At 37.4% G+C, this 288,358-nt stretch overlaps 4 protein-coding genes across 9 annotated transcripts; all 4 read right to left on the bottom strand.

Annotated features, from left to right (window-relative positions):
• Window positions 1-20,939: 20,939 nt before the first annotated feature.
• HSPA4L (heat shock protein family A (Hsp70) member 4 like) lies at window positions 20,940-79,368 on the bottom strand. The gene is made up of 20 exons (XM_050792364.1): window positions 78,956-79,368; window positions 77,633-77,830; window positions 66,434-66,491; window positions 64,682-64,822; window positions 61,567-61,689; window positions 58,999-59,098; window positions 58,351-58,484; window positions 56,396-56,640; window positions 56,182-56,258; window positions 55,062-55,213; window positions 54,505-54,611; window positions 52,181-52,314; window positions 43,100-43,299; window positions 36,896-36,994; window positions 34,386-34,523; window positions 32,063-32,188; window positions 31,336-31,443; window positions 27,563-27,682; window positions 24,245-24,406; window positions 20,940-22,333 (listed from the first exon to the last, which is right to left on the bottom strand). Exons 1-20 carry the CDS (start codon window positions 79,303-79,305, stop codon window positions 22,142-22,144), a joined length of 2,964 nt encoding a protein of 987 aa, XP_050648321.1. The 5' UTR covers window positions 79,306-79,368; the 3' UTR covers window positions 20,940-22,141.
• Window positions 43,306-45,997, bottom strand: LOC126955618 (SOSS complex subunit C). Its single transcript, XM_050792367.1, is given in 2 exon segments — window positions 43,306-45,265; window positions 45,268-45,997. Coding segments are annotated over 2 exon segments (219 nt in total). The 5' UTR covers window positions 45,461-45,997; the 3' UTR covers window positions 43,306-45,239.
• Window positions 79,369-85,936: 6,568 nt separating the features above from the next.
• SLC25A31 (solute carrier family 25 member 31) lies at window positions 85,937-119,128 on the bottom strand. Of its 2 annotated transcripts, XM_050792366.1 has the most exons (7): window positions 118,413-119,128; window positions 104,739-104,866; window positions 94,265-94,382; window positions 91,438-91,592; window positions 89,869-89,994; window positions 88,932-89,055; window positions 86,748-86,835 (listed from the first exon to the last, which is right to left on the bottom strand). In XM_050792366.1, the coding sequence occupies exons 1-7, from the start codon at window positions 118,642-118,644 to the stop codon at window positions 86,828-86,830; spliced, it is 891 nt and encodes a 296-aa protein (XP_050648323.1). In that variant the 5' UTR covers window positions 118,645-119,128; the 3' UTR covers window positions 86,748-86,827. The 2 variants fall into 2 exon arrangements, with proteins under 2 accessions (XP_050648322.1, XP_050648323.1); XM_050792365.1 differs by lacking the exon at window positions 88,932-89,055 and having other exon boundaries at window positions 85,937-86,835; window positions 118,413-118,998.
• A 3,493-nt stretch (window positions 119,129-122,621) lies between these two features.
• INTU (inturned planar cell polarity protein) lies at window positions 122,622-229,521 on the bottom strand. Of its 5 annotated transcripts, XR_007726004.1 has the most exons (17): window positions 219,278-219,515; window positions 202,311-202,846; window positions 188,557-188,642; window positions 182,066-182,269; window positions 176,199-176,317; window positions 171,102-171,191; window positions 167,009-167,086; window positions 163,618-163,807; window positions 150,509-150,562; window positions 146,292-146,354; window positions 144,767-144,988; window positions 143,628-144,110; window positions 141,929-142,026; window positions 137,816-138,005; window positions 134,841-134,998; window positions 134,302-134,487; window positions 132,531-132,610 (listed from the first exon to the last, which is right to left on the bottom strand). XR_007726004.1 is itself a non-coding variant. In XM_050792361.1 (16 exons), exons 1-16 carry the CDS (start codon window positions 229,387-229,389, stop codon window positions 132,499-132,501), a joined length of 2,772 nt encoding a protein of 923 aa, XP_050648318.1. In that variant the 5' UTR covers window positions 229,390-229,521; the 3' UTR covers window positions 122,622-132,498. The 5 variants fall into 5 exon arrangements, 4 of the variants coding, with proteins under 4 accessions (XP_050648318.1, XP_050648316.1, XP_050648317.1 ...); XM_050792361.1 differs by lacking the exons at window positions 134,302-134,487; window positions 219,278-219,515 and adding an exon at window positions 229,301-229,521 and having other exon boundaries at window positions 122,622-132,610; XM_050792359.1 differs by lacking the exon at window positions 134,302-134,487 and having other exon boundaries at window positions 122,622-132,610; window positions 219,278-219,525.
• Between the last annotated feature and the right edge of the window lie 58,837 nt (window positions 229,522-288,358).

Genomic DNA, 288,358 nt, shown 5'->3' on the forward strand with positions numbered 1-288,358 from the left:
GTGAGAAACTAAATTTTTTAGCTTACTTTGCAGATACAGGAAGCCTTGACACTAAGTTCTGGGAAAAGCACACGGGTCACAGTTACTGTGTGAAGGTTCTAGGAATGTTTTCTTTTGTTGTTTGTTTGTTTGTTGTTTGTTTGTTTTCATTTGCATGGTGGATAGGCATCCTTTGTCCTTCCCCCTTTATGAGGATATTTTTTCCTGGAATGTGGGTATTATACTTTATAAAAGAAATTACTTAAAATACTAGGCCAGTGAAAATTAATAAAGAGGAAGTAGAAGAATTATTATCTGTCAAGCTATTATCTGTCTGATGTCAAGGTGGTTAATGAGGACAGTGTTCCAAATTGAAAGTAGCCTTCAAGACTTTATTCTCTTGCTACAATAGTTCAGGCAACAGACAAAGAAAAAGTGCCAGCTCCTCAGTGTTTCATTTCACTCCATGCAATGGCATTGGGTGAGGGCCAGTCCAATGACAGGCAAGGCAGGTGGGTGGGTAGAGAATGCCTCACTGCTGAAAAACACTGAACAAAAGGCTTCTGCCATTTATGGACCTACACTAGGCCTACAGGGAGGAAAAGGGGAGGGCTAGCAGTGGAAAAGTACTGAGTCAAAGGGGAAAGTGTCTTAGTCAGGGGCCCCTCACAAGGACGTCTCCGTGGAGGCACCCACCTTATAAGGAGGTTTCTGAGTGGAGGCACCTGGACTAAGCCTGCTGAATATATAAGCAATGCTGGCCCTAGGCAGGGGTTGGGAGCTGAGTACTTGTCTGCAGCTGTGTCCAGAAACTACAGTGCATTGACTGTGCATCAAATCTGATGTGGGTAGGGCAGTTTTCCCCCATGAGGCCTCCTAAGCAAAACTTGTGGTTGGACTTGAAGTATCACACACAGGAATTTGGCCTGGAACCAGATTCCTCATTACCATGTAAGGTGGAATTTAAAGTTATAAGGAATAACAGGCATAAAAAAGGATGTTACATAATGATAAAAGTCACAACTGATTAAAAAGATCTTATAGATCCCTTTGAGACAGAGCAGGGACCCCTCTTAGTGGCTTGTAGCTCCTCTACCTTGAAAGCATGAAAATAAAGGAAAATCTTGAGTTCCTTCAAGGGAAATTCCAGATACCTAGTGAACTCTGGGGAGTAAATGAGCAACTTCATAAGCAAGGTTATAGTAGCTTAAAAATGATACTAAGGTAGTTAGAGTCATAAGATGTTTTGTTCCGTATAGAAACTAAAGATAAAATATTAACATGTATCCCTGAATTATTTTTCAGAAACCTATACCCCCACCAAATGGATGCATTGGCACATACATAGACCTCTGACTGCGCTTCTTTGTTCTAAAATTCTTCTTGAGGGGCCTGGAGGAAGTCATACCCATGAGGCAGTGCTAATTCTTTTCTACTGACCTGAAATTTTTAAACAAAGCTTCTCTTTCTTAACCATTTACAAATCAGAAAATCTTTGAATTTACCTAAGATCTGTAAGACCGCATTTTAAGATATTCAGCCTCTTTAGGTCAAACCAATGTATAACCTCCACGTATGGATTTATGACTTTGCCTGTCACCTGTATCTCTCTACCTTTAAAAACTTGTAAGCCATTGGGGAATTTAGGTCTTACCACGAGCTACCTAATTCTCCTTGCTTGGAGCCCTGCAAATAAAAAAAAAAATTCTTTTCTTTTCTTTTTTTTTTTTTTTTCTGAGACGGGGTCTCTCTCTGTCGCCCAGGCTGGAGTGCTGTGGCTCTATCTTAGCTCAGTGCACACTTTGCCTCCTGGGTTCAAGCGATTCTTCTGTCTCAGCCTCCCAAGTAACTGGGATTACATGCATGCACCACCGTGCCTGGCTAATTTTTGTAGTTTCAGTAGAGACGGGGTTTCACCATATTGGACAGGCTTGTCTCGAACTCCTGACTTCAGGTGATCTGCCTGCCTCAGCCTCCCAAAGTGCTGGGATTACAGGCGTGAGCCACTGTGCCTGGCCACATGCCTTTCTCTCACTGCAGCCCTGATGTCAGAGTTGGGCTTTGCAGTGCTGGGTAGACAGGCCCAGGTTCGATTTGGTAATACTTTGAACCAAAAACTATAGTGGTTAAATACATAAAAGTATTAGAAATTCAAGAACATGATTTTTTTAAAAAGCATCTATAGTGGGAGATAGCAATATAATTGTGATACATATGGAATTAAATTTTAACAGGTTTATATATATGTATACAAATATACACACACCTGTGTGGATATATGTCTATGTGTGGATATATGTCTATAAGTATGTAAACATATGGCAACTGTCTCAAACTAATTTAGTAGCATTTTATTGTTGTTGCTGCCAAGAAGACAACCATCTGAGATAAAATGTGCTTTTCAACTCAGGACCTGGTTTTGGGTAGGTACTTTTTAGAACATTATTTGTTATGAATTACAGTTCTCATATTGTGATCAATAACTAATATGTTTAATATTCATTTAGATTTACTCTCATACTTATTTGTGTTTTCTGGTGTAGTCTTTTTCTTGCATTTTTCTTCTTTCTGAAGAATTCCCTATTAGTATTATTTTTGGTGCGTATTTGGTAGAACCAAAGAGTTTTTATATGAGAGAGTATTTTGTCTTCATTTTTGAAGGGTATTTTCACTGGGTGTAGAATTCTAGGTTAATAGATATTTTCCCTTTTTCTTCACTACTTGAAGTAGTGGACATTTCATTCCTTTGTCTCTTGGAGTTCATAATTTACATTGAAAATCAGCCATTAACTAGTCTTATTGCTCTGTGGAGGAGAAATGGTCTTTTTATCCTTTTCAATAGTTTTACAACTCTCTTTTTTGTTGTTGTTGAGACGGAGTCTTGCTCTGTTGGCCAGGCTGGAGTGCAGCAGCATGATCTTGGTTCACTGCAACCTCCGCCTCCCAAGTTCAAGTGATTTTCCTGCCTCAGCCTCCTGAGTAGGTGGGATTACAGGTGCCTGCCACCATGCCTGGCTAAGTTTTTGTATTTTTAGTAGAGACGGGGTTTCATCGTGTTAGCCAGGATAGTCTTGATCTCCTCCCTTTTGATCTGCCTGCCTTGGCTTCCCAAATTGCTGGGATTATAGGCCACTATGCCTGGCGCTACAACTCTCTTAAAACAAAAGATGACCATCATATTGGGGCTTTGTCATCAAGGAGGAAAGATGTAAAATATGAGGTCAAAGAGTTAATGGTACAAATCATGTAGATCTTACAGGTTATGGTAAAGACTTTAGATTTTATTTTGAGTGCTATGGAAAACCATGGAGTGTTCTAACCAGAAAAGCAGCATGTATCTGATGCAAGTTTTAAAAAGATCAAATTTGAATTCCATATTGGGAATAGATGTGAAGAAGGCCAGTTAGTACATTGTAATAATCATGTAGGTGAGAGATGATGGTGGCTTAGACTAACGAGTTGTATAAAACTATTTTAAAATCATGAAAGAGTGATTTTGATTAAATAGTTTTTCAGTATTTGTTATTATAATCATATATGTTTTCCTTCCTTAGTCTGTTGATATGGGGAATGATGTAGATTTTCTAACATAAAACCATCCTTGCATTCTTGGGATACCACCAATTTGATAGTATACTTTTTATATATTTATGAATTCGGTTTGCTGGAATTTAGAAAATTTATAATTTATTGTGTCTATGTTCATGAGCAAGTTTAGAAAAGTACTTTTGTTCTTTATACCAAACTTTTCTGGTTTGATATCAAGGGTATACAATGAAACTGGCTTTATATGAGGAGTTAGGAAGTATTCTTTTCCAAGTTTCTATAGCATTTAAGTTCAAAAGGACTTACTTATTGCTAGAATATTTGTTCGTAAAACTATCAGGGAATGGTATATTTTTAATAGGTAGATTTTAAACTCAAAATCAATTTCTTTAATGCTTATATGTATACTTACCTTGATCAAATTTGCCAGAGGCTTGTCTGTTTTTTAAAATATATATATTATTTTTTTTTTCTTTTTTTAAATTTTATTTTATGGCCAGATGCAGTGGCCCACACCTGTAATCTCAGCACTTTGGGAGGCTGAGGCAGGTAGATTGCTTGAGCCCAGGCATTTGAGACCAGTGTGAGCAATATGGTGAAACCCTGTCTCTACTAAAAATATAAAAAATTAGCCAGGCATGGTGGCACATGCCTGTAGTCCCAGCTACCTGGGAGGCTAAGGTTGGAGGATCACTTGAGCTTAGGAGGTCGAGGCTGCAGTGAGTCAAGATCGCACCACTACACTCCAGCCTGAGCAATGGAGTTAAGCCCTGTCTGAAATTTTTTTTTTTTTTTTAGATTTAGGGGGTACATGTAGATGTCTGTTACTTGGGTATACTTCTTACTGGTGGGCATTGGGCTTCTAGTTATACCCATTACTTGAATAGTGAACATTGTACCTGATAGTGAAGTGGCATTGTTTATCTGGGGAAATACCTGAAGTTCCTTGTTTCGTGCTAAGGAAATTGAAGATGCAGACACACACAAAGTGCTTTAACAGTGGAAAGTTTAATATGTGAAAGAAAGAAGAGACAGCTTCCTCATGCAGAGGAAGGGGGCCCAAGTGAGTTTCTGAGTTTGGGGCAAGATGTGGTTGGTTTTATAGACGAGCTTCAGGAGGCAGTATTTGATTTATATAGGGTCCAGAGGATTGGTTGGACCAGGTGTGCTATTTATATAACATGTGAGGTGGCTGGCCTTGCCACCCTAATCTTTTACTATGCAGATGGGGTCTCTTCCTGGCTGGTGCCATGACACTTGCACACGTGGCAACAAAGAAAAAGGAGGAGAAAACCTCCGTGTTGAATATACCTGACTTTCAGGTATCCCTTTTCTATTGGTACAGCTGCAGGCATTCACCTATGCAAGCTTTCCTTATCTATGCTTGCAGCTTGACTTTTCAAAAAGGCTGTTTTTTGTTAGAAAAGAAATGATTTGGGGGCTGCTTTTTGATTAAAAGAAAATTCCACTGAGATCTCTTCTACCCTTACTAACTGCCTAAATAACTCCTTTTTAGCTCCTATATCAATAGGTTATTTTTCAGTCCTCCCCATTTCCCACCCTCTGCCCTTCTGGAGTCCCTAGTGTCTATTATTTAAATCCTTATGTCCATATGTTTAGCTCCCACTTATAAGTGAGAAAATGTGTTATTTGCTTTTCTGTTTCTGAGTTAGTTCCCTTAAGATAATGGCTTCCAGCTTTATCTATGTTGCTTCAAAGGACTTGATTTAATTCTTTGTTATGGCTGCATAGTATTCCATGGTGTATATATACCACATTTTACTTATCCAGTCAATCATTGATTGACACTTAGGTTAGTTCTATGACTTTGCTATTGTGAATAGTGCCACGATGAACATGTGAGTACAGGTGTCTTTTTTTAATACAATGATTTCCTTTCCTTTGGGTAGATACCCGGAAGTGGGGTTGCTAGATTGAAGGGTAGTTCTATTTTTAGTTCTTTGAGAAATCTCCATGCTATTTTCCATAGAGGTTAAACTATTTTATGCCCATCAATAGTGTATAAGCCTTTCCTTTTCTCTGCATCCTCTCCAACATCTGTTATGTTTTGACTTTTTAATAATAGCCATTCTGACTGATATGAAATGGTATCTCAATGTGGTTTTAATTTGTATTTCTCTGATGACTAGTGATGTTGAGCATTTTTTATGTTTGTTGGTTACTTGTATGTCTTTTTTGAGAAATGTCTGCTCATGTCCTTTGCCCACTTTTTAATAGTATTTTTTTTCTTGTTGATTTAAGTTCCTTACACATTCTGAATATTAGTCCTTTGCTGGAGGCATAATACAATTATTTTCTCCCATTTTGTAGGTTGTCTGTCTACTCTGTTGATTATTTCTTTTCCTGTGCAGAAGCTCTTTTGTTTAATTAAATCTCATTTGTCTATTTTTAAAAATTTTGTTGCATTTGCTTTTGGGTCTTCATCATAAATTCTTTGTCTAGGCTAATGTCCAGAATGTTTAGGCCAATGTTTTTCTCTGAGATTTTCTTCTAAGAGTTTTTTAGTTGAGTGTGGTGGCTCACGCCTATAATCCCAGCACTTGGGGAGGCTAAGGCAGGTGGATGACCTGAGGTCAGGAGTTCGAGACCAGCCTGGCTAACATGGTGAAACCCCATTCCTACTAAAAATACAAAAAATTAGCCAGGCATAGTGGTGTGTGCCTGTAATCCCAGCTACTCAGGAGGCTGAGGCAGGAGAATTGCTTGAACTCAGGAGGGGGAGATTGAAGTTAGTCGAGATCGCACCATTGCACTCAAGCTTGGGCAACAAAAGCAAAAACTCCATTTTCAAAAAGACAAAACAAAACAAAAAAACAGAAAACCCCAGAACAAAAACAAAAGTTTTTTTTTTTTTTAGTTTCAGGTGTCATATTTAAGTCTTCAGTCCATCTTAATTTTTATATATGGTGAGAAATAGGGGTCCAGTTTCATTCTTCTGCACATGGCAAGCCATTTTTCCCAGCACCATTTATTGAATAGGGTGTCCTTTCTCCATAATTCATTTGTGTTGACTGTGTCAAAGATCAATTGGTTATAGGTATGTGGCTTTGTTTCTGGGTCCTCTATTCTGTTCCATTGATCTATGTGTCTATTTTGTACCAGTACCATGCTATTTTAGTTACTTTCCCTCTTCTCTTCTCCCTCTCCCTCTCCCTCTCTTCTTCTTTTCTTTTCTTTTCTTTTTTTCAATAGAGTCTCACTATTGTCACCCAGGCTAGAGTGCAATGGCACGATCCCAGTTCACTGCAACCTCCACCTCCTGGGTTCAAACAATTCTTCTGCCTCAGCCTCCCGAGTGGCTGGGATTATAGGTGCCTCCCACAACACTGGGCTAATTTTTTTTTTTTTGTATTTTTAGTTGAGATGGAGTTTTACCATGTTGGCCAGGCTGGTCTTGAACTCCTGACCTCAGGTTATCCCCTACCTTGGCCTCCGAAAGTGCCGGGATTACAGGCATGAGCTGCCATGCCTAGGCTGGTATTGATTTCTAGTTTTATTCCACTGCGGTCCAAGAAGATACTTGATCTCTTTTTTTTTTTTTTTTTCTGAGACTTGCTTTAAGGCCAAGCACATGGTCAGTTTTGGAAAATGTTCCATGTGCAGATAAGTATATATATATATGTGTGTGTGTGTATATACATATATACACACACAGTTCTCTGAGTGTCTTATATCTGGATGTCTAAATGTCTCCCATGGCTAGGGAAGTTTTCTTGAATTATTTTCTCAAATATATATATATATATATATATATATATATATATATATTCTGCTGTTGTTGGATGGAATGTTCTGTAAATGTCTATTAGGTCCTTAGGTCCATTAGGTCTCCATCCAGTTTAAGTCCAGAGATTCTTTGTCGATTTTCTGCCTTAATGATCTGTCTAGTGATGTCAGTGGGATGAAGTCCCCCATTATTATTGTATTTCTATCAATTCGTTTTCTTAGTTCAAGTAGTATTTGCTTGATGAGGCTGGGTGCTCCTGTATTGTATGCATATATGTTTAATTAGGTTAAATCTTCTTGTTGTTTTGAACACTTTAGCATTATATAGTGCCCTTCTTTGTCTTTTTTTTTTTTTGCTTTTGTTGAATTAAAGTCTGTTTTTTCTAATATGAGAATGGCTATTTCTGCTTGCTTTTGCATTTTTCAGTGGAACATTTAGTCCATTTACATTCAAAGTTAATATTGATATGTGAGGTTTTTTTCCTGTCATAGCATTGTTAGCTAGTTGCCATGGAGTTTCAATTATGTAACTGCTTTATAGGATCTGTGAGTTTTGTACTTATGTGTTCTTTTGTGGTGGTGCATATTGCCCTTTTGTTTCCATGTTTAGAACTCCTTTGAGCATTTTTTGCAGGACTGGTCTACTGATGACAAATTTCCTTTGCATTTGTTTGTCTGGGAAAGACTTTATTTCTCCTTCACTTATGAAACTTGGTTTGGTAGGATATAAAATACTTGGCTAGCATTTTTTTTTCTTTAAGGAGGCTAAAAATAGGTCCCCAATCTCTTCTGGCTTGTAGGGTTTCTGCTGAGAAATCTGCTATCAGTATGATGGAATTTTCTTTATAGGTGGTTAGTCTTTTCTCTCTTGGCCAGTCTTACAATTTTTTCCTTCTTGTTGACTTTGGATAGTCTGATGACCGTATGCCTTGGTGAAGTTCTTCTTGCAATGTATCTTCCAGGAGTTCTCTGAGTGTCTTATATCTGGATGTCTAAATGTCTCCCATGGCTAGGGAAGTTTTCTTGAGTTATTTTCTCAAATAGGTTTTCCGTACTTTGTACTTTTTTTTTTTCTGGAATATCTATGACTCATATTTATTTAAGACCTTATTTTAAAAAATTATTTTAAATTTTTGTCTGTCTAATTAGAAGGGCCTGTCTTTCAGCTGTCAAATTCTTTCTTCCACTTCGTCTAGACTGTTGTTAAATATTTCAACTGTATTTTGTAATTCCTTCAATTAATTTCTCATTTCCTAAAGTTCTGTTTGGGTTTTTAAAATGATGTCTCAGCTTTCATATCTTGAATTGTTTTTCTGATTTCTTTGTGTTGGTTTTCAGCTTTCTCTTGAATCTCATTGAGCTTCTGTAAAATCTACTTTGAATTTTTTTTTTTTTTTTGGAAACAGGGTCTTGCTCTGTCACCCCAGTCTGGAGTACTTTGAGTTCTTTATCTAGTATTTCAAAGAGTCTGTTTTGGTTGGGATCTGTTGCTGGAGAGTTAGCATAATCCTTTGAGGGTGTTGTATCGGTTTTTTTGTTTTTTTTTTAAATTACTTTCAGTGTTGTTTCTCTTGTTTTTTCTCACTGGAGAAGCTCTCTCTCCTTATATATATATTTTTAACTTGCTTTCATTTCATTTGTTTCTCCCTTGAAGGGATGTCTACAATGTATTTTGTGTAGGGTGCTTTGGTTTTGGTTTTGGGTAATTTTGGTGGCAGAGTCTAAGTTGCCTGGTTATAGATAATTTTTATATGGTGGCTTTTCCAAACACTGTGGCAGCAGGGTACTGGGCATATGAGCATCCTCATTGGCTCCTGTGTGGCTGGGGTGGAGGAGGTGTTAGGAAACCTATCTTATTCTCCAGAGTTGCATGCTTGTGTCAGCAGATTTCCTATTATGTTGTTCCATTTAACTTCCAGGCCAGTAGGTGATGCTTATGGTAAGAGTCAGTTGTGGCTGATGCAGATGGGTATATACTTGATCCTTCTTTACTGGGAGAAACCCTCTGTTGCTTCAGGCATGGGCTATGGAATGTACAGTGGTCTGAGCTCCCTGATAAGACCTGGAGAAGGGCAAAGATGGGTGGGATCAGACTGGGCAGGCCTGCCTACAGGTTCTCCAATGGCAGCAACAGGCACCAGCTCCAAGTGGGTGGGGGGTTTCCAGTGGGTGGATCTCCACGGACCCAAGTTCTCTGCATGGAAAAGGGGCAGTCTAACCTCCTAATCTAGGAGTGGGTGCTCCAAATGCCTGAAGATATGACCAAGCATTGAGTGGATAGAGCATGACTGCAACTAAGATCTGTGCACCTGAAGGGGTGGGATGGCTCAGGCTCCTAATCCAGGTGAGTGGGCGAGCCAAATGCCTAGAAATAAGTCTCAGCAAGGAGCTGAGAAACTGCTGCTGCAACAAAGACATTGCAGGGGATAGGAGGGGTAGCGCAACCTCCTAATTCGGGGAAGCAGGTGTGCCTCAAGCAGTTACAGGTAGTTAAACAGGCATGAGTGGGGCAGGAAAGGGATCTCCTGCAAACCCACTAGGAATGCTGGGTGATGGTTCAGCAGTTATTGCATTGCCTATCTAAAAGTGATATATTGGCAGTTGGTGCCAGGGAGAGGCCATTTCTTGATGGTCCACACCTGTTGCACTAAAGTGTTAACTGAATGCAGATGCCGGGGAGAGGCAACTTCCTGGGCATGCATATTAAGAGAGAAAATGGCAGAGTAGGATGTTCCAGGGGCACTCCACTGGAAAAAGGAAGAAAGTCTCAGATGGGCGTACATACAACTTCCTAAACACACTGCACATGTTCACCTCCCAAGCAAAAGGAGGGCACTGTGCATGCAAGCAGCCCATCCTAAGGGAAGAGTCATGGGAAAAAGGTGAGCCTATAAAGTAGGATCACAGTTAAATGTCACACTTGACCTTCAGGTGCCAACTTAGGTCTCTTCCAAGTGAACTTTCCTTTCTTTCCTCTTCTAAAGCCTTTCTAAATAAACTTCTACTCCTGCTCTGGAACTTGCCTTGGTCTCTTTTTCTGCTTTATGCCCCTCAGTCAAATTCTTTCTTCTGAGGATGCAAGAATTGAAGTTGCTGCAGACCTGTATGGATTTGTTGCCAGTAACTCAGATACCTTCCACTGGTAACAAAATCAGGTATAGATAAGCCCAGGGCAGGAGCAGAGAAACTACTACCACAAGAGGGAAAGCAGGGGTGACTCAAACTCCTAATCCATGGGAGTAGGTGTGCCAAATGCTTGGAGTTACATCTGGGAGTGGAGCAGAGGGAGTGCTGTTGCACCAAGTTCTTTGTGTGTGGAATGGGAAGGTGGCTTAAACTCTTATTCCAGGGGGCAGGTGCACTGAAAGCCTGGAGTTACATCTGGGCATGGAGCAGAGAGTGCACCACTGTATCAAGATCTGTGCACAGGAAGGAAAGGGCACCTCAGGCTCCTAATCTAGGTGAGCAGATGCCCAGTGACCTGGAAATGTGTCCACTGGTGAACAGTGAACAACTGCTGCTATAACAAAGTCTTTGCAGGGAAAGGGATGGGCAGCTCAGGCTGCTAATCCAGATGATCCAGTGCTCCAGATTCCTGAAGATATGCCTGGGTGTGGGGGCAAAGAGGGCCCTGCTGCACCAAGTTCTCTACACAGTAAGGGAGGGGCAACTCTGTCTCCTAATCTAGGCTACTGTGTACTCTGAATGACTGAAAATGTACCCTGGCAAGGAGTGGAGGTACTGCGGTGCAATAAGGTCTTTCCAGGAAAAGGGAGGAGCAGCTCAGGCTGCTAATCCAGGAACGTGGGTGCTCCAAATGCCTGGAATATGCCTGGGTTTGGAGTGGAGAGAGTACCACTGTACCAAGATCTTTGCACAGGAAGGGAAACGTGACTTGGGCCGCTAAAGTTACTCTGAGTGAGTGGGACTACGAGTGTACTGCAGAGAATGCACCCCTGACACTGATGTCTTTGCAAGGAAAGAGGAATTTGACCCATTGCTCCCAATCCAGGCAAGACCCAGAGTGGAGTCCACCTCCCACTCCTTGTAACTGGTGGGGCACTCTTCCGACTGACCAAGGGAGCAGGTAGGGTACCCAGACACATGCAGACTGGTTCTAGCTTGCAAGGCTGTCTCTGGTTTCAAGTCTCGCCACCCATGATAAACCTCAGCGTCAGCAACTCTCCTGCCGCTCCAGTCCTCTAGTCCTGCGGTGGTAGGGAGCCCAATTCCAACGACTAGTGTTGGGGCACTCTCCATACTCGCCGCTGAATTCTGGCCATGTGGACCATTTCCTGCTCAGAGCATGTGCTCCAATCCCCAGACAGAGACAAACGCCTGCAACGGCCCCTTCTGCCACGTGGCCAGTGACTGACTTTGTATAAGCCCCGGTTAAAGATTGCGTCCTCATCTCAGTTCCAAGTCCAGTAAAATGGCTGCAGCTTTTCCTGGTGTCTGTCTCTTAGCCTCTCCCCAGGTTATCTCCCGGGGTTTGAGAGAAACAAGTTATTCTCCCTTGGCCTGGATTGCACGGATTCCTAGTGGAAAGGTGAGTCACGGAAACTGGCTCTCTGCCCCTCTCATGTACTGGAGTGTCACTCACTTTTATCAGCCAGAGACTATCATGGGGGCCACTTGTCCACCTTCTCCTCCTCAGGATCTGGGGTGTCTTTTGCTATTCCCGTGAATTTCCGTGTGTGTGTGTGCGTGTGTTTTAGCTCACAGAGTGGATCTTTATGCATTATTTTGCTATTTCCAAGTGGCTGAGGCACACCATCTTGGGAAAATTCCATTATCAATTTATGCCATTAATTCCCTCCAAGTTCTTTTGGTTTGTTGTCTATCTCTACTTGGATGAGTATGTCATTAAATCATCATTTTCAGTATATGCATTAAAGCATATAAACTAACACTTTAGTTGCATGCTACCAAGTCTTAGATGCAGCTTCCATTTATTTAAAAATTGTTGATCTCTTACTATGTGCCAGGCATCCTTGTAGTTGTATGGGAAAGATAATTGCTGCCCTTATGGAGTGGGAAGATACATTTTACAGTTAACATATATACATACATGCACACACACATATATATAGGGATAGATGCAATGGGAAAAATGGAGTATATTAAAAAGAAGTTGGAGTTTAAGGGGTACGGTTGCTAAAGTAACTTAATATTGACTGTCATTTGAAGTATCTTCTAATTTTCAACATGATTTTACATTTCTAAAAGTTAATTCTTTCAATCCAAGCATATGGACATTTGGCGTGTCTTGGAGTATCTATGTAATTTTTTAAAATTAAAAACATTTCAAAACTGGTATTTATACATATTAGTGGAGTATATGTGGTATTTTGTTACATGCATAGAATGTGTAATGATAAAGTCAGGATATTTAGGGTATCTGTCACCTCAAGTATTTATCATTTCTGTGTTGGGAACATGACCAGTTCTCTGTTCTAGTTACTTTGAAATACATGCGTATACTGTTAACTATAGTCACCATACTCTATTTCATAGGTGATTTCTAATCTTGTCTCATACGGTGATTTCTCTTGTCTGAAAAACTATTATGATCTTCAGTTTTAAGTTTTGCTTTGTGGTCTACTATAATGAATTTTTGTAAATATGTTATTCCATGTGTACTTGGAAAAGTTTTACCTAATAGTCCAGTGACAGTTTATTATATATTACTGAAAAGATCCAGCTTTTAAATTTTGCTCTATTCTTTTACATATTTATTCACCATGCCCGGCTTTTAAAATTTTTTTGTGACAGGGTTTCACCATGTTGCCCAGCTGGTCTCAAACTCCTGGGCTCAAATGATGTGCCTGCTTCAGCCTCCCAAAGTGCTGGGATTACAGACGTGAGCCACCGCACATGGCCTATTACTATTCTTATGGGTTTCAGCTTCTCATTGTGAATTGCTTCATATATTTTGAGGCTGTTTCAGAGTTATAATCCTGGTGAATTGCTCCATTTATCATTGTTAAAAGCTTACTCTTTATTCCAACACTCCCTTTATTATTTTACCTTAAAATCAATTTTAAGGTAATTCCAAAGCAAAATCAATTTTATCTGATTGTCACACTTCTCTTTTGATAGATTTTTAGTATATCTTTTCCCACCTATTTTCAACTATTACATCATTATGTTTAAGAAGTGTCTGTAAACCATATGTGTGTGTGTTTTGTTTTTTTTTTTTTTTTTTTTTTTTTTGGGATTCTCCTGCCTCAGCCTCCCAAGTAGCTAGGACTACAGGCGCACGCCACCACACCCGGCTATTTTTTTTTTGTATTTTTTAGTAGAGATGGTGTTTCACCATATTGGCCAGGCTGGTCTTGAACTCCTGACTTTGTGATCTGCCCGCCTCGGCCTCCCAAAGTGCTGGGATTACAGGCGTGAGCCACTGCACCCCACGCCCGGCCCACATGTGGTCTTTAAACTGGCAAGTTTATGGTACTTACTGTAACTACTTAGATATTTGGATTTGTTAGTGATTTCTTTGCTTCTCTGTTGCCTTTAACAGGGTTCATTTTATTACACATTGTTTCTTCCCTATTTACCTAAATTTAACCTGATTTTTGCCTAATACACAAATACTTTCAGGTTTATACTGCTTTATCACCACAGCTGGACACAACTGGCTTCATACTGCCTTCTGGCAACTGCAGGATGTCTGAACTGTCTTGAACCTATTTCCTTACCTTTTAAAATGGTAAAATTTTGTGGATACAGTATTGGGTACTTACAGACATCCCTTCTTCACCTCTGAAAGTTTACCATCTCTTAACCTCATTAATCACTAGGAACAGGTTTTTGATTTAAAGCAAAACTCTCTCTTATTCTTCCAAATTCAGGAGTTAGTGAAATAGGAATGAACTGCCAGTTACTCAGCCTTCTAGACTTTATTTGCATTTCACTGGAAAGTTTAAAGTGCATAGGCGTATAAACTCTTTTCTGGATTGAGGCTCCAAATCCTTCAAATTTCCCAAGCTGTCCAGCCACAAAAAAGTTAAGCACCAAATGCTCCAGTCTAGACCAGGAGACCTCAGCCGTTTTCTTATCCCAGCATGCTAAGCTATTTGACACATTTTTATCAGGAACAGCAATCCTCAAAACTGAGGAGCTATTATCGGAATCACTGGGGCAGGAAGCTTTGCCTGTTGAGAATTTCTAAAGTCTTCAAATTCATTTATTCCTGGGTTCTTCTCTAACAACACTTCCAACATTAGCAAAGTACTATTTTAGTTTTCAGAATCAATAGTATCTGAAGGTTTGAAAATTTTGCCAGGTTACTTAAAAACCCTCATTGCCAAGTACATTTTTGTAAATGAACTTGATGATCTGTCCACAGACCATCATCAAATCAATACAGTTCAATAGGTGAAAATTAAATCTCAGGTGTGCAAAATTCATGGTTCAAGGAGTAGGTAGACATATTTATTATAATTACACGATTGTTAACAATGTGTACTGCCATCCAAAAATGAACTACATTTATTGCTACTTTGTTCACTAGCATAAAGATGCAATTTACATACATAGAAAATATTTTATATGCTTTGATACTGCCATGTGTAAACATTCTTATGGATATGTTTGTGAACTAAAATTGTATGACAAATATATATTTCTAGAATGTTACCAACTTAAAATCATAAACCATTCTCATGTCTGCTCATTAAAGCTAAAGAGTCTATTACAGGTGAATCTCAATTATTTTTATAGAAACATCACTTGATAACAATTTCCTGCATTTCAATGGTTGCTGTTTGTATTGAAAACAAACTGGGAAATTGAGAAATCAAATGTAGTACCTCTCTTAAAAAGAGGAATTGTTAACAAGTAGGAACTAAACTGCCAAAAGTTATTTTCCATAATGACTAGAGCCAGTCATTACATACATAAATTATTTTATTTTTTATTTTTTCCTTGAGATGGAGTCTTGCTCTGTCACCCAGGCTGGAGTGCAGTGGCGCGATCTTGGCTCACCACAACCTCCGCCTCCTGGGTTCAAGCTATTCTCCTGCCTCAGCCTCCAGAGTAGCTGGGATTACAGGTGCACGTCACCATGCTCAGCTAATTTTTGTATTTTTTTTTAGTAGACATGGGGTTTCACCGTGTTGGCCAGGCTGGTCTCAAATTCCTGACCTCAGGTGATCTGCCCGGCTTGGCCTCCCAAAATGTCAAGTTATTTTAATAATGGTTGGAGAAGAGAAAAGATGACTTGGATGCCACCTTACGAATACTAAGCAATTCAGTAACCTCATTAAAAATTGCTTCTATTTGCTGTGGTATTAAATAACAATGGCTTTATCCTACTAAATATAAAAACCACTTTTAATGTGAGTCTCTTTCCAAGACATTAAATCATAAAAGTTTATTTCAGGGAAAAAATACAACACTTCAAAGCTTCCTTTACCTAGATTTCCATTTCTAATTACTTTTCTTTCTTTCTTTTTTTTTTTTTGAGACAGAGTCTTGCTGTGTCCCCCAAGGTTGGAGTGCAGTGGCAGGATCTCAGCTCACTGCAACCTCCACCTCCCGGGTTCAAGCAATTATCTTGCCTCAGCCTCCCGAATAGCTGGGACTACAGGCGCCCGCCCCCACACCCGGCTAATTTTTTGTATTTTTAGTAGAAATGGGGTTTCACCAGCGTTCAAGTGATTCTCCTGCCTCAGCCTCCGAGTAGCTGGGACTACAGGCATGCACCACCACAGCCAGCTAATTTTTTGTATTTTTAGTAGAGACGGGGTTTCCCCATGTTGCCCAGGCTGGTCTCAAACTCCTGAGCTCAGGCAATCCACCTGCTAGGATTACAGGCGTGAGCCAATGCACGGGGCCTCTAATTACATTTTAACATCTACATTCTGGGTAGATTCATAAAATTTTAAGAACATTTTAAAATACTCAAGTCCCCAGAAACAAAAAATTTAGGAAACTAAAAAAACAAGGAAGATGCACAACACATGTACATAACCAGACAGCAGCAAAGAATCAAAGGTGTTTAACAGCTATTCTGAATTTCTGACCCTTGTTATTCTGTCAAATTGATATTTGGATTAAAAATGAAGGATGTTGTTTGCTTAATAGGCAATACTCACAAAATTGACCTCTTTTGGTCCAGAATTAAAGTATTCCAAGGCCAGAATACTATATATATATATATATGAACACACACACACACACACTCCAGAATGCTACTATTAAATGACACAAATAACATGGCTTATCAGTACGAATTTAAAGCCAAGAAACCCTTAACAGGAAGAATAAGTATTAAAAGGAAACAAAAATAAAATTAACTATCCAAGTGACTGGATTATCAGTGAAACTATTTTTAAAAAGCCATGAACAAAAAGATCTAAAGGATAATAAAAAATAACAAATACTTGAGAAGAATACAGTGATTATTTAAGAGTCTAGAATTGGATAAGAGGATAAATAAAGCAAGATAAAGGAAAGACAAAGATCATTTTTATTTATAGTTTATATGCTATAATGCAATTAAATTATTTAAAATATGTTGAATTTCACCAGTCTCTTTACAGGATAGGTAATTTTTAGGTGTCAATGACATTTTCCTAATAATCATCCTGTGACTTAGGGCATGATAATAAATTAGAGATTTCAAAGCAAAGAGCATACTATTAATTTTTTTTTGTTATGGATTTTGACTTGCCTGACTGAACCAAATGTACATTGTTTCAATTAGCTTTGTTTCTTTGACTTGGGAGCAGCACCAAGTCATTTAGTAACGTTTTTCAGCAAACCTACTTTTTCTTTTAATACTTATTCTAACAACATGTTAGAAGTATCCTTAGGGATAAGGAAGATGAAAGAGCCATCACCCACTTAACACTGATCACTTCCATAGACATTTAGGTTTCTTCTTTTCTTCTAAGCGGTTTCAGTTTTTTAATGTTCTGAAAATTCCAGGTGCCCTTTTATTGTTGGAAATAATTACCTTTGAATTTAGAAAAAAATTTGTAATGACATCTGGCAGCATTATAAATCCAAAGCTGTTTTGTTAGAAAACATGAATATATAAAAGAACATTGGCCGGGTGCCATGGCTCACGCCTGTAATCCCAGCGCTTTGGGAGGTGGACGTGGATAGATCATTTGAAGTCAGGAGTTCAAAACCAGCCTGGCCAACACGGTGAAACCCCATCTTACTAAAAATACAAAAATTAGCTGGGCATGGTGATGGGTGCCTATAATCCCAGCTACTTGGGAGGCTGAGACAGGAGAATTGCTTGAGGCTTGACCCCAGGAGGTGGAGGCTGCAGTGAGCAGAGATCGTGCCCTCCAGTCTGGGTGACAGAGTGAGACTGTCTCAAAAACAAAACAAAAACAAAGAATGTAATTTTCATGCATTTTAAATTAGAGATGTGAGTTAAATAGCTAAAGTTTCTTTTTGCTTGTTTTGTTTAAAAGCCTTGCTCTTTGATCTGCATTAGATTTTTGTTACTTTTTATCAAAAGAAATTATATGCTTCTTAAAATTATTTTATATTCTTACTTTATATTAAATCAAATGTTGGGCAAAAACCGAAAGGTATAATGTTAAACCTGCTATCTTTTTTGATAAAAAAGTATCTTCTGAAACTGACTGCTTTACAAAGATTAGTTTGCTAAGTGGACTGATTTTTGCAAAACATACTGTAGTTAATAAGAGGATAGTATCAGAATTAATCTTTATAAGCATATCCCTCTCATGCCACAGGAAAAGTCATCAAGGGCTATTTAACCAGTGTTACCAGATTTTAAATGTATATTGATATGTACAATTAGCTATGCTTCTCGTTAACAGTTTATACAAATATCAAAAAAACAAATTCTGCTTGCAATTCAAAACTTTAGATTAACCACAAAATAACACTAACTTTAAAAGCAAAAATTTTTGCCGGGTACGTGGCTCACGCCTGTGATCCCAGCACTTTGGGAGTCTGAGGTGGGTGGATTATCTGAGGTCAGGGGCTTAAGAGTTCAAGACCAGCCTGGCCAACATGGCAAAACTCTGTATCTACTAAAAATATAAAAATTAGCTGGGTGTGGTGTCATGCACCTGTAGTCCCAGCTACTCAGGTGGTTGAGGCAGAAAAATCGCCTGAACTCAGGTGGTGGAGGTTGCAGTGGGCTGAGATCATACCATTTCATTCCAGCCTGGATAACAAAGCCATACTCTGTCTCAAAAGAAAAATGTTTTGTAGACTTTTAAAAACTGAGAAAGTTATATTTTACCAATCACTTAAGAATCATTTCTAAATCTATAATTTGTAAAATTAATGCAATGACTTTAATTGTGGACTATCAAATACCAACTATTTACTACAAAACAGAAAATCCTAATGGGAGAGGCTTATTATTTTTCAAATTTATGAAAATGGAGGAATGGTTGTATGTATTTGGAGTTAAACCAAAATCAGATAATTTGATTGCTATATTCAGATGTCTACTGACTTTAATAAATATAGATTTTTCAAACCAGTTAAAAGATGGGCTAATTTGGAGTAAGTGCTTTAACAGTGACATTATGTTAAATTGAGCCCCAAAATTCTCTTTAAAGACTTCTATCATGGAATTAATCACAAATATACTAAAAATTGATACCCCCCTCCAAAAAAAAAAGTCTAAGAAACCTTTACTTCTCACCGTTAGCTCTTACTATACTGAAAATTGACACCCCCCCCCCCAAAAAAAAGGAAAAAAGTGTAAGAAACCTTTCTTTCCTTTAGCTCTTCTTAGTAAATGACTTGTTATTTATTTATTTATTTATTTATTGAGATGGAGTCTTTCTCTCTTGCCCAGGCTGGAGTGTAGTGGCGCAATATTGGCTCACTGCAACCTCCACCTTCTGGGTTCACGCCATTCTCCTGCCTCAGCCTCCTGAGTGGCTGGGACTACAGGCGCCTGCCACCACGCCTGGCTAATTCTTTTGTATTTTTTAGTAGAGACGGGGTTTCATCATGTTAGCCAGGATGGTCTTGGTCTCCTGACCTCGTGATCCACCCGCCTTAGCCTCCCAAGTGCTGGGATTACAGGTGTGAGCCACCGCCTTTTATGTATTTGAGACAGGGCCTCACTCTGTTGCCCCAGGCTGGAGTACAGTGCTATGATCATGGCTCATTGCAGCCTTGACCTCCCAGGCTTAAGTGATCCTCCACCTCAGCCTCCAGAGTAGCTGGGACTACAGGTGTGCACCACCATGCCTTGCTAAGTTTTTATTTTTTCTAGAGACAGGGTCTCACTATGTTGCCCAGGCTGGTCTTGAACTCCTGGGTTCAAGTGATCCTCCCTTCTCAGCCTCCCAAAGTGCTAGGATTACAGGCGTTAGCCACGGCACCTGGCCAAAACTTAATAATTTTCCATTACTGCTAAGGAATTAAAACATCACAAACTTCTGTTATATTATTTAACAATTGTTTTTTTATAATTACAGTACAAATGGCTATCAAGAGTACAGAGCCAAAGTATACTAATTTATATTAATCATTCTAAATATTCCCTACAAACTTAATTCTTATTTGCTTACCATAGGAAAACACTGTTTTACTATGTATCTTTTAAAATAATTTCTGAAATAGCTTTTTATTTTGAAAATCTGTCTAGCATTGCATATTTTAATGTAGATTAAAATTGGACTGAATTAGACTGTCTACCCAAAGCTATATTAAAGAGAGCACTCCCTCTCATTAATGAATTAAATAAATACATTATAAGGCTAAATTGCTTTTGAAATTATCTTTTAAGTTGAATAATTGGGTAGAAAAAGTATATATATATGGATGTATTTAAGTTACTAAATGAAGTGTTATATAATTACAAAAATTAGTGGTACTATCTGACGAAAACACAAAACTAAAAGTGATTTCAGAGCAGGAATGGAAAATGTCAGGATATACTAGAAAATTTAGATGTATTAATAGAAAAGTTCTTCCCATATTTATTCCCAGGAAGTTTCCGAGGCATAGCTCCTAAACAAGTGAGTGGATATTTTAACTCAAACAAAAGCTTTAAAGTCCCTACTTGTATTGTTATATATTTGCTTTCATTATCTTCATGCCTTTCCTGAAATGAATCTATACATTCAACATACAAATAAAAAGCATCTATGTTTTTAAAAAATGTATTTAATCACCTATTTGATATACCTATTTCATTTTAAGAGAATTAAGAGAAAGTTTAAAGACTAGTTTTAAAAATATATTGTTTATATGATTTTTTAATGCAAAAAAGAGATTCTTCCCCTCAAAAGACTGAATAAAAATCCCTGCAAAATGCACTACTCCATACTCTCCATTAAGTGCCGACTACATTGTAGAAACAAAATCTCTCGTAGAGAACTAGTTGTGAGAAATAATGACTATCCCTAAAGATATTATACTCTCAATTTTTACAACTTAAGTCAATATTTAGTTGTTCCTAATATAAAGATTTAGCTTTGGGAGAAAATGAGCCTTTTGAAATTTTAACCTAGGTCAATCTAGTTGATTGGCATTAAGGACATAAGGGCTCATACACTTGTCTATGCTTCTGTCTCTTGTAGGTCGAAACATCATTTCGGTCTGTTCCCATACTTAAAACAGTTTCAGGTCTCTGGACAGAAATTAACAATGTGAACAAGTTTGGTGATGAAGCACAGATAAAGTCCTTAAAATACATCTTAAGTTTACAGTCCCTTTTCCCATTTAATTTGTATAAGCACCACCAAAACTGGAGCCAAGGTTTCAAAAGGTAATGTTAACAGCAGGAACTATAATTTAATCACATCATACAACACTATGTAACATTCTATATTTTTGCCTGTTGATATGTAACATAGTTAAGTTTATTACAAACATTATTTCCTAAGACTTACGGTATAAGTGCTCCTTTTCAAGTATTACCACTTAATAGTGTTTAATCTACAAGGTAACATTAGGTAAATCAATGATAAATGTATATAATGCAATACACTGTGCCACTTCTCCCTACCCTGTGTTAAGGTATTATTAACAAAATCAATTAAGAAAAAAACAAGACAACTATTATAACTGAAACAAGGCTATGAACATCACAGATGCATGTCTGAGTAGATAAACAGCATTTCCCCTTAACATGAAGGTCATTTTGTCACAGACTCCTGTGTCTTTAGGCTAGCATTGTTTTTAGCAGCAGCTAGTCTTCAGGACAAGATCAAAAATTTCAAGCAAAAAAGATGAGTTACTCTGAGAAAACATCAATCCACATTACTAATAAAAGAAGCAAACTGCTGGTTTCACCTTAACATAAAATCGGGTGTGTTCCCTTTCACATGTGATTTAGTTCATTTATGTGATGATAGCAAAGCTTTGGAGTTCTGTGGTACATCAATGAGATGGACTAATTTGTTGAGAAAGCTCTTATTTGTTTTAATATTTAAATTGTAACAATACAATAACTAGAAAAAGGTCAGTGCCTCCGTAGCTTTCAACCCCATCAATTTCCATTTGTTTTTCAAAATAAAGTTGCAATGAAATCTATGCATCTGCAACAATAGTGCAATAAAGTATCCTTTCCTGAATAAAGGAATTGAGGTTTATCCCAGTAGAAGCTTTAAATAAGGTAGACTGTTGCCAACTATCTATCAATTCTGTTATGTTTGATATAAAATGTATCTGGAAAGCTTAAATTGTCTTGTAAATCTAATTCGGCTAAAGCTTCATGTAAGCAGCAATGGAAATGAACAGAAGTGCACTCAATATAAAACACTTTTCAAAACTACTCCAAAAAACAAATGACAAAAAGAGGTTAAGAAAACTGAACATCTGTTGTGTGTACCAGATGTAAAAGATGGACCCCGTGGTTACTTGCACTGTTTGAATTATGTGAAGGTAAAATTAAGACTTAGTCCACTTCCATCTCTCCGGAGGATTTAGTATGCTGTGAGCTGTCTTTTGTTGAATCTGATTTCGTTTCATTTCCACTCTGTCCATCCATTGGGCCATTGTGTTCACTATTAGCTTTTGCTTTGTCTTCAGGAACTTCTACTTTTGGTTTGGGCTTATAAATGATGGGGTTACAGAAATTATCCAGTTCCTAAAGACACGAAGAAATTGATTATATTAAAATGATTACAGAACAAGTTACCATTAACTTTCTAAATTTCACATTAACTTTCTGAATTTTCACATAATTCCACCTTTCTGAATTTGTGTTAGCTCAGCCAGATAACCAACTGTTTTCTTCAAATGCCTCATGAAAGATTTACCTTCTTTGTTAGTATATGTCTGTGGCAGTCAAAAATTATTGAATCGTAAACAATTATTTTTTGTACTTAACCTTTCTAAAACTTGTTTCTTTATAATAATTCAAATATAGTTTACTTTGGCAGGAATAATTTTTAATTCTTCCTTTACATTATGTGTAATGCTTTGCTATGAGAATTACATCAAATAACACCTATTTCATAAATTGAAAATTTTCAACATTTATATGAAAACAATTCTAATAAATGGAATCATACAAATACACAAACAACTTTTTTTTTTTTTTTTTGAAAATAGCTCAGTAGCCTCTTCTGTTGAGGGAAAAAGTGCCATGAAAGTAAACTGCAACTTAATAATTTAAATGAAACAATGTTCTTCAATTTCCTTGCTTTTTACGTACAAACAGAAGAACACTATACAAACACTACTGAAATTTAAAAACCTTTGAAGATCAATGTCACAAAGATTGGGGTAGGGACGGAAATATAGGGATTAACATCCTAGGGGGAATGTTTTAGTTGCAAACTGCTCTTGTCACACTCCACATCTCATCTCATTAGGAGTAAAATATATATTATAGCTTCTTGGCAAAACTTTGTTAGAATAAAAATATTTTTATTACGCATTTATTAAAAATACCAGCTTTTGTTAAAAAAAGAAAAATTAACATATCCCAAAACATACTGAATATTTTTAAAATCCCCTGAAATTCCATCTCCTACAAATAAAGAATATTAACCTTTGGTGGATATCCTTCTAGATGTATATTCATGCATACACATACATATAAACAAATCTATGAGCACACATATTTATACAAATGAACACATTTTATTTAGGTTTTGTAATTTAACTTAGCAATACACTGTATACATCTTTATATCTAAATAGATATCTCTATATGTAAAATGCTATATTTAATGGCTGCATAGTGTTGTATGGATGCATCAATTTATTGATCTAGTTTCCTAGTGATAGGTATTTAGATGCCTTTTTATTTTTTTAAATAGACAGGGTCCTGCTCTGTCGCCCAGCTGGAGTGCAGTGGCACGATTGTAGCTCACTGCTGCCTCAAATTCCTGGGCTCAAGGGAGCCTCCTGCCTCAGCCTCCTGAGTAGCTGGGACTACAGATATGCGCTACTATGCCCAGCTGATTTTTGTATTTTTTGTAGAGACAGGGTTTCGCCATGTTGTTTATGCTGGTCTCTAACTCCTGGGTTCAAGCAGTCTGCCTTTCTCAACCCCCACAAAGTGCTGGGATTACAGACATGAGCTGTCTCAACCCCCACAAAGTGCTGGGATTACAGATATGAGCCACCACGCCTGGCCAACATTTTCATTGGCAGTGTTTTTTAAACTGAAAAGTTTATCTCGGAATAAGATTTTACCATGAAAATTTATACACTTCAAACTAGGTCAAAGACAGACTTATACTGAAAAATTCTGTAATGAAGACTTAGAGGTCTCATCCAACCTATAAATCTGAAATACTTAATCAGAAGTTGCCACATTGCTTTTATTTCATTCTATATTACTCTTGAAGTTTAAAAACCAGCCTTGTATGACAAATTAAATCAATTACCCCATACCTAAAATCTTAATTTAACTAAATAAAAAATTAGCCTTAAATTTCTGTTCTTCTAAGTTCTTCTGCAAGTTGATTATTTGCCAAAGTATGACTCTCATTAAAAAATTTTAATCCTTGAAACCATTAAAAAGGCAATTTCGTAAACTTCTTACCTTTGACTTTGCTACTATTTCTGAAACTTTTACCACAGGATCTTGAGTGAGACTTAGTTTGTTTTGTGCATTCATCTTACTATTCAGCCAACTCATGGCATCACTGATATATTTTTCAACCTTTTCCATTTCAGCAGGATCCAGATGGTCATATCTTTCATCCTATTTAAAAAAAAAAAAAAAAAAAAGCTTGACTGCATGTAATGATTTTTCAGGTAGCACCAGTTTATTAATAATTTCTACTTTAAAAATTTAGACTCTTATTGACTGTATACCTCAAATGTATTCATCTGAAGAAACCACATACAAATAACACAGAACTGAAGAGAATGGGATAAAAGATAAAATCAGTGTGAGTTTAAAAAGGAAAGGTTCTCTGAAGAAATCACGTTTGGGAAAGAATGACTACTAAGGAATACTCATGGAGAAAGCACTTAGCCAAGAAAGAAGCTGCAACGAAATGGAATGTGTAAAGGAGAAATAAGGTGAACAAGGCATATAGCAAATTAGACACAAAATTATGAATATATAACAGAAAAGTATGTTAAATTCTTGATTAGAAAAATGACAAAATTCTTTCTGAAAAAGAGAAACTGCAGTTGTCACATGTAATAGACAACCAAGTAGTCATGGTTTAGATTAGTAGTGATAGAATCAGAAAGAAATGGCAATGAACATACAGAAAGAGAATCTCCTGATGGATTACAGTTTGGACACAGAATATAAAGGGAAAGAGAATGTAAGAACACTCCAAAGTCAAAGAAGTGGGAGGATGGTGATGCCATTTTTAAAATCATAAAGCTATATATATGAAGGAAAAAAACCCCAAACAAACAAAAAACCCATAAAGTTCCCTCAGATACCCAAGTCCTCTTTCTGCTTGTATGATCAGAAATCATGCATCAATCGTCTGACTCAGTTTCTAGGTTGCCACATTTTCTTGAATTTCTTCCTATGTCATGGATCACTTTTTAAGTTTCTTTTGCCATTTCATCCTCATTCATCTCTCTACCCACATGCTTTAAAAAAAAAATGCTTATGTTTCAAACAACTGATTATGTCCCCACCTCCTCTTCCCAGTTTTCTTCATCTCAGCAAATGGAAACTTCATTCTTTCAGGTCAAAATCCTTGGAGTCATTTTCAACTTATTTGTGATAGATTTACATCAAATCTATCAGGAAATCTTAAAAGCGTCTACCTTCAAAATAAATGGAAAAATCTGACCACTTCTTGGCTCCCCAACCCTAATCTCTGGGTTCGAGCCTCCATCATTTCTTGCTGGTATTATTCTAATAATGTCTTAATCTGTCTCTCTGCCTCCAGATCCTTAAAAAAAAAAGCCAAATGTTATTACTCCTGTGCTCAAAAACCTCCAACAGCTTCCTATCTCAGAGTAAAACCCAAACTTTTACAAGGGCCAACAGACCCATTTATGATCTGGCAACTGCCACACTTACCCCTATTTTCAACCACACTGACCTTGCTGTTCCTCTAACATGTTCTCCCCTTGGTGTTTTGCAACTGCAATTCTTTGTCTAGAACATTTCTCTTCCAGTTATCACATATCTTTGAGTTTTCACTTCTTCATTTCTCTCCTAACATGTGTATCACCTTATTAGTACACCCTTCTGACAAACTTCTACCAACTCTGGCAGTCCTTTACTTTTTCTTCAGCTTTTTATTACTATCTGATATAACTTACAGTAATTTATTGTCCACTTTTCACTATTGAAGCATATTAAAAACAAGTTCAATGTTTTGTTTGACACTATAGTTCAATCACCTAGAAAACAGCCTAGCACATAATAAAAACTCAAATGTTTGAGCAAAAGTGAAGTCTTGCCTTGTGTGGGATAATATCTTAAACCTGTATATTGAAGAAGATAGCTAAAGCCTGGGGAGAACTGTGCCACTAGTAATTATACCAGATTTAAAATATTCTTGGTGTTTTCATTGGGTTGTTTCTTCTTTCTTACTTTTTCATTATCCTTACATTCTATCTGTGCCTATAAGAACAATTTGAACACTGATATTAACGGCATATTTACAATCAATATCTGAATTTTTCCTTTAGGTCTGCTGGACTGCAGTTTTTGTTTCACAAAACTCAAGAATCTCTTATTTCTAAAATAAGTAACTCTTTTCCATTTTGTGTAGTGGGAAGCAATATAGTTGCTGAGAATTTGTATGTTGATGTCAGACTGGTTAGGTTTGAATGTTGATTCCATCATTAACTACTTGGGTAAACCTCAGTAAGTTGCTTAAGCATTTCTGTTTTCTTAGTTGTAAAATAAAGATAACATTAACTTTGTATAGGATATATCCTGGTGAGATAATCCACACAAAGTACTTAAAATTCATGACATGCTCAATAAATGTAAGCTATTTTCACATGTTTGAGTATTTCTGGTGCTGGTCTCTGGTCTCTTCTTCCTACTAATGCACGTTTAACATAATGACAAAAACTAGGGATTACAGAGAATATTTCCTTAGAGTAGGGATCAAAAAACTTGTACCATCAGCTAAATCCAGCCACTGCTTATGATTTTTTAAATAAAGTTTTTGGGAACACAGCCATGTCCATTAGTTTGCATACTGTCTATGGTACTTTTGTGCTACAATGGCAGATATGAATAGCTGTATAGACACGTAAAAACTGTAAAGCCTAAAATATTGTTTGTCTTAAAAAAAGTCTGATAACTACTGATTTAGAGGAAACAAAACAATAAGCTTAATTTTCTCAAATTTTATGGTTATATCTAAATGGAAATATCATCTGTATAACTACATATTTGAGACTTAAAGACAGTGGAAAGATTAAGGTTATATAGATTTGAATATGTTTATAAAAGAATAAAGCATACAGGAGATTATGGATGACTAATGGACTGGAGGACAAAAAGCAACTAAAAGAAAAATGAGCCAAGAAACAAAATAATGGCTAGCAGAGTCCAGTCTCAAAGAGGTCCATAATTTAAAAAAAAAGTCAAAGAGGTCCTCTGTTTCACTACATAAAAAACATAAAAATGAAATCGCTAAGAAGAAAACAATGGATTTGGTCACTGGGTTATTTTATAATGTAGTTTCAGGAAATTCTAAAAGATGAAAGCTCCGTACCTTCACTGTTATTTCAAATGTATCAGAATCCTTAAGTGAAATTCTCCAATAAAAAAGTAAGTTTTAAATTTGGTATACAAAGTCTCTGGAATTTGATAGCTACAACTGCTATAGCTTTGTAGCTGAGAACTTTTAGATTTGCCCCATTCTATGTACCATGCACATGCCATCGTCAACAATTGGCTTTATGAATTCAATACCTTGTTTCTATAAGCTTCTATCACTTTCATGACAAGTTGGATCTTTTTTCCCAAGTCATTTAAGGCTTTTGGTCTCTCTTCATGCTCCATGTACTTCATTTGAATAGGCTGGCCATATTTCTGTCAACATGAGAAATTTTTAAAGAAGAAAAAATGTTATTATTTGAGTTTTAACAGAAAACTTTTATAGGCCCTTATAGGATGATAAATAGAAAAGATGGACAGATAAAAATATGTCCCCTCTTATTTTCCTATATGGAAGCGAGTTCCAGTAGCTACTTCCTCAATCCTACACACGGATGCCTTCCTCACACCTTATCTCTTTTTCTCACTCATTAAGATTACGTCTTAGCTTCTCCAATCCGAAATCTCAACCAAAACTTTAATTCCTTAAAAGCTGGGTGTTAAAACTTTGTAGAACTATTAAAATAAGAAAACCATAAAAACTATACTGCATGCAGAATTTGTAGATTTGAAACTTGGTATCAAATACTCAAAACCATAATATAACCCTCTATGTACAACATAATTACTGGGACTGATAATTATTATCAACTAAACATTATTTGTATATTTAATCAGTAAAATGAGTACTGTAGTATATGTAGGTTTTTCCCTTACATGTCTTGGATTAAAGAGTTTCTAAATGTTAAAACAGACTGTAGTTTTGGGAAGGGGAGCACATTAGAAGGATAAAATAACTATTTTCTTTTAAATTCTTTATATACTTAAATAAAAATCGGCTTATTTTAGAACAATTTTAGATTTACAGAAAAGTTAAAAGGAAATTATACAGAGAGCAAGCACCAGACGCTTCTCTATGCTTTTCTCTAATGTTAGCATCTTAGGATACATTTGTCAAAACTAAGAAACTACCACTGGAGCATTACTATTAACTGAACTACAGTCTTTATTCAGAGTTCATTATCATCTGTTCCAGGATACCATTACTAAATTTGGTCTATTCATATCATATTCTTTATAGTTTAAATGTTTTTGAAAGGGAAGCAAGTAGTGCTTTTTTTTTTTTCCATTGGGACAGGGTCTTGCTGTGTCACCTAGGCTGGAGTGCAATGGCAACGGCTTACTGTAGCCTCAAACTCCTGGGTTCAAGTGATCCTCCTGCCTCAGCCTCCCAACCTGGAACTACAGGCACATACCACTGTGCCTGGCTAATTTATTTTTTTGTAGAGATGGGGTCTTGCTTTTTTGCTCAAGGCTGGTCTTGAACTCCTGGCTTCAAGTGATTCTCCTGCCTTGGCCTCTCAAATTGCCAACATTACAGAAAAAGTAAAACTTGTGAAAACTTCTGTAATACTAATTTCTATGGCTACTTATATATTTGAAGCAGAAGAATCCATGATAGGAACTGCTGGGATTTCCAGTTATTTCTACTGGCCTCTGCTGCTTGGCTTGTGTTTCTTTTTGAGAAGGAGTTTCACTCTTGTTGCCGAAGCTGGAGTGCAATGATGCGATCTCAGCTCACTGCAACCTCCGCCTCCTGGATTCAAGCGTGTCTCCTGCCTCAGCCTCCTGAGTAGCTGGGATTACAGGTGCATGCCACCATGCCTGGCTAATTTTTTGTACTCTTAAGTAGAAATGGGATTTCACCATGTTAGCCAGGCTGGTCTGGAACTCCTTACCTCAGGTGATACACCCACCTCGGCTCCCAAAGTGCTGGGATTACAAGTGTGAGCTACTGAGCGTGGCCAGCTTGTGTTTCTTTTAGGGAGATAGGGATTAAAAACCACCAAGAAGATATGGTAAAGCCTAGTTTTGCTATCATAAACTTAGGTTTTCTAATTATTTCTTTTGGAAGTAATTTGTTGTTGAAGGTAATTTTTTGCACAATATTAACTTCTTTTAAGTTGAGTAACTTCTTTTGCACACCCTCCCCCACCTCATGCCTGTCCCAAGTTGTAAAGGGCCATCTTTTCCCATATTCTAAAAATCCTTGTTAATGTCATCATGTAGCATCTATGTAATCCCTTCCTACTCAAAGAATGGTTCGGGGACCAGCAGCATCAGCATCACTTGGAAGCTTGTTAAAAGTGGGTCCACCTTGTATCTACTGAATCAAAATTTCCATTTCAGTAAGCACCCAGGTAATTCATACGCACATTAAAGAACTGCTATGATCCATACTAAGAAGGAATGACTGAAAATTTCCTTCATCCTTCCAATATAGACTTTTTTTTTAATTTTTTTTTTGAGACGGAGTCTCGCTCTGTCGCCCAGGCTGGAGTGCAGTGGCGCAATCTCAGCTCACTGCAAGCTCCCTCCCGGGTTCACGCCATTCTCCTGCCTCAGTCTCCCAAGTAGCTGGGACTACAGGTGCCCGCCACCATGCCCGGCTAATATTTTGTATTTTCTTTTTTTTTTTTGGTAGAGATGGGGTTTCACCGTGTTAGCCAGGATGGTCTCGATCTCCTGACTTTGTGATCTGCCCGCCTCGGCCTCCCAAAGTGCTGGGATTACAGGTGTGAGCCACAGCGCCCAGCCCAATATAAACTTTTAATCTTTTAAGGTATTTTTTCCAGATTTGGTAGCAAGTATGGAGAAAGGAGTCAACAGTGATCTTTCCCTAAAATAACACCACTGACCTAAAAAAGGAGATTTTGTGGCCAAGTCTCCTTATTTGTGAAAGGACGTTAAAATTCAAGAGCAGTGGTACTATTTTTTAAGTCCTTGGCTGGTCAGGTATCCCCATGAGCTACACTGTGAAAATACAACAGGCCACTGTAGTATTACTCCCTAACATCAGACAGTCAAGAGTCAGAGGAGCAGGGGAAGAGGATGACTCCCTTAATGGATAAGAAAGGGTCAAGATGATATACTTATCACTTCTTAAAGACATGCCAGTAATATTTAACTTGTGCAAAAGTAACACTGATCATCTATAAACATTTATATTTTGACATTATGACTATACAATATCTGATTTCAATTATGTAGCACTGCTTGCCTCTCAAAATGCTTTTAAAATTAGAACATTTCCTCTTATACATTTCTGATTTAGTAATTTTTCATGTACTTACTAAAAACATACCGATCCAGCAATCTCACTACTGTGTATATATCCAAAGAAAATAAAATCAGTATGCCAAAGAGATATCTGCACTCCACGTTCACTGCAGCATTATTCACAATAGCCAAAATACAGAATCAATGTAAGTGTCCATCAATTAAAGGTTGGACAAAGAAAATGTGGCATGCATACACAATGGAATACTACTCAGCCTTAAAAAGAAATAGATCCTATCATTTGAGACAATTTAGATGAACCTGGAGGACATTATGCTAAGTGAAATAAGCCAGGCACAAAAAGACAAATACTGTATGATCTCAAAGGTTGACTCTAAAAAAGGTAAACTCTTAGAAGCAGATAGTAGAATTGGTGGTTATCAGGTGGTATGATGGAGAGCTATTGGTCAAAGGACACAACATTTCAATTAGACAAGAGGAGTAAGTCCAAGAGATCTATTGTACATATATACATAACAATATACTGTACATTTGAAAATTGCTTGAGAGAGTAGATTTTAAGTGTTCTCCCTCCCAAAGAAACATATGTGAGGTAACTCATTTGTTAAATAGTTTGACTTAGCCATTCTACAATGTGTGCATAATCAAAACATCATGTTGTACACCATATATACAATTTTCCCCTCAATTAAAAAATTAAAAATTAATAGAACATACACTGTGCTCTTACACCCTAATTTTTAGAAAAAATTACTGATTTACACTAACATGGACTTTAAAAAATGTACCTTTAGTTCTTGAAGCTTATCCACATAAACTTGTTTAGGTTGGTCCTCTCCATCTTCATAAAGCCAGTTTTCTGTGTCTTCCAGTATTACAGACAGTTTATTCATGTCCTAGTAATATATTTGAGAGACACTAATTAAAAATACTTTCCTAAGAAATAAAAGTCATCATTGGGCCCAGTGCAGTGCCTCATGCCTGTAATCCCAACACTTTGAAAGGCCAAGGTGGGAGGATCGCTTGAGCCCAGAACCAAGAGACCAGCCTGGGTGATATGGCAAAATCATGTTTTTACAACAAATTAAAAAATTAGCCAGGCGTGACAGCACATGCCTGTATTCCCATCTACTTGTGAGGGTGAGGTGAGAGGATTGCTTGAGCCTGGGAAGTAGAGGTTGCAGTGAGCTGAAATCGTGACACTGCACTCCAGCCTGGGTGGCAGAGCTAGATGCTATCTCAAATAAATAAATTTTAAAAAAGTAAAAATTATGGAAAGACAGAATGTTTTTCAAGTATAAAATATTAAATTTCAAAATTTTCTAACTTCTTATTCAAAAATATGTTTTTAACCATACTTCTGCAACTTGCAAAAATAACTAAGAACCTTCCCCATATGGGCCCAAGATTGGCAACAATAACAACATTTGGTACATTTATTTATGTAATTTGTACTAGCATTCTCAAGTAAACATTTAAATAGTCCTCACAAAAAATTACAGAATTTAGACTTACTTCTGGAGTGATGAATTTTTCATAGACAGTGCCCAGCCTGTCTCTAAAATCATATACATATTCTTCAACGGCATTCTTAGCATCATTTCTTTCTTTCTCTAACTTATCTTGCATAATCATCTTCCCCTATTCAAAAAGCTTCAGATTAGTTGTCATAAGAATACGCATTAGGGAAACAGAAATCAAAACCACAATGAGATACCACTTCACACTCACTAGAATGATTACAATAAAAAAATAAGTATTCATGAGGATGTGGAGAAAGTGAAACCCTTGTACACTGCTGAGAGGAATGTAAAATGCTGCAGCCACTATGGAAAATGTTTTGGCTGTCCCTCAAAATGCTAAGTGCAGAATTTCAATTTCACTCCTAGATACACCCACAAAAAAAATGAAAGCAGAGACTTGAACAGATATTTGTATGTCAATGTTCACTGCAGCATTACTCACAATAGCCAAAAAGTAAAAACAACCCAAATGCACACTAATAGATGAACGAATAAAAAAAGTATATAAACGCAATGTAGTATTTTATTTCATTTTAAGAAGAAATGAAGTTATGATACGTGCTGAAACAAGGTGAATCTTGAAGTCATTATGCCAAATAAGCCAGACACAAAAGGACACGCATTGTATAATCCCACTTAACATGATTCTTATCTATTGATAACTAGGCAATTCACAAAGACAGAAAGTAGGGGACTGGGAGAAGGGAGGAAAGCAAGTTATTATAGAGTTTACGTTTGGGGTGATGGAATTGTTTTGAAAACAGACAGTGGTGATGGATGCACAATACAGTGAATGTAATTAAAGTCATTGAATTACACACTTAAAAATGGTTATAATAGCAAATTTCATGTAAAAATTTAATGTAGTATACCAAAAACCACTGGATTGTATACTTTAAATGGGTTATGATATGTACATGTATCTCAATAAAGCTGTTAAAAAACAAAAGAAAACATAACCTATGTCATTCTACATACTCAGGTTAAAATCCTAGGTTCCCTATTTACTATCTTGAGATAGCAGAAAAATCATTTAAACATAAGTTATCTTATCCTAAAACAGATGGCATAATTCCATCTAACTCATAGGGCTGCTAATAAGGTTGAGAGAATTCATGTCAAATATTTAGTTAAATGTTTGACACATAACTGGTACTGAATAAAAGCCTTGTGGGGGTGGATATGGTATAGCTGTTATGATATTGAGCTTTGGAGAACAATCACCTGGATCCAAATCTAAAGGGTATTTCTGATCCTGGGTTATTTAATCTACTTGTGTCTCAGTTTCCTCACCTGTAAAATGTAGTTCTCTAACAAAACCTACACTTCATAGGTTTCAGGGTATAAATAAAAAGTATTTATAGATGTTAGTTTATGATGAACAAAAGCAAAGAAATAACCTGAAGATTATAATACTTGAGCAAAATTTTCACTTTAATAAAAACACATGTAAACATAAGAATCCCTTTATCAACTACCATGTATTCATATTTGTGAACTGAAAATGAGATATTCAAAAGTTAAGAAAATCTCATTTTATATACAAAATTTGCTATAACCGTGCTTCCCTACAATTCATTCCTTTGGGAAAGTTTTTCTCAAGACACACAAATTCCAAATTATTCAGGATCTCCAGGAATGCTTGCTTCACATAAAATGCAGCTGTTAACAATTAATGAATAGATGATATAGGTAGGTACTACAAAAGCAAGCATTGTAAAGTCAGAAGACTGACCTTTTAATGCAGGCCAAGCTTGTAAAAATTAGGAACTACCACTTAAATGCAAAGTTACAAAATATAAATTACTTCTTACACAGATACTGGTAAAGAAACAACACTCATTTCCTCTAGAGACTGTAACTTAAACATGTAAATAGAAAAGAACATGTAAGAAAATGTCAAGAATGACAAAGATTTAAAAAAAAAATTTAATGGATGTCAGAAAACATTTTGAATAGAGATATAATCTTTAAGGACAACGCAGGAGAAGAGGGGAACAGCTAATATTTCCCCATATGTTGTCTGCTGGGTGTCATTGTTAAAGACAGGATAAAAGGAAGAATCAATTTCAGAAGTCTTTCCCTATAAAGGAGGCAATACATGTTTTTCACGCAACTAAGATGAAAGCTACACGGTACATAAGGCATTAATACAGCTCAGTATTTTGTAAAAAATAAAGCAGTTTAGTAATTTACTTAATATAATTCCTTAGGAGTTATAAACTAGTGCCCTAAATTTTGGAGATAATCATTGACTTCTACAAAATATCGGAATAAATTACCACCTATTTCAACATCAACTCAGATTTACATACTTCATTTTCAATGTAGCTGTTGAGAAGATCTTGGCCCAGTTGTCTACATAGGCTACTCTGGATCGGTAGATCAATACTTTTGACTTTTCCTTTTTTAAGTGTCTGATTTAATCGGTCTTGTTTGTCTGAGACAGCTGACTGCAAATCCGAAAGAGAAGTATAAATTTCTAAAATTAGCTTAAAAATAGATTTAAGAGGTAAAACAGAAAGTAAAATCAAAACGATTGTGATCTGTTATACTTATTTTAAAGTACTACCTTAAGACTGATGGTATTTTGTAGTCTGGGTATGTTAAATCCTAGTTTCTATATTAAAATATTGGGTTGGAAATGCAAAGCAAAACTAAAATGAGTAGCTACTTCTCACCCATTACGGTGGCTATAAAAAAAAAAAAAAAAAATAAGTGTTGGTGAGGATGTGGGGAAACTGCAACCTCTCATACATTGTTTGCAGGATTGTAAAATGTTGCAGCCATTCTGGAAAACCGTTGGGAAGTTCCTCAAAATGTTAAAGATGACAATATTAACAAAACAATGTTAACAAAAATGTTGAACAATTATGACCCAGCAATTCCATTCCTAGGTATATGCCCAAGAAAAATGAAAATACACACCCCTGCAAAACTTGTACATGATTGTTCATAACAGCATTATTCATAATAGTAAAAAAGTGAAAATAACCCAAATGTCTATCAATTGATAGATGGCTAAATAAAATGTAGTATGTATTCATACAATGTCATATTATTCAGCCATAAAAAGGAATAGTGATATTTCCTACAACCTGGATGAACCTTGAAAACATTATGTTTGGTGAAAGAAGCCAGTCACAAATAAGCACATACTGTATAACTATATGTATATGAAATGTTCACAATAGGCAAATCTATTGCCTATTCCCTATGGCTGGCAGGGAGAGGGTTGAAGGGAAATGGGAAGTCACTGTTAATAGATACAAGGCCTCTCTTTGGGATGATGAAAATGTTCTAAAATTGTGATGATGGTTGCACAACTGAATATACTAAAAACTGTACATCTAATTGGATGAATTGAATATGTAAACTAAATCTCAATAAAGCTGTTCAACAATTAAAATTTTGAAAAATGCCAGAAAAAAAGTTTCCAGGTTTTAAATAACTTTAGAATCTAAGATTTAAAATTAAATTTTTATAATCTCTGAGAAATGAATCTATTTGGCTAACCTGCATAGATTAAACTCTATGCAGGTTAGAAAAATCTGTTGAAGATGACAGCTTAAGAGTTATAACCACATTCATCTGGGTGACTGGGGCAAGGTCTCTCCCTTCTGTCTTATTGGCAATCGCTGTCTTAGAAAAATAATTACTCTCAATAAATCATTTATCCTTTAACATTTTATTTCTGAAAGTATTATTTTTTGCACATAGAAAAATATTTTATGATATACTTAGAGTGGTTAATTCTGAGATACAGAGTACAGCTAATATAAGTTTTCCTCATATAGCTTGTTCCATCTCATATTTTTCTGAAACGATTTTTTTCACTTAAAGTTAAAATTTTAACTTATGTATTCATACTTTAGAAATACAATGCAGTTGGCCGGGTGCGGTGGCTCAAGCCTGTAATCCCAGCACTTTGGGAGGCCGAGGTGGGTGGATCACGAGGTCAGGAGATCGAGACCATCCTGGCTAACACGGTGAAACCCCGTCTCTACTAAAAATACAAAAAACTAGTCGGGCGTGGTGGCGGGCGCCTGTAGTCCCAGCTACTCGGAGGCTGAGGCGGGAGAATGGCGTGAACCCGGGAGGTGGAGCTTGCAGTGAGCCGAGATCAGGCCACTGCACTCCAGCCTGGGCCACACAGCGAGACTCCGTCTCAAAAAAAAAAAAAAAAAAAAAAAAAAAAGAAATACAATGCAGTTATTGGTGAAGCATGAGAAATAATGAATTAAGGAAATAAGGTAAAGAATTTAGGCAATTTTATTGTTCGTTTCTTTGATAAAAGTTTTTTTTTTTTTTTTTTTTTAAATAAGTTCAAGGGCACACGTGCAGGTTATATAGGTAAACTCATGTCACAGGGGCTTGTTGTACACATTATTTCACCACCCAGGTATTAAGCCTAGTACCCGTTAAGGGGAGGGATCCTCTCCCTCCCTTCCACCCTCCACCCTCCACCCTCCACTAAGCATCAATGTTTGTTGTTCCCCTCTATGTGTACATGTGTTCAAATGAGATGAAAAAAAAAAGTTAATGAAAAATGTATCTTTTTTCCTACCAAAGAAAAAGTTGATGAAAAATGTATCTTTTTTCCTACCAAAAAAGGTAATTTTGCTGATGTTGTTAGGGTTCATTTTTTAAAAACACAACTCTTAATAAATCATTAAAGTATACTTATTCCGGCTATCAGCTTTCTATACTTTCTCACAGTTCTAAAATCAAAAATATCAAGTGCATTAAAAGAAAGCATTATAAAATACAGTAATTCAAAATATAAATTTCAAAAAGACACAACTATAGAAAAAGTAAACCGAACCTTTGTTTTGGCTCCTGTATGATCAATTTCCTCTTCTGGGGTGTGTTCTGCATGACATTTTTGTTGCCCTCCTTCTTCTTGGTCAACCTGCATTTTATCCTAGAAAGAAAATACATAACTGATAATATATGCAGTGTCTTTTTTTTTGTTTTAAAAATGTAAACTGCATCTTAAGAGTTCAAGCTTGTTTTGAAATGTAAAATGTAGAAACAGTTAAGTAGAAGCTCATTTTTCAAACGAGAATTGCTACAAATAAACAGATTAACAGGTAAGTAAAGTGGAAAGATCTATTTGATGCTATGGGATAAATCTTGTTTGATTTGTCTATGGCTAAGTAATTGCAAAATACATGGAAAATTGTTCTCAATTCAAATTTACAAATAAAGATTCACAAAAGCTTACAAAAAAAAGAGAACACTCAAGGGTTGGGGGCTAGGGGAGGGATAGCATTAGGAGATATACCTAATGTAGATGACGGGTTGACAGGTGCAGCAAAGCACCATGGCACGTGTATACCTATGTAACAAATCCGCATGTTCTGCACATATATCCCAGAACTTAAAGTTATAATAAAAATAAATAAAAAAGAGAACATTCAACTTGATATGAAAAATGTTTATAAATAACACAAGAAAATAAAATGAAAAAGATACAAAATCTATGAATTACACAAATACAATACCATATCTTTAAATTGTAAAATGTAAAATAATTAGAAATACCCACTCTGAGTTTTGATATAAATTAATGAAAATTAATCAAATTAATCAAAACTCAAAGTGGGTGTTTCTAAATTATTAAAAGGTACACTTTTAAGATTTTTTTCTTTTTATGTCTAAAAACCAAACTTTCTACCAATAAAATCTCCAAAATGAACTCTCCACTTGGCAAATAATCCCATATATATAATAGATTTTTTTGGTCACCTTCTTTTTTTTTTTTGAGACGGAGCCTCACTCTGTCGCCCAGGCTGGAGTGCAGTGGCCGGATCTCAGCTCACTGCAAGCTCCGCCTCCCAGGTTTACGCCATTCTCCTGCCTCAGCCTCCCGAGTAGCTGGGACTACAGGCGCCTGCCACCTCGCCCGGCTAGTTTTTTGCATTTTTTTTAGTAGAGACGGGGTTTCACCGTGCACCGTGTTAGCCAGGATGGTCTCGATCTCCTGACCTCGTGATCTGCCCGTCTTGGCCTCCCAAAGTGCTGGGATTACAGGCTTGAGCCACCGCGCCCGGCCTTTTGGTCACCTTCTTAATCCTATCTGTCACCATCCTCCTGAAGAAAGCTTGAAATGTAGGAATCAGCATAATTTAGGTCTTCAACTACATCTAGAATTAAGCAAATCTGTAATACCCAGAAAGCTATCTTGAATAAAAGTTTATTTCTGCCAAAGAGGAGCTAATTTTTTTTTTTTTTTTTTTTTGTAGTTAAAAGGTCAATTATTCTTTGGGAGGCTGAGGCAGGCGGATCACAAGGTCAGGAGTTTGAGACCAGCCTGACCAACATGGTGAAACCCCTACTAAAAATACAAAATACTAAAAATACAAAAATTAGCCGGGCGTGGTGGTGTGTGCCTGTAATCCCAGCTACTCAGGAGGCTGAGGCAGGAGAATTGCTTGAACCTGGGAGGTGGAGGTTACAGTGAGCTGAGATCGTGCCACTGCACTCCAGCCTGGGTGACAGAGCAAGACTTCGTCTCAAAAAAAAGAAAAAAGAAATCAATTATTTCTGATATTTCAACTGCCCTCCCCCACCTTACAACCTCCCCAACCCTGTTGATAGGTAAGATAAGTGAAAAAAGTGATAAAGTGTTGAGTTATTAACTCTAACTTTTGTATTACTCAGAAAAAAATGCTAAAGGTCACAATGCCTTATCACTTAGAATTTTTATATTTATTGAAAGAGCTCTTCTATTGTTTATATATTTGTATCTCTCATAGAGAAAAGGAAAATAAACCAGATTAAGTAGTTATTTCTAAAATTTCTTCACATTCAGAATCCAACTCTTCTGAATCACTTAATCCAGCTGTTAATGTATATTTCTATACACTATCATTCTATGTGTCATCAGGAGTATAAATGACCCAGCATTTGTTTAAAAGTTGCTCTAATATGGTCTCTAGTGTTTTCTTATAAGTCACTAATACCTATTCTACAAGACTTATGACTGTATCTTTATCACAACCTGTTTTCGAACAACCAGGACTCATATTCCTTCCTTGAATGCTCCTTAAATGGTTTGTTCACTAAAATGTCAAGAGGTTGCCAACTACCTAGTCATGCCACTAGGAATTTCAACCGAGTTAACAGACACACAGGTGATGAGAAGTATCTCATGACTATTGTGATGGTCAACAGCAAATATAAGATGTTATCATTTGCAAGACTCATTAAGATACATTTAAAAGCAGAAAATTACACATCTTAAAATGGATATGAAATGCTAATAAACTTAATTCTTTGAAATGATTTAAAAATGTTTATAGAAATATTATCAATAGTGGGATAATTTAATGGAAGTGCCTCTAGACTCTGGCTTCCCTGACAGATTTTAAACTCCATGAGAGTTGAAACCATCTTTCTGTTTGCTGCTATGGCCAAGCATACATTTTAGGTACTCACAGCTATTTGTTAAATAAACATAAAGCACTTAAGAAACAAATCTAGATACTATCATGAACTATAAGGTTTTACCCGATTTGTCGCTTGATTTGCCCTCTCAATTTCACTTTTTTTTTTCCGGCTATTCCCCCATTCTCCACACCTATATCCTATACACCAACAACTCTTCTATTTGTTACAACAACAAAAATGAAGGCCTTCCTGTCTCAGTACCTTTCTATTTGTTATTCACTCTGCCCGGACAACTATCTACCTACTCCTTACCCTTAAACTGCCTTTTGCATCCTTCAGACTAGCTTACCTGTTTCTTTCTAAGTGGTTTCCTCATCACTATCACGTAATTCCCACTACACATTCCATTTCCTTTATGTTTATATGCTATCTTTTTGCTTCATGCCTGTCCTCTCCCACTAGACTGTAGGTTACAGATGGGTGGCAACCTTTTCAATCTTGTTTAATCACTGTATCCCTAGTGCACAGAAGAGTCCTGGCTACACATAATCAAATATTTTGAATTAAACAAATAAATAGAAGTAGATAAAGAACCCAAATGGTCAACAATTGGGAAACAGTTAAACTGTGGTACATTAGTAAGATGAATAGCATATAGTTTCTTTGATCCCTGGGTTTTGTGATATAGTTTTAAGATGTGATAATTTTTCTTTTTTTTGAGGACTGTGTTGTCCAGGATGGACTCAAACTCTGGCCCCAGCGTCCTGAGTAGCTGTAACTATAGGCACAAACCAAAGTACCCGGGGCTTGATGTAGTAATTTTTTAGTAAGTACCTGGAGCCTGATGTGGTAATTTCTTAGTAAGTACCCAGGGCTTGACGTGGTAATTTAATATGCCCCTGTATTAAATTATACCTACAAGAGAGGGGTCAATTTTCTCACACATCATTATATTGAAGTCAGCAAGCTCTACTGTGATTTTTCAGGAAAATCAATGCTATTTTAATTTTGAATTAGAAAATAACACATATAAAATAATCTTTCACAAACTGACCCTCATAGGAAAAAAAAGGCTCCTGCTGATGTTCACTGGTTTATGTCTGGGCCTCTTTATCTACCTCGGAGCCAGCAATACCATCAACTAGGATAGAGTAAAAAGAAGAACTTATTATCTTATTATTCCCCACCCCTTGAAATTTAAACAATTAGCTTCCAGAGTCTTTGAATTGGTTTACTTTTTTGAGGGGAAGGGGAGACTACTTTATAATGGTATTTAAGTCTTTAAACTTCCAAATACAGAATTAAAGACAAAAATCCTAGAGAGAACCATTAAGAAAGTGCACAGGCCGGGCGTGGTGGTTCACACCTGTAATCCCAGCACTGTGGGGGGTAGAGGCTGGCGGATCACAAGGTCAGGAATTTGAGACCAGCCTGACCAACATGGTGAAATCCCATCTCTACTAAAAATACAAAAATTAGCCAGGCGTGGTGGTGTGTGCCTGTAATCCCAGCTACTAGAAGGGTGAGGCAGGAGAACTGCTTGAACCTGGGAGGTGGAGGTTGCAATGAGCCGAGATTGCACCACTGCACTCCACCCTGGGCGACAGAGTGAGACTCCGTCTCAAAAAAACAAAAAAGAAAAAAAGAAAAAAGTCTACAGAATATTTTCAACACAGTGTATTCAGCATCATCACTTTTATTAGCAAGGAAAAGAAAATAAATTACAATTTATTCAATATTTATTATATTAGCTGTGGTAGGGATTTAAAAGATTTAGGCTGGACATGGTGGCTCAAAAAAAAAAAAAAAAAAATACATGAATGTGCTCACCAACAATGACAAGTATATGATCTGTGTTAGTTACCTTTTTCTTTTGATTACATACATTGTAAAAGAAATATTAAGGAACACATCACCTATCCAGAAAGTCCTTGTATGGGAACCTCAACTGCCTGCAAATGTTCTAGCAAGCCAAAAACTATCATAAGCAGGTAAGTCTCTGAGTAACCAAAGCAGAGGTCATAAATCCATGCACTTTATTCACATGTGAACCCACTTAGTTCACATACAGAAATCATCCTTTAAAGTTTGGTTAATTGAATTTCCAGCTCACAAACAGAAGCAGCAAATAAGAAATGCCAGGGGAAGTACAAGATGGGTGCCATACTATTCTTGTTGTATTTTCAGTTCTTAGGATTCACTAATATTATATAAAGAAAATTAAAGGTTTCAGCAGAAATACTTAAAAAAAGATAAACGAGCCGGGTGCGGTGGCTCACGCCTATACCCCCAGCACTTTGGGAGGCTGAGGTGGGTGGATCACGAGGTCAGGAGATCGAGACCATCCTGGCAAACACAGTGAAACCCCGTCTCCACTAAAAATACAAAAAAATTAGCCAGGTGTGGTGGCACATGCCTGTAGTCCCAGCTACTTGGGAGTCTGAGGCAGGAGAATCGCTTGAACCCATGAGGCAGAGGTTGCAGTGGGCCGATCGTGTCACAGCACTCCAGCCTGGGCGACAGAGCGAGATTCTGTCTCAAAAAAAAAAAACCAAAAAAACACAAAGATAAATGATTATAAACACCTGGTCTTAGAAGGCATACAAAGCACTTCCAATTTCAGTAAAAATAAATTTTAATGGATTAAATTTACATATCTAAGTTATTGTGGATTATAATTTGAAATATTAACTTTTCACCCTTGTGTTAATTTATGAAAAACTATCTTCACTAACAGATAAAGACATTTCCTCTTCCTCAATTCAAATAAGAAAGCGATTACAAAATGATACATGGAAAGAGTGAAAGAAAAAACCATAGTCCTTAAATGAAGTAGTTTAAAGGGCTAGTGGTTGAATTCTGATCAATTTGGAAGAAAGATGCATAGTAATTATTAATAAAAACAAAAAGCAACCTTAAAAAAAGGGAGAAACTGTCTTAAAATAGGACAAAAGAAAATCTAGGGCAGATTTCCAATTGTAATTAACAAATGCCATTAAAAATAATGCACAAAAGTAATTCATGAGGAGCGCACATAAAAAGATGAAAACGTTGTGTAATTAAATACAATAAAGTTCTCCTAAGATTCCTTTATCTATAATATCCCCACAGTAAATTCAGTGTCACTCTTTAATAAAGAAAAAATTTAAAAATCTGTACTTTAACATTACTGAATGTACAGCACATTCCTCTGTTTAACTGTCTCAGATGTCCCCCAAATAAACCCTGAAACATTCTTTATTAAGCATGTATTTTCAATCTAAAAAGAATGTATAGTTCAAAATTTATCATTCTGAAGTGGTTTATCTGTAAGCTAAAAATCTAGCCATAATAAAATACATGTTTTAATGGAAGTTAAGAACGTAGGAAAGAACTCCAGATTCACACGCTCCATGTAATACTATGAAAGATGCACCAAACTCTTAAAAAGTATATTACAACGTGAAAGATGTAAAGCATTGAAAATAGTATTCCTTAATGCTTTTATCAAAAGACTTTACACTGATTCCCACAGCAGAAAATCAAAGCAAAACCTCAGAGAGTAATGTATTCAACTATTAAAGTCCCAATTACGATTAAGATATACCATATATACTATCTATTACAAGAACATTGAGAAAGAATTTCTACATACCATATTATCTTTGTTTTCATTTTTAAATGAAGTTTCTGTCTCCATTGGAGCATCACTGTGATCCCCTTCCAAATTTTGCTTCTCAATTACTGATGCGCTAGCCACACTGAAGATTCCATGGATGTTAACACGAACTTTAACCTTCACTTTGGAACTATCACCATCAGACTGTGGAAAAACATTCTGAATAGTGAAGCTCCCTTAAGGAAAAAAGAACTCCAATCAGTATGTGAGCCTCAGATTAACTTATTCAATTCATTGAATAATTTGGCTATCATCTTTAAGATGTTGGCAAATAATCATGTTGGCAATAATTATGATCATATCCTGATTGATCACTATGGGGCAGGTACTTCCCCCAGATTATCTTTTATAAACCATAACAAACCTGTTATTAAGTCTCAGGAAGCTTAAGTAACCTGCCCAAAATCATGGAAGTAGAAAAAAAAAAAAAAAAAAAAAGAAAGCATTGGGAATTTAACCATGGACAATTTGATTCAAAGGCAGTAAGTTATAATACTGCTACTCTAAAACCAAAATAACAAAATTCAAATTCTGAATTTGAAAACAAAATAGATATTCCCTTTTTTGATATAAGCTTTACAAATCATAACCATCTTGGTAATTCATAAACAAAGCAATTCCAATTTTTTTATTTTTTCTATAGCAAAATACCTGCAGAGATTATTATCAATGCTTTAAGAAATCTACTGATGTTTTATTTCTCTAAAGAAATCTCATATATATATTATCTACAGTAGAAGAGAGAATATTAGGCAGTAAAATCAGGTAGTAAAAAACTTGGATGACTTTTTTATGGGTTAAATTTTGCCCCCCACCTGCTCCCACACTGTGCTTAGTACCTCAGAACACGACTATGTGTGTTTTGTTTTGAGACGCAGTTTCACTCTGTCACCCAGACAGTAGTGCAGTGGCATGATCATAGGTCACTGCAGCCTCAAACTCCCAGGCTCACGCAATCCTCCCACCTCAGCCTTCAAGTAGCGGGGACTACAGGTGCACGCTACCATGTCTAGCTAATTTTTCTGATTTTTAGTACAGATTAGGTCTCACTATGTTGCCCAGGGTGGTCTTGAACGCGTGGGCTCACGCAATCCCCCTGCTCAGCCTTCCAAAGTGCTAGGATTACAGGCATGAGCCACCATGCTCAGACTGTGACTGTATTTGGAGATACCTTGACTTCAGACTTCTAATCTTCAGAACTGAGACAACAAATTTCTACTGTTTAAGCCACCTAGCGTGTGGTACTTTGTTATAGCAGCCCTAGCAAACTAATATAATGTTCAATAATTTTACTGCTTTATATAATATCCTTGAAATATTTATAATATTTGTGCTGTCCCCTTCTTAGTCTATAAAGCAGCACATAGACAAAAATATAAAACTTGAAAATCCTTTTAAATGTTATAAAATAATTTCATTTTATATCTTCTGAAAAGATCGCTCAGTTAAAATGGATATTACAATCTCCTATTCTCACTTTCCTTTTTTTTCTATTATTTTTAATTGCATTTAGTCACATCATTTATAAGGGAATATGTTTATAGAAGATGGTTAAGACTGGTTAGTGATTTATTCTTGGGGTTTGTTTTAAAATGAGAAAGGGGGAAGTAGTTATGAGTTCACAAAGAATATTTCAGGATGATACAGGTTGACTGTAAACTCAAAAGGGACACTGACACCAATCCTATAAACAGCAAATATGGATGTAACTGATTTAAGCCTACTGGTTCATTTTTAAAAAGTAATCTTCTTTCTTTAAAGTTAAGTACTATAAATGATTCTTGAAAATCTACTGTGGGCATGATATATTCAGTCAAACTTGCTAGGGGTTGGGGAATGTTTTTGTGACTATCCAATTCAGAGCATGATTGAGAGTTAAAACAGCATTACAAAGAGTAACAGTCATGGTACATAATCAATTCCTTGGACGATACAGCTTCCACAGCTCTCATCATCCTGGTTACCCTTCTTTCCGCTTTCACTTGCACACTCCTTTAACAAACAAAAAACATCAAAGTTCACCAAAATTCTTAAAGTCACAGTTCATCTAGCACTGAATGATAGTAGCTTTGGCATTTGATATTACAAAATCACTTTTCCATCACAAATATTTTCTTCATTCTGGATCAAGGCGAGGTAAACAGGAACAGTCAGGTTCCCAAATGCAGAGTCTTGAATTATGAAGTATCCAAATGAATGTGCATGAGCATGCTGCAAAGCTGCCTTCTGCTGGGCTGCAATATACTGCTGCTCAGCGTGATCCTGGAAGTCCTTAAAAGAGGGTCTCGAGAGTGCAATGCTAGCTCCAGGATGATTTGTTGAAGACTGGTTCTGCATAAGTAGTTTTCTTTTCTCTTTGTCCAGTTCTGCCAAGATTGCAACTTGTTTTGAAAACCTTGTCCTGAAGAGTTTGCTGCAATTTTCCTATTGTGTTTCAATTATGTCCAGTGGCAACTGGTCAGCACTTCACAATCACCTGGGACGTGAGAACACCGGGACCGCCTCACCTTCCAATCGTCCTCACTTTCATATTAATCCAGTAATAGTCATTCTAATTGTTGCCAGTGAACATAAAGTTTAAAATTAGAACATACAGTCTGTCCGGCAGCACAATTTCAATCTACTGATTAAAGTTAAGTTTTTCAGTAAAAAATAATTATTCCACAAACCTTTCAGGACAGTTACAGAGCATTTTATTTTTATAGAGGGTCTCGCTGTGTCGACAAGGCTGGAGTGCAGTGGTGCAATCTCAACTCACTGCAGTCTCTGCCTCCTGGGTTTGTGCAATTCTCCTGCCTCAGCCTCCCAAGTAGCTGAGATTACAGGTGTTTGCCACCACACCCGGCTAATTTTTGCAAAGCATTTTAAATACAGAAGTAACGTGGTGGCTCACGCCTGTAATCCCAGCACTTTGGGAGGCCGAGGTGGGCGGATCACAAGGTCAGGAGATCGAGACCATGGTGAAACCCCATCTCTACTAAAAATAGAAAAAATTAGCCGGGCGCAGGGGCGGGCGCCTGTAGTCCCAGCTACTCGGGAGGCTGAGGCAGGAGAATGGCGTGAACCCGGGAGGCGGAGCTTGCAGTGAGCCGAGATTGCGCCACTGCACTCCAGCCTGGGCGACAGAGCGAGACTCCGTCTTAAAAAAAAAAAAAAAAAAAAAAAATGAATTAGAAATATAGCTGTCCCCTCAGTATCTACTGAGGATTGGTCCTGGGTCTCTCTGAGGATGCAAGAACCTTGTACACATAGTTTTGCATGTGAGTGAAATGGGGTCTCACTATACTACTCAGGCTAGTCTTCAACTCCTGGGCTCAAGCAATCCTCTGGTAGTCAAGTCCCTTATTAAAAATATGACATAGCACCTCCGCTGTTGATACCCAGGCAAACAGGGTCTGGAGTGGACCTCAAGCAAACTCCAACAGACCTGCAGCTGAGGGTCCTGACTGTTAGAAGGAAACCTAACAAACAGAAAGGACACCTACACCAAAACCCCATCAGTAAGTCACCATCATCAAAGACCAAAGGCAGATAAAACCACAAAGATGGGGAAAAAGCAGGGCAGAAAAGCTAGAAATTCAAAAAATCAGAGCGCATCTCCCCCTCCAAAGGAACGCAGCTAATCGCCAGCAACGGAACAAAGCTGGACAGAGAATGACTTTGACGAATTGAGAGAAGAAGGCTTCAGTCAATCAAACTTCTCAGAGCTAAAGGAGGAACTACGTACCCAGTGCAAAGAAACTAAAAACCTTGAAAAAAGAATGGAAGAATGGATAACTAGAATAATCAATGCAGAGAAGACCATAAATGAACTGATAGAGATGAAAACCATGACACGAGAACTACGTGACAAATGCACAAGCTTCAGTAACCGACTTGATCAACTGGAAGAAAGAGTATCAGTGATTGAAGATCAAATGAATGAAATGAAGCGAGAAGAGAAATGCAGTGAAAAAAGAGTAAAAAGAAATGAACAAAGCCTCCAAGAAATATGGGATTATGTGAAAAGACCAAATCTACGTCTGATTGGTATGCTTGAAAGTGATGTGGAAAATGGAACCAAGTTGGAAAACACTCTGCAGGATATCATCCAGGAGAACTTCCCCAACCTAGCAAGGCAAGCCAACATTCAAATTCAGGAAATACAGAGAACGTCACAAAAGATACTCCTCGAGAAGAACAACTCCAAGACACATAACTGCCAGATTCAACAAAGTTGAAATGACGGAAAAAATGTTAAGGGCAGCCAGAGAGAAAGGTCAGGTTACACACAAAGGGAAGCCCATCAGACTAACAGTAGATTTCTCGGCAGAAACTCTACAAGCCAGAAGAGAGTGGGGGCCAATATTCAACATTCTTAAAGAATTTTCAACCCAGAATTTCATATCTAGTTAAACTAAGTTTCATAAGTGAAGGAGAAATAAAATCCTTCACAGACAAGCAAATGCTTAGAGATTCTGTCACCACCAGGCCTGCCCTACAAGAGATCCTAAAGGAAGCACTAAACATGGAAAGGAACAACTGATACCAACCATTGCAAAAACATGCCAAAATGTAAAGACCATCAATGCTAGATAGAAACTGTATCAACTAACGAGCAAAATAACCACCTAATATCATAATGACAGGATCAAGTTCACACATAACAATATTAACCTTAAATGTAAATGGACTAAATGGTCCAATCAAAAGACATAGACTGGCAAATTGGATAAAGAGTCAAGACCCATCAGTTTGCTGTATTCAGGAGACCCATCTCACATGCAGAGACACACACAGGCTCAAAATAACGGGATGGAGGAAGATCTACCAAGCAAATGGAAAACAAAAAAAAAAAAGCAGGGGTTGCAATCTGAGTCTCTGATAAAACAGACTTTAAATCATCAAACATCAAAAGAGACAAAGAAGGCCATTACATAATGGTAAAGGGATCAATTCATCAGGAAGAGCTAACTATCCTAAATATATATGCACCAAATACAGGAGAACCCAGATTCATAAAACAAGTCCTTAGAGACTTACAAAGAGACTTAGACTCCCATACAATAATAATGGGAGACTTTAATGCCCCACTGTTAACATTAGACAAATCAATGAGACAGAAAGTTAACAAGGATATCCAGGAATTGAACACAACTCTGCACCAAGCAGACCTAATAGACATCTACAGAACTCTCCACCCTAAATCAACAGAATATACATTCTTTTCAGCACTACATCACACTTATTCCAAAATTGACCACATAGTTGGAAGTAAAGCACTCCTCAGCAAAAGTAAAAGAACAGAAATTATAACAAACTGTCTCTCAGACGACAGTGCAATCAAACTAGAACTCAGGACTAAGAAACTCAATCAAAACCACTCAACTACATGGAAACTGAACAACCTGCTCCTGAATGACTAGTGGGTACATAACGAAATGAAGGCAGAAATAAAGATATTCTTTGAAACCAATGAGAACAAAGATACAACATACCAGAATCTCTGGGAAACATTTAAAGCAGTGTTTAGAGGGAAATTTATAGCACTAAATGCCCACAAGAGTAAGCAGGAAAGATCTAAAACTGACACCCTAACATCACAATTAAAAGAACTATAGAAGCAAGAGCAAACACATTCAAAAGCTAGTAGAAGAAAGAATTAACTAAGATCAGAGCAGAACTGAAGGAGATAGAGACACAAAAAACCCTCCAAAAAATCAATGAATCCACGAGCTGGTTTTTTGAAACGATCAACAAAATTGATAGAGCGCAAGACTAATAAAGAAGAAAAGAGAGAAGAATTAAATAGACGCAATAAAAAATGATAAAGGGGATATCACCACCGATCCCACAGAAATACAAACTACCATCAGAGAATACTATAAACACCTCTACGCAAATAAACTAGAAAACCTAGAAGAAATGGATAAATTCCTGGACACTTACACTCTCCCAAGACTAAACCAGGAAGAAGTTGAATCCCTAAATAGACCAACAGCAGGCTCTGAAATTGAGGCAATAATTAATAGCCTACCAACCAAAAAAAGTCCAGGACCAGATGGATTCACAGCCGAGTTCTACCAGAGGTACAAGGAGGAGCTGGTATCATTCCTTCTGAAACTATTCCAATCAATAGAAAAGGAGGGAATCCTCCCTTACTCATTTTATGAGGCCAACATCATCCTGATACCAAAGCCTGGCAGAGACACAACAAAAAAAGAGAATTTTAGACCAATATCCCTGATGAACATTGATGCAAAAATCCTCAATAAAATACTGGCAAACCAAATCCAGCAGCACATCAAAAAGCTTATCCACCATGATCAAGTGGGCTTCATCCCTGGGATGCAAGGCTGGCTCAACATACGCAAAGCAATAAATGTAATCCAGCATATAAACAGAATCACAGACAAAAACCACATGATTATCTCAATAGATGCAGAAAAGGCCTTGGACAAAATTCAACAGTCCTTCATGCTAAAAACTCTCATTTGGTATTGATGGGACGTATCTCAAAATAATAAGAGCTATTGATGACAAACCCACAGCCAATATCATGCTGAATGGGCAAAAACTGGAAGCATTCCCTTTGAAAACTGGCACAAGATAGGGATGCCATCTCTCACCACTCCTATTCAACATAGTGTTGGAAGTTCTGGCTAGGGCAATCAGGCAAGAGAAAGAAACAAAGGGTATTCAGTTAGGAAAAGAAGAAGTCAAATTGTCCCTGTTTGCAGATGACATGACTGTACATTTAGAAAACCCCATCGTCTCAGGCCAAAAATCTCCTTAAGCTGATAAGCAACTTCAGCAAAGTCTCAGGATACAAAATTAATGTGCAAAAATCACAAGCATTCTTATAAACCAGTAACAGATAGAGAGCCATATCATGAATGAACTCCCAATCACAATAGCTTCAAAGAGAATAAAATACCTAGGAATCCAACTTACAAGGGATGTAAAGGATCTCTTCAAGGAGAACTACAAACCACTGCTCAGTGAGATAAAAGAAGACACAAACAAATGGAAGAATATACCATGCTCATGGATAGGAAGAATCAATATCGTGAAAATGGCCATACTACCCAAGGTAATTTATAGATTCAATGCCATCCCCATCAAGCTACCAATGACTTTCTTCACAGAATTGGAAAAAACTGCTTTAAAGTTCATATGGAACCAAAAAAGAGCCTGCATTGCCAAGACAATCCTAAGTCAAAAGAACAAAGCTGGAGGCATCACACTACCTGACTTCAAAGTATACTACAAGGCTACAGTAACCAAAACAGCATGGTACTGGTACCAAATCAGAGATATAGACCAATGGAACAGAACAGAGTCCTCAGAAGTAACACCATACATCTATAGCCATCTGATCTTCGACAAACCTGACAAAAACAAGAAATGGGGAAAGGATTTCTTATTTAATAAATGGTGCTGGGAAAATTGGCTAGCCATAAGTAGAAAGCTGAAACTGGATCCTTTCCTTACTCCTTATACAAAAATTAATTCAAGATGGATTAGAGACTTAAATGTTAGACCTAAGACCATAAAAACTATAGAAGAAAACCTAGGTAAGACCATTCAGGACACAGGCATGGGCAAGGACTTCATGTCTAAAACACCAAAAGCAACGGCAACAAAAGCCAAAATTGACAAATGGGATCTAATTAAACTAAAGAGCTTCCGCACAGCAAAAGAAACTACCATCAGAGTGAACAGGCAACCTACAGAATGGGAGAAGATTTTTGCAATCTACTCATCTGACAAAGGGCTAATATCCAGAACCTATAAAGAACTCAAACAAATTTACAAGAAAAAAACAACCCCATCAAAAAGTGGGCAAAGGATATGAATAGACACTTCTCAACATTCACACAGCCAACAGACACATGAAAAAATGCTCATCATCACTGGCCATCAGAGAAATGCAAATCAAAGCCACAATGAGATACCATCTTACACCAGTTAGAATGGCAATCATTAAAAAGTCAAGAAACAACAGGTGCTAGAGAGGATGTGGAGAAATAGGAACACTTTTACACTGTTGGTGGGACTGTAAACTAGTTCAACCATTGTGGAAAACAGTTTGGCAATTCCTCAAGGATCTAGAACTAGAAATACCATTTGACCCATCCATCCCATTACTGGGTATATACCCAAAGGATTATAAACCATGCTGCTATGAAGACACATGCATACGTATGTTTATTGCAGCACTATTCACAATAGCAAAGACTTGGAATCAACCCAAATGTCCATCAGTGACAGACTGGATTAAGAAAATGTAGCACACACACACCTTGGAATACTATGCAGCCATAAAAAGGATGAGTTTGTGTCCTTTGTAGGGACATGGATGCAGCTGGAAACCATCATTCTCAGCAAACTATCACAAGAACAGAAAACCAAACATCGCATGTTCTCACTCATAGGTGGGAATTGAACAATGAGATCACTTGGACACAAGAAGGGGAACATCATACACCGGGGCCGGGGGGAGGGATAGCATTAGGAGACATACCTAATGTAAATGACAAGTTAATGGGTGCAGCACACCAACACGGCACATGTATACATATGTAACAAACCTCCATGTTGTGCACATGTACCCTAGAACTTAAAGTATAATTAAAAAAAAAAGACACAGTATTTTGCGTATAACCTACATACGACCTCCCAAATACTCTTAAGTCTATATCATCTCTAGATTAATTATGATACCTAATACAAAATAAATGGTATGTCAGTAGTTGTTATATGTAGTAGTGGAATAATGACAAGAAAAAAAAGTCTAGACATATTCAGTACAGGCACTTGGTTTTTCCCTAATATTGGCTGAATCTACAGATGCCAAACTCATGAATACTGATGGCCGACTATAATAAACCCTGCTGTCATTATAGAAATAAACTGAGCACTACAAATGCACATTTTAAAAAAGAGTATAAATATCTTTCTTTAAAAGTACAGTACTGGCTTGGCTGAAATGTCTATTTGTTTCCTTGATTCTAAAATAACACATTATGTATAAAAGGCCAAAATGTTATCGAAAACTTTTTTTTTTTCTCTTACCAATTCTTGCATCAGGATAAGGCACTTCATTTAAATTAGTATAAAATGCTTCTAGTTCAAATGGTTCCTTCTTGTGGAAAGTAATGACTTTTGAGAATGGGGCAGGATGGTTCTTACAAAAAACTTCACATTCCCTAAAATGGAGTGGGAAAGACACTCACTTAGAAACAAATAGAAAGTTGCCTATGAACCTATTTACTGAATCCATTTCATTCTTAATCCATTAGCAGCAACTGCAAAAATCTCTGCACAAATAAAAAGAGAAACGATTATTGATTTTGTTCTAAACATGCATTGTGACAGATTTATGGCTCAAAGTTTTCATGATGTCTATCATAGTAACAGACAACTGTATACTATTAAAAAAAGAAAAATTACCTGAGAATATGTATATTTTAAAGTCAATGTGTAGGGTTTTTTCCCCTCACATCTGAGGGCCAAGTCCTACCCATTAACTTCTAAAATACTTGCCACCTATTACCCTTGTAATTCTGGCTACCTTTAATAGAAACTTTTGTTTGCAAATAATTTTAAACCTACAGAAAGGTGCAAAATTAAAAATAGGACAAGGAACACCTGTATATCTTTTACCCTGATTTGCAACTTTACTCCATTTGTTTCATCATCTGAGTGTACACACTTTCTGTGTATATTTTTCCTGAACCAACTGAGGGTTATACATACATTATGGTCCTTTACCCCTAAAAACGTCAGTGTGCATCCTAATAGGGATATTATCTGATGCTGAACTATTCATATTTCAATTTTTGTTTTCAGTTGATATAACAATGTCCTTTGCAGTACTTTACCCCACCAAAACAGGGAGTTTTTAAAACCTACATAGCAATTCCTATTCTTAAATCATTTAACAGAAACAGTTTATGACTATTTGTTATAGTGGCCCAGAAACCAATCTTTAATACTATATTATCATCCTATTACTGTAAGTTTGCAAGATTTTAAAATCTTGATTCCTTAAACCTCTTACTCTATCCTAGTTTTCAAGAAACTACCAACACCTTCTACTTTCTTATTGTAGTCATTAGGCTTTTCAATTTAGCTCCCCCATGTTTTCTCGCAATTTTTTTCTGGATCACTTATACCTTGAAACTGATATTAAATTTTATAGAATAATAATTCTTGCCTCAAAATTAACATTATCTGGGGCAGACAGGTGAAAAAATATTTAAAAAGAAAAAACTGACATTAACACATGCCATTAAAATCCTTTACAAGACATTCAGATAAGGCTGATAATTCGTATTTTTGAAATGTATACAAAAATCTCGTTTTCTTGGGGGTACTTATGTATAGCACACAGAACAAAATTTAAAAAATAACTTCAAAATGTAAACACACCATTATTCATTGTACAAGCTATACTTCTGAAAAGCAGGCAAGTAAAACGTTTGAAATATAAATTTTGATTCTGGTAGGGAAGCAAGCTACCTAAATCCTGGGCAGTTCATGGAAAAAAATGTAAACGTTAACACAAGCATGAAAATATTGTAGCTTATGACAGACAAAAACATTAATAACAGAGTACTTTTTTTTAATATCTTCATGTTCAATTGAAAGTATAGGAGAAAATGAGCTAAAATAGGCAATCTCATGAAAATTAATATGAATATAAACCGGTATCCTTTTAGTGAATAATTTGCCAATATTACTCAAAATAATGTGCATATTCTTTGGCTCAACAATTCCATTCCTACACTGCTATCTTACAGATACACCATGCACAACTGAACAAGGGTATGTGCACAAGGATGTTCTTACTAGCACTGTTTAAAATAGCAAAAATATGACTTAATACTGTAGTGGTTAAATTTATTATGGCACATACAACTATTGAAAAAACAGTTACTGTGTGTTGACATGGAAAAATAAAACACAATATAATTTAAAAAGCTAAATTGCACTAGAGATTTATAGGTAATTCTATATGTACTTAAAAAGTGTATGATTTATTTATGGATAGTCAAAGAAAATGACTGGACAGATAAACTAGCTATTAAAAATGTTTATGTCTGTAAAATGGGCTAAGAGAGAATATGACAAATGCAGGTCTTTTTTATACTTCTATACTGTGATTTATTTGAAAATGAGCCTTGCTTTACTTTTATAAAAAACACAAATTTAAAAATATGCCCAATTATGATTTATAGGTGATATATCATTTTTATATTCTTTTTTATCTAATACATTATTTAAAAGTATTTGGCAGAATTTTAAGAAGTGTAAATTTCTCTAATTTAGAAAAGTAGGTTTAACTGGTTAAAGATTTACGACAAGCTCTAATCAAGGTTTTAAAAATAACTTACCCAGTTCCATCTTCAAAAGAGGTCTTCCACCTTAATGTAATTGAATAGGGAACAAGGTCTGTTATGGAAAATTCACGCACTTTAAATGCTGGTGAGAGAATCGCACACTGAAAATAAGATACATACCATATTTAAATCAACAAATATAAAACATACCCTAGATTACTCTGATTGAACTGCTTAAGAGTCCTCCTATTACAATTGTTACATTTTAAAAGTTACTGGTTTTTGGCAATGAGAAGTGAAAATTTAAAAGGGCCTGAGTACTCTTTATGTGACCTTACAAAAATTAACAACATCTTTAAAGGGATTTTAAATGGGCAGATTGCAAGAATTTGTAAAATTAATATTCTTTCAGTGTCGTTACAGACACACTGTCCTATTATAGCTTAAAAATATAAATGGGAAAGACGTAATACTTATTTATCAGAAATAAGTTCAATTTACTTTAGCTTATTGATAAGTGGAATGGAACAGGTAACATTAAAAGGCCCCTTTGGATCTATCACTCATTTCTGGCAAAATACATACTCTACAAAATAAAATAACAATTATACCTGTAATGCACATCCTCTTGCAACAGCTTCATCAGCATTTAATGTGGTACTTATGTCTTTAAGAAAGAATTTAGTGATTTGTTCTTTCACTGCAGGAATTCGTGTTGCTCCTCCTACAATTTCTATACTACTAATGTCTTCCCGTTGTAAGTCTGGAAAATTTTTTTAATTGAGAAAAATGATAGTCTTTAAAAATCTCAACAGAAGGCTTTGTCAAGTACTTTTTAAAAAAGTGGATTGACTTTTTACTTGTCAGAAAATAAAAGGAAAGAAAAATGCAATTTTTAGAAATAGATAACATTTAATAAATATTATTTATGTGACAGGCAATGCACTTGGTCCAACTTGGTACAGATGATAGAGTGGCAATAGAAGCACTTCATGGGTTTTAAAGGATCTCTTCAGAGTCCTTCAATTTTCTTATTTCTACCTCCTAAATCCCTATAGAAGATATTTTTGATTACCAAAATCCTTATGAAAAAGCAATCATGTCCCCATTTCTACATTAATTTCATTTTAGAATCATCTATAGTTTATAAACACTTCCAAATAGAACTAGCATGAGTCTTTTTGTTGTTGCTTTCATTTTTTGTTTTTTGTTTTTTTTTGAGACAGAGTCTCACTCTGTTGCCCAGGCTGGAGTGCAGTAGGGCAATCTCAGCTCACTGCAACCTCCGCCTCCCAGGTTCAAGTGATTCTCTGGCCTCAGTCTCCTGAATAGCTGGGGTTACAGGTGTGCACCACCATGCCTGGCTAATTTTTGGAATTTTAATAGAGATGGGGTTTCACCATGTTGGCCAGGCTGGTCTTGAACTCCTGACCTCAGGTGATCCACCCACCTCGGCCTCCCAAAGTCTTGGGATTACAGGCATGATCCACCATGCTTGGCCAGAATTAGCATGAGATTTATGATATAAACCATAAAAAGAGCCAGGAAGAATTCCTATAAACCCAGAATTATAGTGCCTTACTCTTATGAATAATGAGTTATAATCTTCTCCTCTAAAATGAGAAATATAAATCTTTTTAAATAACAAAGTTTATTCTTTTATCATTATCTACCCCTGCTAAGTAGGCAACATTATGGTACAGTTTTGATAGTCCAGTAATTTCCACTTACTAGCTTGTTCCATTACTGCTTTTAAAGGTGGTTCAACCCTGGCCAAAAGGGAAGCACACAGTTGTTCAAATTGAGCCCTGTGAGAAAATAAAATAAAATTCATTATTCTGGGCTTAAAAGTTGAACATATCTTCTAAAACAACAAAAAATTCAGATATGATCTAAACATTATAAAATAAGTAAACACTTTTCAAACTAAAAACATACGTGGTACCTGTTCATTTTACTAGAAACATCAAGGTCATTCATGAAACACTCAATGTTCAATGGAAGATCTGATGCATTTGCACTCATTAGCTTCTTTAGTTTTTCACATTCCTGATATAAACGCAACAAGGCCCGAGAGTTTTCTTTCACATTTATCTTATATTTGGTCTTGAACTCATCACAGAAGTAGTCTACTAAAGCCTCATCAAAGTTCCTGCCACCCAAATATGGATCAAAGGTAGTAGCCAAGACCTGTTTAATTGAAAAAGCAGAACTGTATTTTCAGAATTATAGATTCTTCCAAAAAAAAAAAAAAAAAAAAAGAAAAACCTCTAAAATAAAAAAGTTTAAAAATAAAAACGACTCTAAAAAAACTTATCCAATCACAGGGGTGCTGAAAGTGGAATCAGAGTTAAATTATCACTTACATTTAGCCAATGTATTCCCTTATTCTGAATTTTCTACTTTATAGTTACAGATCCATGTATCATAATTAAAAGAATTCTAATTCAGAAATAACTGAATTACAACAACTAAAGCCTCATTATCTCACTCACTTGGTTCTACAACAGCACTGAAAAGACAGACCTAAACCAAGTTTAAGAGAGCAAAGAAACAGTCCTAAGGATATAAACGAGAACAAAACATCCAAGAAAAGCAGATTCAAAGATTAAATATAAAATACCATAATTGGTCAATTTACAGATCAGAAATTAGGCCTTCTGACTATCACAAAACAAAAACAAAAACAAAAAACAAAAAACACAACCAAAAACTAACCAACAGAAAAAACCAGGTAACAATTTAACCAGCTAGTTGAGCAACAGGCTTCCCAGCAGAAGGGAGTCACATAAATTCAACACGATAGTTCTTGAAAACATGGGACCAAACATCTAGGCTCTCTCCCTAGGGTAAAATGACTACTTACAACAGTCACTAATAAAGAATTCTACTGTTGGTGTGGTTTTGCAGCTCTTTCTTTACAAGGTAGGTGGTGGGGTGGTAGTATGGTGGTAAATATCACAGGAGCATATGAGTGCAATCTGCGTGGAATGTTGCCCCACAGACTAGCATGGAGAATCCATGTATGGACCTCTCATGGAGTCTAGTATTACCCAAAATTAAATGCAAAATTATCTTGGTATATAACTAGTACAAGTGTGTATTTTGGGAAGAAGGGCTATAGCCTTGATCAGATTTTCAAAGGGGTCTGTGATCTAAAAATTGTATTTCACTACAAAGTTACCTACTAAAAAGGAAGGAAAAAAAACGTTCGTTTTAAAGTAAGTCAATATGTAAGACTAAACGCCAAGGATTAAGTCAATTTATACTGAACATTACCCTATATTCAGTCTGAGTCATTTCCCTTTAATTTTTTGATTACAAAGATGTTATTATAGTAATACAAATTAAAACAGAATACTTTTGCAGTGTTGCAGTTTATCTCCTAAGTAAACTCTACTCTGCACATACTAGAGAGAGACCATAAGTCTGGACAAAAGAATCAATGTAAAAATGATTATAAATCCTAATTTGTAAGAAGCACATAGAAGTAAAATTATGATTAGAATGCTTGGATAGAAAGGTTTCTATAATCAATGGGAATCATTTTAGAAAATGCTTCCTGTAATTATATTTATGGATAATTTATGCTCCCTGATAGATGACTTCATTAACAACCTAACAATAGAAACAACAATAAAAATAGCTAATATATATTACAGCAACTACCCTATGCCAGGCATTCCAAGAATTTTGTACACATTAACTCATTTTGTCCTGAAAAATTATATGAGATAGTTACTATTGTCGTTCTCAGATAAACAAACTTAAAATTTAGGGAGATTAAGTAACTTGCTTGAAGTCATAAAGGGGCAGAGCCAGGATTCAAACCCAGCTATTATGGCTCTTTAGTCTGTGTTCTTAATATATGTAAATATAACAACCCATGTGTTTACTTACTTTAAGTTTTCCTTTGTTAAAAGCACAAACCGAGACCTGATAGGCAGAATGTCCCATATCAATAAATACTACATTTCTTGGTTTCTCATCTAATGGGGGAAGATCCTGTTTATAAATTCCATATGCCAGTGCAACTGTATAAGAACAAAGAATTATGTTAATTCTAGCAGAGTAATTACTTGGAAAACAAGAAATGTCACTTTGATACTGTACTTTAACATGCAGTACAGTAATACATATTATCTTCAAAGTAAATTAACTTTTCACAATTTGGTTAATAATGTTTTAACTTTACTTTTTCCTTACTCAACTACAACTCTGTAATAGTAAAGATCTGTAAAGCCATTAAGACATTTAACCTCTGCCAAAAAGTTGTACTACAAAGTAACAAGCTTATAAGAATCAGTACATACACATACACACACGCATTTATATGTATATATAATTTTTTTAAAGAGACTGTGTGTAGCTCTGCCTCACAGGCTAAAGTGCAGTGGTATGATCATAGCTCACTGCAGCTTTCAACTCCCAGGCTCAAGCAATCCTCTTGCCTCAGAGTTAAAAAAAATAATAATACTTTGTTATTAATTAGAAAAACACTGTAACAGTATTTTGCTTATAGTGATTTTCAAATTGCAAAGTGATTACCTGCAGTAGTTTCATTCATCAGCCTTAAACAATTTAAGCCTGCAACCTGGGCTGCAGCCATCACAGATCGTCTCTCGGCATCAGTGAAAAAGCTAGGAATCTAGTATTTAAAAACAACAGTTAAGTATAGTTTTACTTAAACATTTTGTCAACTGAAAAATATAAAATAATTACCCTAAAACTTATGTACAGTTTAAGGCAAATAATGATGTTCTAACTAAAGAGGAAAAATACTAGTGTTTTATTTTTTAAGTTTGACAATTTATATGCCGTAAAGATCTGACCTAAAGTATGAATACTAATTTAAAGTAAGGTAATATGGCAGGGTTGCCTAAGTTTTGTTAATCTAAATATTTCCTGTGTTAGTCCGATCTATTAAAAATATATTTGCTCATCTTTCATAATAAAAAACTGAAAACTCAAGAGTCTGAAAATGAGATTATAGAAATATATTATGGTATATCCATATAATGGAATCCTATGTAGCTGTTACAAAGAATCAGGTAGATCTGAATTGTTAAGGAATTCTATCTTTATTGTGTTAAAAAGGGCACGTATAACATTACTTCATTATTGTGTGTATATACACCCAACCAGGAGAATATAGTTCCAACTGTTTAAAACAATTATATTTCAAAGGAGGGGAACTATATTGTAGGGAACTTGTGATAAATATGAATTTCCTTTAAAAATCACCAAATAACATTAAAAAATATACATACATACATACACACACACACATATACATGTATATATATATTTTTTTTTTTTTTTTTTGAAAGAGACTGTGTCTAGCTCTGCCTCACAGGCTGAAGTGCAGTGGTACAATCATAGTTCACTGCAGCTTTAAACTCCTGGGCTCAAGCAATCCTTTCGCTTCAGCCTCCTGAGTAGCTGGGGCTACAGGTGTGTGCCACCATGCCTGGCTAATTAAAAAAAAAAAAAAAACTGTACAGACGGGTCTCACTATGGTTGCCCAGGCTGTTCTCCAACTCCTGGCCTCAAGCAATCCTCCTGCTTTGGTCTCCCAAAGTACTGGGGTTATAGACTAAGCCGCTATGCCCAGCCCATTAAATACATCTCTATTTAAAAATTAAACTCAGTCCTAAAATGTATAAAGATGTATATATGTATAAACCTTAGTTTTATCAAACTAAGAATTATTTTAATTTGGCATATAGACCAATTTCTAAAAAGCTATTAAGTGTATTTACATATAAAATAACTTGGGATCTTCCAGTTTTAAGTTTCAAATAAGTAGCTTCCTTTAATTTTATTGTTTTATGAATTTAGACATTTCATTGAACAGATTAACAACAGGAAAAGAATTTAAATTTTGCTCAATAAACTTGCTTATCTGATTTGGTATTATCCTCCTGACAAAAATCTAAGTTAAAATGCATGGTTTATTTAATATTCATTGAGCACTTACAAACCAGGTACTTTCTAGCTATCAGGAAAATAGTGCACAAACCAGACAAAATACTTGTCCCTGTAGAGCTTACAACGGATCTACTGCACCAACCACAAAGTTAATAATGGTCAAAAGTTTGTATTACTCTGTTCTGACATGTATTTCTGACACAAAAGTAAAAGCAAGTATAATTAAATAGAAATGGATTTGAATTTAAGATGAATCTTTAAAATTTGTATGATTCTAATATATCCTTTCAAGTGGCAGTAAAACAATTATGAGCATGGGCTTGGGAATTAACTATCCAGCTCTAACACTGTATTAGTTAGCTGTGCTGATTTTGGGCAAGTTATTTGACATCTCAGTATCCCAATTTTTGAATCTGTAAAAGTAGGGTTAATAATATCCCTACCTCATAGATTGCTTCTGAGATTAAATGGGTTAAAATGCCAATAAATAGTGCCTGGTCAATGGTAAACTCTATTATTTGCTATTACTAAATGGCTAGAAAATAAAATATTAAGCTCTAATATTTTTCTCCCATTAAAAAATTCCAAATGCCTATGGAAAAAAATTGATTACTAAACTCACTGAAAAGTTCATAATCTGATTCTGTTTTTCGGATGACATGAGACTCCTGAACTTTTGTAGTCAAGTTTAATAGTAGGAATTTATCAATTTAGTTAACATGTAGGTAAAGAACCAGTTGAGGATGTTTAATGGGACCTCAAGAGATAAGACAGGGTAAATAATTTAAATGTTTTGTTAAGAATCCTTAAAGAATATTTTCCCCCGATACACAACCTCAAATTCCCAACTAGAAATTTTCAACCTTTGCTATAAAATGTTAAGGTCCTTACAGGTGGGAAGTTAATTGCTATCTGAGAAGATTCTTAGGGATAAATCCCAGATAGCAGCAGTCACTAGTTACATAACAGTTTTTCAAGAGTCACTGCTCATCATAACTGATTTTATGGGAAATTCAATCCTAAACTTTAGCAAGTAAGGCAATTTTTTTAAAAAAGAAAGTCAAATGGATTTAGGTTATTTACTGGATAAGGGCAGAAAGTGTAAGGGAAGAAAAATCTTTCAATATTACATTAATACACTGAAAAATATGATTCAAGGGTATTCATTACTGAAGTAAAACTTACTGAAATCACACAGTCAGCCACTGGTTTCTTCAAAGCATTTTCTGAAGTCTCTTTAAGCTTGGCTAACAGCATTCCAGTAACTTGCTCAATTGCAAAAGGTCTTTCTTCTTCTAAGTACCGCACCTAACACCAAAAGTTGGGAAATTTATTAAGAATGATTTGCTTATCCAACAAATATTTAGTGAGTATCTAACTCTATATGTGATACATACAACATGAAAAAGACACCCTTGCTCAAGGAAGTTTTATTCCAGAAAGATTGCCATTTTAGAATCATGATCCCATGAAAAACAGTGACTATGTCATTTCTGAGGTTGTAGTACCTCACAGACAGTATTATAACCAAAGTATTTTCAAAAGTATAGTCTCTACCCTCTCAGATCCCGACTTCCCACAAAAACAATTTTTATCATTCATTTTCCAAGTGTGACACAGCAAACAATGAAAAAGGAAAAGATCAAATAATCTTTCTTTTGAAAGTCAGAACTCTCCCTGGGTTTAAAATAAAAGCTTCAGTCATACAGTTTTGGGAAAAGGAAATGAGAACATCATTCTTTCAAGCAGCACAATGTGTTTATGTATATGAGTATGTATAAATATGTATATCAAATGACATAAGATTTACTTTGAATCAGACCTAAAATTGATAAGCATTTGTTTCCAAACCTATTTACAAGTTAAGTTCAAAAACAAGTATTATGGCCGGGCGCGGTGGCTCAAGCCTGTAATCCCAGCACTTTGGGAGGCCGAGACGGGCGGATCACGAGGTCAGAAGATCGAGACCATCCTGGCTAACACGGTGAAATCCCGTCTCTACTAAAAAATACAAAAAAAAAAAACTAGCCGGGCGAGGTGGCGGGCGCCTGTAGTCCCAGCTACTCGGGAGGCTGAGGCAGGAGAATGGTCTAAACCCGGGAGGCGGAGCTTGCAGTGAGCTGAGATCCGGCCACTGCACCCCAGCCTGGGCGACAGAGCAAGACTCTGTTTCAAAAAAAAAAAAAAAAAAAAAAAACAAGTATTATGCCAAACTACTGCCTTTAAACCAGGTGTGCAGAAAGAAATCAAGCACACAGAAATAAGGGAAAATGAATCACAGTCTCAGTTGGACTATTGGAGGCATGATCATACAGTATTCTTTTGTATAAGAACATTCTATGTAATCCCAGCACTTTGCGAGGCCGAGGCAGGCGGATCATGAAGTCAGGAGATCGAGACCATCCTGGCTAACACCGTGAAACCCTGTCTGTACTAAAAATACAAAAACTTAGCTGGGCGTGGTGGCGGGTGCCTGTAATCCCAGCTACTTGGGAAGTTGAGGCAGGAGAATGGCGTGAACCCAGGAGGCAGAGCTTGCAGTGAGCCGAGATTGCACCACTGCACTCCAGCCTGGGTGACACAGCAAGACTCCCGTCTCAAAAAAAATAAATAAATAAAAATTTAAAAGTTAGATGAAATAAATTTAAATAAATGTATAAAAAACAAATGTATAACATGCTTGAGGAGTTGAACATTGATTTTCTTAAGTCTTCAAAAGGTGATGTTTCAAAGCTTTTTCTACTATCTTACAGGCACTTACTATGAATGTATAAAATTATATCACTCAAAACTTTGGTTCTGCCTTTCTTTAAAAACATTATTCTGTTTTTCTCAGCCTATTCTCAAAGCCTGATCATTAATTTTCACTTTTAGAAGTTAAACTACTTATAAAATTAAGTAGTTCAAATTTTAAACTGGAGTAGAATAAAACTGCTCTAGGTAACTATTAACCAGAGCTTACCATATCTAAAAGATACCTGAATATTATTTTATCTCAGTTGTTACTATCACAACCCATCCAGCTTCTCAGTTTAGTAACCTGAAAATTTCACCTAAACTATGGCTTCACAATTTGTTCCGTCTTCAACTTCTCATGGTGTCTTCCTCAACTATTTTAACAGCCTCCTGTCTCCTTACTAAGATTCATCATCCACCTTTTAGTCAGAACGCTCTTCTAAAAATGGAACTGTGTACATATCCGTAACACATACATCAAGTCTAAAATTACTTACTAAAAATAACTTTCTTAAGAGATAATTTGCACAGCAATAAGTTTATCCTTCTGAAGTGTACAATTCAGTATCTTCACAAAGCTGTGCACTGATCACCATTATCTAATTGTAGAACATTTTCATCACCCAAAAAGAAACCCATTAGCAGTCACTCTCTATTTTTCCTTCCCCTTAACCCTTAGCAACCACTAATCTGACTTTGTTTCTATGAATTTGTCCTACTCTGAACATTCTATATAAAAGGAATCATACAGTATGTGGCCTTTTGTATCTGGCTTCTTTCATCAATTGGCATGTTTTCAAAGTTCATACATGTTGTAGCATATATCAGTACTCCATTCCTTTTTATGGGCAAATAATATTCCATGTGTTAAGATATACCACATTTTGTATATTTACTCATCAGTTGATAGAAACTTGTATCGTTTCCACTTTTTGGCTATTATGAACAAAGCTTTTATGAACATTCATGTACAAGTTTTTGTGTGCACATATGTTTCAATTCCCTTGGGTATAAGCCCAGGAGTGGAATTTCTGGGCCATATAGTAGTTCCGTGTGTTGTGAGGCTAGTTTTTGAAAAAAATCAGCACAAACATGTTTTGGTTAACTAATGTACAGAATATAAAATTAAAAATTCAGAATCCAAGTTTTACTTGGAAGAAAAATATGCTTTAACATTTATAGTATGTTATAAGATTCTTCTAAATTAGAACTCATTAAACTCATTACAGCAATTAACATAACTTTTGGGTCCATTCTTCTGAATAACATACTTTTTGGGTCTATTCTTTTGAATCCTATATACCTTTATTTTTATCCCCTAAAAGCTATTCTCTCGAGTCTCAATAACCATTTTTTTCCTTGACAATAACAGTGTGATTTGAATGAAAAAATTATCTAAATTAGATCTCCTGGTATTCACTAAAATTATTACAAAAACTATTGTCCCTTGGGTGTGTATGTACTGTATCTAGAGGAAAAAGGTCAAACTACAAATAGCAATATTATCATATTGGGTTTCCTTAATTTGAAGATATGTTTGTAACACTGGGAATATAAAGCTCACCTTAACTCCTGCACTTCCATTAGGCATCTTCTGCAGTTCATAGGGAAGCCTGATCCTTTCAGTCTGTACAATGGGATCATCAAATGATCGCCCGTGAAGCTTTTTGAAGCCATGAATCGTATTTCTTACGTTCGTGACTATCTGTTGGCAGTAAACACTCGTATTTATCAGTTACTTAATAAATGCAAAATAAAATTCTATCCTAATACTTGACAACCACCAAGTTCCTTTATCCTACACATCCAAGTTTAGGATTACACATAATCATTCATTTTTCTGGTTTCCAACTGATGGTAAAGTCATACAGTGAGAATGTACACATTTTAACACTTGCCTCCCAAATTCTCCACCTATCCTGGGAATGTTAGGATTCAAAATTAATGTCTTCGGAAGAGAAAGAACAAACCTTTAAAACATTTCAAACAACAAATATCTACAACTCATCTTTTTGGTTTTCCTCAACACTTTTGCTCTAGTGAATCAGTATGAGCTGAGCATCCCAAATCCAAAAATCTGAAATATAATACTTCACTGAGCATTTCCATTGCGCATCATGTTGTCACTTAGAAAGTTTCAGATTTTGGAGCATTTTGGATTTCAGGATTTGGGATGGTCAACCTGTACCATGCAAACATTCCAAAATCTGAAAAAATACAAAATCTGAATACTTCTGGTCCCAAGCATTTCTTATAAGGGATATGCAACCTGTATCTTTGATTATTTCTTTCCACTTCCATTTCTGTGTTTTAATTTAAACTGGTTTATTATTGTCTAGTTTTTCTTTTTCTCTCCATATCTAATTCTTTGTGAAAATCTTCATGTGCTAGTATGTTGCTTCCATTGCTGTGGATTGCTCCTAGGCTAGTAAATTAAAATCTCTTCCATGTAGCATAGTGCTAAGTGAAAGTGTCTTAATTTGTAAATGGCTTGCATTTTTGCAAAGCATTTTTTCTTTAACTAGAATATGCAGTTCAAATTACAGAATATTACTGAGATCCAGTTGCTATAATCCTAGTGACCTCTAAAGTCAAATAGACCTTGATCTTCAATTATGAGATGAAAACTATAGGGATGCTGAATTACTATGTTGTTCTCTTTAGCTCCTTAGGAGAAATGACTTTAAAGGTTGCTTTTAGAGACTCTGATTATCTGTGACACACTTAGAAGGTCAGCCAGAATGTGAGATATAAGACCCAGATATATATAAAATGCAAGAAGTAATTGTTAAGGGCTTTTGGTTCAGGGAAGTAATGAAAGTCAAAGGAAAATCGATCGATCTATAACATGGGATGTTAAAAGTCAACGTTCTAATCATAAGGATTACAAAAGCCTAAAAATACAAATACTTCAACAAATTCTATGTAAATTAGTGGTACCACATTGAGTTACTCTGGAAATTAGTTCTTTCATTTTTCTCACCTTATTTTACAAAGATGTTACTTACCTGTCATTCAAATGTATGTTCTAGACAGAATATCCCTCATTATTTCCTGGATGGTCACCTGAGACACCATTCAGGGAAAAACTGATGTCACATAGTAGCACACCCTAACTTCACAACTAAAAAATATTTTAAAAAAATAAAATTCAAGAAATATTTTACAACCCAAAGCAAATTATATCTAAAAACAAAGTACCTGTCCTATTTTCCTCACTGTCTTATTCACTCTTAACAATATAACTTATGGAACTTAGTTACCAATATTCAGTTAATTCTTCCTGTAAGTCAAAACATCCACATTAACAATTTACCTGGCTCTTTGCTGCATTTCCAATGGCTCGAGTTCTTGATCCCAATGATATACAGGCCCTAAACCAGAAAAACAAAGTTGGTTCCACGGTACTTTTCTATTATTGTGCTATTATTTTGCTTCTCCTTACACAAAAATAAATTTAAAAGGAGAAATATAACAATATATTATTTTAAAAATACGTTACGCAAATCAAAAATTTATTTTAAAGCTTCCCTATATAATAAAATGGTGGTCAGAATAAATGTTACAATTAAAAAAAAAATGTCCTAATAGCTGGCAATACAATGTTGATCTCCAAAACTGTTTTTCAAATTATATTGATTTATGACCCCTTAGAAGAAAACTCAACCATGTTGACCAATGGATTTTCAGGGAAGGTAAACAGTTAAAAAGGCCAAATCCTGGCTTTGCCACTTAACCTTGTGGAAATTACATAACCATTAGGTGCTTCGGCTTCTCATCTAGAAGATAGTGATAATATCTGCTCATATGATTATGTGAGAATTAAGAGAATGGATATAGGTAAATTCTTTGAACAATACTTGGCACATAGTAAACATTATGTAAATTATTGTATTTTAACGACCACATTTAAATGTAATAGCATAGAATAATAACATAGAGCAAGCACAGAATAACATCTTCATCAAAATACCATTTCATGTTATGATTCAAGAAAATGTTTCCATGATTTCAGTTATAACTACAAAAAACTACATTCAATCAACAAATATTTATAGGCACTCCGTGTATACAAGTCACAATCCCTGTCTTGGAGAATGTATAGTCTATTGGAAAAAAAATCAATAGAATATATAGAATTAAGAGTAATAGTAGCAAAGAATAGAATAATCACTTCTAGACAACAGAGGTGACTTCTTGAATTAAGACTTGAAAGGACAGAAAAATTTAATACCTATTTGTCTTGCAGAAAAAGACATTCCTGATATATAGGTATGTAAGTCTGTTCTCCATGTAGTAGTCAAAGTGATCCACTTAAAAACTAAGATCATGAAACGCTGCTGTTCTCTGATCATGAAATAATCCTCCAGTGGTGTCCTATCTCACAAAGTAAAAGCTTGGGTCCCCCTAACAGCCAATAAAGCCTTTCATGGTCTGGTCCTTGGCTGCTCTACCCTGCAAATTCAATCTAGGAGGCATACTGATCTCCTTGCTATTTCTAGAATACGCCAAGCACCCTTTTGCCTCAGGGCCTTTGTAAATGCTGTTCTCTCTTTCTGAAGTGTTAAGAAAATGCATCCATAAGGCCTGTGCTTTCACTGCTTTCAGGTCTCTGCTCAAATGTCAGCTTATCGGAAACACCTATCCTCACCATCCTATATAAACAACATTCCTGCTCCTCCCCAACACATACCTCACACTGTTTATCCAATTTTATTTTTCTCCATAGTATGTATTACCATCTCATACAATTCATTTAGTGACTGTATCTCAGTACCAGAAGCCAGAATGTGAACTCCGTGAAGGCGAGGTAACAGGTATCCACTGCCTTGATCTGCACTATCTAATATGGTAGCCACAAGTCATGTGGTGCTAGTACAATTTAAATTAACTAGAATATTCAGTTTCTCAGGACTAGTCACATTTCAGGTGCTCAACAGCCACTTGTAGGTAGCAGATATACAGAGAACTGAATATACACAGAACAAATATACAACAGAAAGTTCTACTGGATAGCACTAGCCTAGATCTTCTAGCCTAGATCTTTTTCTAGGACATAATAAAACTACCTAATGAATGGAATAATGGTTCCTAAGGTAATGTTTATTTGAGGACTAGAAGAATGTAATTTGGACTCGGCCAGGGAGAAAACAAAAAGAATATAACTTGGCTAGTTTCATAGGACAATTTGATAAGATAGTATCAAGGCCAGATTATATAGTCTCAGGTGCCAGATTATAATCTTAAAATTTATTCAGTTAATGAGGATTAAATTTCAATGAGGATTCATTAAACATTTCTGAATGATGGAGAGGACCCTACCTACTGATATATAATACAAACTGGAGATGCAATATTCCAGAGCAGTGCTTTCCCAGGGCTGAACAACATACTGTTCTGCTGGGGACTACTGGATTTTCAGGGAAAGCAAACAGTTAAAAAGTTAATTTAGTCAATTTAACACATATTTGTTAATAGTTGTTATATGCCTGGCACACTGTTAGTTGCTAGGGATATAATAATGAAAGAAAATATGGTTTTGGCTCTCTTGGATCTCACAATGCTATAGACTCACACAAAAGAAAGTAAACCAGGTGCTATAACGGAAGGTGACCACGGTGCTACAAAAGTTTGTAACAGCAAGAATTAACCTAGAGGAGGAGAGTCAGGAAAGGCTTATTCAAGGAAGTAAGATTTTAAGGAAGAGTAAATGATGTGGGATAAAAGTGGTAGAGAGTTTGTTGGAGATCATATTGAACATAGTGTTAACTGACGAGAGAAGAGCAAAAAGTTACCAGTAATCTATATCAGGATGGTGACAGCTGGGACACAAGAAGAAAGAAGAGATATTTAGGAGGAAACTTAAAGGACTTGGTGACAGACTAGATCTTCACCATCCCATATGTTAGCCACTAGCCACATGTGGTTATTATGCACATGAAATGTGGCTAGTCTGAATTGAGATGTGCGTATACAAAGTGTAAAATAAACTCTAGACCATGGGTGTCCAACCGTTTGAATGCAGGTACTTTTTTGTCTGTGGTGGCAGACATCACAAAAATTATGCATGGACCTTTCTTCTAGCTCATCAGCTATCTTTGGTGTTAGTGTACTTTATATGTGGCCCAAGTCAATTCTTCTTCTTCCAATGGGGCTCAGGGAAGCCAAATGGTTGGACATCTGTGATCTAGATTCTAAAAATTTAATACTAAAAAAGTAAAATATCTCAATTTAAAAATATTGATTATATATTGAGATAAAATTTTGGATATACTGAATTAAATAAAATATATTAAAATTAATCTCACTTGCTTCATTTTGCCTTTTTAATGTAACTATTGGAATTTTTTTTTTTCTTGGAGACAGGGTCTTGCTGTGTCACTCCGGCTGGAGTGCAGTGGCACAATCTTGGCTCACTGCGGCCTTGACTTGCAGGGCTCAAGCGATCCTCCTATCTCAGCCTCCTGAGCAGCTGGGGACTACAGGTTGATTTTAAAAATTTTTTGTAGAGATGGGGTTTCACCATGTTGCCCAGGCTAGTCTCCTAGGCTCAAGTGATCCACCTGCCTTGGCTTCCCAAAGTGCTGGGATTACAGGTGTGAGCCACTGTACCTGGCTCTATTAAAACATTTAAAATTACCTATGTAGCTCATATGCTTTTAATGGGCAGTGTTGGTCTAGAGAGTAGGAAAAGGCAAGTGACAAGAATAACGTCTAGGTTTCTAGTTGCACTCAATGAGACAGAAAATTTTCTAAGAAAGATAGGTTTGGGGACAGGACAGTCACAAACTCTATTTTGAACACGGTAGGCTTGAGGTAACTTTGAGGCATCCAAGCAAATATATACTTATAACTGAAATGTTAAAAGTGATGATCAGATTAAAGAGGAAATGGAAGTTACTGGTCTTTAGTTGTGATTTGGTAAAAAACAGGAAAATAAGGGTACAGCAGGAATCAGTGGCTTAGATGACATCTTCACATATCTTATAAATAACTCCTTGATTCAACATATTCTCTGCCAGAGTAAAAACTTACATGTCCAATATGGTAATGTGTGGATGTTGGCATTCCATCCTAAAACTCATCTATTAGAGAAAATATAGGTTTGCCATTTCTCAGTCTACTTTATAGCCCATCTTGCTCCCAACTCCATTATTTGGACACACTTCCAAATACTTCTAATTTTTCAACAGTAGGCTACCATCACTTGACTACACTGAACATTTTATTTGTAGGTTGATTCTCAAGAGTTTAATTTTTGTTAGAACAGTAGAGCTAAATAAGATTCAGATTCAACTACCATTAAGCGCTGGTTCCTTGAAATATGTTTCATACATGTATCACTTCACAAAGAAAGCTAAACAGTTACCAGTATCAGATATTCTCTGAAGTTAAAAGCAGACAATTTTTAAAGTTAAAAAATCTGTCATTTAACCAGGTTTGGACATGCCCAGTTTCAAATATATAGAAAACCCATTTCATAAAGGCACCCTTCAAACTCCTTCGATTTTCTTTCAAATACATTCCAGGATGTTACAATCATTAAATAAAAAATATCTGCCAAGTACTTTCAGAAAAACCCAAATAAATTAAACACCTATTTGCTCTCAAAACTTTTACACTAGTAATAGCAAGGGAAATAGACACATTATAACAAATATTAGGCTGATGTAAGAGTTTTCACAGAAAAAGATACAGTTTATCCAAGTGTATACAGCATAATCTATATTTACTTTGTATTGATTATTTCAACTACTATTTAGAAATGTCATTTTATGGCTAAAATAAAGGGAGGGTTTTCAATGCAGTTTAAATCTATAATATCCAATCTGCTTTTGCTATTGTGTGGTAATCTCAGATTATCAGAAAATACCACGAAATTCTAAACAATGAAGATTTCTAAACGTCCTATGTTCCTTTTAGTAAGAGAGGGGCATAAAAATCAGAGGACAAGATGCTACTTTAAGAAAGCTGTATCTGTATTTTCTCCTTAAAATTCAGGATTTTCTTCCTCTCTCAAAAAGCTTACTTTTATAAGGCCAAGCATGATTAGGTTGGAGAAAATACATACTACCAGAAGAGATTTGTTGCCTAAGAGCTCAGCACTAAGTTTGTTTGCTCCTTATTATTCTCCATTAAGATTCAGTCCTCACTCTCTAAGCTTTAAAAGCAGCCCTTTTCTTTTCCTTGCCAGTTCCATAAAACCACAATTACTCTTCACCCTCTATTATCAGTGTAATCCATAGGTTTAAATCACGGGCTGAACAAATAGTTTCAACTATGCTTGCCAAGATGTCTACGGAGCAGGATTTCTCTACCTTGGCACTACTGACATCTTGGCCCAGGTAATTCTTTGTTGGGTCACTGGGGCTGTATTGTGTGCACTGTAGGATATTAGGAGTATTCCTTGCCTCCAACCACTAGATGCCAGCAGTACCTCCTCTTTTGATCTCAGTTGTGACATACCCCAAAATATCTCATTCTGTCAGTTATCGCTTCAGAGGCAAAATCACCTCCAGTTGAGAACCTCTGCCCTAGAACAACATTTCCAAAATAGTGCTCTATGAAACATAGTTCCTCAGACGTTCAAATAAGGTTGGGAAAAACATCCCTTTCTGGGAGAATTTCAATGCTTATGAACAAATTAAAGGAACTACAAAATTCTACAGCAAAGAAAACATCTGGATATTGTTTCTCAAATTATTTGGGAAAAATGTTGCCCTAGAAGAGGGAGGAGGAAGAATGCTCTCAAAAAAGCTCACTGTTGCAATTTGCTTTCTAGCTTGCTATTTAAAAATAAGACCTCTAGGCACATATGATTTAGTAATAACAAAGCTTTCAGCTTTTCATTATGGACAAAGAATTAAACATTTAACAATATATAAACAATAATAATTTAAGAGTTTTCAAATGCTTAGTAAATGTAATGATAAATAAATCAGCTTGAAGCCATTAGGAGAAACCACACAAATATTTACATAGGTAGACAATATTTTAAAAGCTGATTAGGTATACTAGCTACATTAAATTTGATACATTATTTAACTATTATTATATTAGATACATTATTTGAAAAACTCATATTACCTATAATTCACTTGGTTCAAACACAAATATCATTGCATAACAATGTTAAAATTCTTTTGGTTATAATTGCTTAGACCAGGAGTTTGAAAACTACCACAACCTGCAACCTATTTTTGTAAATAAAGTTTTATCACAACACAACTATACTCATTAATTTATAATGACCACATAATAAAAGACTGTCAGTGCTATGTTAAACCTTTTTTTTTTCAGTGCTTAAGGAAGTCAGTTCAATGGTAAACATTTAGAAATCACCTGGCTTTTCACTCTTCTCAGCAAATTTGATTTAAAAAAAGCAAAGGTATTAACCGAATTTTTGTATGTCACTAGCAAAATATTAACTTGAAATGTCCATAACAGTCAATATATCAATGGGATATTACACAGCTAGCAAAAAGAATGAGGTAAATTAAAGCCATAAGTTTGAGAAGATATCCACAATATTTTGAGGTGAAAAGAAAACAATTTACAAAATATTTAAAAAATATTTTTTAATGAAAGCAGAATGTAATGTAATTCTGCTTTTGTTAAAAAAAATCCCAGTTACATAGATATAATCACATACTCGTATAGCTAGAAACAAATAAAACTTTAGGAGGTGGTTGGGAAGGGATAAAGGGGGAGACTTACTTTGTGTAATTCTTCAGCATTTAAAATATTTTAAATAAAATATAAGCTCAAATAGTAAAACATATAAAACCAACTCTTGTAGTAAAAAGAATACTTAACAAAAAAAGGTAAAAGCCTCTTCTTCATCCCAAACTGCCAGCACCAGAAAATGCCCATCTATTATAGTTACAGTTAACCCCTGGAGTTTAACATTTTCTATGTGCTGTTGTTTTTAATGCAACAAAGTGATTTCTATTTTCATGCATTTAAGAGGGGTCCCATTCATCTGAAACACAGCATTTAAACAGCATTTTCCCATATTTCCAGATTATTCATACACTAGTAAAGAAATAGGAAATGTTGAAGAATCATGCAGAATTTTGATGATAAAATATACCTAACAAAAATCTTCAGTTTCATTTAAAGAAAATCCATATTCCCTCCTACAAAGTATTCATTACAGACCATAAATTAAAAGCACCTCCTTCATAATTCTATCTCTGAGAAGTATATATCCATTATTAATAGTTTATTGTCTTCCACACTACTTTTTCTCCAAATGTTTACACTAATATTTGTTTTGTTATGTACTTTTTATGAATTTTAAAAACAAAGTAAGATTTTACATGTCCTTAACATGACTTAAAAGAATTACTGGCTGGGCACGTTGGTTCACACCTATAATCCCAGCACTTTGGGAGGCCAAGATGGGAGGATGGTTTGAGGCCAGGAGTTCGAGACTAGTCTAGGAAATATGGCAAGACCTTATTTCTGTTGGAAAAAAAAAAAATAGTGGGGCATGGTGGCATGCACCTGTACTCCCAGCTACTCAGGAAGCTGAGGTGGGAGGATCCTTTGAGCCCAGGAACTCAAGGCTGCAGTGAGATGACTGTACCACTGTACTCCAGCCTGGGCAACAGACCAAGACCCTGTGTCAAAAAAATTTTTAAGAATTATTAAAATAATGTTTTTAAAAAAGATAGTATTTCTTAGAAACTAGATAAAATTAGACTTTTACTGATAGTAGAGCAAAGATGCTTTCCTGTACAATAACTGCTCAACCAGGTAATTTGTTCCTTTCATCATTAACCTAGTTACACATATGCCATACTTACAACGGATACTGGAAAGACATTTGGGTTCTAGGGTCAGAGAGGCCTGAAACAGAGTCCAATTCACTGTTTTACTAATTCTTGGCCAAGTTATTTAACTTTGCTTTACGCTTCTTATGGAAAAAAAGATAGCTAGTATGATCAAACTCATAGAATTGTGATACATATGACAATGCTTGCTTAGCACATAGCAATCCTATTCCAGTTTACCACATGCTTTAATTTGATACTTAATGACGATTCTTGGCTATCGCTTTTTTCCTCATGTGTGAAACTAATCACCATGGTATATTTAAGCCTGGGATGGAAATTCTAATCTCCACATCCATACTTAAGTGAACAATAACAGACATGTACCAGACCTTTAAAAACGTGGACACTCAGGAATTCTACTTCTAGGAATTTACTGGAAGGATCAAAAATTTAGTCACAAAGATAGTTATTGCAACACTATTTATAAAGTATTATAAACAACTTGAATGTCTAACAGGGTATGGATTAAATTACCATGATTATACAGACACTGCAACTGATAGTATAGAAATACGTATGTTTTACATAGAAAAAGGTTACTAAACATAGGCTGGGTGCAGTGGTTCACACCTGTAATCCCAGCACTTTGGGAGGCCGAGGCGGATGGATCACCTGAAGTCAGGAGTTCGACACCAGCCTGGACAACATGGTGAAAACCCGTCTCTACTAAAAATACAAAAATTAACTGGGTGTGGTGGTGGGTGCCTGTAATTTCAGCTACTTGGGAGGCTGAGGCAGGAGAATTGCTTGAACCCAGGAGGCGGAAGTTGCAGTGAGCTGAAAACACGCCACTGCACTCTAGCCTGGGCAACAAGAGCAAGACCACGTCTTTAAAAAAAAAAAAAAAAAAAAAAAAAAAAGAAAAGGTTACTAAACATAAAGTATATACTTCTCCCTCCCTTTGAAAACACACAGAAAACCATCTGGAGGAATTACAATTTTTAATTTCATCTTTTAATGTGCCAGTATTTTTTATAATGAGCATATGTAATAATTTTTCAATAAGAAAATGTTCAGAAAAAGTATTTTGTCTCTTCAGTTTATGCATAATTTCTCTCTCCCTCTTCAACAGGAGATGAGAGGCTAGTATAACCACTCCAACTTTACAGAAGGTGAATCTGAATAAATAGGTTAAATTAACTTGTCTTTTGTCCCTTAATTACAGGCCAAAACTTGATTCTTTTTCATTAAACTGTCCTTCTTGGTTTATACAGGATCCTCTCAACTGTAAGCAATCAAGTATGCTAATGAAAGAAATGTAAAAAGTATGAACGCTGAAAACAACTAAATTGAACATTTCCTCTTCTCACAGGATCATTTTATAATGTATTCGCATCTTAGAAATATGTCACATTACCTTGATGTAAGCAATTGGAATATGAAAAACATTTTATTTGCAAAGGTAACATTTTATATATGTGTGTTATTAAATACTGTGGTGTACTAGAAAAGTTAAAGGTTATCTAATAGTTACAATGCTTTTTGCATGATCGGTGTTGAATTGATGGATAAATGTCCTGAGGTCTGGAAGGGCTATGTTTTTCCTCAACATCTGGACCCACAAAGTAATACATAGTGTAAGAAGACTAGACTACTATGAAGGGCTTTTGTTCAGAAACAACAAAAAAATACACTTTTGAAGTAAATGACAGTGCCCAGCCATGGAGAGAAGACTTGCTGATGCAAGCTAAGTGAGAAACATCCTTTCACTTTAAGAACTTTCTAGTTTAGATTAGGCTCATTAAATCTAGATATTACTATTGGCTTTCTAGCTCACAAATCAGAAATATCACATTACTTCTCAGCCACACAGAACCAGCCAATATGCCTAAGTACAGTAACAAAGAGACTTTTAGAAGACTCTAGAAGCCCACTTTTAAAAGAACTCTACAAGTCTGGCCGGCCAGGCTCTTTAAAGAGTCACAGGTTCACTCACTACTAAAGAGATTTCTCAGCCTGGAAATGTAGATCGATGTTTCTTACTGTTCTGGTTTCTGATCTTTTGGGATATGGCTTTAAGGACTAAAAGAATGTCCACACTACCTCTCAGTTTTTTCTCTATAGACTGAGAGTCACTGAAGCCAAAGATTGCTCCCATTTTTAACCCCTACTCTGCTGAAGGTGGAGAGTGAAATTTCCGGTCCTTTTCTGGCGAAAGCCAGTATTTGTTGTGGCTTAATATAAAACCTTGCAGAGACGAATTCATCGACTTCACAGTTACTGTTTTGGCCTCCCATTGCGCATAAAAGCCAGAAAAAGATGTAAAAAGTAGAAGAGTTCAAACAGTATTGAGGATTACCCTATCTATGCCCATATATTGGAAATATAAACGTCCAAAACGTTTAAAATTTCAATATCAGAAATGTGTACATCTAAGAAAAAAGGTATAAAACCTTCTAGAATCTTCTTTGAAAGAAATCAAAGACTGCTTCAAGTGAGTTACTCTTCAATATCTCTTTGCCATATTTTAAAGCTGTCCACAGAATAATAAATGAGGTATTTAAAGACCATTTGGACACTGACTTTGTTTTAGTATAGCTTAGGTATTGTATTTTGGACCATTCAGAACGGTCAAATTAAGATGCCATATTACCTTCCCGTAAAAAGTAATACAAGTTTCATACAGTTGATTTCCTCATAAAATTACCAGTAACAGCAGCCTATAAGCAGCTAGTTTTTCATATTACAGAATTACTTCATTATATTCCTTGCCAACAAACTTCCCAGGCCAGAGAAACAACGGAACATGTGGAAACATGTTTCCATGACATAACGCCGCTCCTAAGCCTTTCATCAAGCGTTCATAATAGAATCACTCCACAGTCATGTTTATACGGGACAGCTGCCCCCGACTCCGACAATTCACTTTGCAGAAACACGCTTTTGGTCCGACCCAACCCCACCGCATTCCAGCAACTGACGTAGTTACCAATGCATGAGGCCAGTGACTCCCATCCCCAGGCTCTCCCTATCAATGCTCTCCCTATCAATACACCATTGACCTGGTCCTGGAAACCGGCTCCATTACCTCCAGTTCTCAAGGGCACTGGGTTTTGTAAAACCCCACAAGCTTCACTCCTCGCCCTTAAAAAAAAAAAAAAAAAAAAAAAGGCTTTCGGGGCCAGACGAACCTGCAATTCATCTCTGACGTGTGCAGCCGAAGCTGACTTTTTACTTTTCTGAGAAAAAGCTGTCACCCAGAGGGACGGGGAAAGCAGGGAGGGCAGGATTAAGAACTCTACTCAGCTAGTGCGGGGCTGCTTGCCCGCGGCTGATAATCCCACACAAACCTCGTTAGAGGCAACCGGAGACCTTTCTGGATGTTCCGGACGCCAGGGGCTGTCCCACAGCAACCTCTTTCTCGCAAGCAAAAGAGGCGTTGGGGGACAGCGGCACGAGGAGGCAGGGGACGTGCGTGCGTGGCTACAGAAAAGAGAGCTGCGCAAACTAGTGCTGTCCCTCGTCCTTGAAGGAAAAGAAGCTCTGCGGGGCAAGGAAGTCCGACCGCCACCCGGCGGTCTCTAGGGACTGCGGTTGACTAGCTGCACCTGTCATCTCGGGGTTCGGCACACATTAGGGGAAAATCCGAGGAAGCCAGCAGACAGGACAAACGTTAAGGGCGGGAGAGAAAAACGTTTCTTAGGGTCGAGGTGATACTCAGCAGAGGCACTTACGGGGTACACCTGTCGCTGTACTCATTGGCGATGGTCTCGATGCCGCCACTCCTCGCTACAGCGATGTAGCAGTTGAGAAAGCCGAGGTCAATGCCAACCACAGACATCCCGCCGCGTGATGGTCCGGCTGCTGGTGGTGAAGCCTTCGGTACGGGAACCGCGTCCTCTTCTGGGCTATTGCTGCTGGGATTGCGACTCCTACGAGAAGCAAACGAGAGGGGACCCCAAGTCGCAAAGCAGAAAATCTAGGGCAGGGAGTTGGAAACCCGCGGAAGGAGCAGATGCCGTCCCCGCCGAAGCCTGCGTCGCGTCCCGCCGCCTGGGTCTCTCCCTACTGCGGATCGGCCGCCTCCAACCGGCGGTTACTGGGACCTGCGCCTGCGCGCTCGGCCGCCCGGGAGGCGCGCGAGCCTCCGCTCCGCGCCCGAGCCCGCTCCCGGCCCGGACTTCGGCCGCTTCCGTCAGCACTCGGGCAACGGCTGCCCAAGGAGCTGCGGGTTCGAGAAAGATCTGGAAAATGGAGGCTGCTGAGCCATCCGGGGGCGGGAGAAGCGGGAAGGCGGGGGCGGGGAGGATCGGGGAAAGGAGGAGAGGAAGCAGAGTTGGTTCGCTGGCCCTCGCGCGGCAGCAGGACGTCGGGCGGTCGGGCTAGGTGAGAGGCAGGCGACCGGCCGGCTCGGGGCTTTGCAAACGTGTTTTGAGGCACATTTTTGGGTGGTTTTGGCAACTGGAGGCGTGCTTGTCAGGGCGGCAGGAAGCTGCCCTGACTGGCGGGCGCCGCCCCCTCACCCCCTGCTCTCAGAAGGGCTCGCCCCTAGGCCTCGCCTCCCCGAGGGGCCCGTGTGCCGGCCTGCGCACTCCCCTTGTGGCTCGAGGCCTACCGCGCCCGGCTCTGTGAGGTGGCGCGCATTGTGCGGTGCCCGCTGCTCCGCCCTGCCCAGCCCCGGGGGAGCTGCTGATCTTGTGCGAAAGCGGGATGAGCACATTTTAGGCTTTTTTTCTTTTTTCCTCAGCAGGATTTGAAATATCAAAAGTCAAACTTCAGTCAAGATATAAGATTACACTGACAACTTTCCCTCCACGTACCTTTCCTCACACTGTTGTAAAAGATGCTGGCCCCGCTGCTGACCCTTGTCTCTGGAAACCAGTTTTACAGGAAAGTGACCTTAAGTGTGCCACTCACACCAGCCAAGTCTGCTTTAGCCTCCAGCCACTGCCCTGTGGTCCTCAAAAAAGAGCCCAGTGTGGTCCAGCGCCCTCCCTCTTCGTTTGATGGGCATGTGTTGCCTGTTTGTAATTAACCAAGTTTTATGTTACACTTACGAAATTTGGCTGCCCTGTTGCTTTTCGTTCACTTTTACATGTGTGTCCTGTTCCTTCTCTCCCAGTCCTTGGTCTGTTCCCCGTTCCTCCCCGTCCTCTTCATCTGATCTCTGTTCCTTCTCATCCAATTCCTTGTGTGTTTTCCTGTTCCATTTTGGTTGCCATCTTGAAAATAGGCGTGTTGTTTTTTGTTTGTTTTGTTTGCCAGATTCTTTAGTACTCTGATTATCCCTAGTTGTCCACTTCTTTAAAGAACTCAGATTTTTTGCTATTAATAATGTTGCTACAGTAGCAGCAGCAGCAAGGATGGCTATAGTTCCTGCTGCTGTTAGAATGAACGTGAAATCCATTTTCAAGGGCAATACTGAGGCAACTGGATTGTACAGTATTGCTTGGGCTTTGGTCTCTACATTGAAGAAGTCAATCAGGCCTCTCTTCCCTTCATGAGCACTCCGGGACGTGGAGCGCCTGGGCGAAGCTGCGCTCTGAGACACCGCAGAACTCGGCGTCCCAGTGGGCAGCGCGTGAACAGAACAGAGATTGGGCGCTGCCCTGCGACTGAACCCTGGGCCCCGGTCCTACTGGGCGCCCGTGGCTTCCACACCAGTTCTCCTCACGCACCTCTTCTGACATCGCCGTTTTGGGGCCACCTCTGTCTAGATTTATTCCAGAAATATCCTGAAATGCTCCTAGTACAATTAATTTATCTAATTCCATTAGTTTATTCATGTTGTCTAGAATGTTTTTTTTTCCTATTAAAAATACCACTTAAAATATCAAAGTAAAAAGAAAGTTGAGGCCAGGAGCAAAGTGGTGTTATCATCACGTTCCTTACAATTGCTGGCAGGATGTGGTTAAAACCATGACGGGCTTTGGGGTCACACAGATTTGGGTTGTAGTACCAGGCTTGCCTAACTTACTATCTGTAGAACCTTTGGCAAGTTACTTAACGCTCCAAGTCACAGGTTCAGTCTGTTAAAATGAAGACAAATATGCCTAATGGGCTGCTTTTATGATTAAATCATGTAAGCACTGCATCAGCCCCTGGCACCAAACAGTCAATAAATGCTAGCTATGCTTAGCTGCTGTTACAATGTAAGAAGGATCCTGATTTATGTACATTGGTCATGTATCCAGCAACATTGCTGTCTTCTCTTATACTAGTATTTGCAGAATTTCTTGGATTTTCTGTGTATAGAACAATATGGCCTGGGAAATAATGAATTTCTTCATTTTTATTTCTTCTGTTTCTTATTGTTTTGTCTGGATTATGTTCCTTAAGTGCTCCAGTAAAATTCTGAAAATAAACAGTAGTGGTAAGCATCCTTGTCTTGTCCCTAACATTAAATACTTTTGTGTTTATGATGTAAGAAAGTTAACACAATTATCTTCTATTCCTACTTTGCTAAGAGATTTTCTCATAAAATCCACTTACACGCCTGTAAGTGGATACTGAAACTTAACAAATGTTAACCATCATCTAATAACCTGTGTGTTGCTCTTTAATTTGTTAATGCAATGAATAACGTTACTAGAGTTTTCTAACATTCTTGTATCCCTGGGATAAACCAGAAAGGCCATAGTGGTTCTGATTGTTTTGGTCTGTGATTATTTTATGTAGGATATTTACATCTATATTCATAAATGAAACTGGCCTTTTTCTTTCTTTACTGTTTTTATTGGCGTCAAGATTATCGCCTCATAGAAGAAGCCAAAGGGGTTGCCTCTTTTTTGTTCCCTTCTGATAGTTTTGTTAAGAAAAGCCTGTAAACCGGCTGGGAGCAGTGGCTCACGCCTGTAATTCCAGCACTTTGGGGGCCTAGGCAGGCGGATCACCTGAAAGTCGGAGTTTGAGACCAGCCTGACCAACATGGCGAAACCCCGTCTCTGCTAAAAATACAAAATTAGCTGGGTGTGGTGGCACATGCCTGTAATTCCAGCTACACAGGAGGCTGAGGCAGGAGAATTGCTTGAACCTCGGAGGTGGAGGTTGCGGTGAGCTGAGATTGCGCCATTGCACTCCAGCCTGGGCTACAAAAAAAAAAAAAAAAAAGCCTGTAAACCATCTTAGCCTAGTGTTAATGAGGTTTATGATGAATGATTAAATTTCTTTAGTGGTTATGGTCTATGTTTTCTATTATTCTTGAATCATTATTGGTTATTTATATTTTTATTACAAATTTACCATTTCGTCTAGGTTATCAAGTTTGTTGGCACAAAGTTGATTATTCACTTAAAAAATTTCTTCAGTAGTTATATGTACATCTTTTTCATTCTTAATATTGTTTATTTTAATCTCTTCCTTTTCTTGGTTCCTGTCAGTATGGTTTGTTAAAAGAACCAGCTTTTGGTTTTCTTACCCGCCTTAATTGTCTTTGTTTTCTGTTCCATTTGCTCTGTTTCACTCTCTATTTTTGTTTATTCTTTTTCTAGTTCATTAATTTTCAGTTTCTTGTTTTCTAATACATACACTTGAATCCGTAAATTTACTTCTACATACCATTTTAGCTATACTCCTACCTGAATTTTCAAAGAATTGAAGTTGGAGAGTAGGCAACGGGGCTAAAAATGAAACAGGTCAATGGTCACTGGTCTTGTTGTCTAAGGTGTTATGCCAGTTCGTTGTCTCACGACCGAAGGAGTGTGGATGCAAAGAGTGAGATGGGAGCGAAAGTTTAATATGCAAAAGAAGAAAGCTCTGCACAGTGGAGAGGCGAGCCCTAGTGGGTTGCTGTTTTTACAGTTGAATTCAAAAGCTTTTATAAGAAACTCCTCTCATCTCTGTAGCTATTTGAGTAATTTCTCTTATTAGTAAAGCTGTCTGTGCAACTCCCCTTATCTTATGTAGTTGTGGGTATGTCTCTAGGCACGCACAAAGTGCCACTTCTCTTGTTTCTATAACTGGGCTTAATTTAGGTAAGCCCTCCTTCTCCCTGTGCAAGTTCCCATGGAGCCCACCGTGTACATGCCCGAAAAGGTGAGGACACTTTTTCCTGGGAGCCTGCCAATCACACAAAGAACAAAAGGCTTCTGTGCTGGACCCTGCCTGCTTATCTGTGCAGGTGCAGCCTGAGTTTTCCCTAGGCTGCTCTATTTTTGCCTATAGGTGTGATTTTGTAGGCAGGCTGCTTCTCTGAGGACTAGCCTTAGCTGTGTACCTAACATTAACATTAGAGAAATGTCTTAGGTGCTGATGGGTTTGTTAATTATTGCACCCCAGAATTAAGTAGACTTATCTAGTCACAGTAATACTAATGTTTCATTGGGGTCTTGTCCGATAAACATATCAAAGGACAAGAGAAAAGAATATGTGTAGGCTCCCAAGAAAAGTGAGAAAGAGGCTAAATTATTCTGAAATTCAAGATAAGTCACTCCTCTCACCAAAAAGTATGTATTTTTCCTTTCACAGGCAGTGTTTATCTAGGTCTACTAACATGTTTACCGATTTCTTTACTTTGTTGCTGCTTGCATTCAACTTGACTTCCTCTTGAGTTCGGTTTCCTTTCAGCAAAGGCAGGGGTCCCCAGTCCCCAAGCAGCCAACTGGTCAGTGACCTGTTATGAACTGGGCATGGGCACACGGCAGGTGAGCAGAGGGCAGGCAAGCATGACCACCTCAGCTCTGCCTCCTGTCAGGTGGCATTAGATTCTCATAGGAATGTGAACCCTATTGTGAACTGCGCATGCAAGGGATCTAAATTTCATGCTCCTTACGAGAATCTAGTGCCAGATGATCTGAGGTGGAACAGTTTCATTCCGAACATCTTCCCCCAATTTGCGGAAAAACTGTCTTCCATGAAACTGGTCCCTCATACCGAAAAGTTTGGGGACTGCTAAGCAAAGATTTCTGAATGGTGAACTATTTTGTTTGTTTGAAAATATTATTGTTATGGAACTGTTTAATTACTTAGCTGACTAGAAATTTTGACAGTATTTTCCAATCTTTTGTCATCCATTATTGAGTATAATGTTCCTTTTTAAATAATCAATTTGTCTTTTCTTTGACACTTTGCAATTTTATTATGTCTTTAACTGTAGATTTTTTATTTATTCACTCAGAGTTTTTTGTTAACCTGAAGACAAATGGGTTCTTGAGATTCTGGAAAAGTATCAGGCATTATTCTTTTGTTGTCTCTCATACCCTTTTTCAGTTTCTTCTGGATCTCTTATTAGAATATGTAAAACGTATTCAAACCACTATGACCTTTAGACTCTCCTTTGTCATGTTTTTAATTTCAAACACTGTACTTACAATTTCTAGATGTTTTTTCAAACTTGCCTGTCCTTTCATACTGTACTATTTTTATTAAAAAATGAATCTATTTAAAAACTCTCTTAATCATTTTAAACATTCTATAGTTTCTTTTAGAGTGTTTCATCACATTTTTAGTTCTTGGGGTGCTAATTCTGTTTGTCATGTCTACCACCTTTGCCACACAATGCTTTCTCAGATGACTCATCAGTTCATCTTCATTGAAGGCTAGTTTTTCTGTAGGATTTTTCGTGGCCTACGTTGTAGAAGTGTTTCAGAGAGGTTTTGTATTTGTTTTTGCCAATGCCCCGAGGGCTTCACTAGTCCTATAACAGTTTTAATGGTTTGGCTTGGAGTTCCTGTAGTATATAGTTTAAATATACATATGTGTTCCATACTTGGTTGTGGCACAAGCTTGTGGGGTTTTGATTTCTCACAGGTGGCTTTTTAATTTTTAAAATTGTTAACCCCCAAACCAGAGACATCACAGGTGGGTTCTTCTTTCCCTATTCACTGTTGGGGTAGTTGGCAATTCTTTTCCACTATGATTTGTTGCCTATTTTTCTAGCATCTCTTCTTAAATAAAACACTATTTTTAAGATTGTAGCTTTTTTTTCTTTAAACAGTCTTGCTCTGTGGCCAAAGCTGTAGATCAGTGGCATGATCTTGGCTCACTGCAGCATCAGCCCCCTGGGCTCAAGTGATCCTCCCACCTCACTCTCCTGAGTAGCTGGGACTACAGGCATGTGCCAGCATACTTGGCTAATATATATATACACACACACACATATACATAATATATATATACACACACATAAACATATTTTATATATATATTTTTTTTTCAGAGACAGGGGTCTTGGTATGTTGCCCAGGCTGGTCTTGAATTCCTGGCCTCAAACCAGCCACCTGCCTCGCATCCCGTGCCTGGACCCAAGTTTGTAGCTTCGTTGGACAGTTTGTGTGGTTGGTAGGCATGGTATGTTTCAGTTTCAACCGCCTACTCTAGCAGGTCCCCAATTCCTTAACTCCTATCTACACATGTGGGTGTCAAAATCACCCTTAGTGTCTATTTGTTTCTGAAATCTGTGGGCTGCTACAATGTTAGCTCCCAGTTACCCTCCTGTCCTTGAGTATCTTATTTCTGACATCTCTTGATATGCTAGTTCCCTATTTAAAACAATACAAAACAAAACCAAATCTTTTTGGATATATTTTATCCAGCATGTTCTTGGTGGGGGAGCACAATCTACCATATATAAAGTGAGAAAAGAGCAAAGGACTGGCCCCTGGAGAATACTAACATTTAAGAAGTGGTGGAAGAAAAGGAGCCCTTCTGAATCTACATTTCGATCTATCAGCTAATGAGGAATTAAGGTATCAATTTCTTACTTGTGTAGCATAATGTTTATATATGAACAAAGGAACTGTTTCAGAAAATTTAATGTGAGGGTGCCAAAGTTCTAAGTTTTACTAGAAAGCATGACTCTAAAGTAGGAATATAAAATAGCAAAAATCTCTTCAGGGGCTTTTGGCCTCTTACTACCCAGACAATGTGTTATTTTCATTCCCCCCTCCACTTTCTCTAGCATAATGAGAAAACAATGTAAAATTCATCAAAATAAATGTAGTTTCAGTAAGTATAAATGACTATCAACTTAAAAGGTCATCTTGTTTTATGGAGGGTGTATTTTAATAAATTAAGAGAATGAAGCTCTGAGTATGGAATTTTAGGTATTATTTGGGGAGATAGTTTTAGGGCAGGAAATTAAAAATCCTATCTAATAAGACACTGTAAAAGATGCAGTACTCCAGCTCTCTTCTACAGAAAAAAAAAAAGATGCAGCACTAGTCATTTAAGATAAAAACTGTACATATTTTAAATATATTTTTATTCATTTTCCAATGTTGATTTTAAAAAATAATTTCCTTATATAATCACGTTTGATTTTGCTCATTATAAACTCTCTCTCAATAACAGTTCAATGTAGTTTATACAGTTTTAGCTCTGTCCAGGCTACTAAGTAATATTTTTACTTTTTGTTCTAACTATACATCTTTTAGGCTTCAAAGAATAGCAATTTGTCTAGCAATTTAGCGATTAAATTCCTCTTTGCCCTCTATCCATGCCAATTCAGGGTTTCGAGCCTTTTTTCCTCTATGCATGCCTCTGTACAAATTGAAAACTTTTATATTATCTTACTCTTTATATGGGAAACTATTCCTCATATTTGGTTATTTTAACCATCTTTCTTTGAACCATTTGATAGTGTAGAAGGAAAGGAAACTATTTTCTATTTTGTTCCTATAACTCCGTTATGTTGACCACTGCAAGAAATGATGTTTACAGTTTGATGTTTTTCCTCTTAAGTGATAACACCAATATATTTAAAAGTGTGGTCTGTATTATTGTCCTTGAAATACACTGTCCCTGTGCACGATGAAGTTCACCCACCCCATTTTGCCCATTCACAGCCTCACAAAATCTGTCTATAGTTTATCCCCACTAGCTTAACATCCCTTTACTCATTAGAACATAAAAAACTTGGGGATTTCAAACATACTGTATTCTACAACAGCTCTGAAAAACAAGACAAACTCCTGTACAAAACCTTGGAATGCTGTTTATATCTATCCATTGAGAAATACCTTTCTCTTTAGTTAAGCCAGTTCTGACAAAAATTTTGCTATACTCTGCTTACTAATAAGTCAGAGTCAGGGAAAGAAAGATTTTAACAGTTTTAAACTTCCTTTATTGTCAACAAAATATACAAACTAATTTTCAAGAGGATATTTTTTGTTCTAAGATATATTCACACTAGCAAGATTTTATTTTAAAGATAAACATTAGCAGATAAGCCATTTTTATTTTCCAGTTTCAGTTTTATAATGTCACTAAAGTCATTATCAAATTTTAAATGATCACATCTATAATCAAAGGCTGATACTATAAATATTGTACACAGTAATAACAGCTGTCTTAGAAGAGATATAGAACAAAGCTTATTTGTGCCTAGAGATATGATGACATCTATTGATAAGCTTTTAAGAAATATGTCATACCATATGACTTTAAAAGATGGGAAAACAGGTATACTAAATGAATAGCAATTTAAAAGAAGATACTTTCATTTCTTAGATTTCAGCATTATACGTTTTAATTTTTAATCATAAAAACAATTTTAAACTAACAAAATATACTACCTATAATAAATGAAATATCACACTAAAATGTGTTTGAGTCTAAGTGGGAAGAAAATCCACATTTATCTGATTTTTAGTATTTAAATCCTTGAAAAAATATATGCTTTATTGCGGAACTAACACTTTAACAAAATACAGACAATAACAACACACTATCAAAATGTATGCAAATGGCAGCTATGTAATTTGTATGTTAAACAAGTTAAATCCATGTATTTTTTAATTTACTCTCCCAATTACCTACCACCAATATCGATATGAAAGAATTCTTTAATTTTATCATATAATACCAACACCAAAGCACCCCCTGTACCACGAAGAACATTGGAGAAAGCGCCACGAAAAAAGGAATTGATTCCCTCATGTTGGTATATCTTCACAAAGCAGTCTAAGGTTCCTTTATATTGCCGTTTAGCCTCACCACTCTATATAAAGAAAGACAAAGGGTTTTCCATTATCTGAATATCTTTTATCTTAAGATAGTCTTCTATTAGCACTAAGGATAGATAAGATAAATACTGTGTTGAGTAGCACTGTGTTAATAGGCATATATGACGACTGTCCCTAGTGGTTAGAGAACATTCATACTTTTCAGGCACACTTGAAAACTGACCATACATTAGGTGTAACAAATGTCAAAGGATGTCATCACATAGACCACGATTTATCCTCTCACTACACTGCAATCAACTGAGAAATCAATAGCAAAATAGAAAAATGCCATATGGGCTACGCATGGTGGCTCATGCCTGTAATCTCAGCACTTTGGGAGGCCGAGGCAGGAAGATCACTTGAGCCCAAGAGTTTGAGACCACCCTGGGCAATATGGGGGCAAAATGCCATCTCAACAAAAAATACAAAAAGTTAGCTGGGTGTGCTGGTACATGCCTGTGGTCCCAGCTACCCGGGAGGCTGAAGTGGGAGGATCACCTGAGCCTGGGAAGTCAAGGTTGCAGTGAGCCATGATCACATCATTGCACTCTGGCCTGGGCGACAGGGTAAGACCCTGTCTCAAAAAAAAAAAAAAAAAAAAAAAAAAAAGGAGGAACAGAGGAGGAAGAACCCTGTGAAAACACAGGAAGAAGATAGCCATTTATAAGACAAGGAGAGAGGTCTTCAGAGGAAACCAAGTCTGCTGACATGTTGATCTCAGACTTGTAGCCTTCAGAACTGTGAGAAAATAAATTTGTTGTTTAAGCAAAACACTTTTGTGGATGATACCGGCCCTAGCAAACTAATACACACACACACATATATAAGACATCATATTCCCACTTTTTTTTCTCTGTACTATTGTGAGATTACGTTGCAGACATCATGCCCTTTATCCTTAAACACTCAAGTGCATATTTTCTTATTTTTTTTTTTTTTTTTTTTTTTTTGAGACAGAGTCTCGCTCTGTTGCCTAGCCTGGAGTGCAGTGGTGCCATCTCAGCTCACTGCAAGCTCTGCCTCCTGGTTCACACCATTCTCCTGCCTCAGCCTCCAGAGTAGCTGGGACTACAGGCACCTGCCACCACGCCCAGCTAATTTTTTGCATTTTTAATAGAAGACGGGGTTTCACCATGTTAGCCAGGATGGTCTCAATCTCCTGACCTCATGATCCGCCCGCCTCAGCCTCCCAAAGTGTTGGGATTACAGGCATGAGTGCATATTTTCTAAATATTAGGCTCGAGTGCGTATTTTCTAAATATTAGGATATTTTCTTACATATCCAAAGTACAGTTATCAAATTCAGGAAATTTAATACCATTGACCCAATCCATAGTCTACATGCATATTAATTTTCCATTTTAAAAAGTTTCTCAATGTGCTAAATTAGAACTAACTATAGAAAGAGAAGAAACACAGACATAAATGGAATAACTAAGTATTATCCTGAAATGAAGTAACAGGTTAGTTTTATCCTGCCAGATTGCTTACTGGTCCTTCCAGGGCCATTCTGTAGTCAATAAAAATGAGGATAATGATAGTAACTACACCTCAGTGTTTTGAGAATTTAATGAGTAAAAAGTATAGAATTCTTAGGACAGTATAAAGCATATAATAAGCACAATATTACTATTCTAGTTTTCTGACCTCATTATTTTCACTTGCCCTCATAAAACTTATGACCTGGCTATACTGAACTACTTCTCAAGCCATATTTCTGTGTACGATTTTCCCCCTATGCTTAGAATGTTCTCTCACTGACTGAAGTAAGCCTACTCACTGAGATTTAGCTCTCTAAGAGACCATGTCTGATCATTTTAAGCGTCTGGGCAACCCTCCTCTATGTATTCCTGGAACCTACACACATTTGTATTTAAACCATTAACTGTTGTCTTCAATATTAGACTATGAATTTGGGGGCAGATTTTGTCTTTTTCTTTCACCAGAGCGTAGCATAGATAAAGCATGCAAATATTTGCTGAATGAATGAATGCAATAAGTACAGGTTGGTATCCCTTATTTGAAATGCTTGGAACTAGAAGTTTTTTGAATTTTTTCAGATTTTGAAATATTTGCTTTGTATACTTACCAGCTGAGCATCTGAAATCCGAAAAGCTCCAATGGGCATTTCCCTTGAGCATCATGTTGGTGCTCAAAACATTTTGAATTTTGGGGTGTTCTGGATTTAGGATTTTCAGATTTGGGATGGTCAACTGGTAATAACAATAGAGATCAAATTCATCAAAAATTTGGTTTAGGGATTTATATTTAGAACATAAACCATTACAAACAAGTTTTTGTCCTTGGAGTCAAAATTATTTACTTTCTTAAAAATATATTACAATAAACAATGAAATATTTCAATGGCTCATGACTAGGCTCATTCTACTTAATATAATATTTCAGTTAAGATAGATATACTCGGCCGGGCACAGTGGCTCAAGCCTGTAATCCCAGCACTTTGGGAGGCCGAGACGGGCGGATCACTAGGTCAGGAGATCAAGACCATACTGGCTAACATGGTGAAACCCCGTCTCTACTAAAAAACACAAAAAACTAGCCGGGCGAGGTGGCGGGTGCCTGTCGTCCCAGCTACTCAGGAGGCTGAGGCAGGAGAATGGCGTAAACCCGGGAGGCGGAGCTTGCAGTGAGCTGAGATCTGGCCACTGCACTCCAGCCTGGGCAACAGAGCCAGACTCTGTCTCAAAAAAAAAAAAAAAAAAAAAAAAAAAAATAGACAGACATACTCATCCAATTTCTGCCATAACTCTCTACCTTCCAAGCAATATATGCTACAGGAATAGTAGGTATTTCTGTTTTGATGGTAGGTGAGGAAGAAGCTTTGCTGGCTGATGGTTATTTTAGGATAGGAAAGAATATAAGACAGAATACATCATGTATTTATTTTAGCTAAGTAAAACAAATGATCTATGCCTTTCAGCCAAAATTTCTCTTAAATTTGACTATACCCAAATATCAGAGATATTAAAAACTCAACTAAGCTTAGAAACAATAACATAAAATACCTGCATCATCATACGTCTTCTAACTGTGTCAAAGGGATAAGAAAGTATTCCAGAGCATGTAGTCACAACTTGAGCAATGAAAAAGGAGACAAGAAATGGAGTTTTCTTTGGCTTTGGTAATAAACCCTAGAAAAGAAAAATGTACCAAGTAACTATCCAAATTTCTAAAATATCTTAAATTCGTAAGTTAAAGGATAATTTTTATAAATATATGAAAGAGGGTCCAATTATACTTAAAATGCAATAAAAAAGCTGGATTTAATAGTAGCAGATCAACAAAAAGTGGATTGCCACACATGACTATATTTCAAAAGTATATTTCAAAAATATAAAGCATATTTGCCATGATAAGAATTTGTTACTAATGCACATAAAACTAGGGAAGGTAGCAGACATTGACAAGAAAGAAGTTCTTCCATGGCTCTTCCTTGTGGGGTTGAAAAAAAGTGAAAAAAATGCTTGCTTTAATCATCAACACGTATTTGATGAGCAGCTTTAAAACCTTAAGCTAGTGGAAAAACGTTCCTAAATTTCACTACTGCAGGTGATAACAAAGAAAACTAGAGACAGAGTATGCACATAACATTTTTTATGATTAAATAAATGTATGAGATCCTGTAATTTTCATTAACATAGCAGTCTAAAAAATACACTAAAAACTGATCTGTCCAGATTTCATTACTTCGTTTTGGAAGCATTATAATGTAGGCATCAAGAACATGGGTTTTTTTGCTTGCCTTTAACAAGTAAATTACTTACCATTCCTAGGCTATTTACTTAGCAATTCCTAGGCTATTTATCTTTAAACAAAGGGGGGATTTTATTTTTTTATTATTTATTTTAAACAACTAGAAATATCTTTATTTTCTTGTTTTTTTTTTTATTTCAATAGGTTTTTGGGGAACAGGTAGTGTTTTGGTTACATGGGTAAGTTCTTTACTGGTGATTTCTGAGATTTAAGATGTAAAGTACTTAAAAAAGATTCCTAGAACTAAGTAATAGCTAAAAATTGGTAGCCATTATTACAATTTTTCTTTTTCCTACCACATGGAAGTGTTCTTAAAATCTGAAATGAAAAGGTAAATTGCAGAACAACCTGGAGAATACAACACAGAATCTAACAGTATCCAGGAGATAACCAAGCTACAGTAGCATTTATTTAATTAATTTGCTTTGCCTACTTCTCAAAATGACATTTGATTATTTGCATATAAAAAGTGATAATAGGGTTAATATGAAATCAGAAAAACTGCTAGAAGATGCCTTTCCATATACCAATGATTTGATTATGATGTAAGCTTAATTAGCATGTTTTTCATTTGCAATGTGATGTATAGTGAAAACATCTCAAAAACTTAGATACATGCTATATAACTAAAGTCAGATCCACACTGCAGTTATAATTTAATTAGGTTATGGCAAAATCATGATTAAGCAGAATTTCATGTCTCTATTTCATCACTGATTTTTATTTTTATAATTAAAAGTAACATATCTGCTGAAAACATTACTAATTAAATAAATGGAAACCATATATGTAATATGTCCAAGTTAAAGCCCCCAGATTACCTTAACTGTGTCATAAGCTCCAAAATAAGAGGCTCGGTACACAATGATGCCCTGTACTGAAACACCAAACCCTTGGTATAAACCAGCAATTCCATCTGATTTTGCTATTTTCATAATACAGTCACCTAAACCCTTGAATTGTCGCTCTTCAGGACCTAAAATAAAGCCATTTAAAATTTATTAGCAACATTATATATCCAATAAACACTTTAATCAAAATAAACCTTCACAGATCTAAATGGTCTGAAATTCCCACTTACAAATCTAACAAAGAAGGCACAAATCAAAATCCTCCCATTCTTTTACAGATAATCAAGATTTCAAGTAATATCTCAAAAGAAATTATGGAAAATATTAATCTCTCATGAAAACAATTTACTTCAAACAACTTGCCTTAAAGCATTTTATTAAAGTTACCAGAAGTTACTAATTGAAGTTCAGAAAATAATTTGAAATGGGCCAGGTGAGATGGTTCATGCCTGTAATTCCAGCACTTTGGGAGGCCGAGGCAGAAGGACTGCTTGAGGCCAGGAGTTCAAGACCAGCCTGGGCAACATAGTGAGACCCTGCCACTACAAAAAATAAAAAAATGTTAGCCAGGAGGCTGAGTTAGGTGATCACTTGAGACTAGGAGTTGGAGGTTTCACTGAGCTATGATTGTATTCCAGCCTAGGCAACAGAGTAAGACCCTGTCTCTATTAAAACAAAACAAAACAAAACAAACAAACACTTAGAAATGAAAAACTCGACAGGGCACTGTGGCTCACATCTGTAATCCCAGCACTCTGGGAGGCCGAGGTGGGTAGATCATGAGGTCAGGAGTTCAAGACCAGCCTGGCCAAGATGGTGAAACCCTGTCTCAACTAAAAATACAAAAATTAGCCGGGTGTGGTGGTGGGTGCCTGTAATCCCTACCCAGAGGCTGAGGCAGGAGAACTGCTTGAACCTGGGAGGCAGAGGCTGTAGTGAGCTGAGATCATGCCACTGTACTCCAGCCTGGGTGACAGAACGAGACCCTGTCTCAAAAAAAAAAAAAAAAGAAATGAAAATCTCTGGGACTGCTGAAAAGCAAAAAGATAAAGCTAAAAACTTGTAAGGATAGTTTAAGATAGTTAACATTTCACATGAAGGGGTCATATTTTTCTAGTATTTTCTGGTTTTATTTTTCTTTTCCCTTGACCAAGAATTCCTTGACAATATTTTAAAACTATTATACATGTACAATGTAATCTTCTAAAAATAAACTAAATCCTCCTGATTTGAAAGAGAAAATAAAACTATGGGACTTAAAGCAAGATAATATTGATTTATTTTACCTTTATTAATAAAAATAAAATTTCAACTTCCAGTTAAATAGATGAAACTCACATTTTTATTTTTGTTCAAACTGCCACCCCTTCTGAGACATTTTCTGATCACTTATTGAAAATTGGTATCACTCTCTTCTAACGTTTTTCCCTAGCATTTATCATTCAGTGACAATATATTTTAGTCATTTATTCATTTATTATTACTTGTATCCTCCACTAGACTCTTAGGTACACGAGGCGTGAGCTCTATGTCTTATATGGGGGGTGGGGTGTGAATATGTGTGCATATATATACATATACACACACACACCCTGTATCTGCAGGCACCCTGTAATCCACAAGGCACTCAATATTTGTTGAATGAATCTCTGTACCCTGAAGAAACTCTATTACATTAACAATAATGAAATAAAACAGGTTTAAAGCCAGATAGGCCAAGAAGAGAACATGACAGAACGAAATCCACAAAATTTTGCCAGATGGAGAGAATAGGGAGGAGTGGTAACTCACCAAATAGAGCAGAAAAAGCTGAACCTATTTTCTTACAGAGGAAGATATTGTTGGGAAGCAAGCCATTTGATCACAATAACCTCAGAAAGACTTAGAAATCAGAGGAACTAACTACTACTTCCAGGATGAAAGCAAAGGAGCAGGGAGATGCTCAATATCCACAACCTCACCCTGAGCAGCCAAATGACTTACTGTGCTGCCACCCACAGAACTGAACACAAGGTTCCAGATTTAACTGGGCCAGTTGTGTGATCTCTGCAAACACTCAAACACTGCAAAAAGACTCACATAGAGATATTTTACTGTGAAATATAAGATCATCAGGGATAGAAAGAAACTAAAAAGAAAAAACATATACTAAAGGATCCAGGGTAAGCAAACTGGTATCTTAAGAGCAACATCAGAAACTAGAAGTCAGGGTAATTTTTCATAATTGTGAAGGAAAATAATTTTAAACTCAGACTTTTATATATGTCTTACCCTTTTTGAGAGGGTAAGACAAATACTTTTTTTTTTAGATATGTAAGAGATTATTTTATTTTTTTCACTTTCTCAAAAAGTTACCAAATAACATACTCTTCCAAAAAAAAAAAAAAAAAGGGTGTAATAACAAAGAAGGGAAGATGTGATATTTAAGTAAGGATAGAGGCAAAGGGACTCCCTAGGATGAGACTTGTGCGTCTATCCTAGAAAGGAGCCATAGCTGAGACAGGACTAACTGCATGGAAAAAAATCTAGGAAGGGGTTTCTAGGAAGAAAAATGGGACTAAGTTATAAGCAGTTTTTAACACTCACTTTTTTGTTACAACAGGCTTTCCCTCCTTCCCTTTTTTAAGGGAAAAGCAGCAAGTAATATACTTTAGGCCCTATGCCTCTACCATTTGGTTGAGAATAAAGTTTGTAGACTTTATCTGGTAACACTATCATAGCACAATTAATGATAATAAATAACACATGGTTCCAAATGCAAAGAAGGGAAAAGTTAGTATTTCTAAAAATCTCATACCTTTTCCAATATCGACACCTAATCGGGTTCGGGCAAAATCTAGAGGATATACTACACATAAGGATGTTGCTCCAGCAGCTCCACCAGAAGCCAGGTTTGCCAAAAACCACCTCCAGAACTGAAACATATTAATTTAAAAGTGATTATTAAACCACAGAATCTAACTGTTTAAGATACCTGGTAAATTCTTGTTTTTATAAATGTTAAAACAACAGATTTATAAGCTACTTTTATAAAGTAAACATCTATAATAATGCATACCATGCTATCCAAAATATTTTCTCTTCACAGCCACATAGCCTTTGTTTCATGCAGTCTGGAAGACACAGTTTAGATGCTGACATACTGAAATTCCAGGATATTTTAATGTTCTCCAGCAAAGCAGCCCAAATTAGCAAAATAGGTCGCATAATCAACTCTTTACACTGCATACTCTTTTTTATTAATAGCTACATACATTCTTAATAATAGTGCTTGCTATGATTATATCAGGCACATATGGAGGCTTTAGTTGTGCCCTTTTACTGGGAAGGGTACAGTAAGTAGTAGTATGGCAAAAAACTGCAGTTACTTTTTGCACCAACCTAAAATACTTCATAATGCCCCAGCTTCACTTTGTAATTTAAATAGAATTAAATTTGAATAGCTCAAAAATATATATTTAATTATGTTCAAATGACAACATGGAAATTGGCAGACATCAATCATAACGTAGTTGTATGGAATTTAAGTTGGCCTCACTGGTCTACTAGTTCACATGAGCTATTGAAGAAGTATAATTATTTTTGATCTACATTTAAAATGTGCCCTCCCCAGGCTCAGTAAGATGCTTTTCAACATCTAGTGCTTATGGGAGAAGAAAGGAGTATCTGAATTGGAGCTGTTATGAAAAATCCAGGATATGAGGACACTGCAAGCATTAAATACATTAAAGTGAATAATATTCTAGTCATGCTCAATTTCTTGTTTTATTTTCTGGCTTTTATTTCTAACGATAAAGTGTCAGACAGCTTTGCAATTCTCAGTGTTCTCTAGTCCTGGAATGCCCTTCCTTTTTTAAACAAAAAAATAGTTACTGCTTCATGCTCTAATTCAAGTTCCACTTCTCTCATGAAATATCTGATCTCCAACCCATCTATTGAAACTGTGTATGATCATATCTTTTTCCCATAAATACTTCATCTCTGTCAGAGAATTAAAGTTGAATCCCATGACCAATACGTAAAACGTATTAACATGTTATAGACTCTTATTTTTTTTGAGACGGAGTCTTGCTCTGTTGCCCAGGCTGGAGTACAGTGGGGCAATATTGGCTCACTGCAGAGACTCTTATTTTTTAAATAGCACTTACAACCATTTTCTACTTTCAATTTATAAATATTTGTGTACATTTATACTCCTACAGACTATAAATTTCCTTTTCTTCTTTTTTTTTTTGAGACAGACTCTTGCTCTGTCACCCAGGCTGGAGTGCAGTGGCGCGATCTCGGCTCACTGCAAGCTCCGCCTCCGGGGTTCACACCATTCTTCTGCCTCAGCCTCCTGAGTAGCTGAGATTACAGGTGCCCGCCACCACACCCGACTAATTTTATATATATATATTTTTAGTAGAGACGGGGTTTCACCGTGTTAGCCAGGATGGTCTCCATCTCCTGACTTCGTGATCTGCCCACCTAGGCTTCCCAAAGTGCTGGGATAACAGGTGTGAGCCACCACGCCCAGCCCAGACTATAAATTTCTTGAGGTCAGCATTATTTTCCCTTAACAGCTATACTAAGTATAATTCACATATCATAAAATTCACCTATGTAAAGCATACAATTCAATCGTTACTATATTCACAGAGTTGTGCAACCATCACCACAGTTTAGAATATTTTCATCCCACCAAAAAGAAACCCCAGGCCTGTTACAAGTCACTCCACATCCTCCCTACCTCCGTCAGTCCTAGGCAACCATTAAATTACTTTTTGTCTCTAATTATTTGCTTACTTGGACATTTCATATAAATAGAATCACACAAGACACACTCTTTTGTGACTGGTTTCCTTCATTTAGCATAATGTTTTCAAAGTTCATCCATGTAGCAGTATATATTAATACTTCATTCCTTTTTATTGCCAAATAATATTCTATTTTAGGAACATTATCTACTCATCAGTAGGCAATAATGAGAAAACAGAGCAAACATACACATGAAAAGCAGGTAGAGAGAAAGACCAGGTGACTTGGGAGAGAAAGATGAGAGTATAGTTTGGTCCATAGAGGTTCCTGTAGTTGAAATTCAAGTGCCACTGTATCATTACAATAAATCCTCTTTTTCCTGAGGTAATCTGAGTCAATCTCTGCTTCTGAAAACCAAGCACGTCAACCAAACAAGATATGTGACATAAAGATTTATAAAGTAGACCTTAAGTTCTACTTAATCTTTTTTTCTTTCTTGATAAGAAAGAAGGCAGATCAATGATTTTTGGGGTGGATAATCATGTACTTTATCATTCAAACCAGGACACTTCCGATAGAGAAAGTGGAAGCTATGAAAAAACGACAGGGGCAGGCACAACATGTATAAACAGTATGGCCAATCTATGTAGTGATGGTAAGAAGGATAGAAATAGAGGGAGAAAGGCAGTAAGAATCTGCCCATGCTGAGTGATGATCCTGCATTTATGTAACAAAACCTGTCCCTCCACAAGTAAGATTGAAAATAAAACAGACCCATAAGAGGTAGTATGTATATAAGTATAAATGAGTTTTGGTTGTTGTAAGTTAGTAATTTAAAGTATTACTATATTGGTGTTTTTTTTTCTTTCCCTCAGGCTGGAGTGTAGTGGTGCAATCTGTGCACACTGCAAGCTCTGCCTCCCGGGTTCACGCCATTCTCCTGCCTCAGCCTCCCGTGTAGCTGGGACTACAGGCACCCGTCACCATGCCTGGCTAATTTTTTGTATTTTTAGTAGAGATGGGGTTTCACCGTGTTAACCAGGATGGTCTTGATCTCCTGACCTTGTGATCTGCCCTCCTCGGCCTCCCAAAGTGCTGGGATTAAAGGCGTGAGCCACCACGGCCAGCATACTATATTGCTAAAAGAAGAGGCACAGAGAAGAATCAGGAAGGGAGAAGAAGATGAAAGTCTGAGAGTTCTGAGGAAAAATAATCCTATTTATTTTTAATTGTTGACAAATACTGTGTGAAAAGACTCAATGATGCATCAAACAACAAATGCCCTGAGACCAAAGTTGTTTAAAACAACTTGTCTGGACAGGGAAGAGAGCTGGGAACAGCTCTAGTCTTCCCCATTGAGGGTTGTGCTGAAAGCTGCTAATGGGTGGCTGAGGAGCAGTTTATGCCCAGGCCCAGCTGAGGCTCATCCATTCTAGTCGCCTCAGGTGAATTTAGGAGTTAGATTGGAACAAACTAGCAGAGCAAATGCTTTAAGCTCTGAGTCCTACTCTCCTTATCTGTACCTTTTGCGTAAAAATAACTACCTCAAAGAGTGAAGTGAAAATTCAGTGAAACAATACATAGTAGGCACATGCTTCTCTTACCATTTTTAAAAAAACTTTTTATTTTGAGATAATTTTGGATTCACATGTATCATAAGGAGTAATATACAAAGAGACTATAAATCATTCAACGAATTATCCCCAGTGTACCAGCATATCTGTAGTACAAGAAATGGACATGATAAGGCCTACCCTATTCAGATTTTGTCAGTTTAACATGTACTTAGTTGTGTGTTTATTCAGTTATACACAGTTTTGTCACATGTTCAAATTGGTCAACAGTTCCACGAGAAGGATCCCTCATGCCACTCTTAAAATCACAGCCACTTTTCTCCCCCCTGGCAAACAGTATTCTTTTTTCCATCACTATAATATCATCATTTCAAGAATGTTATATAAAAGCAATCAGACAGCATATAACCTTTGAGATTGGGTTTTTCCACCTTAAAACCCAAAGCTGGTGCACATATCAAAAGTTTGTTCCTTTTTTGTATACTGATAAAATATATACAAGATTTACCATTTTAACTATTTTAAGTATACAATTCAATGGCATTAAGTATGTCTGCAATGTTGTTTAAACTTTGTCACTCTTTCCAGAACTTTTTCATCATCCTAAACAGAACTCTGTAACTCATTAAACACTAATTCCCCATCTCCCCTCTCAGTAGTTTAACAGAGGTTAACCACTTGTTAATTTATAATCTGCCTTCTGTCGCTATGAATTTGTCTATACTAAGTACTTAAGTAGAATCATACAATATTTGCCCTATCAAAACTTTGTTCCTAGACAAGAATGTCCACTCTCACCATTTCTATTCAACACAGTGATGAAAGTCATAGCCAAAGCAATCAGGCAAGAGAAAGAAATAAAAGGCATCCAAATAGGAAAACGGGAAGTCAAATTACATGAGTAACTTAACCAAGGAAACCCTAGATATACCTCTCAAACCCTAAATATACCTCTAGACCTGATAAATGACTTCAGTAAAGTTTCCGGATACAGAATCAATGTACAAAAGTCAGTAGCGTTTCTACACACCAATAGCATTCAAGATGAGACTCAAATCAAGAACTCAATCCCATTTATAGTAGCCACACACATACACAAAAAAACACATAGGAATACATTTCACCAAGGAGGCGAAAGATCCCTACAAGGAGAACTACAAAACATTGATGGAAGAAATCATACATGACACAAACAAATGGAGAAACATTTCATGCTCATGTACTGGAAGAATCAGTATCATTAAAATGACCATACTGCCCAAAGCAGTTACAGATTCAACAGAATTCCTATCAAATTACCAACATCAGTTTTCAAAGAATTAGAAAAAAGCATTCTAAAATTCACATGGAACCAAAAAAAGAGACTGAATTGCCAAAAGAATCCCAAGCAAAAAGAACAAATCCATAGGCATCACATTACCTGACATCAAACTATACTACAAGGCTATAGTACCCAAAACAGCATGGTGCTGGTACAAAAACAGACACATAGACCAATGGAACCGAATAAAGAACCCAGAAACAAGGCCACACACCTACAATCAACTGATCTTTGACAAAGTTGACAATAATAAACAGTGAGAAAAGGACACTCTATTCAACAAATGGTGCTGGGAAAAATGGCTAGCCATATGCAGAAGAATGAAACTGGGTCCCTACCCTTCACCATATACAAATATTAATTCAAGATGAATTAAAGACTAAAATTAAATGTAAGACCTCAAACTAAAAAAATCCTAGACAAAAACCTAGGAAAAATTCTAAACATTGGCCGTGGCAAAGAGTTGATGACTTAGACCTCAAAGGCAAATGCAACAAAAACAAAAACTGACAAATGGGACTTAAAGAGCTTCTGCACAACATTCAGTGGAGGAAACAGACAACATGCAGAATGGGAGAAAATATGTACAAACTATTCACCTGACAAAGGATTAATATCCAGAATCTATAAGGAACTTAAATAAATCAACCAGAAAAAAACCAAATAGCTCTATTAAAAAATGGGCAAAGGACATGAACGGACATTTCTCAAAAGATGACATACAACTGGTCAACAAACATATGAAACACATAGGAATATGAAAAAATGTTCAACATCATTAACTGATATGGTTTCGCTGTGTCCTCACCGAAATCTCGAATTCTATCTCCCAGAATTCCCACATGTTGTGGGAAAGACCAAGGGGAGGTAACTGAATCATGGGGGTCAGTCTTTCCTGTGCTATTCTCATGATAGTAAATAAGTCTCATGAGATCTGATGGGTTTATCAGGGGTTTCCACTTTTGCTTCCTCCTCATTTTTCTCTTGCCACCATCACGTTAAAAAGTGCCTTTCACCTCCCGCCATGATTCTGAGGCCTCCACAGCCATGTGGAATTGCAAATCCAATTAAATCTCTTTTTCTTCCCAGTCTCAGGTATGTCTTTATCAGCAGCATGAAAATGGACTAATACACTAATCATCAGATAAATGCATATTAAAAGCACAATGAGATACCATCTCACACTAGTCAAAAAGGCTATTAAAAGGTCATAAAATAATAGATGTCAGTCATGTGCAAAAAAGGGAATGCTTATACATTGTTGGTGGGAATGTAAATTAGTTCAACCCCCATGGAAAACAGTATGGAGATCTCTCAAAGAACTAAAAATAGAACTACTATGCAATCCTATTACTGGCTATCTATCCAAAGGAAGAGAAATTGTTGTATCAAAAAGACAGCTGAACTTGTATGTTTATCTTAGCACGAATCACAATAACAAAGTCACAGAATCAACCTAAGTGCCCATCAACGGTTGACTGGATAAAGAAAATGTGGTACATATACACCATGGAATACCATGCAGCTTTAAAAAAAGAATGAAATAATGTCCTTGGCAGCAACATGGATGCAGCTGGAGGACATTATCCTAAGTGAATTAATACAGAAACAAAAAATCAAATACTGCATGTTCTCACTTGTAAGTGGGAGCTAAACAGGGGGTACATATGGACATAAAGGTAGAAACAATAGACACTGGCAACTCTAAAAGTAGGGAGGAAAGGGGGGAAGGGTTAAAAAGCTACCTGTTGGGTAGTATGTTGACTACTTGGTTGATGGGTTCAACAGATGCCCAAACCCCAGCATTACACAATATGCCCATGTAACAAACGTGCATGTATCCCCTGAATCTATTATTTTAAAATTTTCTTCCTTTCTATTGCTGAGTAATATCCCATGATGTGATTTACCATAGTTTAACCATTTGCCTACTGAAGGACATCTGAGTTGTTTCTAGATTTTGCCTATTGCAAGAAAAGCTGCTATTGAACATTGTGTACACTGGTTTTTGTATAAACATAAATTTTCATTTCTTCAGGATAAATTCCCACCCAAAAGTGTAAACATGCATCATATGGTGGGTGCATGTAGTTTCTAAGAAATCGCCATACTTTTTTCCAGAGTGGCAATGTCATTTCACATTCCACAAGCAATGTAAGAGTGATTTGGTTTCTCTGCACTGTGACCAATTTGGTGTTGTCATTATTGTAGGTATTTAGTGATATCTTACTGTGTTGTATCAATGACTTAAAAAATTTTTAGGTACAATGGCTAAAAGTATCAATGACTTAAAAATTTTTTTAGTTGACAATTGTATGTATTTATGGGGTACAATGTGGAATTTTGATATATATTTATATTGTTGAGTGCCAAGCTAATTAACATATATATCGCATACTTAAATTTTTGTGGTGAGAACATTTAAAACCTACTCTTTTAGCAATTTTGAAATATACATTATTATTAACTACAGTCTTATGGTGTACAACAGAGCCCTAAAACTTATTCCTCCTGTCTAAATGAAACTTTGTACCCTTTGAGCAACATCTCCCCATTCCTCATCTCCCGACCCTCCATCCACCCCAGAAACCACCAGTCTACTTTGCTTCTATGAGATCAACATTTTAAAATTCCATATATAAGTGGGATGTACAAAAGTCAGTAGCAGTATTTGTCTTTCTGCACCTGGCTTACTTCACTTAGTTGGTTATTCCACGTCACAAATGACAGAATTTCTGTCTTCTATAAGGCTGAATAATATTCCACTGAATACATACATTTTCTTTATCTATTCATCTGCTCGTGGACACTTAGGTTGCTTCCATATCCTAGCTATCGTGAATAATGCTGCAATAAACAAGACTGCAGATTGTGCAGATCTCTCTTCATCATGCTGATTTCAACTCCTTTGGAAATATAACCCAGTAGTGGGACTGCTGAATACTGTGGGAGTTCTATTTTTAGTTTTTTTTTTTGAGACGGGGTCTTGCTCTGTCACCAGGCTGGAGTGCAATGGCACGATCTCGGCTCACTGCAACCTCCACCGCCTGGGTTCAAGCGATTCTCCTGCCTCAGCCTCTCTAGTAGCTAGGATTACAGGAATGCACCACCACGCCAAGCAATTTACAGATTCAATGCTATTCCTATCAAATTACCAATGTCATTCTTCACAGAACTAGAAAAAACCGTTTAAAAATTCATATGTAACCAAAAAAGAGCCCGAATGGCCAAGGCAATCCTAAGCAAAAAGAATGAAGCTAGAGGTATCATTTTACCCAACTTCGAACTATAGAACTGGGCTAAAGTAACCAAAACAGCATGGTACTAAGGCCAATGGAACAGAATAGAGAGCCCAGAAATAAAACTGCATACCTACAGTCATTTAATCTTTGACAAAGCTGACAAAAACAAGTAATGAGGAAAGGACTCCTTATTCAATAAATAGTGGTGGGCTAGCCATATACGGAAGATTAAAGTTGGACTCCTTCCTTACACTATATATAAAAATCAACTCAAGATGGATTAAAGAGTTAAATGTAAAACCCAAAACTAAAAAAACCATGGAAGACAACCCAGGCAATATCATCCTTGACATAGGAATGGGCAAAGATTTCATGAAAAAGACACCAAAAGCAACTGCAACAAAAGCAAAAATTGACAAATAGGATCTAAACTTAAGAGCTTCTGCAAAGTAAAAGAAACTATTAACAGAGTAAACAGACAACCTACAGAATGGGAGAAAATATTTGCAAACTGACAATGGTCTACTATCTAGCATCTACAAGAACTTAAAAAAAATTTGCAACAGAAAAACAACCCCACTAAAAAGTGGGCAAAGGACGTGAACAGACACTTTTTTAAAAAAGACATACACATGGCCAACAACCATATGAAAAAGGCTCAGTATCACTGATCATCAGAAAAATGCAAATCAAAACCACAATGTGATACTGTCTCATAGTCAGAATGGCTACTATTAAAAAGTCAAAAAATAATAGATGGCGAGGTTGTGGAGAAAAGGGAACACTTATATACTGTTGGTGGGAGTGTAAATTAGTTGGACCATTGTGGAAAGCAGTATAGCGATTCCTCAAAGAGCTAAAAACAGAAGTATCATTACTGGGTATATACCCAGAGTAACATAAATCATTCTACTATAAAGACACATGTATGCGAATGTTCATTGTAGCGCTACTCACAATAGCAAAAACCTGGAATCAACTTAAGTGCCCACAAATGGCAGATTGGATAAAGAAAATGTGGTACATATATAACATGCAATACTATGCAGCCATAAAAAAAAAATCGTATCTTTTGTGGGAACATGAACAGAGCTGGAGGCTATTATCCTTAGCAAACTAATGCAGGAACAGAAAACCAAATACTGCATGTTCTCACTTATAAGTGGGAGCTAAATGATGAGAACTTATGAATACAAAGAAGGAAAAAACAGATATTGGGATCTACTTTAGGGTGGGGGGTGGGAGGATGGAGAGATGCAAGAAAAATAACTATTGGGTGCTAGGCTTAATACTTGAGTGATGAAATTATCTGTACAAAAAACCCCTGTGACACGAGTTTACCTATAAAGCAAACCTTGACATGTACCCCCAAACCTAAAATAAAAGTAAAAAAACCTCATGTAGCTACATAAGATCCAAATCTTAAACCTTCCAATTCTAAGTCTAGGGAATTTTCTTGGTTACCTTTCTACCTGCGTCCCCTCACCCCGCCCCACCACCCTGGCCAAAGCGCAAAGCATTCAATGAACAACTTAATAAAATAGAACTGTGAAAAAAGGGAATACAGAGCATAAAAGGAAATTTAATGAAGCAGCAACAAAGAAATGTTCTACAAAGACTTGCTTTTAAAAAACCTTCTAAGATAGCTTAGTTGGCTGAGGCAGGAGTGGGAGGTGAGGAATGACAGTGAGAAAAAGACAAAAGATGAGGGGGAAGGGAGATTTTGTAAGAGTGAGGGGAAGATCTCGGGAGTAATGTAGATAGTATAGTGTATTGGATACAACCAAACAAATAGAAATCAGAATAAATGACATGTAGTTTATATGAGTAGGAAAGTTTGAAATTGAGATTTTGTAACCCAGGGAGTAATTAGTTTGAAAACCAAAAATTATCCTTGCAATAAAAAGAATTCTCTAGTTTAAATTTATCATTTTCCAGTTTTGCTCAATTTGGACTTCCTATATGCTTTAATCTCACCTAAATATATCTTTATTCTCAAAGAAGAAATAATTTACTTCTTCAGGATATAAATTACCTCAGTAATAGGAACTACGTACTTGTTGATTTCTTTCTGTGCTTAAAATAAGCAGACAAAATGCTGTGTTTCCCCAGTGCAAAACAGTGATAAGATGAAATTACATTAAGTGTAATATTTATTCAAAAAATACTGTCTTGAGACAAAAGATCCCTTACGATTTTTGTAACAATACACACTTATTATTTTTTCCCACTACTTGAGCACCTTCCCCCCAAATAAAACATTACAGTTAAGACAAATCTAACCATTTTAAAGAAAATTGTAGAGATAGTGAAATATATTTACATTGGATAGGAAATTTATATTGGATGGAAAATTTCTATATTGCAAGGAAAAAGTAAAAAAAATATAATTACCTGTTTTTCTTTATTAACTCCAGACATGAACAGCTGCTTGTATTTGTCCTTAAATGCAAAGTTTAGAGCTTGTGTTGGAAAATACCGAATAACATTTGCCAAATTGCCACGCCAAAAACTGAAGAAACCTATAGAAGGAAACATACAAATACATAAACCTACATTGTATTATTATTGAACAATTGCCACAGTTTTAACAAATTTAGCGATATGAACTTCTAAAACATACTCTTTCTTATGAGAAAAAGTTTTCTAAAATGTGTGTCTCCATTGAAAAATAAAAAGGTAGTGTTAACTCTATTGCACCCCATTCCATTTTTAAAAAAATTTCAAATAAAGAGCTTTGAATACCTAAAAACTAATGGAAAGTGGTATCAGTTGAATATAGGGCTCTTTACTAGCAGAAAAACAGAGCTCAGTAGTATTTGTCAAAGGCTAGTAACCCTTAGGCTCACTCCCAATTCCTGATGTACAACACCTATGGTGGTAAGGCTGTTATACAAATGAGTATGACAGAATAAATCCACTTACTGATTTGTACATATACTTATGAGAATGAGAACAGGATAAAATAATCTAAAGTGCCCTTATCTTTATGATCTGGAACCATTTTTGAATGGGTGTTAAAACTTATCCAGAAAAGGGATCCATTTCAATTCTAGGCAGTTTCTAGACAACTGAGGAAGAGATTGGAAGAAATCTTTGAGGCCTGTAATCTCCCTACCTGAATTCTCCAGGGACTGACCAACCTTGGGGAATATAATTCATTGTGTACCCCTTAAAATTCAGGACTATCCTTATGATATAGAGCTGCCCTAGAGCATGGCAGGCTAGCTCTTCAATAGCCTTGGTTGTTTTCACTAGATTACAAATCGTAAAATGCTTTGGCCTTGCTGTTCTGAACAGGATACCTCTAGCACCAGTTTGGAGAATACCCAGAATCAGTCTTTTAAAAATAAAGATTCAAAAGAAAATAATCTCAGTTAACTGGGGTAGTGCTCAGAATTGAACAAAGTTAGATTAGGTAAGTACATAGAGGGAAAGATACTTATTTGTTAAATAAGTAACATTAACCCTGTGGGAAAAAGTAAAGAATCTTGGTGAACCCAAGGCTGAATATAAAGTGACTGCACAAAAACAATTCAGAAGCATATTTAATGGCAAAGAAATAATCTGACTCCAACAGCTGACTCCATCTTTACTCGGGTATTCAACATGTGATGGTAACAACTACTACTTACTGAGCATTCACTATACGAACCAGTCACTGGCAAAGAATTTACATGTATATCATTTAATCAATTATGCTTATTATGTAGGTTCTCTAACAGCACCCATTTTAAGTATATACAAAGTGAAACTTTAAAAAGTTTAAAAACTAGGCTAGGTACAGTGGCTCACGCCTGTAATTCCAGCACTTTGGGAGGTCAAAATGGGAGGACTGCTTCAGTTCAAGAATTCAAGACCAGCCTGGGCAACACTGTAAGACCGCATCTCTACAAAAAATTAAAAAAATAAATTAGCCATGTGCAGTGGCACATGCCTGTAGTTCCAACTACTTAGGAGGCTGAAGTAGGAGGATTTCTTGAGCTGAGGATGTAGAGGCCGCAGTGAGCTATGATCACACAACCACATTCCAGCATGGGTGACAGAATGAGAACCTGTCTTTAAAACAAAAAAAAAAAAAAAAAAAAAAAAGAAAAGAAAAAAGAAAAACTGTCTGAGGATTACTAGCCAACCAAGATTTAAAATCAGGCTTTCTGTCTGACTCCAAAACTCTACTCTAGGCCTGGATTTCTGGAGAAACAAATCACAGAAAAGTTCTAAAATTATTATAATAGATGCTTTATTAAAAAAGAAACTGCTCTAACAATTTTTGAACAGGAAGATAATTAAAAAGTTCACAAATACGTGGAAATTAAACAACATGCTCTTAACAACCAATGGGTCAAAGAAGAAATGAATAGGAAAATTAAATCTTGGGATAAAACTGAAACACAACATACCAACACTTATAGATGCATCAAAAGCAGTTAAGAGAGAAGTTTATAGCAATAAATGCATGTGTTATAAAGAAGAAAGATCTCAAATAACCTAATATTATACCACAAGGAGCTAGAAAAAGAACAAACTAAGTCCAAAGTTAGAAGAAGGAGGGAAATAATAAAAATTAGTGTTACCGAAATGCCAAGGGTTTAGTCTAGGTCCTGCTGCTCATTGCACAGAAAGTCAATCATAGAGACGATGCGTATTACCAGGGAAGAAGGCTTTTTTGGGTGCTGTGTCTGAGGAGAACAGATCAATCTCAAATCCATCTCTTTCACACACTAAAATTAGGAGTTTATATAGCAGAAAATAAATGCAACTATGTGTGGGAAAGCAAGAATTAGGGAGGAATAAGAAGAATGACTTGGTCAACAAGTAATCAATCAGGCAATCATGACAGGTGAGGGGTCAGTGTCTCAATGTACAGATGTGGTGATCTGGTAAGTTTCTGTTCCTTGATACTATCTGGGAGGCCCAAAGGTTGTTTTCCTGAGAAAGGAACTCAGATATGACAAATACGAGTTTCTCAAGTTTTAAGACTGAGAAGGTCAATTTCTTGGTTTATTAATGATAAACACTAAACATCAGTTCCATGGGCCAATTGAGCTGGTTTCAATGGCAGAAATAAATGAAATAGAGACTATAAAAAAGAGAAATATCAATCAAATTAAGAGTTTATTTTTTTCAGATCCAGTGCTGGTTGGTATTTTATTAGAAGAAGATAAACAAAATTGACAAACCTCTAGCTAGACTTAAGAAAAAAAGAGAGGAGACTCATGTAAGTAAAATTATAAGTGAAAGAAGATACCTTACCACTAACACTACAGTAATACAAAGGGTCATAAGAGATTGCTATGAACAATTATATACCAAGAAATTAAATAATATAGATGAAACTGATAAATTTATAGAAACATAATCTACCAAGTCTGAATCATGAATAAATATTTGAACAAACAATGACTGAATCAGTAATCACAAACTTAACAATAAAGAAAAGCCCAGGATCTGATGATTTCACAGCTGAATTCTGCTAAATTCCTTTTACAAGGCCAACATTACCCTGGTACCAAAGCCAACCAAAATACTACAAGAAAAGAAAATTGCAGGCCAATATTCCAATGAACAAACATGCAGAAATCCTCAACAAAATACTACCAAATTGAATTCAATATAGTGATAAAAGGCTCATTCACCACAACCAAGTGGGATTTATCCTTGGGATGCAAGGATGGCTCAACATGCACAAATTGGTAAATGTGATATACTACATTAACAGAATGAAGGACAAAAACCATATGAGCATCTCAAAAAATGCTGAAGAAGCATTTGACAGAATTTATCTTTACCTAATAAAAACTTTCAACAACTTAGGTATAGAAGCAACGTACTGTAACACAGTAAATGTCATATATGACAAGCTCACAGATAACATCATACTCTGTGGAGAAAAGCTGAAAACTTTCTTCTGAGATCAGGAATAAGACAAAGGGATCCACTTTTGCACTTCGATTCAATATAGTACCTTAAGTTCTAGCCAGAGTAATTAGAAAAAAAAAAAAAAAAAAGAAAAGTATCCAAATTGAAAAGAAGTTAAACTGTCTCTGTTTGCAGATGACATGATCTTACATACAGAAAACTCTAAATATGCCAACAAACTATTAGACTAATAATTCAGTGAAGTTTCAGGGTATAAAATCAACACAGAAAAATCAATCACGTTTCTATATACTAACAATGAACTACCTGAAAAAGTAATAAAACAGTATCATTCACAATAGCATAAACAAAACATTAGGAATAAATTTAACCAAAGAGGTGATAGATCTGTACGCCAAAAAGTTTTAAAAAATTGATGAAAGAAACCAAAGAGATCTCCAGGCATTTGGAGCACCCACTCACCTAGATGAGCAGCCTGAGCCACCCTACCCTTTCTGTGCAGAGATTGTGGTGCCGTGGGACCCTCTCTGCTCCATACACAGTCAGATCTCCAGGCATTCAAAGAACCTGCTCACCTGCATTGGCAGCCTGAGTCACCCCACCCTTCCTTTGCAGAGATCTGTGTGGAGGGGGCTTTCTCAGCTTCACACTCAGGCAGGCAGAGCACCTACTTGCCATGATCAGCAGTCTGAGCTGCCCCATCTTTCCTGAGCAGACATTGTGGTGAAGTGGGGCTGTCTCTGCTCCACAACCAGGCAGATTTCCAGGCATTCTGACCATCTGCTCACCTGAATCATCAGCCTGGCCCATCCTTTCTCCCAGTAAATAAGGGTTAAGTATATATGTAGCTGTGTTTGCCTCAGTTGACTTAGCTGTACATGCCATCTACTGGCCTGTAGGTGGGATCCCATAGCCCATAGAAGAAGAAAAAATCCTACCTTCATTAAAATGACTACAAAAATTGGAAGCACTAGTGTCCCCAGATGAGAAGGAACAGGGCAAGAAATCGGGCACCACAAAAAATGTGAATGTAACACCACCAAAGGATCACACTAGCTGTCAAGCAATGGTTCCTAGCCAAAATGGAAACTCAGAAATGACTAAGAATTCAAAGCATGAATTGCAAGGAAGCTCAACAAGATCCAAAAGATGGTTGAAAATAGACACAAACTTCTAAAGTAATCTGGGAAATGAAAGAAGAGATAAACATCTTCAAAAGAAATCAATCAGATCTTATGGAATTGAAAAGCTTACTTAAGAAATTTCAAAATACAATTAAAAAATTATCAATTGACTGGACCAAGCAGAAGAAAGAAATGCAGAGCTTGAAGACTGGTCTTTTTAACTAACCCAGTTAGACAAAAATACAGAAAAAAAGAATTTTAATAAATGAACAAAGTCTTTGAGAAATATAAGATTATGTAAAGCAGCCAAACCTACAAGATACTGGCATTCCTGAGAGAGAAAAAGAAAAAGCAAACAATCCAAAAAACATATTTGATGAAATACTTCAAGAAAATTTCCCTAATCTTTGTCCAGATATGAGAAATCCAGAGAACACCTGTGAGATACTGGACAAAATGAACATCACCAAGGCATATAGTCACCAGAATGTCCAAGGTCAACACTAAAGAAAAAATCTTAAGGAGAGCTAAAGGAAAAGGTCAGATCATGTACAAAGAGAAACCCGTCAAGCTAACAGTAGCCTTCTTAGCAGAAACATTATAAGCCAGGAGAGATTGGGGTCCTATTTTCAGCATTCTTAAAGAAAAATTCAAACCAAGAATATCATATCACACCAAACTAAATTTTATACATGAAGAATAGATAAAATCTTATCCAGGCAAGCAAGTGCTAAGAGAATTTGGTTACCACCAGACCAGGTGACAAGAGATCCTTAAGGGAGCTCTACATATGGAAAGGAAAGAAAAATATCCACTACCACAAAAACACTATTAAGAACATAGCCAAGAGACCCTAGAAAGCAACCACACAATATAAAATACAAAGAAACCAGCTAACAAATTCACAATATGATCAAAACCTCACATATCAAATATTAACCTTCAATGTAAACATCTAACCAGCCCATTTAAAAGGTACAGAGGGACAAGTTGGATAAAAAACAAGATGCATCTGTCTGCTGTCTTCAAGAGACCAATCTCACATGTAACGACACCCACAGGCTCAAAGTAAAGGGTTGGAAAAGGATCATGCAAATAAAAAACAAAAAAGAGCAGGGATCATTATTCTTATATGAGATATAACAGAGTTTAAACCAGCAAAAATAAAAAGGACAAAGATGTGCATTACATAATGAAAAAGGTTCAATTCAACAAGAAGATTTAACTATCCTAAATATATACATACCCAACATTTGGACCACTCAGATTTATAAAACAAGTACTTCTACACTTACAAAAAGACTTAGCCAGTCACACAATAAGAGCGGGGGACTTTAACACCCCACCAACAGCATCAGACCATCAAGGCAGAAAATGAACAAATAAAATTCCACACTTGACCATTCGAACCTAACAGACATCTACAGAATACTCCACCCATCAACCAGAGAATTACATTCTTCTCTTCTACACATGGAACATACTCCAAGATTGACCACATGCTAAGCCATAAAGCAAGTCTCTATAAATACACAAAATTGAAATTATACCAACCATACTCTCAGACCACAACAGAATAAAAATAGAAGTCAATATCAAGAAGATATCTCAAAACCACAAATTATATGAAAATTAAACAATTTCAGCCAGGCATGGTGGCTCACACCTATAATCGTAGCACTTTGGGAGGCTGAGCTAGGTAGATTGCCTGAGCTTAATTTGAGACCAGCCTGGGCAACACGCTGAAATCTATCTCTACTAAAATACAAAAAATTAGCTGGGTATGGGGGTGCATGTCTGTAGTCTCAGCTACTCAGGAGGCTGAGGAATGAGAAATGCTTAAATCCGGGGTGGGAATTGCTTGACCCTGGGAGGCCAAGGCTGCACTGAGCTGTGATTGTGCCACCACACTTCAGCCTGGGGGACAGAGTGAGACCCTGTCCTAAAAAAAAAAAATTGAAATCAGCTGTTTAAAGGAAAAAACTAATAATCTGGCTCTTTTGAAGCCTATTTTACACATCACTTTTTAACTATTAATGGCCACTTTGGAAATGGCCAATTCAGCTGACTGGTATGAGATATTATGGGTTTCAGACTAGGAGTTATTAGTTATAATTCTGTAATTATGATTATATTGCTGAGTATATAAAAATGAGTATCATATATAATAGTAGTACAAGCCAGGCATGGTGGCTCATGCCTATAACCCCAATGACTTGGAAGGCTGAAGAGGAAGAACTGCTTGAGGCCAGAAGTTTGAGACCAGCCTGAGTAACACAGTGAGACCCTGTCTCTAAAAAAAACAAACCCCAAACAAACTTAGCTGCCATGGTGGCATGGCCTGTGTTCCCTGCTACTGAGGAGGCTGAGGTGGGAGTTCTTGAACACCAAAACTCCAGGCTGCAGTTGAGTCACGATTGTGCCCTGCAGTCCGGCCTGGGCGATGGAGCAGGACCCTATCTAAAAAAATAAGTAGTAGAAAGGTTTGTAACTTTGACTAGTGTACTGAACATAAACAGAAGGTTTTAATGATAAAGACATCTGGAAACTAACATGAGACCATGATGACAGAGTGTCAGATTTATGACTAAAGAGGTTTGCTAGAGTTGGCTGAAGAATGTGTTCCTTCGAGAAAAATTGTATTTGCACGAATAAAACCATTTATATCAAAAGAAATGTCAATATCTCAATGAAAATTTACAAACAAATCCCTAGAAGTGTAATAGGAAAACTGTTAAAGTAGTACAGCGGCAATTCTTAATGGGTTAGGCCAGAAAAAATACAAAATCTCACATACATAAAATAGTTTTACATAGATGTCACAGAATTCTTGAATTCCCTGAAGCTCCAGGTGTCAGGTTAAGAACTCATGTTTTAACCTCTTTTGCCATAGATCACACTAAAACATCTTATTCTTATTTCCTTCTTTGCCCCTGCTGTACCTTGCTGTTAGAAACTCCAATGTCCCTGCTAAGAGTACAACGCAGGAGGAGCCCCTAAGTAAAAATTCTGAATGCATTTCTAACTATATTTGGGAGTCAGGTTTCAGCGTTTTAATTCAACTCTACTTAGATATGCTATGCACTACATAGGTTCCAGTTCCCTTGGATAGATTACAAAATCTACTCTATGTGTAACGCAAGTTTATCCCAAATTATTTCATTTACAAATGAACATCTGGAATACATGTTTACAAATTCAGGAACACACACATACACATTAGTTACAATTACTTGAGCACTAACTATGGTATAGACACACGTTGAATATTTTACATGCATTATCTTCTTTAATTCTCACAACTACCATATCACCATATCAGATAGGTATAGTTACTATACCAGTATACCGCTGAGGAAACTGGGGCTGAGAAAGGTTAAATAAAAACTGTTCAAAGTTACAAGGTATGGGAAAGGCTGAGACTTGGTTCTAGGTCCATTTAACTCCAGGTCTAGTGTTACTGCACTTCTAATGCCGCTATATAAAAATCCATTTTGGATAAAACAGTACTTTTTGGTTAGAATAAAACAAGGTTAAAGCAGAAGTGATACAATGGCAGGAATGTTTTGACTCTCTAGTCATACAGAATAAATGGATGGTTTCCTAATATAGATCACAAAATTGGTACAGAAAAATATAGTGATGTTGACCTCTTTCTCTGTTAAAAGTAAAAATAAATAAATAAAAGTTTAAAAGTTTCTGACCTAATTCCTAAGAAAAAAATTTCTTCGATATTTAAAAAGGATGAGAAAAACCTGCTCTGAACCTAATTTTGAACAAATAAATAAGAATTGAAATAAAAGGGACAGGAAAAAGTTACTGGGCCATTTATTGGCTGGCCTTGCCAAGAACAAGAATGTTAGGCATATTTGGATACATAGTCTAAACCGACTTTTTTTTTTTTGCAGAGAAGGTTCAACATCTTTTGATGATATGCCTATCAGTTAAAAAAAAGTCTGCATGACTTCCAAATAGTATACATTAATAAATTATATACCTTTGCAACTATACTACCATATTATGTACATCTGTAAAACATACCCAAAATATAAATTAAAGAATGAGATAAAGATTTTTCATTTAAAAACTTTTATTTGGTACCTCCTCCAGAGCAGACATTTTGTGCCTGCTGGAGATAGCATTAGGAACAATGTTCCTGATCTTACGGAGCTTACATCTTAAGAGGGAGGGACCAGGAAGATAGGTAGCAAATAACTATGTCTGTTAGCAATAAAAAACTGTAAAGAAAAAAACAATATATGAAGATTGGAAATAATAAAAGGCTATTTCGATAGCGTTGTTAGGGAAACTTGAATGTTAGATGATACTAGAGCAAAGTTAAATATTTATTTGAAAGATGAAAAACAATATTTTCAAATATCTTGCTAATTAGGATGTTTTCACACCATCATTTGCTATTATCTCAAGGCATTGCTAGGGTGAGGTTCATTTTTAAGAACAGTATATAGGAATCTATATTTCAAAGAGTCTTCTTGTCTCAGGTCCAATTAGACTGTCATTGTTTCTACACTGAATATAATCTGAATGATGAAATAATATGCCATTTCTTGGAGTAAATGGCATCAGTGCCATTGCTTGGAGTAAATGGCATCAGCTATGTCTTTTTCTTGTGGTTCATCATTTGATACTGGTGTTATCCTTGATTTGGTTTTCATGGCAGAATCTTTTTCAAAGTTTTGTCCATGTTTTGAGGATTTAGTTAAAACCTGATAACAGAATCTATAAATTCACTTAATTGGGCAAACATAACCAATAATATATTCTTGAGGAAGGGTGCTTGTCATTCCCTCTACCCTGTATAACTCCCACTCGTTTTTTCAGGATCCCTTAATGTCCTGTGATATGTAACTGACATTGGGCCCAAGCACAGGTGACAATGCCAATTTATATATTAAATATCAGTAAAATTTATTTTGTATTTTACTTAAAGTACATATAAGTAAAATACCTAATATTTTCTTCCCATACTCCAAAATAGCATCTTCAAGATGGACCATAGGATATTAAAAAAACTCACTGTTCTAAGTCTTCAGAAAAATGGGTTTGGGAAACGCTTAGATGAAAGCTGATAAACTCATGACATGAGCTCCTAAAAGAGAAGAGTTCTGATAGGCTTGTAACAATGAGACTGTATGGATCTTTTTTTTTTTTTTTTTTTTTTTTTTTTTTGAGACAGTCTTGCTCTGTCACCCAGGCTGGAGTGCAGTGGCATAGTCTTGGCTCACTGAAGCCTGTGCCTCCCAGGTTCAAGTGATTCTTGTGCTTCAGCTTCCCAGGTAACTGGGACTACAGGTATGCACCACCATGCCCAGCTAATTTTTGTATTTTTAGTAGAGATGGGGTTTCACCATCTCGGCCAGGCTGATCTTGAACTCCTGGCCTCAAGTGATCTGCCCACCTCTGCCTCCCAAAGTGCTGGGATTACAGGCATGAGCCACCACACCCAGAAGATCAGTTCTTTAAAAGGCTACACTTACAATATACTAATAAGACAGTTTCTTTGATTAAACATATATTTACATATGCATATTTTGCTCAGTGAAAAACCAAAATGTTAACTATGGTGACTTTAGCAGTGATGTTATTTTTTTTTTTGCTTCTTTGTATTTGCTAATTTTCTACAATAATTATGCATTATTTGCATAATAAAGGTTTAAACAGCATTAAATAGAAGTATACATACAAAGCTGGAAGGTGATAGAACCAATTAAAGAATATAATGAATCTTTAAGAATAACATAAGGATAAATCCAGAAGTTTTCATAAGCCAAGAAAAGCCTATAAAAGTGTCAAAACACACTCAAAGCAATATTTAAAGCTATACTCAAGGAAAGAATACAGAGATCTATCCTTGTAATGGAAAGAAAGCAGAGATAAGGTAAGAAACTAGAGAGCATCTATATGTGAATTCTGAGTTCATGTCTCTTCCTCCAGCTCATTTTACATTGCCTAAAGAAAGGACAAGTTGTGAATAAAATTAGAGAAAACATAAAAACAATCTTCAGAACACTTGAGATGGGCATGTGCCTTGACTTTCAAAGAAGAAAGAGAAGGCAAATTGCAAGAAATTTATGTTTTAAAATAAGTAAGTTGGTAGGTCATGACCATACCAAAATATGTCAAGCTTGCTTCTACTTTTAAAGAATCATTTGTAATTAACTGCATATTGACATTTTGAAATATGTCAAATAAGTACGTGTACAAGTACACATACAATCATCATAGATTCAATAGCTACAAATACAGATGATACAGGTTGAGCATCACTAATCCAAAAATCCAAAATTCTCCAAAATCTGAAACTTTTTGAGCACTGACATGATGGGCACAGGAAATGCTTATTAGAGCATTTTGGATTTTAAATTAGGGATGCTCATCTGGTAAATATAATGCGAATATTCTAAAATCTGAAAAAATAAAAAAATCCAAAACTTTTGGTCCCACGCTTTTCGGATACTCAACCTGTATAAATGACCAAATACTATAAGCAGAGTTGCTGACATGAGTTTTTGCAACCATGAACAACTCTTAGTAAACTTCTGAAGAGAAGAAAGTACAATCTTTCCTCTACTTCCTTATATGGTAGCTGCATTACTGGAATCAGTGTATACTAAAACCATGCCCCAGACAATGTGTGTTTATAAGTAAATCAGAGTTAAGTTATTTCTAGGCTTAGAGAATCATAAACATGTTTCACTGCTACACGAATATGCAAGGGGAGATCTAAAAGTCATTCAGATTGCAGGATAAATCTTCACTGTGTATGACTGGCTGGGATATAGCAGCAGGATGTTTAACATCCCTGGCCCTTGCCTTTCATATCATTGTAATGTACGATTACAACCCTCTATCTTTGTGCTAAATAAAAAAAATTGCCCCACAAGTTTCCAAAACTGCCTCTAGATGGCAATAGTATCCTTGTTGTAAATTACTGATCTCTTAGCATAGGATACACCATGGTACCTTCATAAAGCTTTATATATAACAGAAAACATCTTCAAGTTCTACTTAATGATGCTCTCATCTTGGAAGGTAAAGAAAGCAGGGACCAGGATAAATTTGAGAATGACATGAACTTACAAGAGCCATACTGAATATGTTTAGGTTTAAATATTGTGAAAAACATTTAAAATATAAAATAAATTAGCACTAGTCAGCCCTAACTGATCAGAATACTTCATTTTACCTGACAAAATATTTAAAGCAGAAAAGCCAATAACAGGCCCCTACTTCTCTTCAGAAGTCTTAGAATATAAATGAAGAAGAGACAGGTTCCTTGCTTTTCCTGAAAAAATCTCAGGCGAAATGAGAAGCTTGCTTTAATTAAATGAAAGAGTGAAGAGAGGCAAACTATGAAAGATCCGAGCTTAGCTCCCAGACGATGCATTAAGTTTCTACCCCTTACCCCATATACTCCACGCCACAGGTCTGGAAGAGTTGTAACCACATCCCTAGCATTCCCAGGGACAAGGTGCTTTTTTGAATGGGACATTATCTGGCCCCAGAACAGGACTAAAAGAAAGGTCTGCGCTGGAGTTGAAGCCACTTCATTTCTTGTTGAGGATACACAATAAATAGGTCTATTTCTTTTTAAAAGATCATACAGATTTTTCTATTAAACCCAACTATATGGGTGGATTATAAAAAATATCTGATAAACTTATCCCTTTAGCTAACTTGGGAGCCATTTTGCAGCGATGGCTCACAAGCACTTTTGTTATTTATTCCTTTAAATCATTACAATATTAATAGAAAAAATTCATGATGAACAAAAATGAAATTTTAAATAAGGACAGCACTTGATGCAAAAAGAAAAGCTGGTAATACTGATCCCATCTTTGTTTTAAACTTGTATATATTGTGTTGGTTATGAATTTTTTTTGCATGACTTGATTTTTTAAAAGATTGTATTAAAATAGTTCAAAGGTTTTTTTTTTTTTTCCTGTTTTTAGGAGTGGAGGTTTAACAGACAAAATAAAGAGAAAAGAGAGCAGCTCTCTCTCTAGTGAAAGAAAGGGGCTTCGGAAAGGGAAGGACCCTAAAGTTTTGTTTTTTTGAGACAGGGTCTCACTCCGTCATCCAGTCTGGAGTGAGGTGGCGCCATCTGGGCTCCCTGAAACCCCCGCATCGTGTCTCCCAAGTAGTTGGGACTACAGGCGTGCGCCACCATGCCCGGCTAATTTTTGTATATTTAGTAGAGACGGGGTTTCAACATGTTAGCCAGGCTCGTCTAGAACTCTTGAGCTCGAGTTCAAGTGATTTGCCCGCCTCGGCCTTCCAAAGTGCTAGGATTATAGGCGCGAGCCACCGCACCTGGCCTTAAAATACTTTTTATCTTGATGACTGAGAGGGGGTGTGGGGGTGTGTGTGTGTGTGTGTGTGTGTGTGTGTGTGTCTGTGTGTGTGTGTGTGTTTTAGCGTCCCCTTGAATTTTGGGCAGAACGAAGTGCCTCCTTGGGCAGAACGAAGTGCCTCCTTGGTCTTCAGTAGTTCAAGAATAAGCAGAACCTCTTTTCACTAACAGGTTTCAGAGTACTGAGAGGCCCCAGTGCTTCCATATTTGTACTTCTCTTAGACGTACTATTTCAACAAATACACATACAGTTTTTGAGACAAGGTCTCGCTCTGTTGCCAACGCTGGAGCATAGTGGGGTGATTATACCAACAAATATTTAAGCAACTTACAACACTAGTTATAGCAGAGTGCCTAAGGGCATCTCCCTCAATCCTGGGAGGTCAACCACTTTCCTTTTGGACCTGGTACAGGTGCACCAAGGTGTAAATCGCGCTGCAGCAGATTAGATAAAGATAAGACAGTGGTTTCCCCTGTACCAGGACTTGGTCAGGACCAAGGCAGCCCTGGAAAAACAGAGCCTGTTAGGTTCAGAAACTAAATTCTGGAAGGGCAAGAAGCAAATTCATTACCGACAGCTGTAACCATGGTTGTGGGGCCCACAATCGTGCCCCTCCCAGCCACCCCTCTTCTCTGGGAAGCTGATGGGGGCGCCGGGAGAGGCTGACGGGGCGGCCTGCCTTTACGCACCCTGCTCGCGAGGAATCCGCACCAGGCAGTCCACCATGCCTTTGTATCGCGCCTCCGGGCTGATCTGCTTCGACGACGCCTGCACTTGCAGCAGCAGCTTCACCCGCTCGATGGGCGCCACCGCTGTCTTGGACACAGCTGCCGCGACTCCACCGGCCAGAAGGTCCTTCCCGAAAGACGAGGCCTCAAACAGCCGCTTTTCTGCCTTCTTCTTCGGAGGCTCACGATGCATGATGGAGAAGGATATAAAAACCGGCAGCAGTGGCTAAAAATGAGTGTGGGAGCGACGATGAAGGGAAGCTGAAAACCGCTGTAGCATCGTCCTGGCGAGAAAGTGGCTCTTGGGACGCTGGGAGAGCTGCGCGCCGGCGTGGGGCGTTCGGAAAAGCTGCGCAGGCGCTCCAACGGCCTCCAGCCACTAGGCGCCTGACACGTGGCACCTGACACGTGACTCCTGACACGTGGCTTCTGGATGCGCGGTGACGCCTGCGCACTTCTACTAGCGGAACCTGGGCTTTCTGATGAGGGAGGTTTCTGGAGGCCGTGAGCACGGAGCAGGAAAAGTGAGTGGAGGGACCCAGGAGAGCCAGTTCTGTATGAAGAAATTTAGTAGCTGAGACTAGGCCAGAGCAGTCAACCAGCGGTGTGAGATTAACAGAATTTAGTTTTTTATTTGTTTTTTATTTGTTTATTTTTTTTGGAGACGTAGTCACCCAGGCTGGAGTGCAGTGGCGCCATCTCGGCTCACTGCAACCTCCTCCTGCCGGGTTCTTGCCATTCTCCTGGCTCAGCCTCCAGAGTAGGTGGGACTACAGGCACCCGCCACCACACCAGGCTAATTATTTTGTATTTTTAGTAGAGACGGGGTTTCACCTTGTTAGCCAGGCTGGTCTCAATCTCCTGACCTTGTGAGCCACCCGCCTCCGCCTCCCAAAGTGCTGGGATTACAGGCGTGAGCCACCGGCCAGAATTTAGTTTAATTACCAGTATTATCCCCTTCATTTTCTTAATCGCTTTAATCCGTTATGTTCTCTTTGACCAGAGATGGTTCCTTTGACCTTTCTTGGCATCTTAAAAAAGACAGTCTTATTTGTAGTGTGATTCAAGTAATGTTCCCCTTAAATTTCTCCCTATGTGCCTGTTAATCCTTCAAATTCTCTTGGAAATTGCTTTAATCCGTTCCTTTAATTAAGCAGGGATCCTTTGTCTAGTCACTTTCTGTGTCGTTTTGCTGATTGTGCCCCCATAGCATAATACATGTTCTTCTTTTTCATATTGTATTTAAATTGATAATATCCAGAGCAGTGGTTCTCAATCCAGACTGCACATTCAAAGGGATGAGTGGTGTTTTGTTTTGTTTTTCAAATTGATGCTTGGGATTAGGCCCTGCCCATTAAATCAGGACGTCTAGAAGTGAGGCCTGGCATCAGTATTTAAATTCTCCAGGTAATTCTAATGTTTGAAGTAATTCTAATTCTAGGGTTGAGGGCCAATGACCTATCTAGAAGAGTAGTTCACAAACTTTTCGACTGTGGGACCCCTCTTTATTCACTGAAAAATTATTGAAGGCCAGGTACCAGTAATCCCAAAACTTTGGGCCAAGTCCAGCCTGGGTAACATAGTAAGACCCCTCCTTTACAAAAAAAAAAACCTGGGCATGGCTACACAAGCCTGTAGTCCTAAGTATAGCTACTTAGGAGGCTGAGACAGGAGGATTGCTTGATCCCAGGAGTTGGAGGCTGCGTGAGCTATGATCTCACCACTGCACTCCAGCCTGGGCAACAGAGCAGGGCCCTGTCTCTTAAAAAAAATTAATGAAGACACAATGAACCTTCTGTTTTTGTTATGTATATTGGCATTTACCACTCAGAAATTAAAACACAATTTAAAAACATTTAATTCATTTAAAATAAAAATAATCCATTACAGGATAGTATAAGTAAGACTTTTAAATAAAAAATGTAGTAGAAAAATAGTATTGTTTTATATTTTTGAATCTCTAATGTCTGGCTTAATAAAAGGCAGCTAGATTCACATTACTGCTTTTGCATTCAGTCTGTTGCAATATCATATATGTAGCCACTGAAAACTCCAGTTTATTCAGGACAGAATGAAAGTGAAAAAGGCAAATAATAGTATCGTTTAAGAAAATACCTTTGACCTCACGGTGTTCCTGTCTCCGTGACACAGAGGGGTTTTCCACACTGCACTTTGAGAACTCATTTAGAGGCGGTTGGCAGATTCAGGTTTGACTTCTTTTGGCAAAAATACTCAGTAGAGGTACATCTAGCCTGTACATAACATTTGTCTTTTTCTTCCACCTCACTTTTTTCACTTAATATATCGTGGAGATCCTTCTATAATAACATTTAATATATCCCCTTTTACAGCTTGTTTGGTGGTTTTAAATAAATGGAGATCCCATCTTATCACCTCTTACTCTGTAGGACCTGCAGAGCCTTACAACACGTCTATAAAATGTGAGATCAGTTTTTAGCTTTTTTTGAATGTTAGGTTCTAATTTTTCCTTTGTCTTAAGTGTGTTATAACCCTTCTACTAGTACTTGTCACTAGTAAAAAGCCATTTAGGTCAAGATTCCAGACCAGGAATGTTGTCAATATTTTGATTACCTCACATAAAATCAATTGGCAAGTCCTACTGATATATGTTTGGTGCTACTTCCTTTCCATGGTGGCTTATTCAACTTTTTTTTGAGACAGAGTCTCGCTCTGTTGCCCAGGCTGGAATTCAGTGGTGGAATATTAGCTCACTGAAACCCGGGTTTCAAGCAATTCTCCTGCCTCCGCCTCCCAAATAGCTGGGATTATAGGCATCTACCATAACACCCAGCTAAGTTTTGTATTTTTAGTGGAGACAGGGTTTCACCATGTTGGCCAAGCTTGTCTCAAACTCCTGACCTCAAGTGATCCACCCGCCTTGGCCTCCCAAAATGCTGGGATTACAGGCGTGAGCTACCGCACCCAACTGGCTTATTCAGCTCTTAACTGGGTTTTTCAACTCAAATCTCTGTTTCTCTCTTTCACACGCAGCAGCCAGATTAATGTGTCTAAAGCATTAATTAATTCCTAGGCTTAAACAAAACAAAGTCTTTCCATTGCATTGACTTCAAAATCCTTTGTCAAATTCATTGTAAATTCGATAAACAATTGGCTTTTTATTAGCAAACATCTGAAAAATGAAAGGTTTCATTCTCCTTCAAGGGAATTTGAAGCATTATCAGGCACATAGGGAGAAATTTAAGGGGGAAATTACTTGAATCACTACAGGTAAGAGTGTCTTTTTAAGATGCCAAGAAAGGTCAAAGGAACCATCTCCGAGGACAGAAAGGAAGTGTTCTGCGGCTCCCCAGGGCAATTTTCTCTTTCTACCCTCCTCTAACATTTGATTTGATAGTTGCCAATGTTTATACCATATTCCTTTATGATATCAAACTTATTTCTGACATGTATTCATCGGTAGAAGACAGACAAAAGTGAAAGTATCAACTTAGAAATGTAGCTTTGTAACCTTTTAAAAAACTTTTTGTTGAGACGGGGTCTCACTCTGCACCCAGACTGGAGTGCAATGGCAAGATCATGGCACACTGAAGCTTTGAAGTCCTGGGCTCATGTGATTCTCCCACCTCAGCTTCCCAAGTAGCTAGGACTACAGGCAAAGACCACCATATCCAGCTAATTTTTAAAATTTTTTGTGGAGATGGGGTCTCCCTATCAAGACAAATCCAAGCTTGTCTTGAACTCATGGACTCAAGCATTCCTTCCGCCTCAGCCTTTCAAAGTGCTGGGATTACAGTAGTAAGCCACTGTGCCCAATAGCTTTTTAACCTTGTTAAGAGCACTAAATCAACTCTTCAATAGGTCGGAGCTGAAAATGAGTAATTTACTGCATTGATTTTACTTACTGGTAAGGGAAGGAAAAAAAATTCTAGTGATTTATGTTAATATTAAAAGTGTAGTCTCTGGACCTTTGTTCTGTTCACTTTGCTCTCCGGAGAAATCAGCATGATTAGTTTCCTCACTTCAGGTCTGCAGTCACCTCAGCAACCCTTTCCTTGGTCACCCTGTCTGCCACATCTTATATCCCCTTCTCTTGCTTCATGATTTTTTCTTTTAGCATTTACATATTTTACTTACTTATCTTGTCTGTGGTATGCCTCTCCCATTGGAACATAAACTCCACGAGGGCAGGAATTTTTAGCTCTTTTATTCATTGCTATAGCCTCTGCATCCAGATCAGCGCTTGGCACAGGGTAGATATGCAATAAATACATGTTGGATGAATGCATGAAAAGGCAATACAACTGCAAACAAACCTCCAAATCAGTTTTATTTAAAACTATCAATATAGTATAAAAATAGCTTTAATTACATAGAATATAGAAACACAACTCTGCAAAATTATTTCATACAGTTTTGGTGCATAAAGTTTCAATAACATTTAATAATTTTAAAATATCCAAAGTATAAATTCTTGTTCTCAAAACTGTTTTTTGATAAATGATTTTTCTGAGCTTTTCCCCAACATTTTGTACAGTAGCAGGTATGATTTAGCTGACTACTTGGTTTTCAACCAATGGATATTTAATAATAATAATAATAAATGGTAGCAGTAGCAGCTAACACTTTCATAGCAAGCAATATGTGCCAGGCACTGTTTAGAAAGAATTAACATGTACAATAATGTTCAAAGCAGAAAAACCTAGTAAATTGGTTTCACAGCTTTGCTCATTTGTATTAGAAATATAAAAAAGCAGTTATTACAAAATACTATCTTGCCATTATACAGCATCATCAGTGGTCCCTTGGCACAAATAAGAAACATTCCCTTACTAGCTACACTTCTCTGGCAAGACAAAAACAAGAGCTAAAGAAAGGGGAGAGGGAGAGAAAGTAAGAGTCTAAAATGTAATTTTGGGGGGCTAAAACATGATAATGAGAATTTGATATTTTAAAAAACGCTAGCTATATATCATTTTTCACATTAATAGTCGGTGGTGGAAGGGAACATTTGCATGATACTAATGAAATTCAACTTAACAATGTTTCTGTGTCTTCTAAAGCATATTTCTAGGATATCTGCACTATCATCTTGTCCCCCTTTATTTAATAAAGTATTAGGCACTTTATTGTCTGATAATCAGTTTGATGTTTCAGATGTGCTTCTGAACATATTTGGAAAAATAGGCAGCTAAGTTTGCCTACAGAGCTTAGTTCAATATCCATTTAGAAATGAAAAAATAAGATGTGTGATTTTATTTCTTAAAAATGCAGTGCCTCTTTAACATGGAAATTACAGTGCACATCTACAATACAGCAAATAATTTTCTTTTTATTAAGATCAGTAGTCTGCTCTGCCTTTTTGTTTCCATTATTGAGTGATGGTCTCATGTTTCTCTGACACCAGGAAAGCAGTTCAACACATCAAAATTTCATTAAATGAAACAAAAAGTACCCTATGATAAAACCCTAACTTAGTTCAGTTTGTATGAAAATCTGAGGTGATCAACAGCTACATTTATTCATAATTATCAGTATTAGAAGTAGTTCATGGTATTTTCAGGGACATTTCCAGAAATTTAAGACATTTAATAAATTGTTTTGACCAAAGTGTCTTAATACATATATATGTAAACAAGCAGCCCTAAGACAGCAGTTGTGGGTCAAATGGTAGCATGTGACAATATTGTGATCTTAAGGGGAGGATATTTCAAGCTTTTTTTTTTTTTTTTTTTAAACAGCGCCTTGTTCTGTTGCCCAGACTGGAGTGGCAGTGGCACGAGCTAGGCTCACTGTAGCCTTTACCTCCCAGGTTCAAGTAATTCTCCTGTCTCAGCCTCCCACATAGCTTGGGACTACAGGCACCTGCCACCATGCCTGGCTTTTATTTTATTTTATTTTATTTTTGTATTTTTGTATTTTTAGTAGAGACTGGGTTTCACCATGTTGACCAGGCTGGTCTCAAACTCCTGACCTCAAGTGATCCGCCTGCCTCAGCCTCCGAAAGTGCTGGGGTTACAGGTGTGAGCAACTGTGCCTGGCGTCAATCTATTTTCTATAGCATTTCAAGAACCAAGGTTTTTTACCCTAATTTGAATGCCAAAATTAAGGCCCACTAGTCTCTAATGGGACAAATATGTAGTGGTTTGCAACTTAAATGCTTAGGTGAAAATCTCTGAAAGTATGACAGTGATAATAGTGATTCTTTTAAGACCAAATGAATCACTATTTGTACTGCAAACAGTACACCCACTGTTTTGCAGTTAGTTTTGATTAAGCTGGACAGCTCATGTTTAAGAAAAATGGAGAGGCCGATTTTAGATGTGCTGGTATAGCTTGTCTTCAAAGCTTAAGACCTGAAGAAGAAACAGCTCAGTGTTGGAATGTCTTGGGGGCATCGAACCTCTAGGAGGATCTACAGGTTAAATGTCAAGTAAAAATGCAGTATTGATGTTCTTCCTTTCTCTCAATCTACCAAATTCTCATAGCCACAGAAAATTATCCACCATTAGTTTTCTTTTCCAACTAAAGGTCAAGTAAACTATTGTTCACTAAAGTGTTCCCCCTTTTGAAAAAACCCAATGCATAATGATCTATATTTCTAAGATAAAAATTAGTATATACATATTTTTGAGATGGAGTCTCGCTCTGTCCCCCAGGCAGAAGTGCAGTGGCGTGATCTTGGCTCACTGCAACCTCCACCTCCTGGGTTCAAGCGATTCTCCTGCCTGAGCCTCCTAAGTAGCTGAGATTACAGGTGTGCACCACCACGCCCAGCTAATTTTTGTATTTTTTGTAGAGATGGGGTTTCACCATGTTGGTCAGGCTGGTCTCAAATTCCTGACCTCATGATCCGCCTGCCTTGGCCTCCCAAAGTGCTAGGATTACAGGTGTGAGCCACCACCGCGCCCGGCCAAAAATTAGTATTTTATAAAAGAAGTCACCATAGAATTTCAGTTAACTTTTTCAGTGTCTTTAACATGATTTAGTTTAAAAAAAAGATTTACATGCAGCTTTCCTGAAATTCATGAATTATATAAAATGCATGTGTAATATACTTGAATGTGATTTTTTTTTTTTTTTTTTTTGAGACAGGGTTTCACTGTGTTGCCCAGGCTAGAGTGCAGTGGCATGATCATAACTCACTGCAGCCTCAACCGACTGAGGTCAGGTGATCCTCCCACCTCAGCCTCCCAAGTATCTGGGACTGTTACAAGAGAGTGCTACCACACCCAGCTAATTTTTGTATTTTTTTGTAGAGACAGAGTTTTTGCTATGTTGCCCAGGCTGGTCTTGAACTCCTGGACTCAAGTGATCCACCTGCCTCAGCCTCCCAAAGTGTTGAGATCACAGGCATGAGCCACCAAGCCCAGCTGCTGAATATATTTTAACAAAAACAAAAACAATGAAAGTTGACAAATAGTTAAAAAAAATACATGTATATATATCTTAGTCAAAATCGAGCTTACCTGAAACTTAAAAAGAATCAAATAAATAAAAAGTAAGTTTAATTTTCATCTTTCCCCCCCTTCCCCACAGTGAGGTATGTACTGGGTTAAATTAATGAAAAGTATTTGAAAAGGAATAAGTACTTGGACATTGCTAATTTAGGAGGTGACCAATATGCAAGAAGCAAAAAAAAAAAAAAAAAAAAAAGAGTGAACAGAGAGCCAAGATGGTCAGAGAGAGGCAGCGCTGCTCTGCAGCTCCCACCGAGAAGGAAGAAAACTGTGAGTGAACTCTGCATCTTCAGTTGAGGTACCAAAGTTCTCTTATTGGGACTGACTAGGTGGCTGGCCTGACCCACGGAGAGTGAGCAAAAACAGGGTGGAGCAAGACCCCATCTGGAAGCTGCACACGGCAAAGGCAACTCCCTCCTCCAGCCAAGGGAGATGGTAAAGGATTTTGCTTCCCCTTCCTGAAAACCAGGCTTTTCCCACAGATCCTTGCAACCTTTAGATCAGGAGGTCCCCTCCTGAGTGCATGCTACCAGAGCTTTGGGTCCCAAGCACAAAGCTGTGCTTGGGTGGGCAGCCACTTTGAGTAAGCACTGAGACACCGGAGTATTTGCATATTCTGGTTCTGGGAACTCCCGTGAGACAGGAGATCTGTTCACTCTCATGGGGAGGGGGCTGAAGCCAGGCAGCCAAGCAGCCTTGTCCTCACAGAACTCCATAAGCTAAAACCCACTGGCTTGGAATCCTCCCCCGGCAGCTAGAAACTGCCTAAGAAGATTGAGTTCTGGAAGTGGGGGAGGAGGTGGGGGAAGGAGGTAGGGAAGCCCACCATCACTGTGGCTCCAACTGGCCAGTTTCCCTTGCTGCTGGCACTGGTGAGATGGGGTGGGACCCGGATTCACTCCTCTTCACTGGACAGGGCTTCCCTGTGAGAATCTCAGCATCCTCAGCCAGGGGTTAATGGACAAAACACTGACAACCCTGAGAGAAGCCCCTAGGAGGAGGGATGGCTGCAGTATCGTGGATCAGTGATCTTAGTCTTTTCTGCCTGCTGGCTCTGGTGAGTCAAGGCAGCCCAGATGAGGGGGATTCCCCTCAGTGTAGCACACCCACCCTGTCAAGGGGCAGACAGACTGCTTATTTAAGTGGGTCTCTGACCCTGCCCCTCCTGACTGAGACCTCCCAACAGGAGTCTCCAGACACTTCATACAGGAGCTTTCCGGTTAGCATTAGGCCAGTGCCCCTGTGGGACAGAGATCCCAGAGGAAGAAGCAGGCTGCCATCTTTGCTGGTCTACAGTCTCCACTGGTGATATCTCCAGGCATGTGAGAGACCCAGGCGAATAGGGGCTGGAGTGGACCCCAGGCAAACTGCAGCAGCCCTACAGAAGAGGGGTCTGACTGCTAAAAGAAAAACAGAGTGCAACAACATCAACAAAAAAGACACCACAAAAACCCCATCCAAAAGTCAGCAGCCTCAAACATCAAAGATAGATAAACCCATGAAGATGAGAAAGAATGCAAAGATATGGAAAACTCAGAAAGTCAAAATGCCTCTTCTCCAAAAGATTGCAACATGTCTCCAGCAAGGGCACAGACCTGGACTAAGGCTGAGATGGATGAATGTCAATCATCCATCATGCTCAACATGTTAAGGGCAGTCAGAGAGAAGGGCCAGGTCACTTATAAAGGGAAGCCCATCAGACTAACAGCAGACCTCTCAGCAGAAACCTTATAAGCTAGAAGAGGTTGGGGGCCAATTTTCAATATTCTTAAAGAAAAGAATTTCCAACCTAGAATTTCATATCTGGCTACACTAAGCTTCATAAGTGAAGGAGAAATAAAATCTTTTTCAGACAAGCAAATGCTGAGGGAATTTGTCACCACCAGGCCTGCTTTGCAGGTGCTCCTGAAGAAAGCACTAAATATGGAAAGGAAAAACTGTTATCAGCCACTATAAAAAACACACTGAAATACACAGATCAGTAACACTATGAAGCAAAAAAATAAATAAGTCAGCAAAATAACCAACTAGTATCATGATGTCAGAATAAAATTCACACATAACAATATTAACCTTAAATGTAAATGCACTAAATACCCCAAATAAAAGACGCAGAGTGGAAAGCTGGATAAACAGTCAAAATCCATCAGTGTGCTGTATTCAAGAGACCCATTTCACATGCAAGGACACACACAGACTGAAAAGGATGGATAAAAATCTACCAAGCAAAAGGAAAACAGAAAAAAGGAGAGGTTGCAATACTTGTTTCTGACAAAGACTTTAAACCAATGAAGATTAAAAAAAAGAGAAAGGCATTACATATTGGTAAAGGGGTCAATTCAACAAGAAGAGCTAACTATCCTAAATATATATGCACCCAATATAGGAGCATCCAGATTCATAACACAAGTTCTTAGAGACCCACAAAGAGACTTAGATTTCCACACAATAATAGTGGGAGACTTTAATACCCCACTGTCAATATTAGATCATCGAGACAGAAAATGAACAAAGATATTCAGGACTTGAACTCAGCTCTGGATCAAGTGAGACCTGATAAATATCTACAGATCTCTCCACCCCCAAACAACATAATATACATTCTTCTTGGTGCCACATGGCACTTACTCTAAAATTGATCATGCAGTTAGAAGTAAATCACTCCTCAGCAAATGCAAAAGAACTGAAATAATAACAAAGTCTCTCAGATCACAGTGCAATCAAATTGGAACTCAAGAGTAAGAAACTCACTCAAAACCACACAACTACATGGAAATTGAACCACCTGCTCCTGAATGACTCCTGGGTAAATAATGAAATTAAGAGAGAAATCAAGAAGTTCTTTGAAACCAATGAAAACAAAGAGATAATGTACCAGAATCTCTGGGGTGCAGCTAAAGCACTGTTAAGAGGGAAATTTATAGCACTAAATGCCCACATCAAAAAGCTGGAAGGATCTCAAATCGACACCCTAGTATCGCAACTAAAAGAACTGGTGAACCAAGAGCAAACAAACCCGAAAACCAGCAGAAGACAAGAAATAACCAAGATCAGAGTGGAAATGAAGGAGCTAGAGACATGAAAAACCCTTCAAAAAATAAATGAATCTAGGGGCATGGTTTTTTTTTTTTTTTTTTTTTTTTTTAAAGATTAACAAAATAGACCATTAGCCAGACTAATAAAGAAGAGAGAATAATCAAATAGACACAATAAAAAATGATGAAGGGGATATTACCACTGATCCCACAGAAATATAAACAACCATCAGAGAATACTATAACAGCTCTGTGCAAATAAACTTGAAAATCTAGAAGAAAGGGATAAATTCTGGATACATACACCCTCCCAAGACTGAACCAGGAAAAGCTGAATCGCTGAATAGACCAATAAAAAGTCCTGAAATTGAGGCAGTAATTAATAGCCTACAAACCAAAAAAAAAGCCCAGGATCAGAAGGATCTATAGCTGAATTCTACCAGAAATACAAAGAGAAGCTGATACCACTTCTTCTGAAACTATTACAAATAACTGAAAAGGAGGGACTCCTCCCTAACTCATTCTATGAGGCCAGCATCATCCTGATATCAAAACCTGGCAGAGATACAACAAAAAAAGAAAACTTCAGGCCAATATCCCTGATGAACATCAATGCAAAAATTCTCAATAAAATACTGGCAAACTGAATCCAGCAACCCATCAAAAAGCTTATCCACCACGATCAAGTTGGCTTCATTCCCAGGATGTGAGGCTGGTTCAACATATGCAAATCAATAAACGTAATTCATCACACAAACAGAACTAAAGACAAAAAACACATGATTATCTCAATAGATGCAGAAAAGGCCTTCAATAAAATTCAACATCCCTTCATGTTAAAAACTCTCAATAAACTAGTTATTGAAGGAACATATTTCAAAATAATAAGAGCCACTTATGACAGACGCACAGCCAATATCATACTGAATGGGCAAAAGCTGGAAGGATTCCCCTTGAAAACCAGCACAAGACAAGGATGCCCTCTTTCACCACTATTCAACATAGTATTGGAAGTTCTGGCTAGGGCAATCAGGCAAGAGAATGAAATAAAGGGTATTCAAACAGGAAGAGAGGAAGTCAAAATATCTTTGTTTGCAGAGGACATTATCCTATATCTTGAAAACCCCACTGTCTCAGCCCAAAAGCTTCTTAAGCTGATAAGCAACTTCAGCAAAGTGTCAAGATACAAAATCATTGTGTAGAAGTCACCAGCATTCCTATACACCAACAGGCAAGCAGAGATCCAAATCATGAATGAACTCTTACTCACAACTGCTTCAAAGAGAATGAAATACCTAGGAATACAGCTAACAAGGGAAGTGAAGGACCTCTTCAAGGAGAACACAAACCACTGCTCAAGGAAACCAGAGAGGACACAAACAAATGGAAAAATACTCCATACTCATAGACAGGAAGAATCAATATCATGAAAATAGCCGTATGGCCAAAGTAATTCACAGAGTCAATGTTATTCCCATTAAACTACCACTGTTATTCTTCACAGAATTAGAAAAAAACTATTTTAAAATTCATATGGAATCAAAAAAAAGAGCCTGTATAGCCAAGGCAATCCTAAGCCAAAAGACCAAGCTGGAAGCATCACACTACCAGACTTCAAACTGTACTGTAAGGCTACAATAACCAAAACAGCATGGTACTGGTACAAAAACTGACACATAGACCAATGGAACAGAATAGAGAACTCAGAAATAAGATTGCACATCTACAACCATGTGATCTTCAACAAACCTGAGAAAAACAAGCAATGAGGAAAGGACTCCTTATTTAATAAATGGCGCTGGGAGAACTGGCTATCCATATGCAGAAAATAGAAACTGGACCCATTCGTCACACCTTATACAAAGATTAACTCAAGATGGAATAAAGGCTTAAATGTAAAGCCCAAAACTATAAAATCCCTAGAAGAAAATCTAGGCAATACCGTTCAAGGCATAGGCATGGGCGAAGATTCCATGATGCAATCACAAAAGCAATTGCAATAAAAGCAAAACTTGACAAATGGGATCTAGTTAAACTAAAGACCTTCTGCATAGCAAAAGAAACTATCATCAGAGTGAACAGGCAACCTACAGAGTGGGAGAAAATTTTGGCAATCTATCCATCTGACAATGATCTGATATTCAGAATCTATAAGGAACTCAAACAAATTTACAAGAAAAAAAAAAAAAAAAAACAACCACATTAAAAACTGGGCAAAGGACATGAACAGACACTTCCCAAAAGACGACATTCATGCAGCCAACAAACATGAAAAAAAAGCACAATATCACGGATTGTTAGAGAAATGCAAATCGAAACCACAATGAGATACCATCTCACACCAGTCAGAGTGGCCATTATTAAAAAGTCAAGAAATAACAGATGCTGGCAAGGTTGTGGGGAAATAGGAATGCTTTTACACTGTTGGGAATGTAAATTAGTTCAACCATTGTGGAAGACAGTGTGGTGCTTCTTCAAAGATCTAGAACCAGAAATGCCATTTGACCCAGTAATCCCATTACCCAAAGGAATATAAATCATTCTACTATAAAGATACATGTACATGTATGTTTATTACAGCACTATTTACAGTAGCAAAGACATGGAATCAACCCAAATGCCCATCAGCAATAGACTGGATAAAGCAAATGTGGTACATATACACCATGGAATACTATGCAGCCACAAAAGGGAATGAGATCATGTCCTTTGCAGGGACATGGATGAAGCTGGAAGCCATTATCCTCAGCAAACTAACGCAGGAACAGAAAACCAAACAATGTAGGTTCTCACTTGTAAGTGGGAGCTCACCATGAGAACACATGGACAAAGGGAGGGGAACCATACACACCGGGGCCTATTGTGGGGGTAGGGAGAGTATTAGGGAAAATAGCTAATGCATGCTAGGCTTAATACCTAGGTGACAGGTTGATAGGTGGAGCAAACCGACATGGCACATGTTTACCTATGTAACAAACCAGCACATCCTGCACATGTACCAGAACTAAAACTAAAACTAAAACTAAAACTAAATAAAAGCACATTTTACTTAAGAGGGACTTTTGAAACCTCAATGCAATCATCTCATTTTACATGAAAACTCTGAGCTTAGAGAGGTACAAAAACTTGCTCATGGTCATAGCACTACTTAGCTACAGCACCTGGTCACCTCCTCCCAATCATAATTGTTTCACCAGATATCAGTATGAATTTTGAGAAAAATAAACAAATTGGATAGTTTTCAGGAGTAAACATTTCCTATATTAATCTTATATGAAAAACTTCACATTATTTCAAACTAGTCAATAAATTAACATTATATATCAAAATAGCAATAAGTTAACAATCCCTTCTTTCACATTTTGATCAAGTATATTCTCAAAAGTCTTACAATATTACATTAAGATTTAACATACCAAATCCAACAGCATTTCATATCAATATTTAACAATACTATGTTCAATATTGAAAAGTAAAAAGAAGCTAAATTTTATCTCTTTTTGTATTGATTTCAGCAATTCTGACAGTGTTTAATCCTCTATGCATGTATTTCTACACATCAAGAAAGCACGGCTACAAGGTTAACCCAAAGAACAATTTAAAAGCTATTTCAATGGCAATTTCTGTGACTGAGTCATGAAAACAGACATAAAGTTCTTGAGGTTTTGGATGAAGAAAAAGTCTCCTGCAGAAGAAAAGAACACACTCATTTCAGAAATTAAAACAACAACAACAACAAAAACTCTAACTGTCCAATTTATTTTTTGTTTCTGAAAGTATCAGTAGTAAATTTAAAATCCACAAATCTAAATCTATACTAGGGAGAAAGCAGCTAGATTTATTTCTAAATAAATAATATATGCCTTAGGACAATTAGTTTTTATTGCTCTGGAGTGTAATAATCCTATTTTATCAATATGTATTACAATACCACCAAGTTTTTAAATAGTAAATCTAGTTATTACAATAAAGGCAATAGCACTAGCATCATAGGTACAATAGTTATTAAATATTTTATTGCTCTTTACTTTCTAACATTTAATTTTTATTAAAACATTAAATATATGGTAGCTTTTTTTGGCAAACAGAACTGAATTGGAATTAACATTGAAATTTTATTTGATTTTCTTAAAGAGTCAAAATTTGAATCTATTTAATCAATACTAATTTATATAAACTGATCTATTTAAACTGGAGATAATTCTGCCTGATTTTCTTAAATTTCTGTTCTGCATAAATCTGCATTATCATAATTCAATATCTTTTGATTCTTTCTATTCCTATAGTCATGAACGTAGTTAACACTCCACTGAACAGCTACATGTGTGCCTAACTGGTCTTCTCATTTCTAGTCTCTCTCATATGCACATCATTCCATTGGCTGCTCCCAGTTTAATCTTCCAGTAGTACAACTACATGGAATTAAGCTTACACTGATGTTCCCAAGCCTGGTTCATATGATAATCACAAGGGAGCTTACTAAAAATACAGATTCCCACTCTCATAGATTTTGATTTAGTAGATCTGGGGCCCAGGCATCTCAGATTTTAACAAGTGACCCAGGTGATTCTAAATCCCATGGACCAGCATATGGGAATTTCTGCTTTGGATAATGTCTGTAAAGTGTGTATCATACAGCTTAATACTACCTGGTACATGTCCACTACCCCTACTCCCAACTAATTCTGTGCCCTTTCCTCCACCAACCTTTACTCCAACTCAAAGAACCTTCTGCAGTGGTCCTAACTTAGGTTCCCAACTTCATCTTTCACTTAATCTTTGTATATGTCATTCTTCTACCATCCTGGCAAACCAGTCTGCTCACTGCTGTGCTGTATAATTTCCATTGTTTGGGTCTTTGTTCATTAGATTTTGCCCCCTCCTCAGAATTCCTATAGCATTTGGTTGTATCACCTAATTCATTTTACATATATGTATATACAACACACACATATATAGGATTTCTCTCTATATCTATATAATATAGATATATAAATATATAGATATTTGAGCATATTTCATAATTCTTTTGCTAGATATAAGGCCCGTAGAGGCAATGACTATGCCTCTGTGTTTGCCATACCGCTCACTGACCACCAACCCCACCACCAGTTCCACATTTTGCCAGGCACAGTCTCACCTACTCAACCATCACATATTTATCAAGTGACTATATTATGTGCCAGGTACTGTTGCAGGTGCCAGTGGTGGACAAGACAGATACAATTCCTGACCTCATGAAGCTGCCACTGTAATGAGGGTGGGAGGTGGAGAAGGACAAGAAAATAAACAATAAAAGAGTGATATAGAGAATAACTGAGTAGCCACTTTGATGAGGGAAAGAGATCATGGATCCTCTCTGACAAGATGACCTACCTGTTAGCACTGGTCTGAATACCAAGGATGCAGAAGTGCAAAGGTCAAGGGATAGAATATCCCACGCAGAAGGAACAGCAGAAACAAGATTTGATTGGTACTCATGCAGCTGGTGCACAGCAGACAGAAGAGGAAGGAAGACAGGAGATGGAAACAAAGGTGGGCAGGGTCCTGATTGGGCATGGTCTTGTGGCACAGGGCAGAGAGAGGGGAAGGGAAGAAAAGGGAAAGGATGGAAAGAGGGAAAGAAAGGAGAGAGGAGGAAGAAATGAACGAAGCAGGGGAAAAAGGGAAGAGGAGAAAAACTGTGGAATTATTCTTTCAGTGTATTACTAAAATTTAATTTTGTAAGGTAATTTTTAATAGAAAAATACTTGGAAGGGATTTAAAAGAGATACTTAGCAAATAAAATAAAATATATTAAAATATTATAGCTAGATTAAAAATTCCGTGCCTACATTTTAAAATGTTAATCTCCTTTATCAGTTTTCTTTCACTTTTCTAACACTTTACTTTCAAATACTTTTTTTCCCACTTACCCTACTACCCAGTAGGCCATAACTGGTGGTGCTTTTTTCTGATCAGTCCAGTTTCCAGGTGAACATTCAAACAACACACCATGTTCTTTAACAGGGTTAAGAGAAGACACCGACTTTGCGGAATCTGAACGGTCTCTACTATTTAGTCCTTGCTTTTTCTGTAAATTAATAAGTATTGTTAGTATTAACTGGTATTACTAGTGTTACTTTAAAATGTTTTCACAGATTAATTTGAATTGGCTGATCCAAATACTTAAGTGCCTGCAATGACATTCTTCTTATCTGCAGGAAAATTTCTACTCTTCCTCAATATTTAAATACCATATCCTAAAGGAGGCTTCATGGATAAAGTGTCCCTTGACTTTTCTAGGGAACACTTTGTTCACAGCCCTATGTTATTAGTATGTGCATTATATTATATTAGCAGTTTATAGACCTGTCTTCCACAGTGGAAGATAGAAAATTATAAACTTTTTTCCCCAGGGCACAGACAATATACAATCTTTGTGTGTTTTAAAACCAGCAGTGCCTGGTTCATAGTAGGTGCTTAATAAATATGTTCTAAATGAGCAGATAATTCTGTAATAAATTGAAAAAATATATATTTAAAGCAGCATTTTGTCTTCCTTTGACCCATAATCTCTAAATTTCATACTGATTAAAAGCATTAGCAAAACAATGACTCATTTGGACTATAAAGACTTCTTATAAGTTTCAGGCCAAACAGTGGAGTGATTCTTGATCCTTTTCTTTCCTTCATAGCTTTTATCTAATCCTTCAACAAATTCTCTTGGTTTGCCCTCCAAAATATATCCAGAATCCAGAAGCTATAATCATTTCTTGCTTTCAGAATTTTGAAAGCCTCCTAACTGGTCCCTGCCTCCACCCTTGCTATTCTGTTTCCTGTTCTACCCACACTAGCCTGAGTGATTCTTTAAAAAAAATTATGGATCATGTCCCTTCTTTGGGCAGAACTGTTCAAGAATGTATCATCTCTTTCGGAACAAAGCCTAAAGTCCTTATCATAGTCTACCTGGCCATGCATAAGCTGGCCCTGCTACCTTTGTGATCTCTTCCTCCACTCTCTTCTCAGTCTGCTCCAGCACTCTCCCAGCCCCTAGGGGATGATTTTGGGATGAAACTGTTCCACCTCAGATCATCAGGCATTAGAATCGCGTAAGAACTGGGCAACTAGATCCCTTGCATGGACAGTTCACAGTAGGGTTTGCACTCCTATAAGAATCTAATGCCACAGCTGACCTTACAGGAGGCGGAGCTCAGGCAGTAATGCTCTGCAGCTTTGCATTTGCTGTTCCCCTTGCTGGAAGCTCTGCCCCGAGAGAGCCACATGGCTTGCTCCCTTACTTCATTCAGGTCTCTGTTCAAGTATCACTTGACATGATCAGAGACCTTTCAAAATAGTCACTCCCACCTCTCATCCTTACCATGTTCTATTATTTTGCTTGACACTGGTTCTTCTTAGCATACTATTTTCTAATTCTTTTCTTTCCTCCATTAGAAAATAGGCTTCATGAAGGAAGAAACTTTGTTTTGTCCACTGTTGTATCCCAAGCTCCTAGAATAGTGTCTGGTGCAGAGTAGGTACCTCAATGTTTAAATAAGATAGGGAAAACTAATTTATATTACTAAATATTATCAAATAAGTAAATGAAATATTCCTTTATAACATTTATCAGTTATGTTAAAAAGGAAAATAGGAGCATAAGAACCCAAAGCATATAGGAATATATGGTCAAACACAGTATTTCTACAGAATAACAATTTCTGAGGACTCAAAGAAAAAATCCTATAAGACATAAAATTTTACTGCTGAATGAGCCTGGAGAGAAGATAAAATCTATCCCACTAGCTTCATAGCTAAGGAAACAGGAGGAGGTGAGGTTCAGTCCGGGATTCCTTATTCCTTGTCCAATGTTCTTCCACTTTTAAACCCAAGTTCTTCACAAATTTGGCATCCTTAACACATGTATTGCTATAAACATTACAATCATTTTCAGAGAGGTTTTTTGGCTGTATAATGTCCCAAGTAAACCTCTATATGCTTTATCCTTTTCAAGAAATCAACACCTATCTTTTCCAGCCATTTAAACGATCTGATATTGTAATTGTATACAGCATTATTATTTATTCAACAGATGACAACATTCAATGAAACTTCATCCTGGATAGAAAAGCAAGCAAGCAATCAACCAACCAAATGCCAAAAAATTTGCATTAGTCTTGTGTCTATAGCTATATCTTAACCCAGCGGTCCCCAATCTTTTTGGCATTGGAGACCAATTTCTGGGGGAGGGATCGTTTCAAGATGAAACTGTTCTACCTCGGATCATCAGGCATTAGATTCTCATAAGTGTACAATCTAGATCCCTCACATGCACAGTTCACAATAATAGGGTTTGCACTCCTACGCGCTGCTGATCTGACAGGAGGCAGAGCTCAGGCGGTAAGACTCCCTGGCCCACCACTCACCTCCTGCTGTGCAGCCTGGTTCCTAATAGGCCACAGACAGCTACTGGTATGTGGCCCGGGGGTTGGGGACCTCTGCCTTAACCCATTATATTCCAAAATACCTTATACTGTTGGCTAAATACTTAAAGAATTATCAAAGTTATTTTAGGAACCAATTGGTAGATATTATTACCCAAGTAATGGTTGAGTCACAGATATGAAATGTGGAAGGTTAATTTACATTACAAATGACTGTATTGTGCTTTGCTGTAGAAAACACAGGTCTACCACTTCCTGAAATAGTAACCCAAGACATCAAATTCAGTATGAAATAAAACCTTGAAGTACTGTGAGTATAAATGTTTTGGCACCCAAGTTAGATTGAGTAACTATTTAAAAAAACTTAATTAAATGAAAACAATGCTGGGCATGTTGATTACAGAACAGAATGCTTAGAGATCTGGAAATTAAACTGGCAGAAAACTGTATTTATAGCAGTGCCCTACCTCTTCAACCAGTGTCTGTTGGAAAACTGCACGAATGGAGAGACAACACTGATGGAAATTCTTTATTAGCTGAGGGTGGATAGAGCCACTTAGCTGCGCCACCTCTTCAAGGGTAGGAGTAATAAAGATTCCTTGCACTGTTTCTAAGGCAACATAATGGAAAAGTGTGTTCTCAGGACCAGATGTCAGTCTTAAAAAGAAAAAATAAGAAAAAAGAAATTTTAGTAAATTTTGAAATATTGGTTCATTTTGAATTTAGTAGACTTCTTACAAGCTTTTATCTACAATATAATATTAGTAGTATAATTAGGGATGGGAAACTGGGCTAAACATTTAATTCCCTCTTCATCCTTAACTGAAGTACAAGCTAGGGTTATTCATTCCCTTAATGGAGGCAAATACTACATGTTATGCAAGGATAAGTAAATATCAATTCATTTGCAAGTAACTTAATCACTCCTTTGCTAAACAACCCAAATTGGCTAACTGCCTCTTTTTCCATGGTTGGTATTAAATAATTCAGCTCGTGTCTGAACCAGATAGCTATAAGCCATAAACAAGATATCACTCTAGGGTAGACCACATATAAAAATACCTTCCAACAAACTAAATACATTTAAGTTAGTAGCATTAAAGTATTTTACCATGATAGTCAAACTGATGTTCCTGAAGAAAAATCAAATTATTATTACAACCTGAAAAATTTGATTAATATTCTATAATACCATGACAATTCGTGGTAGTATTCTACCACTTCTCATTATTACTATCTTCTTTCTTTCCTATGTTCTCTTAATCATTTTTTACTTTCTTCCCCATCTTTCCTCCCTGGTTTAGTCTCAAACAGGCCAGCAGAACCTATAAATACTGTTAATTTCTACCAGTAGTAAGATAAGCAAAAGAACAATAGTAATAGCAACAACGAAATAATAATAATAGTTAACGTATAGTGAATGCCCTCTATATACCAGGGTAGGTGTTTTAAAATACCTTAGTCTTAATTCTCATAATGATATTGCAAGATAACATCCATTACTATCCTCATTTTAGCCATGAGAAAATCAATGGTCAGAGGACTTGGATTAACGTGCTTGAGAGGTCGCATAGCCAAATGGCAGATTTTAGCTGACTCTGAAGCTTGTTCTGTAAAACCGTGCTTTTTCCTCTCCGGGGCTGACTTCTGATTACAGCAATTCCCCTCCTGCATCTCAAATACTCAAGCTGCCCCATTTTAATCCTTCTATGGTAAAAGGCTGTCTATACTAAAAAATATCATCAGTTGATTTTTTTTTTTCCAGCCATAGCATAGAGACAAGAAAAAGGCATATTTCAGCTCTTAGCCTAGATACTGCCTAGCTCATCCATGCAGATTAAATTATTGTTAAACAGTTCATCAGACAGCATGATCCCAATAAACTTCTTATCATCGATTTATGGCTTTGGAACTCTTTTGAGACCAGGGATAGGGAGGGAAGGAAATAATTTACAAATTCGTCTTTCACGTTTCCACAGGGTAGCTGGCTCATTAACAACTGGTGGCTGACCACCTTTCCAGAAATAAAAACTTAAATAAGATGAAAGGAATTATGATTATTTTAAAAGGAAAATAATTTAAAACATACATTTTAATCTGGAGATCTTCAGGTTAAAAAAAGTACAGAACAAAAATTATTCTTTACAAAATAACTTACAACATTATTCTTTACAAAATAAGTTTCTTTTGGGGGGGGTCAGAATTAACATTTTTGTTATCTTTTACATTGTTCTTTAAAAAATAAACCACAATACAATAAGCAGGTTTAGCTCTTGAAACCATAAACTCACTCAGTATATATTAACTAAAAGTTTTAAAAATCACCAAATAAGCAATTACCCAGTAGGAAGACAAAAGATTTGTACAAAAAAGCAGATAAAATCAGATTTAGTCTTCAGAAAGGTCACTCGTGCAGTAGAGAATGGGTTTAGGGTAGGCCAGGAGTTGGGAAGCTGTTGCAATAAAACCAGGTGAAAGAAAATGGGAGCCTAAACTAGGGCAGTGTCAATACGGGGGGTGAATGGATTCAAGAACTACTGGAATGCAGAATGGGTAGGACTTAGTTACTGAATGAGATGTTTTGTTTATGTTATTTTCAATATATTATATATATTTTATTTTACAAAGATAGGTGCATATAGGTTAGAATAATATATTACATCCTGTTTTATATCATGCTTTTAAAATGAACTGCATCGTATAAAAACACCTTTGCATATCAATAATGAGAATAAACACACATCTTTGGCACCTTTTAAAATAGGAGAGCCTATGATTTACACCACATGTGAATTTATGTTTAAAACATTGTTGAGAGAAAGTGTCTCCTTTTACTAGAGACAATGCCAATATAACATACATATTTTAAAAATTCTGATATGGAGTTAATAAAATTTCTGAGCAATAGTTTTTGTTAAATGGAAGACTAGAGTTTTGTGAGGGTACTTTTGGGTTCCATAAAAGGTTTGGTTCCAATTTATTTGTCTTAAAATCATGTTTAACTATCAAAAATTAAACATTTATATTTGGAGGCATTAAATACTAAATTTTAACGCATCAGATTTCTGATATATTATTTTATGCAGACAAGTTACTTTTTGTCTTGACTTAAGAAAAAAAGAATTTCCTAACAACTCTGTAACACATACATTTGAACTTATTGTAAAGTGTTTCAGTAGTTAAGAATGTGGTAGCTCTGTACTGTGTGTATGTGTGTGTGTGAATTCTATTAGTATGTGTCTAGTTGTTCAAATAAAAGTAAGCAATTGAGTTTATTACACTAGTTGATCCCACACATGATGTCATAAATACCTGCCAAGGCGCAGGCGGACCTGCGTGTCACCACATAAGTGCATAAGAAGTGAATATATAACATTTCATATTATAATAATTACAGACAGTTTAAGTTGCTAAACATTCTCTCCTCACTCAGTTTCTTTTACCTCAGAATTCCCTACTTGATGCAAGTTTGAAATTATACCTACTTTCTAAAGAGAGTGTTAAGGGACCAGTTCCCTGGTTCCCAAACTCTGAGAGCGAGATATACCGGGAGGAAACTTATTAGGAAGTACTCTTGGGAAAAACAGCTATGGGGTGGAGTGACTCAGCAGAACTGAGCAGAGGGAGAAGATGAACTGTCCTGCAGTGGCAACAAGTCTCAGCCGATACTACTGGGTACTGTGAAGCTTGGCTGGCCTTTCAGAGTTGTCTTCAATTTAGGCAAGGGGCCAAGCCTTTGTACTCACTTATTTATTAGTCATTAGAAGTGGGCTCCTCCCAGGGAGGAGTGTAACCTTAGCTGAGTCAACAAGTTTCCATGTAGGACACAGCCAGGGGAGTGACAAGGCTAGGGATCTGTGAGGCATTAGCAGCCACCATTCTCAAGTGTTGGGAAGGAATACCCTGAGCTAAGGTGTAACTGGACAGCACACCACTGCATCCACCAAACACTCCAAAAAATAGTAAACTCTAATTTAAAAATTATATTAAATATACAAAAGAGAGGTTACCTGTGGAGAGATAAAGGGGGACTTACACATTTTGAAATATTACTTTGTGGCCAGGCATGGTGGCTCACGCCCGCAGTCCCAGCACTTTGGGAGGCCGAGGCTGGCGGATCACAAGGTCAGGAGATCGAGACTATCCTGGCTAACATGGTGAAACCCTGTCTCTACTAAAGATACAAAAAATTAGCCGGGCGTGGTGGCGGGCACCTGTATTCTCCCAGCTACTCGGGAGACTGAGGCAGGAGAAATGGCGGAAACCCAGGAGGTGGAGCTTGCAGTGAGCCGAGATCGCGCCACTGCACTCCAGCCTGGGCGACAGAGCAAGACTTCGTCTCAAAAAAAAAAAAAAAAGGAAATATTACTTTGTGTGTTTTTTCTCTCTTACAATACTAATATGGTAATTTTCCTAAATGTGTAATGAAATATTAAGGAAATACCACAGATCTTACCTTTAATATGTAAGATATATCAAAATTACATTTATTGAGTAAAATACATGTTATAGAATTGTATTTTCTCACTGTGAAACTTCCTGAAAGAGTTTAAGTGAATAAGAAGAAGAAAGTTTCTTACTTCACTGTATTATATATTTCTAATTCTGTTTCTGGAAGGTCCTTTTTCAAGTTTCCCAAATGAAATGGATTTGGAAGAGTAGACTTCTTTTTAGTGACCTGAAAAATACAGTTAAGTAGATTGGTTTATATCTAAGATTGGAATCATATAGCAGAAACAATTTAAAAATTAAACATCCTTCTAAGAGAACTACTTACCACTTGCAATGCTTCTTTTAAGTATTTTTGATGCTAACTTGTACCTCTTGGCTTATCCATGGCTGACAGGGATCCCAGGGTCATGTCCTGGGAGGGCATGATGGTGTTCCCTGAAAACCTCCTACCAGAGCCATTACCAAGTTTGTATGTATGCATACTTGTCTCCCTTCCTAGACTCTGCACTCCTCAAAGTCAGGGGCAGTGTCTTACTCATCTCTGTATCTCCTTTGTGTAGTATGGCCCTTGGCACTTAGTAGGTATTCAATCAACATTTGTTGAATGGCTGAATCTTAAAGGTTAACTCAGTTTCTCTTAGGAGCTATTCATGGTTTGGTAATTCTTTAGTCTGTCCAAATCCTTTTAGACTATTTCCTACCAATTTCATCAACTGGGATAACAGGTATGGTACTGATGTGAGTACTTCCAAATACACCCCACTTAGGGGTCCAAAAGTATTCTATTGTTTGGTATGAGGAGATTGCATCTGGTTATTTATGCCATGCTACTAGCATCTCATATTTTATTTGTGCTCCTTCTCAGACTCCTCATCTGGTATCACCTCCATCTACCCAAATGACAAGTTTCAAAAGTGTTTTGAAAGATGACAGCATCACTAGAATAAGTACAAAGCCTCCCAGGATGAATGTTTTGATAATCATTTGGATATTTTATGGTATTTTCATGGGAAAAAATCAGGAAAAATGATCTGAAAAATGAACACCCTCTTTAGAGTCAACTTTAAAATCTTTAAGTATTACAAAGGCTCAGATTTTAAAATCTATAAAAATAGGATAATACACACATACACAGACACATAAACACACACATACACACATTTAGGGTTCTGATTCTCTTTGCTGAACATTTCATTGGCTATTTAGTCAGATCAGCCCCCAACAGGCCCCACAGCTTGGATGCTCTAGGAAAGAGATGTCATTGCAAATAGGAAAGAGATGAACACGGAAATTGAAATTAAAGCTTTCCTATTTCTAAGTACTGTTAAACAGATATGGATGTCAAGGAACTCTTGTCTTATTACTTGATATTTCTCTCTCTCTCTCTTTTTTTTTTTTTTTTTGAGACAGAGTCTCACTCTGTCACCCAGGCTGGAGTGACAAATCATGCGGTGGCACAATCTCAGATCATTGCAACCTCTGCCTCCTGGGTTTAAGCAATTTTTGTGCCTCAGCCTTCCGATGTATCTGGGATCACAGGTGTGCACCACCATGCCTGGCAATTTTTTTGTAATTTTATTAGAGGCTAGGTTTTGCCACGTTGGCCAGGCTGGTCTCGAACTCCTGGCCTCTAGCAATCTGCCATGCCTGGCCTGATATTTCTTTTTCTTTTTGGTTCAAAATCATTGGTTTGCCAGCAATGATTGAAATAACCACCATGTCAAATGAAGAATGGTATGCCACTAAAAAAATTGTCTTGCAATTATAAAACAAGGACTAGAGAGACAACTTAGCTCCCAGAATGTACACACTTGAATGAGTACACACCTTAAGCAAGGTCCCCCTTTCTTCTAAACCATCAGAGCCCTGAGATTCTCTTTGCTTCCGTACTGCATTTGGTGTAGTATGGGGGCTAAAGCCATCATCTTCTCCACCTTCACAACCATTGTCAGATCCTCCACTGCTACGGGAAGGACTGGGCTTACGTGTCTTTAAGGAATAGTCACCAAAAAGGGTTCTTCTGCATGTTGGAGAAGTTGCTACTTTGGAAGTACCTTGTAGCCTACTGAGAATAGGGGAAGTGGTCAAGCTATCTGTTTTTTCACGTGATCCAGTAAGGAACCAATCAGCACAAGACAAACAGGGGGTTGGAGAAGATGCTAGCCGTTCATCTATGCGAGAATCTACTCCATTCAGCTGGTGAAGAGTTGTTTTGACCTGATCCACATATATACAGTCTGGTCCAGGACTCCCAATAGCTTTGGATGCGCAACCTCCAGCTTCTAATAGTACACATAGCATATAATGTTTCTAGAGGGAAAAAATACAAATGTAGGTTTAGCTACCATGAAAATATTTACATAAAATGTGCATGTATAAATTTATAAATATTGAAGATATAGAGGCATATGGCATAATCATGTGATGATTATTAAAAATTCCTCCCTCATCTTTCCTTTTTGGTTATTATCAATGCTTCCTGATCCCAGCTGAAAACAATCTTACACTGCCTTATCTTGATATACCATCAAACCACTTCTTTTGAGACACAGAATTCCCTAAGATAGCTGTCAAGAGCCTCAGTTACTGGAAGTCCTTTCATCTGCAATTGCACATTTATTCTGTTTCTGATTCTATATTATTTTCATGCCTCCCTCCATCTCCAAAACAAGCCAATGGAAAAAACCACTATAGAAAGGGGAACAAAAGACTTTAGAAACCTGCTAAAATCTTTTCTTAGATTTTATTAATATTTGTCCATGAGTATTAAATGGATGAGGCATGTAACATTTCCTTGAATACTGGTATTAGACAAACTAATAATTTTACATGAGCATGTTTGTTTGTGTATTTATTTAGACAGTCAATAGATACCTATCTACCGCTACATCCCTCAATCCCAGCCGAAAAGAAAAAAAGAAAAGAAAAGAAGAAAAATCCCAAGAAAGAAGCTGAGGTAAACTTACCAAGCCAACAACTAGCAAAAAATATCTTCCTTCAGGTTCTGGAAAGACTTCAGCGCTTGAGTCTGCCAAAGGTCGGAGGTGATACTGAGGAAACACTTCTCTCCATATTATCAACTGACCAATTCTTTGTTTTGCTGCTAAAGGCAGCAGGCAATAGTGGCGACAGTATACGGCAATATCAATAAGATCATCCTTGGGTAAATGATTGCATATCAAATAACCCTTGAATTTAACCACAAAGAGCAAAAGTCTACCAGTGATATAAAGCAATAGTCCCATAATATATTTCTAAGAGTTTTATAAACACTTCTTCACTTGATTTAGAATATTCTAGTTTCAAATGGTGTAAATGAAGATATAGTAGATTTTTTTTTTTTTTCTTGAGGTCAAAGTAGAGCTCAAATGATAACTTAAGGTCTACCAACAGGCAGACTTAAGCACAAAGCAAGATCACCTCTGCACAGTATAGCTTCAGTATTTGGCAAAATTAGAAAAGAACTGAATTCTGATAATGGAAAGTCAAGAAGCACGGGTCATGACAGAGACTTTTCACTGTGCACCCTTCCCTATGGCTTCTTTGTTAGATATGTTTTACATTGTGTTTAAAAATCCTTTTTTAAAAATAAAAGTACTTAAATTCATTTGATGCTTTATTTGCTTTACATGAACATGAACTAAATGTTATATAAGATTTATTTAAAAGATGTAGGTTATTTTTCTTTTTTTTTGAGACAGAGTCTCACCCTGTCGCCCAGGCTGGAGTGTAGTGGCGTGAACTCAGCTCACTGCAGCTTCTGCTTCCCGGGTTCATGCCATTCTCCTGCCTCAGCCTCCTGAGTAGCTGGGATTATAGGCACGCACCACCATGCCCAGGTAATTTTTTTTTGGATTTTTAGTAGAGATGAGGTTTCACCATGTTAGACATGCTGATCTTGAACTCCTGACCTCTGGTGATCCACCTCCCTCGGTCCCCCAAAGTGATGGAATTACAGGTGTCAGCCACTGTGCCCAGCCAACTTTTCAACACAGGATAAAAAATACACTCTTTCAAAAGGAAATCCAGAAAAATATTGTTCTCTCTTACAAACTTGGTCCTTTGAGTATTGTTTCTCCTGTGCACATTTGTAAATACTTTATAAATGCTTTAGAATGCAATGAAACCATAAATATTTATTATATTTACAAATATGTAGATGCAAATCTTGTTTTAAGGTCTTAATCTGGTCAGGCATGGTAGCTCACGCCTGTAATCCCAGCACTTTGGGAGGCCAAGGCAGGAGGATTGCTTGAGCCTCGGAATTGCTTAAGCCCAGAAATTGGATGTTGCAGTGAGCTATGACTGTACCCTGCGCTCTAGCCTAGGTGGCAGAGCGAGACCCTGTCTCTAAAGTGAGAAAGATCTTAATCTTATGGTACCTACATTTAAAAGAAAAGAGATAAATGTATTTTTCATGTTTGTAAAATTTTTGACAATTTAGGTCTGTTTATACAATGCTGGACATTTAGACTTCCAGCTTCAACTTACCTTGTAAAATAGAGAAGACCCCAAAATTGTATACAGCCGCCTCATGTCATAGTAATCCTCAGACTGGGGGAAAAATTCATAGTGGATTTTATATTTTTATTTTTTTGTGATAAAAATTCCAATTAAGCTATAATAGTTAAAATGAAAATTATATTCTTTAGTAACTAAACTTTTCATAGTGTCATCTTTAGAAATCAATATACTAGAGTATTAGGATGAAATATAATATGTATATGTTTATTTCACTGAGAACAACCTTATTTTTTATTCTTTTAAGATGCTTGATTAGAGACATTAAGAACATGAAATCTGTTACTCTATGAGGGATTTCTTACAACATACCTTTTTAGGACAAAAAACTTTTACTCTACATCATCTACAGTATCCAATATTACCATATGCTATTTTTGAAAGCACTAATTGATGCAACCTATTTGCAAGCTACTGAGTAGTATGTAAAAAAAATTAAGTATACATACCCTTTGAATAATTCTACTTCTAGAAATCTACAGGAATACTCAAGGAATGGAATCATGATTTTTATATAAAAAGCTAACAGTTGGATTATTTGTAATATGGAAAAATCAGAGATAACATGATATTCAACAATAGAGGAATGGCCAGCAAAACTAGATATACCACAGAATATCACAGATATGTTAAAAAAATATGATTGATCTATATGAGCAGGCATAAAAGGTTTCAGATACACTGCTCAGTAAAGAATGCAAGCTGCAGAACAAAATATACACTATCATCTGATTTCTGTTAAAAATAGCATCCCCACCAACTATATACATGTGTGTTGGTTTGTGTGTGGGAATGTATGTATATGGAAAAAGGTCTGGAAGGATACATTCCAATCCATAAGAGCAGTTATACCTGGGGATGGAAGTGAGAGAAAGGGATAAGCGAAGGTATTTGCTTTTAATAACCATGCTTAGAGCTTCACCCTGTACACAGCTATTACTTTTATAAGTTTTTTTCTTCTTAAAAAACCCAACGAAACCTAAAGAAAACTAAAAACTGGAAATAACACAGCCATTCCTCAGTCAGGGAATGGATAAACAAATTGTGATACATGTATATGATGGAATACTACTATTCAGCAATATTAAGTACTGAACTGCCTGCACAGTAGCAGGAATGAATCTTAAATCCATTATGCTAAGTTAAAGCCAGACACAAAAATTACCTACTGTATGATTATTTATTTATTTACATTCTCAAGACACATGTGGAGTGTCTGGTTTATTCAAAGGGGCTGTCAGAGGCCCGACCACGGAGCAGGAACCAAATAGTTGGCAGCAATGGGGCTGAACAGGGCAGGGATGCCCAGGTACGAGAAGAGGGGTGTGCTGAGCAACCAGAGCAGCATTACGGCCAGGTTGAGCAGGATGACTCACTTTATATGACATCCTGGAAAAGGCAAATCATGGGGACAGAACACAGATCAGTGATTGCCAGAGGTTGGGGGTATAGAGAGGGGTTGACTATAAAGGGGAAAGAAGAATTTACTGAATGTAAATTACACCTTAATAATAATTTTTAAAAACTAAGGAAAACACAGCATTAGGATTAAATCTTTAATTTCACCAAAAAGTATAGAATAGATCCTTATTTTCATATTTTTTTAATTAAGGCAAAATTCAATGTGAAGTGTCCTGTGAGTTTTGACAAATGCATACAGCTATGTAAGCACCACCAAAATCGAAATGTAGAACAGTTCCCTCAGCACCTCCCTAAACCAACTTTTTTTCTGAGTAGTAGTCCATTCCTGGATATACCAGAATTTGTTCTGGTATTCACACCTGCTGATGGACAGTTAAGTTATTTGAGTTGTTTCCACTTTTTGGCTATTACAAATAAAGTTATTTTGTATACAGGTCTTTGTATTACATATGCTTTCAGTTCTCTTGGTTTAAAAAGAGAGGAACAGACTGGTTGAATTATATGGTAGGTATATGTTTAGGTTATTAAGAAATTGCCAAACTGTCTTCCAAAGTAGTTGTACCATTTTACATTCTCAATTTATCCATTTTTTCTTTTATGAATTGTGGTTTTTTTTGTTTGTTTGTTTTGTTTTTACTGTATCTAGGAATCCCAATAGATTATCTTTAACCATAGAAAATATTGTTAATTCCACTGCTCATTAAAATAGTGTTCTATAAAGGCAGGAATTAGATTTTTAAATTAAACACTGGATGTAAGTTCCAAAAATCAGATATTTTAATATTTTAGTTCTGAACTGCTCCTAATGGTTAATATCCATCTAAACATTTTCCATTACTCAAAAAATTATGAGCCATAAGAGTTTACCATGCCTAAATTTCTATTGTTTTTACAGACAAAACACCCTTCCATTTGTTTAGGGTGTTTGTTAAGACTCAGTTACCCCTTCAAGTTAACATTCTCCTCCCAATTTCACTGGCAATCTTCTTGAGAATAATCCACACCTTATGGCTTTTACTTCCCTTACTTCCCATTTACTTTGTAAAAGAACTTTTATTACTGAGAATTTCAGCGTATACAAAAAGGGAATTGTATAATTAGTTCCTGTATAGCCATCACCACCCAGGTTTAACTATGACCAGTCCATGGCTCATCTTGTTTCACCTGTATCATCATCTTCCCTTCCTCCTGCTGAATTATTTCAAAACCAATACCAGATATTATATCATTTCATCTGTAAACACTTCAGAATGTATGTATAAAACAGAAGGAATTTAAAAATACATATAATCATAATACCATTATCACAATATAAAGAATTATTTTCATCTAATACCCAGTCATTTGTGCTTACATTTCCTTGAATGTATGAGACTCATGAATAGATTCAGCCTCATCTATGAGATTCGTTGTCTCATAGATGTTTTTAAAACTTTGTTTGAATTAGGATCTACGAAAGGACATATATACACTTGGTTGATAATATTCAGTCTCTTGTAACTGAGTTCTCTCTCAACTTCTCTCCCTTCTCCCCAACTTCAGACCACCCTTTTCTAATTTATTTGGAGAAGAAACTGTCCTGCAGTATTTGCCAGTCTGGATTTTGCTGACTGCAACCCCTCTTCCCCAAATGGGGTCATTTAACATGCCCCCTTTTCAATGGTATTTCCTATAAATTAGTAGTTAGATCTTGAGGCCTCATCAAGCATATTTTATAGGTGGTCTGTGTGCTTCCATCAGGAACAACATATTATCTGTTGCTTTTCTGTTTGTGATATTAATAGCTGTTGATGACCATTGCCTAGATCCATTAATTCATTGAGGGACTGCAAAATGGTGATATTCCAATTCTGTGTCTTTCTTGACATTTCAGTTAGACTACTTTCATTAAAAGAAGCTCTCCTTCACCTCCGTTTGGTAACCTTGACATATGGTTTAGACAGGAAAGGCAGGATAAATGTCTGATTTTTCTTCATTTAACAGTTTTCACAAAAACAAGTTGATGCCCTCATATTCTCCAAAGTTGACTAGCAAGTTTCTTTTTTTTTGTTTTTAGTATCTTTATGCACTTATGAACTTATACATATCTGATGTGTTTCAATCTGTTGTAGGTATTTCCTTATAGATGTTCAACAGGGAGCCTCTTCAAGTTGTCTCATGACAATTTGAGCTCTACCATAACCCTATTAATTTTTGGAAAGCCTTCTGAATTTCTGATACGACAAGATGTTCTCAGACTTATCTTGTACATTTTCAGCCCCAAGTTTGAATGAGCCAATTCTTGAGGAGTCCTGGTTCCTTTTGGTGAGAAATGTTATTTATACACCATGGCCTGGGTATTAGTGGTACTTATCATTACTGCGACGGTCACTATTGCTAGGCCTTTTCATTGGACATAGCTAGGAAATACAATAATTAAAATATTAAAAACCATATTGAGACTTCCAATTTAAGTACAGCTCTACAGGGTTCTTATTTAACTTAATCAGTATTACATTTATATTTGTTTTCCTCAAAAACTTAGTTCTTAGTGACACCAGTGTAATCAATCATTTTTAATCCCATAATATACATTGTGTAACAACTATTTCAACTGAGTAGAAAATCCTAAGGCAAGAAAATGGATTTTGTCACAGTCAAAACAGAGGACTAATGTGTATTTCAAGATTATTATATATCCACTTGGTAAATATTTAGAATAATGACTGGTATACAAAACAAGAATTCAACATTGAGGCTTTTGTAAAACTTACTCCTTCTCTTACCAGTTCTGCAAAATCTGCAGCCTCCAAGTCACTTAATGCCATGTCTAATTCCATCTATGTTAAAAAAAAAAAAAAAAAGAGAGTAACATAAGCATTTGACTCATATTAGTTACTTTTTTAGTAATGGCCATACAAAAAGTGCTTAATTACTACTTGAAAATTGAGTATCTTTCTCCTTTGTGTTACTTAAGAAATGTCTCAAAATGGAACATAATGTTTTCAAGCTTTGCAATTATAAAAGTTTACTTATTTAACATATTGTTTTTAAGCTTTGCAAACATAAAACAACTTACTCATTTAACATAGCATATTTCAACTAAATCTCAATAACTGCAAAATGGGTCTTCAGCATATATTCAATGCATAGTAAATTTATGAGCTTCAGAAGTTGCTTTCCAGTTTTAAGTTAGAAATTAATTTAACCCTTTTGATTTCATAGAAGAAAGTGAAAATCAGTCTTAAGGTAGCCAACTTATTTTGAGTTGTTCTTGTTTCTCCATTTTTTGTATATTACTCAACGGTTGGATTCTTGAAAAATATCAACATTCTTCCCTGTCTTTCTCCTGGACACAATGTTTTGCATTCAAGGGTTGTCAATCTTTATTCCTAGATTAAAACACAAAGGCAAGTGTTCCTCTGGAATCTGGCACAGTTCAACTATCCCAGAGAGTTATCAGAAAAAAAACTCTTACTTAGGATTTGGGTTTTGTTTTTATGGAAATTGCCTGAGCTCTGTCATGTATCACCTTTGTTCTTCTTTGAAGCATTCCAAATTTAAAAACAGAATAAATTTAATCTGAAGTTTAATCTGTAATACAAATATATATATAAATCAAAACTATAGGCAATTGAATTTTATAGCATACATGCTATTTGTGAATAAGAACCCCCCCTTTTTTTTTGAGATGGAATCTCGCTCTGTCGCCCTGGCTAGTGCGCAGTGGTGCAATCTCAGCTCACTGCGATCCGCCTCCCAGAGAATCTTTTTTTTTTTCTTTAAAGGCCAAGGCACTCTCTGCAGGACTGTTTCACACACTAACTGTGTCTTACTGAGATGACAAAAGCTTTTGAAATATTAGTCATGCCTTTCAATGCTTTTCACACAGTATGAGTTATTACTCATTTGTGACCTACATTTTTCTGCATCTAGCAAATACTTCAGGTTCCCTTTTTTTGTGGCTATTAGTCTGTCTTGTGAAAAACCACAGGACAAAAAATTACTGATTTGTGGTATTTGATCTCAGAAACTGTTCAATGAGTTACTATTCCTGCTACTAAACTCTACAGGCTAATTAATGTACAATATTACTATAATATATATGTTTGTTTATATTCCTTAAATGAAAATATAAAAATATCTTTCTCTTAATTATTTCACTGTACCCTAGGAAAATATGATTGGAAAAAAAAAAAAAACCAAAATGAGGAAATTCTCAAATACCTGGGAAGAAAAACTAAAGTAAGACCTCATCATATACTAAACCTGGAACAAATAAGTTTTTTCCAAGTTAAAAATAACTATTTAGTTTGTTTTTAAAAATAAGCAAGCAAAAATAACTATTTCCACCTAAAATTGCCAGGCATAAGTTACCCCACACACGATTTTTTTTTTTTTTTTTTGAGATGGAGTCTCCCTCTGATGCCCAAGGTGGAGTGCCAGTGGCTCAATCTTGGCTCACTGCAAGCTCTGCCTCCTGGGTTCACGCCATTCTCCTGCCTCTGCCTCCCAAGTAGCTGGGACTACAGCGCCCACCACCACGCCCGGCTAATTTTTTGTATTTTCAGTAGAGATGGGGTTTTGCCATGTTAGCCAGGATGGTCTTGATCTCCTGACCTTGTGATCCGCCCACCTCAGCCTCCCAAAGTACTGGGATTACAGGTGTGAGCCACCGTGACCGGCCTCACACACGTTTTAAACTAGATTTCTTTTTTGGACGTAGTTTCACTCTGGTTGCCCAGGCTGGAGTGAAATGGTATGACCTCAGCTCACCGCAACCTCCGCCTCCCAGGTTCAAGTGATTCTCCTGCCTCAGCTTCCCACGTAGTTGGGATTATAAGCATGCACCACCACGGCCAGCTTATTTTGTATTTTTAGTAGAGACGGGGTTTCTCCATGTTGGTCAGGCTGGTCTTGAACTCCCAACCTCAGGTGATCTGCCCGCTTCGGCCTCCCAAAGTGGTGGGATTACAGGCATAAGCCACCACACCTGGCCTTTAACTAGATTTCTTAAGGCATTAAATTCCTTAATATTTTCTATGGGAAGATACATAGTCAATAAATCCTACTGTTTTTACTACAATGAGAAATCTCAAGAGAAATGGAATCAACCTAAGTGTTCATCGACAGATGAATGGATAAAGAAAATGTGCTATATGTACATAATGGAATACTATTCAGCCATAAAAAAGAACAAAATCCTGTCATTTATGACAATACAGATTAACCTAGAGGGCATCATGTTAAATGAAGTAAGCCAGGCACAGAAAGACAACTACCACATGATCTCACTCATATGTGGAACGTAAAAAAGCTGATATCACAGGAGAGTAGAATGGTGATTACTAAAGGCTTGGTTAGTTAGGGGAGAGGGTGAATGAGGAAATGTTGGTCAAAGGAATTACAATCACAGATAAGACGAGTCAAATTTAAAAAATATATTTAGAACAGGTAAGCTTACAGAAATGAAACTATGCAAATGATTGCCTGTGGCTGGAGGGGTAGGGAGAAGAAGAAATTGGGAGGGGAAAGAGAAAAGTAAATAATAACTACTAATGGTCACGGAATTTCTTTATTAGATGGTGAAATGTTCTAAAATTGATTGTGGTGATGGTTAGGCAGCTCTATGAACAGACTAAAAATATTGGATTGTACATTTTAAATGAGAAAATTCTATGGTATGTGAAATATCTCAATGAAGCCATTAAGGAAAACGAACTTAAGTTCATGTAACTACTGTTCAAGCTGAAAATTTAAAATACACTGAGTAGAGAATCTTGACTATTAAACTGCTGTGCTATACTGCCTTAAATAAGTAATTGGCAATTTAAACAGATAGGGCTTTATTGGTCTAAAACAATGAGGTTTAATAATTTACTCTCATGTCTCCGAATGTTTCAGTATAAAGTGAAGGTCTTAAAAATATTTTGAACTAAAAAAAATGAAATCACAACTTATCAAAACTTATGTGGTACAGCAAAAGTGGTGTTCGGGGGAAATTTATAGCATTAAATGCATATATTAAAAAAAGAGAGATCTGAAATCAATAATCTAAGTTTCTATTTTAAGAAACTAAACAAAAAGCAAATTAAATCTAAAATATGCAGAAGAGCAGAAATAATAAAAAATTAGAGGAGAAATCAATGACAATGAAAACAGGAAAGCCATAGAGAAAAATCAATGAAACCAAAAGCTGGTTCTTCGAAAAAAAATCAATAAAATGTATAAGCCTCTAGCCTAACTAAGATAAAAATAGAGAGGACACAAATTACTAAAGCAGAAATGAAAGTGGGGGCATTAGTACAGAGTCCATGGACATTAAAAGGATAGGAGAAGAATACTGTAAACAACCCCATGCTCACAAATTTGATAACCTAGATGGAATGGAAAAATTCCTTGAATGATACCAGAAGAAACAGATACTATAAATTGGTCTATACTTATTAAAGAAATTGAATCAATAACGATTTAATCAACTTGCAAAAGCAGAATGCACCAGGCCCAGATGGGTAGACTGGTGAATTCTACCAAACATTTAAATAAGAAATTATACCAATTCTCTATAATTTCTTTCAGAAGACAGAAACAGAGGGAATACTTCCTAACTCATTCTATGAGGTCAGCATTATCCTAATACTAAAACTAGACAAAGACATTATAAGAGCAAACAAACAAACAAAAAAAGACAGACCAGTATCTTTCATGAACACAGATTCAAAAACCTCCAATAAAATATTAGCAGAGGGAATCCAACAATGTCTAAAAAGAAATATACACCACAGCCAAGGGAGATTTATCGCAGGTATGCAAGGCAGGTTTGACATTCAAAAACCAATTAATGTAATCCATCAAATCAATGGGCTTAAAAAAAACACATGATTCTATCAATATATGCAGAAAAAGCATTTGATAAAATCCGATACCCCTTCATGATAAAAACTCTTAGTATACTAGGAATAGAGGGAAACTTCTTCATCTTGATAAAGAATATCTACAAAAAACCTAGTTAACTTCATAGTTAATGGTGAGAAATGAGATACTTCCTAAGATCAGAAAGGGGAAAGGATGTTCCCTACCACCACTCCTTTTCAACATCATACTGGGAGGCCTAGCTAATGCAATAAGGCAAGAACACGAAATAAATGATTGGGAAGGAAGAAATAAAACTGTCTTTGTTCATAGATGACATGATTGTTTACATAGAAAATCTGAAAGAATTGACACAATCTTATATATTACAATTTTCTATATTAACCTTATATACTGTATCAGTATATAAGGAACCTCTGCTTCCCGGGTTCAAGTGATTCTCCCACCTCAGCCTCCTGAGTAGCTGGGACTACAGGCATGTGCCACCACACTTGGCTTATTTTGTATTTTTTGGTAGAGGTGGGGTTTCACTGTGTTGGCCAGGCTGGTCTTGAACTCCTGACCTCAAGCAATCCGCCCATCTCAGCCTCCCAAAGCACTGGGATTACAGGCACGAGTCACTGTACCCAGCATAAAAGTCAATTGCTTTCCTATATACCAGCAATGAATAAGTGGAATTTGAAATTAAAAACACAATATCACATACCTTAGCATTCCCAAAAATAAAATATACTTAGTTATAAATTTAACAAAGTATACACAATATCTATGTGAGGAAAACTACCATACTCTGATAAATGAAATCCAAGGAGAACTAAACAAATGGAGAGATATTCCATGTTCAAGGATAGAAGACTCAATATTGTCAAGATGTCAGTTCTTCACAACTTGATCTATATATGCAATGCAATCCCAATCAAAATTCCAACTAGGTATTCTAAAGTTTATATGGAGAAGCAAAAGACCAAGAATAGCCAGTACAATATTGAATGACAAGAACAAAGGCTTGGGACTGATACTATCCTACTTTAAGACTTAATATAAACCTACAGTCATCAAGACATTGTATTATTGGTGAAAGAACAGATAAATACATCAATGGAACACAGAGTCCACAAATACACCCACATAAATACTGTCAACTGATCTTTGACAAAGGAACAAATACAATGTAAAAAGGAAAAATGGTCTTTTCAACAAATGGTGCTAGAACAGCTGGGCACCCATATAAAAAATATCAATCTAGACACACACCATACACCCTACACAAAAATTAACTCTAAGTGGACCATATGTCTAAATGTAAAATGCTAAACTATAAAATTCCTAGAACATGGGAGAAAATTTAGATGACATTGGGTCTGACACTAACTTTTTAGATACAACACCAAAACCACAATCCATGAAACTGATAAGCTAGACTTCATTAAACTAAAAACTATTGCTCTGCAAAATACGATGTCAATAGAATAAGATGAGCCGCAGACTGGGAGAAAATATTTGAAAAAGACACATCTGATAAAGAACCATTATCTAAAATATACAAAGACCTCTTAAAACTCCACAATAAGAACACATACAAAAAAATTTAAAAATGGTTGAGAATAGGATTAAGATGGCAGATAGGAGGCAAGACTAGTTTGCAACTCTTGCTCGAATGGACAGGGCTGCATGTGGACATTCACATCGTGAACTTTTGCTCCAAGAACTATGGCAGAAACATACCAGGAAAGCTGAGAAAATCCGTAGACCCTTTGAAGGAACTGGATCACTGCTGCAGGCTCCCTGAGATGCTGAAAAACTATGAGTCTGCTTGCTTTCTCAATGGGGAGGCTCCTGGTCTGGGGCAAGTTCTAAGCCCTGGTCACTGGCTGCCTAGAAATAGACCCGGTGCTGTTGAGGGGGCATGGTGGGAGTGAGACTGGCTTTTAGGACTGCAGGCTGTGTGGGAGAGGGGTAAGGCCCGTGACTGCCGGTTTTCCCCTACTTCCCTGGTGACCTGTATGACTCAGCAGAGGCAGCCATAATCCCCCCCTAGGAATACAACTCCATTGGACTGGGAACTGCACCTCCATCCCCCACAGCAGCTGCGGCAAGCCCTGCCCAAGAAGAGTTGAAGCTCAGACAATAACAAGCTCGGGCCTATCCCTGTCTCCACCTAGTAGTATTTCTCTACCTACTCTGGTAGCCAAAGACAAAGGTCATAATCTCTTGGGAGCTCTATGGCTCTGCCCACTGCCTGAGAAACCTGAATACTTAACCAGGTGTCCCTAGGGCAAGTTTACATCCTCCCTAGATGACTGCAGCTGATGCACTCTTGAAAGTGCCACCTCCTGACTGGAGGCCAACACAAAACCAGTGCACTAAACAAAAACACAACCAGGGACACCTTACAGAGTCCACTTCACTCCATTGCTACCTGCATTGGAGCAGGTGCTGATATCCACGGCTGCAAGACCTGAAGATGGATCACATCATAGGACTCTTTGCAGACACTTCCCAGTACCAGCCTGGAGCCCGGTAGCTCTGCTGGGTGGCTAGACCAAGAAGAGCAAAAACCATCACTACAGTTCAGCTCTCAGGAAGCTCCATTCCTAGGGGAAGGGGAAGAACACCACATCAAGGGATCATCCCATGGGACAAAAGAATCTGAATAGCAGCCCACGAATCCCAGATCTTCACTCTGACATAGTCTACCCAAATGAGAAGGAACCAGAAAAACAATTCTGGTAATATGAGAAAACAAGGTTTTTTTTTTTTTTTTTTTTTTTTTTTTTTTTTTTTTTTTTGAGACGGAGTCTCGCTCTGTCGCCCAGGCTGGGGTGCAGTGGCCAGATCTCAGCTCACTGCAAGCTCCACCTCCCGGGTTCCCGCCATTCTCCTGCCTCAGCCTCCCGAGTAGCTGGGACCACAGGTGCTGCCACCTCGCCCGGCTAATTTTTTGTGTGTGTTTTTAGTAGAGACGGGGTTTCGCCGTGTTAGCCAGGATGGTCTCGATCTCCTGACCTTGTGATCCGCCCGTCTCGGCCTCCCAAAGTGCTGGGATTACAGGCTTGAGCCACCGCGCCCGGCCAAGGTTTTTTTTTTTAACACCTTCAGAAGATCATACCAGCTCACCAACAATAGATCTAAACCAAGATGAAATCTCTGAATTGCCAGAAAAAGAATTCAGAAGGTCAATTATTAAGCTAATCAAGAAGGCACCCGAGAAACATGAAGTCCAGCTTAAAGAAATGAAAAACATTATATGGGATATGAAAGGAAAATTCTTCAGTGAAACAGATAGCATAAACAAAAAACAGTCACAACTTTTGGAAATCAAGGACACACTTTGAGAAATACAAAATATACTGGAAACTCTCATAACAGAATCAAACAAGCAGAAGAAAGAACTTCAGAGCTTGAAGAAAAGGCTTTTGAATTAACCCAATCCATCAAACACAAAGAAAAAGGAATTAAAAAAAAAATGAACAAAGCCTCCAAGAAGTTCGGGACTATGTTAAACGTCCAAACCTAAGAATAATTGGTGTTCCTGAGGAAGAAGAGAAATCTAAAAGTTTGGAAAACATATTTGAGGGAATTAATTGAGGAGAATTTCCCCAGCCTTGCTAGAGATCTAAACATCCAAATACATGAAGCTCAAAGAACACCTGCGAAATTCATCACAAAAAGATCATCACCTAGGCACATAGTGATCAAGTTATCTAAAGTCAAGACAAAGGAAAAATCTTAAGAGCTGTAAGACAAAAGCATCACGTAACCTATAAAGGAAAACCTATCATATTAACAGCAGAAACACAAAAAACTAGAAGGGATTGGGGTCCTATTTTTAGATGCTTTAAACAAAACTATTATCAGCCAAGAATTTTGTATCCAGTGAAACGAAGCTTCGTAAATGAAGAAAAGATATAGTCTTTTCCAGATAAACAAATGCTTAAAGAACTCGAGATGATTCAAAGACTTAAACAAATCTAAGACGTGAAACCACAAAGATGCTAGAAGGTAACATTGGAAAAACCCTTCTAGACATTGGCTTGGGCAAAGGCTTCATGACCAAGAACCCAAAAGCAAATGCAACAAAAACAAAGATAAATAGATGGGACTTAATTAAACTAAAAAGTTTCTGAATAGCAAAATAAATAATCAGCAGAGTTAACACCCCACAGAGTGGGAGAAAATCTTCACAATCTATACATCTGACAAAGGACTAATATCCAGAATCTACAAGGAACTCAAATCGGCAAGAAAAAAACAATCCCATCAAAAAGTGGGCTGAGGAGATGAACAGACAGTTCTCAAAAGAAGATATACAAATGGCTAACCAGCATATGGAAAAATGATCAACATCATTAACTATCAGAGAAATGCAAATCAAAACCACAATGCGATACCACCTCACTCCTGCAACAATGGCCATAATAAAAAGAAAAATAGATGTTGGTGTGGATGTGGCAAAAAGGGATCACTTTTATACTGTTGGTGGGAATGTAAACTAGTACAACCACTATGGAAAACACTATAGAGATTCCTTAACTAAAAGTAGATCTGCTGGTTGATCCAGCAATCCCACTACTAGGTATCTACTCAGAGGAAAAGAAATCATTATACGAATAAGATATTTGCACACACGTTTATAGCTGCACAATTCACAATTGCAAAAATATGGAACCAGACGCCCATTAATCAATGAGTGGATAAAGAAAATGTGGTATATATATACCATGGAACACCACTCAGCCAGAAAAAGGAACAAAATAATGGCATTTGCAGCAACCTGGATGGAATTGGAGACTATTATTCTAAGTGAAGTAACTCAGGAATGGAAAACCAAACATCGTATGTTCTCACTCATATGTGGGAGCTAAGCTATGAGGATGCAAAGACTTAAGAATGATACATTGGACTTTAGGAACTTGGGGGAAAGAGCAGGGGGTGGCAAGAGATAAAATACTACACATTAGGTACAGTGTACACTCCTTGCGTGGTGGGTGAACCAAAATCACAGAAATCGTCATTAAATGACTTATTCATGTAACCAAACACCACTTCTTCCCCAAAAACCGATTGAATTTAAAAAAATGGGCCAAAGGCCTTAACAAACAGTTCACCAAAGAAGATATTCAGAAGGCAAATAAGCACATGAAAAGATGTTCCATATCATATGGTCATCAGGGAAATGCAAATTAAAATAACAATGAGACAGAACTAGACACACAGTAGAATGACCCAAATCCAATATACTGACAACACTAAGTACTGACAAGGATATGGAACAACAGGAACTCTCATTCATTGCTGGTAGGAATACAAAATACAGCCACTTCAGAAGACAGTTTGGTAGTTTCTTACAAAACTAAACATTCTCTTGCTGTTTGACCAAGAATTAATTGTCCAAACGTGGAAGCAACCAAGATTTTCAGCGAATGGATGAATAAACTGTGGTACATCTGAACAATGAAATACTATTCAGCGTTAAAAAGAAATGAGCTATCAAGCCGTAAAAAGACAAAGAGGAACTTAAAATATGTATTACCAAGTGAAAGAATCCAATCTGAAAAGGCTACATACTATATGATTACAACTATATAACATTTTGGAAAATGCAAAACGATGGAGGCAGTGAAAAGATCAATTGTTTCCAGCGGTTAATGGAAAGGGAGGGATGAAAAAGAGGGATAGGCAGAACACAGAGGATTTCCGGGGCTGCGAAACTACTCTGTATAATACTACAAGGATGGATCCATGTCATTATAATCTGTCTAAATCCATAGAATGTACACCACCAAGAATGAACCCTAATGTAAATGATGGACTTTGGGTTATTATGATGTGTCAATGTAGGTTCATCAATTATAACAACTGTACCCCTGTGGTGGGGGAATGTTGATAATGGAGAGGCTATGCATGTGTGATGTATGGGGGAAGGGGGCATGTGGGAAATCTATACCTTTCTCTCAATTTTACTGTGAACGTGAAACTGCAGTAAAAAATAGAATTAAAAAAAAGCTTCAATTGTTGTTATTCAAATTTTATATTAATCAAATAGAGCTTTAGACTACTTTAGCAGAAGGTATCTAGCTCTCTTCCCAAAAGTATTGTTCTCAATCTCCTAACTGGACTACAAAATATAGAAAACAACTAAGCCAGATCCTCACTGTTTCCTGTGTATTAATTTCACCTGCTCAACTTGCCTGTGCACATCTAGAGGTTTTTCTGCATTCTGCAAAGCACGGCACAGACTTGAGGAACCGGCACAATGAACACTGATCTCCACACAGTAGTGTTAGATGTAACAAGGATAAAAGCAGCCAAAGCATTGACAAGATAAGCAACAGCTATGTTTTAAGGCAATGAATTAAAAATATATACCAGAATTCACACAGTGATTTCTCAATTTGATATTCTTTTAGGGTGAAATAAAGAAAAGCATATAAATCTTTTAAAGAAATATATGCTAAATTAACAAAACTCTCAATGAAAAAGAGGTAGCCTTCACATGCAATCTGTAAGCCCCCAATAGACAATATTTAAGAACATCTTAAACTTTTTTGAGGAAAGATAATATTTAATCTTAATGTATCTAAATTCTAAACACACTACCCCTAAAACATTAAGTACCTCTACTATTACAGAAAGAAGGGACTATATATTTTGAGGTAAGAGGTTTCTTTAATGAAGAAATTCTGACAGAGGGGCAAGAACCTAGGTAATGGCCAGGTAGAATGGCAAGCCTCAAGAGATGGTACCTTCTGACTCATGAAGTGGGCATGGGCCCTGTGGCTGAGGAAAAAAGACCCCAGAATGAGAATGGACATGAGACAGTCTTTGGAACCAGGGTCTTTCTTTTTTTTTTTTTTTTTTTAAAGTATCAACTTTATTGAGACAGAATGTACATTCAAATAAACTGCACCCATTTTAAGTGTATAGTTTGTTTTGATGAAGATATGCAATTGTGTAATTACCACCACTTTCAAGATATGGGTCTTTCTCTTTTAAAGGTAAAGTTATCTAGTTACTTTCTATGTTTCTACCTATATTGAACACTTACATCCTTCCGTCCCTCTTCCCTCCCCCTTTCCTTTCCCCTTTCCTTCTCCTTTCCTTTTTTCTTTTCTCTTCCTTTTTTTCCTCTTTTTTCCTTTTCCTTTTTCCTTTCCTTTCCTGAGATAGGGTCTCACCCTGTTGCCCCACTGTAGTACAGCGGTACAATCATAGCTCACTGCAACTATGATAGAGTGGGGAGCCCAACTCCTGGGCTCAAGTAATCCTTCCACTTCAGCCTACTGAGTAGCTGTAACTACAGGTGTGTGCCACCATGCTCTGCTAATGTTTAAAGTTTTTGTGGAGACAGGGTCTCCCTATGTTGTCCAGGCTGGTCTTGAACTCTTGGCCTCAAGTGATCTTCCCACCTCTGTCTCCCAAAGCACGAGGATTACAGGCATGAGCCACCATGCTCAGCCAATGCTTATATATTTTTATGAAAACATTAGGTAGAATTATATATCTCATACTTTTTAGTTTTTTATACAATTTAAGAAAATGGTAGGCCAGGTGCCATGGCTCATGCCTGTAATCCAGCACTCTAGGAGACTGAGGCGGGCAGATTGCTTGAGCTCAGGAGTTCAAGACCAGCCTGGGAAACATGGAGAAACATGGTCTCTACTAAAAATACAAAAATTAGCCAGGCATGGTGGTGTGCACATGTAGTTCCAGCTACCTGAGGGGCTGAGGGGGGAAGATCACCCGAGCCTGCGATGTGGAGGCTGCAGTGAGTTATGATTACGCCACTGCACTCCCACTCCAGCTGGGGTGACAGAGCGAGACCCTGTCTCACAAAAAAAAAAAAAAAAAAAAAAAAAAAGAAAAGAAAAAGGAAGGAAGGAAGGAAAGAAGGAAGGAAGGAAGGAAGGAAGGAAGGAAGGAAGGAAGGAAGGAAGGAAGGAAGGAAGGAAGGAAGGAAGGAGTAATTATTGTCCTGAAATATCAAAAGACCAGGCAGTTGATAGAGCTAAGGACAAAATAAAAACACCAGAAGGCAAAGCATCCTTTGAACATGCTCTAACACCTCATCTCCCTTCAAATAGTAATTGTATAATAATGCTCCCATAACTACAACTACAACATGCCAGCCACAATTCTAAATACTTCATGTATAATAACTCGTAACTTTTCCATGAGGTAGGGACTATTATTTCCTCCATTTTACAGATGAGGAAACTGAACAAAGTGATTGATACATCAATTTAAATAACTATTAAACTGTCAAAAAGGCATTTATTTGATCATACACTGTAGAGTCTTATGAAGAGTAGGAACTTGAATTAAGTTTCTACTGTAACATAGCCTAGGTTTCTTCATAAGCAGAGAAGTGGCTATGGCATACTGCCTCATTTAATACTAATACAAATGCTGTAACTAAATAGATTATATGGTGGTCTACATTGATGAAAATGTCTGAAATAATCTTGTCAATCATTCAATAATAAAGTTATTCTAGGTATACAGATACAACTAAAATCATATTGATAATTCTTAACCATCATACAGTCTTACTATTGGTAGCTATCTATGGGACAAGCCAAAAGCTAATCACATATGTTCATGTAAAAAAAGATTTTGGTAGACTAGTGGACTTTGTATTTTAACTGAGAATATTGTTAGTCAATCAGGTCATCTACTTTTTTTTGTACAGAAACATAATTCTAACTTGACAACCTTACATTATAAAATCAAAGTCACAAAATTCCAAAGGAAGATACACCATTTAATTATGATTTCTGAAAAGCAGTCCCAGCTTGGACAAAGCTTAAATTTAAAAGTAAGAGGAGAGAGCAAATCTCTACTTATAAAGAATAATTTCTCTTTCTGGGTTTATTGCACTGGACCTCCTATTTTGTCAACCAACTGCCTCTTTAATTTTTAACCACAATTCCAAAAATAACAAAAAGTCTACGAAAAAAGAAGATGCAAGATTATAATAAGCCACCTGGTTCTGGTTCTTCTTTATAATATCTAAGATTACCTTGATTTCCAGTGGAAGAGTGAGCCACCGGACTCCAGGGAGGTTGTCTAAAAGTACTGCACTGGAAGCATCGTACTGCTGAGCACTGGGACTGGCGCTGGAATGCAGTTTCGCAGGCTGAAGCGCTCTTTGAAAGAACAAGTTAAAAAAATGATCCAAACGAGGAACATTCTCAATCTGGCAAAAGGCACTGGAGAAATAAGAGCTGTAAGTTAGAACAACATATGGAAATGGTGGTCATTTTTTGTGTGCTCCTAAGGGAACTGGATCTTTCCCAACTACATAGGCTATCTTCCTCACTCCTCTCCTTTAATAGAATTGCTGCTAGAATGTTACTGACGGATTATGTAAAGAAATTCACCCTGTCCATACTTTTTACCCTAAAACTTACTCTCAAATGTATCGAGTAGATGGTTCTATGGAAGAACCACAGGGCTAACACAAGTGACATATCTATAACAGAAAGGGCTGAAATACCCTTTTTGTAAAAAAGGTAGGTTGTTCTTACCTTTGACTATCTCTCAACCATTTACAACTCCTGAAATCTTTCAGGCAACGTGGAATGATAAAGAGATTTTGAACTTTGTAATAGAACAGATGTGGCATATCACAGCTCTTTGTAGGTAGCTATCAAAGGCAAATCACCCAACCTCTCTCTAACTTTGGTTTCCAACTCTGTAAAAATAGGGTTAATACAATCTAACTCACATGCAGAATGCCTAGAACATAACAAGCATAAGTTCTTGTTATGCTTATTATTTACTGGTAAACAGTAAGTACATAGTAAGCATAAGTTATTTCCTCCCCTCGTTACTGCTGAAGGTATAATATTAAAGAACTCAAAAAACAAAATGACAGAAAAAACCGAAATACTTGGTTTTAGCCATATAAAAGTAACACAGCATTGACTGCAAGCATTTATAGGAACAGCTCACTGAATGACAAAATAGCAGGTACATATGCTATCGGTGTACCAAAATAATATTCGCTGATTCATCCAACAAATATTTGAGTGACTACTACATTCCAGGCACTATTCTCATTGCTGGAGTTATGGCAGTAAAAATATCAAGACAAAAGACAATGAACTCCCATGAATCTTATGTTCTAATGGAGAAACACAGCAAATGAACAAATGGTAAAAAACATGAATTCGTATAAAGGACTATGCAGAAAATAGCACAATGTGAATGGGTGGTGTGACAGGTTGGCTATTTTAGGTTGAATGGTTGGAGAAGAATCTCAGAGAAAGGGCATTTGAGCTGATATTCCAACGTCAGGAAGATCCAGCAAGAAGAAAAAGTACAAAAGCCCTGGGGTGGGGAAAAGCTTTGCCAGGGTGTTTGCACCCTGAGCAAAGGAGCAGAGGAGGCACGTGTGCTTTGATATCTGAAGTCAGAGGGTTAGGTAGGAGCCAGATAATAATGTAGAAAGATCACTCTAACTGCTATATGAAAATTAGTTCAAGTGGCAAGATTGAAGGGAAGGAGACCAGTTAGGAGGCTACTGAAGTGTGTGAGAGATAGCAGTGGCTGGACAGGGCAATAGTAAAGATAAAGAGAAATGGACACATTGGAGATTCTGAAGACAGACTGATGAGGACTTGCTGATGAATTAGTTGGGAATGGTGAAGGAAATTGTTATAGCTTTAATTTGGTCACAACATTAAACTGGTAGTATATAGTTAGTTTTCTATGGCTCATAGAGAATTAACCAGCTCACAACATTAAAAAGATAATTAAGTCTCTACACTTTTTGGTCTTTTTGTAATTTTTCACAATTGGCCCTTAATATCTTTTATAATCAGAAAAAAGTTGTTATAAAAAATTATTACAAATGTCTATTAATAACATCCTGGATTCACTGTGCTTCTTGGTTTTAAGAACTCAATGGATCTTCATATTTATTATTGTAGTTTGCTCTTTAAATTCTCACTTGAAGTAGAAAAGAATTAAATTTGCTGCCATCAAAAAGATACTTTCACTATCAATGGAAGATAAATTTCAAGATGAAAGAGAAATTAAGTCCCTCTGTCCCCAGTCTACTCTAATGGAATTTGCAGGACAACTCCAATGGACTATTTTCATGTATGAAATTCATTGCAAAAATTTAATCTTTGATAATCTCTGGTTTTATGAAAACAAAAAACTTTAATTAGGGCAAAATATGGCAAAGTTTGCCTCTCTCGAGTAAACTTAAAGAGGCAGTTCATAACCACATTCTTACTCTTCATTGGTTAAAAATTTCCTTACTAGTAAAAGGTAAAAGGACTATTTATGGATTCCCAGCTCTTTGTAGCTCACTCATTTGGAAAATGTTGGTAAGTGATCAGGTTTGACAGGGATGTGCCTCCTCAGTGGTTCCTCTAGAGAACACTGCACTGCAAACTAGATAATTTTCCCAGATGACACCATCACAGAAAATTCCTTCATGACGCTGTCAGAACAATAAGAACAAAGATCCACTATAGATAAACAGAGAGCTGATATCACTATGATTTGGAAAAATGTATAAACTGCCTTTGGATTTTTGTATTGATATACTCCTAAGGCTTTAAACACAAAGATACCATTTTAGCCCTCAGAAATACAAGAACAAAAGTCACTAAGAGAAAAATCGATTTCCCATACCCAGTTTTGTGTGCTCAAATGTTAAATGTTACCTCAAATTTCTGCCTTCAGATCAAGAAGGTTAAAAAAGCAAGAAGCAGAAAAATATGCATAGCAGCACACTTTTATTAAAAAGGGAATATATTTTTATTATATAGAAAAATATATGGAAGGACACAAACAAAATCAGTCAATACTGTCTCTACTGTATGTCTTTCTTAAATAATACTGCATAAATTTTTTGCTAAAGAATTTTTTTTGAGAAAGAACCATCATATTTCAGGATAGGGAATTTAATGGTCTTATAAGCAAAAAAAACTACAAAAATATATTTTAAGTCTTTCTCTTTTCTGTATCTGTTATGAAGAAATACTCTTACATTTGACCCTACAGAAATATATCAAATCAGAATACAGTTGTGGTTATGTCACTAATTCACTAAGAAATTTCACTAAAGTCATATATGAGACCAAAAACAAAACAAAACAAACAAAAAAAAAGGAATCAAATGAAAAACTGCCTACTGTTGTAACATAAAAGCCAGTAATAAAAGATGAGAAAATAAGAAGAGGAAGGAGAAAAAGAAGGAGGTGGAAGAATAAGGAAAGAGAAAGGAGGAAGGAAGAGGAGAAGGAAGAGGAAGGAAGAGGAGGAGGAAAGAGGGAAGGAGGAGAAAGAGGAGACAAATAACTAACCTGTCAAGCAAGAAATGGTCTGAAATGCAAAAGGTGACTTAGAATCATGTAATTAAAACTTGAGAGTCAATTTCAAGAAGTACTTACCTATCTAAAGAACCATACATAAATTTTAAGGTTTGGACGACATTTTCTATCATGTTCCTTAGCCGAGGAAGAGGAACTCTAAAAAAGTAAAATTACACGTATTAATTTACAGCATAATCAAATGACATTTATCTAAAAGAAGCAGATCATCCTTGAATTTTACACATACGGAATGTGAAAAGTGTATGTGTCAACTCTGAGTAAAGCTGTATAAAATGGTCGCTTTCAATGACCATTGATCACTTTATTCTAGATTTAGTTCCAGCATGAATCTAACAGGGACTTTATAACACCACTTATTTGCAAATCATGTAACTCTCTCTAAAGTTCAGTTTCTTCATCTGTAAAATGAGGCCAATAGTCACCAAGCCCTTCTCAGATTGATTCTGAGGATTAAATGAAATTAATGCAAATAAACTAGTTTTTACAAGACCTGGGCCCACACACACAAAAAAATGCTAAATTCTTGACACTTTTTAGTATTACCCACATATCAACTGGGCCTCCAAATCCTGTGACAAAAACACACTCTTAATTGAAATGGAGAATGGGAAGAAAGTAGGAGAAAGGAAATAAAGAAATGGACTTATATTTTCTCATTGAAGCCTTATAAGAATTTTACAAGGTAGCTCTTATTATTCCCATTATGCCCGTGAGTAAACAGAAGTCCAAGAAGTTACATAATTTCTGCAAGGGTAGAAAGGGAGTAGAGCCTGCTGGTGAGCACTTATCTTCTTAGACCCAAAGTTATTCTCCCACTACCCTACACTGTCCTGGTTAGGTTTCCGCTATTCACTGCAGCCATCACGGGCATGTGATCTTCCCATCTGAAAACACATATCCCTCGATCATGTGCCCCACCCTAAATTCTGTGGGACAGCACTTTTCTTACCCTGCTTATAAAAGGCATAGAGGTGAGGAGGGAAACACGCAGTCTATGGCACTGAAATGGACGAGGAGAAAATCCCAGGGCTTTGAGTTCAATTACAAAGCACGTGCAAAATGTTGGTGATATGAAGACATGTAAGTTGACACTGAAGAGGTGCTTGTGCGTGATCTCTCAATACTCTATTTCCAAGTTTGAATAAATGAGAATACTACTACCTATCTTTTAGTTATGTGAAATGAGATGGAAGAGGGAAAATAATCTGGAACAGAAGGTTGGTGTGAGCATTTAAGAGAAGGGTAAAGAGATGGCTCAAGCTTACTTTTCAGTGGAAGCTCAGGAAAGAGAATAAAGGGGATCTTCAAGTTAATTCTAACTTATCAAGCCAAGTTCTTCAGTATAGGAATGACATAAATATTTGGGAAGATGGCCTCCCTTCCCCCACCCTGATTAATAAAGATTAAGAAACTGGCTAGAGCATCCCTCATGTGGCACAACCTTGGTCCAGAGTTCAGCAGTGACAGTCCTTTGTTGGCTTCAAGATACAACCTCACCTGGAAACTGTCTCTGCTTAGCTGATTCGGCTGGTGTTATCAGAGTGTGGTTGAACAGCCTTTGCTCAGTTCCTTAGCCAGGTCTGCCTTTCCTCTCTCTAACTGCCTATGCTACCTTTATCTCACCACTGTATTTTCTTTCTTCTCTTTTGCCTTTTGGGCTGATACAAAAGTCTTAAAGAGACATGTTTTACTCTGCTGCTACATACTAAATCATCTCATTCTGGATGTTCTCCAATCCTTGTAAACCCAAAATTTATTTCTTTTCTTTTCTTTTTTTTTTTGAGACATTGTCTTGCTCTGTCACCCAGGCTGGAGTACAGTGGCAGCATCACAGCTAACTGCAACCTCCGCCTCCAAGGCCCATGCAATCCTCCCACCTCAGTCACCCAAGTAGCTGGGACTATAGATGCATGCCACCGTGCCTGGCTAATTTTTGCATTTTCTGTAGAGACAGGGTTTCACCATGTTACCTACGCTGGTCTTGAACTCCTGAGCTCAAGGAATCCACTAGCCTTGGCCTCCCAAAGTGCTAGGATTACAGGTGTGAGCCACTGCCTGGCTGTAGACCCATACTTTCTAAACAACTCTTTTGTTCCTCATAATCCAAACCCTCAGGGCAGTCTCTGAGAAGGGTTCAGTATCCTATTTTAGACAGAAAAACACACATTTTTCTCTTGTGTGGCTGGTTAAAGAGTGCCCTCATCTAGTATATGTCACAGCGCCATTATCCCCCATGTTAAAAGATTTGAACCCCACATTTATGATAGATTATATTTCTTTCTGTCCAAAATTAAAGTTACCTTCAAAATATAATCATTTTGATATTTTTCACTGTAGCCATCTTTGGAATTCCTGTTGTGATGGTAAAATAGGTCCACAAATTCTTTGATACTCTTCCCCTCAAGAAGTGAGGCTTAATTCCTCTCCCCATGAGTGTGGGCTGAGCTTAGTAACTCAATTCTGACAAACAGAATGGTGGAAATGACAAATATTGTGGAAATGGCAGTGTATCACTTCTAAGGTTAAGACATAAAAGGTCTTGTAGCATCCCCCTCTTTCTGTGTTTTGGCTCGCCACTTTGGGGGAAGGCAGTTGACACATTATGTGGACACCCAAGCAGCTACATGGAGAGGTCCACGTGACAAGAAACTAGGCTTCCTATCAATGGCCATGTGTATAAGCCACGTTGGAAGCAGATTCTCCAGCTCCAGTTAAAGCCTTCATCTAAGTCTATCCCTGGCCAACACTGGATTGTAACCTCAAGAAAAGACCTTGAGGCAGAACTACCTGCTAGGTTACTCCTGGATTCCTGAACCACAAAAATATCTGTGTTAATAAATGTTTACTATTTAAGTTTAAATTACCCCTATGTTTTGGGGAACGATTTGTTACACAGCAATAAAAAATGAATATACTGCTATATAATGAAGGAAATCTGGTTAACAAAATCATTAGTAATGAAAAATAGTCATATTCACATTCAGATTGGCTAGATAATGCATCTTCCTGGTACATCTTTTTCTTTCTTGGGAAGCTTGAAGCAACACCAAGAGAAAATTTATCTCAACTGGTATTCTCTAAAGTTGTATCCATCACATATTACAGTATTTGCTTTGATATTTGATTCCTATTTTGTAGACCATATGCTATGATTCTACAGACCAAAGGGGAAAACTAAAGTGTGTTTAATTACTTAATAAAAGTTGTCCGAATACCTTTTTAAGTAGGCAAAAGTCTAAATTACAAGTTTTAAAAACCATTGAACAGGAACATAACACTATTATAATAGTAGTTAAGTTCATCTCCTTGGGGCCATTCTCCATACTTGTAGTCCATTTCTCCCTTGATTTTCAATGTCCTATGACATTAGGGAATCAATGTTGTAGAAAGAATTCAGACAGACCCTCAATCAATTTCCAATCCTGCCTCTTGTTGACTATGCAAGCTTTGGCAAGTTATTGAACCCTCTTTTGATTTTACTTTCCTCATATACAAAATGGAGCCAGTAATCACTAAGTATGTCTGGAAGTGATTTTGAAGATTAAATGAGTTTAATAAATGTAAAGTACCTAATGCAGTCCCTGGAGCACAAGGTCAGTTTATTATAAATGTCAATCCTGCTTTTACCTCCAACTATTAAATGTATACTTCAAAATACTCACAAAATAGTTAAGAGGGAGACCATGATAATATAAGACATACCATTAGAGAAGTCACTTTAGAGTTACATATACCTTATTTTGTCAAAGATGCTCAAATCAGGGCAAAATACCCTTCTGCTGACCCTTAATTCTCCAAAATCTGGTCCAACAGTAAAAAACTGTAAATGTGCAAAATCCAAATCACAATATTGTCAAAAATTTTAGCAGAGGCAGAGGTCATCTCTTAGCCACCTCTCTACTGACCACAAAAGAAGCAAGTGTATTGACAGCCCACCCCCCTTTACGAACCGGCCCAGCTGAGGCTCCATGGCACCTTTCTGCATTATTCGTACCAAATGAACACAGGTAACTATTTTACTAGTGCAATAGATCTTTAAACTGTAAAACTGTTAAGGAGTTTGTCTTTTGACAAAAATGTAATAATTTTAACAAAAGAAATGTAATATTATTTTGAAATGATTTTAAGGTAAGCAAAAACCTCAACTTACTCTTCAGCAGGCAGGCCAATTAGCAACAACTTGTCAGATTCTTTCCAATAAGCCACGTGAATTTGTTTTCCATTTAAAAGGAGGGATGAGCTAAGAAACAATAAATTCAAAATAAGATAAAAATATCTTTAAATGTCATAAAATTATAAGTATAATTCATAAAAGATTGCATATGGTATGATTTAAGAACTGCATACTTAATAAGTAGATTCCTTTTCATATACCTGTCACACAAAAAACGCAAGGAATTATATGACAGTAAAAATATACTGCAACATATTGAAAAAAAAAAACAAAACAGAAAACTCTAGGCCAGGCTGGGTGTGGTGGCTCACACCTATGATCTCAGCACTTTGGGAGACCAAGGCAGGTGGATCTCTTGAGGTCACGAGTTCGAGAACAGCCTGGTCAACATTGCAAAATCCTGTCTCTACTACAAACACAAAAGACAGCCTGGTGTGGTGGTACATGCCTGTGATCCCGGCTACTCGGGAGGCTGAGGTACAAGAAGTGCTTCAACCTGGGAGGTGGAGGTTGCAGTGAGCCGAGATTGTGCCACTGCACTCCAGCCTAGGTGACACAGTGAGACTATGTCTCAAAAAGAGAAAAAAGAAAACTCTAGGCCAAACAAAAGTAGACCCATTATAGAAAAAAAAAAAAAAGTTGAAATTCTCTTGCTAACATTAAGCATAATATAAATTTTTTTTTTCCAAAAGAAAGTTTCAAAACGGGGTGCAGTGGATCATACCTATAATCCCAGCACTTAAGGGAAGCTAAAGTGGGAAGATCACTTAAGCCCAGAAGTTTGAGACCACCCTGGGGAACAAAGTAAGACCCCATTTCTAAAAAAAAAAAAAAAAAAAAAATTAGCTGGGCATAGTGGAGTGGTCCTGTAGTCTTAGCTACTTGGGATGGGGACTGAGATGAGAGGATCACTTGAGGCTGGGAGGTCAAGGCTGTGGTGAGCCATGACTGCACTCCAGCATGGGTGACAAAGCAAGGCCCTGTCTCAATTAAAAAAAAAAAAAGAAAGCTTCATCTCAGTTGGTTAATTTAACAAATATTTTGTGACTGCCTATTTATGAAGATGATTTGCTAAAGAAAGGAAGATGTAGTCCCAGCTGAGATGACAATCAGTATGGGACACAAATATATAAACATGTAAACAAAATGTAAGTCAGATTTAAATGTGTTCTCAAGGAAACTTTTGGCGTGATGAATATATTCATTGTGTTGATAGTTTCAGGGTATACACCTATGTGAAAACTAATCAAATTGTACATTTTACATATGTTCAGTTTACTTCATTATACTTCAGTGAAGTTTTAAAAATTTAAATATGTTCTAAAAAGAGATACAATAACGAACTATGATAATATAGAGAATTTTGTGTAGAATTTAAATATAAATCATTAAATGAATTTTTCCACACAGAACATTACTTTTGTCTTAATATATTTTAGAAATGCATACACTTTTAGACAAATATTAGACTCTTGTAGTATACTAATATTACTATAGTTTAAAAAGTGTGTATGCAACAAAAGATACACACATTGCTAAGGAACCCCTAAAATAATTTTCATATTTATTACCTTCTCAAAAAAGTTTTTCTAGCTGTATTTACTGCTTTCCACATTTAACCCATATCTCATAGTTAATAACAAAATCTAAATATTAGGTAAAATAACATCTATTCTTTACAGTAGAAAAAACGAAGACAAAAAAAACAAAAAACAAAAAAACCAAAAAAAACCCCAAAACACCGCACAGAGAAACAAATTTTCTTTCTAATAAGACTGTAAAGGAGGAATGCACACCTTATGCTAAATGAAATGCATCTCCTATGCTAAATGAAAGAAGCCAGTCACAAATAGCCACACATTATATGATTCCATTCATATGTAATGTCCAGAACAGGGATATCTATAGGAATGGAAAATAGATTAGCAGTTGCCCAGGGGTTGGGCTGGCTGAGCTAAAGGGTATAGGATTTCTTTCTGACGTGAGAAAAATGTTTTAAAATTGACTTTGATGAGGGTTGCGTATCTCTGTGAATACACCAAAAAGCATTTACTTGTACACTTTAAAATTTGTTATTTGTATATATTTAGGGGGTACAAGTACAGTTGTAATAGATGGATATTGCATGGTGGTGAAGTTTGGGCTTTTAGTGCAACCATCACCTGAGGAGTGTACATTGTATCCATTAAGTAGTTTCTCATTTCTGACTCCCCTCCCGCCCTTCAAAATCTCCAGTGTCTGTTATTTTACACACTACGTCCATGTGAATACATTATTTAGCCCTCTCATTTATAAGTGAGAATATGTAATATTTGACTTTCTGTTTGAGTTGTGTCACTTAAGATAATGGCCTCCAGTTCTATCTACGTTGCAGCAAATGACATGATTTCATTTTCTGTTATTTATTCCATTTACTTATTTAATTTATTCCATTTATTTATTTGTTCTTTTTTATTTCATCGTATATACATACACCACATTTTCTTTATCCAGTCATCTGTTCATGGATGCTTAGATTGATTCCATTATCTTTGCTATTGTGAGTAGCACTCATAAATATATGAGTGCAGGTATCTTTTTGATATAATGATTTCTTTTCTTTGGGTATATACCCAGTCATGGGGTTACTGGATCAAATTGTAGTTCTATTTTTAGTTTTTTGAGAAATCTCCATACTGTTTTCTGTAGAGGCTGTATTCATTTACAATTCCACCAGCACTGTATAAGCATTCCCTTTTCTCTGCATCCTCACCAGCATCTATTATTCTTTGACCTTTTAATAACAGCCATTCTGACTGGTGTAAGATGTTATCTCATTGTGCTTTTAATTTGCACTTCTCTGATGATTAGTGATAAGCACTTTTTCATATGCACGTTATCCATTTGTACATCTTCTTTTTAAAAATGTCTGTTCATGTCCTTTGCCCACTTTTTAATGGGGTTATTGGTTGTTTTCTTGTTGAGTTGAGTTCGCTATATAGATTCTGGATATTAGTCACTTGGTGGATGTGCAATTTGCAAATATTTTCTCTCATTCTGAAGGCTATCTATTAACTCTGCACTATTTCTTTTGCTGTGTAGAAACTTTTCAGTTTAATTAAGTCCTACTTATCTATTTTTTGGTTTTGTTGCATTTGCTTTTGAGGTCTTACTCATGAATTATTTGCCTAGGCCAAAATCCAGAAGAATTTTTCCTAGGTTTTCTTCTAGCATTTTTATAGTGTAAATAGTGTCAGGAATTATACTTAAGTCTTTAATCTAACTTGAGTTCATTTTTGTATATGGTGAGAGAGATGGGTCCAGTTTCATTCTTTTGCATATGGCTATCCAACTTTCCCAGCACCATTTATTGAATAGGGTGTACTTTCCCCAGTGTATATTTTTGTCAACTTTGTCAAAGATCAATTGGCTATAGGCATGTGGCTTTATTTCTGTTTCTCTATTCTGTTCCATTGATCTATGTGTCTATTTTTATACCAGTAACATGCTGTTTTGGGTTACTATAGCCTTATAGTATAATTTGAAATCAGGTGAAGTGATGCCTCTAAGTTTTGTTCTTTTTGCTGAGGACTGCTTTGGCTATTCAGGCTCTTTTTTGGTTCCATACCAATTTTAGGATTACACATGCACTTCAAATGGGTGAACTGTATCACTTATGTACTATATCTCAATAAAGATGTTTAAAAAATAAAAAGAGGCCTGCAATACGCTTTTATGAACCCAAATTGATAAACTAAATAGAGCCTCCAGTACTACTGTATTGAAAATAAACTAACAGTTTGTATATACAATATATTAAAGTCACATAAACATGACTTTCAATTAGTTAAAAAATAAAATTCTTCTTTCTATTGCCTTGTAGATTCTACCTCTTTTAAAATCATAGAAATGTCATTTCTACCTAAATATGGGAAAAAAAAGTTAAAGGCTAGAAAATCCAATTTGATATTTTCTCAGTATTATGGAGGCTGTTGAAATTTGAGATAAAATTTTTTTGTAAAGTCTAAAATTGTTGAATATTAAAGAAGAAAAATTGTTTATAATTCTTAGATTTATTTTATGGAAAAAAACACAAACCTAAAAGCTTTGAGCCTCTTCTTCCCATAAATTATGGCATTTCAATGTCAGGGCTTAATAAATCAATGGAATGGGTATTTGACTCTATAACTGACTATATTAAGAGTTCCAAATATAAAATTATTTGACATCAATTGGATGAATGGTGCTCATCCATCACTGAGTATCTACACTGATGATGAATGCATCTGTCCTATTTGTCTATTTTTGGTTTTGTTGCATTTGCTTTTGAGGTCTTAGTCATGAATTATTTGCCTAGACCAATGTACAGAAACATTTTTCCTAGGTTTTCCTCTAGCATTTTTATAGTGTCAAGTCTTACTTTTAAGCCTTTAACCTAAATCAAGTTAGATTAAAGGGACAAATGGGAGCTAAATAATGTGTACACATGGACATAGAGTGTGGAATAACAGATATTGGAGAGTTTTAAGGGCGAAAGGGTAGGAAAATTCACTGATTATGAATAGCCCTCCTAAAGAACATTCTGTATTTTTCTATCATTGTTGTAAGAACAGAGTATGTCCTCACTATATGACCAATTTTGGTGTTCAGTCATTCTTGCCAATTCTGTTTGCCATAAAGGTATTGCCTAGGAAGTTAACAATCAAGATAGAAACATGAAAAAGCTGAGATTCATAATAATGCCATGCTTAAAAGATACACCTTCATGAAGAAATAATAAATATAGGCCCAACTGTTATTTAAAATGTGCCAAAACACCCAGATCTACAGCTGCATTGAGAACCTACACTTCAAATAGATGATTGGTAGAAATAACTTAGATGAAGCAAAAATCTGCAGATATTCTGTAGATCTCGTTATCTATAATGTATAGATATATACATGTATGTACATAGATTATGGACTATAATGTATATAATACATATATTGTAGATACAAGTATACTTGTATAACAGATACTTGTTTCAGCATTTTGTCAGGGTGAAATAAAAGAACTTGAAAAAAACAGAATTAAAGCCAAATAAAAATTATTACCTAGTAACTTGTGTCCCAGTTACGTTTTCCAGCATGTCACAGAGTGTGAGAAAAATCCCTCTCACACTTTTAAGTTTCTGAGATGCTTCAGACATTGGATAATGATAAAGAATTTCCTGCTGTTAAATGAAACAAATGATCAAACCACCCAATTTTCCAACTGGTATATTTGTCAGGGAAAGTTCAAACTTTGTATTAAGAAAAGAACAAAAAATGAATCCTTTCAGCTTCAGTGGGAGTTTTGTTCAAACACAAGGGGAGAACTATGCTTGGAATTTTAACACATTAACTAGCATGTAAAACACTACACTTGAAAATAAGTTAGAGACTGCCAAAATTAGTCATAACAACAAATAATATACTAAGTAGGATACTAATTAATTTAAATTACAATTCATTTAAAATAGTTTTAAACTTTAATCTCTTTAATAGCAATTTGTAATACTCATATTTTATTATATTTTGTTAATAGTATACAGTTATTCTCGTCCCTGTGGTTACACAGCTACATAGGTACCACAAGTAACTATTAGGAGTCTTTAAATTTAATTACTTTTATACTATTTTTTTAAAAGACAATATTCAACATTTTTGGTGAAATCATTAAATCCAAGCCAAGACAGCAATTAAACTTACAAAGTGAGAATACAGAACTAAATTATAATATAGATAATAAGAAAAAAGTGTCACAATATTATAAAACCTTATCTGTCAAATTTGAAACACTGTGTATGCCACAAACTAATCTGAATTCAAACTTGAAAAGAGCATATTTTATTTTAAAACATGGAAAATACTAGATGTACAAGATAATTCACAAAATGCCTTATGTTTTTCTATTTTCGAGAAGAGCATGTCTCAGGAAACAGTTTTTACAAAATAAAATGACAAATTTCAAAATCAGGATGTGCACTGTCTCAATACTGTCATACAAAGAGATGAACCATTCTGTACCTCATTTTTTGTTGTTACTTAAAGCAACATTTATTTCTCTCACAAGGAAAATTAAAAGCAGGCAAAATGAAAATGTTAAGATAGAAACCATGAAGAATTCAGAGTGCTTCCAGTTGCCCTGTTTAATGACTGTATCCATAAATATTAATATTGCCACTATTGAAAACCCAAGCTCCTTAAATAGTATCATATATTTTCTCTGGTTCTCTCTCTCTCTAAAGAGTATTGCATATCTTGCTGTGGTCTCACTATACAATAAATAATTACATGATACAGTCTCCATGTCTTGCCAACTTTTACATTATGACAAATATAAATAAATTGGAGACATCTGCTTTTTATACTTAGTAAGCACATTCAATATATGCAAATTACTATAGAATATGCTGGCCAAATACACTCTGCCTAACAACTAAAATTTTATTGCAGTAATTCGAATGTAAAAAAGTTACAAAACATTATTTTATATCTAGAAATTAAGTTAAATATCAGTTAAGAGCTTCTGTTGTCTACTTAACAGATTTAAATCTTGGCCAATAAGTAATTTTATTGTATTTAGCCAAAATACCATACACTACTTTAAACAAAAAAAACCCCATATACTCTTTGAATAGTTTTTCGAAATCTCCAAGCTTATGGTCTTTACATTTTGAAACCTTGTAACTTAAAGAAGATAAGCTTTTATCAAATATGTAACTCACAGAAAACCTTGTGACACGTAAAATGACCTTATGAGATTTTATTATAAATTAAGTCATACCAGTCAAAAAAGGTCATTTGAGAAGGTCTCTATTCCAATCATAAAAGCCTCACTATTAAAGACCTGGCAAGCTCTACGGTTCTTAACCAATTTAATTAGCTGCATTTTTAAGCACTTATTAGTAGCATGCATTTGCAGCAGCTTCCACTCTGTTCAGTAAGAATAAAAGCCTCTCTTAATTACAATGTTGATACAGGGCTGGCAACAGACAGAAACCTGTTCTTTTGAGAAACACCTACACACTTTCCCATGGAAAGAAAGGCAAGGATGACAAAAGGTCTTAGCAGTATCTTACTCCAAAATGACTTAGAAGATTCAGGATGTTATCATCCCGGAAATTTGTTGTATGTTTTATATAACAAATGCTTAAATATTTCATTTGTTTTAAAAATATAAAGGATCAGTACTACACACAAGAAATTAGAATTATTAACTCTAGGTCTGCATGTATTTTTTTTTTTTAATTTATTTTTTGAGACGGAGTCTCGCTGTGTCGCCCAGGCTGGAGTGCAGTGGCTGGATCTCAGCTCACTGCAAGCTCTGCCTTCCGGGTTCACGCCATTCTCCTGCCTCAGCCTCCCGAGTAGCCGGGACTACAGGCGCCCGCCACCACGCCCGGCTTTTTTGTATTTTTAGTAGAGACGGGGTTTCACCCTGTTAGCCAGGATGGTCTCGATCTACTGACCTCGTGATCCGCCCGCCTCGGCCTCCCAGAGTGCTGGGATTACAGGCGTGAGCCACTGCGCCCGGCCAGGTCTGTATTTTTCAGAACACAGAAATAACAAAAATGTGTTTAAGTAAATTCCTTCTTTGCCATTTTGATTATTCACTAAATTTTGATATATGAAGCAACACAAGGAAATGAATCCTTTTGGATAAAATAGCTTTAGCATTGAGAATACAGACTCGAAGGATTTCAAAAAGAAAGAGATACAGATTAGTTAAAAACCTTCTAAATCTCACTTCTGTGGAAAGTATTATGTTTGACTAGATGCTCTGAGAGACCCTTTCGTTGTAAAACTAGATCCATGGCCAGAACATACTTGTCAAATTGCTGACATGCAAGAAGCAGGGAGGTTTCCAAGGACAACCTTCCAACCTCCTCCATTACTGCAGAGCAAGTTAGGGCCTCTGCTGGGAGTGTTGAGTGGTGGGCAGAAGGACAGAAGCAGGCCTGTCCTGAGGGCTGATTCCCATGACAGCTTCTGTCAGGACACTGAGTACTGGGCTAGGAACAAGGTAGGTGAGCTGAGCCTAGAACCACTTTGTTAAGACCATACCCTCAAGTAAGACTGAAATATCCTAGGTCAGTGGCAAAAGCAGAAGAAACAAATTATCTCTGGAGGACAGCATCCCCTCATTAGAACGACAAGACTCCCAAAGATAACATCAAGCAATAAGTTTAGTCAAAGATCCCTAAGGACATAAGAAGGCAAGCCATTGCAAGTGAAAACCTTGTGACACGTGAGAATCCTCTCAGGACTAGAGCTTGTAGAATGGGCAGATACAGAATATAGAGTCTACAAGTTTAGAGTTACAAAGATGAGCAAGCAATAAAAGACCCCCAGGAATATCATGGCAGATTTGAAATGATGATTAAACACTTTTCAGAAACTTCTAAAAATAAATATGTAATTGTTTAAATACAAAACACAATGGAGAGATTAAACAACAGTTGGGGCATAGAAGAAGTAAAAAGCTGAACAAACACTGGAAAAGGCACATTCCTTACAAAGGAATGACAGACTGACAGTAGACTTCTTAAGAGCAATAATGGAGGTCAAAAGACAAAGGGATACTATCTTCAAATAGATTAGAGAAAATAACTACTTACCTAGGTGGCACAAGCAACTTACGTATTCACTTGATCTTCTTCCTGGCCACACAGGAAGGCTACATTTCTTACTTCTTGCATATGGATAGACCATGTGACTAATTCTACCCAATGGAACATGAGCAGAAATGATGTTACTTCTTTCAAGTCAGGTCTCCAAAATGTCCCATGTGATACTGCCTGCCTTCTCTCTTCTCTCATTGGTCAATTAGATGCAAAGGATCTAATAGAGGACTCCTAAGCCCTTGGGAATAATAGGAACACTAGAAGAAAGGCTGGAGTCACTGAGCCACATGACCAGGAATAGTTAAATGAAATGAGATCTAAACTTTCATCATGTTAAGCCACTGAGACATTAGGATTGTTTGTTATAGCAAGTAGCCTACCCAAATGAATACAATCTAGAATTATCAAGCTACCTTTCAAGAAGAGGTAAAAGAAGCCATGATCAGATAAATAACAACAAAAAGAATTGATCACCAACACACTTTCACTAAAAAGACATGTTTAAAATATATGTTTTAGGAAGAAAATAATGATCCAATAAGGACAGTCTCCGATGTAAGAGGATGATGAATAAAGAAAATATGAGGCACAATTGTAAATTTAAGCTAGGTAAAGCTGTATGAAATATATAATATTTATATTGAAAACATACAAATATATAATATATAATTATATTTATACATTTTATAATACATCATTTATATATTGTATAATATATACTTAATTTATAAATTTTATGGTGTACAAAATGTTATAATAAGTAGTAGTTATAATTATAGATGATGGAGAAAAGAGATAGCACTAAAATATTGATGACAATAGCACATAAGTAAAGAGAAAGGTAACTGAAGCTAAGGTGTATTAAGGGGTTTGAATTATTTGAAAAGGGGTTAAAATAGTGTTTCACTTTAGAATCCGTTAAGACAAATATCATAAAATTTTAACTGTAATCATTTAAAAAACAGAAAGAGTATATAGCAAAAATAATGACACAAGCAACCAAAAATAGATAAGAAAAATATCACAGAAAAAGCAATTCCAGTAGAAATTTTCAAATAAGGTAGCAGAAATGAATTCAAATATATCAGTAATCTCTATAAATGGACCCACTGAGTTTGTTAGAAGAGAGAGACTGCCAGATTGGAAATAGGCTGTGTGTAAAAGACATGTCACATACATAAAGACACGGACTGAGAAAAAGAAAGAAAAAAATTCAAATACTTATAAAATAAAGCTGTATGATATTAAATATTATTTTTAAAATGTGAATGTTAAAAAAGGACTTTAAGACAGAAACAAACTAGGGTGGAGAGGATCATATCATGAGGTCAAAAAGTTCAGTTCTCCAGGAAGATTTAATAAATCTAAACATTAATGCACATAACAAAATTGTCTCAAAATATATAAAGCATAAATATTTAGAACTGGAGGGAAAAATGGACAAATCCTCATCAGAGGGGGAGATTTCTATATCTTTCTTAATTATGAATAGGCAAAGCAGACAAGAAACCAACAAAAGATAAAACTTGAACAAAACAATTAACAGACTCAAAACATTGATGTTGAAAGGTAACCTGGTATCAAAGAAAGGGCACAGAATTTGGAAACACTTCAGCTTAAATAGAAATGGTCAGTTACTAGCTATGTGAACTTAAACATTGTACTTATCTTTACTAGGATTATTTCCTTTACCTGCAAATAAAAATACCCAATATCTGATATTATGCTAGACAAAAAGTAGGTGTTCAATAAACATTGAAAATGAATTTTAAAAACATGTAAAATATAAAAACTATCGACAACCTATGTAAGAAAGTTAATGCTACATCCCCCTGCATTAAAAGCTATTAACAGAAGGAGGGGATTGACTGTAACAGGGCACAGAGGAAATTTTTTGAGGTGACAAAAATGTCCCATATCATGATTGTGATACTGCTTACAAAAGCATAATATATTTGTCAAAACTCATCAAACTGTATACTTAAAATTGTTGAATTTTATTATGTATAAGTAATACTTCAATGAAACATATCAAAAAGAGCTAAAAAGACCTTAGCTTCTAAGTTAAAACATACTGCAACAATACCTTCCTCTTTTTTCTTTTCCTACAGAAATAACTGAATAATTTGTTTTCATTTTAAAAACATTTGTGGTATGAAATATTCATATCTATAATAGAGTATTAGATACACAATTTTAAAGAACAATAGTTAATTCATTTTTGTCTCTTCCTTAAATCAAATATACTCACTATTCACTGGGAATACAATAAAAGGTCCTTACTTTTTCCTTTGGACTTTTGAGGACACTCACCTCTTCCTTTGAGGTTTCTGAGTCGAGCTGTAGTGTGAGATACATAATGATATGAGGAGTGTTTAGGCTACTCTGCTGGATACCTTCAACCTCTTCTCCCCAGAGAAGCTTGACTAAATCACTTGTGTTCGATTGTGTCTTTTTCTGTCTTGGTTGGGATGTCTCCTTTTTCACAGCATATGCATTTTCAAATGTCAGTTTCACCTTTAAAAATTAAAACAATGTGTTGATTTTTCAACAAGGGAAAATCAGCTGCAATTTTCACAATGAAGGATCTGTCGATGCACATACACCCAGGTATGTACAGTATGTATAAATCATCCCAGACTGAGGGCTCCTGATGGCTGGGGCTGCATATTCTATTTATATTTGTATCTTCAGCTCCTAGGAGAGTGTCTGATACATATTACCACAAATATTTATTGAATGAGAATGTATAATGTTCTGTATAAAAATTCATTTAATCAAACATAATCATTGCAGTCTAAATTGTTGACTATAAAAATAAGAAAGGCCATCAAAACCCAGAAATTAGTATGATCTGATAGTGCAAAAAGAATAACATCACAATATGAATGCTGACAGCACTGGCTCATCTGGGAAGATAGAAGGAAGAGATTCAGCATTAAGAGTGACTTCACAAAACAGAGTTAACTCTCTTTTCAAATAAGGCGGTATTTCAAATATTCTTCTCTTAGACATTCTTTCTGATTCTTTAAAACAAAGGCCAAGGAGAGTAAACGCTATCGATATGCTAGATCTTAGAGCAACATGGCTCTAAGAAGATTATCAATTTTATGAAGACAGTTTTAATTTCATGGCCTGATGTTAAGACTGGTAAGAGTCCAGAATGTGGCCATTTACCACAGGTATGGAAAGGTAGCCTCCACTTCTCAATTACCTAATGGTCTGGTACTGGTCCGTGGCCTGGGGGTTGGGGACCCCTGGTGTAAGAGGATGTCCTTATTCTTAGGAGATACATGCCAAAGGACTTAGGGATGAAGTATTAAAATTACCTATCCTTGGAAAAGGAAATATTTGTCTAGATACCAATTGGTCAAAGATAACTCGTTCATTTCAAAGAAGTACCAAAATTGGATAGCCACACGTAGAAGAATGAAACTCTATCTCTCACTGTATACAAAAATTAACTTAAGATGGATTAAAGACTTAAATCTAAGACCTGAAACCATAACAATTCTAGAAGAAAACGTACTCTTTGGACACTGGCATAGGCAAAGAATTTACGACTAAGACTCCAAAAGCAAATGCAACAAAAATGAAAATAAATAAATGGGTCCCAATTAAACTAAAAAGCTTTTGCACAGCAGAAGAAATAATCAACAGAGTAAACAACCTACAGGATGGGAGAAAATAGTTGCAAACTATGCATCTGACAAAAAACTAATATTCAGAATCTCTAAAGAACTCAAAGAAATCAACAAGAAAAAAGTAATCCCATTAAAAAGTGGGCAAATGACTTGAATAGACATTTCTCAAAAGAAGATATACAAATGGTCAACAAACATGAAAAAATGCTCAACATGACTAATCATCAGGGAAATGCAAGTTAAAATAAAATGAGGTACCACCTTACCCCAACCAGAATGGACATTATTAAAAAGTCAGAAAACAATAGATGGAGCAGACGTGGTGAAAAGGGAACGCTTATGCCCTGCTGTTGGGAATGTAAATTAGTACAACCTCTATGGAAAACAGTATGAAGACTTCTAAAAGAACTAAAAGCAGATCTATTATTAGATCCAGCAACCCCACTACTGGGTATCTACCCCGAATTCCTTTATCTAGAATGAGGATTTAGAAGTACCCAAAAGAAAGTATATGGGAGCCTTTGGTGGTATTCTCTGGAAATGTGAGAACTCTTTGGGGAATTCCTGAGTACAGACTTTGTGACAGATAGATGGGGGCTCTGAAGATTGTCCCCTGGCATCGGGCTTTAGGAAGGAGCTCTGAGTGAAGATGTGTGAGCAGTATGGAAGGGGAGAAATCAGATCAGAGGGAGCATGAGATGAGTCACATCCTAGGGCAGCAGGTGTCACAGAGATGCAGCTGGAGTGTCTATGAGACTTGTGCATAAGCAGTGGTGACAAGAAAGTGGGTCCTCAGAGAAAGAAACGCATCTCAGAACAGGGAAGGCATCTTTCCCAGCTGAGATTCTTACGGGTGGAGAGGTCAAAAGATAGGGTGCAATCTACCAAAAATAAAAAAGGGAAATTTTTAAGTCCACCAAAAATAGACTTAAAAATTCACTAATTTTCTTCAGGCAGCAGCAACCACCTCAAATTTACGACTGGTTTGCTATGCTTGGTGAAAAACAACATACTTGAAAACTACTGTTATACTTGGCAAACAACATCATTTCTTTTCTGTGGTGCAAGGATCTTTTTGTCTCACCACGACAAAAACTCTAACACACACCACCGAACCATCCATTAAAATTCCCTAAGGAACTATTTCAGCCACCATTCTTCTGATTTAAGTAAAGTTGGCTTCATAATACAAATAAAATTATACTTTAAAAAGACATTTTTAAAAACTAACATGTTAAGTAGCTACAAATGTCAGGAAATCTGGTTGCCTTGATAAAATGGTAAAGGGTGAGACAGATAACCAAATTAAGAGTTAAGTGCTATTTTAAAAAACAGGTTGATAGCCGGGCGCGGTGGCTCAAGCCTGTAATTTTGGGAGGCCGAGGCGGGTGGATCACGAGGTCAGGAGATCGAGACTATCCTGGCTAACACGGTGAAACCCCGTCTCTACTAAAAATACAAAAAACTAGGGCCTGTAGTCTCAGCTACTCGGGAGGCTGTGAACATGAACCGGGAGGCGGAGCTTGCAGTTTGCACTCCAGCCTGGGAGACACAGCGAGACTCCGTCTCAAAAAAAAAAAAAAAAAAAAAAAAAAAAAAAAAAAAAAAAACAGGTTGATATACATAAATATTAGGGATATTATGTGTTTTATAGGGAAAAACTTTTATTAAATGATACTTAATGTAAGTTAGTTTACATGAAGCTTCTTATAAAGGGTTTTCTCTTATTACTCGGTGAGACTTTAACCTGGTCAAGGTTCAGGATCCTTCATGTCCTATGTCCCTCTTCTTTGTGCAGTTTGCCCAGCCTTTCCTCAGACCCAAGGAAGCACTCTCTATGACTCATCACTTCCAAAGTCTTGTCGCTTTGTCTTTTCTTTCTACTTCAGTCTTTAGCCTATCCTATTTAAAAAGCAATGTCTCTTCCAAACAAAGAAATCATCTACCAAACAAAGAAATCCTCTGATTCCCCTTTAGCTACCATCCTCTTCACAGATGCGACCTGGGGAGGCTGTCAGAATTTCCAGCAGCTGCGGAAGCTGACCAGTCTCTCACCTCTGCCTCAGTCTGCACTGTCTCTCCCATCATCTACACTGCTCTATGCATGTCTCATCCTTTCCCTGTTGGCTAACAGCTGGCAGATGCTTTCAGTACTCCTTAGTCAAAATTCTGAGGGAATCGAGTCTGACTGGCTTAGCAGATAATCTCTCCTCTATCCTCTTCTCTTCTTGGGCCACCTCAGTGAGTGACTGAAGACAAAACTTGGAAGGCTTCTTGGACTTCTCTCTATCCTGTAGACAGTATTGTCCTCTTTCCTTCCTCTCTATCTTAAATCTAATCTCCTCCTCCATTCCCGGTCAGCATGTTGCTCAGGCCTTTATTATCTCTCTTCTGGACTACTGCAAAACCAACCACCTGGTTTCCTGACCTCCAGTCTTGCATATGCTTCCCCGATCCAGAGTGAAATATTCCTAAAATGCAAATCTGATTTGCATATAAGTCCTGCACTTTAAAATGTTGATATAAATGGTTACCTCTGGGTTCTGAGAATAGATTTACAAATATCTAAAAAATTTTACTAGTTTGTTTTCTAATTTTTCCACAGTATATGTATCATTTCTGTGTAACAAGGAAATAATAAAAGTTAAAACATTCCACTCAAGAATCATCTCCTTTAAGAAGCCTTTGCCCCCTCCTTCAGGCCTAAGAACTACCTGAGAGAGAAGAGTCCAAGACTAATAATCTTCAGGCTCTTCTCCTAGAAAAGCAGTTAGGATCCTCCAAAGCTCTAAAAAAGCCAGCTATGGCCCAGAGCTAAATGAAATCAGTCTTGGTCTTCTGCAAAATTTGGACCCAAGCTCCCAGATAAAAAGACAGGGGAGGAGATGATGTACTACATGCATGATTATGTACCTGTTAAATAAATGAGAGCACAGAGCTGCAGAAACGGATCAGAGTCACAAAAGTCAGCAATTAGATGAGTATTTGAACCTTTGTTCTTGTTATTTAAATTTTTGAAGACCTCTTTTTTAAATCAACATTTTATTTTAGAAATTTTGAAACTATAGAAAAGTTGTAAGAAGAGTACAATGATTGCCCATAATCCCACATATAATGGCACTATTGTTAACATTTTGTCACATTTGCTTCATTTTGTCTCTTCTCTCTGGTCTTCCTTTCCTTTCCTTCCATACTCCTCCCTTCTCTATATGTATTTTTAAGTTTCTTGGCTGAACCATTTGAAAATTGTTTGCAGGTATCTTAATACATTGTCCCTAAGTACTTTAGCAGGTCTCTCCTAAGGATAAGGGCATCTTCTCACACCAGGGGGCGTCAACCTCAGGCCACGGACAGGTATCAGAACCATTAGGAACCAGGTGGGATAGCAGGAGGTGAGTGGCCAGTGAGTGAAGCTTCATCCATATTTACAGCCACTTCCCATCATTCACATTACCACCTGAGCTCTACCTCCTGTCAGATCAGTGGTGACATTAGATTCTACCAGCAGCACAAAACCTATTGGGAACTGTGCATGTGGGGGATCTAGGCTGTGCACGCCTTATGATAATCTAATGCGTGATAATCTGTCACTGTCTCCTGTCACCCCCAGATAGGACCATCTAGTTGCAGGAAGACAAGCTCAGGGTTCCCACTGATTCTACATTATGGTGAGTTGTAATAATTATTTCATAATAATAGAAATAAAGTATATAATAAATGTATACCTGACTACTCTTGCATGTTTAAAAAGGATGGGTTAATTGTGGATGGAACTGGTCCAAAATATTTAAATCCTTATTTCTTTCTCTCCGTTTTTCTTCTGCTAAGTGTGCACAGCTGAATTTGCAAAGGTTAATTAAATATAAGTATAATGTGATTCTGCTGTAAACATAACTTTTCATATTTTTGAAGAAGAAGAGACATGATTGAACTCTGGTAATACTGGAAGCACACCTGCAACCAACATAAGAAGAAAAGGGGATCCCTCACTCAGGGATAATACATAGCACTTTATTTCTATTATTATTATAATACATTGTAATATATAATGAAATAATTATACAATTCACCATAATGTAGAATCAGTGGGAACGCTGAATTTGTTTTCCTGCAACTAGATGGTTCCATCTGGGGGTGATGGGAGACAGTGACAAATCATCAGGAATTAGATTCTCATAAGGAGCATAGAACCTAGATCCCTTCCTTGCATGCACAGTTCACAATAGGGTTCGTGCTCCTAGGAGAATCTAATGCCACCGCTGATCTAACAGGAGGTGGAGCTCAGACACTAATGTGAGCGATGGGGAGGAGCTGTAAATACAGATGAAGCTTTGCTCACTTGCCCACTGCTTACTTCCTGCTATGGAGTCCAGTTCCTAATAGGCCATGAACCACTACCAGTCCATGGCCCAGGGTTTGGGGACCCCTGTTCTAACCCATATAAAGCATATAATCTTCCCTATGCCCCCCAAAATAGAACACTAATTCCTGATGCTATCTAGAACAGAATATTCATGGTATACTCTGTTACCAAAAGGTATAGCACTTGCAAAATAACTGTAATAACCGAAAAATGTCATTTACGATACACAATGTCAATGCTTAGGGTATCAAAATGACTTTTTATACAATAAATTTATTTCTATCTACAAGGATTGAAAAATAATTCGTTAAGTAGCCAAACAAAAGTCCAGGAGAAAAGTTTAATTAAATGAAAAAAAAAAAAAAAAAAAAAATCAAGAAACTTGTATAATTTGTTTTTAAAATAAAATCACATTGGAAAAAAAACTTTATGGCAACAGTGATCTTAGTAAGTCAGAGAACAGAAAACTCCATGACTACTTAAAATGACTATTCTAGGAACTAGATTATCACAAGCATATATGGTAGTTATAATGGGAAGTTTATAATTATATATGTTTTCATTACTGTTGCTGTTACTGCTTTACGTAGAATTTTATTTGCAGATATTTTTCTCTCTTTATAGAATAATCTCTGAAAGCTAATAATATTAGCAAGAGCTAAATTTTCTTAAATAGCCAATTACCAATGTAACTCATCCATTATACGTGATACTTTTCAGAAGCTTAAAAAGGAAAATAGTGCAGGATATATTTATTTTATGTAACATCATAAAATATAGAAAAAGAATGTCCATACCTGCATAGGTCCAGGAATGCAAGACAGAACCCTCTCGATGTTTTCAGTAGTAACATCAACATCATTCACAGCAACAAGGACATCACCTGAAACCAGAATAACAATAAAAGAGTTTTATTAATATCCAAAAACCATAGAGGTCTAGAATTGGAACATTAAACAGCTACTCTGACCTCCTCAAAGTTCAGTGAGAAATGTGGCACAGACAAGCAGGAACTTGTCCAAGTTTATACAGCTCATTGGTGGCAGGGCTAATCTCCTAACTTTACTCCTCTTAATCTATGATACTGCCCACCATTACACCATAAATAATACAACCTATGAATATTTAAAAAGATAAATATTTTTATTCTTGATGCAAGTGGGAGAATTATGTAAATCCAAAGAACAAATGGAAAATTTGTAGCATGAACCAAATACTGTACTTGACAAAACTGAATCTAACCACTTACACCCACAGTAAAAACAAAACAAAACAAAACAAAAAACAAAACAAAAAAAAACCCAGTTGAAATTCTAATTAAATCCATGTGGCACATCGTAACACAATATGCTATGGTATTCACTTCTGTTACTGATCTATGTCTATACACAGTTCTTCGCTTCAAAGGCCCCAACCATATCAAAATACACTGCATGTTTGGTAAAAATTTCCTTTTCCATGTACTTAAAAAAATGTGTATGTTTTCCAAATCTGACAATAAAATAAAGATCAGTGTTGAAATAGAAACTTACTTTCAGAACATAATTAAAGATACTATCAAAATACCAGTGAGCTATATTATTAGAAATATAGACATACCAAAGTTATTTTTCTCATCATTCCTAAGTATATTATTAGGAAATTGATGAAATAATTCATATTCATCCATTCACTTAACAAATATTTACTGAGCACTTACTGTGTGCCAGGCACTGCTCTAAGCACTAGAGACAAAGAACTGAACAAAGACAAAATCTCTATCCTCGGGGAGCTTAATATTCTTTGGGGAAGATGGATAATAAACATGTATAAAAGTTGAGCACCCCAAATCCAAAAATTGAAAACCCAAAATGCTCCAAAATTCAAAATATTTTGAGCATCAATCTGACCATCAAAGGAAATGTTCATTGGAGCGTTTTGGATTTGGGATTGTCAGACTTGGGATGCTCAACAGGTAAATATAATGCAATATTCCAAAAAAGAAAAAAAAAATTCGGAAGCACTTCTGGTTCCAGGTATTTTGAATAAAGAGTACTCAACCTGTATATGTAGAATGGTGTTGGTAGACAATTCTTCAGGAGTCTCATGTTTCTGTACATCTTACAGGCCGAGGCATTGAGAGTCTTTGTTCTAGACTGTCTTTTCTTTTTCCTTTTTTTTTTATTATTATACTTTAAGTTCTAGGGTACATGTGCACAACATGCAGGTTTGTTACATATGTATACATGTGCCATGTTGGTGGGCTGCACCCATTAACTTGTCATTTACATTAGGTATGTCTCCTAATACTATCCCTCCCCGCTGCCCCCGCCCCACAATAGGCCCCGGTGTGTGATGTTCCCCTTACTGTGTCCAAGTGATCTCATTGTTCAGTTCCCACCTATGAGTGAGAACATGTGGTGTTTGGTTTTCTGTTCTTGCAATAGTTTGCTGAGAATGATGGTTTCCAGCTGCATCTATGTCCCTACAAAGGACACGAATTCATCCCTTTTATGGCTGCATAGTATTCCATGGTGTATATGTGCCACCTTTTTTTTTTTTTTTTTTTTTTTTTGAGACGGAGGCTGTTGCCCAGGCTGGAGTGCAGTGGCGCGATTCTCACTGGCTCCACCTCCTGGGTTCACGCCATTCTCCTGCCTCAGCCTCCTGAGTAGCTAGGACTACAGGCGCCCGCCACCGCGCCCCGGCTAATTTTTTTTTGTATTTTTAGTAGAGACGGGGTTTCACTGTGCCGATCTCCTGACCTTGTGATCCGCCCGCCTCGGCCTCCCAAAGTGCTGGGATTTGAGCCACCGCGCCCGGCCGTGCCACATTTTCTTAATCCAGTCTGTCACTGATGGACATCTGGGTTGATTCCAAGTCTTTGCTAATTGTGAATAGTGCCACAATAAACATACGTGTGCATGTGCCTTTATAGGAGCATGATTTATTACCCTTTGGGTATATACCCAGTAATGGGATGGCTGTGTCAAATGGTATTTCCAGTTCTAGATCTTTGAGGAATCGCCACACTGTTTTCCACAATGGTTGAACTAGTTTACAATCCCACCAACAGTGTAAAAGTGTTCCTATTTCTCCACATCCTCTCCAGCACCTGTTGTTTCCTGATTTTTTAATGATCGACATTCTAACTGGTGTGAGATGGTATCTCACTGTGGTTTTGATTTGCATTTCTCTGATGGCCAGTGATGATGAGCATTGTTTCATGTGTCTATTGGCTGCATAAATGTCTTCTTTTGAGAAGTGTCTGTTCATATCCTTTGCCCACTTTTTGATGGGGTTGTTTTTTCTTGTAAATTTGTTTGAGTTCTTTGTAGGTTCTTGATATTAGCCTTTTGTCAGATGAGTAGATGGCAAAAATTTTCTCCCATTCTGTAGGTTGCCTGTTCACTCTGATGGTAGTTTCTTTTGCTGTGCAGAAGCTTTTTAGTTTAGTTATTTGTCAATTTTGTCAATTTTGGCTTTTGTTGCCATTGCTTTTAGTGTTTTAGACATGAAGTCCTTGCCTATATCTATGTCCTGACTGGTATTACCTAGGTTTTTTTCTAGGGTTTTTATGGTTTTAGGTCTAACATTTAAGTCTCTAATCCATCTTGAATTAATTTTCATATAAGGAGTAAGGAAAGGATCCAGTTTCAGCTTTCTGCTTATGGCTAGCCAATTTTCCCAACACCATTTATTAAATAGGGAATCCTTTCCCCATTTCTTGTTTTTGTCAGGTTTGTCAAAGATCAGATGGCTGTAAAAAAGGATGAGTTTGAGTCCTTTGTAGGGACTTGGATGCAGCTGGAATCCATCATTCTTAGCAAACTATCACAAGAACAGAAAACCAAACACCGCATGTTCTCACTCATAGGTGGGAACTGAACAATGAGATCACTCGAACTCAGGAAGGGGAACATCACACACCGGGGCCTATCATGGGGAGGGGGGAGTGGGGAGGGATTGCATTGGGAGTTATATCTGATGTAAATGACGAGTTGATGGGTGCAGCACAGCAACATGGCACAAGTATACATATGTAACAAACCTGCACGTTATGCACATGTACCCTACAACTTAAAGTATAATAATAATAAATAAATTAAAAAAAAAAAAAAGATCAGATGGCTGTAGGTGTGTGGTATTATTTCTGAGGGCTCTGTTCGGTTCCATTGGTCTATATCTCTGATTTGGTATCAGTACCATGCTGTTTTGGTTACTGTAGCCTTGTAGTATAGTTTGAAGTCAGGTAGTGTGATGCCTCCAGCTTTGTTCTTTTGGCTTAGGATTGATTTGGCAATGTGGAGTCTTTTTTCGTTCCATATGAACTTTAAAGCAGTTTTTTTTTCAATTCTGTGAAGAAAGTCATTGGTAGCTTAATGGGGATGGCACTGAATCCATAAATTACCTTGGGCAGTATGGCCATTTTCATGATATTGATTCCTCCTATCCATGAGCATGGTATTTTCTTCCACTTGTTTGTGTCCTCTGTTATTTCACTGAGCAGTGGTTTGTAGTTCTCCTTGAAGAGGTCCTTTACATCCCTTCTAAATTGAATTCCTAGGTATTTTATTCTCTTTGAAGCAATTGTGAATGGGAGTTCATTCATGACTTGGATCTCTGTTTGTCTGTTATTGGTGTATAAGAATGCTTGTGATTTTTGCACATCAATTTTCTATTCTGAGACTTTGCTGAAGTTGCTTATCAGCTTAAGGAGCTTAAGGAGATTTTGGGCTGAGATGATGGGGTTTTCTAAATATACAATCATGTCATCTGCAAACAGGGACAATTTGACTTCTTCTTTTCCTAATTGAATATCCCTTATTTCTTTCTCTTGCCTGATTGCCCTAGCCAGAACTTCCAACACTATGTTAAACAGGAGTGGTGAGAGAGGGCATCCCTGTCTTGTGCCAGTTTTCAAAGGGAATGCTTCCAGTTTTTGCCCATTCAGTATGATATTGGCTGTGGGTTTGTCATAAATAGCTCTTATTATTTTGAGATACGTTCCATCAATACCGAATTTATTGAGAGCTTTTAGCATGAAGGGCTGTTGAATTTTGTCAAAGCCCTTTTCTGCATCTATTGAGATAATCATGTGGTTTTTGTCTTTGGTTCTGTTTATATGCTGGATTACGTTTATTGCTTTGCGTATGTTGAACCAGCCTTGCATCCCAGGGATGAAGCCCACTTGATCATGGTGGATAAGCTTTTTGATGTGTTGCTGGATTCGGTTTGCCAGTATTTTATTGAGGATTTCTGTATCAATGTTCATCAGGAATATTGGTTTAAAATTCTCTTTTTTTGTTGTGTCTCTGCCAGGCTTTGGTATCAGGATGATGTTGGCCTCATAAAATGAGTAAGGGAGGATTCCCTCTTTTTCTATTAATTGGAATAGTTTCATAAGGAATGGTACCAGCTCCTCTTTGTAATTCCTCCTTGTACCTCTGGTAGAATTCGGCTATGAATCCGTCTGGTCCTGGACTTTTTTTGGTTGGTAGTCTATTAATTATTGCCTCAATTTCAGAGTCTGCTATTGGTCTATTCAGGGATTCAACTTCCTCCTGGTTTAGTCTTGGGAGAGTGTATGTGTCCAGGAATTTATCCATTTCTTCTAGGTTTTCTAGTTTATTTGTGTAGAGGTGTTTATAGTATTCTCTGATGGTAGTTTGTACTTCTGTGGGGTCGCTGGTGAGATCCCCTTTATCATTTTTTATTGCGTCTATTTGATTCTTCTCTCTTTTCTTCTTTATTAGTCTTGCTAGCGGTCTATCAATTTTGTTGATATTTTCAAAAAACCAGCTCCTGGATTCATTGATTTTTTGAAGGGTTTTTTTGTGTCTCTATCTCCTTCAGTTCTGCTCTGATCTTAGTTATTTGTTGCCTTCTGCTGGCTTATGAATGTGTTTGCTCTTGCTTCTCTAGTTCTTTTAATTGTGATGTTAGGGTGTCAGTTTTAGATCTTTCCTGCTTTCTCTTGTGGGCATTCAGTGCTATAAATTTCCCTCTACAAACTACTTTAAATGTGTCTGGAGATCCTGGTATGTTGTATCTTTGTTCTCATTGGTATCAAAGAACATCTTTTTTTCTGCCTTCATTTCATTATGTACCCAGTAGTCATTCAGGAGCAGGTTGTTCAGTTTGCATGTAGTTGTGTGGTTTTGATTGAGTTTCCTGATCCTGAGGTCTAGTTTGATTGCACTGTGGTCTGAGAGACAGTTTGTTATAATTTCTATTCTTTTACATTTGCTGAGGAGTGCTTTACTTCCAACTATGTGTCAGTTTTGGAATAAGTGCAATGTGGTGCTGAGAAGAATGTATATTCTGTTGATTTGGGGTGGAGAATTCTGTAGATGTCTATTAGGTCCGCTTGGTGCAGAGTTGAGTTCAATTCTTGGATATCCTTGTTAACTTTCTGTCTCGTTGATCTGTCTAATGTTGACAGTGGGGTATCAAAGTCTCCCATTATTATTGTATGGGAGTCTAAGTCTCTTTGTAAGTTTCTAAGGACTTTCTTCATGAATCTGGGTTCTCCTGTAATGGGTGCACTATATTTAGGATAGTTAGCTCTTCTTGTTGAATCGATCCCTTTACCATTATGTAATGGCCTTCTTTGTCTCTTTTGATCTTTGTTGGTTTAAAGTCTGTTTTATCAGAGACTCGGATTGCAACTCCTGCCTTTTTTTGTTTTCCATTTGCTTGGCAGATCTTCCTCCATCCCTTTATTTTGAGCCTATGTGTGTCTTTGCATATGAGATGGGTCTCCTGAATACAGCAAACTGATGAGTCTTGACTCTTTATCCAATTTACCAGTCTGTGTCTTTTAATTGGAGCATTTAGCCCATTTACATTTAAGGTTAATACTATGATGTGTGAAGTTGATCCTGTCATTATGATATTAGCTGGTTATTTTGCTCGTTAGTTGATGCAGTTTCTTCCTAACATTTTGGCATGTTTTTGCAGTGGCTGGTACTGGTTGTTCCTTTCCATGTTTAGTGCTTCCTTCAGGATCTCTTGTAGGGCAGGACTGGTGGTGACAAAATCTCTCAGCATTTGCTTGTCTGTAAAGAATTTTATTTCTCCTTCACTTATGAAACTTAGTTTGGCTGGATATGAAATCCTGGGATGAAAATTCTTTTCTTTAAGAATGTTGAATATTGACCCCCACTCTCTTCAGTCTTGTAGAGTTTCTGCTGAGAGATCTGCTGTTATTCTGATGGGCTTCCCTTTGTGGGAAACCCAACCTTTCTCTCTAGCTGCCCTTAGCATTTTTCCTTCATTTCAGCTTTGGTGAATCTGACAATTACGTGTCTTGGAGTTGCTCTTCTCGAGGAGTATCTTTGTGGCGTTCCCTGTATTTCCTGAATCTGAATGTTGGTCTGCCTTGCTAGGTTGGGGAAGTTCTCCTGGATAATATCCTGAAGAGTGTTTTCCAACTTGGTTCCATTCTCCTCGTCACGTCAGGCACACCAATCAGACATAGATTTGGTCTTTTCACATAATCCCATATTTCCTGGAGGCTTTGTTCATTTCTTTTAACTCTTTTTCTCTACACTTCTCTTCTTGCTTCATTTCATTCATTTTATCTTCAATCACTGATACTCCTTCTTACAGTTGATCAAGTCGGTTACTGAAGCTTGTGCATTTGTCACGTAGTTCTCGTGTCATGGTTTTCATCTCTATCAGTTCGTTTATGGACTTCTCTGCATTGGTTGTTCTAGTTATCCATTCTTCCATTCCTTTTTCAAGGTTTTTAGTTTCTTTGTGCTGGGTACATAGTTCCTCCTTTAGCTCTGAGAAGTTTGATAGACTGAAGCCTTCTTCTCTCAACTCATCAAAGTCATTCTCCATCCAGCTTTGATCCATTGCTGGCGATGAGCTACGTTCCTTTGGAGGGGGAGAGGCGCTCCGATTTTTTCAATTTCTAGCTTTTCTGCCCTGCTTTTTCCCCATCTTTGTGGTTTTATCTGCCTTTGGTCTTTGATGATGGTGACGTACTGATGGGGTTTTGGTGTAGGTGTCCTTTCTGTTTGTTAGTTTCCTTCTAACAGTCAGGACCCTCAGCTGCAGGTCTGTTGGAGTTTGCTTGAGGTCCACTCCAGACTCTGTTTGCCTGGGTATCAGCAGCAGAGGCTGCAGAAGATAGAATATTGCTGAACAGCAAGTGTTGCTGTCTGATTCTTGCTCTGGAAGCTTTGTCTCAGAGGTGTACCCAGCCATGTGAGGTGTGAGGTGTCCGTCTGCACCTAGTGGGGGATGTCTCCCAGTTAGGCTACTCAGGGGTCAGGGACCCACTTAAGCAGGCAGTCTGTCCATTCTCAGATCTCCACCTCTGTGCTGGGAGAACCACTGCTCTCTTCAAAGCTGTCATACAGGGACATTTACCTCTGCCAAGGTTTCTGCTGCTTTTTGTTTAGCGATGCCCTGTCCCCAGAGGTGCAGTCTACAGAGGCAGGCCGGCCTCCTTGAGCTTGGTGGGCTCCACCCAGTTCGAGCTTCCCAGCGGCTTTGTTTACCTACTTAAGCCTCAGCAATGGCATGTGCCCCTCCCCCAACCTCACTGCCACCTTGCAGTTAGATCTCAGACTACTGTGCTAGCAATGAGGGAGGCTCCATGGGCATGGGTCCCTCCGGGCCAGATGTGGGATATAATCTCCTGGTGTGCCATTTGCTAAGACCCTTGGTAAAGTGCAGTATTAGGGTGGGAGTTACCCGATTTTCCAGGTGTTTTGTGTCTCAGTTTCCCTTGGCTAGGTAAAGGAATTCCCTTCCCCCTTGTGCTTCCCAGATGAGGCGATGCCTCACCCTGCTTCAGCTCTCGCTGGTTGGGCTGCACCCACTGACCAGCACCGACTGTCCGACACGCTCCAGTAAGATGAACCTGGTACCTCCGTTGAAAATGCAGAAATCACCCGTCTTCTGTGTCGCTCATGCTGGAAGCTGGAGGCTGGAGCTGTTCCTATTCGGCCATCTTGGGCGCCCCCTCCGCAAATAAAAAATAGACTGTCTTTTCAAAGATGTTTGTATAATGAACAGCCTTGGACAACAGAGATAGTGTTTCCATCCTGAGCAAAGGTCAAGCTTGTTTACTGAATGGTATAATAAGGTCAATGCTGTACTCAATATCTTATTATTAATAACGGTTCTTTATAAAAGATTGGTGTTTCCTAAGTTCAGAGTTCCTTTCCTTTAAGGCAACCAATTATTAGGCATCACTTGGCCATCTGTAGGGTTGGCAAACAGATGAAAATGTTGACACTTTAGGTACTAGTATTCCTCCTTTTTTGAGACAGTCTCGCTCTGTCACCCAGGCTGGAGTGCAGTGGCCAGATCTCAGCTCACTGCAAGCTCCGCCTCTCAGGTTTATGCCCTTCTCCTGCCTCAGTCTCCCGAGTAGCTGGGACTACAGGTGCCCGCCACCTCGCCTGGCTAGTTTTTTATATTTTTTAGTAGAGACAGGGTTTCACCATGTTAGCCAGGATGGTCTCGATCTCCTGACCTTGTGATCCGCCCTTCTCGGCCTCCCAAAGTGCTGGGATTACAGGCTTGAGCCACCGTGCCTGGCCTATTCCTCCTTTTTTCCCTTCCTCTCCTTGATATCTCCATTGGATGAGAACAGGGTTAAGTGCAGAGTGAGCAGGAGTAGTTTCTTAGGCCAACTGTGAAGGCTTGAACTAGGTTTAGATGCTCAAGAGATACAATTCAGATAAGAGTTTTGCAAGCATGGGCACCAAGTCATTATGATGGTTAACTATTACAACACTTTGGACAAACTTTTCTTAAAAGTAAGAACTTGCAGAGTAAAATAAACTTTCAACTTGAAGTTCACTTGGAAAAAAAAAAAAAAAAAGACACAACAAGATGCCTGTTTAATTTCTCCTACATAAGAGATTAAACAAGAGTACTATGTCAAATTACTTATAGCTGTAGTGATTTTAAAAAAAATAAAGGAATGATAGACACAGTATAGCTGTGTCAATGTAAAATGAAACCACTTTTGGCCTATCCTAATGATTAGTTCTGTTGTCTATAGTTTGTTATCCTCAGGGCATAGAAATAGTAAAACCATTTTAAATTTGTTACTTTAAACTAAAATTCCATCGGATGATGTCCCAAATGACTTTTTTCTCCAAATCCCAATGAATACATGCCTGTAGCTGAGTGTTATAGGGAGTATCATCTAAAAGTATCAAGTCTAACAAACCTCTATAAAGAGGAGATGGCTCATCATAAAAATATATGAAAATAAATTTTTAAAGCAAGTGTAGTATACTCAATATTTTTAAATGTTTAGTAGAAAATTTTCCCATTTTATGAAATAAGTATTATATCCACTTCTCATTCTCCCAGACTTTGTTTTCCTCTAGTGTTTCTGAGCACTTCTGTGAAGTGACTCAGACATGGCCGGCTTCCTAGACATCACACCTTTGCTGTGAACATCCTACACTCCAGGAAAGGTCTTTCTCAATAAGTACACAGGAGTCATTAATATGCTTTGTCCCATTTCAAAGGCTAAAAGGAAATGAACTATATGATTGGTTTGCATTGTTAAATAAGAAATGGCCTGGGAATTATTGATGGGTAGAAATAAGAGAAAATTTTTATTAAGAGATATATTTAAGAACCAAATAAAATATTTTAAAAAGAGACCAGTTTATCACAGTTCCTCAATGTAAAGTTAATTATATGAGAAAAGCCATCAATTTCTCAGTAGATACTTAACATCAAACAACATATGTGTACTAAAGGGCTACTACATAAGGCACCAAGGGCTATGAAAATATATATGCAAAAGCTTGTTTACTGCTGTGTTTATACTACATATAAAATGAATATACAAATTAAGACATTATTTTTGACAAAAAATTATTGTATATAAAGGTAGGAAAAGGGAAGAATATATATCAAAATGTTATCTTTGGGAATATGGAATTTTTCTTTTTTGCTTAATTGTATTTTCTAAATTGTCTACAATGAATGGATATTATTACTATTGCAAAAAGAAAAAAACTCATATTTTACCAAGAAACCTCCACTATGGTAGGCAGCATAATTGCCCCCCAAAGATGTCTATGTCTCAATCCCTGAAATCTCTGAATACGCTACCTTACACAGCAAAAAGGACTTTGCAGTTGTAATTAACTTAAAAGATTGGAAGATTATCCGAATGATCCTCAGGTAATCATAAAGGTCTTTATAGGAGGAAGGCAGAAGTGTCAGGGTCAGCATGAGAGAGACTGGAAGATGCTATGCTGCTGGCTTTGATTATGGAGGACAGGACCACAAGCCAAAGAATGCAGGTAGCCTCTGAAACCTGGCCAAGGAATGAGATTCTTCCCTGGGGCCTCCAAAAGGAATGTAGCCCTGTGGACACCTTGATTTTCATACAAGAAGACCCATTTTAGATTTCTGGCTTACATTATTGCAACATGATAAATTTGTATGTTTTAAACGACTAATTTTGTGGTAATTTGTCACGGCAGCAATAGAAGATGAATGCACTAGCCTAATAATATAAAGCAATCTTTGTGATGCACCAAAAAAGGAACCACGAATGCTAAAAAACAAAGATGGACATACAACATGTATCTGGAGGTCAGTTAGGAAAAAAAATAAATCAGCCTTGCTTGTTACAGGTGGGGATTTATGGACAGACGGAGTGGCAAATATGTATGGGACAGAAAAATGAGATCAAATTGTGAATTTAAATTGATTCTTTAAATTAAGCCAAATTTGACTTCAGGGAAAGGGAATTTGGTTTTTGAAAAGCAGTTACTATACTGCCATTTTATACATTCAAAACTCAATGTTTTCTGCCAATGCATTTACTAACAATAAATTTTGTTACTTTTTTTTGAGTTCAATCTCAATCCCTCATCTATAACATGTGGGCACTAAACTAGAGAGAATTAAGGCCCTTCCCAACCTACCATTCTAGAAGTCCTTGAATAATGGTACTAATTTGTTTTTGTGAAAACTGTTAAAAGAAGAAAAATTAGGCATTTACCTTGCCTTTCCTGTCTGAACCATATGTCAAGGTTACCAAACAGAGGTGATGGGGAGTTTCCTTCTACAAAAGTAGTCTAACTGAAATATCGAGAAAGACAGAATTGGAATACCACCATTTTGCAGTCCCTCAATGAATTAATGGATCCAGGCAATGATCATCAATAACTGCTAACATCACAAAAAGAAAAACAGCAGATAATATATTGTTCTTGATGGAAGCACACAGACCACCTATAAAATATGTTTGATAGGCCTCAAGATCTAACGACCAGCTTATAGGAAACATCACTGAAAGGGGAGCATGTTAAATGAATTCTGGCTCCTTTTATAGAACTAAAAGAACAAACCATAGAGATATTTAGTTCAATCCTATCATTTCACAAGAAGGAAAGTTGAGGACCCAAGGGAATGTAAGTATGTATTAGCCCCTGTTCCAGTCATCTATTGCTGCATAATCAGTCATCCAAACAATTTTTTTTTTTTTTGAGACAGAATCTCTCTGTGTTCCCCAGGCTGGAGTGCAGTGGTACAATCTTGGCTCATTGCAAACTCTGCCTCCCAGGTTCAAGTGATTCTCATGCCCTAGCCTCCCTAGTAGATGAGATTACAGGCATGCACCACCAGGTCCAGCTAAGTTTTGTATTTTTAGTAGACACGGGGTCTTGCCATATTGGCCAGGCTGATCTCAAATCCCTGGCCTCAAGTGATCTGCCCATCATGGCCTCCCAAAGTGCTGGGATTACAAGTGTGAGCCACCAAGCCAGGCCTATCCAAATAATTTTGAGGCTTAAAACGACAATTGGCTGGGTGTGGTGGCTCATGCCTGTAATCTCAGCACTTTGGGAGGCGGAGGTGGGTGGATCACCTGAGGTCAGGAGTTCAAGACCAGCCTGACCAATATGGTGAAACTCCGTCTCTACTAAAAAATACAAAAAAATTATCCAGGCATGGTGGTGGGTGCCTGTAACCCCAACTACTTGGGAGGCTGAGGCAGGAGAATCGCTTGAAGCTGGGAGGTGGAGGTTTAAATGAGCCAAGATGGCGCCATAGAACTCTAGCCTGAGCGACAAGAGCGAAACTCCATCAATATATAACAACAACAATCATTTATCATCTCTCCTGGTTCTGGGGTTAACTGGGGCCAGCTGTGGTTCTTACTTGGGATTCCTCATGCAGTTACAGCCAGATGGTGGTTGGGGCTGGAGTCATCTTACAGGCTTCTCACTCAAATCTGGTGGCGAGGGCTTCAGCTGGGAATATCAGCTGGATCACTGGTGTCTTGGCCTCTTCACATAAGGGTGACTGGGTTCTAAGGGCAAGTATTCCCAAAATAACCAGGCAGAAGCTGCATCACTTTTTATGATCCAACCTCTTAAGTCACATGGCACCAATTAAGCTGTAGTCACCAGCCCACTCAGATTCAATGACAAAGAGCACAACTCTCTGTGGGAGGAGTATCAACACTACATTTTAAGAAAGTGTGCAGATCCTGTTGAGATCATTCTGGAACACATACTTTGCCACAGATGCCCTTCCTACAAGATTGTATATGATCCTCCTTGTAAACCCCTATGATGACACTTACCAGTGAGGAACTGCCTGCCTATCTGTAACCCATCTCTTCCACTATAACATAGCTCCTTTCAAGAAATAATTGGATCAGTAAAGTAATCTTTTATTCCTGGCACTTAGCAGACGCTAAAAAAACAAATTGTCAAATGAGTGAACAAACAAATGAAATTCAGATTTAAAGTTGGAAATATTTGAAAATGTATCTGTAAATGTTCTTCATTTAAACCTCTTATGTTAGATAAACTTAAAAGACTGTCAGCTTTTAGAACTTATTACTTTTAAATTTTAGTAATGATATATCCTCACATTTGACTCATTTATCTATAAGTAATAAGATTGCTACTAACTCAAACATTGTATCTAACAGCTTAAAATTTATCAGCAACACAAAATGCTCATTTTAATATGTATTCAGAATAACTTGTGGGTTTATTTTTCTTGAAAATTGGTAGGATATTTTATGACACATATATTTTATGACACACGCCCTTAAAAGGAAATTTATGTATAATACCACTGTTGCTAAATATGCCAAATGAAACAGTTGCAAACCACTCCAAGAACTTAGTGTACTCAAGTGCAAACATACAATTTAAAAGTATTTTTATTCATAAATTATATATTTTTGTATCCTGTTACTGGATATAGCCATTCAAACCTAAATTATCACTCTATGATCAACTTTCTTTTCTTGTCAGCAAATATAACCAAGATGAAATAAAATTATATAATTCAAAACTTGAAAATTAGGTAAGCTATTTCTTGGCCTGAACAAGGCACACACATATTCAACACACTGAACTGGTTATTTTAGAACACTATACCTTGTAGTGTACCATGTGTAACCATTTCTCTACTGTACCAAATGTCATTAATCAGTTCTTAATCTGTGGAGACTGTATGTAATTGCTTTTATCACATTTCCCGCAAGGTGTCATCGTTAATCATGTATCTCTGTAAACAAGGATGGATGTGTACCAGCAACACTTACCAATGAGTACCTGACCACTCTTCATAGCAGATCCCCCTGGCAGCAGGCCATGAACCACAAGCCTCTCTCCATCACCCTGCTTTCCAGTTCTTCTCCAGCTCCACTTGGTCTGATGAATAATTCCAACCAGCACTTCCAGAAGCTTGAGCTGCTCTTTGGCTTTGATGACAGTTAGCTTTTTGGGGTTTACATAAACATTCACATCTTTGTACCGCTGTTGGACAATGACTCCTGTCTTCTGATTGGACTGATGCTTTAGAATGGATACTGGTCCATTGTCATTGCTATTTTTTTTATTGCAGCGCTTGGGTAAAAGTCTTTTCCTTCTTAAAATTTTGGTAAACTGCTTGAGTTTGGGTTCATACTTTTTTCTTTCTTTGCAATCATCTTCAATGATAATCTCATTTTCACTGAACCTGACATGGTTCACAGTTGGTGTCTCAGGAAGGAGGCTTTCTTCTTCATCCTCACTCAATTCCAAATAAAACAGCTCTCCATTTCTCTGCACACTGTCCAGCCATTCAGGCTCAAGATCACTATGAAAGAGAGAAAAGATAATCTTAATAGCAGCCCAATATATATAAAAAAAGGCATGTCATCCTGGCATGGGGGTGAGGGTAGAGGCTGGGGAGCAGGAAGATGGGAAAGGGTGAAACTTCTTTATTATTTCAAATTATCCTTACTATTTTTAATTTATTGTAAGCCTCAACATTATTTCCTATATGATGCTTTTTTTTGTAGAGCTTTGAAGAATAGGAGTTGGGGGAGAAGGAATCAAAAAGGCATAGCAATAGAAAGGAAAACCAATGAAAAAAAAAGATGGTCCCCTTATAGAATCTATGAGTTGAAAAAAATTAAATCAACCACTGTGTGGTTACTGTTCACTTTAAACAATTTCACTGAATGATAATTTGCATTAGCAGTTGATTATGCAATTATATCCACAGAAGTATGCCACTTGGAAATTGTACATGAAAATATATTATTTGCATATAAATTATTTAGGATGGTTGTCAGGTTAAAATGAAAGCTAAAGCCTACCAGCTTTAACAGACTTTTACATAAGTTTTCAAAACAGAAACACCCACTTCACCATGAACTAAAATCTGCCCTGAAAACAACCCATTTATAATCACAGTTAATATAGTAATGATCACTTTACAGTCTATAATTTCCATAAAGCTCCTTTTTATGAAAAACTGTAGTAGAAAAAACAAAGCATATATTACATAATTCATCATGTGATTATAAAAAATATTTTTAACTGGGAAGTATGCTGCTGAAAAAAACCAAATTACTGCTATTAAAATGATTGAAATAGCATTAAGAAGCAAACATACTCATGGTAACAAACCTAAACTCTACCCTGTTCAATGTTATGAACAGTTTACCTTTCAAACTGCTCTTCTTTAAAGTGAAACTAGTTATAGCAGAAAAATTAACATGTAGAGAGTCTTTTCAGAAACATGAGCTGTAATATCCCGGCCTGAAAGAGTATAATTTGTGTTGTAATCATTAAATCAGATAGAAGACATTTCTGTTTTCTGCAGTGTTTATTAGCAACTCCAGTTCTTTTAACTTAAAAGTCAAATGTCTCTTTCTAAAATACTTTGAAAATTAGTCCCCAAAATATACTATTCTATTACTCAACTCAAACTAACCACTGCTTTCGTCTGTGGCTGGTTGTTAATATAAAATTTTCAACTACATATGAGTCATTTAAAAATAATGCCTAACAAGCTCAAAATATCAAAACTAACATTTCTTTGGGACTTGTTGGTTCCCAGTGTGTGGCATCATCATAGACACTAAGCCTCATTTGTTACAGATTATTAACCAAATATCGCTTATTTCAACCATACCTATCTGTACCCACAGAATCAATATTTAAATAACTATGCAGTTCTACTCTTGAGAGTCTAAATAACTATATCCCCACCATAATCATTTAGATAACAAAGCTACCTTAATTTTAATTGCTACAGTGTAAATACCATGATTGCACATTAATTACTTAAAAACATATGTATCAATTTAATATATATATATCAATTTAAACAATGAATAAAGTGTATCAGCCTTATTATCTCACCCTTTTAACCTGGTAAGTTATTTGTATTAGAGATATATAAAAGAAACACTTTCTTCCACTTGCTAAATACGAAGATGATTCATTTCAATCTCTAAAATTTGAATGTGAAATCACTTTTGGTTATGATTCAGAGATCCAATCCAAGCAGGTGGGGGCCAAGGGGATAGCATCTTGGCATTCAATTGTGGAGCAACTAAACAGCGCCAGGAACTGTGGTAAGTACCAGAATTATAATGATGAGAATGTCAGTTCCCGCCCTCGGTTAGTAAAGAAGAGAAAGTGAGGGAGAATTCATGACAGTACACAGGGTAAGTACAAGACAGAGGCATACAGGAGAGTCACCCAGCTTAGTCATACAGGAGAGTCACCCAGCTTAGCCTAGCTGGAAGTTGAGGGGAGATCAGGGAGACCGAAGAAATCAGTTTGAAAAGGATAAATGGGGGAGGGAGAGAGATGGGGAGCTGAAGGGAAAGCTGTGAAGAGGATTTCAAACAAGAGTAACAGCATAAGCAAAGACCTGATGATAGTCCCCATGACCTAGACGGAGAACCACTGGCAGTCTGCAGTTGCCAGAGTAAATGTGGAAGGTGGGGAATGACAGAAGTGGTCAAGCCTTAGGTTTGCCAGGGTTTTTAGATCATCCTAAGGGGTTTGGCTTTTGTAGTGCAGGTGAGAAGGCATCAACAAAGAGTTTTAAGTAGAGAGTTTATGTCTTAGATATCCCTGGATAGGCCTACTTTGGCAAGTAAATGGTTGGTGGATTTGAGGTAGACAAGACTCAAGTCAGGAGGACTAGTCAGGGGGCTGTTTCAGTAGTTGAGGCAAAAATGACAAATAAAGCAATAGAAGAGATGGAAAGTAGGAAACACATTTGAGAAACTCTTGAGAATCACCAGAACTCTGAGACTGATTAGGTGGGGAGAGAGAGAGAGCAGGATTCAGGTTGACTGGATTTCTAGTTGGTGACTATACTTTCATGCATCCTTTTGTGCATATCCATGTGCAGACTCATTGTAATAAATGGGAACACAATCTTAATACAAGTCATTTTCTCTCACTCTCTCTCACATGAACACTGTTAAAAAATCCATGCTTTATAATCACATACAAACACATATAGGGTTATTCTGTCACTGTTTTTAAAAAGTGGAATCATTATATATGTACCTATATAAAGGTATATACTTAACTTCATAATTTCTCACTTAACAATACAGCTTAGAAATCACTAGTGGTTGCATATAATATTCGATATCAAGGATGTAGGACATTTGGTCATTCCCCTACTGATAAGCTTTGTGTTCAGTTCTTGTTTTTCCACCACAAAGCTGTAGGAACCATCAATATACGTGTGTGTGTGTGTGTGTGTGTGTGTGTATATATATCTTTACCCAAAAGACTATACCAATTTATATTTTCACTAGTGATATGTGGGATCCATTCTCTTAATGTCTAGATTTTTAAAGATACATCATTTAAGAAGAGAAAGACATTTTTTAAAAAGAGGAAGAAACTAAAAAGGAAGATAAAGAGGTAGAGACAGGGAAGTGTATATAAGAGACCCCACACAGAAGGGCAACTTATACTGAAAAGCAATTGAACTGAGAAATCATGAAGAGCTGAGTTCAAATTTTGTTCTATTACGATTTTAACCTTTTTAAGATCGACTGATTGATTGCTTTAGTTTTCCTCTTCTTGAAAACAGATTATAGCAGTGGTTCCAAGATGGTCAAATAGGAATAGCTCCAGTCTACAGCTCCCAGCATGAGCAACGCAGAAGACGGGTGATTTCTGCATTTCCAACTGAGGTACCGGGTTCATGTCACTGGGGTTTGTCGGACAGTGGGTGCATGACAGTGGGTGCAGCACACCAAACGTGAGCAGAGGTAGGGCGAGGCATCCCTTCACCCAGGAAGCGCAAGGGGTCAGGGAATTCCCTTTCCTAGCCAAGCAAAGCAGTGACAGACAACACCTGGAAAATCGGGTCACTCCCACCCTAATACTTCGCTTTTCCAATGGTCTTAACAAAAGGCACACCAGGAGATTATATCCCGTGCCTGGCTCAGAGGCTTCCACACCCACAGAACCTCACTCATTGCTAGCAAAGCAGTCTGAGATCCAACTGCAAGGCGGCAGCCAGGCTGGGGGAGGGGCGCCTGCTATTGCTGAAGGTGGAGTAGGTAAAAAAAGAGGCCTGAAGCTCCAACTGGGTGGAGCCCACCACAGCTAAAGGAGGCAAGCCTGCCTCTGTAGACTCCACCTCTGGGAGCAGGGCATAGCTGAACAAAAGGCAGCAGAAACCTCTGCAGACTTAAATGTCCCTGTCTGACAGCTTTGAAGAGAGCAGTGGTTCTCCCAGCACGGACCCTGAGATCTGAGAACGGACAGACTGCCTCCTCAAGTGGGTCCCTGAACCCCAAGTAGCCTAACTGAGAGGCACCCCCAGTAGGGGTAGACTAACACTTCACAAGGCTGGGTACCATTCTGAGACGAAACTGCCAGAAGAACAATCAGGCAGTAACATTTTCTGTTCAGCAATATTCGCTGTTCTGCAGCCTCCGCTGGTGATACCCAGGCAAACAGGGTCTGGAGTGGACCTCAAGCAAACTCCAACAGACCTGCAGCTGAGGGTCCTGACTGTTAGAAGGAAACTAACCAACAGAAAGGACATCCACACCAAAACCCCATCTGTACGTCACCATCATCAAACACCAAAGGCAGATAAAACCACAAAGATGGGGAAAAAACAGAGCAGAAAAACGGAAAATTCTAAAAATCAGAGCGCCTCTCCTCCTCCAAAGGAACGCAGCTCCTCACCAGCAACGGAACAAAGCTGGACAGACAATGACTTTGATGAATTGAGAGAAGAAGGCTTCAGAAGATCAAACTTCTCCGAGCTAAAGGAGGAAGTTCGAACCCATGGCACAGAAGTTAAAAACCTTGAAAAACGATTAGACGAATGGCTAACTAGAATAACCAAGGCAGAGAAGTCCTTAAAGGACCTGATGGAGCTGAAAACCAAGGCACAAGAACTACGTGATGCATGCACAAGCTTCAGTAGCCTATTTGATCAACTGGAAGAAAGGTATCAGAGATGGAAGATCAAATGAATGAAATGAAGCAAGAAGAGAAGTTTAGAGAAAAAAGAATAAAAAGAAAAGAACAAAGCTGCCAAGAAATATGGGACTATGTGAAAAGGTCAAATCTACGTCTGATTGGTGTACCTGAAAGTGATGGGGAGAATGGAACCAAGTTGGAAAACACTCTTCAGGATATCATCCAGGAGAACTTCTCCAACCTAGCAAGGCAGGCCAACATTCAAATTCAGGAAATACAGAGAACACCACAAAGATACTCCTTGAGAAGAGCAACTCCAAGACACATAATTGTCAGATTCACCAAGGTTGAAATGAAGGAAAAAAATGTTAAGGGCAGCCAGAGAGAAAGGTCGGGTTACCCACAAAGAGAAGCCCATCAGACTAACAGCGGATCTCTCAGCAGAAATTCTATAAGCCAGAATACAGTGGGGGCCAATATTCAACATTCTTAAATAAAAGACTTTTCAACCCAGAATTTCATATCTAGTCAAACTAAGTTTCAGAAGTGAAGGAGAAATAAAATCCTTTACAGACAAGCAAATGCTGAGAGATTTTGTCACCACCAGTCCTGCCCTACAAGAGATCCTGAAGGAAGCACCAAACATGGAAAGGAATGACCGGTACGAGCCACTGCAAAAACATGCCAAATTGTAAAGACCATCGATGCTAGGAAGAAACTGCATCAAATAATGAGCAAAATAACCAGCTAACATCATAATGTCAGGATCAAATTCACACATAACAATATTAACCTTAAATGTAAATGGGCTAAATGCTCCAATTAAAAGACACAGACTGGCAAATTGGATAAAGAGTCAAGACCCATCAGTGTGCTGTATTCAGGACACCCATCTCACATGCAGAGACACACATAGGCTCAAAATAAAGGGATAGAAGAAGATCTACCAAGCAAATGGAAAACAAAAAAAGGCAGGGGTTGCAATCTGAGTCTCTGATAAAACAGACTCTAAACCAACAAAGATCAAAAGAGACAAAGAAGGCCATTACATAATGGTAAAAGGATCAATTCAACAAGAAGAGCTAACTATCCTAAATATATATGCACCCAATACAGGAGAAGCCAGATTCATAAAGCAAGTCCTTAGAGACCTACAAAGAGACTTAGACTTCCACACAATAATAATGGGAGACTTTAACACCTCACTGTCAACATTAGACAGATCAGTGAGACAGAAAATTAACAAGGATATCCAAGAATCGAACTCAGCTCTGCACCAAGCAGACCTAATAGACATCTACAGAACTCTCCACCCCAAATCAACAGAATAAACATTCTTCTCAGCACCACATTGCACTTATTCCAAAACTGACACACAGTTGGAAGTAAAGCACTCTGCAGCAAATGTAAAAGAACAGAAATTGTAACAAACTGTCTCTCAGACCACAGTGCAATCAAACTAGAACTCAGGATTAAGAAACTCACTCAAAACCCGCACAACTACATGGAAACTGAACTACCTGCTCCTGAATGACTACTGGGTACATAACGAAATGAAGGCAGAAATAAAGATGTTCTTTGAAACCAGCGAGAACAAAGACACAAAAAACCAGAATCTCTGGGACACATTTAAAGCAGTGTTTAGAGGGAAATTTATAGCACTAAATGCCCACAAGAGAAAGCAGGAAGGATCTAAAACTGACACCCTAACATCACAATTAAAAGAACTAGAGAAGCAAGAGCAAAACACATTCAAAAGCAAGCAGAAAGCAAGAAATAACTAAGATCAGAGCAGAACTGAAGGAGATAGAGACAAAAAAACCCTTCAAAAAATCAATGAATCCAGGAGCTGGTTTTTTGAAAAGATCAACAAAATTGATAGACTGCTAGCAAGACTAACAAAGAAGAAAAGGGAGAAAAATCAAATAGATGCAATAAAAAAATGATAAAGGGGATCTCACCACCGATCCCACAGAAATACAAACTACCAGCAGAGAATACTATAAACACCACTACACAAATAAACTAGAAACTCTAGAAGAAATGGATAAATTCCTCGACACATACATCCTCCCAAGACTAATCCAGGAAGATGTTGAATCTCTGAATGGACCAATAACAGGCTCTGAAATTGAGGCAATAATTAAGAGCCTACCAACCAAAAAAAGTCTAGGACCAGATGGATTCATAGCCGAATTCTACCAGAGGTACAAGGAGGAGCTGGTACCATTCCTTCTGAAACTACTCCAATCAATAGAAAAAGAGGGAATCCTCCCTAACTCATTTTATGAGGCCAGCATCGTCCTGATACCAAAGCCTGGCAGAGACACAACAAAAAAAGAGAATTTTAGACTAATATTCCTGATGAACATCAATGCAAAAATCCTCAATAAAATACTGGCAAACCAAATCCAGCGACACATCAAAAAGCTTATCCACCATGATCAAGTTGGCTTCATCCCTGGGATGCAAGGCTGGTTCAACATACGCAAAGCAATAAACGTAATCCAGCATATAAACAGAACCAACGACAAAAACCACATGATTACCTCAATAGACACAGAAACAGCTCTGACAAAATTCAACAGCCCTTCATGCTAAAAACTCTCAAAAAATTAGGTATTGATGGGACGTATCTCAAAATAATAAGAGCTATTTATGACAAACCCACAGCCAATATCATACTGAATGGGCAAAAACTGGAAGCATTCCCTTTGAAAACTGGCACAAGACAGGGATGCCCTCTCTCACCACTCCTATTCAACATAGTGTTGGAAGTTCTGGCCAGGCAATCAGGCAGGAGAAAGAAAGAAAGGGTATTCAATTAGGAAAAGAGGTAGTCAAATTGTCCCTGCTTGCAGATGACATGATTGTATATCTAGAAAACCCCATAGTCTCAACCCAAAATCTCCTTAAGCTGATAAGAAACTTCAGCAAAGTCTCAGGATACAAAATCAATGTGCAAGAATCACAAGCATTCTTATACACCAATAACAGACAAACAGAGAGCCAAATCATGAGTGAACTCCCATTCACAATTTCTTCAAAGAGAATAAAATACCTAGGAATCCAACTTACGAGGGATGTGAAGGACCTCTTCATGGAGAACTACAAACCACTGCTCAACGAAATAAAAGAGGATATAAACAAATGGAAGAACATTCCATGCTCATGAATAGGAGGAATCAATATCGTGAAAATGGCCGTACTGCCCAAGGTAATTTATAGATTGAATGTCACACCCATCAAGCTACCAATGACTTTCTCCACAGAACTGGAAAAAACTCCTTTAAAGTTCATATGGAACCAAAAAAGAGCCCGCATTGCCAAGTCAACCCTAAGCAAAAAGAACAAAGCTTGAGGCATCACACTACCTGACTTCAAACTATACTACAAGGCTACAAGTAACCAAAACAGCATGGTACTGGTAACAAAACAGAGATATAGACCAATGGAACAGAACAGAGCTCTCAGAAATAATACCACACATCTGCCACTATCTGATCTTTGACAAACCTGACAAAAACAAGAAATGGGGAAAGTATTCCCTATTTAACAAATTGTGCTGGGAAAACTGGCTAGCCCATATGTAGGAAGCTGAAACTGGTTCCCTTCCTTACATGTGATACAAAAATTAACTCACGATGGATTAAAGACTTAAATGTTAGACCTAAAACCATAAAAAGCATAGAAGAAAACCTTGGCAATACCATTCAGGACATAGGCATGGGCAAGGACTTCATGTCTAAAACACCAAAAGCAATGGCAACAAAAGCCAAAATTGACAAATGGTATCTAATTAAACTAAAGAGCTTCTGCACAGCAAAAGAAACTACCATCAGAGTGAACAGGCAACCTACAGATTGGGAGAAAATTTTTGCAATCTACTCATCAGACAAAGGGCTAATATCCAGAATCCACAAAGAGCTCAAATTTACAAGAAAAAAAACAAACAACCCCATCGACAAGTGGGCGAAGAATATGAACAGACATTTCTCAAAAGAAGACATGTATGCAGCCAACAGACATATGAAACAATGCTCATCACTTGCCATCAGAGAAATGCAAATCAAAACCACAATGAGATACCATCTCACACCAGTTAGAATGGCAATCATTAAAAAGTCAGGAAACAACAGGTGTTGGAGAGGATGTGGAGAAATAGGAACTTTTACACGGCTGGTGGGACTGTAAACTAGTTCAACCATTGTGGAAGACAGTGTGGCGATTCCTAAGGTATGTAGAACTAGAAATACCATTTGACCCATCCATCCCATTACTGGGTATATACCCAAAGGATTATAAATCATGCTGCTGTAAAGATACATGCACACTTATGTTTATTGCGGCACTACTCACAATAGCAAAGACTTGGAACCCACCCAAATGTCCAACAATGATAGACTGGATTAAGAAAATCTGGCACATATACACCATGGAATACTATGCAGCCATAAAAAATGATGAGTTCATGTCCTTTGTAGGGACATGGGTGAAGCTGCAAACCATCATTCTCAGCAAACTATTGCAAGGACAAAAAACCAAACACCGCATGTTCTCACTCATGAGTGGGAACTGAACAATGAGATCACTTGGACACAGTAAGGGGAACGTCACACACTGGGGCCTGTTGTGGGGTGGGGGAGGGCGGAGGGATAGTATTAGGAGATATACCTAATAAAAATAACAAGTTAATGGGTGCAGCACACCAACATGGCACATGTATACGTATGTAACAAACCTGCACGTTGTGCACACATACCCTAGAACGTAAAGTATAATAAAAAAAAATTAAAATAAAAGGTAAAATAAATTAAAAAAAGAAAAGAAAATAGATTATAGCTACCTCACGGGACTCTTGTCAATAGAAAATACAATAATGTTGTTCCTGGCACGGTTAAGTTCCAAATAAATATCAGTTCCCTTCTTCTTGCTTTTACTAGATATAACTCTCGTGTTTCTGTATTTTTCTAACTGGCGTTAAATGAAGGTGTCTCTAATGATCTCGGTTTGCCAGGTTTCAGGGTAGGTGAGAGTGACACAAGAAGTAAAGCTAGGCACTGCCTTTAAAGACCCTACAGTTCAATATTCCTGGAAGGTTCTTTATTCCTACTCCAGAGGATTAGTACCTAGTTAGATAAGCATCAAGAGATTGATCAACGGGTACAAAGTTACAGTTAGATAGGAGAAATGAGTTCTGGTGTTCTATTGCACAGCAGGGAGACTATATTTAACAATATTATAGTGTATATTTCAAAATTACTAGAACAGAGGATTTTTGAATGTTCTCATCACAAAGAAATGATAAACATATGAGGTGATAAATATGCCAAATGCCTTGATTTAATCACGACACAATGTATACATCTATTGAAACATCACATTGTATTCCACAAATATATATAATTATTATGTGCCAATTTTTAAAAAAGAGGATAAATGATTAGTGTATTAAGAAATTTTAATAGAATTCTAATGACTGTTGTCCCAAACTAGTTGTTCTAGCCCTATTAGAAGAAAGGGGATGTGTTAACAACAACAACAACAAAAATAACAACACAAAAACCTAACCTTTCATTACAACTTCCCCAAATCAAAGAAATTAATACATATAGATAATCCCCACTCCAGGAGATGAAGTTTAATCCCTCCTCCCCTTGAGTATAGACTTAGTGACTATACTATTCTGGAGAACAGAGTATGGAAAGAGAAAGATAGTGACTTTCCAGGGAAGAGCCCTGGCAGACACTACCTTACAAAACCAAGTGATCAAGGTTATGATAAACAGGAAAGGACTAAGAAATTGTTACAGACCATAGGAGACGAAGCAGACAATACAGTATTCTGGATTGAATCCTGGAATAGAAAAAGAACATTAATGGAAGAGTGGTGAAAGCCAAATAAAGTTTGGAGTTTAGTTAATAGAAATGACCAACGTTCATGTCTTGTTTTGACAAATGTATAACAGTTGTGTAAGATGTTAACATCAGGGGAAACTGGGTGAAGGATTTATGGGAAGTCTGTACTATCTTTGGAACTCTTGTGTAAATCTAAACTTACTCAAAAATAAAAAGAAAATTAATGAAAGGAATTAAATATAACAGTTTTAATTCAGATATTTGTAGTACATGGGTCGTATTTCAGCAGTAATATAAATACTCCTTCAACATTTTCTAAGACCGTATGGTACAAGCTACAGAATTACTGTGTAAATGTTTTTCAATTTTCTTTCAGCGAGTCTTATTTTGTTTATTCTGCTTTGCTTTAAGCAGAATAACTGCATGTTTATAGCCTGCCTGCAACATTTTAGGGCACTTTAATTGGTACTCAAGTCCCTAAATGATGTGGTAAACAGGAGTAGAGCCGTTCTTCCTAAAGAAAGACTTGCTAATTTGCAAATAAGCAAGTTCACTAACATAAGCTGTAACATAGATGTATTAACGAAAATGAACTTCAGATAATGCTAATAATTTTCTCATTCCTGACATATTCAAAAATATCTAGGTCAACACTAAATCTTTTAATACCCCTCTAATAGTTATTTGAATCTCTCAGGTCTTTATTTGCATTAATGCCAGCATTTTTCATCATTTGCAATAGTACGGCAATTTCCTTAACTACCACAAAAAAAGAGTTATAAAACAGCCAGCCCTACTTGCACATTTCCTTAGTTAAGGAAAATAATATTCCAAATCTGTTACATTACACTTTTTTTTTCTTTTTTCTTAGTGGGCAAAGCACAATGCACTTTACCAAAGTGATCAACACATATAGTTCTGTGGTGCTAATAGGTATAACAGGACAATTCTAGGAACAGAGAAAAACCACACACAATAAAAACACTGTAACAAATTAATATGGGTTCTATCTGGCACTTGTTCAGTAAGCACTTGCTTGCCTATGCTTTTCTGTGTTTTCTTTTCTGTGCTCTGTCTACCAACGATATCTAATTTTCAGTCTTGATGGTCTTCTCATCATTTTCTAAAGGAACACCATGAATTTCAATCGTTAAAACGTATGCTGGATGATATAGCAGCTTAGGGGTAGGGAGTCTCAGATGAGCTGAAGCTCTTCTTGCCAGTCAAATTTGAATAACTGTTAAGCATGTCAAAGAAGGCAAAGGGATAGGTCAATAAACGCGTAACTGTTCATTCACTGTAGTTAATACATTTCTACATCAGGAACACATCTAATAGTGACCTCATTCCCTGGGTCACATTTCCTACCACCTGCCCCCTCAGCTAAGTGCGGCATTCCTAGGCATCACTAAGTTAGTGATACAATCTAACCCTGGCAGAACAAAAGTCATACAGCAACAAAACATTTTGAGATAGGACTTTACTGTACTTTTAAAGATGTCAGATGGGACAGAGAGCTAATCAAATGGCTGAAATGGAAGTGCCAACACTCAGGAATAAAGACTGTTATAGGACTAGAGCACAGGATGGAGAGATAGTCTAAGACAGACCAGAAAAGAGTCTAGAAGAAGGTAGCACTTAAGTCGGACCCTGAATGATTTTGACAAGTAGAGATAGGAAGAAACGGTATTCCAAACAGAGAGAACAAAGTACATACAGGTGTAGGTGTGAAAGCAAGTGGTCAGTTTGAGAATGAGTGGATAATCATTTTCAATAATGAACAGGGAGATCAATAAAAATGAGATAGGAAAGACTTGGGACAGATCTAACATTTAGAAATCATCCTAAGGAATCCAGAATTTATTTGGAAGGCCACCAAACTTTTGAGTAGAGTAGAAAAATGATTTAGAACTGTGTTTTAGAATGCAAACTGGCAGTGGTATGGAAGAAAGACCAGAAACAGGATAAATCAGAGGTATGCAGATTAGTTAGGAGGCAACTCCACTGGTGCATGGGAAACAGGCAAGAGGCAAGAGGCAAGCCTTTTAAGTAAGGCAGTGCCTGTGAGAATGGAGAAGAGAGAAAACCAGAGAAGGAAGTCAACAGTACTGGAGACATCAGATCTGAAAACAAGAGTAAGGAGATAATGATGTCAGTAAATGAGATGGGTAGCCTAGAGAAGAAATGGAAGACAATGAATTCTCTTCACACACTAAGCTGGAAGTAGAGATAACAGCAGGGTATTACCATTTTTCATCATAAACCTAGTTATATACCATGTGTCTTTTTAATCTATATTAAATTAAAAGTAAAAAGGAGTCAGTGTTCAGAGCAGAAGAAAAAGTAGAAAATACTATCCTAAATTGGATGTTAATAGTATGGCATCATGAGTTGAAATGAAATATTTTTATTCTTCACAAGTAGTATGGTCCCATGTTAAAAATTCAAGAAAGAGAGAAATTTCAGCATTTCTACACATCATTGAGTTGGGGATATGATGTAACTCTGGCAGAACAAAAATCATAGACCAGCAAAATATTCTGTGTTAGGGCTTTGCTGTACAGAATAGATTTTTTTTTTTTTTTTTTTTTTTTGAGATGGTGTCTCACTTTGCCCCCAGGCTGCAATGCAATGGTGCGATCTCGGCTCACTGCAACCTCCACCTTCTGGGTTCAAGTGATTCTCTTGCCTCAGCCTCCCGAGTAGCTGGAATTACAGGCGGACACCACCACGCCTGGCTAACTTTTTGTATTTTTAGTAGAGATGGGGTTTCACCATATTGGCCAGGCTGGTCTTGAACTTGTGACCTCAGGTGATCCGCCCTCAGCCTCCCAAAGTGCTGTGATTACAGGTGTGAGTCCAGCTCAGAATAGGTCTTTAGTGTACAATGGTGATAGGGCTTCACTGTACAAAAAAAAAGCACCTTTTTTCCGTCAGACAAAATTTTGCTGTCACCCAGGCTGGGGTGCAATAGTGTGATTGCAGCTCACTGCAACCTCAAACTCCTGAGCTTAAGTGATCCTCCCTCCTCAGCCTCCCAAGTTGCAGGACTACAGGCATGTACTATCATGCCTGGCTAATTTTTTTATTTTTTATTTTAGAGATGGGGATCTCACTATGTTTCCGAGGCTGGTTTCTGACTCCTGGTGTCAAGCAATGCTCCTGCTTTGGCCTCCTAAAAGCAGGATTACAAGTATGAGCCACCATACCTGGCAGAGAGATGAATTATTAACAGGGGCAACAACATGGATGAATCTCAAAGTAACTATGCTGAGTAAAAGAAGGCAGACAAAAAAAGAACATTCATACTGTACAATTCCATCTTTATAAAACTTTAGAAACTACAAAATCCTATAGAGTGACAAAAAGCAGATAAATGGTTATCAGGAGAGGCATAAATGGATGCTCAGTAGGTACATGGGGAGACTCTTAGGCGAGATGGATATGTTCATTTTCTTGACAGATGTACACATGTCAAAACATCAAAATTGTACATTTAAAATATGTGCAGTTTTTTTGTATATTAGTTGTCCTTCAATGACACTATTTTTAAAGTCCCAGAAAAAAATGTAAAGGACATACCTCCCTTCTCCAGTCAATCCTCGTGTTTTAGGTAGAAGTTCCTTAGCTTTAACAACTAACATCTCATTTAAAATCATTCCTGTTTCTCTCCATCAGTCAGTTTTAAAACTGACGTAACAACAACAAAAAATTCACTTTGAAAAATTAAAAATCCAAGTCATAACATTGACAAACTCTGTGTAACATGAACTAGGCATATTAGCTGGTAACTTGGCATTGTTGCAAATGAATGCGTGATTTCTGTTATCTTAATACTAAAACTAGCTAATGGCTCCCTCAACCCAACCGACCCACCAGTATTATCTCTGAAGCCTCCCAGGGTACATGCCCATGTGCCAACTTAAGACATACTGCAGCAATATAAACTCTTCTTTAACAAACCTAAAACAAACCTATTAAAATAACTCTACCAGAATTTACCATAATGTAATTTTATCTCAAAGATGATAAACTTTTAAATTCCATATTGACAATCACAGAACATGCAGGTAACTAAAACCTCGAAAATTTAGGATACTTTATGTGAATCAATATGCAGTACGACTTCCTTAGTAAGCTTCATGTAGTCCATGAAATGCAATAGAAAATTCATGTCTTTGCTTTAATGAGACAGACTAAGGTTGGCATTCCTGTACCTTTGATCAAAGAGTAGTTCTGTACAAGTTGGGAAGGCCACCGCTTATAATGATGACTGCAGCTTAGGGAAGTAAACATCTACGATAAGGGAAGAACAGAACATAAGCCTTTCTGGCAAGTTCAGCAAATTAACCTTCAGGTCCTACAAATCAAGAAAGGACAGACTTAAAATTTGAAACCTGGTAGGACTTGAAACACAGATCAGCAAAACATCTTATGGTACGGATTTGCTATACTTTTATTATTAGGAGGATAAAGACACTAGAACATTTGGCGTGGTTATTGAAATGTGAAAAGCTTAATGATCATTTTTTACAAAAATGTAACACATATATGTGTATTTTGAATCATGAAATACTTTTAAGTGACAAGTTCTCCTATCACAAGGTCCGCAGATTGGTCATTTCCTAGGAAACAAAGTTCACTATTTTAATCCCATCGAAGTCATGGTGGCCCATTAGGTATCAGGCATCTTGAATTCTCACACTGACAACATTCAGCTGTGCAACCATACATGAATTACAGATTCTCTCTGGGCTAAAAGTGTGTGACTCTAAAATGTGAGAAACCAAGAGTTTGAGTCTTACACTGTCTATGGCTTCACATACCAAGACCAAATAAGGTTCTATGTAATTCATATTTCTTTCCAGCAGTCTTGTGTAATAATCATGAATTTTAAAATTATTTTTTTAAATGCCTACAGCATATTACAAAAAATATGATATTTAAAAATTTGTTTAAGTCTTCAAGAACGTATTAAGCAGGTTTCTTCACCATACTTTTAAAGGCAATGATAAAAATCTTTTACATACTGATAGGTAAAAACAATTGCCAAATAACTGTTCCTCCTACATACACATAAATTATTTCTAACTGTTGTTCCTAAATACACATAAAATATCATCCTAAAACTGACAAGGTATGGTTGTCCATTACTGGGTTAGTTGACATTTTGGCACCAAAACTTTTTCACGATTAGTCAGTCATTCACTTCAAGCTACTGCTAACTGACTTTTCCAAAGTTCTTAATCCATTGCGGCAAGGGATAGATTTTTTTAAAAAATGAAGTAGCACTGAGTACTGTGAAACAAAATAACCTTTTCATGGCATTATTAAGAAAGTGAAAACCTTTAGGTATCTGTATTTTTAAAAATTAAATTATGACGTAAAATGGAAAACAAGAAAACCATGGAGATGCATAGGAAAATCCAGCAGAAATATCCAGAAGTGCTGAGAGGTTGTCCTTGGTGGTGAGACTATGGGTAGGCATTCCTTCTGTTATATAGCTATTCATTTCCATAACAGAAAACATCTACATAAATTTAACAACTGCCTTATAAAACGTGTAGGGTGTCTCTCTACTCCAAATACTAAAGAGATTAAGCCACAAAGACCCCACCAAAGAAGCAAGAAGACACTGCGATCGGAAGGAAGAGTTTTTTGAACACTGTTACAGATATATCCTCCTATGGCCTAGACAGAGCCCATGACCAGAAAGAGATTCTCCTCATCTAAGAATCATTTTAAAAACAAAAAAAAAAAACCTACAGTAGCAAAGAATGGCATCGTTATTTCTGCTCACACCACCATACAATGGAACGTGGTGCAATTAAATCCCACTTATTATAGAACCCCAAATACTCGATTCCAACCACGCCAACACCCTTGCAGTCCCCCCAGCCCACGTGTATATTCTCTGGATTGAAGGGATGGGCTTAATTGTCCCTCTTTGAAAACCTTACTCATAATCGCTACTCGCTGAGGAATATGAACCCGAGTCGCTGACTCGATCTTCAAAATCACAGTCCTCATCTTCTTCTTGTGAAGAGGGGTCCCCAGGGAGCTCGTCTGAGCTCGGACGCGAATCGTACGAAGCCACAGAGGCCATTGTCAGGAATGCAACAGCTACAAGTGAAGTAATTCAAATCTCGCAGCTACAGCTTGCTAAGGCCGCCATGTTGCCTCTGCATGGAGGGGGCAGAGGCCATGTGACCACCAATTCTTAGCTGCAATTGGTGGCAGTTCGGGTTGCCAGGGAGACGGAGAAGCTTCCCAGAAGAAACAAGGAGGACAGAAAGCAGCAGCCAATGAGCTGAAACTTCGAGGAGGGCTTCTCAGTTGGAAGGACAGAAATAGGTGAAGTTTCACCGCTTACGCTCCCCGGAACGCTCTTCCTTAGAGCGGCATAACTTGTTAAAACAGGCGGAGATCCACTGGGTTTTTCCCCTTTTTCTTCCAGTGCTAGATATCCAGTTTGGTCTTTGTCCTGTGTTTCTAATGCCTAACAGCTGTCGGTCAGCCTTCCCCTCGAAGGAAACCGCACTTTACCGTTCCTTAGGGCCTCATCCGTGCAAGTAATGGACACTTTCAAGCAATGCGATCTAGATGTTAATATGAACACGCTCTATAGTTTTATGGGTTTCATATTGTTTCGCAATTGCAAACATTATCCCAAGTGGGTATTGTAGAGTGCCACAAATGAGTGGCAATCCTGTGGAATCAACTTCATGTTCATTTTCTAACTCAAAATTGTATAATCTAATTAAGTGTTCTCATTACTAAAGTTGGAAGTGTAAACAGGTAAAATCTACCTGTCATTTATGAATACCTACATCAAGTATTTTTTAAGTACAAAAATAACAGCTGGCACTGACTGAGAGTCAGCCTTGGCTCTGGTTACTTTTTTCATATACAATGCTGAGCATTCACATACTATGAAGTAAATATTTTCTCTATATTAAAATAAGGAAACTAAGCTTTAGAGAAGTTACGCATCTTACTAATGGTTACATGGCTAGCAGTCAACAAAGCCAACCAAGGAATGAACCTAAGTCAATAACCATTACATGAAATTTCCTCCCTCAGAATCCAGTAATTCAACTATTAGAGATCTACTCTGAGAAAGAATGCAAATTTATAAAATTTGTAAAAGTGAAAAGCTGAAAGCAATCTTAAAATGTCAAATAATGGGGAAAAAGTTAAATATATATAAATATCATTATGATTTTAACTAGAATGTGTTCAAAGAGTAAAGCATGAAGGAAATGTTCATGTTGCGGCATGTAGAAAAAGGATATAATGTTATTTTATGATCTCAAAGGCTGGGTGCTGGGGATTCTCTAATGGGCAATTATAACACGGTGATAAGTATTACAATAAATACAAGGTTCTAATGGAATACCCAGAAAAAACCAAAATAGTATATGTGGGGCCACGACAGATTTCTTAGAGGAAGTATTAATTTATATTGTTATCATGGCATGGTTCCAACAGAGAAAGAATAATGGGAGATGAGTCATCACATGGCTGGTAGGGGTATATGCATGGAGAACTCAAAGGAACCTGGATTGTAGCTGTTGCAGGGGCAGAAAAACTCTACCTCCATCTTAGGGTCCCAGCTGGGCCTGAGAATTAAACTTACCTAAAATAGATTAACAAAAGAAAAGCAACTGGAACTTGTTATACAGATTTTGAGGCCCTGCTCCACATCAACAGGATCAGAATCTCCAGGGGAGGGGCCTGGAAATCTCTATTTTAAACAAGTGCCCCCAGTGATTCAGCAAACTTGGGGAACTGCCCTAAATTTTCCCTCAGTTCTGTGCTTCATACACACAGGCCAACTGGCCATTCCCTGAATAGGCCGGAACCCACTCCCACCTTGCAAATTTGAGCCTGGCAGAGAGACCTCTCTCCCTGCTCTAGAATCCAAGTTTTTTACATGGCAGGGGAGCCCTCATAAAGAAACAAAGACCCAAAGAAGCAGTTAGAGTCAGTTAACTTATATACTGGATCGGACAAAGAACAGGTAGCTGTGCAGAAGCAACTAAATTAAATTGGGAAGTTTAAAAGATAAGTTATTTTAACAAGGTCTGTACAGAATTCTCTTGGTTTCACTTCTATGCCCTTGAGAATAAGAATGTTACATTTTTCTAGTATAGAGAGGGTGTCTTTCACATGGGAGCTTTATCTGCTGCTTTCAAGAAACAGCGCAAAGGCACTTGCTGTTTTTCAAGTGCACTAAACTTAAATGTATAGTTTACCTCCCTCATAGCCAAATAAGCTGCAGTATGCAGCTTATATTTTAAGCTGAAATTTAGTTGTATTTACATTAACTATGTACATTACATGTAAAAATATACATTAAACTATGTACATTTGAATTTGTACATCTACAAATGTACATTAAACTATGCACATTTGAATTTCCTAGGTTTTATGGTTTTATTTAATTTCTAAATGTGCTTTTTATAGTGTTATAACAGCTATTAAATTTTGTAATTTATTTGTATTAATTCATAAAATGGTTTTCATCTTATATAGGAGCTATAAAGCAGTTTATACCTCATTTATTTAAAATTATAATTAAAAAACTTAAGTCATCCCTGGAAATCCACAAGAGTCTTTTCCTTAAAAGTGGTCTGTATGTTACTAAAGTTGAAGAACAGGAGGAGGAATTTGGAAAGGGGTAATGGGCAAAAGGAGTGTCAGAGGCATTTGAACCACAGCGACTCCATCTTGAATAGGGGCTGGACAAAATAAGGCTAAGACCTATTGGGCTGCATACCCAGGAGGTTAGGCATTCTTAGTCACAGGATAAGATAGGAGGTCGGCACAAGATACAGGTCACAAAGACCTTGCTGATAAAACAGGATGCGGTAAAGAAGCCAGCCAAAACTTACCGAAACCAAGATGGCTACGAAAGTGACCTCTGGTCATCCTCACTGCTCACTATATGCCAATCATAATTAGCATACAGTGAACAGTGAGTATAATGAGCATTAGTTGCTAAAAGGCACTCCCATCAGCACCATGACAGTTTACAAATGCCATGGCAATGTCAGGAAGTTACCTTATATATTCTAAAAAAGGGAAGAACACTCAGTTCTGGGTATTGCCCACCCCTTTCCCAGAAAACTCATGAATAATCCACCCCTTGTTTAGCATATAATCAAGAAATAACATATAAGTATACTCAGTCAAGCAGCCCATGCCCCTGCTCTGCCTACGGAGTTGCCCTTTTTTTTCCCTTTACTTTCTTAATAAACTTGCGTTCAATTTATTCTGTGAACTTGCCCTGAATTCTTTCTTGGGTAAGGTCCAAGAATTCGCTCTCTCTTGGGGTCTGGACTGGGACCCCTTTCTGGTAACAAGAGGTCCTTGAGGTGGTAGGAGGCGATAGCATACAAGACACAGAAGGAGAGATATGACCTCCCTGGACACCTCTTCCCTAAAACTAGAGGGAAGAGCCAAAGAAGGGTGCTGGTGTGGATGGTGACTTGCCAGTTTCAGGCAGGAAGCTGAGGCAGTCTCCATGTGACAGTGTTTATTGTCTGGTAAGTAGGCTGCAACCTCGCCAGCTGAAAGTGATGGAGGAAGTAATGGGGTCAGAAGTTTGAAGAAAGTGGAGACAGGAAGGAAGGGAAACAAATATTTCCATTAGCATTGAGATCCAACAAAAAATGTATTACTTTTAAAATCAGAGAACAATATTATTTTAAAAAGCTGGAGTCACTATACTCATTATTTTGAGTTTCATGGTAAAATATACATGCTTACTTTCACCATAATCTTAAACATTAGGTATGATTTAAGATTCCATTTCAAAATAAAAAGTGCTTTAGGTACCTCTTTAATAAGTTAACCTTTTTTGTTTTAAAAGCAATTTATTGGAAGTAAAAAATAAAATAAGAAATTAAAAAAGGACATTTACAAATTTTAGCAAAATATCACATTTTCTTCCTACAAATTTTTCATCCATTTTTTTTGTAAGCATCTAATAGTTTCATACCCTGCCTCATAAACCCTGCATGGTACCTCCTTAAATAGAGAACAAAGTTCAAACTGTGTAGCTTCTTTTAAAATTTTTTCTCTAATTCTACACACAATTGAACACCAATTCAGAATTAAATGCTTTATTCCATGTTACATCTTAAGTTAATCAAGCTCATCAACTTGCCTATTCAAAAGAATCAACTGGAGCTTGTTACACAGATTTTGAGGCCCTGCTACACATCGACAGGATCAGAATCTCCAGGGGAGGGGCCTGGAAATCTCTATTTTAAACAAGTGCCCCCAGTGATTCAGCAAACTTGGGAAACTGCCCTAAACTTTCCCTCAGTTCTGTGCTTCATGCATATGAGCCCATTGGTCATTCCCTGAATAGGCCGGAACCCACTTCCACCTCCTGAATTTGAGCCTGGCCAACAGACCTCTCTCCCTGTTGTAGAATCCATCAACCACATAACCTTGAGCAAATGATCTCCACAAGCTTCACTTTCCTTATCTGTAAGTTCAGATAATGGTACTTACTTCACAGGACTGTTTGGAATCTAATGAGTTAATGCATGTAAAATACCTAGCACATAAAGCGTCAATAAAACAGCTATTTTATCTCATTTACTCACACAGTTTTCTTACTGTGGAATGATACTTACCCAAAATTCATTTGTTGAAATACTACATCTTTCTTCAAGATCCAATTCAAATAGCACCTTTTCCCAAAAGCCCTCCCAGACACATCTCCTACCTCAGCAAGAATTCCTTTTTCTACTCTTTCCTCATAATCTATCCCATAAAATTAGGTTATAACTAATATCAGTCTGTCTTATATCTAAATTAAATAGGAATACCTCTATCATTGCCACCAAATGACAATCTCCTGGAGAACCTGACTGGGTCTTTTTTTTTTTCTTCTCTCTCTTCAGTCTTTCACCTGTCACAAGGTTGAACTGGAGCAAAAAACGCCACATGAAAGTATACCTGCTAGGACGTTAGCTATATCCCTGAGTTATGTTAACTCCCTTGTCTAATTTACTTACATGTGTTAGTTAAATGGATAAAAGTGAGCAACAACAAAATTTACCACCTTGCTTGATCTTTCATCAAAGAAGAAATAATATCAATCATTTTTATCCTTATTTTAATTTTCAGGTTGTAGTATCAATTAGACATTTCTAAATTTACATATCATATTTCTACTAACTTACTAATATTTAATAAGCTTAGATATTTTCGAAAGGATGAAGAAAGGAAAGGAATAGGATGTCATTTTCAGGGCTTTTATAAGAATATTCTGTCTGTTTCATAATTAGCAATTGCAAGAAGATTTAAGAGATTTAGACTGGGGTATATTTTCATTTTCCCTTTTCCACTACAAAATGACCAGCCATCTTCTGAAGCCCAAATATGTTTAATTTAATGCATATGAGACATGACATCCTTATTTCCATAGATTACCATCTCGATTAGGCAAACAATACAATTCTAACATAAAATACACCAGGTAAGGACATAATTAAATATTTAGTATCATTAGCAGGTTCAGGAGCTCTTTCTCTAGTAGTAATAGAAGCTAGCAATGAGAAGTAAATGAAAATAGGGCCACATGAGGTCATATTCATTAAAAAAACTTAAACTACAAGGTAAAAATTATGTAAGAGTTTGTTAGAAACTAATATTGCCTTAATTGTGAACACAGAAATAATTATACTTTATGAACTATGTGGTAATAATGACAGCCATAATTGTTTTAAAAATATGAATAAATAACTTGGTAGACCAATAAAATAGCATTTTAGAAAGTGAGACTTTATTATGTAGAAGATTTCAAATTTCAGAGTTTATATATCAAAATAACATTTCAGCAATCCTAAATGTACAGAACTGCATTGTGATCTAAAATTCTCATTTCCCTCTATAAAAGTTGAATTACTTGTTAAAATGCATGGAACTGGCCGGGCGCGGTGGCTCAAGCCTGTAATCCCAGCACTTTGGGAGGCCGAGACGGGCGGATCATGAGGTCAGGAGATCGAGACCATCCTGGCTAATACGGTGAAACCCCGTCTCTACTAAAAAATACAAAAAAAAAACTAGCCGGGTGAAGTGGCGGGTGCCTGTAGTCCCAGCTACTCGGGAGGCTGAGGCACGAGAATGGCGTGAACCCGAGAGGAGGAGCTTGCAGTGAGCTGAGATCCGGCCACTGCACTCCAGCCTGGGTGACAGAGCAAGACTCCGTCTCAAAAAAAAAAAAAAAAAAAAAAAAAAAAGCATGGAACTTACCTGCAATAAGATCATATATTCCACATTTCGATAGTAATGGAATACAGATGAGAATCCAGAAGCACAAGTGAGACTAAAATAGATGGCACAAAGCTCAAGCCCAAAACCCAATTCATTTACTCCTGTTTCTTTTCATTTTATATCTTCATTTACAAATTATAACAAATTTGGCAAGTTGTTCTACCACTATAGATAAACACCTGCCAATCAGAAAGAAAGGCGGCTCCCTTAAAATAGGAATGCAACAACCCTGGAAATTGTTGATGGCCGACAATCTGCTGATGAAGAGGAAAGTAAAAAACAAAAGGCAGACATGAGAATTACCAAAAAATCATAGTTTATAAATGACTGCCAAATGCCCTAAGTAGCACCTAAAAAAAAAAAAAATAACAGCACTGTTGAATCCTACAATAATTTGACATCAACTGGAAAAAATACTTGATAATCTGTAAGTGCCATGCATTCTCCAGTCAGGGAATCCAAGTTCTCATCCTGATTTTGGCACCAGTAACCAAGTGGAAGTGGACGAAGTCAGTTTCCTCATCTGAAGGCAGCAATAATAATCTCTGCCTACTATATAGGGTTGCTGAAAATCAAATGAGATAACCCTTGAAATCTAACGCCTTATACCTTAAGAAACAGAGCAGTGTGTACTTTATATTATATTTTCAAAAGCTTTTGGTTTTTTAATTATTCATTTTAGTTTTTATTTTTAGAACTTAAAAAGATATTACATACTCTTTTACTAACAGGAATATTACTTAATTGGGCATACCCCCTGAGAATTCTGGATAGTTGCAGTATTTTGAATTTGCATATTTTCGCCTTTGGTAAGAGTATGAAATTTGGGTCGTCGAAAATTTTGAGAATCACCTCTAGTTCACTTTCTCCACTGGCTTAGGGGTCAAAAAGCCAGCACGCTAGCCTGGACCAGCACCATTCATTAGCTATTAGGCCTTGGGCAAAGTCACTTGGCTGACTCTTCTCAGAATCTTTAGGAATAGCTATCCTTTTGTGTTTTGTTTTAGTTTTTTATTATAGAACAGTTGTTAACATAATCCCTTATATTTGACAGAACTTTAGTTTTATAAAGCACTTCCATATCATCAGAAATTCACACCAACACCTTGTGAGGTGGGTATTATCCCTTAATATTAAAGAAAGAACAGGGGAAAATGCAAATAAGTGAAAAATCTTGCCAAGTCACACAACTACTGTGCAACAGAAGAATTAGGACTCCAAGGAAATGATTAATTTGCAATAGTATTGTGCATGTGTGTTTTTAAAAAAAAAATTCGCAAAATACTATTAAGAGGATTGTTTGGTTATTTCTTCTAATCAAGATGACACAAAAATAACGTAAGTAAAAGTAACTGAGAAATGCAATACTGATGCTTTTCCTTGACTCAGACAACTTATGTGTAACTTTTTTCAAAAAGCAGAATAGCTAAATTTATTTTGCTGAGCTATTTTTATTTTAGTATTGACATTTTGATGTTAGCACCTCATGCAGAGAAAAGTTTGCAACTTCGCTTTAATTTTGGGTTGGCTGAAGTATCTTTTTCAAAAGCACAGCAATTTAATGCTCTACATTTTAAAAACCATATTTGCAATGGAAAATATACAAGTAATTTAAAAAAGTACACACTCACAAGACTTACTCTTTAAAGTAAGACGTTAAAATAAAATAGAATAGTATGTTATTTTCTCTTAATAACACGGCTACTAGTCACTTTAATGCAATTGCCAAAATTTTGTATATAATTTACAATGGATGTTTTAAAGGAAAAAATAAAAGCTTTGTAATATTAATACTTTTTAAAAAGGCCATGCATTGATATGGTTCATGAGAACTATGAATGATAAGTACGAGTATGATTTAAGGGTTGTCAGATCTCGCTAATTTCTATAATATTGTGCCTAAACAAATCTATATATACAAGCAAAAGACATTTGATTAGATGTGAACTTGTGTGAAATACAGCTTCATTAAATGAAAGAGAAACCTCTACAGATGTCGAAGTTTTTTTTAATGTATGTTTGAAAACATTAATACATAACCACTAATAAGAGTAATTTATTGCAGTAGCAAAAAGATTTTCGTATAATGTTGAAAAGAAAGCACTGTTAGCCATGATACTGACAAACACATTTATAGTTCCAGATTCCATTGGTTCCTCTAGCATTTGGGAGCAGTTATTTGTAATTCAGATAAAGTAGCTTTTCATTCTAATACTGAGCAGGTTATTCTAGAAATATTCCACTACTTCCGAAATAATCATCTCAGTCTTCATGACTATAGCTTAAACATATTCTTTTGCCTGGTTTATTCGGACGGGTTTGTGCTTTGGATCTGAACTCTTAAAGTGTTAATCAGTTTGAAATTTTTTGGCACTCGACATTTAAACATGAGAAATATGAAGAAATTCTGTTGCAGCAAGGTCTTAAGCTTTTAAAATCAGCACCTCTCCCAGCTTTACAACAAAGTCATGCTGTGAATGAGTTTTTAGTTAATGCTTCTTGGGATTTATTCCTGGACTATAATTTTATCAAATGCAGGGGGAATTGTTTTTGGGAATTTAACAGAATACTCTTTTCACTGCTCGTTTAATAATATTTTATTTTGTATGGCAGGGGCTCTTTGGGGTTTGGGGGAAACCAGCTGCAGAAAATTGCAGGTTTCAGAAGAGAGCTCTGAAATCGCAGACACCCGATTTCTCCCTTGCACACTGTCTTTCTTTTTTACTCACACTTCCAATAGAACAGGATTTCTACAGCTCATATGGTTTTGTACAAAGACTTAAAAGGGCCACTTGAAACGTTTACAGATGAGAGGGCTCACATAAACCTCCCTCTGACAGATATTTACTAAGCGCCACTTACTCTTTCTCGCCACAAATGTATTCAAGAGATACTTTAGATATATTTATAAGAGTTTTTTTTTTTTTTTTTTTTTTTTTTCCCTACAACGTCTTATGAAGGCCAGGCCTTCCTAGAACTAAAGCAGCATTAACTGCCTGGTATTTCATCCATCCTTTCTTAAAATTGAAAGACAATTTGCTCTTCATGTGGACTATTTCTTTCTCTTCTATACGCCCATCACTGTAACCATAGGATTTAATATTTGTTAGTCTATTTTGCATAAAGGATAAGGTTGGACGAAAGTACCAGCGGTTAAAATTAATGCCCTAGCAGCTTACGGAAAGTTGGGGTTCTCATTCTTCCGAGTGAAACTCTTAAATTTCTTTTGTGTAGTTGTTGGTGTGTGGGCGCGAGCGCATGCGCGCGCGTGTGTGGGAGGGGGGTGGGGTAGAATTAGATTTGTTAAAAAAGCAGCTCTTTTCCATTCCAGTCACAACTAAAGTTCAAACAAAACTCTTAGCTTCCTGGAAGAAGCCTGGAGGTGTTAAGGGACAGCTTCGCTTAATCTTTCTCTTCTTCCTAAGGTAGCGTTTTCCGGAGGAGATGGGTGACCGGGACCCACGCGGGGCCAGTCTCGGCAGCGGGACAGGGTGGATCGCTGGCACCCGACTCTGGAAAGGGTGGGGTGCAGGTCCCAACGGCCCTTCGCGGCCAGCGCCGCACTAAGGCGAATCCCAAGTCAGATGCTTCCAGAAAGACCCCAGAAAGAAAAGCGGCCCCTCCCTCGCCCACATCCCCGGGGCAAGAGGGCGGTCTCGCCCCGCGCCCCGGGGCCCTGCACTGACCTGTGTAACAGGACACGCTGCACTGAGTCCAGGTCCTCTAGGCTGCGGGGGGCAGGTTTGGGGATGCTGGACCTGCCCACCTGAAACATGCCCACTGGAGACTCGCTGCAGGGGCGGAAGACAGGTCACCTAGGTGCCAGCCCCGGCGCCCGCCGAGCCGCCTGGCCCCCGCACGGCTCCGGCCGCCGCGGGGAACGTGGAATTGCCAGCCTCCGACGCGCGGAAGCCAAGGGCTGAAAGCGGCGGTGTTAGCGACGGCGGCCCCTCCTTCGCCCGCGCGCTCCCCCGCCGGTCTCGGAGCCCGGCTCACTGGCGGGCGGCGCGGCCACTCCTCGCTGCGGGGCACGGCGCAGGTGGGCGCTCTGTGGGCCGCCACCCCCACCAGGGCTCGCGAAGTCCAGACTACCCCCTCTTCCACGTCTGGGTTTCCCGGTCTCTTCCTCTGGCCCAACTACACAGCCCGTCTCCCGCGCTGGGGGCGAGCCGTCGAGCGCCTCCGGACCCCGCCGCTTGGCGCTGCGCTCTTTCGCCGCCTAGTGCGGGATGCAGCTCTTCACCCTCCCTTCCAGGACAGCGAGGCCGCCTCGGCCGGGGACACCGGCGTCCAGGCGCCGCCCCCAGCGAAGGAAACTACCACCTGCAGCTTCCAGGGCCACAAACGAGGGAGGAGTGGAGGAAACTCTCAAGGGTCTCTGAGGCTCTGGCTGCTATGTGGAAGACCCGAAAATGAGTGGGGAAGAGAGGCAAGGTAGTTGTCTGTTCTTGGTGGGAGTTTAAATTCAGCCTAAAGAAGCCATATACATTCATCCGTCCATGCAAATGTGTATTATCACTTGCTATGTGCCAGGCCAAGTTCTAGTCCTTGGAGGTACAAGAGTGAATAAAAGGTGGACTCTGACTTGTCTAGTGTGGCTCTGTTCTCTTTTTTGGGGATTTATTTGCTTTAAAATATACTTGACCCCAGGAGACAGTCTCTACTCTAGGGCATTAGGTATTTCAGTGAACTATTCTGTGGCGTGTGGCCAAAAGAAGACAAAATTAGCTTGGTGGTTTTTCCCTCGTGGGAAAAGTGACGCGTGTGTGACTTCTTACTCTAGACTGTCCCTAAGTCAGAACCGGCCAGAATGGTAAGGGGAACCACTGAAGGAGAATAAATGGAGAAACTGGAGCATAGTAGTTTAAAATGTGAGCTACCATAGGTTATAGATTAATGATAAATGGTAATAGATTAATTTTAAACTTTAGGGTAATTAGCTGGGACTTGGCTACTCACTGTAGGACCTCTAAATGTCATTATCTGCAGATCTTTTCTCTTGGGTCCATTTCTCCAGTCAGGGATGTCTTTCTGGCTGCCAAGTGGGTTAAGAGGGTGAATGATGGAGGCCCCATCTCTTAGCATATAGACTTTTACTTAATTCCTCTCTTTTCAATAAGTTGCCTTACCCCTGGTCTACACTGTACCTGTGTTCTTGAGTCCACTGCCTCAAAAATCTGAAAATGTTCATGTCTTTTGATTCAGAAATTAATCCCAAGAAAATGATAAAAGGTGAGGGTCATGATGTTCGTTGCAGTACATTATTATAGCAAAAATATGAAAGGTAGAAATGTCCAAAATTAATATAACTACCTACATAGATTAAAGTTCATTCATACAATGATCTAATATATATTTATTAAAAGGAAGTTTAAATAAAATGCTTAATGGCATAAGAAAATATTTATGATTTAAACTTTAGTAAATATTCAGGAGACAAAATTGTACATTCAGTTTTTTGTTGCTATGTAAAAATTGGGAAATTGATTGGATGGACATGCACCAAATCTTAAAAGTGATTATATCTGGAAGTAAAATTATGAATTATTTTTTCTTGTACTTTTCCATGTTACATTTTTTATGATAAATATATATTATTTTTATAATCAGAATGTATTCAATCCATTGTGGGAATGTAAATGTGTGAAAAGAATGATTTATAGTCCCACTAGGGAGGCTGAAGTGGGAGGATACGTTGAGCCCAGAAATTCAAGGCCACCCTAGGCAACACAGCAAGATCCCCCTCTCTTAGAAACAAAAAAAAAAACAAAAACCAGATTGATTTGAAGAATAGTTGGTGGCAACTGAATTTGTGGATAAAAATTTCCAGTTATTATCTATTTCACATTACCATTCTCAGATATACATCAGTGGTTTTGCTAAATATTTTATCATTTAAGGGTACAAGGGTAGCCTACATTTTAAAAAAGGACCATTACGAATCTTTTATATAGAGAATAGTTATTAAGTAAATCAGATATTTGTTACTTTTTTTAAGCCATAATAATTTATCTTTTGTTTGAAACTACTAGGTAAATTTTCCTTCTGACTTTAGATTTTGTGAAAAGTCCGTGTTCTCACTTACAAGTGGGAGCTAAACATGCTATACTCATAGACATAAAGATGGCAACAATAGACACTGGGGACTACTAGAGGGGGAAAGGAGGGAGGGGAGCAAGGGTTGAAAAACTGTTGGGTACTATGCTCAGTACCTGAGTGGTGGGATCATTCATATCCCAACCCTCAGCATCAGGTAATTTACCCAGGTAACAAACCTGCACATGTACCCACTGAATGTAAAGTGAAAGTTGAAAAAGAAGTCAGTAGTAAACATTAAAAATGTTTTGTGTGAAAAGTTTATGATGTTATAAATTGCTATTCAATTACATGTTCAAAATAAATCTTCATTTACATATGTTTTCTTAAAGTAGGATTTATCTGCAGCTACTTCTGGGCAAGAAAATATTCTATACATTCAAATTTATTCTAGACAATGACAACTTATATCTCATAACAGAATAATCCATTTCACATGGAAACTTTTACCACTAAAAGACTCTCACCATGTTTTTATGTTTGTATATTAATTGGATTGTTTCAATCATAAGTTCCTTATAGCAATATAAAGAAAATAAGAGAAAATATTTGCAACATGTATTTTGAGATGAACAACCTGTACAGAGGGAGAGGTTGATGATGCAATAAGAGAAAATATTTGCAGCATGTATTTTGAGTTGAACAACCTGTACAGAGAGAGAGGTTGATGATGCAAAAGAAAAATGAGATCATTGGTACTGCCATGTCCCAGAGTTAAGAGAAAATGGTATCTTAGTGCATAATTGGAGGCCTCACCTTGGACTAGAAGAGGCACACTCCATTGTTATGATTGCCATAATTTTCTGCATTTCATAGTAGAGATTTTTAAATAAAAATTGACAGCTACCAGAGAAATCAGGACAGAGCCATACCTTTTCATTAATTTTAGGTGTCATTATCCTTTCTGACCTTTATCAATAATGGTTTCCATAATGATTTTTAGACTTTTGCCTTGGAGAAATAAATACCTTTTTTTAAAAAAAGAAAAAAAAAACACACTAGTTTTCGGGTCATAGAATATTGGTACTATTTTTTAATGCATCATGTATTAACTGATCTCCTCTAATAGATTCGAAGGCTTTTTGAGGTCAAATGATGTCAAGAAGCTTTGGAATCTATTCGATAGTACATCATTTGACCTCAAGCATCCATATATATTGAGTGACTGCATCCTGGATCATGGTTGCTTCTGAAGGTGAAATCCTGGGTCAACTCAGTATTGACTTGAAGTTTGAGAGAGCTGTTTTCACTGGCTTGCTACAGGGTTCTATACCTGACCTAGTTCTATTTAATAGTTTAATCAATGATATTAATGAAAATAGGGAAGGTATGCTTGCCAAAATTGCAGTGAATAAAAAATTGGAAATGTGTTGACTCTTACAAAATTTCTGGAGTCTGGAAACCCTAACTCAAAAAGGAAAAGATATGTGTATGTATTTTTACACATATTTAAAAAATAATTATGATAGATCAGGAAAACAAGCAGGCTTAGCAGTCATTCAAGTGTAGAAGATGCAGACAAATTATTGAATTGCAATATAAACAACAGTGTTAAAGTGGCTACCATTGTACACTACTCAAGTGCCATATAAATTTCTGTCTTCTGTGTACCAGATTTTAACAAACACATTGTACCAGAGGAGTGGATTAGGATCCATCAAACTCACCAATCTGTCATAAATCTCCTGATTTATGTGGTCCATCACCCTCTTCTGTGGTCCATCACCCTCTTGGAAATACTTGAGCATTGTTACATGAAAGGTGGTTAGGAAAAAAACTCATTCAGTAGAATTGTCTAAGAATTCTTGACACATCTTTTTTTTCTTTTTTATATACTCAAGGGGTATGTGTGCAGTTTTGTTACATGGATATACTGTGTAGTGGTGAAGTCTGGGCTTTTAGTGTACCCATCACCCAAGTAGTGAACATTGTATCCAATAGGTAATTTTTCAATCCTCACTCCTCTCCTCTCTTCGTGCTTTTGGAGTCCCTGGTGTCTATTATTCCCCTCTCTATGTCCATGTGTACCTGATATGGTTTGGCTCTGTGTTCCCACGCAAATCTCATGTTGAATTGTAATCCCCATTGTTGGGGGAGGGACCTGATGGGAGGTGATTGCATCATGAGGTTGGATTTCCCCTCTGCTGTCCTCATGATGGTGAGTTCTTACGAGATCTGGTTGTTTGAACATGTGTAGCACTTACCCCTTCACTCTCTCTCTCCTACCAGCCATGTGAAGACCTTGCCTGATTTCCCTTTGCCCTCCAGCATGATTGTAAGTTTCCTGAGGCCTCCTCAGAAGAAGCTGATACAGCCTGCAGAACTGTGAGGTGATTGAACCTCTTTTCTTTATAAGTTACCCAGTCTCAGGTATGTCTTTATAGCAGTGTGAGAACAGACTAATACAGTATCCATTGCTTAGCTCCCACTTATAAGTGAGAAGTTGTGGTATTTGATTTTCTGTTTCTGAGTTACTTCACTTAGGATGTAGGCCTTCAGCTGTACCCATATTGCTGCAAAACACATAATTTCATTTTTTATGGCTGCATAGTATTCCATGGTGTATATATACCACATTTTCTTTATTTAATCATCCATTGATTAACACTTAGGTTGATTCCATGACTTTACTTGTGAATAGTGCTGTGATAAACATTTGAGTGCAAGTATCTTTTTGATCTAATGATTTTTTTTAATAGATACCTACAAGTGGAATTGCTGGATTGAATTGTAATTCTATTTTTAGTTCTATGAGAAATATCCTTACTATTTTCCACAGAGGTTGTACTAATGTACATTTTTGACAATAGTGTAAAAGTATTCCCTTTTCCCCACATCCTTTCCAATATCTATTGGGTTTTTTTTTTAACTTTTTAATAATAGAAATTTCCGGCACATCTTTAAAAATTCTTTCTCTTCTTCCAAATTCTGTATCTAGGTATATGTGGCAAGCAGAGGCCAGATTATATACACTACCTTAAAGATTATGGTCTTTATCCTCAGTGCAACAAAATAAAGTCATTGAAGAGTTTTAAGTAGAGGACTGACATGATGACATGGTGAGATATTTTGAAAAATTCACCCTGGTTTGCTCTATGAAGAATGGATAGCCAAGAATGAGTCTTAGTTTTTGTTGTCATTTCCTTTATGAATGGAGTGAGTCTTGAAGGACAGCAACATTTAATGGCAGGATAGAAGTATATATTCCTGGAAAGGACACAGAGGAATGGCCAGAGAAAGGAAGGGCTTAACTCACGGAAGCAAAGGGAACTTAATGTTTCCACTGGAAAGTCAAGGATGATGAAGCCTGAAATATGTTCTTTGAATTTAGGCACAAGAAGGTCATTAGTGAGTGCTGATTGTATGGAGTAGTGGTGGTGGGGAGATGTATTGAGACAGCTGGGAGAGTGAGTTGGAGGGGAGGAAGTGCAGGCAAAGGGCAGAAATAGCTCTTTTGCAAAGTTTGCATCAGAAGAGAATTAGTTATGGGTTAATGTGGTGTTAAGGCAGATTTCTTCCTTTCTCCTTCTATTCCTCCCTCCCTTACCTTATTATAATGTCAGAGGCTTGAGTAAGGTTAAAATGACTGTGAGGATAATCTATTAAATAACTGAGAGGAAGAGGCTGAGTATAAAAGAAAGAAAATGATTGTCTTACAGAGGAGAGGGGATGCTGCTCTCTAGTATCCTGTAGACGACAAATCAGGGCAGGTGTGAAGGTTTGTAAGTTAAATGGTAGAAGATGGAGTCTTCCAGTCAGGGGGCATTATGGGTTGGTTCATGTCCCCTCAAAATATATGTGGCAGTCCTAACCTCTGGTAGCTGGATGTGACTGTGTTTGGAGGAGTATCTTTGCAGATGTAATCAAGCTAAGATGAGGTCACACTGAATTAGGGTGGGTCCTAATCCAATATAACTGGTGTCCTTATGAGAGAGGAGAAGAGAGACATACACACACAGAGGGAAGACATACACACACAGAAAGACAGGGCCATAAGACAGCAGAGGCAGAGATCAGAGTGATGCATCTATAAGCCACGGAATGCCAAAGATTGCTGGCAGCACCAGAGGCTAGGAGCAGGCATGCAACACATCATTCCCAAGAACCTTCAGAGAGAGCACTGCCCTTTCATCACCTTGGTTTAGGGCTTCTAGCCTCCAGAACTGTGAAAAGATAAAGTTCTGTCATTTTATGCCACCCAATTTGTATTAATTTGGTTTGGCAACCCTAGGAAACTAAGACAGCTGGATTCTATTTTTTGGGTGTGTGAGATGGGAGACAAGATCATCTGCTAAATATGAGAGGGCAGGTAGGGGATGGAGGTTTGAAAACAGCACAGAAAAGATCATGCTGGGGTGGTGAAAGGAAGACAGGGATGACCAGGGTAATAAATGTAAAGAGCTTGTCTGGCATGTTCAGGGCACTGGTCAGCAGGATTTCTAAAATGGTCCCCAAAAGACATTCTACCCTAATCCTCAGAACCTGAGAATGTGCTGAGATATCAATCCTGTAATGATCTGATATTATATGGCACAGTTGATGTTAAGATGGGGAGATTATCTGGGTGGGAAAGATCTAACTGCACGAGCCGAAAAGCAGAGAGCTTTCTCCAGCTGATGGCAAAAGAGGAAGTTAGGAGATGCTCTTGAGAAGAACTCTATGGGGCATTGCTGATTTGCAGATGGAGAGGCAGCCTCTAGAAGCAGAGAGTGGCCCCTGGCTGACTGCTGGCAAGGGTATCTCAATCCTACAACCACAAAAACTAAATTCTGCCAGCAACTGGGATAAGCTTGGAAGAAGATTTTTCCACAGATCCTTCAGGACCCCTGGCAAGGATGTTGCACTAGTGGAATCTAGTATTGAACAGAAAAATGAAGTGGAGTGTGAGTCCTTAGAGAATTTCTAAAATTCTTTTTATTCTCTGGCATTTCTGGTGGCCACAGGTGTCCATTCCAATACTGGCTCACCCTTGCAGCTTTAACGTAGTGACCATTTATGCGCTCTCTGCGCTAGGATGAAGATATAGCATGAGTCAAAGTATGGAATGAAGTATTAATACTTGACTACCCTTGACACGTTGGGTTTAATTGTGTTCTTCTACCCTCAGGACAGTACATATGTAGTCAGGAAGGTTCTCCAGTTAGGTTCACCTTTCTCAACAATTTGAGAATCCATCATTACATTGGAAAATGGAACAAAAAGTAGACCTAAAAGGACATTGCCCACAAAATACCCCAGAATGGTGGGTCACCTGGCATGGGGAGGCTGGAATATGTGGGAGGTGAGGTGGGGGCTGAGAAGGAATAAGGAAGACAGAGCTTCTGGGTACACATCAGCCTATGTAATGTAGACAGGAAAGAAATGGGTTTTTTACCTGCTGAACTCTGTGCTTATGATAGGAGGATTCTGGTAAGACTGTTCTTTTTGGTAATGCTCCGTATGTGTATACTCTTGCAGACATTGAGAGACATAATGGCAGGGTTATAACAATTTAACATTTCTGACTTTTCTTCATGCATATTATTTATTTAACAAATATTTAATGAATATTATCAAATGCAAATCATTATATCATCCATTAAAAATGCTTTTAATGCCCTATATCACTTGGTTCTTGTTCTAGCTTCCTAATCAGATGAGGCATCTTGTCAGAGTTTCGGCATCCTCTAGGGTTAGGGATCCTGGCCATTTCTCAGGAGTTAGCTTTCAGCTCTGATATACCAAGCTCTGCCCTGTATCAGGCTGTCCCACTGCTGTCTCTCTGGAAGATAGCAGGAGCATCTTTACCGCTACCATCTGATACCCAATTGATACACTCTTGCCATTTCCTGGACCCCTGAATGCATATTCAGGTCTTTTCATGCTAAACATTGAGAAATAATATATGTGTGGAGTGATAGATAAATAGGATGATAGGCAGATAAGTAGATAAAGTTTTATTTACTTGGGGCCGGGCACGGTGGCTCATGCCTGTAATTCCAGCACTTTGGGAGGCCGAGGCAGGTGGATCACTTGAGGTCAGGAGTGAGACCAGCCTGGCCTACATGGTGAAATCCTGTCTCTACTAAAAATACAAAAACTAGCCAGGCATGGTTGCGTATGCCTGTAATCCCAACTACTTGGGAGGCTGAGGCGGGAGAATCACTTGAACCCAGGAGGCGGAGGTTGCAGTGAGCAGAGATCACACCATTGCACTTCAGCCTGGGTGACAGGACGAGACTCTGCCTCAAAAAAAAAAAAAAAAAAAAAAAAAAAAAAAAAAAAAAAAAAAAGGTTATTTGCTGGTATCCAAATCCTCTCTGCGTGCAAACCTTTACAACAAAATAGGTGTAAAGGGCTCTTTCCTTGCTCTCTTCTCTCTGGGTCCTGGCATATACCTCCCTCTTCAGGAGCTGGAAATTCATTAAATGGCATAGAGCACCAGTGGCGAAACCTCTGACTTCTTCATTTGAAAGATACAACTCAGTCTTAGAGTATGAGAGTGTGTTTTGAACATTCAATTGGATGCTGCGTGTTTGTGTGAGCTGCTAACAGTAATGCTGTCTCATAATGTATGGTATCACCCTTCACTCTCCTTTTAATGGCATCACACAGATGAAAGGTAAGCATAAGCATCTGTAAGAACCTGTGTAGGTGGTAGGAATAGACAGTGAAATGCTACAAAGATGCGGTGATGTTGTTAATTGTCTTTTATTCTGTCGTGGTCCAGATATAATTAATTATACTGTGAAGTTGTAAAAATAAGGATGGCGTGTTCACATAACTGAGAATTAAGGAAGTGAGAGGAAACCTAAAAGGAAATAAGGCAGTGGTTGCACAAAAAATCTGTGTTCTGATCTTTAATGGACTAAAGGGAATTTGGTAACTTTAAGCAAATGCCTTCTCTGGGGAAAAGATAGCACAGTTTATTCAAGGTTATCATGTCTGGCTCATATATTAATTTGGGGGGTATATATGAATAGGATGCACCGAAACAATAGACATAATTTATCATTCAAAAAGCCTTTCACAAAATTTCCTGTCAACGTTACAGTGGGAAAAGATGAGGTGGGTAGACAATTTAAAAGGTGTGAAAAGTCTTAGAGGCATAAAACGAAAAGTCTCTGGGAATAGAATTGTGATCAATAGAGGCCTCCAAAAGGAAAGGTAGAACTGGATGAGTTTAACAACTTGTAAATACTGGAAAGTCAAAATAGGTAGCGACATACTTGAAGATATTGCTTGTTGCTAAGCTATTTTGGGAATTTTAATGACTATGGAATAAAGGGGTAACTACATGAATAGACAAAAAGGCATATTAATTTCAGTGATTGAAAATATATGAAAAATTAATCCAAATTATATTTATCTATGTATTATCAGTTATGAACCAGGTGAAAGACCTGAAAATCAGTTAAGGTATAATCTTAGTGTAGATAGCCTAGAAATTCAAGATTTTAAACATAATGTTTATACAAAATAAAAGCTATTATCTACCCTAGGTCAAAGTCATGTGCTCTGATAGCAAAATTCCATGCACAGTTTTAATATACTCCATAATAAAATAATAAGAAAACTGGCAATATGTTTCAAAAGAGGTAATTTAAATGATCCTAAAAATGGGTGGGCTGAACGTTTGCAAGAGATCAGGAATACAGGTTTGAAAGATGACCAGGGAATGTGATTTATTAATTTTTTCGCAACTTTTTTATTTTGAAAAATTGCCAACCCTCAAAGAAGTTGAAATGAGCATCTATATGTCTTTCACCTAGAATTCATCAATGAGCACTTTTTACATTCATAATCTGTTTTTTCAAATTATTTGAAAATACATTGCGGAGGTCACATTGTTTTATTCCTGATACTTTAACATCTGTTTCCAAAGAAAAAGAACATTCTGTTATATAACCACAATATTATCACAATATTACTGACACATTAGTGTTATCTAATAAATGGTCCACGTTTTCAAATTTCCAAAATTTTCAACAATATTTTAGTCATTCTTTAAAAAACTAGAAGCCAATCAGTAATTATTTGTGCATTAAGTTGTCATGTCTCTTTAATCTTTCATCTTAAACATACTACCAGTCCTTTTATTTTTCTGGTCTTGGTATTGACATCTATGAAAAGTCTAGGCCAGTTGTTTTGTAGAATAGTCCACAATTTGGATTTTTTTTTTTAAAATATATACAGGGTCTCTGTCACCCAGGTTGTAGTGCAGTGACACAATCTCGACTTGCTGCACCGTCGCCTCTCAGCCTGAAGCAATTCTCTCACCTCAGACTCCCCAGTAGCTGGGACTACAGACATGTGCCACCACACCTGGCTAATTTATTTTGCATTTTTATTGGAGAAGGGGTTTCGCCATGTTGCCAAGGCTGGCCTTGCACTGCTGGCCTCAAGTGATCTACCTTGCTTTCCACAGTGCTGGGATTACAGACATGAGCCACCATGCCTGGCCCATGATGTGAATTTATCTTATAGTTTCCTTATGACTGTATCAGGTTAAATATGTTTTAATATAAATAATACATAGGTGATATTGCTTTCAATGCATCCCTCCAGGTTGCATATAATGTCAACTTGCCTCATCATTGGTAATGATAAGTTTAATCACTTGGTTGAGGTGGTGTCTGCTAGATTTCTCCACTGTAATAGTAACTTTTACCATTTGTAATCAATAAACAATCTTTGGAGTGATGTTTTGAGTCTGTGTTCCTCAATAACTTTTTAACCAAGAGTTTTGGTGTCCGTGGAAGATTCATACCTATTTTCTCATTCTCTTGTTGCTTTTGTATTATTAGCTGACATTCTCCTAAGGATGAACTCCCTCTACCTTTTTAAAGGATCACTGTTGCCTTGTGGATTCTTTTTCTATTTAATGTGTTAAAATCCACTCCATAGTTATTCTTTTTGATGCTTAAATTGTTCTGACTCCAATGTTCCTTTGAACATCTCCATCAATTTTTCAGGATTCTTTTGCTTTCCGACACAATACAATATTTCAAATTTACCTTGATCTTTCCTTGCTCCAAATTTATAATCAACTGTTTATCAAAGAAATTCATTAAAAGTTATTTATGTATTTATTTAAAAGTAAGGAGTAGTGTTTCCACACCAAGATATGACTGTTGGGAGAGAGACAATTCTGTGCAGGTCTCTCACATTTCTGTGCACCTTGTGAGGGAGGGAGTCCCAGCTCTTTGTTCTGGACTCCTTTTTCCAGGGTGTTTGTGAAGTGAATGGCCTTGGAAGATAGAGATAATGTCTTTCTCCAGAGCCAAGGCCAGGTTTGTTTACTGTCCAGCATAATCAAGATAATGTCTCTCTCTGGGCAAATGTCAGACAGCCTTCCCATTCTACAAGATTCAGCAAATTCAGGGTTTCTTTCCTATAACAGAACCCATTGCGTGTGCAGACGTCACCTGGTTCTTTTCATGTTGCTCTGCGGGAATTGAGGTTGGAGAACAGGAGCAAATACTGATACTCTGGGAACTCTATTTCCATGAATAATAAAGTCCTTTGTTGCTGACCCAGGAGTTTCTTGTGTTCTGCCAGCATTCATGAAACTGGCAGCCTAGCTTGTCAGGTTTCAAGTAGGATAAAATCTCAGATTCTGTACAGTTCTTGACACTGGGGAATGGGTGTGTTTACTGCTACTGATGTGTCATTGCTTCCATGCCTTTTCAATGGAGAAAACTAGAAAATACATTTTTTAAAAATCACGAGTCAATACTAACAAGTCCTATTTCAAAACAATGCCATTAAATTCTTCCTCTCCTTCCCCAATCCATATTTGCATCTCCCTTCTCCAACAGAGAGAGCCCCAGTTCCTAAGAATATCAATATATTCACACAATTGCTCTTTTCTGCATTTCATATAAATTGGGATCACAATTATTATGCCCAAATCATTATAAGTTCAGTAGTTGTTTGCAGTTTTTTTGTCCTTACAGTATATCACACCAAAGATGCAGTCACATTACTGTACTATAAAGATACTTCAATTATCTTTTTTTCTGATTATGTTACCAATTTGGTATACAGTGAGGTTCATTTGTTTTTCTTAAAATTCAATTTTAGACCTGCATAATATTCCATCTTGTTTATTCAACCAGGTTCCTATACATGGGCATTTTGATCGTTTCTAATGTTTTACTATTACCAGTAATGCCATATTGGATAACCTTTTTAAGGTGAGGTATACCTTCAGGGTAAATTCCTAGAAGTAAAAATGCTGGAACAAAGAATAAATGCACATGCAATTTGCTAATACCCTCCTAATAGATTACATCATTTTGTAGTACCATGTAAAAAGTTTGAGAGTGCCCTCAAACTTTTCATTCATTTTGAGACGAGTCTCCCTCTGTCTGCCTAGGCTGGAGTGCAGTGGCGCGATCTGGGCTCACTGCAAGCTCCGCCTCCCCGGTTCACACCATTGTTCATTTCTCATTAATGGTGTGTATGCAAAAGCTCCTGAATTTTTGCCTATCTGAAAGGTGAAAAATTGTGTTAGTATTTGGCATTTCCAATTATATGTGAAATTATGCATCTTTTCATGTGGGGGGAAATCGGTATGATTGTTATACGTATGCATATGTCAAAGCTCAAGTTAAATATTTTAAATGTGTTCCACTTATTGTATGTCAATTATAGCTAAATAACACTTTTTTTTAATTTAAAAAATTAAGGAGTGAAAAGAGAAAAACCCCAAAAGAAAAAAATGAAAAGACAGGAGCAGGCAGTTAAAAAAGAGAGAGATAAATAAATACTCTTTAATAAAATGCCTTAAAATGATGGCATAAATTTAAATTTTTTTCTGTGAAGCTTAACATAAGGAAAATTATAGTGTATGCCATCTCAACCCAAGATAATCAAACACTTTTCACAGACAGAAAAAAGATCACTTGAATAATATAAGTAATAAAAACAACTTGAAAGTAAAGAAACAGGTCATACATAAAATGTAACATGATAAAGATTTATTATATTCTCCAAAGGAAGAAGAAATGGCTTGATAGTGGGTGGCAAAGGAGGATGTGGGGGGTTGGGGAGTCATTCTTTGAAAGGTGCATTCTTTTTTCTGTATGATCTTCATCAATTTTTTTGACTTTAGGGAGATCACGATTATTTGCACTCAAATTACACTTAAAACTAAAGTTTATAGGCCGGGTGCAGTGGCTCACGCCTGTAATTCCAGCACTTTGGGAGGCCGAGGCGGGTGGATCGTGAGGTCAGGAGATCGAGACCATCCTGGCTAACATGGTGAAGCCCTGTGTAGTCCCAGCTACTCGGGAGGCTGAGGCAGGACAATGGTGTGAACCCGGGAGGCAGAGCTAGCAGTGAGCCGAGATCGCGCCACTGCACTCCAGCCTGGGCAGGCAGAGAGAGACTCGTCTCAAAGTAAATAAATAAATTAAAAAAAAAAAAATAAAGTTTATAACAGTTAAGAACACCTTCAAAGAAAAATACAGGGTAGACATTACAGTGCTTTGAAACACACGGACATAGCTAATGTGTAGCACAAACTGCAGAGCACAGATCTGTTGGCATAGGTCCACAGAGAAAAATATTTTTGGACCATCCAAACATGGAACTCAATTCAAATTTGCTCCATTTTAAAATTTCCTGACTAGAAATGTATTGAGTAAAATGGTGACTGGATTTTTCTAAAATTGTAATATTGAAATATCACTTTTTACAGTAAATCTACTTAGCATGTTTTCTTGGGGAAAGGTAATTATAACAAGAAAAAAAAAAAACCCCAGATAATCTGAAAGACAGTATAACTTTTCAAGAGGTGTAATGGTAAGAATGTCATTGAAATCAACAATCATTATATAAACTGGGCTTGTATTTCAATGCTACTATTCTAATGGATAAGAAAAGCTGAAATTATCATGTCTAAGTAAGTAGTTTACTTTGGTAGAGGTACTGATGATTCATCAAACATATTGCTCTTGTAGACGCTGAACATTTCCAAGTCTGGTTATCACATGCTTTCATGTTTTAACTCAGAACCTTGATTTATGCTTTCCATTGTTTTTGGATAAAATCCAAATTTCCTAATTCTGTTGAAAGAGCCTCCACAGTTTGGTTCTCACAAATCTCTCCAAGTCTTTTATTTTCACCCTTCCTCTAGAGCTCTGTGTTTTAGCTATGTTGAAATGCTTTTACCTTCTAGAATTTGACCTACTTTATCTCACCTAAAGGCCTTTTAAAACCTGTTTGCTCACATTAAACACTCTACCTTTTATCTTGATTTGATGGTTACACAATATATACGTGTATCTAAATATCATGTTGTACCCTATAACTATGTAAAATTATTATATGCCAATAAAAATAAAATAAACATAAAAACCCCAACCCTGCCTTTTGTTCTTTGCCTCATTCTCTCCTACTGAGGAGTGTCAGCTTAAATTTCAATTCTTTGGAAGGTCTTCCCTGTCCCCCAGATTAGGTTAGCCCTTAGGTTCCCTTGCTAGGTGCTTCCAGAGTACTGTGTATTTCCTTAATTACAATAGCCTTTATTATAATGCTTGCTTCATTGAATGCCTTCTGAATTTTCAAGGACAGGTACTATGATTGTGTTATTTATTCCTGTCTCTTCAGCATATATCTCTGTATTTCTTGGATGGATGAATAAGTAAAAATGGATACAAACTATGCCATTAAATATACACTTTTAATATACTTTTGTCAACTCCATCAGTTAAAAATTGGGGGCTTTTAACACGATCATTAACATTTTTATTACGAAAATGTATTTATATTTATCTGTTTCTATTTCCCTGCAATGAGAATGACAGAATTCTGAGGCATAGACACAGAATAAATAATGCCTCCTTGCTATTACAATTTACTTGGAAAAAGCATGTCTACTTTATAAACATTGTTATTTTTATCCTATACTTTCTGATTGGCACAGGGCAGATATTAAAAATATTATACTTTATAACCTGAAATCTGTTTTTTAAAACTTAATAATTTTTTTTTTTGCTTTTTAAATATATATATTTTCAGAAATTCATTGCTTGCTAACTGAAATCTGTTTTAAAGGAATAAATTTTCTATAGATAAGGTATTTTGGATAAAAAGAATGATGATGTAGCAAGTTGGAGATTTGGGAGAGTACTTTAAGTAGTTTGATTTGTTTAAGATTGAATATGAAATTTAAATCACGTTTTAAGTCTTTCCTTTAAAAGTATACAGATCTTTAAAACAGTATTATTAAAAACTTTATTTTAGATATTTAACAATACCTTTTAGAATTGGTGGCTTTATATTAACCTTGCAGTTTTAGCTAGTCCATGGTATTTGGAAAGAAACCAGGTTTACAATGGTGATAAATATAATGAGAAAGTCTTAAAATGATTTAAAATGATGACTTAAGAGTTATGAAATAATCAACGTAAACCTGTATTAAATTAAGAAAAATTTCCTCTTTCAGTTTTGAAAAGCAAAAGGGCTCCACCTGGTGTTGAATGAAACTATAGATTTTTAAAAATGATTTGATGATTTTACATTTTCTGAAAATTGTAATTCAAAATGCTTTTCTCAGTTTTCTATTTATAGTAATGCTATTGATATTATTTCAAAATTACATGGACTTAGTTCTTTTATGAAGTAATTAATGTATGTCTGATAGAAAATGTTTCCTTTAACATTAAAGATTTTAGAGAAACTTCTCTCATGCACCTTCCCTTCATCCTACCTTTGGCAGGCATGAAAATGCACCTCACAGACAAAGCACCCAGCTGCTGTGCTTTGAAGTCAGCCATACCTCCCATTCATTGCTCTTACCAATGGACTGAGTGCTGTGGCGATACTGAGGCCGTCTTGGTCCTGAAAGACAGGTGGGGTTCCTTTGTCCACCGCTTAGGCTGGAGTACTTCCCCATGGCTTTGACAAACAATTCTCAGACTGCAGAGCAGCGTAGGATTCTTCCATTCAACCTTCTCTCCATCATCCTGGGGTCAGACTTGGATGCAGTCCGACAGCTCTCCCCGACTTTCCTAGTTCCTTCTTTATTTCTTTTTACACAGGCATTTCCCACTGTTAAAATCCTGACATATTTAATCCTGTCTTTGTATCTGTTTCTCTGAGGTTCTGGGCTAACACAATTTCCCTTCTGGAAGTTTTATGAAGAAGGAGCGAGTGGAAACATTGGTCTTATTTTCTAATATCTGGGTGATCTACTATTTGGTTCTTATGCATTAAATTAGATTTTGAAATCTTAAACTCAGGTCCAGGTCTCTTTGAGCTTTGCTAATTAGTGCATGGTGTGGAAAAGTTCATGTGTCCTATGGAACCACTTGATATTTTGATGCTCCATAGCATCAAAGCATGAAGAATGAAATAAAATGGTAAAATTATTTTGTATTTTAACTATAAGATATCAAAGGATGTTATAGTTAAAATTCAAAATAATTATACTATTTACATGATATAACTATATACCATATAAGGTATAAGGGCTCTCTGTGATCCTTTAATTCTCCAGGATCTCAGAGAAACAGATGCAAAGACAGGATTAATAAATATAAATAAATTTATGTAATAAAAATATTAACGATAGGGTCAAAAGCCCTCAATTTTTAACTGATAGAGTTGACAAAAGTATGTTAAAATAATATAATTACTTAATTTAGCCAGCATGGTATTGTTTGCACCAGTCACAAGGGCTTTTGGACAAGAGTGATGATAAATCAATGCAAATCCAACATCGCTTCTAGAAAAATGCCTTCTCATGCCTGTAATCCCAGCACTTTGGAAGGCTGAGGTGGGTGGATCACCTGAGGTTGGGAGTTCGAGACTAGCCTGACCAACATGGAGAAACCTCGTCTCTACTAAAAATACAAATTAGCCGGGTGTGATGGTGCATGCCTGTAATACCAGATACTTGGGAGACTGAGGCAGAAGAATCGCTTGAACCTGGGAGGCGGAGGTTGCGGTGAGCCGAGATTATGCCATTGCACTCCAGCCTGGGCAACAAGAGCAAAACTGCATCTCAAAAAAAAATTTTTTTTTTTTTTTTTTACTGGTGAAGGGTAGGACTTTAATGTCACTTTTTACTGACACAACAAATCATATTTAGTGTTATTTTTCATTATTAAGTGCTGGTCATGATGGAAATACATATTCAGATTTGTTGGCTCTCATTGAAACGGGATATACATTACTGGATTATCCTAGAGAATAATCAACTATGTGAAGTGAAAGACACTTCAGTTCCTGATAGAAAGGCAATAATAATCACCAGTAACTTGCGATTTCTGGAAACTGCCCAGGGATCTTGTGTCATTCCATGTGCTTGGTTTGCTTCTATCTCACTGATATTTACACTACGAGGTTAATGCAACTCTAGGAAAATAAAACTTCAGATTACTTTGTAGTATAAGAGAGTGGAAAGAAACCATAGCCCGGGAGGTAGAATATCTGCATTTGAGTCTTGGCTTTACTTACCTTGGGTAAGCCACTTACCTTCTTTAAGCTTCCCTTTCCTTATCTGTAAGATGCGGCTATAATTCTCTGACTCCCATTCACATGGTCATAAGGCTTAAATGAAATAACCCACTTGAGAACACTCGGTAAACTAAAGCACATTGCATTTTTAAGGTTATATAATCATAGTTTAATTGTACTTCTAATAAAATTATCTGCCAAAAATGTAAGTAGGTATTCTGCTCTTTTATAGGAATTTTGAAATTTATAGTACATGTAAAGATATTTAAGTAAAAATTTTCTGAAACAACTATTTAAATAAACAAATATGTTTTAAAATAGACCTTATTTTGCTTTGCTTCTTTCATGTAAAATACATGGATTATTTACTAATAAAGACAAAGATTATAACTGAGCTACTTTTTGGTAGGTTAAAAATGGAAACAAAAGTAAGTGTAAATTTGAACTGCGTGAAAGATCTGGAGAGATAGAGAGGTTAATTCTCTCCCTTCAATTTTTGAGGCAGTGGTGGAGGAAACACATTTTTATAGCACCTGACAATTGAAGCACAGAATGAAAGAAGACATCCTTGTTTATCTGTAAACATGAGCAACGAATAATATTTTTGTTTTAATTTTTTTATTGTGCTCTTTTGTAGGTTTTCATGAAAGTAAATTAATAATGTAACATCTCCACAAATTCTGTTTTAAAACTATAGCTGATAATGTTCTTACATGGTAAAATATTGTCCATAAATTATTCATGTGTAGTTAAAATACAAAATAATTATTCCACTTAATTTTGTTCTTCATGCTTTATGCAACCATTTAACTGTGATAAGCATAACACCGATATTATGAAGTAGTTTAATTAGGCATCCTGATTCTGGTTAACTTAAGCAAAAAGAGGAAAAAATGAGCTACCGATATTTCACACAGATTCCGAGGAAAAGTTAACAGGAGGCTCTGAGGTCTGGGGAGAAACTTTTCATCCCCTCTTTGCTCTGCCTAAGATACTCCTTAAGTTAAAGTCTGGGTAAGGTTGCACTCTGAACCCATTCGTTGGTCCTGAAGAAAATAAAATACCTTCCATGCAAAGCCAGTTTTGTGAAAGGCAAGAGAGGTCGTCCCCAAAAGAAAGTGAAGGGATGCTGGGCAAGAAAAATAACAGATACTCACTACTTGATGTATTCAACTCAAATATTTTCCAATGACTTTTTCATTTGTGACAGTTATAATCACTTTCCTTAGTTTCTAAGATGACATGCACTATCTGTTAAGTCATGACAAGCTCAGATATTCAACATGCTTTTTGATGTTCCTGTTTCTTCTCTTTAAGCAAATGTTGCACTAGATAGATCAGGCACTGGTGCTTATCACTGATGTATTGGTATTTTTTTGTTCTTGGGATTGTATATTCTTGAAATGATTGCTGCCGTGTAAAGTTAAGGCAAGGCACACAGGAACATTGCAAGCTTGGCGAGTGTCCAGGTAAACGGTTTTCTTTACTGCTTCCCCATGGACATTGTTAACAGGATGACTTGAGCAGAGGCAGCAGATGCCCATGGAAATAGTGTTTTATCTTCTAGAGATAGAAGCTCTGTGTATGTATGCTTGTGGACAGGGCGCAGGTATGGCTTTTGGGCCAAAATATGTGTATTTGCTGCTTTGAGAATGATTTCTTCATTGGGAGTCCAATGTGGGAGGATTGCTTGATCCAGGAGTTTGACCTGGCCTGGGAAACATAGCAAGACTCTGTCTTTACAAAAGATAAAAAAAGAGCTGGACATGGTGGTGTGCACCTGTAATTCCAGCTATTCGGGAAGGTGAGATGGGAAGATCCTTTGAACCCAGGAGTTCAAGGCTGCAGTGAGCTATTATTGCACTGCTGCCCTCTAGCCTGGATGACAGAGCGAGATCCTGTTTCAAAAAAAAAAAAAAAAAAAAAAAAAAAGACTTCTATAACTACTTTAGTTTAGAGTTAGCTAGAAAAGCAGTACTAGAAATGAGCATGATACATGTTTCACATCTGAAAAACTCTCAGAACATCTCTGATTTCTATCACCATTATGTACACATTACAATAATATCTATTATTTAGATTGGACAATATGTGTTGCTACTCTATTTTTTATTACATTTGAAATATTTTACATATTCAGATTCTGTTGTTTATAATTTACTTTTTAAATAGTTATAAAATATCATTTAAATATATAATTTATCTTTCTGTTATTAAAACAGATATTCTAGCCAGAAACACTAGAGGGCATTCACTGCTTTGTTCAAAGACATTGGTCCACTTCATATGCAGTTGCTCATATGTGATGCAATGTGTTAATATGCTTGAGAAATTAAATATGAAAATTTTCATTTTCTAAAATATCTCAGCATATTATTGAATACTGAAACAACAGAAACCAAAAAGTGGATAAGTAGGTCACAGGGCACAAGAATATCTAATTCTTCGTATTGGAAACAAATCTTTAAATAATCTTTAATGTGACTTAATTTCTCTTAAAATAAGTCAAAAAATAATACAAAATATCAAGTTTTTAGCACTTCTAGCACAGAAAAAAAGATTGATATAATTTTAGACTTACTTTTATTTTAAACACACCTGGAATTTAAAAATGCAAATAAATTATGTAGAAGCATCAATGAGTTAAATCAATCATTTCCAATTGTCATTTTATCATATCACTGAAATTATCCTGTTTCTATTTCCATTCTCAAGTTTTCTTATTACACTTACCTATCCTTTTGCTCTCTGTTCAATTTAACTTATTTATGCATTCAATTATTTTATTGGGCACATTCTCTATGTATTAGTTTTGGGTTTGTAATTCTGAAAATACTGTGTGTATGCTACAACAAAATATGCTCAAATAATTTGAGTAAGAACAAATCCAAATCCTCAAGAACTATATAGATGACAGAAAGAACGAGCAGTTTTTTTAGCCTCAGTTTCTTTTTTGATAGGTTTATTTTATATTTTATGTATTATTATTATTGTTTTTTTTGAGACAGGGTCTCACTCTTGTCGCCCAAACTGCAGTGCAGTGGCAGGATCTCAGCCTGCTGCAATCTCTGCCTCCTGGGCTCAAGCAATCCTTCCACCTCAACCTCCTGAGTAGCTGGGGCTACAGGCGTGCACCACCACACCTGTCTAACTGTATTTTTAGTAAAAACAGGGTGTTGTCATGTTACCCAGGCTGGTCTTGAACTCTTAGGCTCAAGCAATCTGCCTGCCTCGACCTCTCAAGGTGCTGGGACTACAGGAGCCACTGTGCCCTGCTGATAGGTTTATTTTAGACTGGACATCTGACTAAGTATTTATTGGCTTAAGTTTAGACCAAAATATGTAAAATAATCTGAACAATTTTATAGATAATTTTGTAATACCACATGGCTTAACAAAAACTTAAAAAAGCAAGTGTTTTCTTAACATTTTTACCCCTAATTTTTATATTTATATGTGGAATTTTAAAAAATGCAAGTATCACAAATATGAATCTTAGCATGTCTCTCCCCTGCCTTCAGGAACCCATTTTTAGATACAATAATCTAATAAAAGTTAAGTAAATTTTGGCCCTGTGCAGTGGCTGATGCCTGTAATCCCAGCACTTTGGGAGGCTGAGGTGGGAGGATCACGAGGTCAGGAGTTTGAGACCAGGCTGATCAACATGGTCAAATCCCGTCTCTACTAAAAATACAAAAATTAGCCGGGTGTGGTGGCGTGCACCTGTAATCCCAGCAACTTGGGAGGCTGAGGCAGGAGACTCGCTTGAACCCAGGAGGCAGAGGTAGCAGTGAGTCAAGATCACACCACTGCACTCTAGCCTGGGTGACAGAGTGAGACTGTCAAAAAAAAAAAAAACAATGTTAAGTAAATTTAAACTAGGTGTGTGAAATCCTTTAAAAAGTATAAGTGCTGTATAAATGTAAGAAGCTGTCATTTTGGGGTTTAAATTTTGACTTTGGTATTTTATCAGCTCAGTGTTTTAATCTGTAAAAATGAAAACGACGACTCATTTGATGACTTTCCTCCCTTTTTGCGTCAGTACTTTCCTGAGAAATGAATCTAGCTGATGGATCGTGTCTAGATACTGCAGAGGGTGGGGAACCACATGAGGAGCAAGAAAGAAAAAAGCAAGGAAAAAACGACATGAAATTTAAAAAAACTATAGAACTATAGGAATGAGTTTTTCAATTGTAATGTACCACTACCAACCTAAAAAGATGACAGAAATAGTTGTAAAGGACTATTTACATGTCTTTTAAGTCACTACCCTTACAGTATCTTGGTTCTCAAATTCCTGTGTGAGTTTTCTGTTTTATGGGTTTTTCCAATGCATTTTGAAACTTTCACTGGCTTCTTCTAATCTGCACTGTTTGTGATCTGTCTCCTACGTTATGTCATGTGGGATTAGGAAATGCAATAATAAATTATATTAAACATAATTAGAAAACCAAATCTGTTAGCATTCCAAAAAATATATTGATAGGTGACAAAGTGCTAGCAGCCCTCACTTGCAGTGTCTCCTTGGCCTCAGCGTCCACTCTGGCGGCACTTGAAGGGCCGCTCAGCCCGCCACAGCACCGTGGGAGCCCCTCTCTGGGCTGGCTGAGGCCGGAGCCCCCTCCCTCTGCTTGCCAGGAGGTGTGGAGGGAGAGGCGCTGGCAGGAACCTGGGCTGCGCGCTGCGCTGACAGGCCGGTGTGAGTTCTGGCGGGCGCGGGCGTGGGCTTGGCGGGCCAGCACATGGAGCAGCCGGCCAGCACCGCCGGCCCAGGGCAGTGTGGGGCTTAGCACCCGGGCCAGCAGCTGCGGCAGTTGTGCCGGGTCCCCCAGCAGTGCTGTCCTGCCGGGAGCGCTGCACTCAAATTCTCACCGGCTTTGGCTGCCTCCCAGTGGGGCAGGGCTTGGGACCTGCAGCCCTCTGTGTCTGAGCTCCTCCCCCTACGGTGGGCTCGGGCGCGGCCTGAGCCTCCCCAACGGGTGCTGCCCTGTGCTCCGTGTCACCGGGTCCCATTGACAGCCCAAGGGTTGAAGACTGCAGGCGCGGCTGGGGACTGGCAGGCAGCTCTGTCTGCAGCCCTGGTGCTGGATCCACTGGGTAAAGCCAACTGGGCTCCCGAACTGGATGGGGACTTGGATACTTTTATATCTAGCGGGAGGATTGTATGTGCACCAATCAGCATTCTGTGTCTAGCTCAGGGTTTGTGAATACACCAATTGGCACTCTGTATCTAGCTAACCTAGTGGAGACTTGGAGGACTAGCACTCTGTGACTCTGTGTCTAGCTCAAGGATTATAAATGCACCAATCAGCACTCTGTGTCTAGTTCAAGGTTTGTAAACGCACCAATTGGTGCTCTGTATCTAGCTAACTAGCACTCTGACTCTGTATCTAGCTCAAGGATTGTAAACGTACCAATCAGCACTCTGTCAAAACGGACCAATCAGCTCTCTGTAAAATGGACCAATCAGCAGGATGTGGGTGGGGCCAGATAAGGAAATAAAAGCAGGCTGCCGCAGCTTGCCAGTGGCAATCTGCTTGGGTTGTCTTTCACAGGGCGGAAGCTTTGTTTTTTCGCTGTTTGCGATAAATCTTGCTGCTGCTAATTTTTTGGGTCTACACTGCTATGAGCTGTAACACGGTGAAGGTTTGCAGCTTTGCTTTTGAAGCTAGTGAGATCACAAACCCATCGGGAAGACCAACTCCAGACATGCTGCGGTAGTGAGCTGTAATGCTCACCACCAAGGTCTACAGCTTCACTTCTGACAGACCAGGAACTCACCAGAAGGAAGAAGCTCTAAACACATGTGAAAGTCTGAAGGAGTAAACTCTGGACACACCATGTTTAAGAACTGTTAACACTCACCACGAGGATCCGCGACTTCTTTCTTGAAGTCAGTGAGACCAAGAACCCACCAGTTCTGGACACAATATGACTTTTGGAGTATTCTTTTTTTTCTGTTTGTAGTTACCTTCTTTAGTGTAAAGATAATTAGGAAGTTTCACTAATAAACTTGCTCTCTTTTGATTGTGCAATTAGCTCTGATGCAGCAAAGAATAATTGTGCAACTAGCTCTGAGGCAGCAAAGTACAAATGGTGTATCTTTTTTTTTTTCTCCAAGCAATGACTGTTTTAGAGTCAGTGCTTTTGTTCAAATATTGCAGAGGTGTTTTGGTGTGGGATAAGGGTGTATTCTGGGAGTTAGCTGGTGGTGACGTGAGAATCAGGAGCATATATTGTTTTAAGAAGCACGTTTCAGCTTTCAACAATGAGAACGTTTGGACACAGGATGGGGAACATAACACACCGGGGCCTGTCATGGGGTGAGGGTGGGAGGAAGGATAGCATTAGGAGACATAGTTATGTAAATGATGAGTTAATGGGTGCAGCACAGTAACATGGCACATGTATACATATGTAACAAACCTGCACGTTGTGCGAACTTAGGGTGTAATAATAGTAAAAAGAAGCACATTTCATTGTATAATTGCTTTAATGTGTTGATCATCATTTTACATTGAAATTTTGACTAACATTTAAAAGGGCCTGAGATTTTTAGATTTATTAGAAAGGGGCTATAGGTTTAAAAGAAGGTTGAAAGACAAATTATTGGGCAGTTACTTTTGGCACAAAATGATCCTCTGTTTTGCAAAAGGAAATCTTGTACTGCAAGATTCCTGGATATATAGCACATAGTTTGATCTTTAAAAATTTTATTTACCCACATTTTGGGGGGACTATATTTACTTTGGAAATGGGGCATGTCTAGAACCATTTTTCCTGTTTAATCTTGCTAATATGCTGAGCAACTCCTAGTTCTGATAACTACCAGAGAAAGTGAGGAATTAAGGGTAACAGCATCCACTTACAGGGGAGTTTTTGTCACAGAATCCTGAGTGTCTCTGGGACCCTGAAAAAGTGAAAGAAACCTTCATGTCACCACACTCCTCGTAATCCTACAGTGCATGTCCAATTGCTTCCACTGACATTTGACTGCTCCAGTATTCTGTCTTCCCCTTAAGCTATCGACATTATCTGGAACCTGCCTCACCCTCAGCCTGCCTGCCTGACTTCACTGTCAAGAGGCCTTGCTACACACGGTTTCATAGCTTTCTCCTTTTTTCCCTCAAAATATTGTATCTTATAATCCCCTGATCAAAACCTTCAGAGACCCACTTGCATGTTTCAAACTGAGTATGTATCCTTCAGCTTGGTATTTAGGACCCTCTATAATTGGCTATCTCTGTATAACCTCTCATGAGTTATTTTATTCTCTACCCTCAAGTCAAACTCATCAATTTGCTTTTTTTTTTTCTTGAAAATGTGCTACATTTTCTCTTTTCACATTTTCTCTTGCTGTTCTACTCACCAGTAATACTTTTTTTTCATCTGTAAAAATTCAAGCCATCTTCAAGATGCATCTAGATGCCAAGTTCTTGGTTAAGCCCTCCCTGTTCTCATTTGGATGTCACATCCCTTTCCCCCCTGAATTATGCATTCGGCTTATGCCTTTACCAGGTCTTATATTAAGACCTACCTTATATTCAAGCTATTTTATATTTTTCCTGAATTCTGTTCTTGAGGACAGAAGGGTATCTGAATCCAAGTTTTGTCTTGTTTTTTTGAGAGTGTAGTTTTATTTTTTCATACAATGTCTAAAACAAAGTTTGACTCACAGTGAGTGATCGACAAATATTTGTTCAGGCTGGCCTGGGCAACACGGTGAAACCCTGTCTCAAAAAAAAAAAAAAAAAAAAAATTAGCGTGGCATTATGGTGCACACCTGCAACATCTGCAGTCCCAGTTATTCGGGAGATTGAGGTGGGAGAATGTCTTCAGCGTGGGAGGCAGAGGTTGCAGTGAGCCGTGATCGTGCCTTCGGCCTAGGTGACAGAGTGAGACCCTGTCTCAAAACAAAAATAAAAACATACAAAAAAAAAAGAAAAATATTTTTTACATTATTTTTTGATAATGTGGGGTGAGTATAAAGATTTTCAACACAGCACAGTTCTGGAAACCATATTATAAAATAGATTGTTATAAAGTAGCTTATGTTTTTTGTATTGGAATGATAAAATTCTCAGGGGCTTGATATGTGCCTGACCATCAATTTTGGCATAATATTACCAACAACATGTTTTAAAAAGCAAGACTTGGCAGGGCATGGTGGCTCACGCCTGTAATCACAGCACTTTGGGAGGCCGAGGGGGGCCGATCACCTGAGGTGAGGAGTTCGAGACCAACCTGGCCAACATAGTAAAACCCCGTCTCTACTAAAATACAAAAATTAGCTGGGCATGGTGGCGTGCACCTGTAATCCCAGCTACTCAGGAGGCTGAGGCAAGAGAATCACTTGAACCTGAGAGGCAGAAGTTGCAGTGAGCCGAGATCACACCATTGCATGATCACGCCCATCCAGTCTGGGTGACAAGAGTGAAACTCCGTCTCAAAAAAAAAAAAAAAAAAAAAAAAAGGCAAGTCTTTAAATTCAATAACTCTCAATAGTCATTTTCTCAGACTGTGAGTATAGTGTTGATTATATAGTATTTTGAAAGTGGACAGAATCACACAGAATCACCTTTTCCAAACTTCCTCAGTTTATGAGATGACAGAGAGGTTAAATGACTGCTCAAGGTTGTACAGCAGATTAGTGGCAGAACAGTGATTAAGACCCAAGTTTTCTAATCTCAGTTAAATATCTTCTTCAGGACTTTGTTGTATCTTTTTAATAAAATTCACAGTATGAGTTTAAAGGTATTTTACCTATTCATTATACCAGGGTCTATGACAATTTTCTTCGAGTGTAAATATAGCTCATAAAATATTCCTATGAACCTATTCCTATGGTCTCTGAATGTGTCTCCTCAGAATTCATATGTTGAAACGTAATTACCAAAGTGCTGGTATTAGGAGGTGAAGCTTTTTAGAGGTGATTGGATGAGTGCCCTTGTAAAAGAGACCCCAGAAACCTGCCTTGCCTCCTCCACCATATAACACAGTGAGAAACTGGAAGAGGGCATTTACCAGAACCCAGCCATGCTGGAACCATGATCTTGGACTTCCCAGCCTCCAGTACTATGAGAAGTAAACTTCTGTTGTTTATGAGCCATCCAGTTGATGGTATTTTTTATAGCAGTATGAATGGACTAAGACACTTAAGTTGTATTTTTCTTATCTAAATGTTATTTTAGTTTAATACAGTTGTGTATTGCTTAACAATGGGAATGCATTCTGAGAAATGCTCTAAGTGAATTTATCATTGCATGAACATCATGGGGTGTATGTACACAAACCTAGATGGTATATATAGCCTATGACATACCTAGGCTATATGGTATAGTCTATTGCTCTTTGGCTACATACCTGTAAAGCATATTACTGTATTGAATGCTTTAGGCAATTACAACCATTGTGTAAGTAAACATAAAAAAGGTACAGTAAAAAGTAAAAATGGTACACCTGTATAGGGCATTCAGTATGAGTGGAGCTTGTAGGACTGGGAATTGTTCTGAGTGAGACAGTGAGACAGTGGTGAATGAATGTGAGGCCCAAGGACTTTATAAACACTGTACGCTTTGGCTACACTTGATGTATAAAACATATTTTTCTTTCTTCAGAATGAATTAACCTTCGCTTACTGTAACATTTTTTAACTTTATATGCTTTTAAATTTTTTTAAATTTATGGTCTCTTTTGTAATAACACTTAGCTTAAAACACAAATTGTACAGCTGTGAAAATATTTTTTCTTTATATTCTTATTCCATTTTTTTTCTATTACCATTTTTAAATTTTTACTTTCTAAACTTTTTTGTTAAAAATGAAGACAAAAACACACACATTAGCCTAGGCCTGGACCCAAAGCGCTCCATGGCCTCTATAATATTCATGCCATCTTTCACCTTGCTAAAGACCACATGCTTGCCATCCAACCACTCTTGGCAGTGCAGATGAAGAACTGGGAACCATTTGTGTTGGGTACAGCATTTGCCATGGACAAGATGCCAGGACCTGTATACTTTAGGATGAAGTTCTTGTCATCAACTTTCTCTCTGTCAACGGACTTGCTACCAGTGCCATTATGGCGTGTGACATCACCACCCTGACACATAAACCCTGGAATAATTCTGGGAAAGCAGGGACCCTTATAACCAAATCCTTTCTCTCCAGTGCTCTGAGGACGAAAGTTTTCTTTTGTCTTCAGAACCTTGTCTGCAAACAGCTGGAAGGAGACACGGCCCAAGGGCTGGCTGTCCACAGCGATGTGGAAGAACATGGTGGGGGTTGACCATGGTTGATAGTACGGGGCTCCTGGCGGCGGCGGCAGCATCTGCAAAGCGTCATTTCCCAGATTTTCTATAGTAAACTATGCATTAAACTCATTCCACTGAACAATCTTTAAAAAAATGCAACTATGGAGAACGGAACTATCATGAATCTAGGCCTCCCGAAATCTAGGCATCTTGCCCTCTCTTTTTTTCTTGAAGACTTGGTGTAGAAACAGGGAAGAGTGATAATATTTGTAGTTTCTATTTGTTGTAACAAGACATCGTTGGACTCTCAGTGGCTAAGTGCAATGTAGGCTTTTTTTTCCGCTCATGTCACAGTTTACAGCAGGTCAGGAAGCTTTTCTGGTCAACTCTCTTCTCAGTGGTGCTTTAGGCATCTGAGCTGTTTCCTCAGTGTGGTTCTGCCATCTTGGAGTTCTTATGTCCGGCACCATAGACAGTGAAAAGAGAAAAGAGACAGTGACAGAGAAAGAAGAGGAAGAGAGATTGACAGACAGATTTGAAAGACAGGTTGACAGAGACAGAGGTGGGAGAGGGAGAGACTGAAACAGAGAGAGAGAGAGAGAGAATGAGAGATTGTGTGAGAACTTTTTGTACGATTAGATTTAGAAGTGATATACGTCTTTCTACTTTGTTTTTACTTACATTCCTTAGTCCAGAGCTAGTCACATGAGCCTACCTGTGTGTCCAGAAGGAAAATGCAAATAATTTGATGCATACAAAATACTGTTCTTGCCATAGTATATAGATAGATAGAGATAGATACATAGATACACGGCAATATACAGAGATAAAGAGATACAGGCTTTAAAAATAATTGCAGATTATTTATTTATTTAATTAATTTTTACTTTTTCCTATTGCCTCATTGATATGGTTCGGCTCTGTCTCCACCCAAATCTCTCATCGAATTGTAATTCCCAGTGTTGGAGGAGAAGCCTGGTGGGAGGTGACTGGATCATGGGGACGGATTTCCCCCTTGCTGTTCTTGTGATAGTGAGTGAGTTCTCAAGGGATCTGGTTGTTTGAAAGTGTGTGGCCTTTCCCCTTCCCACTCTTCCTCCTGTTCTGCCTGTGAGGAAGGTGCTTGCTTTTGCTTCACCCTTCTGCCATAATTGTGAGTTTCCTGAGGCCTCCCCTACCATGCGTCCTGTACAGCCTGCACAACTGTGAGTAAATTAAACCTCTTTTAGTCATAAATTACCCAGTCTCACTTTCTTTATGGCAAAGTGAGAACAGACTAGTACACTTGCTAAGTGAGTATCTTTAGATTTCTGGTATAGAAAACAATAGAATAATGAGTAAAGAATTTGAGAAATGAAATACAGCTTACTATTAGTTTGAAGAAGCAGAGCAGAATACCGAATAGCAGCGTTTTATTTTTAGGTTTTAAATGAGACAATGTATAAATTTAGCTTAAATCATATCTAATATTGGATTTATTGAAGTCTGTAGCCAGAAGAATTGGAAGTTAGACAAGTTTCTTTAAAAAAATAAACTCCACAAAACAAGGCTTAAAGCCGGCAGTGTGTTGGTAACTTGCTCGGGCAGTAGTTAGGGTGGGAGGAAACCCTGATTTGTAGCATTTGCTGATTTCTGCAGTGTAAATGTTTCCACCAATGCCACACTTGAAAAATTAATTAACAGTTAATAATTAGCCCTCGAAGCCAGAACTAGCCAGGGTAGCACACCACTCCTTAAACTCTACTACCACAATCAAGCCCAGGAAACACTTTCTGTGTTTTATTGTGCAGGCAATTAACGGCCACCACAGCTGCCCTCTCCACCTCCACCACCGCAACTGCCACATATTGGTGCTTTCAATGGGCCATGCCCTGTGCTACGCATTATGAAGTTGATCTCTTCAAATCCTCACAACTATGCTTTGAGGTAAGTATTATCAATATTATTTCCATCTTACAAATGAGAAAAATGAGGATTTGACTATTCCAAAGTCAAATAGTGAGTAAGTAGCAGAGCCAGGATTAAAAACATATATAAATCTTAATTTAGCCTAAAACTAGGAATGCTTCGAAGCTAGTATCTGTAGCAAATATCTTGCCATCTAGGGAATAAAAAGTTACATTTAGGAAGCTTCTATGGGGGGATTTTTGAGAAATATTCAAAGAACAAAATGCTGTCATTTGAGACTCATACTGCTATTACTCTCAAACTTCAACTGGCATTGAAGTGTTACAAGTGCTCTTAATATATCACTTTTAGGTTTTGAAAATATTTGTACACTACAGGCATATTTTATTTTATTGTGTTTTGCTTCATTGCATTTCGCAGATAGTTTGTTTTTTATAAATTGAAGGTTTGTGGCAACCCTATGGGGACCGTTTTTCCAACAGCATGTGCTCACTTCATGTCTCTGCGCCATATTTTGGCGATTCTCGCAATATTTCAGCTTTTTCATTACGATCATATCTGTCGTGGTTATCTGTAATCAGTGATCTTTGATGTTACTATTATAATTGCTTTGAGGCACTTTGAATCACACCCGTAAACAACAGTGAACTTAAGCGATAAATATTGTGGGTGTTCTGACTGTTCCACCTATTGGCCATTCCTTCATCTTTCACCTTCTCCTTAGGCATCCCTATTCCCTGAGACATAACAATATGGAAATAGGGCCAATACGAACTCTCCAATAAATGTTCAAGTGAGAGGCATGGTAGCAAATCTCTCACTTTAACTCAAAAGCTAGAATTGATTAATCTTATTGAGGAAGGCATGCTGAAAGCCAAGATAGGCCAAAAAGCTAGGCCTCATGCACCAAACAGCTTAGTTGTGAAAAGAAAATTCTTGAAGGAAATTAAAAGTGCTACTCCAGTGAACACATGAATGAGAAGAAAATGAACAGCCTTGTTGCTGATATGCAGAAAGTTTGAGTGGCCTGGATAGATCAAACTAGCCACAACATTCCCTCAAGCCAAAGCCTAATCCAGAACAAGGTCCTAACTGTCTTCAGTTCTAAGCTTAGAGAGGGAAGGAAGCTATAGAAGAAAAGTTAGAAGCTAGCAGAGTTTGGCTCATGAGGTTTAAGGAAAGAAGACAGCTCCATAACATAAAAGTGCAAGGTGAAGCAGCAAGTGCTGATGGAGAAGCTGCAACAAATTACCCAGAAGATCTGGCTAAGATCATTGATGACGGTGTCTACACTAAACAATAGACTTTGAATGTAGACAAAAGAGCCTCCTGTTGGAAGATGTCATTATTACTTTCATAGCTAGAGAGAAGTCAATGCCTGGGTTCAAAGCTTCAAAGGACAGGATGACTCTCGTATTAGGTGCTAATGCAATTGGTTAGTTTCAGTTGAAGCCAATGCTTATTTATCATTCCCCAAATCCTAGGACCATTAAAATTATGCTTCATCTGCATTGCATGTGCTGTATAAATGGAACAACAAAGCCTGGATGACAACACATCTGTTTACAGTATGGTTCACTGAATATTTTAAGTCCACTATTGAGATTTACTGTTCAGAAAACAAGATCCCTTTCAAAATATTACTGCTCGTTGACAATACACCTAGTCCCCTGAGACTTCTGAAGGAGATGTAGAAGGAAGATTAATGTTGTTTTCATACCTGATAACATCTATTCTGTGGCCCATGGATCAAGGAGTCAATTTGACTTTCAAGTGTTATTATTTAAGAAACCCGTTCTATAAAGTTATTGCTGCTATAGATAATGAGTCCTCTGATGGATCTGAGCAAAGTAAGTTGAAATCTTCTGGAAATGATTCACCATTCTTCATGTCATTAAGAACATTCATGATTCATGGGAGGAGGTCACAATATCAACATTAACAGGAATTTGAAAGAAGTTGATTCCAACCTTCGTGAATGACTTTGAGAGGTTCAGACTTGAGTGGAAGACATAAATGCAGATGTGGTGGGAATATCAAGAGGCCTACAATTAGAAATGAAGCCTGAAGATGGGACTAAACTGCTGATATAACTTTAACAGAGGAGGAGTTGCTTCTTAAGGATGAACAGCTTGTTTTTACAGTTTTTTTTACAGTTTTCTTTATTTATATTTATATTTTCAGCTGTTCTTTTAGATTTAGGGGTACATACACAGGTCTGTTTTCTAGGAATATTGTGTGATGCTGAGGTCTGAGGTACAAATGATGCCATCATCCAGGTACTGAGAAGCATCCAATAGTTAGTCCTTCAACCCTTCACCCTACCCTACCTCCCTGCTCCCAGTAGTCCCTAGTTTCCATTGTTGCCATCTCTACGTTCATGAATATCCAGTGTTTAGCTCCCATTTGTAAATGAGAACATGCAGTATGTGCTTTTCTGTTCTCATGTTAATTTACTTAGGATAATGGCCTGCAGCTGCATCCATGTTGCTGCAAAGGACATGATTTCATTTTTTTTATGGCTGCGTAGTATTCCATGGTGTATATGGACCAAATTTTCTTTATTCAATCTACTGTTGATGGTCACCTAGATTGATTCCATGTCTTTGCTATTGTGAATAGTGCTCTGATGAACATATGAGTGCATGTGTCTTTTGGGTAGAAAGATTTGTTTTCTTTTGAATATATACCCAGTAATGGGATTGCAGGGTTGAATGGTAGTTCTGTTTTAAGTTCTTTGAGAAATCTTCAAACTGCTTTCCACAGTGGCTGAACTAATTTACATTCCCATCAACAATGTATAAGCATTCCTTTTCTCCACAGCCTCACTAGCATCTGTTGTTTTTTGACTTTTTAATAATAGCCATTCTAACTGATGTGAGATGGTATCTCATTGTGGTTTTAATGTGCATTTCTCTGATGATTAGTGATGTTGAGCATTTCTTCATATGTCACTGGCTGCTTGCATGTCTTCTTTTGAGAGGTGTCTGTTCATGTCTTTTCCCTGATGTTTAATGGAGTTATTTGTTTTTTAATTGTTCAATTGTTTAAGTTACTTATAGATTCTGGATATTTTACTTTTGTTGGATTTGTACTTTATTAATACTTTCTCCCATTCTGTAGGTTATCTGTTTACTCCATTGATAGTTTCTTTTGCTGTGCAGAAGTGCTTTAATTTAATTAAGTCCTACTTGTCAATTTTTGTTTTTGTTGCAATTGCTTTTGCTAACTTACTCATAAATTATTTCCCAAGGCCAATGTCCAGAATGGTGTTTCCTAGGTTTTCTTCTATGATTCTTATAGTTTGAAGTACTACATTTAAATCTTTAATCCATCTTGAATTAATTTTAGTATATGGTAAAAGGTAGGGGTCCAGTTTCATTCTTCTGCATATGGCTAGCCAAATATTTCAGCTTCATTTATTGAATAGAAGTCTTTTCTCCATTGCCTATTTTTGTTGACTTTCTTAAGATCAGATGGGTGTAGGTGTGCAGCTTTATTTCTGGATCTCTATTCTGTTCCAATGGCTCTGTGTCTGTTTTGGTATCAGTACCATGCTGTTTTGGTGACTGTAGCTTTATAGTGTAATTTTAAGTTGGTTAATGTGATACCTCTGGTTTTCTTCTTTTTACTGAGGATTGCTTTGGCTATTCAGGCTCTTTTTTGCTTCCATGTGAATTTTAAGGTAGTCTTTTTTAGTTCTGTGAAAAATTATGTTGGTAGTTTGATAGGAATAGCATTGAATTTATAGGCTGCTTTTGGCAATATGTCCATTTTAACAATATTGAATCTTTCAAGCCATGAGCATGGATGTTTTCAATTTGTATATGTCGTCTTTGAGCAGTGTTTTGTAGTTCTCCTCTTAGAGATCTTTCACCTCCTTAGAGGTATTCTTTGATATTTTCTTTTGTGGCTACTATAAATGGTTTGCTTTGGTTCTCAGCTTGAATGTTATTGGTGTGTAGAATTGCTGCTGATTTTTGTACATTGATTTTGTATCCTGAAACTGTACTGAATTCATTTATCAGTTTCAGGAGCCTTTTGGTGAAATCTTTAGGTTTTGTACATATAGATTTATATAATCAGTGAAGAGAGTTAATTTGACTTCTTTTCCTATTTGGATGCCTTTTATTTCTTTCTCTTGCCTAATTCTTCTGGCTAGGACTTCCAGTACTACGTTGAATAGGAGTAAGAGTGGGCATCCTTGTCTTGTTCTAGTTCTCAAGGGGAATGCTTCCAGTTTTTGCCTGTTCAATGTGATGTTGGCTGTGGGTTTGTCATAGATGGCTCTTATTATTTTGAGGTATGATTCTTTGATGCCTAGTTTCTTGAGAATTTTTATCATGAAGCAATGTTGGATTTTATTGAAAGCTTTTTCTGCATCTATTAAGATGCTGATGATTTTTGCTTTTAATTCTGTTTAAGTGGTGAATCATATTTATTGATTTGCATATATTGAGTCAATCTTGCATCTCAGGAGTAAAGCCTACATTTATTTATTTATTTATTTATTTATTTATTTATTTATTTAAGATGGGGTCTTACTTTGTCATCCAGGTTGGAGTGCAGTGGCATGATCTTGGCTCACTGCAACCTCTGCCTCCTGGGCTTAAGTGATCCTTTCTACTCAGTCTCCTGAATAGCTGGGACTATAGGCGTGCACCACCACATCTGGTTGATTATTTTTTTTGTAAAGACAGGGTTTCACCATGTTTCCCAGACTGATCTAGACCTCCTGGACTCAAGAAATCTGCTTGCCTCAATTTCCCAAAGTGCTGGAATTACAGGCATGAGCTCCCATACCTGGCCTGACAACTACTTTTTGATGTGCTGTTGAATTTGGTTTGCTAATATTTTGTGGAGAATTTTTGTGCTGATGTTCATCAAGATTATTGGATTATAGATTTCTTTTTTAGTTGTCTTTGGCAGGTTTTGGTATCAGGGTGATGCTGACTTTGTAGAATGAGTTAGGAAGGAGTCGCTCCTCCTTCATATTTTGGAATGGTTTCAGTAGAATTGGTGCCAGCTCTTCCTTGTATCTGGTAGAATTTGACTGTGAATCCATCAGGTTTGTAGCTTTTTTGGTTGGTAGGTATTATTTTATTTTGTTTTTTGAGACAATGTCTCACTCTGTCAGCCAGGCTGGAGTGCAGTGGACCCATCATGGCTCACTGAAACCTCAACCTCCTGGGCTCAAGCAATCCTCCTGCCTAAGCTTCCTGAGTAGTTTTTTAATTATTATTATTATTATTATTATTATTACTGATTCAATTTTGGAACTTGATATTGGTCTGTTCAGGGCTTCAGTTTCTTCCTGATTCAATCTTAAGAGGTTGTGTGTTTCCAGAAATTTATCTATTTCCTCCATATTTTCAAGATTGTGTGAAGAGAGGTGTTCATAATAGTTTCTGAGGATTTTTGTGCTTCTGTGGGATTGGTTGAAATGTCCTTTGTCATTTCTGATTGTACTTATTTGGCTCTTCTCTCTTTGTTTTTTTTTTTTTTTTTTTTTTTTGAGACGGAGTCTCGCTCTGTCGCCCAGGCTGGAGTGCAGTGGCGCAATCTCGGCTCACTGCAAGCTCCGCCTCCTGGGTTCACGCCATTCTCCTGCCTCAGCCTCCCGAGTAGCTGGGACTACAGGCGCCCACAACCGCGCCTGGCTAATTTTTTGTATTTTTAGTAGAGACGGGGTTTCACCGTGGTCTCGATCTCCTGACCTTGTGATCCACCCGCCTCGGCCTCCCAAAGTGCTGGGATTACAGGCGTGAGCCACCGTGCCCGGCTAGGCTCTTCTCTCTTTGTTAATCTAGCTAGCTGACTATCAAAATCATGCTTATCCTTTCAAAGAACAAAGTTTTGATTTCACTGATGCTTTGAAGAAAGTTTTGGCATTCTATTTCAGTTCTGCGTTGATTTTAGTTATTTCTTTTTCTTCTGCTAGCTTTGAGGTTGGTTTGTTCTTATTTTCCTGGCTTCTCTGTGTATGATATTAGATTGTTAATTTGAGATCTTTCTAACTTTTTGAGGTAGGTGTTTAGTGCTATAAACTTCCTATTAGCACTACTTTTGCTGCATTCCAGAGATTTTGGTATATGTGTCTCTGTTTTCATTTATTTCAAAGAATTTTTGGAACTGGGTGGAGCTTACAGCAGCTCAAGGAGGCCTGCCTGTCTCTGTAGACTCCACCTCTGGGGACAGGGCACAGTTAAACAAAAACAACAGCAACAACAACAACAACAAAAAAAAGCAGCAGAAACCTCTGCAGATGCAAACGACTCTGTCTGACAGCTTTGAAGAGAGCAGTGGATATCCCAACATGGAGGTTGAGATCTGAGAACGGACAGACTGCCTGCTCAAGTGGGTCCCTGATCCCTGAGTAGCATAACTGGGAGACATCCCCCACTAGGGGCAGACTGACACCACACACCTCACACGGTGGAGTACACCCTGGAGAGGAAGCTTCCAAAGCAAGAATCAGACATGTACACTTGCTGTTTAGCAATATTCTATCTTCTGCAGCCTCTGCTGCTGACACCCAGGCAAACAGGGTCTGGAGTGGACCTCAAGCAAACTCCAACAGACCTGCAGCTGAGGGTCCTGACTGTTAGAAAGAAAAAAAGCAAACAGGAAGGACACCCACACCAAAACCCCATCAGTACGTCACCATCATCAAAGACCAGAGGCAGATAAAACCACAAAGATGGGGAAAAAGCAGGGCAGAAAAGCTGGAAATTCAAAAAATAAGAGCGCGTCTCCCCCTCCAAAGGAACACAGCTCATTGCCAGCAGCGGATCAAAGCTGGACGGAGAATGACTTTGACGAGATGAGAGAAGAAGGCTTCAGTCCATCAAACTTCTCAGAGCTAAAGGAGGAATTACGTACCCAGCACAAAGAAACTAAAAATCTTGGAAAAGGAGTGGAAGAATTGATAACTAAAATAATTAATGCAGAGAGGGCCATAAACGAACTGCCAGAGATGAAAACCATGACACGAGAAATATGCAACACATGCACAAGCTTCAGTAACCGACTCGATCAACTGGAAGAAAGAGTATCAGCGATAGAGGATCAAATGAATGAAATGAAGCGAGAAGAGAAATCTAAAGAAAAAAGAAGAAAAAGAAATGAACAAAACCTGCAAGAAGTATGGGATTATGTAAAAAGACCAAATCTACTTCTGATTGGGGTGCCTGAAAGTGAGGGGGAAAATGGAACCAAGTTGGAAAACACTCTTCAGGATATCATCCAGGAAAACTTCCCCAACCTAGTAGGGCAGGCCAACATTCAAATCCAGGAAATACAGAGAACGCCACAAAGATACTCCTCGAGAAGAGCAACTCCAAAACATAATTGCCAGATTCACCAAAGTTGAAATGAAGGAAAAAATCTTAAGGGCAGGCAGAGAGAAAGGTCGGGTTACTCACAAAGGGAAGCCCATCACACTAACAGCAGATCTCTCGGCAGAAACTCTACAAGCCAGAAGAGAGTGGGGGCCAATATTCAACATTCTTAAAGAAAAGAATTTTAAACCCAGAATTTCATATCCAGCCAAACTAAGTTTCATAAGTGAAGGAGAAATAAAATCCTTTACAGATAAGCAAATGCTTAGAGATTTTGTCACCACCAGGCCTGCCTTACAAGAGACCCTGAAGGAAGCACTAAACATGGAAAGGAACAACTGGTACCAGCCATTGCAAAAACATGCCAAAATGTAAAGACCATCGAGGCTAAGAAGAAATTGCATCAAGTAACAATCAAAATAACCAGTTAATATCATAATGGCAGGATCAAGTTCACACATAACAATATTAACCTTAAACGTAAATGGAGTAAATGGTCCAATTAAAAGACACAGACTGGCAAACTGGATAAAGAGTCGAGATCCATCAGTCTGCTGTATTCAGGAGACCCATCTCACATGCAGAGACATACAGAGGCTCAAAATAAAGGGATGGAGGAAAATCTACCAAGCAAATGGAGAACAACAACAACAAAAAAAGCAGAGGTTGCAAAACTAGTCTCTGATAAAACAGACTTTAAACCTTCAAAGATTAAAAGAGACAAAGAGGCCATTACATAATGGTAAAGGGATCAATTCAACAGGAAGAGCTAACTATCCTAAATATATATGCACCCAATACAGGAGAACCCAGATTCATAAAGCAAGTCCTTAGAGACTTACAAAGAGACTTAGACTCCCATACAATAATAATAAGGGACTTCAACACCCCACTGTCAACATTAGACAGATCAACGAGACAGAAAGTTAACAAGGATATCCAGGAATTGAACTCATCTCTGCAGCAAGCAGACCTAATAGACATCTACAGAACTCTCCACCCCAAATCAACAGAATATACATTCTTCTCAGCACCATATCACACTTATTCCAAAATTGACCACATAATTGGAAGTAAAGCACTCCTCAGCAACTATATAAGAACAGAAATTATAACAAACTGTCTCTCAGACCACAGTGCAATCAAACTAGAACTCATGACTAAGAAACTCAATCAAAACTGCTCAACTACATGGAAACTGAATAACCTGCTCCTGAATGACTACTGGGTACATAATGAAATGAAGGCAGAAATAAAGATGTTCTTTGAAACCAGTGAGAACAAAGATACAACATATCAGAATCTCTGGGATACATTTAAAGCAGTGTGTAGAGGGAAATTTATAGCACTAAATGCCCACAAGAGAAAGCTGGAAAGATCTAAAATTGACACTCTAACATCCCAATTAAAAGAACTAGAGAAGCAAGAGCAAACACATTCAAAAGCTAGCAGAAGACAAGAAATAACTAAGATCAGAGCAGAATTGAAGTAGCTAGAGACACAAAAAACCCTCCAAAAAATCAATGAATCCAGAAGTTGGTTTTTTGAAAAGATCAACAAAATTGACAGACCGCTAGCAAGACTAATAAAGAAGAAAAGAGAGAAGAATCAAATAGACACAATAAAAAATGATAAAGGGGATATCACCACCGACCCCACAGAAATACAAACTACCATCAGAGAATACTATAAACACCTCTACGCAAATAAACTAGAAAATCTAGAAGAAATGGATAATTTCCTGTACACTTACACTCTCCCAAGACCAGGAAGAAGCTGAATCCCTGAATAGACCAATAGCAGGCTCTGAAATTGAGGCAATAATTAATAGCCTACCAACCAAAAAAAGTCCAGGACCAGATGGATTCACAGCTGAATTCTACCAGAGGTACAAGGAGGAGCTGGTACCATTCCTTCTGAAACTATTCCAATGAATAGAAAAAGAGAGAATCCTCCCTAACTCATTTTATGAGGCCAACATCATCCTGATACCAAAGCCTGGCAGAGACACAACAAAAAAAGAGAATTTTAAACCAATATCCCTGATGAACATCGATGGAAAAATCCTCATAAAATACTGGCAAACCAGATCCAGCAGCACATCAAAAAGCTTATTCACCATGATCAAGTGGGCTTCATCCCTGGGATGCAAGGCTGGTTCAACATACGCAAAGCAATAAACATAATCCAGCATATAAACAGAACCAAAGACAAAAACCACATGATTATCTCAATAGATGCAGAAAAGGGCTTTGACAAAATTCAACAGCCCTTCATGCTAAAAACTCTCAATAAATTCGGTATTGATGGAACGTATCTCAAAATAATGAGAGCTATTTATGACAAACTCACAGCCAATATCATACTGAATGGGCAAAAACTGGAAAAATTCCCTTTGAAAACTGGCACAAGACAGGGATGCCCTCTCTCACCACTCCTATTCAACATAGTGTTGGAAGTTCTGGCTAGGGCAATCAGGCAAGAGAAAGAAATCAAGGGTATTAAGTTAGGTAAAGAAGAAGTCAAATTGTCCCTGTTTGCAGACGACATGATTGTATATTTAGAAAACCCCATCATCTCAGCCCAAAATCTCCTTAAGCTCCTTAAGCTGATAGGCAACTTCAGCAAAGTCTCAGGATACAAAATTAATGTGCAAAAATCACAAGCATTCTTATACACCAGTAACAGACAGAGAGCCAAATCATTAATGAACTTCCATTCACGATTGCTTCAAAGAGAATAAAATACCTACGAATCCAACTTACAAGGGATGTAAAGGACCTCTTCAAGGAGAACTACAAACCACTGCTCAGTGAAATAAAAGAGGACACAAACAAATGGAAGAACATACCATGCTCATGGATAGGAAGAATCAATATTGTGAAAATGGCCATACTGCCCAAGGTAGTTTATAGATACAATGCCATCCCCATCAAGCTACCAATGAGTTTCTTCACAGAATTGGAAAAAACTGCTTTAAAGTTCATATAGAACCAAAAAAGAGCCCGCATCTCCAAGACAATCCTAAGTCAAAAGAACAAAGCTGGAGGCATCACGCTACCTGACTTCAAACTATACTACAAGGCTACAGTAACCAAAACAGCATGGTACTGGTAACAAAACAGAGATATAGACCAATGGAACAGAACAGAGTCCTCAGAAATAGTACCACACATCTACAGCCATCTGATCTTTGATAAACCTGAGAAAAACAAGAAATGGGGAAAGGATTCCCTATTTAACAAATGGTGCTGCAAAAATTGGCTAGCCATAAGTAGAAAGCTGAAACTGGATCCTTTCCTTACTCCTTATATGAAAATTAATTCAAGATGGATTAGAGACTTAAATGTTAGACCTAATACCATAAAAACCCTAGAAGAAAACCTAGGTGATACCATTCAGGACATAGGCATGGGCAAGGACTTCATGTCTAAATCACCAAAAGCAATGGCAACAAAAGCCAAAATTGACAAATGGGATCTAATTAAACTAAAGAGCTTCTGCACAGCAAAAGAAACTACCATCAGAGTGAACAGGCAACCTACAGAATGGGAGAAAATTTTTGCAATCTTCTCATCAGACAAAGGGTAATATCCAGAACCTATAAAGAACTCAAACAAATTTACAAGAAAAAAACAAACAACCCCATCAAAAAGTGGGCAAAGGATATGAACAGACATTTCTGAAAAGAAGACATTCATACAGCCAACAGACACATGAAAAAATGCTCATCATCACTGGCCATCAGAGAAATGCAAATCAAAACCACAATGAGATACCATCTCACACCAGTTAGAATGGCAATCATTAAAAAGTCAGGAAACAACAGGTGCTGGAGAGGATGTGGAGAAATAGGAACAGTTTTACACTGTTGGTGGGATTGTAAACTAGTTCAACCATTATGGAAAACAGTATGGCGATTCCTCAAGGATCTAGAACTAGAAGTACCATATGACCCAACCATCCCATTACTGGGTATATACCCAAAGGATTATAAATCATGCTGCTCTAAAGACACATGCACATGTATGTTCATTGTGGCACTAGTCACAATAGCAAAGACTTGGAATCAACCCAAATGTCCATCAGTGACAGACTGGATTAAGAAAATGTGGCACATATACACCATAGAATACTATGCAGCCATAAAAAAGGATGAGTTTGTGTCCTTTGTAGGGACATGGGTGTAGCTGGAAACCATCATTCTCAGCAAACTATTGCAAGAACAGAAAACCAAACACTGCATGTTCTCACTCATAGGTGGGAACTCAACAATGAGATCACTTGGACTCGGGAAGGGGAACATCACACACCGGGGCCTATCACGGGGAGGGCGGAGTGGCGAGGAATTGCATTGGGAGTTATACCTGATGTAAATGACGAATTGATGGGTGCTGACGAGTTGATGGGTGCAGCACACCAACATGGCACAAGTATACATATGTTACAAACCTGCATGTTATGCACATGTACCCTAGAACTTAAAGTATAATAATAATAATTAAAAAAAAAGAATTTTTAGATTTCTGCCTTAATTTCATTGTTTACCCAAATGTAATTTAGGAGCAAGTTGTTTAATTACACATGTAATTGTGTGGTTTTTACATATCTTCTTGGTATTGATTTCTATTTTTATTCCACTGTGGTCTGACATTATGGTTGGTATGATATTAAGTTTTTTTGAATTAATTGAGACTTGCTTTATGACTAAGCATATGATCAATCTTGGCACATGTTCTGTGTGCAAATGAAAAGAATGTATATTCTGTAGTTGTTGAATGGAGTATTCTGTAGATACCTATTAGATCATACAGGCAAAGTGTTGAATTTAAGTTCAGAATTTTTTTTTGTTAGTTTTCTGCCTTGATGATTTGTCCAGTGCTGTCAGTCTGGGGTTGAAGTCCCCTATTATTATTGCGTGGCTACCCAAGTCTTTTCATAGGTCTAGAAGTACTTGTTTTATGAGTCTGCATGGTCTAATGTTGGATGTGTATATATTTAGGATAGTTAAGGCTTCTTGTTGAATTGAACACTTTATGTAATGCCCTTCTTTGTCACTTTTTATTCTTACTGTTTTAAAATGTTTTATCTGATGTAAGAATAGCTACTTCTTTTTTTTCTTTTCCATTTTTGTGATAGACCCCTCTCTAATCCTTTAGTTTGAGCCTGTGAGTATTGTTACATGTGAGATGGGGTCTCTTGAAAACAGTAGAGCAATGAATCTTAATTTTTTATCCAGCTTCCTAGTTTGTGCCTTCTAAGTGGGGCATTTAGACTGTTTACATTCATGGTTAATATTGATATGTGACATTTTGATTCCATCATGAAATTGTTAGCTGGTTGCTTTGCTGTTTCTATTGTGTGGTTGCACTACAGGGTCTATGGGCTATGCACTGAGGTATGTTTTGTGGTTGGAGGTATTTTTTTTTTTTTTAGTTTCCGTGTTTAGCACTCCCTTAAGGATCTCTTGTAACGCTGGTATAGTGGTAACAAATTCTCTTTGTTTTTCCTTCTCTAGAAAATATTTTATTTCTTTTTTGCTTAAGTAGCTTAGTTTGGTGAGATATAAAATTCTTGGTTGGAATTTCTTTTATTATCTTAGTGTTTTTTGAGACAGAGTCTCACTCTGTCACCCAGGCTGGAGTGCAGAGGCACAATCTTGGCTCACTGCAACCTCTGCTTCCAGGGTTCAAGCAATTCTCCCACTTCAGCCTCCTGAATAGCTGGGACTACAGGCACATGCCTCCACACCTGGCTAATTTTTGTATTTTGTATTTTTGGTAGAAATGGGGTTTCACCAAGTTGGCCAGGCTGGTCTCAACTCCTGACCTCAAGTGATCCCCCTACCTCTGCCTCCCAAAGTTCAGGGATCACAGGGGTGAATCACCATGCCCAGCTGGAATATCTTTTCTTTAAGAATGCTAAAAATAGGCCCTCAATCTCTCCTGGCTTGTAAACTTCCCACTGAGAAGTTTGTTGTTAGCCTGATGGGGTTCCCTTTGTACCTGATCAGACCATTTTTTTTCTAGCTGCCTGTAAGATTTTTTCTTTAATATTGACTTTGGACAATCTGGTGAATGCATGCCCTGGTGATGTTCTTTTTGTAAAGTATCTTATGTGTATTCTCTGGATTGTTTATATCTGAATGTCTACCTCTCTAGCAAGATTAAGGAAATTTTCTTGAATTATTCCCCCAAATGTGTTTTCCAGGTTATTCCCTTTATTTCTTTCAGGAATGCCAATAATATGTAGGTTTGGTCACTTTACATAATTCTATATTTCTTGAAGACTTTGTTCATTTTTTTAAGTTCTTTTTTATTTATAGTTGGGTGATTGGGTTAGTTAAAAAGATCAGTCTTCAAGCTCTGAAATTCTTTCTTCTGCTTGGTCTAGTCTATCAATAAAACTATCTATTGTGTTTTGAAATTCCTTAAGTGAGTTTTTCAGCTCTAGAGCTCTGATTGATTTCTTTTGAAACTGTTTATTTCTTCCATCATTTCCTGTATTGCTTTAGAAGTTTCTTTGTGTTGTTTTCAACCTTGTCTTCAATCTCATTGAGCTTCCTTACAATCCATGCTTTGAATTATTTATATGTCATTTCTGAGTTTCCATCTTGTTCAGGGACCATTACTGGAGAGCTAGTGTGATTTTTTGGTGGTGCCACTACATTCAGATTTTTAATGGTGCCAGAATTCTTGTGTTGGTTCCTTCCCATTTGGATATGCTGGCACTTCAAAATTTTGTAATTATTTCAGTGCAGGTAGAATTTTTTCTTCTTTCCCTATGATACTTTTTGTTCTTTCTTTTTCCCTTTCTCCTTGCTTCCTAAAGGGTGTGACTATAGAGAATGCAGAGTAGGGTCTTTTGACTTTGTAGCCTCATGCACTTCTTTTGGCAGCTTTTATGTTGGGCTGTGCAGTTCAACCTACAAGCCAGTAGATGGTGCTTATAGGTAAGAACTGGCTGCAGCCAATGCTGCTGGGTATATACCTGGTCCTTGTTTACTGGGAGATGCTCTCTGTTATCTAAGACAATGGGCTGGTTTGTGGAATGCACAGTAGTCTAAGCTTCTTGCTCAGCCCTGAGAGTGTGAGGGCCAAAGTAGTTTATTGAGATGGAATTTACTCCTGGTAAAGAGTCTGTGAACATTTTTGAAGTGCCAGCAAAGGATTTAGAATATTTCATAAACATAGTTCATAATGTGACAGCAGGGTTTGAGAAGATTGCCTACAATTTTGAAAGAAGTTCTATTGTGGGTAAAATGCTATCAAATATCATTACTGGTAATAGAAAAATCTTTCATGAAAGGCAGTGTCAATTCATACAGCAAACTTCACTGTTATCTTTTTTTAATTTAAAGGAATTTAATTTAGCAGTGAATGTTTCATGTATCAGGCAGCCTCTTGAGCTAGAGTAGGTTCTGAGACTCCCCACTGTTGTCATTTTTTTTTTTTTTTTTTTTTGAGATGGAGTTTCGCTTTTGTTGCCCAGGCTGTAGTGTATGGTGCGATCTCAGCTTACTGTAACCTCCACCTCCTGGGTTCAAGTGATTCTCCTGCCTCAGCCTCCCAAGCAGTTGGGATTACAGGTGCCCGCCACCACGCCCAGCTAATTTTTGCATTTTTTAGTAGAGATGGGGTTTCACCATTATTGGCCAGGGTAGTCTCAAACTCCTGACCTTAGGTGATCCACCCGCCTCGGCCTCCCAAAGTGCTAGGATTACAGGTGTGAGCCACTGTGCCCGGCCCCCATTGTTGTCTTATTTTAAGAAATTGCCACAGCCACCCCAAACTTCATCCACCACCACTTCGATCAGTTAGCAGTCCTCAACATCCAGGCAAGACCCTCCACTAGCAAGAAGATTATGACTTGCTAAAGTTCAGATGATTGTTAGCAATTCTTAGTAATAAAGTATTTTAAAATTAAGGAATGTGCATTGTTTTTCTAGACATAATGCTGTTGCTCACTTAATAGACTACAGAATAGTATAAAGGTAACTTATATGCACTGGGAAACAAAACATTTGTGTGACTGACTTTATTATAATATTTCCTTTATTATGGTGGTCTGGAACCAAATTGGCATATATCTTCAAGGTATGCCTATATATTTTTCTTTAGTTCTTTTTGTTTTTATCCAGAGGATTTTTATGTATTAAAAAAGCTTCGTTCATTCAGCACATTTAGTGTTGTCTGCAGATCATGACTTTGGGCATCAAATGCTAAAACATGTCCACTTTACTTTGCGTGGACATGTTTTAAGTAATTACAGTTCTGTTGACCTCACTTTTGCATTCCAGGTCTAAATTTCTAACCCAGTTACATAGCTGTTCGTGGGCAACATGGGCATCTCCAATGTGGTGAGATACTTAGACTCCCTTAACTGTGTCTTCCTGTTGGCTACCTAAGTTCCGACTCTGGAAAAATCACATTTATATCATCTTGTGGCACGTCATTTAAAAATCTTTCTCATTATCGTATGTAGATGGAGAAACTTACTCATTTCATAACAATTTCAGATGCACAGAAGCATTAACCTTAGAAGAGAGAAGGCACCCAATAATAGTTCAATTCTTTTGTTTGAGGTCAGTTTTATAGTTAGACTTTTAAAAACTTTATCCCCAAATCTGTGGTTGTTCTTATGCAGCATAGTAGAGATGCAGTAGCATATGTGACCTAAATATGTAGCCAATTGTGTACACTCTGTGGAAAGACAGTAAACTCATTAGGTCTTGCAATGATGGTAGTATCCTGTTAAATTTCCGGAATAAGAACGATACGTGTGACATTTTAAATATCAGCTTACATATGCTTCATCAGTGTGCAATTGTTTTTTTTTTTTTTTTTTTTTTTTTTTTTTTTTTTTGTGAGACAGTCTCGCTCTGTCGCCCAGGCTGGAGTGCAGTGGCGCGATCTCGGCTCACTGCAAGCTCCGCCTCCTGGGTTCACGCCATTCTCCTGCCTCAGCCTCCCGAGTAGCTGGGACTACAGGCGCCCGCCACCACGCCTGGCTAGTTTTTTGTATTTTTAGTAGAGACGAGATTTCACCATGTTAGCCAGGATGGTCTCGATCTCCTGACCTCGTGATCCACCCGCCTCAGCCTCCCAAAGTGCTGGGATTACAGGCGTGAGCCACCGCGCCCGGCAGTGTGCAATTGTTATTTAATTATTACAGCATTTTCTTATCAATCTAAAGTCATTTAAATAATTCTTTATATATGAAATTAGATAAAATCTGAAGAGAGATGATAAAGAATAGTTGATAAACTATAAGGGATCATATAAGACAAAATGAGTCTTATTTATTTAAAAGGAAGGAAGGAAAGAACACTTAAAAGGTTGTGTCTGTTGAGGGTGGTGTATATGTATATATGCACATAGGTGTGGGTGAAATTTTTTTCTCGAACATGTTTTATGTTACATTATAAATGGAACTCAGTCTTTTCAAAAAATCAATCCAAGAAGAGAATGTTATCATAGAATTCTTTAGATTGCCTGGAAAATAAAGTGTTAGTTGAGACAATTTGCACAAATGCCAACACTGTTGGGGAAGAATTTGGACCAAGTCTTGGTATACGTTGTTTAGCATACAAAGGGAACAAACGCCACCAATTTCACTTATTCCGAGTGTAATTTTTCTTAACTTAGCCATAAAACAGATCTTCAGTCAAACATGATTTTAGCAATTTGCTCAATTTTAGACTACGTGAAATCAGTTGGCAAGCAGGACATCATCTAAATATTTTAAGCATCATGGCGAAAGTTATAACAAAAACCCAATGGTAATACTATTGTGGCCTTTTTAATTGGGTAAGCATTTTAACTTAGTGTATCCTTCTGAAAATATTACTGTATCAGTCAGGGTTCAACCAAAGAAGCAGAACCAGTGGGAGGTATGTATTAAAAGATTTGTTGTAAGGAATTGGCTTATGGGTTGTGTGGGAGCTGTCTATACAAGCCCGAAATCTGTAGGGCAGGCTGTCCACAGGTGAAATTTCCTCTCTAGGGAAGTCTCAACTCTGCTTTTTAAGGCCTTTCAACTGATTCAATCAGGCCCACCAGATTATCTCGGATAGTTTTCCTTATCAAAGTCCATTGATTATGGACTTCACAGTCACATCTACAAAACGCCTTCCAGCAACACGCGGATTAGTGTTTGAATAACTGGGGACTGTAGCCTAGCCAAGTTGACATATCAAAAGACTGTTACGCTAACCTAAAGAAATAAGTATAAATATAGAAAAAGCTTTCTGTGCAAATCTGTTCACTTTTGCTAAAAACCTGGAAATTGTAAAATATTGAGTAATAGGCAAGTAGTTAAATTATGACACATTTATATGAGAGATGTTATTAAAATAATGTTTTTTAATTATATAGAAGATTTTTAAAGTTTCATAATGTTAGTTAAAAATTCAGGACACAAATGTGTGATTACTGCTTTAATCATTTTAAAAGAAAAAATGAATATTCAGCAAAATGTCAGAAAGAGTATCTTTGGGTACCAAAAATCACGATTACTGATTTTTTTCCTTTCTACATTTACATTTTTCAAATTCAAAGAAGCATCTATTACTTTTATAATAGGAAAATTACTGTTCTAAAAATGAGTGTTACGAATTTTCAAAATATCATGCTAAGGACGTTTTCATTTCCATTAAGCCAGTTGATTTTTAAATTTTTTTTGCCAATAAACTTGTAAGGTTGTTATTAAAGATGTTTAAACTTGTATGCCATGCCACTATCATAAATTAGGGCAGGAATACACCACTTGCCTTGTGCCCTTTTAAGAAAGGAAGAAAAAATATAGGTCTCAAATTTATAGGAATTCTTTATTACAAGTAAAAAATTCTCTGGCTAACTTATTTGTAAAAATGTTTTCTAGCTTTAACAAACTTTAATAAGAATAAAACTTTAATAAAAGTTCAAAGTTTGATGAATTGTTAAGCATATTCTTATTTATTAGAATTTACAAATAACTTCTTGAAACAGATTATGTTATTGCAAACATGATCACATGGAAAGGTTGTGTATACTCCTTTGGGATAGTTGTGTTTCTTTTCTTTTCCCTTTTTTTTTTTTTTTTTTTTTGAGATAGGGTCTGGCTCTGTTGCTCAGGCTGGAGGGCAGTGTCTTGATCATGGCTCACTGCAACCTCCGCCTCCCAGACTCAAGAGATCCTCCTACCTCAGCCTCCCCAGTAGCTGGGACTGCAGGTGCACACTATCATGCCCGGCTAATTTTTGTATTTTTTGTAGAGACAAGATTTCACCATGTTGCCCAGGCTGTCTCGAACTCCTGAGCTCAAGCAATTCACCCACCTTGGCCTCTCAAAGTGTTGGGATTACAGGTGTGAGCCACCACGTCCTGCCTATGTTTCATTTGTCAGTAGAAATAGACAAAATAAAACCATATACTCTGTATTATCCCAACTATGTATGAACTGTGTGTGTGTGTGTGTGTGTGTGTATGTATGTGTGTGTAATACAACATATCGTTAACAGAGATTACGTATGTGTGGTGAAATTATTTTTATTTTTTTCTGTATTTTCCAAACATTTTCTAATGTTACTGTTGTGATCGTGCAAACAAACTTTAAGAGTAGTCTTTAAGTGGAATAAAGAGAGTGACATCAGCAAGACAGAGGACTAGACACACGTGGCATTTGCCACCACCCCAACCCCCCAAGAAAGGACCAAGGCAATGAATAAACAGCTACAATTTGACAGAAGTCTCAAAGGGAGAGTGCTGGAGTGCAACAGGTGAGTGAAGAGATGCCTGTAGTGATTAAAAAGCCCAGGAGGGCAGCATGGAGACACCTGATCTCTGCTGCTCCATCTTCCCAGGCTGGATTGGCTCAGAGTTAGGAGGAACTTCTCTTGTGGGAAGAAAGTAAGCAGAAGAACCTCACTAGCCCTCATTGTTGTTGCAAACACCTACAGTGCTTACTACAAGAGATCCCGTCGTCATCACAAGCACTGAGCCCGATTTAGGGAGCTGCTAGGAATTTACACAGCTGCATTGCTCCAGATTAAGAGCACAAAGTGTACACTCCCAACTCCTGCCTTCACTCTCAACCACTGTGACCTAAGCTGCTGCTGTATGGTGCCATTTTGAGACCAGAGGCACTTCTGCAGTGCACCTTGCTCTGGGAGCCAGTAGCCACTGAATGTTTCCAGCCGTGAGGCTCTGTCTCTCTTCCACTAAGACCACATGGTGCTATAGAGCCACATGGGTGACTGCAATGACATGACCCTGGCTGCATGGAGCCTGGGTCCAGGACAGGCTGTGACTCGGGTCCTGCGTGGCCAGGAAACCAACCTCTGTTGGATGTGGTGGCTCACGACTGTAATCTCAGCACTTTGGGAGGTCGAAGTGGGCAAATTGCTTGAGCTCAGGAGTTCAAGACCAGCCTGGGTAACATGGTGAAACTCTGTCTCTACAAAAAATCAAAAATTAACTGGGCATGGTGGTGTGCATCTGTAGTCCCAGCAAAAGAAACAGTCTGGTAGACCTGCCCAGGGCAAACCCGCCCTTCAGCTGGCCAAACTGCCATGAGTCCTCCCTCAAGCAGGAGTGGCCTCCGAGCTGCCTAGCAGCTAAAATGCCCCCCACTCCCGGCCAGTAGAGTGGCTGGGTTTCTGTGATCAAGATGTGAGAAACACTTCAGTAGGTCTGCCCCAAGCTGATACACTCCCAGGCCTGCATACAACCTATGCATACAATAGGTTGGCAAACTTGAGCTCTGGCTCACTGGGGTTGGGGTCACAGGGCTGTTACTCTGGCCTGTGGTTAGAGCACATGGCTGTTCAGCCAGCTTAGAGGTGTGTGTGCCAAGGATGGGCCCACAAAGCTGTTTCTCGGGCTCTGGACACTGGCACATGACCACTCACTCATCCGTGGACATGGGCTGACGACTCCCTCACTGGTCAGCCCCCAGCTGACACACTCCTAGGCCTGCCCAGCAGCCCTGCACCTGTGCCCAGGACCTGAGAAACATCCTGGAAGTCCACTCCTGATAGACCGACTCCTAGGCTGGCCAAGTAATCATGTGCCTGAGCCCAGAGCCTAAGAAACAGCCCAGTGGGCCTGCTACTGGTAGACAAACTGTGCCACACTGCCTCCACAAATGTGTGCAGTCACTGAAACACTTGCAAACATCACCAGTATGGTTTATAGCTGAAGAAACTGCACAGAGATACTATATTACTTTGTCTACCTAGAACCAAAGCCAGCGCACTCCACCCAGTTGACACATCAAGAGTCACCTATAGGAATAAGTCTTTCTCTACAAAACCTATTAAATAAAATTGGAAGAGGTGACTCTTTCAACAGATGCAAAAAAAAAAAACAACAAAAAACAAAAAACAAAAAAACAAAAACAAAAAAAAATAGGCACATATCAAACATGAAAAAGGAAGAAAACATGTCACCTTCGTAGGAACAGAATAATTCTGCAATAACAGACTCCAGCAATAAGAAAATATATTAAATACCAGAAAAAGAATTTGTGTTAGGTCATTCTTGCACTGCCATTAAAAATACCTAAGACTGGGTAAGTTATAAAGAAAAGAGGTTTAACTGACTCACAGTTCTACAGGCTGTACAGGAAGCATAGTGCCAGGATCTGCTTGGCTCCTGGAAAGGCATTAGGGAACTTACAAGCATGGCAGAAGGTAAAGGGGAAGTTGATGTATCTATCACATGGCAAGAGTGGGAGCAAGAGAGAGAGAGTGGGGAGGAGTTGCCATACACTTTTAAACACAAAATTGTTGCAACAGTTTTGTTTTGTTTTGTTTTGTTTTTGAGAAGGAGTCTTGCTCTGTTGCCCAGGCTGGAGTGCAACTGCGCAATCTCTGCTCACTGCAACCTCAGCCTCCTGAGTTCAAGTGATTCTCATGCCTCAGCCTCCCGAGTAGCTAGGATTACAGGCATGCCCCACCACGCTTGGCTACTTTTTTGTATTTTTAGTAGAGACGGGGTTTTTGCCAAGTTGACCAGGCTGGTCTTGAACTCTTGACTCCACATGATCTGCCCGCCTCAGCCTCAAAGTTTTGGAAGTGTTGGAATTACAAGCGTGAGCCACTGTGCCCGGCTGCAATTATTTTTATTAGCTCTTTGGGGCCTGTGGGGCTCCCTTCGGCAGGGGTGCGGCAGAGAGATAGGCCATGCCCTTACAGGACCAGCCCTGTGGAGGGAGGCAGGCCTAGGTCCCAAACCAGCCCTCAAACCTGTGTGACTCAGCCCTCTCAGTTTTCTGAGAGTGTGGCCTCCTCCTCTCCAACTTCCAGTGCTGGGCATAGATCCCAGCTTGACCCTGCCTAAGCAAGGGTGGCAGACCTGGGAGAATAGGACTTACTCTTGGGCCCCTCCTTCAGACCCTCGGTGTTGAGTTCCAGGTGTGTTGGGGAATCCAAAGGGCTCCCAAGCTACCAGAATGCACTCACCTGGAGCAAAGCACCCATGCTGGGCAGCAGAGGCTGCACTGTGGACACACTCCTTTGGGGCAGCCAGGCAGAAGCCCTGGGAGGGGCTGGCTGACAGGTGGGCTTGCAGGACACACATGCCCTAGTCCCACAGGGAAGCCAGCACTGCTTTCTCCACGGAGGTTAGCTGGGACCAGAGCTTCTCAGACGGAGACCGAGAGCCCTGGGGGATGGACACTTATGGCCCGGCTCTGTTGGAGCTGTCCTGTGCACAAAGGTCCCTGGCTCCATGCCTGCTACATGTCTGTCTTCATTTAATCTCCAGGAAGATCCGCCTACCAGCTCAAACATCTGTGAGGACTGCGGGGTCCCCTGCAGCTAGGATCCCAGAGGTCCATGGTGAGAGTGGACATTCCCTCAGTTCCTTCACTGACTCATTCCCCAGGAGTTAAACCCAGCCCTAGCATTCAGGCATTCCACATGCCGTTCCCAGCTTCCTGCCTCTTCAGCTTCAGCATCTGTATCTTTTCTTCGTCCACATTTGGTATTTTCTCTCCAAATATCTGTTCAAATACGTTGATTTAGTTGAAATACTGTTGTCTCTCCGTGGGAGCAGCACTTCCCGCCTGCATCTAGTCGGCCATCTTGCCCACCCTCCCGGAATTCTTGGAAAAGGAGTCTTTCTGCCAGATGCTGACCTATCTTCTTGCTAGTAGGGTATATAATAAGGTAGTTTTTCAATTTGAGAGGCATATCTGAAAAGAGTTCTCTCTCCAAATTTTCCTTGGAGTTGGAATTAAATTTATAACACTTGCCTGAACTATTACAGCAATATAAACTTAATACTTCTTTGTCAACCTAAAAATTTAGGAAGAGAAATAAGACATTTTTATTATGTATAAAGGCAAAAATGGTTGTATTCCTATGTTATGGATTAGTCACTATCTTCATTTAGCTCAAGGTGAAGAAGACTAAGAAGAAATGTCAAAACCCATTTCCCCCCTTTTTCTTTTCAAAGGGGAGCAAGCAGTACTTTAAGGGGAGAAGCCAGCAGGACTCCCTCCACGCAGGCCAAGAGGAGACAGGATTCTATTTCTTCTTAAAGACGCTCAGCTCACATTTTTCTGTTTTTAACTTTATAGCTGGACACAGAATCTTTAGAGTTGAGAGTCTTTACAAAGTTGGCCGAGTAGATTTCTGGCCCAGACTAAAATCTTCTCTCCTCCTTCTCTTTCCAGGATCTCTTTCCAAACACATGCCTGTATTTCCTGTATTTCCAAACGCACACCTGAATTTAAAATGTTACTATCAGTTGAAGTAGCTAAGGCTCCTACTTAACGTGTTTATTAGACACGTTTCTTAGAAAGGGATTAATAGATTTCCTTTTATTCCTTGATCCACTCTTCAGGAATATTTCACTTATTCATTCATTCAAATGACAAATATTTACTGAGCTTCTACTGTGTGCCAGGCATACATCTAGACTCTGGGGATCCAGGTAGTAATAGGAACAACATCTTTCTCATCATGCAGCATAATTTATAGTGAGGGCCATGGACAAGAACAAACATGTATGTAATACATGGGTGATATGATTTGGATATTTGTCCCCTCCAAATCTCATACTGAATTGAGTTTATTTTGCTCTAATAGTTTAAGCAAGTGTTGTCATGGGGGTGGATCCCTCATTAATGACTTAGTGACCTCCCCACTGTAATGAATGAATTCTTGCTGTTAGCTCACTTAAGTACCAGTTATTTAAAGGAGCCTGACATCCTTCTCTTGCTCCTACTCTTGCCTTGTGATACATCAGCTCCCCCTTTGCCTTCCACCGTGATTGTAGGGTTCCTGAGGCCTTACCAGAGACTAAATGGATGCTGGTGCCTTGTTTGTACAGCCTGCAGAATTGTGAGCCAAATAAATCTCTTTTCTTTATAAATTACCCAGTCTCAGGTATTCCTTTAGAGCAATGCAAAATGGATTAACACAATAAATATTAAAGGTATAGGGATAGAGAATGATATCATTGTGGTCAGGGAAAGCCTTTCTGATAGGAGATGTGAGTGAAGTGTCGGGGAAAGCTATGTAAATATGTATTGGAAAGGCATTCTAGGAAGAGAGAACAAGTGCAAAGACCCTGAGTTGAGATTGTGCACGGCCTATGGAATATCAAGGACAGTATTGAGGCTGGAGAGGATTGAGGAGAGACAGTACGGAAGAAAATGAGCTTACAGAGGTGGCGATATGAGATGAGATTTGAATGTGTATTTCTGTACCTCACTGGGTTAAATGAAAGTTGAGGGCTCAGTTTTTAGATATGGTGACATGCGTTTAACTGTGATGATTATATTTATCTGAGAATAGTTCACAAGTGAATAAAGGATATGTTTTAATTTCAAGTGCTTTGATTAAGTCTTTAATGAGGTGCAAATTTTGTGCTTGCACAGTATTTTATATTTAAGATACTTTAATTAGAATTGAATTAAAAGAAGCTGTAGTAATCATCAAGTACCATCTTTTTATTTCATAGATGAGTCAATTGTGATCTAGAAAGGGTAAGTAATCATATTAATAGCATAATCACAGCTATAGCATTCTATGTCAAGCACTATGCTGAGTGCTTTACACACTTGATCCTCACAGCAGCCACATGGGGTGAGCATTATTGTCCCCATGGGGTGTGCCCTAATAAGTGGCAGAGATGTTCAAAGGCAGCGGCAACCTTCCTCTCTGCTGACAGTATGGCTGTTTTTAAGAGAGGCTCTCTGAAGATTCATGGTTTATTTTTAGACGTGAAAAAATTCCAGTATCTAGGCTGCTTCAGTTTTGGGACAAAGCCTTTTGTATTTCCTTTGCTTGACTCCAAAGCCCAGGTTGTTGACTACTGTGCTGTATTGCTTCTAAGCGATAATGTTCTAAGTTGATAATTGGGATAGTTGGGTCTCAAGCCTCTAAACAAACCCTTTATATTCCCAGTTTGGTGGTGTCTTCAGGATATCTCCTCTCCCTAACTCTTTGAGCAAGCGCTGGATCATACAGGGAGGTAAAGGGGTGTTAAAGCCGTTTCCGTTAGGTGTTCCTACTGCCATAGCCCTGTCTTCAGGTCCCCAGGTCCTCTCACAGAGCCAGCCTTCAGTGATTGCTTGAATTTTGGTCAAGGTCTACTTCACCGTTTTTACATGCCCTAAATTATTTTGCCATGTTGGTCTAGGAACGTTTCCAAATTAAACTACGCAGAGATTAAGGAGAATAATACTATCAGCATTTTTTTTTTTTTCTAAAGAGTTATGAACTAGGGGAGAAATGAGGAGGAAAGACAAAGCATATTTAATGGTGTAGACCATACTGTTCTGCCAGAAATTCTTCCTTGTTTTTAATTCTTTTCATCTCTCCAAAGACAGCGTTTTATAGAACATTCAGAAGGAAGACATAAAGGGCTAACATCTTTGGAGAAGATAAATATGTGTTATCTGAGAATAACCTGAACCATCATTTGCAAATGACATAATAATCATCAAGAAATGCTGAAACCAAAGAATAGCGGGTTATTGAGTTCCACGGTTTTCTTTGAATTTTTGCCGTATCTTTGTTTTGTTTTCCTTGTGGGAGAAGGCCATTATGCACATATCCCAAAGGATTTTGGAGAGTTGGCTTGTTCTGTTCTCTCTCCACACCTGGCTAAATACTCTTGGGCACTATACAGCTTGGGTAAGATTTGGATTTATTGACCAATAGGCTGAGGGTGACTATGTCAAAGGAATACATTCAATCATTTTTCAGAAAGCTAAATGAGCAGGAGGATTCCAAAGACTTAGGAATCTTAAAAATTTGAAAATTGACTTAGCAAAACCACATCCAGAAATTTATATCCAGGAAGCAGTGGAACAAGTAAACAAAGTTGCAAATGCAAAGTTGTCCGTTGAAGAGTTATTGAGAATAGTAAAACTAGGAAGCAACTTAAATGTACGGGGGAATTTTAAAAGTTTTAAAAATTAATTATGGGGCTGGGCATGGTGGCTCATGCCTGTAATCCCAGAAATTTGGAAGGCTGAGGTGAGGGGATTACTTGATCTTAGGAATTTGAGACTGGCCTAGCCAACATAGTAGAACCCTGTCTCTACTAAAAATACAAAAATTAGCTGGGCATGGTGGCGCATGCCTGTAGTCCCAGCTACTTGAGAGACTGAGGCAGCAGAATCGCTTGAACCTGGGAGGTGGAGGTTGCAGTGAGCTGAGATTGCGCCACTGCACTCTAGCCTGGGCGACGGTAGTGAAACCCTGTCTCAAAAAAGAGAAAATTAATATATGGTTCATTTATTGAATGGAATATTATTTAACTATGAAAAACTAATGTAGATATATATTTGCTTGGATGAAGAAATTTCGTAGTATATTGTTAAGGGACAAATCAGATATTTTACATATTATATATTTAAAATAGAATTCAATTGTGGTATTCTTTTGACAATTAGACAGTTTTTCTTTCTGATCACCTATGATTTTAACTTTTTCTACAGAAAACCTAGGACTACAAAAAGTTTAATCAACATGAAACACACATATTTAAAAGTGTCTCCCGTAAGATTTTCTCACTTCCTTTTATACAAATAAGATGTGTTTGTATGTGCATGTATGTGTAGAAATAAAACATTGTTTCTGAGAAAATTCTCTGGTATCTTAGTATTTAAATTAAGGGAGAGACCTTTAAGAACAAAAGTAATTATGCCACTTCTCTGCTCAAAATTCCCCAAAAGCTCCACATGTTAAAGCTACAGATCTTTAAAACGACCAAGAAAGTCCTACGTGAGCTGACCCTTCATTGCTTGTCTGCCTGCATCTAGTACTTTCCTTCAGTTCACTCTGCTCCAGCCACACCCACTGCTGTCCCTAGAACTCTCTAGGCTTGTTTCTTTCCTACGACTTTTGCACTTGTGGATCCCTTTGCCTGGAATGCTGTCCCCCCAGATTCTGCCTAACACTATCTCTTTCAATCTTTGCTCAAATGTGTTCTTAATGAGGCCTGAACCACTTAAAATGGCAACTTGCCCATTTTTCTCAGTACTCCTGATCTTTCTTGTTCTGGTTGAGTTTTTTTCTACTGGACAATATAGTATTACTTCAGTAGGGAGTCTAATGATGATCATTGTATTAAAAACACTCCAAATTCCATGAATTGTTTGGTTGACAATAAAGAGGTTGATAAACTTCAGATTTTGTTAATTATGTATGTTAAGTTTCTGGGAAGTCATAAGAAAAATAGAAATGGATTGTATATATTTTTTAAGCTTTTAGAGGAGAATAAAGCAAAGAAGGGTAAAAATATCAGTTAATCCAAAAGAAGTCAAGGAAAAAGAAAGAAATGTAGAAAAAGCAGGATAAAATGAAAGCACAAAATAAATAAATAAATGTTTATAGTAAATATAAATTAGCTAAATTATCTGTTTAAAAGCAAAACACTGTCAGACTGGATCACACATCCCCCCACACACATCCACACACACCCCATAACGATACCAAAAAGGTGAAAGTAAAAGGATAGGAAAAGATAGGTAAATATGTGTGAAATGAAAGCAGGTATAGCTATATTACTGTTGGACAAAATAGACTTTAAACAGGGTAAAAGAAAACCAGTACATAGTTAATTTAAAAAGAATGAATTTATCCTTCCTAGAATACTAACATAGCTTTACATACAAAAAGCAAAAATTAATAGAACTGCAAATAGAAATTGATATAGTTACTATGTATACACTGTGTATTGAACTGGTAAATATCACCTTGGAAAATTTTAATGATCTTCTCAGGAATTTATAGATTAAAGCAACAAAAAATCATAACAATATGGAAGAGTTCAACAACGTAATTAGCAAGCTAAATCTAATGAACTTATATAGAAAGTGGAACCCTACAACTGATGTAGATCCATCCTTTTCAAGTTCATGTGAATCATTTACAAAAACTGACTAAATTCCAGGCCATAGAGCAATAATTCAAATAATTAATAAGCTATAGATCATGTTTTTGTTTCTCTCAAGACAGTTATGTTAGAGATCAATAAGATGATACAAGATAAAATAAATTCCCTATATTTGGAAATTAAAAAAACCCCAAGCCTCAAACACTTGTATTATAAAAGAAGAAATTTAAACATTTTGACCTAATTCAATGTCTTCAGAAATTTGAACAAGCACAGTAGAATAAGCATAATAAAGCAAAAAGAAGGAAATAATAAAATAAGAAAGGAATTAATAAAATTAAAAATGAGATATAATAAACAGAAGAAGTAAGATATAATAAAGAGAATAAAGAAGTTCATTGGTAAAAGAAGATATAATAAAGAGAATAAAAAATAAGATCATAATGAAGAGAATAAAAAGTAAGATATAATAAAGAAAATAAAGAAATTCATTGGTAAAAGAAGAAATCACACTGAAAATGAGACAGATTTGATAGGGAATAAGAGAGAATTTGTGGTTAAGTATGTGAGGCGATAGACATGTTAATTAACTTGATCTAATCATTCTATAGCATATAATACATAAAACATCACACTGTACCCTATGAATGTATGCAATTATTATTTGTTAATTGAAATGTTTAAAAAAGAAAAAAAAGAGAACCTGTGGGAAACTCATAGTCTTGAAGACTTGTTATTATAAAAGAAGAAATTTAAATATAATTGGCTTAATCCAGTCCTTTTAGAATTAGAATGAGCACAGTAGAATAAACATAAATAAAGTAAAAGGAAGGAAATAATAAAGATAAGAGAGAAATAAATAAAATTAAAATAAAATACAATAAAGAAAATAAAGAAGTCAAAAGTTGACTCTGAAATACCAGTAAAATTACCAAATAGATGGCAAGATTTGTATTAAAAAGAGAAAAGTCACGAATAAACAAAATGAGGAATGAAAAAGAGGACATAAATACAGATGCAGCAGACATTAAAAGGATAAAATTACAAATAATTTATGCCAGTAAATTTAAAAACAAAGTGGAAAAACTAGAAAAATGTTTACCCTAATTGACTTAAGAAGGGTTTAACAACCTGAATGTCCTAAAACCACTAAAGAAACTGAATCAGTAGTGTTATATCTTTTCACAAAGAAAATACCAGATCAGAGACCTCTTCTGCTGAATTCTGGAAAACATTCCAGGAAGACATAATATCAGTCTTAAGAAAATTATTTCGGATACTCTCTATTTCATATTGTAAGAATGGTATAATCTTGATATCAAAACTAAATAGAGTAAGAAAAGGAAAAGTGCAGACCAA

This window comes from Macaca thibetana, chromosome 5 (genome assembly GCF_024542745.1).
Source record: "Macaca thibetana thibetana isolate TM-01 chromosome 5, ASM2454274v1, whole genome shotgun sequence".
In the NCBI taxonomy this organism is placed as follows: domain Eukaryota; kingdom Metazoa; phylum Chordata; class Mammalia; order Primates; family Cercopithecidae; genus Macaca; species Macaca thibetana.

Coding starts and splice junctions, on each gene's coding strand:
- HSPA4L (XM_050792364.1), bottom strand. CDS start 79,305: ATGGATTTCACGTTCATTCTAACAGCAGCAGGAACTATAGCCATCCTT. Junction 61,690..64,681: donor ATGGAAGTGCAGGAGTTAAG/GTGAGCTTTATA, acceptor TTTTGGTGTTAG/GTGCGGTACTTAGAAGAAGA. Junction 36,995..43,099: donor ATGAAAACAAAGATAATATG/GTATGTAGAAAT, acceptor TTTTCTTTCTAG/GATAAAATGCAGGTTGACCA.
- SLC25A31 (XM_050792365.1), bottom strand. CDS start 118,644: ATGCATCGTGAGCCTCCGAAGAAGAAGGCAGAAAAGCGGCTGTTTGAG. Junction 104,867..118,412: donor GCGGATTCCTCGCGAGCAGG/GTGCGTAAAGGC, acceptor TTCCTTCTATAG/GTTTCTTCAGTTTTTGGCGT. Junction 86,836..89,868: donor GAAGACGTATGATGATGCAG/GTATTTTATGTT, acceptor TTCTTTATATAG/AGTGGTGAGGCTAAACGGCA.
- INTU (XM_050792359.1), bottom strand. CDS start 219,423: ATGGCCTCTGTGGCTTCGTACGATTCGCGTCCGAGCTCAGACGAGCTC. Junction 146,355..150,508: donor CTGCAGATTTTGCAGAACTG/GTAAGAGAAGGA, acceptor TTTTTCCCCCAG/TCTGAGGATTACTATGACAT. Junction 134,999..137,815: donor AACAGACACTGGTTGAAGAG/GTAGGGCACTGC, acceptor ATTAATTTACAG/AAAAAGCAAGGACTAAATAG.